Source organism: Schistocerca serialis, chromosome 12 (assembly GCF_023864345.2).
Source record: "Schistocerca serialis cubense isolate TAMUIC-IGC-003099 chromosome 12, iqSchSeri2.2, whole genome shotgun sequence".
Lineage (NCBI taxonomy): Eukaryota > Metazoa > Arthropoda > Insecta > Orthoptera > Acrididae > Schistocerca > Schistocerca serialis.
This window is the reverse complement of record NC_064649.1, coordinates 24,246,249-24,516,390: the sequence shown is the minus strand read 5'-3', so window position 1 is coordinate 24,516,390 and position 270,142 is coordinate 24,246,249. Positions and strand designations below refer to the sequence as shown.

At 40.4% G+C, this 270,142-nt stretch overlaps 2 protein-coding genes and 3 long non-coding RNA genes across 7 annotated transcripts; 3 read left to right on the top strand and 2 right to left on the bottom strand.

The window, feature by feature from the left end:
* Positions 1 to 36,316: 36,316 nt before the first annotated feature.
* LOC126428042 (uncharacterized) lies at positions 36,317 to 156,502 on the top strand. The gene is made up of 2 exons (XR_007576757.1): positions 36,317 to 40,171; positions 153,074 to 156,502. It is a non-coding gene; the product is annotated as an uncharacterized LOC126428042 (long non-coding RNA).
* LOC126428044 (uncharacterized) lies at positions 62,409 to 145,926 on the top strand. 3 transcript variants are annotated; one of them, XR_007576760.1, is made up of 3 exons: positions 62,409 to 62,609; positions 79,355 to 79,542; positions 122,400 to 123,369. It is a non-coding gene; the product is annotated as an uncharacterized LOC126428044 (long non-coding RNA). The 3 variants fall into 3 exon arrangements; XR_007576761.1 differs by lacking the exons at positions 62,409 to 62,609; positions 122,400 to 123,369 and adding exons at positions 62,869 to 62,994; positions 145,154 to 145,926 and having other exon boundaries at positions 79,355 to 79,488; XR_007576759.1 differs by lacking the exon at positions 62,409 to 62,609 and adding an exon at positions 62,869 to 62,994.
* A 24,914-nt stretch (positions 156,503 to 181,416) lies between the features above and the next one.
* Positions 181,417 to 194,513, top strand: LOC126428043 (uncharacterized). Its single transcript, XR_007576758.1, has 3 exons — positions 181,417 to 181,514; positions 189,081 to 189,268; positions 194,224 to 194,513. It is a non-coding gene; the product is annotated as an uncharacterized LOC126428043 (long non-coding RNA).
* Positions 194,514 to 199,693: 5,180 nt separating this feature from the next.
* On the bottom strand, positions 199,694 to 206,773 carry LOC126428365 (uncharacterized). Its single transcript, XM_050090295.1, has 4 exons — positions 206,605 to 206,773; positions 206,218 to 206,372; positions 202,599 to 202,739; positions 199,694 to 199,826 (listed from the first exon to the last, which is right to left on the bottom strand). Exons 1-4 carry the CDS (start codon positions 206,771 to 206,773, stop codon positions 199,815 to 199,817), a joined length of 477 nt encoding a protein of 158 aa, XP_049946252.1. The 3' UTR covers positions 199,694 to 199,814.
* Positions 206,774 to 242,517: 35,744 nt separating this feature from the next.
* On the bottom strand, positions 242,518 to 251,885 carry LOC126428364 (E3 SUMO-protein ligase ZBED1-like). Its single transcript, XM_050090294.1, has 3 exons — positions 251,689 to 251,885; positions 243,403 to 243,731; positions 242,518 to 243,050 (listed from the first exon to the last, which is right to left on the bottom strand). Exons 1-3 carry the CDS (start codon positions 251,883 to 251,885, stop codon positions 242,518 to 242,520), a joined length of 1,059 nt encoding a protein of 352 aa, XP_049946251.1.
* Positions 251,886 to 270,142: the final 18,257 nt, after the last annotated feature.

The following is a 270,142-nucleotide window of genomic DNA, read 5'->3' as shown; positions in this document are numbered from 1 at the left end:
TCGGTATGTTTCGAGGTGTCGGTATGTTTCGAGGTGTCGGTATGTTTCGAGGTGTCGGTATGTTTCGAGGTGTCGGTATGTTTCGAGGTGTCGGTATGTTTCGAGGTGTCGGTATGTTTCGAGGTGTCGGTATGTTTCGAGGTGTCGGTATGTTTCGAGGTGTCGGTATGTTTCGAGGTGTCGGTATGTTTCGAGGTGTCGATACCTCCGGTTGATTTAAAAAAATACACCAAGTTAAATAAAAATATTTTAATATATACATATTACAACTACATCTTTGCACTATTTTTCTACATAGTCTCCATAGCGATTGAGGCACTTATCATATCTCTTCACAAGCTTTGAAATTCTTTCTGCATAAAAATCACCCGCTTGTACCTGGAGCCAGCCTGTGACCGCATCTTTGAGCTCTTCGTCGTCATCAAACCGCTGTGACCCGAGCCATTTCTTCAAATGCATGAAGAAGTGATAATCACTTGGCGCCAGGTCTGGGCTGTAAGGTGGATGGTTGATAACGTCCCACTTGAAGGACTCAAGAAGGGCCGTTGTTCTGCGAGCAGAGTGAGGACGGGCGTTATCGTGCAAAAAAACGATACCGGTAGTCAGCATACCACGGCGTTTGTTCTGTATAGCCCGTCGTAACTTTTTTATTCTTTGAGTTTTGTGGTGGTCGGTAAGAATTTTGGGCACCCATCGTGCACAGAACTTACGGTAACCCAATCTTGCTGTCACTATCTCGTACAAGAGAGTCTTAGAAATCTGTGGAAAACCAGTAGACAACTCCGACATTGAGAAACGTCGATTTTCACGAACTTTTGCATCAACTGTCTGAACGAGTTCGTCAGTCACCAATGATGGTCTACCACTCCTCTCTTCATCATGAACGTTTTCTCGTCCACTTTTAAATAAACGTACCCATTCACGGACAACTCCTTCACTCATAACTCTTGGTCCGTACACGGCACAAAGCTCACGATGAATAGCTGCTGCAGAATATCCTTGGGCTGTAAAAAAACCTTATGACAGCACGCACTTCACATTTGGTGGGGTTTTCTATTGCAGCACACATTTCAAACTGCCACAAAAACTAAACTAGCGCAGGTACGACGTTCACTCGACCACGGCTTGATGCCGACTGACCTGTTGAGTACGTGAACGCACAGATGGCGTCGCTACTCCCCCCACAACCCGCACTGTGACCAATCGGAGGTTACTTTCTGAACCGCCCTCGTAATTAGATATAATCGATGCTAATGTAATGCATTGATACCAGATGGTGGGTTCAATACAATATTGATGCGAAAATAAAACAAATTCACAAAAGTGCAGTTTTCGTACATTTTCACCTCCAGATCTACCACAGATAAAGCATACTAACAAACTTAGTCATAGTCCCTGTAATTTTTGCCCGCTTATTTCAGACCGAGTTGAACAAAGTACAAATTCGTGACTGCTATAGATGCTTCTAATCTGTTCAATAATGTTGTCAGTAATTTTGGTGTGACAAGATTAGTGAGGTCTATGATCATGGCAACTCCTGTCAGTTCGCTAGGACACACATGTGACAGGTAGCACCTGATTTGAAACTTACCGAAAGGAATTGATAACACTTCTTTTGCAGCAAACCTGGAACTGCTTTCGGAGGCAATTTCCGTTTTATAAAGTCACTACTTTTACAACTATGATGCCAAGGAATTCCTGCATAAACACTCTCATTGCCATAACTGCGGCTGCAGTAAGTAGACCTCGGGTAGATTCTGCATGAAATGACCTTGTACTCACAAAATATTTCTAACTCAGTAAGATATCTTCAGAACATTTTTTACAGATGACAAGAAAATGTCAGGTGAATTTAGCAGGATAAATCAGTCCCACAGCTGCAAATCATTGTTATGCCAACAGGGTTGCCAAAGATGCCTACAACGTTGCAGTCTGGATCACGCTGACAGCAAGAACAACTTGTTTTCGTTGCCTGAATATTCCATGATAGCCGGCCGGTGTGGCAGAGCGGTTCTAGGCGCTACAATCTGGAACCGCGCGACCACTACGGTAGCAGGTTCGAATCCTGCCTCGGGCATGGATGTGTGTGATGTCCTTAGGTTAGTTAGGTTTAAGTAGTTCTATTTCTAGGGGACTGATGACCTCAGCAGTTAAGTCCCATAGTGCTCAGAGCCATTTGATCCAGACATCCAGTCTATCGCGAGAGATTCGTTCAAATGGCTCTGAGCACTATGCGACTTAACTTCTGAGGTCATCAGTCCCCTAGATCTTAGAACTAATTAAACCTAAGGACATCACACACATCCATGCCCGAGGCAGGATTCGAACCTGCGACCGTAGCGGTCGCTCGGCTCCAGACTGTAGCGCCTAGAACCGCACGGCCACTCCGGTCGTCCGCGAGAGATTCTGCTCTCCAAATTTTAGATATATGGTGTGGCCATGTGCCTACAATTTAGTAATAACCCTCTGATTGCTACTCTCATTTATGTTATTTGGATGACATGGGTTCGGATAACATGGGTTATCTATACGTCTACTGAAAGCAAGCGACATTATACAGGGTGTTACAAAAAGGTACGGCCAAACTTTCAGGAAACATTCCTCACATACAAATAAAGAAAAGATGTTATGTGGACATGTGTCCGGGAACGCTTAATTTCCATGTTACAGCTCATTTTAGTTTCGTCAGTATGTACTGTACTTCGTCGATTCACCGCCATGATTTCATACGGGATACTCTACCTGTGCTGCTAGAACATGTGCCTTTACAAGTACGACACACATGGTTCATGCACGATGGAGCTCCTGCACATTTTAGTCCAAGTGTTCGTACGCTTCTCAACAACAGATTCGGTGACCGATGGATTGGTAGAGGCGGACCAATTCCATGGCCTCCACGCTCTCCTGACCTCAACCCTCTTGACTTTCATTTATGGGGGCATTTGAAAGCTCTTGTCTTCGCAACTCCGGTACCAAATGTAGAGACTCTTTGTGCTCATATTGTGGACGGCTGTGACACAATACGCCATTCTCCAGGGCTGCATCAGCGCATCAGGGATTCCATGCGACGGAGGGTGGATGCATGTATCCTCGCTAACGGAGGACATTTTAAACAATTTCCTGTAACAAAGTGTTTGAAGTCACGCTGGTACGTTCTGTTGCTGTGAGTTTCCATTCCATGATTAATGTGATTTGAAGAGACGTAATTAAATGAGCTCTAACATGGAAAGCAAGCCTTTCCGGACACATGTCCACATAACATATTTTCTTTCTTTGTGTGTGAGGAATGTTTCCTGAAAGTTTGGCCGTACCTTTTTGTAACACCCTGTATAATAGCAGGAAGCCTGCCATATACGTTCAGAAAAGGTTTCCTGAACGTCAGACATATATGATATTAGCATCCTTACCCCGTCAAAAAGGATTTCTTGTTGTTGCATTTTACATATATTTTACTACTGAAGGCATCAGGTTTCTTGCTTCCCACGTAGCAAACAATGGGTACCACTGTCACTGTCCCTCATCATAACCTAATTCATTCAGCATCATCTGGTTAAACTTCGACTACAGTTCGTTATCCTTAAACATATGCCTATACTTCAAAAACTACAAGTATCAGCTCTACGTAATGTTCACTGCGGGGTTACTCAAGAAGCTTTTCGAATAGAAGCGAAAATCGTTTAGCGGATGAGAATTTTTTTTCGTGGTACACCTCAGAACGAAAGATACCAAATAACAGTAAGAGCAGCAGGCTCATCATATCGAGCGTGGGCACGGTCAACGCAGCGCCCTGAATTTAGCCATCTGCCTCCGAATTTACTTCCTGATTGCCCAAAGGCGCTGTCACTACAAAAAGATCAGCATATTTACACGGGAATTACTATGCACATGTAATTGCTAGAATATCTTGCTACATCAGGTATCTGTTATCAGACGCTCGATCTGAGCTGTTGACTTTTATTGAACCAACCTGCTGTGTTTAGGAAACTGATCAGAGCAAATGGATTAGTTTATTATTTTGGTATAAAGTATGAAAACCCGCTTTTCCCACTTATCTTATCATCAATAGTCTACGATTGGGTTGAGAGCAAGGTAAATAGTACGCAGTGTGTATAAAATGGGAATGAACATTGAAACGAAATTATTAGAATCATGGGAAGGCAATGATTTATCGATATGCATGGGCATGAGAGTTTTCTGATGTAAAGGTCTGTCTCTGATATTGGAGAGAAGTGGGCTAGGGTTGTCTGTATTCTTACGTTAAGCTCATTGAATAGAAAAGCGCGGGCAGATTTCATTGTGTGCTGGGGAGAAGACAACCGGGACTTTCAAATGCTTGAAATTCTGGAGCCTTGATTGGCCAGGGTGCACACCACCCTTGCCGTAGGCAGGGAGAGAGCGGTAGCGTGGCAAGAGAAAGCCACTTGCCTGGGGACGATTGAAGCAGCCGGATGGACTGAGTAAGTGGCGGAGCAAAATGCTATCCGCAAAGGGAAAGGAAATGAGCTATTTAAGGCTTCAGTGTTCCACCTTTCGTGGAAACTTTCTCTTTCGGGGTAGATTTAATTTAATATAATATTTTGGAGGGAACCAGATTGTTTATAGGAAGGTAAAAGATAGGAGAATGTGAGAATACTATGTCGCGACAGCGAAGAGTAACTTGAAAGTTAACGGAATTTGATATCTCGTTTGAGTAATTCGGTGAACATTAAAGTTTTAGAATTTAGTTGTAAAGCAGGTGCAGGTACGACACAAATAGGATACATGTGACGAACTATTATAGCCTAAAGACCTGGCACTCACTTTAACTAATCGAGCTGCTAACAGAAATTCATGGTAGAAAGCAATGTTCTTAATTTGGATCTGAAAGAATTAGTTTTCAAGGAAGCCATTTGTAGCTTGCGCGTATTTCAATTTGTAATTTGACGAGTTTCTGAAATTCATGGATCAAGACAAGGTAGTTAATTGAATATGAAAGAATAAGAAGTCACCTTTTGTGAAAAAGTCAGTACAAATTTACGTCTGAAGCTGATTTTTAGAACGGAATTTGAAAGGTACGTGGGATTCAATGAGATCGCTTTCCTGAATTAAATAAGGGGGAAACAGCATAATAGTAATTCGTGTTTCCATGCTATGCACGCTATACACGAACTGTAAGAATTTTGAGAAGTTCTGTGTGTGTTTTTATCTATCTTTTGGAGGGGAGATTTTGGATGGTATATTATTTAATGGTGCAGAGATATAATTAGGAATTCAGTCTAGGTAACTAGTGGAGGTTTTTTTTTCAGTTGCAATAATTTTTGGGGAACGTAAATTTCGGAATCGCCACCGCGTGAACTTTCCAGCCACGCGAGACTTGGTTAACATCGAGGCACGCCAATAAATGAGGTGTTTTTGGGATCACAGTGATTGAAGAAGTTACAGAATTTTTCTAGTACTGGTCCGCGTGGAGATAAGATCGCTTTGCCCAATGGTAATAAGAGTGATAGTGTGTTGCTGTGACGTTATGAATCATTGTGGGCTATCCTTCATTCTTTCCCGTGGGTGAGAAAAATGTTATCTTCGTAAGAGACCATAGAAAGTACAAATATCTTTGTGCTGTTACAAGATCAGATTTAGTAAATTTTATCCCGTATGTAACTAGTAATACCGTTATTAAGTTTTGAGAGATGAAAGTGAGACAGAATGAAAAGAAATAGCTTACAGAACGGAGGAGGAGTTACTATGCAGGCCCAGTTAAGATTCCGGTATTTTCTTTAAACATAGTCGGGTGGTTCACAGTGTACCAAATTTGGGGTTAATACTACAAAATCTAACATTTATCCGTTGCGCATGCGTTTGTCTATTTATTTCTTTGAGTAAAGAATTTAATTAGTAGTTATGTGTAAGAATCACACAGTGACACATATAATGAGAACACACATGGACCATTTAGCTTTAGCAGGTTTCCGGAATACATTAGGACCTCGCAGCTGGTTTGGCCTTTATTTTTCTTTCAGTACACTACCCTCCCTCCCTCGGTTTCTATAATTGTTCGAAGGCGTCGGGGAAGTGATAAGGCTAAATTCGTCGAGAGATTATGATCGTTTATCTCCCACCATGTATTCTCTATATTTTCCCCACAGAGTTTCTGAATTCCTTGACCCAGGTGGTAACGACCTCGTAGCCTCTGCCCACATATTTTCAGTGGGCTTGAGGTCTACTGATTTTGGCAGGAAAGGAAGAAGTTCCATTCTCTGCTGACCTTGAAACCAGTTCTGGACGGATCTGTTATTATGAATCGGGCTATGGTGTTGTAAAGAAATTATCATCCATTAACTTAGAGATTAAATACTTCGGCCTAATACCATGAATACTTAATTTCCATACTGTGAAAAAAAATCGACAACTACAATGGCTGTGTAGTCTAAGTTACAGGTTTATAAATTACTCGGAGGATTCCACATTCCAAAATACTTTGCTGATAGCTGTTGACAAAAACCAACATTGAGAAGGGGGAGGGTGCTGGGACGGAGATCAGAATATACTTTAAGGCGCCAGTTATAACACGCAGTTAGACCTTCTTTTAGAATATACCGTCCTCCTGTGCTTCGGTAATGATGAAGTGGGGTGTAAGTTGTTCAATGCAGTGCAGCAGTCTGTTGAACTCAGTTGCATGGTTGTAAAGCTAATCTGCTTCGCATATTCAAAACGATTGATATATATATATATATATATATATATATATATATATATATATAAAAGAAAATGTTTTATTGCGAGATATTCTCTACGGACTTTACACGTGCTCGTTCGCTCAATGTGTTGCATTTACCGAAGGCGACCGTGGCCCCTGACGACGCCTGTTCACACCTCGTGTCAACACGGCCCCGCGCTCGGAGTAAACGCCTACAGTTGAGATAAACAGCTGATTTCAGGAATGTTCAGGAAATAACAGTTCCTTGCCTATTAGTGAGAACTAAATACCGCTACGAGTAAGAGGTATCTTTATGTAATTATCTTATGCTTAACCTTAAAAGAAAAATCAGCCAAGGCAGTCAACGGTGAAAAGTACAGCATGCCTCCAAGAAACGTACGAATGTCGTACAATTTTAGTAAAAGGAAATATATATCGGTTTACTCGGGCAGGCCTGTTCGGGAACAAAATGTTGTTGTTGTGGTCTTCAGTCCTGAGACTGGTTTGATGCAACTCTCCATGCTACTCTATCCTGTGCAAGCTTCATCATCTCCCAGTACCTACTGCAACCTACATCCTTCTGAATCTGCTTAGTGTATTCATCTGTTGGTCTCCCTCTACGATTTTTACCCTCCACGCTGCCATCCATTGCTAAACTTGAGATCCCTTGATGCCTCAAAACATGTCCTACCAACCGAGCCCTTCTTCTAGTCAAGTTGTGCCACAAACTTCTCTTCTCCCCAATCCTATTCAATACCATTCAAGAATCCTATTCAATACCATTCTTGTCAATTGTTCCCTTATGCTCTCCCTGAAATCCTGTACAACCTCTGGTTCTTTCAGTTTATCCAGGTCCCATCTCCTTAAATTCCCACCTTTTTGCAGTTTCTTCAGTTTCAATCTGCAGTTCATAACCAATAGATTGTGATCAGAATCCACATCAGTCCCTGGAAATGTCTTAAAATTTAAAACCTGGTTCCTAAATCTCTGTCTTACCATTATATAATCTATCTGATACCTTTTAGTATCTCCAGGATTCTTCCAGGTATACAACCTTCTTTCATGATTCTTGAACCAAGTGTTAGCTATGATTAAGTTATGCTCTGTGCAAAATTCTACCAGACGGCTTCCTCTTTCATTTCTTCCCCCCAATCCATATTCACCTACTATGTTTCCTTCTCTCCCTTTTCCTACTGACGAATTCCAGTCACCCATGACTATTAAATTTTCGTCTCCCTTCACTATCTGAATAATTTATTTTATCTCATCATACATTTCATCAATTTCTTCATCATCTGCAGAGCTAGTTGGCATATAAACTTGTACTACTGTAGTAGGCATGGGCTTTGTGTCTATCTTGGCCACAATAATGCGTTCACTATGCTGTTTGTAGTAGCTTACCCGCACTCCTATTTTTTTATTCATTGTTAAACCTACTCCTGCATTACCCCTATTTGATTTTGTATTTATAACCCTGTAATCACCTGACCAAAAGTCTTGTTCCTCCTGCCACCGAACTTCACTAATTCCCACTATATCTAACTTCAACCTATCCATTTCCCTTTTTAAATTTTCTAATCTACCTGCCCGATTAAGGGATCTGACATTCCACGCTCCGATCCGTAGAACGCCAGTTTTTTCTCCTGATAACGACGTCCTCTTGAGTAGTCCCCGCCCGGAGATCCGAATGGGGGACTATTTTATCTCCGGAATATTTTACCCAAGAGGACGCCATCATCATGTAATCATACAAATCAACAAAATAAGAACAACCAAATCAATTACAAGTTTGTATGTGCTGCTAGTTAAAAGAGAAGAAATGAACCGATAAAGAAATAATTCGTTCATTGATATAGGAATGGTTCGAAATGGAAGCTATAATTTTACTAATATAAAAAACTGGAGTGGTTTGAGATGATTTGTTCCAATTTTTGAAGACATTAGAGCCCAATAACAAATACAAATGGAATAAGATAGTAATATACAGTTTGGAAATGAGTAAGCGTGGACGTCCTTTGTCTACATATCTGCTTCGAATATAGGGTATTAAAAACGAGTAATCCATATTTCGAGAGCTGATAGGATGGACAGAAACAATACAAATATATCCACTAAACAAGAGCAATGAGTCTGAAATCAATATCTTAAGAGCAATGAGCACTTCTGCACCTTCACTACTGTGAAACACATCTGTTGTTATACTTAAAACACTTCTCTTATACTGAAGAGGTGCGTGTAGCTTCTACGATATGCAGTTTGTCTTGTTTTAGTTCATACTACAGGCCCTAAAAGTATGGAATACCACTTTCCTTAACACCGTGTATATACAGGGTGAAAGTATTTAAACCGACAAACTCTGGGAGGTTCTAGGGGACATCAAAACAAATATTTTTCCCTAAAGTCATTTTTTCCTATGGGGATTATTGAAACCGGTGGAGGCCGTATTACGCTCTTCAGTTGTAGGCAACTGCTGTCCACCGGTGTAGTAGCCCATTGTCTCTGTTTACTTATGGACCGATACACCTGGAGTGAGTACACTGATATGGTTGGTGCGTACTACGCAGCGCACCACAACGGACGAGCTGCACAGCGGGTTTGCCAACATTAGCCTAATCGCCATATCCCCGCATCATACGACCTTGGCTGCGTGAGACCGGGTCATTTAGCAGATTACCTGGACAAGGACGCCGTCGCACGGTGAGAACGCTGCAATTTGAGGAAGCTGTCTTGCAGTATGAGGAGCGGCATCCTTCAATCAGCACGCGTGCAATTGCACGTAACGTGGGGACGAATCAGACGAATGTATGAACAGTCCTTCGAGAGCAATTGTTGCGTCCATTTCACTTACAGCGTGTCCACAATCTGGAACCAGTTGATTATCCATCCAGAGCACAGTTTTCGCAGTGGTACCTGGAACAGTGTGAAATGCATCCTACATTTCCATCCTCTGTGTTGTTTACTGATGAAGCAACCTTCGGGCGTGATGGAGTCATCAACATGCACAATTCACATGTTTGGAGTGAGGATAACCCACATGCCACAGTTACTAGCGCCCATCAAGTGCCGTTCTTCGTTAATGTGTGGGTCGGTGTTGTTGGGGACTGTTTAATTGGGCCGTATCTGCTACCTAGGCCATTAAACGGCAGGCGCTATTACAATTTTCTCGCCAGAGCATTGCCAGAATTGCTGGAAGACGTCCCGCTCCCTACAAGACAACGCATGTGGTTCCAACGTGACGGGGCGCCGGCACATTTAAATCGTCCTGTGCGTCGATTCCTGGACCGACGGTTCCCAGAAACGTCGGTTGGGAGAGTTTGTCCTGTACCATGGACTGCTCGATTCTAAGATATGTCCCCTCTGGACTTGTTTGTGTGGGGAGAGATGCGCAACCTCTTTTACGCAACTCCTGTTGTATCAGAAGAGGATCTGGTTGCCCAGATTGTAGCAGCAGCAGGAACAATACAGGATGCTCCTGGAGTTTCTGCCCATGTCAGACAGAACATAAGACTGAGTAACCTTTTGTTTACGTGCCGATGGAGGCATTTTTTGAAAAGCTACTGTAATTGAAATTGGGTTGTGGTAATGTTGTCTCTTGGTATTAAAAAATGGAAAAGTGTTTGTTGGTTTAATTAATTTGCCGCCAGAGAAATCTTGCTCTATCTGTTTAAATACTACTGATAGGGAAAAATGACATTAGGGAAAAATATTTGTTTTGATGTCGCCTACAACCTCACAGAGTTTAATTAAACATAATTAATGGCTGGAGGAAATACATGCGTAGAAACCCATCAAAACAGTATTTAGAGGGCATTACATAAGTTTTTTTACTTCAGCAATTTGGTTTTGTTTTATTTTTAATTACCACATAATATCAAAATAATAATATTTTTGACCATCTATTGAGATGACTTTTTCTGTGTGAAAAAAATTCTTTCTTCTATTTATGTTCTCATTTCTACACAATGTAGATGTTCCTTTTGTCAAGGTATTGTAGAACCTAAATCACTTCACATTTTCAGGTATTAAGTCTCTTTTTGCGGAAGAACTTTTGTAGGAGAAACATCCAGGTCCCCGTGCCATGAAAACAAACCTAAGAATGAAGTAAGAACTGAGGAGGTGCAGAACCGTGAAATGCTACTGTAATGGAGAGTGTGTGGCAAAATAGGTAAAATTACGACATTAGCAGACAGGAGCACGCCTCCTACATCAAAACGTGCTTCTTCATAAATGCAGTTCAGTTGAGGCTCTGTACAACTACTACCATTTGAAATGCATTGTGGAATGTGTCGATCTTGTGTTCAGTCGAGTGTGATTTGACCCCAACTTCTCTGAGGACTGCTATAATAAAGAAATCTTAGTACATTGAAGCATAAGTGTTCATTCTACCTCAGCCTATCACTGGAATGGGATTGGCAACAATATCTTGTAAGTATGGATGCAAGTTTATAGGTTGGGACCTTTTGAAATAAGGCAGTGATGTAAAGTGTCACTAGAGTTACTTACTAAAATTTCTGTCTCGATTGCCTTTCTTGATGTTTCCTGAGGTGGCCCTACTAATCAGTTCCACCCAACTATACTGCAGTGGTCTTCATTGGACTTAGTCTTCTGGTGCGTGGGTGGCTGCGTGATACAAGAAAGTGTTAATCGTCTTCCTCTCTCGCAGAAACGCCATCTCTCAACATACAATCTCGTATACGAAGCGGGTTGACAGATCTTTTTAAACAGATGTTGCTCGGAGAAGAAAGAGTTTCTATACTAGCCAGTTAGATGATTATTTGTTGCAGTGACCATTGTAGTCGTGACCTCTTCTCTTTTTCTTCTTACCTTCTAAACACATTCAGAGCAACACGTCAAGGAAAAAGTGGCACCGTGCAGCAGATGGTGATGCTTACTCACCATCTCACCCTGCAGATGTTCTCTCATCTGTACATATCGTAATATCTCCCTCAATGGGATCCCAAGCTCAGTGAGTGTCCGTCATTGTCGCGGAAGTCTGGGAGTGGGATGTGCCATCCTAAAGGCTGATTTCACACTTCACCTCCCACATTTCTCTCTGTTTGCACTTTTGTTTAGGTGATTTGGGTTCCTTGTAAACCACTACTACTGATTTTACTTCAGGCATTTCCAATAATTTTTCATACAGAGTGCTGTTGTTTCTGAACTTCTGACCATTTTGCTCCAATTTTCTTTTGTGATTTTTCTACAGAGATTTTTATCTCCTTTCAAAATGTATCTCTGTTCACAATTTAATGCTTTTCAGTCCTGATCTTCAGATCACTTCAGATTTCTTGGAGTCAGTGGCACTGGGTAGCTTTTCTCCGGTTGATACGTTCAAAAATACTCAAATATATTGTTTTCATTCATCCAAACCAGACGGCCGTAAAATGTCATTTTGTGCTCTCTTAGCGTGACATTTGCACTTTTAGTTTTCTTTTACATATCTAAATTACCTGTGTTCCTGCATTCACTGTTGTTGTTGGCCCAAAAATTATTCTTAAGATTTTCCTCTCTTTCTATTCCATGTTTTCTGTATATCCTGTCACACAAGGAACACCTTCAGTGCGAGGTCACAAGTTCATTGTTTAGTAAGGCTCATTTGAACGTGTTGTGTTAACAGTTATGGCAGTAAAAATATTGACTGCGAATGACTCGCCGTGTGCATCAGGAAGATGACAGAAAGTGAGTATGCGGGAAGCACAGAGATCAATCTTCTATGGGATGTATGTATTATACTTCACAAAATGGACATTGACATTCAGGAAATGTCCAAAATGAACCATTAACTTGCAACATGAACACTGAATGAAAATTAGCCCACCGCAGTGATCACTAAGGTTCGCACCACCGAGATTGAAGGCAAACTCTGTGAGAGTTACAAATTGTGCAGGACATTAAGCTTGGTGCCCACTCTGAAAGAATGCTTATAGAATTGTACTGATGTAATGGGATGATGAGAACTGATAGCATGTGACAGTCTGTCATGGAGCTCTTCATGAAACTGGCTGTCCTTAAAGGCATAGCTGCAGATAGTCAGATAATGTTTTATTGGCATGGAAAAAACAAACATAGATAAAGTGAACTTGTCCAGTGGTTCCAGGTGGTATGAATTGCAAAACTGCACAGTTTTCAGTAGGGATAGTTTTCTCTAAAGGAGCAAGATTTTTATACGCAGAAGAAAGAAGCAAAAGAAAGTTATTTTGACCGGCTATTGGCGGAAATAGGTGTTCGTACCATAGTTGAAGTTCTCCTTTGCCCATTTTTCCACTCTTGCTTGCTGTGCCATAAATATTCCCTACTGCCCCTTGCAAGATCACGTACTCAAGAAAGAATCTTAGGGGACAGAGCACCTCCAATTTCTCGCAGCACAATAAATAGCTTTCGTCATTCAGTAAGGAATTTGTTTTTAACTCTGACCAATCAAGATCTCAAGAGGAAATGCATATGAAAGGAACTGTGGAAATTAGAGGTACCAAGAGAGCTGTCTTTAGATCAATTAACATCAATGCCTTAACACAATTGTATCCAATTATGCTGACTATTAATCTGGATGGTACATTGGCTGGAAAGCTATTTATTGTGCTGCGAGAAATTGGAGGTGCTCTGTCCCCTAAGATTCTTAGATTCTTTCTTGAGTACGTGATCTTGCAAGGGGCAGTAGGGAATATTTATGGCACAGCAAGCAAGAGTGGAAAAATGGGCAAAGGAGAACTTCAACTATGGTACGAACACCTATTTCCGCCAATAGCCGGTCAAAATAACTTGCTTTTGCTTCTTTCTTCTGCGTATAAAAATCTTGCTCCTTTAGAGAAAACTATCCCTACTGAAAACTGTGCGGTTTTGCAATTCGTACCACCTGGAGCCACTGGACAAGTTCACTTTATCTATGTTTGACGAGATAAGTTTGTTTATCTTGTCTTCAAATTTTTAGGCTGATTCAGCAGTTTGCTGTGCATCGTCAAGTTGATGCCTTGTTTGGAATTTCTTTTTCTTAAGTTTCCCAATTGTGTAGCACTATTTGAAGTTGGACGGCCATCCTTTGCTTCAGTCAAAGTCACTGTAATCTATGTCGTGCACAATTTGATGTGCATGATGTAATAGGTCATGATCATGCACATGCTGTAAACTGCCTTGAAATGTGCAAACATCAGTTTTTGTAACAAGTACACCTTGCCCTTCCTGAATCTCGTTTTTCTTTTGCAGTACGTAGTCATATTACTGCGGACTTACTCAAAATCTGTTCATAATTGTATTTTTCTACTATGTTGCAGATCTTCCCTGTATGTAATTATTTAAGTACCTGCACGTTGGACAAAAATTGCCCATTACTACGTTTTACTGGAGAAAGGGATTTGTGGCTCCCTGACAGACATGGATGAAGGACTACATGGCCTGATGCCCATTTCATTATGACTTTCACTTGGTACGCATGTATCATCATTGCACTCATCATGTACATTGTCTGCACAGTTGAATGTATACAATACCACACTTTCCATTGAATCATCATGCAGAAACACTAGTATTTCATCTCCCAGTTCTTTCTCACTCTGCGAAAGTGCAAGGGTTCCTTTCTGATAAAATTTCAACATTGGCAACTGTTGTTCTAGATACAAAGCAATTTTTGGTTTCTTTATCATGCTGTTGCTTTGCATTGTGTCAACACCTCTAGCACTGTTGTTAGTTACTTGTTGGCTAAACGTTTCAACTGTGCTCATCATTGGATACCTCTAGTCCTGCTCTTTGTTGCCATTAGCAGCCACTATTGTTGCATGTTAGACAATTGTGGAGCATTGAATGCTGTAAACATCATTGACCATTTGCGACTTCGTACTCGAGGGTTAATCATGGTGTTTGGCAGTGTGTAAACATTCTGGTTACTTTGCTTGGGAGGAGAGATTTCCATCTTCCCTAAAAATTTGTTAGCCTCCCCATATGGCTGTTTTGTATTACCTCACCAAGGTATTTGAATTTATTGACACTTTCTGTGTAATTTATGTCTATAAAACTTCGTGTGCACTATATAGTATAATTTGTTTCAGGTGTCAACTATTTCTGCCATCAGGTTTCTTCTAGCAGCTGTGAGGTTGTTCCCTTTCTGGGATACATGAACCTCATTCACAGCACACATCATATGCAACGATGAAGAATTGCTCAACTGTGCTACACCTCAGGTACGGTACACGGGTAACAAGTGGCTGCTGGACACCCGCCAGATCCGCTGTAGTTGAGTAGGTCCTTCAGTTCATAACTTTTATAAGCGGCTTCCTGTTTCATACCAGTGTATGAAACCAATAAAATAAATAGGTAGAGGGTGCAAAATACCTTAAATTTATCAAAAGGGACAACTGCTTATTACCATAAAATTCTTAATTTAGTGATAATTGATATTGGATGTTAAGAGGGATGACACAACTGCATAATTTTTTAAAATATTTTTTGTAAAATTCTCAGGTGTAGCCAGCACCACATTACAGTTAGTTTCAGTCAATGATCAACTTCAGATGTGATAATTCTTTGTGGTAATCAGTGAAACAAGACTCAGTCCTTGGTACAGCAAGACTTTTATCCACATCCCTCAACACTCTGAATTTCTCGGAGATTTCCCCCCCCCCCCCCCCCCCCCCTCCTCACCACAACAATGGGCTGGATATACAGATTCTAGATTCGAGAAAAAGGTATACTACTGTACCAGCTGCCGTAACTCACTCCAAATAAAGGAGGATGCATCTTCTTTACTGTCAACCCTGAACTTAAATATTTTCTTTTGGGATTATTTCTAGAATGTGATGATTGGAATGGAAAACTTCTTACATGATCCTCCACTTGAGCTGAGAGAGACTGTGGCTTATTACTAGATCTTGAATTTTCAGAGAGACCTCCCTGATCCACAAGCAGGGAAGCACTGTGAATCTTGTGCTGCAGTAGTCTATCCTTCCATTTTTTATGCCATGAAGACCAGAGAATACTTGTTTACAAACTACTGCTTCCCTCCCCCTGCTGGTCTTGGGGTTAGAATAGGCCTGAGGCATTCCTGCCTGTCATAAGAGGCGACTAAAAGGAGTGTCATGCTTTTCGCCCCTATGAGTTCAGTTCCCATTCTATGGTTTGACCTGCTACAGAAGTGCGGGTCATATGGGGAAGGATGTCTTAAGTGGTGAACGAGTGCCCTGTGATTAAATCTCCTGATTTTCTTATCATGGCTTTGCATCCCCACCTGCGATTCAACTATTTGGGCAAGGACACTTTCCAGGGTATGTCATCTTCTTCCATTTTCTCCTGTCCTCTTCCGCCCCCATTACAATTGTGGCGTCCTGGCACGGGTCCCGGATACCAATATAGAGTTGGTCGAGCCTACGTGGCGCAATCGGGACGTTGACGACAATTATGGGTTTGTGGTTCCCTTTAACTAGCCTTTATTACGGAGGTGAGAGGGAGTAGAATCTCCTGGACTGTCTAAGGGCGTGTAGGGGGTGTAGATACATTAGACAATACTTTCAATTGGTAGCCGGTACAAGGGGGGAATTGGCAGCACTGAACTGTCAATCAGTAAGGCGAGATTTCTCCTTTAACACAGTTTATTGAACTAATATCCCAAAGGACATGTGAGGTGTCAGACCTTCCCCTTACTCTGTACACTTCTATAGATTCAGCCAGAATCTCCACTTCTCACTCTGTCGGAAACGACTACTCAAGAGAACTACCACCTTTGAATTCACTCTTTGTTTAAATAATGGACCCTTGTCCTATCTCACAGGAGACAAGCACCAGCCAGTGGCTTGTTCCTTCTATTGCTGAAACTAACTGTAGGGGCTACTTGAAACAGAGACAAACTGCCCCTGTTCAAAACTATTCCAATGCAAAACTTCTACTTAACTGACAGTTGTAGTTGCTTCCAGCAGAGCATCACCGTCTTCTCGTAGTTGCAGTTCCTATAGACTCATCAGTAGTGACTGCTACCTTCTCAATGCTGCCAGGCCTCGTCTGCTTTTGCCCTCTTCAACTTCTGCGACGACTCTGCTTCTTGCTGCTCGTAAATGCCCTTAAATACCCATTTTGATGGTCTGCCCTGGTCGGACGCAGCCCTCTAACTCGCTTTCTCTAACTTATTTTTTGGTCTCAATATAATGGAAGGAAACATTCCACGTGGGAAAAATTATATATAAAAACAAAGATGAGGTGACTTACCGAACAAAAGCGCTGGCAGGTCGATAGACACACAAACAAACACAAACACACACACAAAATTCAAGCTTTCGCAACAAACTGTTGCCTCATCAGGAAAGAGGGAAGGAGAGGGGAAGACGAAAGGAAGTGGGTTTTAAGGGAGAGGGTAAGGAGTCATTCCAATCCCGGGAGCGGAAAGACTTACCTTAGGAGGAAAAAAGGACAGGTATACACTCGCACACACGCACATATCCATCCACACATACAGACACAAGCAGACATATTTAAAGACCATGTCTGCTTGTGTCTGTATGTGTGGATGGATATGTGCGTGTGTGCGAGTGTATACCTGTCCTTTTTTCCCCCTAAGGTAAGTCTTTCCGCTCCCGGGATTGGAATGACTCCTTACCCTCTCCCTTAAAACCCACTTCCTTTCGTCTTCCCCTCTCCTTCCCTCTTTCCTGATGAGGCAACAGTTTGTTGCGAAAGCTTGAATTTTGTGTGTGTGTTTGTGTTTGTTTGTGTGTCTATCGACCTGCCAGCGCTTTTGTTCGGTAAGTCACCTCATCTTTGTTTTTATATATTATTTTTTGGTCTCCCAGACATCTCGTCGCTGTGGACCTATATTGGTTTCGATGTGTCCGGCAGAGTCCCAGGGCGGAAAGTCTCTTCTCGCCCTCCAAGGTCCAGGAGACGCGCTATTCGTATCCTCGATGTGTTTACTAGCTCAGGTTATTTGTACTGTGTGACACGTTCCCTTCCGTGTCTGCGGAACTCCGGGTTTCACTGCGCGGAGTCCGCGTAAGAAATACTGGCTGAACCTTTACATTATGCATTGCTAAGAATAGCTATGTCATTTTGTTAATTAAATCCTCTGGGGACCTGACGCCTCCCCCAAAAGTACATTAATGCGCACTACTCAAAGTGCCATTAATACATGAAGTTATTACTTTTTTTGAAAGAGAAACAACTTTACATCACAGTATTACAAAAATTGTCCTTATATTACCCTGAAAGAAAATGACTACTAGCTATGTTCTATCATCTATTCTTTATAAATACTCTGTCGTCCGCATCTCATGGATGCCTTTCGTAAGTTACTATTTCTTCGTCTCTGTCTCCTGATCTTACAGGTAGTCTAGATGTTTCAGTTGCATTAACTACAGTTGTTCTTACACAAATCGAGCGACAACAACTCCCTCCTCCCTTCTCATCAAACAACTTCTTGTATAAATATTTACAACAATTACACTTCAAACAACACTGAAATACAATCACTATGATAATTAAACTTATACTGATATACATAGTAATTGAATATGTTTGGACTCTTTCTTTTTTTTTTCCCCTCTCTAATTCAATTTGTTCCTTGTGTATGAATTTACTAATTTCATCAATTTTTTATCTGCTACTCTTAAATCGTCTAGATTGGAAGTGACATGCTTCAAAGGTAACTCAAATCTTATTTCTGACTCGTTAATTTTCGTTTTCACTTCCTCAAAACAATCTAAATTAATATCTACGTTAGGTATAATATCTTTCCTAGTATAATTGCTTTGAATCACTTTGTCTGATTGGGTATATATGTGTGTGTGTCCCATATCCTTTACAATCCTTTTTGAATTTTATTATTCCTCTCCCAAGAAGCTTTATGTCCTGTGATGGATGTGAACTGCATAAAATCGTCATGTCTTCCTCATTAGGTACTATATACAACCATTCATTAGTACTTAACAGAGTCCATAAACTTCGTTCCGAGGAAATCAGTTTCTTAACGCAATTAGTTGGGATCTGTGAATCTTGTAGTAACTTCACTTCACAGTCCTCTTGGTCATACATTGGTATTAGGCCAAACGTCTGTTTACATATTTTCCTATTCTTATCTATTTCCTTACATTCTAAATGCTCATAGGATACCTTAGCATACAACTTTTTAGAGCTATCTAACAGTAAACATTCTTTTTCTGGATGTATGTAAGTAAACTGTCCTGTGCCAGCCGTTACTTTCACTGGTAGTGATAACATCTTGTATAGATTAAATTCCTTATTTTCAATAATACTTCCTTGGTTACAAATACATAAAGATCCATAACTTTTAAAAGTATATACCCATATTTTTCTACTAGAGGGATGGGAAATCTTGCATCTCTTAAGTCGTCTTGAATTAATCTTAAATTCTGAACAATCTGCACTGGATTCACAATATGAGGTGCAAGGATACCCTTCTGTGCATGAACTATGGCACTTACTAATTGTTCGTATGCGCACCTATCTCATTAAACAAGCCTTGCAACTGTAGGAGCTGCTCATTGATCGTCATGAATGCTGCCATCCGTCTCAAACCGTGATCAGTTGTTTTCAATGAATAGGTGATAAATTGTTCCAGCTTGGCCATTCCGTTCTGGAGCGATTGCTCATTCGAACTGATTGATTCTACTGTCCTATTTAGACCAGTCAGCATGGCTCTGACTACAGCCACTTGCTCTTTTGACATCTTCAATAACTGCTCGAATCTTGCTTCCATCCGATCGATATGCGTTTTATAATACGCAGCATCCGCCTTGTCCAAAGTGCCGAACAATATTTTACTGATTTCTCCTACAAAGTTAAAAATACCTCATTTCTGCCGCCTTCCGGGCCTAGTTAGTTGATGTATAAGTGATTTCGTTTCTCGTAACCTTTCTACACTCTGTTAGACTCCATTACATAATATGTTACACTCAGTTCTGCTAATGTTTAAACGCGCTAGCTTTTACCTACATTGTTGCACTGCCATTGTTCCCATCCTTGCAGCAGCATAGAATTTCTCATCCAATATTTTAAGGTTAACATATGTTACCAGTTTCCACGTTGTACTAGTAATTTCTAATTCTCCTTTATGGTGGTAGTACAGACCTGGAGACGTCTTTATTGGGTGAATTTCCACAACATTGCCCGCTTCTCCAAGCGCTTGAAAACAGTATGACCACCCCTCGCAGATGACACACCAAATCCAAAACATCACTGGTCTGGGCACCATGCTGGGTCTGTAAGTGAAATTTTATAGCCTAATAATATGGCTTCAGCCTGTTAGCATGTACTTTTAATTGTTGCTTTTTATGCGTTTTCAATACTACATTAGGCAAATCTACTTCCACTACTTCGTAGGGACCTCTAAATTGGAAATCTAGTTTCTTCGATCTCCCGCGTCTTACGGTCTTGTCATGTACCAGCACTCTGTCACCTATCTTAAAGTTTCGGGAATTCTCTGTCTTGTCATAGTAAGCCTTGTTAGTTAATTTTGCCTTTTTTATTTTCTCTCGTGCTATCCTATGTGCTTCCTGCATTCTTGTTTTGAACTGATCTACATAATCGTCATAATTGTACCCTATTGTGGCTGTCTCTTTCTGTAAGATTCCTGGTACATTCACAATTCTCCCAAACAGTAACTCGAATGGGGTATACCCGGTGCTGATATGAGGGGTAGTATTACTTATTCCAATTGCTGTGGTCCTCGTTTATAAAGTGCCTTAAAAATTCCACTAGCGTTTGATGCGTCCTTTCTAACACTCCATTCGTCTGGGGATGAAAAGCAGTGGTCTGGATCTTTTTCTCAATATTTTACATAATCTCTTAAACACTTGACTCAGAAAGTTTGATCCTTGGTCTGTTAACAATACTGATGGAATTCCATATCGTAATATAATTTCTTCACCGAATTTCTCAGCAATTTTATCTGCGTCTTGCCTCTCCACTGGAATAGCTACCGTGAACTTACTCAAATCATCCTGAAATGTTAAAATATATCTATTACCTCCTGTTGTTACGTCTAAAGGACCAACCGTGTCCATATAACACTTCTTAAACACAGTTTCTGCCATGTTTGTAACAACTAATGGCATCTTTATCTTACTCTGCGTAAACTTGTTTCGCTGACATTTATCACATGTTCTAATGTATTGCTCGACATCACCTTTCATTCCTTTCCATGAACCGTATTTCTTTAAACGTTCTAGAGTTTGGTGAATACCTTGGTGTCCACCTAGTGGATTATCATGTACATTCTTCAAAATAAGGCTTTCTGTTCCTCACTTAGCTCTGCCGCCTCTTCCTCTAACTCGTTAGTCTCAGTTATCATTCTTATTAGCTCTTGGCTTTCCTTCGCCTGTGACTCTTCGTCACTTTGTCTCGGTCTGCTTAATGCATCTGCATTGGCGTTCAGTCGTCCTGGTTTATATATAACTTTGTATGAATACTCTTCTAGTTTTAGCCTCCATTTTAATAAATGCGATGATGGGTCTTTCACACTGAAAATCCAAGTTAGTGGCTTATGGTCTGTGACAATTGTATATTTTCTCCCATATACATATGGTCCGAATTGTTTTGTTACCCATACTAACGCTAAACACTCTAGCTCAGTTGCTGAGTAATTCCTCTCTGCTTTATTTAATGATCTTGAAGCATATTCTATTGGCAAATCGCTTCCAATCTTCCCCTGAGATAAAACTGCTCCAATCGCGTCGCCACTAGCATCTGTGGTAATAACGACCAGTTCTCAAAATCAGGATATTGTAATAATGGGGGATTAATTAACTTCTCTTTTAACTGTTCAGACGCATCTTGCTGCTGTCCTACTCTTTTTTGGTTTTCGGTACTGGGAAGTTCTTCACTTTCTCTACGTTCCTCATCCGGCTGTACCCCTCTGTCTGTGATTTTATGTCCAAGAAATACTACTACTTTAAGCAAAAATTCACACTTACCTGGCTGCAACTTTAGCCTGTGTTCCCTTAGTCGATCGAAAATTTCCCTCAATTTTTCATTGTGTTCCACCAATGAGCTTCCATAACAAATTATATCGTCTAAATATACCAAGCACTTGGTTCCTTGTAACCCCGTGAGTGCAACATTCATTAATCTCTGAAATGTACTGGGTGCCCGTTTTAATCCCATTGGCTTTCTCTTGTACTCGTAGTTCTGATAATTAGCACTGAAAGCTGTTTTCTCTCTGTCCTGAGGGTCCATTAGTATCTGAAGGTAGCCGCTTACCAAGTCTAACGTGGAAAAATACTTGACCTTTCCTAACTGGTCCAGTATTTCCAATATATTCAGTATTGGGAACGCTTCCCCTACTAAAATCTCATTCAGCTTTCTGTAATCCGTCACCAACCTGTACTTCATTTGCCCACTAGCATCAATCTTCTTTGGAACTGACAATACTGGTGCGTTCCATGGACTCTGACTTTCCACAATAATATCATCAGCCAACATTTTCTCTGTGTGTTCCCTCAATATGTTTCTGTGCTTCTGGAATCAGATATGGTCGTACATCGATAACTTTGCCTTTATGCTCAGGCAGTGTAGGAAGGGTATGCTTTACTGTTTCTGTAAAGGATAACCTGTCCCCCTTTAAATGAAACACATCGCAATATGCTCTTCACAATTTGTGCAACTAATACTTTTCTTCTTCGTTTAAATACTCCGTTCATAAAGCTTCTCGGACCTGTAAGCTGCGATTCCTATAACTTTTTGCCTGTTCCGGCGCGTCTTGCACTCTTCGTACTACGGCTTCATTGCATATCTTTTCTGCCACTAATTGTATGGAACTTAAATCACATTCTTCCTCTCTTGTAATTCGGTACACTAATGATACACTTCCCTTGTACGTTTCGTACTATCACTTCTGGAACATAAATACCATGTGTTATCTCTTGTTTCGGTACGATAATCTCTTCGCCTTCTGAAATAGCTTTGTGTCCCTTGATGCAAATTCTCATAACTTTCTCCTCCCTTGGTCCGATTGTTCCACTTCTGTCGTGACTTTCGCATTCCTGGCTGTGCGTCATCCCGCCTGATGGCTGTCTCGGCCCATTACTCTCACCGACGACGCGCTGGTCCTTTAAATTCTCGTGGCACGGCCTATAACATCGTTTCTTTCCACACTTTCCATTTGTCAGGTCCTTACCCTTCTGATGCGCATTTCTCTCTCTAATACTCTGTACTTCTCTTGGTTCCCTTGTTGCTTCGGGCACTGCTAATAATGGCGTTGCCCCTCCATTTATTTCTAACTTCCTGTTTCTGTAATCAATGACGGCTCTTTGCTTTTGTAGAAAATCTCTGCCTACCAAACCATTATAAGGGACATCTGTTCCGTTTCTTAACACGTGAAATGTGTGTTTCCCCAACACAGTTTAGACTATTCTCAAAGTTAATATCACAGTACCAAGCGTACTTACTGTACCATTTAGTACCCCTTCTAACCTCCGCACTTGTGCTCTGTTAACTGGTAACCCTTGGATCACAGCTTCTTCCTTAATTAGACTAATATGTGCTCCTGTATCCATTAAAAACTTCAATCCTCTACCAATTTCTTCGCAATGAGTCATTACATTATTTTCTGCCTCGAAGTCTATCACCCTAACCTTGGGCCATTTGATGGTGGTAACACGTGACTGCGCCGTATCCCACCTTCTTAATTTGCTGAAACCACTTTTTTTTCACGAGGCTACTCCTACTTTTTCCACACATTGGTATGCGGTATGCCTGTATTTATTGCATATAAAACACTTGGAGGTTCGGCAGTCCGTCGCCTTATGCCCACGTCTCTGACATTTCTTACAAATTATAATTTTACTACACTTAGCATCTGTATGCCCTGACTCATCACAATTATAACAAAAATTCTGGAACCTCCTAGCTTCCTCAGCCCTAGTGGGTGTCTTTACCCATCATACTTTACTAATCATCTTTGGTTTCCTACATTCTCTAGCAATGTAACCCTTTTTCCCCCACAATTATAGCATTTTTCTCGCCGGTTATTTCTAATTTCCGTCTCTCTACGAGCCCCTTTATGAAATCTTCCCTTTTCTTTCATCAATAGCAGTGCACTTCCCTCCTGCTGTGCTATTTCTACTGCATCCCCAAGACTTATTTCTTCCCCTACGCTGTGCACAATTGTCTGTATTCTATCATTTACTAGTCCCAGAATAAAGCATGCACGACCTAGCGCGAAAACCAATCCTAATGCGCCTTTCAGCTGTGCCTTCTCTGTTACTCGTGTTACGGCAACTCTGAACGATTTGGATAGCTCGTCTATCCTATTACCCCAAGATGCTACAGATACTCCCGGATATTGCCTTGCTTGGAACATGCAACATACGTAGAAATCTATGGTTCTCTTATCCGAATAATTCTCTTGCAATATGCTTCGAACCTCCGGCCAATTATTTGTTTGATCCCTCACTAATAGCTGCGACCTGGCCTCCCCTGTTATTTTGGACTTTACATATTGGAACATTAACTTCTCGTCCTCACTTTTAACAACATCGAAGGAAGCATTCATATTCTCAATGAACTCTTGTAATTCCCTTCGGTTACCCTCGAAAACCTTAGGAACTAAAACTAACGCATCTTTCGCGCTTATGCCACTCTTATCAGTACTGGAGGAAGTCATTCTTTATAATTACAAAGGACCTTATTACTACTTCGACGCGCTGTCTTGCCTGTGTCTGGTGCTTGCTGCTGGGCCACTCGTCCTGTCCGCTGGGCTCTGCTAGGCCTCCCTATTGCTGGCTCTGCTGCTTGATCTCTCTCCGGGCTGCTGGGTTCCTCTGGTCTGCCAGGTCTTGGGCACTGTTACTTGTACGGGCCTCTTCTTCTTGCGGTGATACTCGGTGGTACAACTGTCTGCTGCTTCTTATCTTTCCCACACCCTGGTATTATGGATCTACACATACACGGCACCACCTGGCACCAAAAAAAATTTTTTTTTGGTCGCGTCCCGGCACAGGTCCCTGATACCAATATAGAGTTGGTCGAGCCTGCGTGGTGCAATCGGGACGCTGACGACAATTATGGGTTTGTGGTTCCCTTTAACTAGCCTTTATTACGGAGATGGGAGGGAGTAGAATCTCCTGGACTGTATAAGGGCGTGTAGGAGGTGTAGATACATTAGACAATACTTTCAATAGGTAGCGGGTACAAGGGGGAATTGGCAGCACTGAACTGTCAATCAGTAAGGCGAGATTTCTCCTTTAACACAATTTATTGAACTAATATCCCAAAGGACATGTGAGGTGTCAGACCTTCCCCTTACTCTGTACACTTCTATAGATTCAGCCAGAATCTCCACTTCTCACTCTGTCGGAAACGACTACTCAAGAGAACTACCACCATTGAATTCACTCTTTGTTTAAATAATGGACCCTTGTCCTATCTCACAGGAGACAAGCACCAGCCAGTGGCTTGTTCCTTCTATTGCTGAAACTAACTGTAGGGGCTACTTGAAACAGAGACAAACTGTCCCTGTTCAAAACTATTCCAATGCAAAACTTCTACTTAACTGACAGTTGTAGTTGCTTCCAGCAGAGCATCACCATCTTCTCGTAGTTGCAGTTCCTATAGACTCAGCAGTAGTGACTGCTACCTTCTCAATGCTGCCAGGCCTCGTCTGCTTTTGCCCTCTTCAACTTCTGCGACGACTCTGCTTCTTGCTGCTCGTAAATGCCCTTAAATACCCATTTTGATGGTCTGCCCTGGTCGGACGCAGCCCTCTAATTCGCTTTCTCTAACTTATTTTTTGGTCTCCCAGACATATCGTCGCTGTGGACCTATATTGGTTTCGATGTGTCCGGCAGAGTCCCAGGGCGGAAAGTCTCTTCTCGCCCTCCAAGGTCCAGGAGACGCGCTATTCGTATCCTCGATGTGTTTACTAGCTCAGGCTATTTGTACTGTGTGACACGTTCCCTTCCGTGTCTGCGGAACTCCGGGTTTCACTGCATGGAGTCCGCGTAAGAAATACTGGGTGAACCTTTACATTCAGATGCGGCGGGGGCTGTTGCTGTAGGTCTCAACAAGATGGCGGTCGAGGCTGATGCAGGTCCGGACGTGTCTGCAGAGCTAGGCATGTTGGCGCTTGACCCTATTGAACAAAGGCCAATAAGTGAAAAGTTTGAAAAATAATAATGCTAACCAGAGAGAGAATAATGTGATGGGTGATACTTACTTTTCCATTTAATCCTGTTCTGCATGACACTGCTGGAGTTAGACTGCTGCTGCTGCTGGTGCTTCATGGTGGTTCTTCTTCTTCTCCTGCTGACTGACTGAACAAGACTGAGGCCCCGGAGCCGCTGAGCTTCACGTATATCTCCTACAATGACATAATTGGATACTTCAATCCTATTAGCCGAAGTCGAACACATGACTCGATTAAGGGCTCCTATTGGTCCCTGCCATTTATCCCCAACCCAGAACATCATCAGCTGATGTCACACAGAGCCCCCTGGTGGCGGCGATATGAACTAGACCCACACAGGCGTGTGGTTGCCACCGCCGCACCTGAAAATGAGAGCTCAGGGGCACTGCGTCATGTACCTGCAGCGTGCGTGTGATCGCCACATCCGGATGCGGCCCAGCACGTGCCGTTCGGAACTCATTGTTTTAAAGCAACATACAAGGTGCGTTCCATAAGTAATGTGACCAAATTCATAAAAAATTGTTTATTGAATATATTCATACAAATAATGAAAAATTTTCAAAATAGCACCCTCTTGCGTCGATACACTTCTGGAGGCAGTGTTTCCATGCCTGGAAGGCATCCTGGAATGCCTTTTCTGGAATGTCCTTTAGGGCTGATGTAACATGCGCCTGGATGCTTCCAATCATGTCCCAATGTTTTCCTTTCATGACTCCTTTTAACTGAGGAAATAAAAAAAAGTTAGCGGGAGCCAGGGCAGGACTGTAGGGAGGCTGGGTCTTGGTCTGGCCAGAAAGTCATTGACAGTAAAAGTGCTGTGACTCAGCGCGTTGTCATGGTGAACTTTCCACGTGTCCTTGATGTCGTTTCGGCAGCGCGTGACCCTCCTTTTCAGTCTTTTTAGCACTTCCAACTAGAAAGCAGAGTTCACTGTAGTCCCGGTAGGTACGAATTCGTGGTGGACAATGACTCTGAAATCAAAGAAGACAATGAGTATGGTTTTGCTCCTGGACTTGCTCATGCGAGCCTTCTTCTGACAGGGCAACGATGGGGTGTACCACTCTGAACTCTGCCTTTTTGTCTCAGGATTGTACTCAAAAATCCACGACTCATCACCAGTGATAACTGAGCTTAGAAAATGAGGATCATTTTCACACATTTCCAACATTTCTCGGCACCGAAGCACTCGCATGTGCTTGTGTTCGACGGACAAAACATTTGGGACCAGTTTGGCACACACCTTTCTCATGTTCAAATCTTCGGTCACAATGAAGGAATTGGTTGTTTTTGACATGTTTAGAGTTTGTGCTACCAATTGAAGGCTCAGCCGTCTGCCAGAGTTCAAACAATCGCACACGCGTGTCACATTTTCGTCGACTCGTGTCGTTGATGGCCGTCCACTGCGAGGTTCGTCGGTGATCTCCTCTCGGCCCTCCATGAACAATTTGTGCCATCGGAAAACTTGTGATTTGGACGAGCAATCACTCCCAAAGGCATGCTGAAGTAATAGAAATGTTTCGGTGGCGGACTTACCAAGTTTAACGCAAAATTTTATGCGTACCGTTGCTCTACAGAATGATCCATTGTGCTGTGTTACATAAACTCAAAATGGGGTTGACGGAAACGCAAGTCCTGACTCTCTGGCAGCTCACAGCCGAATGAGACAAAGAACGTTTTGAAGGTAACACTCCCCTCCACTTAGCCCAGCCGGTTACAACATGCTGTGATGTACCATTGCGTCAGAAAAAAATTGGTCGCATTACTATGGAACACACTCTACCTTACAGGCATGTGCTGTGCAATGTGGATGTAACCACCCCTTGTACGTAAATAGATTTATAATGTTTTAATAAAAAGAAAGATGATTGAGAGATTAAATAACATTAGAGGGTTTTAGAATAAAATAAGTGAATTTATTATTAAATTCAGGTTTTTTAAGATTTCTTGCAAAGTTTACAGATACATTATTCATATTTTACATTATACGAGTTTACAGATAAGTGATTGAGAGTTACATTTTTCCATGAAAAATATCCACTTCCTGCTGTTTGCAGATATGTTTTTCGGATTTTAGAATTACATGAGTTTACATATAAATTATTCAGAGGCGCATTTTTTTGATGAAAAATATAAACATTCTGCAACTAATGCAGAGGTACTACAAGCTAATTACACTATCTTACACGGTAAATATTATCACTAGTGAAGTTCCACTCAAAGAAAATACTTTTAAGTAAAGGCGAACATATTTCTTTGAAGTGGGTGGCTCTAAACATTTTCTACTACCACAAACAAGTGAAGATAAATGTATAAACAATTTATTTGGGTGGAACTCACATACTTAAAACTAGTTCTGACTGGATGGCTAGCGATAGGTGAAACTCACAAACTAAAATCTAGTTTATAACGACTCTCACACAGGCAGATACGAAGTGTGAAAACTTGATTCCCCCCCCCCCCCCCCCCCCCCATATACAGGTACAAATGAAGGGCGAAAACTAGGTTTTCGTTCATATATTAACTAGCAATGTCCATGAAAAATATTTACATATATAGTTTTTTCCTAAATGAATTTTCTTTTAAATTTTTTTATATTCCTTAGCAAAATAAGGAATATACAGTATATTTACATAGACATACACGTAACACAGACTCGCACACTCATATACCCGGAAGCATGCAGACTGACACACAACACACTCATTCAGTATTTCAATGCATAACCCCCATTCACCCCATTGACACGCTCATTCTCTCTGTATCAATCAACTAGAGTCCCCCACCCCTACTTTCGCTTCAAGTAAATAGTGTGAGTATGGGAGGGTTTCCACCCCATCCTCACAAATGACTCTTTTTATCATCACGAGGAGACAATCCAACTTTAGACTACAGCACAGTATATACGTCATGACCTCGTGATCGAATGCTAGTTTGCTGAATCGTGTGGATGAGTGCCTTGAACACTGCGACCAGACACACACTGCAAATAGTCTTCAACCGTAAGAGCCCGAGTTTCCGCGCGTCTAACACCCTTTGCCCACCTTTTTGAGTGCCCCGTCTATTGTGCAATTTGCATACATTTTGGACCTCAATCCCACAAAATCTACAGCCGGTAAACCATTCGACCACGAAACCGATAACCTTCTTGTTCTGAGGAACACCACCATAAGGATTATCGACCCCATAGGAAGACGTGTCGAATTCTTTACCATTGCACCTAATTGCTTCATATGGATTGCAGTTCTTCATCCAGTAGATACAGCTGTCTGTATCCATATAAAGTAACTTTGGTTCTACGAAATGAGGTTTCGTGAACTCGTAGTGGAATCGGTACGTGTAGAATTTGAAGATATCGAGTATGCGCGTCCCCAAATAGATAGGCATCATAAACTCTATTGAAGTCTTCGACATCTCCAAAGCAACAAAGTTTTCATTGAAGATGGTGACACGCTTAAAATTTGGCCTGGCTATACATTTTCTCATGCCATAACACTATTCCCATTCGGTTCTAGTCAAAATATCACGTTCATTTCGTACATTCTGCATAGTTCTCCTGAATATGGAATTATTCATTAATTTATAAAAGTATTTTTCAAAATCATTACTCGCAACCGCCCTCTTTTCGGTACGTAGTTAAATATACTCCTTCAACTAGGAGGATTGCTTGAAGGAGGTTGCCCGGGTGATTCTGACAAGCTTCAGCCCTAATCCGAGTCACTGCCAGAGGTTATGATAATGAATAATGTACCTCTGCTCATCTCCCAACAGTTTAGGGATGGTGCTTCCTCACGGAATTTGTTGCCCTGGACATAACGGCAAGTTGCTTGTCTCTCCATGCAAATTATTAGGATATGTGATGTCTGCCTCAAGCATATACCCTACATCAGAATTGGACACAAGACCCTTCATTTGTCCACCTAACCCTTTCAATTCGTTTTTGGGCACCCATCGAAACCCACTGACCAGCAGTGGCTGCATCATGGCGTGCCTGTATAAGTTGTTCACATCTAAGTACAAAATGTAACTAGAATCGATGGATACGTTGAACTCGACACCCGTCCACGGGTTATTTGCCTTGGTGTGCCTGTGAACACATTGACAGTCCCCCACTGATCACTCGTTCAAAACATAGAAGCATTGCAGCATCAGTCAAAAGTTCAATGCTATGCCCCGTTTTTTTTTTAGCGTCCCAGGACAAACCAAGTGCCATGTAATAAAAGGCCGAGTCCAGAGTGTACACGGTCATACATACACTCCGGAACTTTTCGAAGACATCTGCAAGCAAACGCACGTCCATATCCATGTATAACCTTGCATAATCTCACAAATTGGGGATGTTGAATTCCCACCAGACATTCATGGCATGCTCATAATCTGCTGTGGTTATGGCATCACCTGTGAGGGTACTGGTAAATGCAGACATGTTGGGAAGCCTGGTTTCATTGAGTTTTGCCATACTATCAATATACTCATATGGGAAAACTCCTTTCCTAGTCGCAAGTTGGAACTTTTCCTCATTGGGAAATGCTGATAGAGTATTTTTTGAGGCCCACAGTCTTGGTGTGTGTGTGTGTGTCTATTTTTATCTTGTTGAGTTTGGCCCATTTTTCTGTGTAGTCAACTTGTTTTTGTAGTCAATTTATTGTTGTTGATAGTCGTCTGTGCATTGCCAGAAGTGCTGTATCATCTGCGAATTGTGCGATTTTCGAGGTTTCTGTTGTTGGAATGTCGTTTACATACACGGTAAAAAGGGTTGGCGAAAGTACCGAACCTTGTGGTATTCCTTCTTGTAGTACTTTGTGTGCTGATCTTTTGCCATCTATCTGTACAAAGCATCTCCGATCGTGTAAAAAACTGTCAATCATTCTGATATAGCAGTCAGGTATGTCAGTCTGGTCTCGTAGTTTCGTGACAAGGTTGTCCTTCCATACTTTATCGTATGCTTTCTCGACGTCTAGAAAAACTGCAGCTGTATATTTGGAGAGATTCATGGTTTGAGTAATATATTCTGTAATACGGAGTACCTGGAGTTCTGCTGACAGTGTCTCTTGGAAGGCGAACTGTTCTTGTCAGATGATGTTGCCATCAAGTAACGGTTGTCGAATTCTTGGGAGCAGGATGCATTGCAGGAGCTTTGACATGGATGGAAGTAGGCTAATTGGTCTATAGTTATGTGGTTGTTTCAGATCCTTTCCGGGTTTAGGAATAGGTACAATTTTGGAAATTTTCCATGCTTGTGGGAAATAATGGTTAATTAAGCAGGTGTTGATGATTCTGGTCAGTAGGACTAAGGGCTTCCTAGGTAGGTTCTGGAGTTGAGTATTGTAGATCAGGTCCGGTCCAGGAGTGGAGTTTGTGCCAAGTTGGTTGATGATTGTTTTTATTTTCACAGGAGTGGTTAGTTCTGGCAGGTCGCGAGGTGGCGTCTGACCTATATTCTGGGCTGTAGCTGTCACGTGTTGTTGATATTGGAATATGTCTTGCTGTTGGTTTTCTTGAGGTTCTATTGTATTTTGTTGTTCGTAGGTAGCTGCAAACAGTTCCGCCTGGCTGAAAGCGTCGAAGATGAGGTTGTTGTTGTGCAGTAAGGCCGGTTTATGTGTTTTTGTGCGTCGGAGGTTTCTAATGAGTTTCCAGTCATCTTTGTTTCGAAGTTGCAGGGTAGTCATTCGGTCTTCCCAGACTTCAGCTCCCAATTCTTGTACACGGTGATGTATTTGTTTTTTAAGTCGGTTTAATTGTCTTCTGTCTTCTGGGTTTCGTGTTTGGAGCCATCGGCGTCTAGCTGCGTTTTTGAGGTACTTGAGATCTTGTATAAGCAGTGGTAGAGTGTGAACGTTTGTTTCAGGAAATATGATTGTTGTAGATGCTTTCTTGTAGGCCGTTTGAATTTTGTCTGTTAGAGTGCCGATGGCTTATTCTATTTTTTTGGGTAGTTGTTAGGTCTAGTGTGGGGCGAATGTTATTGTTTAGCCATCTCTGGTATTGCTCCCAGTTGATTGTATACTCGTATGGGAAAACTCCTTTCCTAGTTGCAAGTTGGAACTTTTCCTCATTGGGAAATGCTGATCAGGTGATACGCGTATCATTCAGAGGTAAAGTTTCAACCAGTTTCTGGAGTGAAGTCTGCATAAAGCGTAGTGTGTCAAGGAAGCGGAGCGTAATTTTTGACATCATTCATTTTGAGAAAGAAATGTACTTCTCAACACTTTCATTGAGGACACTGACCTGACCTTTCTTCATACCGAAATTAGCCAAGTGCTCAATGAGAAAATGAGCATCATACCCACTCAAATTATGAATAAAAGATGAGTATGTGTCTAGGTAACTTATACTTCAAATTACATGCGTTGTGAGCTGCGCTGTGGAACTTATCCATAAGATGACAGTGGTCTCTGTGAGGAGTTTCCACTTTTCTATCTAAGGCTAGCCCACAAATATGACAATTAACCGCCTTTTCATACATTTCATCATCTTCCTTTGATTTGGTCATGGGAATGTTTGTGCTGTAGAGCCTATAAACTTCCCATGAGTTTTTCGAGCTCAGTGAGAAGCCAAACTACGGGATCATTCCCTACGTAAGACTGATAGCAGTTAAGTTTAGAATCATATGCACATACAACTTGGAACGCTGCCACATAAGTTAGGTGTTTTTTGTGTGAGGCTAAGGGGTTCCCATCACGGCAAGTAATAGGGGCCAGCAGACATTCAAAGTCAGCATACACTACAAAAGGAGCTGGTGGTGGTGAGCATTTTGAAATTTAATGAAGTTATTTTCCTCATTGGACATAATCACATGTACTGCATCCTTGGAAGAACAATCAAACAGATGTATCGATAGTAACTGTTCAGATGAAAAATCATTCAAACACCTTAAACAAATATGCTTTTTATGCTGCTTTTTACTTAACTGTGAGTAAAGGAGTCGGGACATGTCTTTGATCCGGACGTAGTTTACAAGCACCTCTTGCTCACTTGCAAATTTTGAGAAATGGAGCGGACTGACTGCTGTATGCTTGTCTTGCTCATCAGACTTGCTTTTCTTCTCCAGGCCATAAACGCGAACTGATATTCTGAGCCTCAAACTTATGTATGTCTTGAATCTTTACAGGGAACACTATACCATCAAAGTTATAATATGTCTTAATGTCATTGACTCTGTAACTGCTCAGATGATGCGGATTTTCCAGGACTGACCATGCAAAACAAGCATTATCATACTGATTTTGAACATCAATGCATGCCTGCTTGTTCTCAATATCTTTAGGGACTTTAATATAACTGTACCCTCCATTTATTGGATCATAGACATGTTACGGATGTTGAGGTGTGGTATACAGCTGAGCACTTTAGCGGACCAGCGTACTTCCATCTCGGTAAATCGGGCCACAATAGCGCTCGAGGTGGATTCTCAATACCACTCAGCAATGGACGTGCCCCGAGAAATAACACCATTATCACCCGATATATAGTGCAGAGTCGTTGTCTCTGCGTCACCTTGTCGTTTAGGTGGGTAACTCAATTCGCAACATAATACTACACTGCATTTAATGGCATTAAATCTCGGATCTTCTAGGACTTCGAGGCGCTCAGTCTCCAAGACAGGGAGGCACTCCTCTAAAAACCTGACTGGGTCGCGATACCTCCCGACCGGATTCTCAATTCTAGTGAACGAGATGCGCCTCTCAGAAGCCCTAGCAACTGCTGAGTATTCTAGAGGGTTCATTATGCCATTATTCTGATCCAAATCATTATCGATAGGACGGGGGAGAACACTACCGCTAGCCACAGGATAAGTACTATCACTACTATTACTATTGGTAGTACCATAACTAGGGGTCCAGCCGGTCGACGATGGGGCTGACTATGGCGCGTCATCTGTAGGGAGGGGTATGAGTGTCGGGACACGAACCTTGCACTAGCGGCGGGGGTGAGCTGGTTGCGGAGGAGGAGGTGGTGACTGCCAGCTGGAGCAACCAGGCTGCGGCGACGGCCCACGGGTTGCATTGCTCCCACTAGTGGCCAGTCCCCAGTGAGAGCAGCCTGCGGTGCCACCATGTTGAGGTGAAGGAAAATGAATTCAAACACACACACACACACACACACACACACACACACACACACACACACACGCACACGTCAAAAAAATCATCGCAGCCGTCGAATAAGAGCGAGAGATATGACTTTTCTCCTCGATCCTCGCTGGAACAAACAAGATATGCGGGAACCTCTCTGGGTGCAGCCATCTTGAATAATGGTACTTGCGTCATGATCTGACGTCACAGTGGCGCTCTCTTGTGGCAACGATACGAACTAAGCCAGTTGGAGTCCAGACTCAGTGGCAGTAATGAAGTTAAGTATAAACTATAAACAAAAGGTCTGGGTTTTTCTCTTTGAAATCTGATCAGCCTAGAATGCGAGCACTTACCTTCAGCCATCATCGGGCTATCACTGTCTGCACCAACTAAATCTAAGATTCTTTTATCTATTTCATTGTCTATAAATATTTCTTTCTGCATGTATTCCCGCTCAATTTTTTTTTAACGTGTTCGCACAACGGAATCCAGTCTTCTTTACTCATGGAGACGCACATTTTTCACAGATGTTGCATTGCAGAGAACGTTCCTAGAAGCTACCCAATGTTTTACAATAGACCAAATATTTTCTGTTGGATTTAATTCTGGATGGTAAGGAGGAAGGCGTAAAGCAATGTGACCAGCAGTTTTCAAGGATTTTATCGACAGAATATTCGGCAGTTGTTGCCTTGGTTTTTCGAACAAGGTCCTAGAGAACAGGCTTAACCATGTCATCCGAGAATGGGGTACATTCCTTTGTTAGCCTCTTTCTGATATCATCTTTAGTTGAGTGAGATGTTGGAGCAAGAATGTCCCCATAACAATATGCCATAGGAAATGTGTGATTGAAACAGGCCAAAATATACCTCATCGGTGACTACGTCTGTCAGTCTCCAGATAAGATAAGACACTCTCGCTATTCTCTTGCAGATATGGCTAATATGTTTCTCCCAGTTTAATTTTGAATCATTGTGGAATCATGTCAATTTTACTGATTTGATTTCAACAGCTGTAGTTAAACCCAGAAAAAGTTCTTCTGTTTTATCAGGATTACATAGGAGTTCATTAAAAGAAAACCATTTCATTACTAGCTCTAGTTTTTCCTATGTTGCCTGATGCAGTTCTGTTGTGGCATGGTGTGTATTGAGCAGTGTTGTCATCTGCATAACACACAATTGAACTGCCTAATACATGGTAAGGTAAGTCATTAATTGCAATGATGAACAGAGAAGGACCTAGGACCAAGCCCTGAGCCACTCCAGTCCTTCACTGAGGAGCATCTATATTTGATACAAGCTGCCTCCTGTTACTTAAGTATGATTACATCTAAAGATGGTTTGTGTATGGCATAAAATTCCAGTTTTGCAAGTAGGATGTTAAACTATATGCAGTCGGAGGCTTCGCTAAGATCACAAAGTACAACTGATACTAGATCCTTATTTTCGAATGGTTAACAACTTCAGTGACAGCAGTAGTGTTATTTTTACCATGTTGATATGCAAACGGTCTGTTGGAGAGGAGATCATGCTTTTCAAAATAGTTATTTAGTTGTATATCTAAAAACAAAGATGATGTGACTTACCAAACGAAAGCGCTGGCACGTCGATAGACACACAAACAAACACAAACATACACACAAAATTCAAGCTTTCACAACAAACTGTTGCCTCATCAGGAAAGAGGGAAGGAGAGGGAAAGACGAAAGGATGTGGGTTTTAAGGGAGAGGGTAAGGAGTCATTCCAATCCCGGGAGCGGAAAGACTTACCTTAGGGGGAAAAAATGGACGAGTATACACTCGCGCATGCGCACCGCGCACGCACATATACAGACACAAGCAGACATATTTAAAGACAGAGTTTGGGCAGAGATGTCAGTCGAGGCGGAAGTGCAGAGGCAAAGGTGATGTTGAATGACAGGTGAGGTATGAGTGGCGGCAACTTGAAATTAGCGGAGATTGAGGCCTGGTGGGTAACGGGAAGAGAGGATATATTGAAGAGCAAGTTCCCATCTCCGGAGTTCGGATAGGTTGGTGTTGGTGGGAAGTATCCAGATAACCCGGACGGTGTAACACTGTGCCAAGATGTGCTGGCCGTGCACCAAGGCATGTTTAGCCACAGGGTGATCCTCATTACCAACAAACACTGTCTGCCTGTGTCCATTCATGCAAATGGACAGTTTGTTGCTGGTCATTCCCACATAGAATGCATCACAGTGTAGGCAGGTCAGTTGGTAAATCCCGTGGGTGCTTTCACATGTGGCTCTGCCTTTCATCGTGTACACCTTCCGGGTTACAGGACTGGAGTAGGTGGTGGTGGGAGGGTGCATGGGACAGGTTTTACACCGGGGGGTCTGTTACAAGGGTAGGAGCCAGAGGGTAGGGAAGGTGGTTTGGGGATTTCATAGGGATGAACTGAGAGGTTACGAAGGTTAGGTGGACGGCGGAAAGACACTCTTGGTGGAGTGGGGAGGACTTCATGAAGGATGGATCTCATTTCAGGGCAGGATTTGAGGAAGTCGTATCCCTGCTGGAGAGCCACATTCAGAGTCTGGTCCAGTCCCGGAAAGTATCCGGTCACAAGTGGGGCACTTTTGTGGTTCTTCTGTGGGAGGTTCTGGGTTTGAGGGGATGAGGAAGTGGCTCTGGTTATTTACTTCTGTACCAGGTCGGGAGGGTAGTTGCGGGATGCGAAAGCTGTTGTCAGGTTGTTGGTGTAATGGTTCAGAGATTCCGGACTGGAGCAGATTCGTTTGCCACGAAGACCTATGCTGTAGGGAAGGGACCATTTGATGTGGAATGGGTGGCAGCTGTCATAATGGAGGTACTGTCGCTTGTTGGTGGGTTTGATGTGGACGGATGTGTGAAGCTGGCCATTGGACAGATGGAGGTCAACGTCAAGGAAAGTGGCTTGGGATTTGGAGTAGGCTATCCGTGATCTGAAGGCTGACCGATCCATCGTCATTCTTCCGGCGGGCAAGGGTTCCACGACCATGGTACTTGATCGTCGGGAGTATGTGGCTGAGGGACTGCGTCAGCTTTCAGACAACACCACATACAAATTTTGCCAAGGTAATCCCATTCCTGATGTCCAGGCGGAGCTTCAAGGAATCCTCAGAACATTAGGCCCCCTACAAAACCTTTCACCTGACTACGTCAACCTCCTGGAGCACTTCCTTTCACGCCGATCACCTGCCACCCTACCTAAAACCTCTTTCCTCATTACCTTAGCCAGCTTCATCCTAACTCACAACTTCTTCACTTTCGAAGGTCAGACATACCAATGTGCTTTCACACGTGGCTCTGCCTTTGATCGTGTACACCTTCCGGGTTACAGGACTGGACTAGGTGGTGGTGGGAGGGTGCCCGGGACAGGTCTTACACCGGGAGCGGTTACAAGGATAGGAGCCAGAGGGTAGGGAAGGTGGTTTGGGGATTTCATAGGGATGAACTAACAGGTTACGAAGGTTAGGTGGACGGCGGAAAGACACTCTTGGTGGAGTGGGGTAATTCAAAGTTATTTAGTTGGCTGTACATTAGACATTCAAAAACTTCAGAGATAATTGGGACAATAGAAACTGGTGGATAGTTTTGGGGCAGATGCTTATCTCCCTTTTGAAAGACTGGTATCGCTTTAGCAGTTTTGAGTTCATTTGGGAAACCTCCAGATTCTAAACATACCTTAAAAATGAAAGAAGGAGGTTGACAGATAGTGTGTTATTTTTTCATTACATAGTTGGAGAACCAATAACAGTCCTTACTTGTGGAGTTGGTGAACCTTGCCACAAGTTTTACTACATCCTCTGGGGTGACAACATTCCAGTGGAAAGTATACGTCCTATGGGGCATAGCACCAAGATGATCTAGTGTAAAAGTGCCATTTTCCAATGTTGTTAAAAAGGCTATTGTCAGCTTAGTATATAATTTTATTGTTAATTTATCCATGTTGGAGCTTGTTTAACTCCACAGCTATGAAGGATTGTCAGTGAAGACTGCAATCAGCCACAACTACTTCTGAAAAGCATTGAGTGCCATTACTGGTTTGTAGCTGTCATGCCAATCTTAAAATGGTTCTTTCTTTCTTTCTTTCCTTTTTTTTCTTCCCACAGTAACATATTCATCAGCAGCATTCCGTCCATCTGTGCACTTCATAAGAGTACTACAGCATTTAGTGTTGCTTAATATGTTGTGTGGATAGCAAAAACATGTTAATATGCCATCATTTGATAAAATACAAAATTAAATAGTAAGATATTCATTTTTTACTGGATTTTGTTTCATCTTGTTTTGGTCCTTACACCTTTTCAGGACAAAGCATAAAGTGGTGAAAAGTGTAAACATTGCACATACTGTAAACAAACCATTATCTCTCTCTCTATCTCTCTCTCTCTCTCTCTCTCTCTCTCTCTCTCACACACACACACACACACACACACACACACCACTTGTCAGTTGCAGCCGGAGACATGTACTTCATGTGTGATGTTTTGGTTTACAGTGAAAAGGCTATCCACTAATCAAAGATATCACTCATTTCCCAACAAGAAAAGATTTCATCTACTATAATTAAGCAAAGGATAAGTGCAAGACATGCAAACCTAAATAACAGAGGAAAAATGCTTTGTCCATAAGAGTGAACATCTGACATATCAATAACTGAAGCATGCCATAGGAAAAATTAAAATGTGTAATAATTAGTGTGCTGTCAAAAGTCAATCACAAGTGTTTTGATTTTGGCCTCTGTCCATTTTCTTCAATGGTATTGTTAGGATGTTAAGTAGTGCAGTTGTTTTATATTGGAACAAGGGTATTCTTGTTCGCAGTTCGGACTTGCGGGCCCAATTGTGTTTAATTTGTGTGAAAAGCCCAAGGAACATCTGCTGGAATTGTTTATTAGCTAGCTCCAGACACTAATTTAGAATGTATAGATATGACATAATGGTGTGAATGGAGATACACCTTCTTGCATATGTTAGTTATATTTTATATTTGGAAATTACCTTTAATGCTTGAAATGGTGTGTTCTTTTGATCCATGTTAGTGCAGTTGCAGTTTTATTTGAATTTGGTGCTCTATAAGCATCAATGAATGTACAGAATCTTGTACTACAGGTATATTAAACTTTCTGCTTGCCCGACAAAAAAAGAAGAAAAAGAAATTTACAGCAGTCGTCTCAATCAGTATTGTATATTCCTGGTGACCCAGCTTGATGATTTTGGTTTTCTGTACTGTGTTCAGTTGCATAGTCCTGTGTGTACATATATTAAAGTTGACATTGTTCTCTTGGCAGTAATGTGCAGAAAATATTAGATTTTTCCTCTGTATGTCATTTATAAAATATCGGATGTGTCTTAATAGAAAGACGAAAATTTTTTTAAGAGATTAACTTATCCATGCATACAGCAATAACATCTTATACAGTTCTATATTATGTTGTCTTAATTTTGACACATTGTGTACAGCGTTCTTGAAACATATCTCAAACAAGTTCACAATTAAGGTAAAATAAGTTACGCAATTTGTATTGTGTAAGTACTCACTGGATGAGTGAATGTTTGTAATGTAGTCACTCACTTTCAGCTGTATTCACTACCTTGGCAACACTTTTGCCATTCTGATATATTTTTTGTGTCATCATGTTAACCCTTCTGAAAAAGAAGTCATAATCTCACCACAGTGTCGAGATCAGGAAAATGAAATCAACCACAGGTCCTGGGCAAAGGATTTCACAGCAGAATGAAAGGTGTTTCTAATTAAATGGTCAGTTTTACGCCATTGTCTGCTCCATGCTACATGAATAAAATAGACCTTGACTTTGTACAACCGATTATCTTTTTTAAATTGAATTTTAAGTGCCTTTTTAATGTTAGGGAAATTTATTGTAAATTTTATTATCTTGTAGAAAGTGCTGTTTTGCATTCTCTCTCTCTCTCTCTCTCTCTCTCTCTCTCTGTGTGTGTGTGTGTGTGTGTGTGTGTGTGTGTGTAAGTTTTGTCTGGTTAATACATGTGATGGTTATGAATACTGTTTCAGATAACTGCTGTTATGTTCTGAGGTAAGCCAATAAAATTGAGATTCAATGTAATATTATGTAACTGCCGAAACTATGTGGTTTTGAGGTAATTGTTTGGGAGAGGGAGCTGCTATAGATTAGTATGATATTTACACTGCTGAGCAATAAATGAACTTGTGATCATCAAAATCTCCACTGTACAATAGGCTGAAGACCTACAGCAGTTTCGTTAAAGAAATTGTACATTGCTCAAATGTCAAGTGAAATGATTCACTGAAGTTTCTTTCATGTACTTAACAAGTATTGAAAATTAATTATTTACTGTAAACTTAAAATAACCTGTGATGATTTATGCTCTATATGTAAAAGATATCATTATCTACTCTGCTTGTAACGGGTAATTCTTTAACCAGGTCTTGTGGTTGCGTATGTAGTTTATTCTTGTTATATGATAACCTGTTAGTACATTTTGTATGTCAATGTGTCATTTGCCAGGAAATTAAGTTCGAGGGAACAGAATTCCCAGTATACAGCTATAACTTGTGATAATATTTAAAATAGTTTTTGCACAAATATCTGAAAAATATCCAAAATTCAATATTAAGTGAATAACAGTCCACTTCCTTTTCTTACTGTATAGTGACTTCTACAATTGGATATTTATCTGAAAGGCACTTTTAAAAAATAAACATGCCTTAATCATTCTTGGTGTTGTAAATATTATCTTTGTTAGGTTCAGTTTTGTTTTGTTACTTTATGTGCACGTGCATAATATGGAATGAATCAAATCATAAAAATACAATTTTGGTGTAAAATATCATCTCTGTACACAAGTTAATAGTACTATTAGTACGAATGATGTACAATTTTAATCAGTGTTACAGTGAAATGCTGTTATTTGCCAGTGTAAATATGTAATTGTTTGTCAGAGTATATGTGTAATTTTTCATGATAATGTAACTTCAGTTGTGTTCATTTTACTCTAGACAGCAGTTTGGCATTTTTGGAAACGCCATCACCTCTTATGTTGATTTGATCATACACTTTATTGTAACCTCATCCATAAATATTGCTCTCCTTATTAAGCTGTGTTGAGGTCAGGGGTTCAGTTCCTACTTCTGTAGTTGAAGCTGTGGAAGCTTGTATTTGTTTTCAGTTTGATGCAATCTGTTAATTATCAGTTCATTTACTCTTTCTTGTATGGGGTCATAAATATGATCACTGTTGAAAAGGTGTGTGTGTGTGTGTGTGTGTGTGTGTGTGTGTGTGTGTGTGTGTGTGTGTGTGTGTGTGTGCGCGCGCGCTCGCTCGCTTTAGTGATGCAAATAATAATTACAGTTGTCAATGTGTATATTGAAATCTAGTACAATCCTTATAGACATTATTACTGCAAGTATTACTTGTTAACCTCTTACCATAAATCATAACTTTTATGAAACCATCTTATTTATTAGTAAAAGCAGTTAAAACCTCATATGTCTCGCTTGTATAAACATCATTATAGTACATCAGTGGATTCTTACTGTATGCCCCCTTTAAAATTCATTGACTGAATATAGACATTCTTCAATTAGAAAAAATTAACTTTGATTTGAACACTTAATTGTTTTTGGTTCTCTTAAAGTTGTGCTATATATGCATAGTGAAAGTTAAGTTGCAGATATTTTGTGTGTTCATGCAATTTCTATGTTGTTGTTGTTGATGATGATGCGATGATGATGCGATGATGATGATGAGGCTGTGCAGTTAATATCATTGCAATTCCCCCTTCTTACCAGAAGTATTCATGAGAAATGAAATGAGGAATGGACAGTGAAGCTGAGTACAATTGCATTTATTTGTCTTATCAACAAACGTAATCACAACAACAAATTTGAGCAATGATCTTCCCCACCAAAATTCCATCTCAAGTGCCTGCAGCACGGAATCTGCCTGAGTACTGGTGCTAATGAAAATAATGTGTGTGACAAGTGTCTGTGAGTGTAAGTAGCAATAATACTGGACTATGTTAAAGAATTTCAGCAGGAACTACTGTCACCAGAATTGAAGTGAGCCGATGGAAGGTATGTCACCAAGCCTTGTACTTTGGGGAGACAATGCGACGCTCACGGCCTGGAATATTCCATAGAGGAGCGGTGCTGCCACACTTTCGTGAGGAGGTCACGGCCAAAAGATGTGGTGGGGCTGGGGTCGTCATTACAAGACCTTCTCCTGCAGTGTTGGACTAGCCTCGCAGCTGACTAGATGGGAACCAGGTGGATGAATGTGGTAGTCCTCAGCATCACTTCACAACTTCCAGAGCTATCGAGGACCTGCACTGATGATATCCTGTGATCATCAGAAAAGTCATTTCTTTCATTTCTACCTTGTTTCTGGATGTAACAGTGGAACTAGTGCAGTGACAGGGCTGGTGTGACGATGGGACTGGTTCAGTGACACAAACGGTCTTCGATGGATGAGCATTGCTGAGGTGCAAGAATTTCTTCTGTTAGGTGTGCAGCCATCAGGATGACACTCTGCCCCTAGCTGTAGTGGACACAGCATATTTCCTATGCTCCTGGATCGATAAGTATTACCTCGGTGTCTGTTACATCCTACCCTCCGTGCCTTCCCTTGCAGCGCAGTGGGTATAAGACACACAAAGAAGATGCTTCTGCTTTTGTACCAAGGAGGACTGGAGGTAGGCAAATCTATCCTGACCCCACCCACAAAGTGCAGTTCTTTAGTTCTAAATTTGATGTAAAATTTTTAGGGAAAATCATCATCCTGCAAAGACTTGCAACTTCAGGACTTCTGAACCAGTGGATATGTGCATCAGAGCCTTTCTCACGGGGCACAAGACATGGATAGCCTACATATGTTTGTGGCACTGTAAACTGCGACTCGAAAGGTACCACTGTTTTATTCACTACTGCTTCTAAAGTAGTGGTGGTGTAGGCGCTGTGCATTAATGGATGTGAGAACATCCATCAGGGCTTTCAGAATGAGTAACTGCACAGCAAGCAAGTGTCATCAACCATTCTTTCACCCAGTTATGGGATATGTAAATAAATTACATGCATTGATCAGTATTAACGACAACAACAATAACAATAGTCTAGTCATTTGACAGTAAATTGATAATTATTTCTTTATTCCATCTGACAAGTTGATTGTTCAATGTAGCAGTGCCTTCCTTATCATCTGAGGAAAGTGTGAATAAACATTTGAATGTTTTTAAATTAATTTTTTATATATACACACATTGGTGCAACAGTATTTCTATTTTCCAGCTATTAAGTAAACTTAAAACTACATCACTGACATGTCCATTTAATAGACATGTGTATTCATTTAGATGTTACGTACATCACTGTACCCTTTGTTTAATGTCTTGTCTGTATACTAGTCACTCTAACAGTTTTTATCTCAAATTTGCGTATGGTATTGCCTAACATTTACTTGTAAATAAGTTGTCAATGCTCAACTTCTGAAGGATTCAGTTTGTTGGCGTTTGCTATGTTTTTTAAATGTTAGTATACCCTGAGCATTGATAATGTTTTATTTTCAGTACACTTGCTAAAATTATTTCAAGTTATCCATTATCATGGCTTGCAATGTTCTGTTCATCTTCATAATACGTATGTATTTATTTACACTTCTGTACTCATGTCACTTACTATTTTGTTACTGATCTCTCATAAAAACAAATCATTGATTAATACACTTATTAATCTATTTTCACGTATTTTTTATATATAGCTGTCAAAAACGGGCATCCTTGTGGATGCTTCCAGTGTTATCCAGTGGTGATGTAAGTAGTGATACCATCATTTAGAATTAAATAAAATACTGTTTGACATACAAAACTGTTTTAATCCATATCCCTCTGAACATCTGTTTATTTCACTTTGTCTCATCTCAGACAGTGTTTATTAATTTTATGTGGCATCAGGAAGTAACCTCAAAATGTAAAACACTTGCAGCATTTTTCTCCATAAAATTCAGGATGATGATGATGATGATGATGATGATGATGATGATGATGATGATTGGGGTATGTACCATCATCAGATTTAATACACTGAAGTAATTGTATTTTTATGATTAGACGCAAAATTAAAATAATTTTCCAGTAAGCAAGATTTCTTTTATGACAATAATCCGAAACAGAAATTTCTATATATTCCCATGTCAGGACACTTAGACAACTCAGTCATTCAGCAGGTCTTCCATAGTCATTGGCAGGAGCTAACTGTCATAAGCAATACTATGGCAATATTCTATGTATAACTGCTAAATACAAAGAACATTGCTATGGGGTGCAACAGGTAGTGTCTGCCAATGGCAGAAGTTTTTGAGAACTTTGTTTCTTTACAAAACCCAAAAGGGCAGGTAAGTGTGGAAAACATTATGTAAGTATTTTCTTATTTTGTTTCAATTGATTATCATGGAGCAACAGTTGTGTATACAGTGCCGCGCGGGACTAGCCAGTCTAAGGCGCTGCAGTCAGGGCTGGTCCTGGCAGAGGTTAGAGTCCTCCCTCGGGCCTGTGTGTGTGTGTGTGTGTGTGTCTGTGTGTGTGTGTGTGTGTGTGTGTGGGCGCGCGCGCCTGTGTGTGTGTGTGTGTGTGTGTGTGTGTGTGTGTGTGTGTGTGTGTGGGCGCGCGCGCCTGTGTGTGTGTGTGTGTGTGTGTGTGTGTGTGTGTGTGTGTGTGTGTGGGCGCGCGCGCCTGTGTGTGTGTGTGTGTGTGTGTGTGTGTGTGTGTGTGGGCGCGCGCGCCTGTGTGTGTGTGTGTGGGCGCGCGCGCCTGTGTGTGTGTGTGTGTGTGGGCGCGCGCGCCTGTGTGTGTGTGTGTGGGCGCGCGCGCCTGTGTGTGTGTGTGTGTGTGTGTGTGTGTGTGTGTGTGTGTGTGTGTGGGCGCGCGCGCGCCTGTGTGTGTGTGTGTGTGTGTGTGTGTGTGTGTGGGCGCGCGCGCGCCTGTGTGTGTGTGTGTGTGTGTGTGTGTGTGTGTGTGTGTGGGCGCGCGCGCGCCTGTGTGTGTGTGTGTGTGTGGGCGCGCGCGCCTGTGTGTGTGTGTGTGTGTGTGTGTGTGTGTGTGTGTGTGTGGGCGCGCGCGCCTGTGTGTGTGTGTGTGTGTGTGTGTGGGCGCGCGCGCGCCTGTGTGTGTGTGTGTGTGTGTGTGGGCGCGCGCGCCTGTGTGTGTGCGCGCGCGCGCCTGTGTGTGTGGGCGCGCGCGCCTGTGTCGCGCGCGCGCCTGTGTGTGTGTGTGTGTGGGCGCGCGCGCCTGTGTGTGTGGGCGCGCGCGCCTGTGTGTGTGGGCGCGCGCGCCTGTGTGTGTGGGCGCGCGCGCCTGTGTGTGTGGGCGCGCGCGCCTGTGTGTGTGTGTGTGTGTGTGTGTGTGGGTGTGGGCGCGCGCGCCTGTGTGTGTGTGTGTGTGTGTGTGTGTGTGTGTGTGTGTGTGTGTGCGCGCGCGTCTGTGTGTGTGTGTGTGTGTGTGTGTGTGTGTGTGTGTGTGTGTGTGTGGGCGCGCGCGCGCCTGCGTGTGTGTGTGTGTGTGTGTGTGTGTGTGTGTGTGTGTGTGTGTGTGTGTGGGCGCGCGCGCGCGCCTGTGTGTGTGTGTGTGTGTGTGTGTGTGTGTGTGTGTGTGTGTGTGTGTGTGTGTGTGTGTGCGCGCGTGCGCGTGCGCCCTTAGGATAATTTAGATTAAGTAGTGCGTAAGCTTAGGGACTGATGACCTTAGCAGTTAAGTCCCATAAGATTTCACACACATTTGAACATTTTTTTTGTATCTACAGTGACACGATACAGAAACTGTATGGTAAGTAAATGGATGCTTGTGTTGAGGCTATATTAGTTACCACATTGTTGTATGGTGTGATTTTGTGCCTGGTAAGTGCAGCATCTTATTTCTGAAGCTTTGAGCTGCAGGTGTAATTGTGTTGCTATTGGAAACGGAACACAAGGTGCCTCCAATCTACTTTGTGTTTCTCGCTGGACATAGAGGGTCCTGATAAAGAAAAACAGGAAGGTATATTGGAATTTAATGTCCCATTCTTAATGCTGCATTCACAGTCCTTCCTCTGAAAGTAAATGTTTCCCAATGAATCACATCGTGAGTAAATGGATTATATTGCCTCATTCATGCCAATACAGGTATGGTAGTGAGATACTGACACCCATTTAACATTCACTGATCTGCAATTAGAGAGATGTATTGAATTTTTCACTTCGCTTTGTTGGATCAAAGTACTTGGTATACAAACAGGATGTTGATAGAGACAACAAACCAAAGATTGAGTCATCAGTTCAATGTAAACAAAAAACCTAATTCTTCATGGGAACTGTCTAAAGTGTGTGGTTTAGGCAAAGTGCTATGCACAGTTCCATCGCACAACAAACTGCAGCGATGCTCATGGCAGTCTGTATTAACCTTCCACCTCTCTTATGTTGTGAGTAAATCTTCAAAAATTTGATGCTGCAATTGAGAGTTTTTTTGTATGCAGCTGGGGATCTGACAAACATGCCAGAAGTTTGACTTTCCTTTCTGAGGCTCCTTCAGTACAGGTGCTATCAAATTGTCAGAAAAACTGGAAGAGATGATTTCTTTGGAGTGCACAAACATTTGCTCTGGAATTTTTGGGCATCCTTTTGGTTATATTTAATCTTCAGAAAGCTGTTACACAGCTTACTGTAGACACTGAAAAGACAGGGGTGCCTTCCAGCATATTTGAATGTTTGTATCCATCCTTCAGGAGGCACACTGGGACATTCTTATAAAGTTGAGAGTTCTTGTACAGGGTGATTAGCAAATAATAAAATGTATAATTTTATTGACTCCTGCCTGCATCCATCTGACATCATCCTCACTTGTTAACTGTCAGATAACAGTCATATTCTCTTAAACATACGTGATGACTGTCTAATATTTCATCCATCTCATTCCATGTGCATAAAGTACTGTTTTTTTTAAATGCCAATCATAACACACAGATGACGTGACCACAAGGTCATTTTGGAGTGTAGATTGAAATAAGAATTTTAACAAAGGTAAGTCACCAGTTCGTCTTCGTTACTTTTCTTTGGCATTGATCTCGTCTCTGTAAATTTCATAATTTTTCTTCCTTAAACAGCATCCTGACATCTGTGAGTAAGGCAAATGCAGCACATTTAAGGCATCCGTCCTTCTTCGGTCTAAAATATCATAAATTGTTCTGATAGAATACTACCCTGTATTTTGAAAGCTTTGTTGTATAATTATGCTTTACTGTAATATTCAAGCTTGAGTCAAGGTATGTTATGTATTAGCTTGTATATAATACAGTGGTTCAATGGAAGGATAAATAAAGTTGTGTTGATGCCATACACGGTTATCACCACTTGAAAGACAATCTTTTAATGTGACTTGTTTTTGCCACATCTGTATAAATGCTCTTGAAAGAGTACTTCTCGTGAAGTTTCAAATTGCCAAGAGAAAATTGTGGCTTGTACTTGGGGAGGTCAAAGTGAATGCCTTTTACTATTTTGTGCAGGGTTGGCTCAGGTGAGTGACAGCATAGGGGAGTTACGTAGGAATTCTATGAACAAGGATCAGATAGTGATAGTGAGCGCAGTAGGGAATAGTCATGATGGGGATGGGGAATATGATGTAGACGGTGACCTACTAAAGATAGCTACTCAAACTGGTGGCAATAATGTGCATTTTGTGCAACTATTTCAGTGTCTTGATCGGCCTCACCTTAGTGCAGCTCTGAGGCGTGTTAACATGGGGCTGGAGAAGGCACTGATGGCAGAGGGCATGGGTCACATTTCAGTGGTGCGAGTTGAGTAGATCAGGTTTCACTAGGCATGGCATGCACCTCAATAGGTATGGGGAGGAGAGGCTGGCAAGGCTTATAGGTGACTGTTTAGTGGGTGGTTGTGGGATCACTCGTGGAAAAATTCTTGTAGTAGTTGGTGTTCGAGCTGCACCCTTTTTAGACTGAAGTCAGCCGATAGGTATACCTGCTTAAAGGAAGTCCCTCTAACTAAGGAATCACCTTCAAAGGAGTTCAGGTATCACAGTAGTGAAGGATTTAGCATATTTCATCAAAATATGAGGTATTGGAGATAAAGTTGGTGAACTGCTTGTATATGTTGACTCTGAAATTGTTGGTATATCAGAGCACCACTTAAATAATTTCACAATTCAGAGGCTTCTTTTACTAGGATACAGATTATCTGGCTGTTTTTCAAGGAGTTCCTTGCAGAGTGGAGGAGTGGCCTTATACTTAAAAAGCAGTATTCTATTGAGTACATAGGCGTATGATGGCACTGCACTAAACAGATATTTGAATGTTGTGCAAGGGAAGTTGAATTGGGTGAAACTGAAGTTCTATTTTTTGTTGTCTATAGGTTCCTTTGACTTCATAGCATTTCTGCTCAAGGTAGAGACTGATTCACTTTATAAGAAGTATCAGAAATTAGTGACTTCAACATAAATTTTGTACACGATGGTGCAAGAAATAGGATGGTAGATCTTCCAAATTCATATGTTCTTGTTCAGATATTGTGTTTTCTTCCAACTAGGGTTCAGGGGAACAGAAGCACAGCTATAGACAATATTTTTACTCATTCTCCATTACTAGATGGGCATTCTGTTACTAAGAGGGTGAATGGCCTTTCAGACCATGATGCACAAATTTTAACACTAAAAGGCCTTTGTACTCAAACAAATGTCACATATAATTGCAAACTATGTAGGGAAGTTAATCCAGGGGCAATAGTGTTTTTAAATCTCTTCGAAGGATAAGAGTGCCAGGATGTTTATAGTGCCAATAACATAAATGACAAATACACTCCTGGAAATTGAAATAAGAACACCGTGAATTCATTGTCCCAGGAAGGGGAAACTTTATTGACACATTCCTGGGGTCAGATACATCACATGATCACACTGACAGAACCACAGGCACATAGACACAGGCAACAGAGCATGCACAATGTAGGCACTAGTACAGTGTATATCCACCTTTCGCAGCAATGCAGGCTGCTATTCTCCCATGGAGACGATCGTAGAGATGCTGGATGTAGTCCTGTGGAACGGCTTGCCATGCCATTTCCACCTGGCGCCTCAGTTGGACCAGTGTTCGTGCTGGACGTGCAGACCGCGTGAGACGCTTCATCCAGTCCCAAACATGCTCAATGGGGGACAGATCCGGAGATCTTGCTGGCCAGGGTAGTTGACTTACACCTTCTAGAGCACGTTGGGTGGCACGGGATACATGCGGACGTGCATTGTCCTGTTGGAACAGCAAGTTCCCTTGCCGGTCTAGGAATGGTAGAACGATGGGTTCGATAACGGTTTGGATGTACCGTGCACTATTCAGTGTCCCCTCGACGATCACCAGTGGTGTACGGCCAGTGTAGGAGATCGCTCCCCACACCATGATGCCGGGTGTTGGCCCTGTGTGCCTCGGTCGTATGCAGTCCTGATTGTGGCGCTCACCTGCACGGCGCCAAACACGCATACGACCATCATTGGCACCAAGGAAGAAGCGACTCTCATCGCTGAAGACGACACGTCTCCATTCGTCCCTCCATTCACGCCTGTCGCGACACCACTGGAGGCGGGCTGCACGATGTTGGGGCGTGAGCGGAAGACGGCCTAACGGTGTGCGGGACCGTAGCCCAGCTTCATGGAGACGGTTGCGAATGGTCCTCACCGATACCCCAGGAGCAACAGTGTCCCTAATTTGCTGGGAAGTGGCGGTGCGGTCCCCTACGGCACTGCGTAGGATCGTACGGTCTTGGCGTGCATCCGTGCATCGCTGCGGTCCGGTCCCAGGTCGACGGGCACGTGCACCTTCCGCCGACCACTGGCGACAACATCGATGTACTGTGGAGACCTCACGCCCCACGTGTTGAAATTCGGCGGTACGTCCACCCGGCCTCCCGCATGCCCACTATACGCCCTCGCTCAAAGTCTGTCAACTGCACCTATGGTTCACGTCCACGCTGTCGCGGCATGCTACCAGTGTTAAAGACTGCGATGGAGCTCCGTATGCCACGGCAAACTGGCTGACACTGACGGCGGCGGTGCACAAATGCTGCGCAGCTAGCGCCATTCGACGACCAACACCGCGGTTCCTGGTGTGTCCGCTGTGCCGTGCGTGTGATCATTGCTTGTACAGCCCTCTCGCAGTGTCCGGAGCAAGTATGGTGGGTCTGACACACTGGTGTCAATGTGTTCTTTTTTCAATTTCCAGGAGTGTATAATGCTGTCCTTAACACATTTGTTGTGCTCTTTGAGAGTTGCTTTCCATTAGAACGTTCTAAATGGGTATTAGAAGTAAAAGGCAGCCTGGGTGGCTGGCACGTGGGTCAAGGATATCATGTAGAACAAAGTGGGTATTACATCAAAATGTTAGAAGTAGTCTCAATCAATCTACAGTAGCCAATTAAAAACACTATAGTGAGGTGCTTCAAAATGTTACTGGGAAGGCAAAGTGTGTGTGGTAAGCAAATAGAATAACTAATTCACCATATGGTCAGTTGTGAAGGAAGTGTCTGGTCAGCAGCACAAGGTAAACGATATAAAGTCAGTTCGTAGTAAAAACATTTGTTACTGATAAATCAGATCTATGTGTAGTATTTAACAATAATTTTCTGAGCATTGCTGGTGGATTAAAAAAAAGTTGATTTCTACAGGGAATCGTATACCTCTCCTGGCAAATGCCTTTCTGAGACTGATGTCTGAAATACTCCTCTGTGATACAGACAACTGGGAGACTGAGTCAGTAAATAAATCATTGAAGACAATGGACTCTCATGGATATGAGTGCCTAGCAGAATGTTAGCCCTGTATTTAGCCACATTTGTAAATTTTCCTTTAGGAATGCTCAGTTTCCTGAGCGATTAAAGTACTCAGTAGTAAAGCCACTTCATAAAAAGGGAGAAAGGGATAATTTAGATAATTTTAGACATATTTCTATGCCATCAGTGTTTGCTAAAGTTATTGAAAAGGCTTTGTGTGTAAGGATAATTGATCATTTTACATCACACAACTTGCTATCATATGTACAGGACAGCTTTAGAAGTCATTCAACAACTGAATATGCTATATTCTCTTTGCTCTGTGAGGTACTGCATGGGTTAAACAAAAGGTTTCAAATGCTAGGTATATTTTTGATTGTGGCATTTGATTGTGTTGATCACAAAATATTGTTCCAGAAGTTGGGCCATTGCAGAATGCGGGGAGTAGTCATAATTGGTTCACTTCTTACTTTAGCATGAGACAGCAAAAGGTGTTGAGAATGGCTGTGATGTGGGGTACCGTCAAATGAGGGGTGCCCCAGGGAACAGTGTTAGGGCCACTCCTGTTCATTATTTATACAAATGAGGTGCCTTCTAGTTTTATGTGTAACACAAATATATTTGTTTGCTGATGACACTAGCTTGGTATCAAAGGACGTTGTATTCAACATTGGCTCGGTTTCAAATAGTGCAGCTCATGACATGAGTTCATGGCATGTAGAAAATGAACTAACGCCAAATCACTGTAAGACTCAGTTTTTACAGTTTCTTACACACAAATCAACAAAACTCGGCGTTTTACTTTCACAGAATGGGCATATGATTAGTGAAACTGATCAGTTCAAATTTCTAGGTGTTCAGATAGATAATAAACAGTCTTTGAAAGCCCACGTCCAGGATGTTGTTCAAAGACTTACTGCTGCCATTTTTACTATTCAGATGGTATCCGATGTAAGTGATTGGTCGACTCGAAAGTTAGTATACTTTGCTAATTTTCATTCACTTATGTCGTATGGTATTATATTTTGGGGTAACTCACCCCCATTCTAAAAGGATATTTTTGGCTTAGAAACGGGCGGTTCGGACAAAAAGTGTCGAAGTTCTCGAACCTCTTGTCGACCCCTGTTCACTAGTCTGGGTATTTTGACATTGGCCTCTCAATATATTATGTTACTTACTGTCATTTCTTATTAAAAATATCAGCTTATTCCCAAGAATAAGTAGCTTTGCATCCATTTTCAGTAAACTACCACAAGAATTAAAGAATCTTAACAGTAATGCACCCGATTTCAAATCAAAACTGAAGTTTCCTCGAAGGTCACTTATATTCTGTCGAGGAGTTGGTTCAAATGGCTCTGAGCACTATGGGACTTAACATCTGAGGTCATCAGACCCCTAGAACTTAGAACTACTTAAACCTAAGGACATCACACACATCCATGCCCGAGGCAGGATTCGAACCTGCGACCGTAGTGGTCGTGCAGTTCCAGACTGAAGCGCCTAGAAACGCTCGGCCACGTAGGCCGGCCTGTCGAGGATTTCCATGAAAAATTAAGCCGATGTTATGTTATGTTGTATTGTTGATTGCGTTTACTTAAACTTACGGCTAGATTTATTTTTGGATTAATGTATAAACAAAAAAAGGGAGGGACAGTATGTCAACACGAGGTCAAGGTGCGCAATGAGACAGCAGTTCAGTGTATATTGAAATTCAACTATGATACATGATTTTTTTGTACAAGCAAAAGTAAATTATTTACCTTCGGATAAATTAACACTGAATAATACTTATCAGTTGGCAATAGTACTAATATACAACATAATCATTGTTACACATGTTCAATAGTAAGAAAGTGTCTTCGATCACTCAAAAAATTCTTATAACCGGAAAATGACCGTTCTACAAGGGAGGTAACTGAGCAGTATTTGAAGTTGGATGCTATGTTTGCAAAAGTTCACCTGTGTCATTAATGAAACTTATCAATTTGGGACAAGGGTTCAAAGAGTTGGTTATTGTCGAAAAACGTTTTCAAACTTTTCTGTAAATTGTCTCGGTAATATGTCCGGCATTGTGAATTTCGCTAGACTAATTTCATTCGCTAATCCCAACGAGTTACCACTGGTTCTGGAGGTAAAGCCAAGTTTGGTAGTTTTTCTTGATGCGAGGATATGCGTTAGGAAACGCTTGCTTTGTAGACGAAATCAATTTATTTACATTCCTAAACGTGGATTGTACTACTTCAACAAGGCAATGTACTCCGTGAGCAAAGTATGGCTTATGAACCAAATTGGGATAAAATACTTGGAGGGCATACTGCTTTGATAATATAGGTAGCAGCATCTGAGAAAATCACAAACACCCTTTAATCTGCAGGTGATTCTGGAAATATTTTTCTAGTACCATTATTAAAAAAACTGGCAATCGTAGGCCACTAAATACGGAGGAGGCGGATCTTGTTTTAAAGCACCGACAACTTAATTTGCAATGTAATGGCCACAGGTGTCGCTAGTTTAGTCAGCTGAAATCCAAATAATGTTGCGCTTGAGTTGAGTGCCTATTTCTTTCAGTACACGTAGGCAAATGGCCGGGTGTAATTTTTAGGCACTGTTGATTCATCTGATGTATATTGATTCAACCAATATTGGCGAAGAAAACCTTTGAGGGAGGTTCTGTAAGTTTGTGAAGAGGAGTATTACTTGAATGCTACACATAGATCTATATTAGAGCAATATTTTTTTGTTGCCTTTGGAGGCTGAAGATTTGTCTTAACATGTTGATGTGTTTGAAACTTTTTTCGCACGAATCGTTTCTCTCGCAAATTCTACAATATAAAACATTCCCTCATATGTACAGGGTGACAATTGTTGAACTATATGAAGAGAAATGTAAATTTTTACAAACCACAGCGTGCACACACTTTCCAACAGGTAAACATCAGTACACATATTCGGATTTAGATTCAGACATTCGCTATGCATGTCATGATTGGCGATGATATCGCGCAGACGAACAGCGAAATTCTGCATGACCTGCCAAGTTTCGGAACATAGATGCTGTTGTTCACCTCCTGGATGGCTGTTTTGAGCTCAGCAATGGTTTATGTACATCTTGCGTTTAATATAACCCCACCTGGAGAAGTCGCATGCGTCCAGATACGGAGAATATTGCGGCCAACTGAGGCCTATGTCAGTGGCCTCTGGGTACCGCAGAGTCAGAACGCGGTAACCAAAGTGGTTTTGCAGGACATCACTCTCTCTTTCCTGCTTCGATGGAGTCGAGCTCCATCTTGCATGAACCACATTTTGTCGAAGTCAGGGTCACTTAGGATAACGGGGATGAAATCATCTTCCAAAACCTTCACGTACCGTTCAAAAGTCACCGTGCCATCAGGAAACATCGCACCAATTATTCCCGGGTCTGGACATTGCACACCACACAATCACCCGTTGAGGATGAAGAATTTCTCGCTGGCGAAATGCGCCAATTTCGCTTAATGATGAACCCACCCAAATGAAAGTGAGCTTCGTCGCAAACCAAACCATGCAGCGCATACTAATTCCCATCATGCACCGCAGCTAACCGTGCAGTTTGAACGACCCTAACGCGAACCATTCAGAAGTTATAACGATGTTGATTTCGTTCAATAAATGTCACCCTTTAAATGTTCCATAATTGTCAGCTATCCAAGACACATTTCTTTTTTCGGATGGCATGGTGCATAACATGTTACACACTGTAGGTGAACACTTCAAACTTTGTACAACTAAAAAGAAAACTGGACTGAAACAATGAACGTGCGACTAACAACTTGCGTAAATTTAATTTAATTGTTGACGACGTGTGCGCTATAGAAGGGGTGGGGATTAAGTAGGGGCCCGAGTGGTAGGCGCGTTGATTCTGCCTGCCAGTTCCTGTTCACCAATCGGTTCGCTAGCCAGTTGCCCCCCCCCCCCCCCCCCCACACACACCACGGTTAGCGATGGTACTCGTTTGTACTTCGTGATTGTCAAGCATGAGGTATGTGTGGGGGCTGTTGCAAATTATTAAGTCCGGACGATACAGTTTCATTTAAAACGGTATAGTTCTTTAGGATTCAGATTTGGCACTTAACTGAAAAGAAAAAAACTAACTTCAAGGACATCCTATATACACAAAACATACTACATGGAACGTTAAAAACAATTTTCCTTTTTTACAACACTTCCTCCAAAAGGTTAAATATAACAGTCACATGAAAAAAGAGTAACTGTTTGACTTCCTTCATACCAATCTCTGCACGCAGCAAATTAAATCGAACTCGCTCAAGTGGCTTTGTCAGCAGAGCAACTAACTGGTTTTTTCCATCTATATGTTCTACCAAAATTTCACCATTCAGAAATCTTTCACGAACATAGAAGTGTCGGACCTCTATGTGCTTTGACAGACGATGATATTCAGGGTTTTTTGCCAGTTTCAGTGCACTGGCATTGTCAATATAAAGTGTTGGAGGTTGTTCAGGCATTTCAACCAAGTCACTTAGTAAACGACGTAACCAAATTAATTCTTTGGCTCCTTCACTTGCTGAAATGATTTCTGCTTCAGTTGTAGATGTAGCCACTACCTTCTGCAACTGACTTGTCCATTACATTGCCCTTCCGCCCCACATGGTACTTTGCCACAATACCAGTTGATGAACGTCTTGTCTGTTTGTCTCCAGCAAAATCAGCATCACTGTAAATTCTCAGATTTTCTTCAATATCATAGATAATGCCATAATTTACTGTACCTTTCAGATACCGAAATGTGCGTTTAACTCGGTTTCAGCCTGAAGCAGTTGGTTTTCTCATAGCTCGAGAAGCTTTATTGACTGCAAAACTTATGTCTGTACGAGTGCTATTGGGAGATACACAAGACAGGCAATTGCCCCGCTGTTGGGAACGGAGGACGAAATTGCTTCTGTTTCATTCTGATCATTTTCTTCATATCCAATGGGAGTTCAATTCATGTTAGATTCTGCCATTCGAAATCTTTCCAGTATTTCTTTCCTGTACTTTTCTTGACTTATCATAGTTGCTCCATTTTCATTTTGTTTTATTTTTGTGCCAAGAAAACGGTCCCCAATGTTATATCAAATTCACATTGTAAAGTGTTCAGAAATGCTGTTATTTCTTCTTCGTCACTGCCAAGAATTAGGCTGTCATCAACGTAAATAGCTACATAAAGTCTTTTTTTCATTGCATTTGAGATAAAACAAAGAAGGATCTGCAGCACTGTTCCGAAAACCTGCTTTCTCCATAACGCCCATAAACCGTTTGTTCCAGCAGCGTGGTACTAGTTTTAGTCCATAGAGACTCCGTTTCAGGAGACACACTCGATGCGTACTATCTTCAAAGCCTTCTGGTTGTTCCATGTATACTTCATCTTGAAGTATTCCGTTCAAAAATATTCCTGCTTGCTGAATATATCCTTTAGCAATTAATCGGGCTTTGAAGCGAGCGTTTCCATCAGCTGAAACTTTTCGACGTAGAACCCAACGATTTTGTAATACTTTGGCATTCATAGGACGTTCAACTAACACCTAAGTATTGTTTCTTTTTAGTGATTCTAGTTCTTCATTGATAGCTTGCATCCAATTTTCTTTCTCATTCGACTGTAATATATCAGAAAAACAGTTTGGATCTTTTTGTTCGCCAGCAGTAAGTTTTGGAAACATCAAGAGCTCACCACTTTCTATCCAGGCTGGTTTTCTTCGTAGTCTTCTGTTCTCTAGTTCATCTACGTTAGAAGATTCTAATGCTTTGGCTTTCAGGAATTCTGCTGATTTTTTTTTTGTTATTGCCATCTGATTCCTGACTTCCTCCAGATTCAAGTCCGTTAAGGTTTTCTTCACTTTGACTTCCTCCAGAAGCAGACTGCCGAGGAATATCTAAGGTAATGTGATCACTGTAGGAGCTACACACTATCTGTAGTTTAAAATTTATGTCATGACTCAAGACAACTTTCCTTTTGGAAGGAACCCAGACCCTAAATCCATCTTCGTCACTGACATAACCAACGAGTTGTACAAAAACAGTTTGAACGGAATTGTTTGCTTATATGAACATAGCAACCTGTGCCAAAAATTCTGAGACGATCAAGTTTTCCCATTGATCGATTGTACCACAGCTCATATGGAAATTTGTCTGGAACCGAAGACCTTAAAGAACGATGTAAAATACAGACTACTGTATTGCATGCTTCTGCCCACAGTCCTCTTGGTAGCTTACTTGTGTTTAGCATCGAACGTGCAGCCTCAACAATTGTTATATTTTCACGTTCGGCCACACCGTTTTGTTCAGGAGTGTACGGTGGAGAAATCAGTAATTCTATTCCTTTATCCATGAGTAATTTCTCAATCATGTTGTTGTTAAATTCCTTGCCTCCATCACATCGAAATTGTTTAACATCATGTCCTCTGGTTTGCGCTTCATTTAAAAACTGCTTAAGCATATCGTACACTTCATGTTTGTGCTTAAGAAAAAAAAATAGACGACATTTACTGAAATCGTCTTTAAAACATATATAATATCGAGCTGCTCCAAACGACTCTGTACTCATTGGCCCATTGGCATCTGCGTGAATTAATTCGCCAGTAATTGTGGAGCGGTTTGTTCGTTGTTTGAATGGTATTATGTGCATCTTTCCTAATGCACAACCGTCACAAAATTCATCATTACAACCCTCTACACTGATAAGTTTCTTCAAAATGTTCTTGATGTGTTGCTTATTTTGTTGACCGAATCTTTCATGGTACATTTGCAGTGTTTCAGATGTCGCTATATTTACTTGATCTCTGTTTTCTGGTCTGACAACACGCATATTGAACACGTACAGACCATTTTCCACATAGCCTGTCATGACGATGTCGCCGCTGATTTTTTTTAATCATAACGCTTCTATAATCGAATGTTATACTGTAGCCGTTACCTGCAGCTGCTCTGGCAGAGAATAAATGAGTGCAAGCATCGGGCACATACAAAACATTGTCCAACCTGGCCCTATACCACTCATTGTTTCGTCTTATTTCGATGTAAACTGTGCCTTTACCAAGTGCATGCATGTTAGTACCTTGTCTTCCTAATGAAACCACTTCAGGAACATCAAATTCGCTGTACAAGACGAAGTATTGTTTATTCGGGTGATATGCTTCGTAGTGCCACTATCACAATACCATTTATTTACGTCAATATAATTTACAGTAGACGCACCCATGGCACACGAAGTAAACACAGCGTTTTCACTCACCTTCTCTCCTTGCCGCTCGTTAATGCAGTCACGAGGGTTCTGTGGATACTCCGCTGCCCAGTGTCCTAGTTGTTTACATTTGTTACACGGAAATTTTTGTTTTGCTCGCTCTTTTGACATCTTTTTTCGTGAGTTATACGCAAGCAGTGCAGTTACATCCGTTGTACTTTGTTCACGCAGTCCAATAGCACAAAGTTTTTCAATAAGTGTAAGTTCAAATTCTGGTTTTCAGCTGGTATTGTGTCCCAGAGATCTTTGAAATTAACGTATTCCTCTCCCAGTGTAGATCAAATTCGACCATTTAATATTCTTTCAGACAACGTATTCTCTTCATGTTTCGTTAATTCATCATTTAAATCTACAAATAACTTTTGTAGCTTAGCAACATGTGATATCTTCTGCTTCGTCACGTTTGACACGAAAGAATGTTTCAATTAACATGTTCAAGCTTTGCGTGCTACTACGTTCAAATCTCGCATGTAGTTTGCCCCATATTTCTTTAGCGTTTCTGCACGTCAATGCAAGTTCAGCTACTGGTTTGCTTAGTGCACTTGCTAACAAACTTGCCGCTTTCGCGTCATTCTTTTGCCATGCTACATACGCTGCCTTCTGTTCACTTGTTGATTGCTGAGGCAGCACTGCGGGTTCGCGCGTACCGATAATAACGTCTTCCGGTTCATATGAACGGATTACCATGTTGTTGTTGTGGTCTTCAGTCCTGAGACTGGTTTGATGCAGCTCTCCACGCTACTCTATCCTGTGCAAGTTCCTTCATCTCCCAGTACCTACTGCAACCTACATCATTCTGAATCTGCTTAGTGTATTCATCTCTTGGTCTCCCCCTACGATTTTTGCCCTCCACGCTGCCCTCCAATACTAAATTGGTGATCCCTTGATGCCTCAGAACATGTCCTACCAACCGATCCCTTCTTCTGGTCAAGTTGTGCCACAAACTCCTCTTCTCCCCAATCCTATTCAGTACCTCCTCATTAGTTAGGTGATCTACCCATCTAATCTTCAGCATTCTTCTGTAGCACCACATTTCGAAAGCTTCTATTCTCTTCTTGTCCAAACTATTTACCGCCCATTTTTCACTTCCATACATGGCTACACTCCATACAAATACTTTCAGAAATGACTTCCTGACACTTAAATCTATACTCGATGTTAACAAATTTCTCTTCTTCAGAAACGATTTCCTTGCCATTGCCAGTCTACATTTTATATCCTCTCTACTTCGACAATCATCAGTTATTTTGCTCCCCAAATAGCAAAACTCCTTTACTACTTTAAGTGTCTCATTTTCTAATTTAATATCCTCAACATCACCCGACTTAATTCGACTACATTCCATTATCCTCGTTTTGCTTTTGTTGATGTTCATCTTATATCCTCCCTTCAAGACACCATCCATTCCGTTCAACTGCTCTTCCAAGTCCTTTGCTGTCTCTGACAGAATTACAATGTCATCGGCGAACCTCAAAGTTTTTATTTCTTCTCCATGGATTTTAATACCTACTCCGAATTTTTCTTTTGTTTCCTTTACTGCTTGCTCAATATACAGATTGAATAACATCGGGGAGAGGCTACAACCCTGTCTCACTCCCTTCCCAACAACTGCTTCCCTTTCATGTCCCTCGACTCTTATAACTGCCATCTGGTTTCAGTACAAATTGTAAATAGCCTTTCGCTCCCTGTATTTTACCCCTGCCACCTTTAGAATTTGAAAGAGAGTATTCCAGTCAACATTGTCAAAAGCTTTCTCTAAGTCTACAAATGCTAGAAACGTAGGTTTGCCTTTCCTTAATCTTTCTTCTAAGATAAGTCGTAAGGTCAGTATTGCCTCACGTGTTCCAGTATAGAGATATGCTATTTCCATTTTGCCCAATCTTCAGGGCCTTCGAGTTTTATCGATAATCACTTTATAGTCTCCATATTCTTTCCGTACTCTAGATTCATCAACAGATAGCTGCTACCAGCACACACTGAATTGAATCAAACTTGGAAAAAAAAGAACTGTATTTTGTTCAGTTTCACGTAGCCTCGGCCCATAACCTGTTGCAAATTATTAAGTCTGAACAATACAGTTTCATTTAGAACGGTATATTTCTGTAGGATACAGATTTGGCACATAACTGAAGAAAAAAAAAAAAAACGAACTTCAAGGAGATCCTATATACACAAAACATACTTCATGAAAATACCAAGGAATACTACACTGAACGTTAAGAACATTTTTCCTTTTTTACAACAGGTGCCTTTAGGGGGCGAATGATTCACGCATCAACATTTTGCGAGTGGCGATTCTTTCGTGTTTCAGCAACGTGGTGTTAAATATTCTTTCTTGGGTTCTCTTCAGTTATGCTGAGGGCACTTATGCAGTTTAGCAGGTACGAAAAAAATTTATCAATTTTTTTCAAAATTTGATCGATTATAGTCAAATTTGATACGCTGATTACGAATACGATATTTATTTTCGCCCCAGTCAATTATTTACATCAAAAAAATTGTTTTAAATTTTTTTATTTTTCAATATTTTGTCGATATAGTGAATTCTGATGCGCTGATTTCGAATATAACATCCATTTTCATTTTCCCTTGACCGTCGGCGATATCTTCTGCCCGATAAGCGCGGCGCTGCCGATGACGCAACATTGCGTAATACACTAACTAATCAGTATTTTCAAATCATAGGCGGCCGCTGCCGCGGCCGCATTCCAAAAAAAAAAAACTCCCAACCTAACCTCAAGTGGGCTACGCTACAGATCACTTTATTTATGAAAATAAAAAGTACAATCACCAACAAACTTTACATATTCACCCACAAAGCTCTCCAAGCTTGGAATGAAAAATTTTTTCCGTACCTGCTAAACTGCATAAGTGCCATGCTGAGTTACTGAGATATCTGTTCCATTAGATGAACTGTGAAACATCTTTATGCTATTATATAAAAGTTTCTCATATAATTAGTTGTCTCTTTACAAGTTGTGTAATTTAAGCTGGGTTTACACTAGCAAGTCGCTTGCAGAAGTTATTGCTGCAAGTTTTTGCTAGTCGCTTGCAGCTGTGTTTACACAGCAGCGCAAGAATTAAGCAAGATTCTTGCGCAAGTTCTTTGGCAAGAAACTTGGTCAACAACTTGCTGATACTGTTTACATATGCTTTCAGTACCACTACGAGTGTAAGCTGAAGTGTAAAATGACAAGAAGGCGGGTGAGATATGCTGCAGCTCTTGTAATTGTAATGCAAAATGTGAGAAAGAAAAAGAGAAGTATTTTGGTTAGAGAGTAGATAATGAGAAGATCGCAAAATGGTGCCTGTAATAACCTTTTGCAAGAACTTAGTATCGAGAGCGTGGATACTTTTGCAGAACGTCCGCAAATGATCCTGAGTATTTGTTGATGTTAATAGCGCCCGTTATATCAAAACGAGACACAAACTTCGGTTCTGCTATTTTAGCAAAGGAACGTTTGCTAGTCACTCTATGATTTATAGCTACCGGTGAGCTACGAATAAAATAGGCATTTCATTTATTTATGTGAAACATACAACCAAAAAAAGTTTGAATTTTGAAATCTTTTCTTTGTAGGAGACTGATACAAGTCCCTAATGTACTTGTTTCTTATTCCCGTCTGCACGAATTCTCTGTCATACCCGATGTATGTAGTGCCTTTTTTAACGTCTTGAAAAGGGAAAATTATTTGAAGGTATGTGAAAATACAACAATGAAATTAAATTTTTATTGAAGTAAACTGCATTTTACAGAATGATATGCTTATAAAAATGTTTTTTTTTTCTAATGCTCATCAGATGGAAAGTGAAAAGCTAAGTAAATAGAACATGTAATAATTACACATCGTCTTTTTCTAGACTCTTAAAACAACAAGCGAGTGGATGCAGGTGGCAAAGGGGTTGTGTCTTCAAGTTATGCTACTTTCTGTGTACTTCTTCTATAGATGTGTCGAATATCGACGAGATTTCATTTAAAGCGCTCAACTTCTTCACTCTATCCTTAAAGTCTCGGTTATGCACGTTCCGTATTTCGGGGTAGCTCTCCACGGCTTCAATAAAATGTTCTGTATCCTGCTTCATCCATTCCCGTTTCTCCTCCATTTCTGAAATTTGTTTGCATATAACACGTAAGATGGTTGCATAAAATTAAGTCACCACATTAAGTAAAATGTTAAATATGAATGTTATGCAGACGACATACTTATACTATAACTTGCACTTCCTACTTGCAGGAAATAGAAATAAATCCTAAAAGCTGCAAGTTACTTGCAGATACTTCTTGCGTGGTGTTCACACTGGAAGCGGAAAACGTACAGAAAGTCACTTCCGCAATAAATTGCTACAGTCGCAAGTCGACTTGACGATATGTTTACACTCGCAAATCGCGCCGCAAGTTCCTCCGCGCAAGTAAATTGCTGCAATAACTTGCTAGTGTAAACCGAGCATTAGTTTGGTCCTTCGACCATAGCCAAAATCTATGGTTGAACGTTTGGTCACAGTTTGGCGCCGTCGCTTTTCTTCTGTTTACGACGTTCACGTGTTTCACGTTACGGGTTTGAAGTTTTGAATGCATTTCTAGCAGCGCCGCTGCTGCAGCGGTCACATGGCGGTAACATGAGTATTGTGGTGGTGTGCCCGTCCATTTTGAACTACTTGGGATTCTAGGCTTTCAGGCACGCTGTCTCGTGGGTAAGTTTGATAACCACACGTCACGCTGTTTGCTTATCCTGATATCACGCACATTTAATTTCCAGGTTAGTCAGTTTTTCTTTCAGCTTCACTTGAAGGATGCCTTTGTTACCTCAGATTCCGAGGGAGATCGGCCATCCCGTAAATGAAATCTTTATTAGCCTGTATCCTTGACCAATAATTTATTGCGTTAACATGCACATGGAAAGGTAATACAAATTTGTCTGTAACATTATATTCACGTTACGGGTTTGAAGTTTTGAATGCATTTCTAGCAGCGCCGCTGCTGCAGCGGTCACATGGCGGTAACATGAGTATTGTGGTGGTGTGCCCGTCCATTTTGAACTACTTGGGATTCTAGGCTTTCAGGCACGCTGTCTCGTGGGTAAGTTTGATAACCACACGTCACGCTGTTTGCTTATCCTGATATCACGCACATTTAATTTCCAGGTTAGTCAGTTTTTCTTTCAGCTTCACTTGAAGGATGCCTTTGTTACCTCAGATTCCGAGGGAGATCGGCCATCCCGTAAATGAAATCTTTATTAGCCTGTATCCTTGACCAATAATTTATTGCGTTAACATGCACATGGAAAGGTAATACAAATTTGTCTGTAACATTATATTCACTATATTTGCTGAAATTATGTCACTTAGCAGGTATTAGTGGATTTTGATTTGCCAAGCAAATTTTATGCTGGCAATTTCTGAATCTTAAGTTTTTCATGTGTTAAAGCTGGAATAGAATGGAATCGTAATATTCGAAGACAAGTGAATGTTCGAAGCCGATGTGAAGCAATAGATATAGAAAATGATGAATCTAAAGGCACTGCTTTGTGTAAATGAGGTTGCCTTAGACGTAAATCTTGTACAGCTCTAACTTGAGTCTTGTATGCGTAATAAGTTAAATTTTGAAAGAAAAGTTATGTTATTGTTAATGTACCCATTCTTGAAAAGAAATATCTGAAGTAGTTTGTTAGGTGTGTATAAGCTTCACCTCCACAAACTGATACTAGTGATTACATTAAACACTTGTTATTTATACTTGTAGTGAGTAGTTCCTTGAGGATGTGGGGGATGACATAATTTTGAAATGTGTAGGACAATCCTTACTTTGTCACTGCTGATTTGCCATCCTACTTTCCTCTTCATTTCTGCTGTTTTGACTTTTTATTTCAGCATTTATTTTTATTTATCTTTATTCGTTCAAGGTTTGTCACAATTGTATATGATTTGTCAAGGTAGTAAATTGCAAATCACTGTAGGCCAAAATATACAACACAGTGTGCCTAACACGTGTTATGGGGATAGGACAGATAGTCTATGCAGGTAATAAAGACAATAGATTGTGACCTTAAGGAAGGAAGACTTGTGTGTTCAAATATGACTTTCATTGAGGAATGTGTAGTTCTTGTGCAGTGTGAAAAACTCGCAGCCGTGTTCATTAGTTGGTTGCTATGTGTGTGTTTCCAAATATGTTACAATAAATGAAGAGGAATCATCTCTGTCAAAACCGAAATTGTACATATTCAGTTGCACATAGGCACAAGCCAAAAGGTTAATAATGTAATGTAGCTAGCAATAGATGTAAACAGACCAACAACATTAAGGAGGTGGACTTCATCTACCCCCTTCTTAAGCGTAGCCAAGAAATGTAAATTATGTTATCCCCCCACCCCATTCAAACTTTCCTTTCTGCATATTGGTAGATGTTGAGTTCTGTAAAGACTCATCATCTTTGCTTCTTAACACAATCATTGTGTTCACCTTCTAGTATAGTGTGGTTCATGCATCATACTAAACTATGATGATAGTACTGAAAGAACATCTACATTCACATCTTTTTAAATGTTCAAGCTCAGAAACGTTTGTGTTACAGGTAGTATTAGATTTTGAAGTTAAAAATGTCAAAATGTTGACTTCTATTTTTATTCACTGTCTTAGGGCATTGTAATAAATTGTGGTAATCGGTGTTCGGTGAAAAGAAGCTTATACTGCATATAAAGTGTGGTGTCCACTGTGAAACATCCTGTTGACAGCTATTTAAAGAGTTAGGCATACTAATCACAGCCTTGTAGTATTGTTATTCATTAGTGAAATTTATCAACAGCCAATCACAATTTTGAAAAGAAGAGTAACATTCACAAATATAACACTAGAAGAAGGAAGTATTTACTCTGTCCAGCACTTGACCATAGTGTAGCACAATGGAGTGAGGTATTCAGCCATAAAAACCTTTACCCAACTACTCGGTGAAGCAAAGAATTTAATGGTTAGTAAAATTAACTTACTACACAAATTTAAATCATATCAGCTTGATGCCTAGCAATTGGATGCAGTTATTACTCTCTGAACATGCAGATTATTAGACTTGGCAGCCCTGCAGCCAAGCGACTAGCGCGAGGTTTGGTGTTCTCGTAAAGATAAGTTATTTTAGATTATAAAACACATAGATTAGTACTGATTACGTGGTAAATAAGTGTATTAGTGTGCCGTTTAAGTGTACCAATAAAGGTTTCATTTCTCATTACGTAATATAGCAGAAAACGCGAAAAGACCGTACAGTCGTATTTTCTGTTTACGTTCTGCTGCAGCAAATCTATAGAATTTCGTTTAGTTGTTCCTTGCTCTCTCCAGCAATTTAACTTAGCGTACCTCTTCATTATTTAACTAGCATTTCCGGAAAGTAGCGTAAAGTTTAACTTGTTGTTTCAGAAACTTTGCACTTTTGTTTTTGTTTACACACAGTTGCGTATAGGCCAAATTTGTGTAACCATATTTTCGTGTTTATCTGTAATTTAACTGACTTATTCTTAATAAATTATTACGTTTATCATGAGTGAAAAGTGCTTGACTTGCCGTAGAATTGTTAGGTCGGGGCTTTGGTGTGATGGGTGCTGTAGTTTTTTCCATGTGGGTGACTGTAGTGGCGTGGGAATAGGGGAAGTAAATGAGACTCATCAGTGGTTTTGTAGGATTTGTAGTAGAGATAGGAAGATACTGGAACAGGAGGGGAAAATTGCTGCCCTTCAGGCTGAGTTAGACAAGGCCAGGGGAGATCTTGACAGGTTAAGGAGGGAGAAGGGTAAAGAGAGGTGGGAAGTGGCAACAGGCAACAGGAGGAACAGGCCTAGAACTTTGTCTGACAGCTTTATGGTGAATGTGGAAAATAGATTTGACCTGTTGCTTCAGTTAGAAGCTGGTGAGCCTCAAGCAGTTACAGGTGTAGACATGGCACAACAAACTTTCAGCAGCAAATTGAAAAGTAAGAATGTAGGGAAATCAGTAAAGAGAAAGAAAGTGTTGTTGTTAGGTAGTTCCCATGGAAGAGGTGTTGGCCAACTCTTGCAGGATGAACTAGGATCAGAATACCAGGTCACCAATTTTTTTAAACCTAGTGCTGGTCTGGAGCAGGTGACAGAGGATTTAGGATCACTTTGCAAAGATTTCACTAAGGAAGACACCGTGGTTATAGTGGGTGGGGCAGGTAACAGTATTGACAGAGATCCTGGGTACAGCATAGAGTGTGACCTGGCGAAGATTGCATCAGCATCGAGGCATACCAGTGTTGAGTTTGTATCTGTTCTTGGGCGCCATGACCGACCTCATTTGAACTCTTCTGTCAAGAGAGTTAATTTGGAGCTGGAACGGCTGCTCATGTCGGGTGCGGGGTCACACATTGGTGTGGTTCATGTTGATTCTGTCAGTAGGTGGGATTATACTAGGCATGGCCTTCACCTCAACAGGAAGGGGAAGGGTAAATTGGCTGGGGAAATAGCAGGAAAGTTAAAGGGGGGAGGCACTGTCATGAGTGGTAAAATACCAGTGGTTATAGGATTCAGAAAAGACCCTTTTTTAGGGTAGGGAGGACAGAAAGAAAACAAATTTTAAGAGAGGTTAGAACTGAGACAAACCTTCAGTTTGAGAAAGAAATCAAAAAACATAATTCCAGCTTATTACATCAACATAAACAGCCATTGGTTAAGAATTTTCAACTGTCAGCAGATATTTTAACTCCATCCAATTTTAAGTCAGTCAATGTGAAATGTCAGCTATCTTTATTGCATCAAAATATTCGAGGACTGAGAAATAAAATTAATGAATTAACTATCTGCATAGATGAATTAGAGTCTTCAAACCCAGCTGACATAATCTGCCTCTCTGAACATCATGTGACCACTGGTATAGAACTTTTAAGTGTTACAGGGTTTAGGTTAGCATCTCACTATTGTAGATCAGAAATGGAGAAAGGAGGAGTTGCCACATTCATCAGGAACTGTCATAAATTTAAGAACATAGACATTCATAAATTTTGCCTAGAACAGCATATGGAAGCATGTGCAACAGAATTAGATTTTCACAAAAAATCTTTCATAATATTAAGTGTATATCGAGCACCTGCAGGTAACTTTAATCTGTTTGTAAACCACCTTGAAGCTGTACTGGCCCATTTAACAACCAAAAACAAAGAAATAGTGGTTGCTGGTGATTTCAATGTAGATTTCCTTAAAGACTCTCCCAATAAGAACCTATTTGAGTTAGTAACACTATCATTCAACTTAATTCCCACAGTAAAGTTCCCCACTAGGATAACCACTTGCTCACAAACAGCCATTGATAATATCTTTATAGAAAAGTCAAATGAACAAAATTATATTACAAAACCAATAGTCAATGGCCTCTCAGACCATGACATGCAGTTCCTTCTGTTAAATGTTAATACTGAACAGGATATAAAATCTGTTAAATCTGAGCTCAAGAGGGTAATCAGTAAGCCAAAAATTGATTATTTTAGGACACTCCTCAGAGACATTCACTGGACTGATGTTTACAGTGCTCATGGCATGAATGAAAAATATAACATTTTTGCTAATAAAGTGCTTACCTTATTTGAACACTGCTTTCCCCCAAAACTTACCAAGGTTAGAGCAAAGTCTACAAAGAAGCCATGGATTACTCGAGGAATAGGGGTATCTTGTAAAACAAAAAGAAAACTGTATCTGTCAATCCGAAACATTTCCAATGTTGATGCTATAGCACATTATAAGAAATACTGCAAAATATTAAAGACTGTAATACGGATGTCAAAGCAAATATATTACAAGGAAAAGATAGTCATATCAGATAACAAAATAAAGACAATATGGGATATAGTGAAGGAGGAGACCGGTAGAACCAGACATGAAGAGGAACAAATAGCATTAAGAGTAAATGATGCATTGGTGACAGATGTGTATAGTGTTGCAGAACTTTTTAACAAACATTTTATAACTGTTACTGAAAAGATGGGGTTGTCAGGTTCGGTAGATGCTGCTATGGATTACCTTAGACCAGACATTTCAAGTAACTTCCATAATATGAATTTGACCCTCACTACCCCAACAGAAATAATGTCCATCATAAAATCTTTAAAATCAAAAACATCTAGTGGGTATGATGAAATATCAACAAAGTTAATTAAAGAATGTGATTCTGAGCTAAGTAACATATTAAGCTATCTGTGTAACCAGTCGTTTATCAGTGGAATATTTCCCGAATGGCTGAAATATGCTGAAGTTAAGCCACTGTTTAAGAAGGGAGATAAAGAAATAGCATCAAATTTCCGTCCAATTTCACTGTTGCCAGCATTCTCAAAAATTTTCGAAAAAGTAATGTACAGTCGTCTTTATAACCATCTTATCTCAAATAACATACTGTCAAAGTCACAGTTTGGATTTCTAAAAGGTTCTGATATTGAGAAGGCTATCTACACTTACAGTGAAAATGTACTTAATTCATTAGACAAAAAATTGCAGGCAACTGGTATATTTTGTGATCTGTCAAAGGCATTTGACTGTGTAAATCACAATATCCTTTTAAGTAAACTAGAATATTATAGTGTAACAGGAAATGCTGCAAAATGGTTCAAATCTTATATCTCTGGCAGGAAACAAAGGGTGTTATTAGGAAAGAGACATGTATCAAGCTATCAGGCATCATCCAACTGGGAACTAATTACATGTGGGTCCCACAAGGTTCCATTTTGGGGCCCTTACTTTTTCTTGTATATATCAATGACCTTTCATCAGTAACATTACCAGATGCCAAGTTTGTTTTGTTTGCTGATGATACAAACATTGCAATAAATAGCAAATCAAGTGTAGTCTTAGAAAGATCAGCCAATAAAATATTTGTAGACATTAATCACTGGTTCCTAGCCAATTCTTTGTCACTAAACTTTGAAAAAACACACTACATGCAGTTCAGAACTTGTAAGGGGTGTCCCAAGAGTATATGTCTAACATATGATGACAAGAAGATAGAAGAAGTGGACGGTGTTAAATTCTTGGGATTACAGCTTGATAATAAATTCAACTGGGAGGAGCACACCACAGAACTGCTGAAGCGTCTTAACAAATCTCTGTTTGCAATGCGAATTTTGTCAGACATAGGGGATATAAAAATGAAAAAGCTGGCATACTATGCTTACTTTCATTCCATAATGTCATATGGGATTATTTTCTGGGGTAATTCATCAAGCCAAGCTAAAGTTTTCCGGGCACAAAAACGTGCAGTAAGAATTATATGTGGTGTGAACTCAAGAACATCCTGCAGAAGCCTGTTTAGGGAACTAGGGATACTAACTACAGCTTCCCAATATATTTATTCCTTAATGAAATTTGTCATTAAAAATATATCACTTTTTCAAACCAACAGCTCAATTCATGGAATCAATACTAGAAATAAGAATAATCTTCACAAGGATTTAAAGTCACTTAGTCTTGTACAAAAAGGTGTGCATTATTCAGGAACACACATTTTCAATAACTTGCCAGCAGCCATAAAAAGCTTAACAACCAATGAAATTCAGTTTAAGAGAAGCCTAAAGGATTTATTGGTGGCCAACTCCTTCTACTCCATTGATGAATTTCTGAGGAAAACCAACTGATTTGTATATAAGTACAACATAACTTCTGCACAATTTCAGTGCAGTAATGTGTTCACTGAAAATTTGTGTGTGTGTGTGTGTGTGTGTGTGTGTGTGTGTGTGTGTGTGTGTAAGTAAGTATAATCTAACTTCTGCACCATTTCAGTGCAGTAATGTGTTCATTGTAAATAAGTATTACAGTAGTTGTATTACATGTTTCTTACCTTATAAATAAATATAAAACTTTTTTATTTTAAATTCAGTGCAATAGTATTTGTAAAATGACTCTTAGTGTTCATTAAAAAATGACGATCATTCCACTTGGGACCTGTGGAATGGTACATTAGCTTATTTGTTTTAGTTTAAATATTTGTCATGTATTGTTGTTTTTCTGACATGTTCCACATCCTGGAGGACCTCCTCACTACGGATCAATTGGAATGAAAGTAAATCTAATCTAATCTAAACTTGTCTGCCATTTCTTCCATTCTATACAGAGTAATTTCTTAGTAGCTCATCAACTAAAATTAAATTTTGCCGGAATCGTTCATCTTCTTTTCTCCAGGTAGCATAAAATGGATTTTCTCTTCTTGAATAACTGTACAAATTTCATTAGTGTAACCTACATAGAGTAAAGAAGAATAAGATACTAGTCATCTGCTTTGACTGGTGACAGTCGAAATTACTCATTCGCACTACTTCATGACTACAGTGATACTCATCATCAGCCAGTGACACGTATTTTAACTAAGGGTCAGTCCAAAAGAAGTGGTCCAATCAAAATTAAGTTGGTTGCTTGATTATTTTTAAATATTTTAATTCTTTTATATGTCATTGCCCTGTAATTGAGAAGTTAAAAATTTGCCTTTCACGTTTATTGAATTTTTGTTTGTAAGTGTGCGACGATGTTTCAGTTTAGAGACGTTAGCAAAAAATATCTCTGCACTGGGTTAAGTTAAAACATTGCATTGACACGATTGTTTCTAGACCAGTGTTCTCTACAACATTGTCTATCACACAAAATACCCAAAATTCAAAAATAACCAGTCAAAATGACCTCGAAAGTTTGGTATCCAAATTTTCAAAAATCCACTTTTTAGGCCCAAAAAATAACAAACGTGGAGTGATTTATGAGAGTATTTTTTCGTATAGCCTAGTTAGATATCATACACTAATAGTCTCCTATAGAACAAGAACACTTACAAATGTTTCCTTAATTTTTTATGAATTTTTGAGATTTGAAAATTTTCATTTTTTTAAGTTGGGGGCTAGTTATCTCAGTTGGGACTGAATATAAAAATGGTTTTTGCACAGTTTGTACTCCTATATGATAGCAATGTACTGTACAAATTTCAACGTTGGTATCTGGCTGTGCACAAAGATATGAATTTTTGAAAATGAGGCGATAATTCACATTACAATTAATCTTATGGCTGTTGCCTATTCATGTGTAACATTGGCTGGATATAATCAATTATTATTGAAGTGTGGTACTGAAATATATACAAAAAGTGGAAACATCACTGAAATTAACATTTATATTATTTTGACATACTTAAAATACATATTTTCTATTAACATCCTTAGAGATGAGACTGTTTCTAAACCTGGTGGTGAAGTACAGAACACTTATTTCGTCAGACAGCTTCTGTGATACAGAATAAGACCTCCCAGTTGCTGTGGTAAGTTCAAGCATTGAAAGTTTCCTTAAAACATTTTTCATTGGTATCAAATCTTTGTCACTGTTAGATTTCTTGAATGATGTTCTTGGGCCAGCAGGGTGGTAAAAATGCACAAAAACGTCTATATGAAACTTCCTGGCAGATTAAAACTGTGTGCCCGACCGAGACTCGAACTCGGGACCTTTGCCTTTCGTGGGCAAGTGCTCTACCAACTGAGCTACCGAAGCACGACTCACACCCGGTACCCACAGCTTTACTTCTGCCAGTACCTCGTCTCCTACCTTCCAAACTTTACAGAAGCTCTCCTGCGAACCTTGCAGAACTAGCACTCCTGAAAGAAAGGATATTGCGGAGACATGGCTTAGCCACAACCTGGGGATGTTTCCAGAATGAGATTTTCACTCTGCAGCGGAGTGTGCGCTGATATGAAACTTCGCAGGAGAGCTTCTGTAAAGTTTGGAAGGTAGGAGACGAGGTACTGGCAGAAGTAAAGCTGTGGATACCGGGCGTGAGTCGTGCTTCAGTAACTCAGTTGGTAGAGCACTTGCCCGCGAAAGGCAAAGGTCCCGAGTTTGAGTCTCGGACGGGCACACAGTTTTAATCTGCCAGGAAGTTTCATATCAGCGCACACTCTGCTGCAGAGTGAAAATCTCATTCCACAAAAACATCGTTTCCCAAACTTATTCTTCCAACCTCCGCAAGCCACCACTGTCCATTAAACAAACATGCCACTATGTCAATCAATGTTAAAGACAGATGTAATTTTACTGACACAGTGATCCTCATAAATTTTGATTTCTGATGTTACATAGCATCAAACTAAGTTGTCTGCAGTGCCAAGGAATTTGTGGAAATGCCTTGTTCCGTTTATTGCTATACAGTTTTCAAATCTGGTTTGAGGTGTTTTCATGTGCAGAACCACTTCTTTCTTAATCGGAAAGTAGGTAATACCTTTAATATTATCCTTGCAAGACATACATGTCCTGTACTGTGAGAATTTGGTCTGTGGTTGATCTTCGTAGGCTATCTTTACTTACTTAATGTTTTGTTGTACCTCGTACTCCACCTCATGCATTTTTACCATGGCAAGATGCAAAAAAGTGCCATTCAGCCTCCAACCCAAAGTCTGCTTTGTGGTTGCTTGGTTGAAAAACTTTTGTTTTGTTATTACACAGACTACTACTTCCATCTGAAAAGTGTATCAGCTTCTCTACCTTGGGAACATTTTCTTTTGTGTAATTTATTACATAATGTTTGAAACACATGTACAGCCAAAATGTTGTGCTCCAAGTATTTGCTTAGAATGTAGATTGAAGAACTGCAAACTTCATCTTTCTCATTTTTAAAGTAGAGGATAAATGGATGCAATTTTGCCTGGTCATTGCACCCTGAATCACAAATGTAAAATTTTCTGCAAAATCAGCTAGCACTCTGCATTCAGTTTCATGAAGTTGTGCTTTTTCGTCCTTCAAAAACTTACTTTGGACTTTAGAAGCATAGTGGCGAGATTTTGTAAGTTACCAATTAAAGATTCCAAGTACTCTTCCTGCAATTTAACCACTGGTATCATTTCTGCCCTGCCTGTTGTGACCCACTGTTTGAAGGTAATACTGTCTGGCAGTTACTCATCATATTTGTGAAAACAATTCAATAACGGTTTCCTCACCAAGGCATTTACTACACAAACTCATCATGCAGTCATAACTGTGTCACAGACCATTAAATCTAGTAACTCTTTGTAGTTAATATCATCAGTTTGACATTTTGATGATATAAACAAACACATAGGAGTGTGTTCCTGAGGATCCAGCCAAAATACACCACTTAGGGTGGAGGTCACAAAATTTTGACCTTCCAATTTTGCATTTAGGATGAGAATTTTTGAGAGCTGCATAAAGTGCATTTAAATTTGACAGCACTGGTTGTTTCTGCTTTGTTACTTTAACTCCAGTTACAACAACTCTTTTGCAGTCTTTGAAACCTGGGCACATTCTACTGTTTTTTATCATCTTCAAAACACTGCTGGATATTTTTGTTTCTTCACTTATACCTACTCCTTTCTTCTTTCCTGAAACTGGAAGAATGCCTTGCTCTTTCACTAATTTTCGTGCCAGTTTAACCAAACGATGAGAAACGTTGTATTCGTGAAATATTTTTGCTCTTGACCATGAGTCAGGGAGCAAACTTTAAATTTAAACTTTTTTATTTTGGATGTCACTGAAGATTTAATTTTTAATTTCTCTATTAAACCCAAATATTCAGTGTTAGATAATGCTGCTGGTAGGTCTTCTTCCTCTTTAGAAATAATGTTGGTATCTGAATTATTAAATCATGATTCCAAGTCTTTTCTAATTTTGTCTGAAATATGTTGTACCTATTTTTCAATAGCCGCTTTTCTTTTTTTTGCTACCAAATTTCATTACTTTCGAAGGAGGAGATACGTCTAACTTATAACAAGCGAAATCCAATATGCTAACAGCTTCCACATTAGGAATATGTATGTCATTAACAAGGTTACATGATTTTGTTTCTGGATTCACAACAAATAATTTTGAGTAACAATTTGGGCACAGGGAATTCCCAGGAATCACATCACATTACGTTTCAGTTGGGAAGCTGTTTCACTCTCACATAACAAAGGCAAATGTTCAGGTTTTATTTCCCTCAAACCCTTAGTAATAGGCTTTTTATGAACTTTAAGTGGATCACGATACTCATAGTCTGATGTTACAGAACAACTTGCTCGAAATTTTAACAAAGTTTGTGTAACGTCATAAAAGTCACTGACATTTTTTAAGTTTTTGAAACTGAACTGTAAACTGTTTTGTGACACACTTCACTTGCTATCTGTCCATAGCACTTTTCATCCATGTTATTGCATTCCACTTAATCTCTCAAAAAAGCAAAAGCTGCTATTGTGTAATATTGCATTATTGAAAATAAATAAACTGAATGAATATTGGGTGATAGTGTTTACTAAATATGTCACAGGTAAATTTTATTGCAATGAAACAGCCAAAAGATCAGTTGTAGAGTAATGTGAATTATATCCTCATTTTCAAAAATTCATATCTTTGCTCAGTCATATCAATGTTGAAATTTTTATAGTACCTTGCTCTCATATATGTGTACAAACTGTGCAAAAATCGTATTTTTATATATTCAGTCCCACCTGAGATAACTAACCCAAAACTTTACAAAAAATTAATTCACATTTAAAAAATTAAGGAAACATTTGAGTGTTCTTGCTCTATATGAGGCTAGTAGTCTGTGATATCTAACTATACAAAAAAATACTCCCATAAATCACTCCTTGTTTTTTATTTTTGGGCCTAAAAAAGTGGATTTTTGAAAATTTGGATACCAAACTTTGGAGGTCATATTGACTGGTTATTTTTGAATTTAGGGTATCTTGTGTAATAGACAATGTTGTAGAGAACACTGTTCTGAAAACAATCATGTCAATTGCAATGTAACTTAACCCAGTGCAGTGATATTAAAATTTTTGCTAATGTCTCCGGACTGAAAAATGTTGCTCTGCTGCAAATAAAATGGCCTCCATCCAGTAAAGGTGCGAGATTAATTCTTTTAAATAACTGTTTTGAACTTCTCAAATATAGGGCAAACAGATATAAAAAATTAAAATATTTAAAAATGGTCAAGCAACCATCACTGAACCACTTAATATGGATTGACCCTTAAGAGCATTGGGACACCTACGGGAATATGTGGGTTTCAGACCAGGTGTCCTTGTTATTAATGCTTCAAGCAATTGGAAGCTTCAAAATTCCAGACCTGTGGTGAAAATTTTGATTTTCGTCCTCCCTCCGTCTTACTTTCCCCTCAACATTGCAAGAGGTGATTTCCTCAGAGTGGGTGGTTCTTTCTGCCTAGTAACTGACTTGGAGGAAGGAAGTAGCACTTCAGTATCTGTCTAATAGGTTTTTTTGTGTATATATCAGTAGTATTTGGAATTAAGCTTCCTTGAGGTGAGTAGTGGCAAGTCATTCTGTCACTTTATAGTTAAATGCGAGGGGCATTCAGTGGGTAATGTAACATTATTCTCTTTTTTTTCTTTGCCAGTTTCAGTTGAATAAATGTGGAATTAGTTGTGGGCCAGCATGGAATATTCCTACCTCAGCCCCTATAGTTTCATGAAGTTCCAATACACATAGCCTCCAAAATAACGTATGTAACAGAGATGCATTCCAAGCAGAGAGCTGTCATTGAATTTGTTTTTCGCTGGAAAACCAGTGTCACTGGTATTCATAAGAAATTGCAGGATGACTGTTGAGATCTGGCATTGAACAATACCACGGTGACTCGGTGGTCGAAGTGTCTGTCATCATTGCAGTAAGGACATGTTAGCCAGCCAGCCACACGCACCTGTTACTGCTGCAGTGTTGGAATGTCCAGACACTCATTTGAGGTGATCAGTGTATCACCATGACATTGCAAGGCGTGACAAAAGTATGTGCACCCAACAGGTGGTCACAAAAGTTCATTGGACTATTCATCCTCATCCACCCTATAGCCCTGTAGTTGCAACTGAACAACGTAGCCCAGAGGTTAGCACACTGGACTTGCCGGAGGACGACTGTTCAAACCTGCATCCGGACGTTGAGACTTAGGTTTACCGTGATTTTCCTAATTCGTTCCGGGCAAATGCTGGGATGGTTCCTTTGAAAAGGCACGGGTAATTTTGTTCCCCATCCTTGACACAATCAGAGCTTGCTCAGTCTCAGTGACTCCTATGCCAATGGGACATCAAACCAGATCTTCCTTCTTTGGATGTTGCACCTTCAGAGTTTCACTGTTTGGCCTAGTTTAGGATGCACTCTGTGGGAAGCAGATGATGTATGGTGAGGAGGTTATTAATGCAACAGGCTATCTTAGTAAGGTGGCATAAGACTGTCGAATTGAACAGATTGTTAAAAAATAGGGTTTTGTAGCCAAAATATTTTTGGGGGATAATATGATGCCTTGGAATCCTGATTAAAACCAACCTGCTTTCAGAAAAAAATGTTAGTTATTGAATGCCCCTTGTGTTTTACGTGTCATGTGAAGTGTTTTGTTAAATAAGTGGTACCATTTTTGTAATATTAAGGTCAGTTCTTGTGGGATGGCAGTGGAATGGATAGAGGTGGCTTTCTCAACCTCAGGTGATGGTGTTATCCACACTAGGCATGTTAACTTTGCTCAGTCTTGTACCAAATCATGAAAATGAGATACCACTTGTGGTACAAGAAATTGGGCTGTAGTATTGGAATTAGGGCACTAGCAGTGATAAGGCTTATTATTGGCCATGTAGCATTCATGATGGATGTTCTTGAAGTATTGTATGGTAAATATCCTGCAACACTGAGAAATGAAAGAATAGGAGAACTGTCCTCCAAACATATCAAATCATCATTTATTTGCTAGAGTAAGTATATACTTACCAGTACAAATGCACTGAACTGTCATTAGAATGCGTTGCATTGATGCTTTTTTTACCTTATGTTGTGTGTTTTGTTTTTATGCTTCAAACATAAAAAATAACTTATTTTTCTCCTTTGATAAAGATGACATTTCTGCACCTACTAATAAAGAGAAATTTTTAACAGAAATTGTTTCATCTGTTTCTGTTCTCATTTGCTTATTTTGTAGAATTTTTTTCTTTCCAGTTATTGTAAAACTTCTGTCGTGTCGGATATTTAGCATCTTTTGTGGAAGAATACTCTTGGGAAAACGGGGTACTCATGTCACAAAAACAAAGCTTACAAAATATACACTAATAACACACAAAAATGTGGAATCCGTTACTATCACCTGTGAGCATGGCAAAAATACATCAACTTCTGATGTTGACAGATATCACTCTTCCCACTTAAATGTTAACATCAGAACTTTCCTCCTGATAAACTCTGACATTCTGTTCAGTTGTCAGTGTGTGGAAAGGTTAATATTTGAAATGTATTGTGAAATCTTTTCTCATTTAGTTTTGACAAATGTGAAAGGGTTTTACTCTCTCAGCATGCACATCTGCTAAGGATTGCTATGGTGGTGAAATCTGTGTTACATCATAAGTGTGTGTTCTACCTGAACCTGTAACTAGAATGAGATTGTTGGTGGTACTTGCCAGAGTATAGATGGAGCTTCCATGGCGAGCCCTTTTGCGTTTCAGTGTCTCTGCACTTTCCTATTTTGTGTTAACTGTGGCCCATGAAAGTAACTACCTCCAGTTTCCTGATGTGTGACCACATCACCTTGGTTTTCTATCACTCTTTTCAAATGTATCATCGGTCAAGAATTCTTGATCACTCGTCATCTCTTTCAGATAATACCAAATTTCTTGGTGTGACTTACATCAGAGGAATTTTTGTGGTTGATATGTTCAAAAATTCTCTTAAATATCCTGTTTTCATTCTAAATTCTCTCATTGTGAGATTTCGTTGTTTCCTTGTACAGATCTTCGTTCCTCCTATTCAACTATTCATCAGTGTTTTGTTGGGCTCAGTATGTTTTTAGAACTTTCTTCTCTTTCCATGTTTTCTATTTCTCCAGTCTTAATCAGTTTCAAGCATTAGGCTGTGTGTAGACATAATATTATGGCTGTAGGCCTCTGGTCCTTATTGTGAGCCAAATAGATTCCTTTCAGAGTATGCTGATGGAAGATCTGGACCTGAAGATCGGCAAGGTGTTGGGATAATGCAAATGCATAAGACAGGAAATATAAGTAATTACATGAGATACAGTACAGTTCTGTACCTTGGCTAAAGGGCGAAAGGGTCTCGTATAGGGTGTACACACAATGGGAAATCCAGAAAAACTGTGGTAATTTCTTCACCTGCAAAAAACCTGGATTTTTCAAAATTCAAAGGATTTGTAATTGTTTCAGTTTTTTAAATTTGGCTGGAAAGAACTGATTCTTGTACAAAGAATTTTGTTTTTGCCCACTTTTACAGGATAGTACTGCAGCAGTAAAATATAAATGCAAGAATAATATCAAAATAAAACTTTTGTTGTTATAAATGGCACATTCTCTTGCAGCTTACCACAAAGCATAAGTGTGTCTGCTGACAGCAAAACATTTTAAAGTCTTCAGGACAGAGACCATGCAATATGATACTAAATAAGGAGACTGCTTTCGGTGAGGATGTTTTTACAACTCGTTATATTTGTAACAAGTCGAGGGGAAAATGCAAATGGTTGTGTGAAAAGCGTTACTTTTGAAGTAAATTTTCCTTTATGCAATGTGATTTAGGCTATGTTACATGTGAGAAAGTGCAATGCTTTTCTTAAATCATTGTGTGTTTCACTCTGTCATAACATCTGGAAGACCAAGCACTTAGAAAAATTACAGGACCAGAAGACCAACCATTTATGCCATTACTTAAAATTTTACCAGCACATTTGTGTTTGATATGTCTTAAGGGTAACCCGTGCTAAAGAAGACCACACTTCAGTGTTAATCACATTTATTCTAGTCCTTTCATTGATTTACAAATTGTGAAATAACAATGGCAAAAATTATAATTATTCTTAAAAAAAGTAAGAGGTGAGTTGAGGAATGCACAAGTTACTGGCATTTTTCAGCCAGGTGACTCACAAAATATTTGGTGCACAGCAGTGAAAATTACAATCATGCTTCACAGAAATATTTAGCAGCTGCAATTTAAACAATGGTCTAAGGATCCTGCCTAACCACAGCCTTGTTAATAAAAAGTAAATATATATACATTTATTTTTGACAGCTAATAATCTATGTGAAAGCTTAACTTTTCTTGCAGTTATAGTATGTGTGTATTAATTTAAGCCTAAAGTGCCAAAAAGTTCTAAGTGTATAAAACCGTTACAATCAAAAGAACTGAGTTTCACAGCTGAGGTAAGGTGTTGTAGTGTCACTTTACTAGGGGAAAATGTAGTTTGACCCGGTATGTAGTGTATTTTTAACAGAGAAATTTTGGATTTTTTTCTTGTCAGCATATATATCCTGTTAAGAGTACATTTCTTTAGTTGGCTGATAGGCCATTCCCATCTTTTTTGACCTGAGTTTATTAGCCACTTGGTCATGGTTGTGCTTCTGTGTTACCTCATGAAGATATTCAAATTTATCAACACTCTTAAATTTTATGTAATTTGCCTTCCTGAAACTTCTTATGCGCTACGTGTTGCAGGTGGGCAACTATTTCTCTGAGCAAGTGATGTCTAGCGGGTTCAGGATTGTATCCTTGCTGTGATATGCGAACCTCCTTCCCAGCCTGAGCATCACCCGTGGGATGAGGTATTTCTCTGCTGCGACACATGTCAGGTACTGTACACAGAGCAAGAGTGGCTGCCAGACACCTGCCTATCCACTGCAATTGTGAGTAAACCCTTCAGTTCATAAACCATGTAATCAGTATGTCATCTGTTACCAGCAAATGGAAAGCAACAAAATTTACTGTAAAAAAACTTTATTTTGTTGAAAGGGACAGCAGAGCACAACTTTAAAGGAGTGGTAATTGTTTAAGTGATAACTATCAGCTGGTAAATGTAGCATCTATCTTTGGGAATGATTATATGTAGAAAATTATCTAATTGTTCGCATTTTACATCGTAAAGTTGATAACTGTTTCATTTAAACAATGTACTTGAGGAATGAAAGGTACCTGGTATTTCACAACAGAAGTAATAAAATATGTGTTTTAGTCACTGATACTAAAGACATGTTGGTAGGACACGTTCAGAGGCATCAAGTGGAGGGGAGGTGTTGATGGTGAAAATCACAGAGGGGGATGAACAAATGAATACAGTAAGCAGTCAGAAGGATGTTGGTTGTAATAGTTACTCAGATGAAGAGGCTTGCACAGGATAGAGTAGTATGGAGAGGTGCAGCAAAGCAGTCTCTGGACTGAATACCAGAACAACTCAAAACAAAGTAAACATTTCTGCAGTACTTTCTTTATGGTTTTATTATTATTATTATTATTATTTATTTGTCCCGTAGATCAAATCAGTACAATGGCTTGTACAACTGATATGGGGTAAGTCAATACAAATATACAGTTTACAGGAGTCTAAACAGTAAACAAGAACACAGAAGAATGATTATTTTACATTACCTAAAAATTATGTTACTTAAAGTTACAGCTTTACAGAGAATTGTTACATGTGACAACATTGACTTAATAACATTCAGCTTTGATACATTATCATGCAGTAAGACAATTTTGACTCCAAATATTCCTGGCTGGTTTAAAGCAGGCTTTTATTAATAGATTTCACCGTCTGTTTGAATTTATTTATTTCTTGGATTTCTTGTATAAAAGGGGAAGATGGTTATATAATTTTATTCCCATGCGCTTGACACCATCACTGTACAGTTTTGTTGAGTGGGGAAGTATTCTTGGCGAGGTTTTTGATCTTGTCATAATCGTGGTAATCCATATTTTTGCTAATTTTTTTTTTTTGTTGTGAAGAAGAATAATTATTCTAGTATGTATTGGCATGGGAGGGACAAAATATTTAGTTTCTTAAATAATGGTTTACAAGTGTCTCTTTGTTTTTTGAACATAATTGTTCTAACTATCTTCTTTTGCAGTTTGAATATCTTAATTGATTCAGAATTTTGGCCCCAGAAGATGATTCCGTAGTTAAGTACAGAGTAAGTACAGAGTGAAAGAGTACATGGTACATTGTGGTTAGGGTACTTGTGTTAGTGACGTTCCTTATTGATCTAATCATGAAGCATACTTTACTAAGTTTAGTGCTGGTAATGTAAATGTGCCTTTTCCATGTGAGCGTATCAGTAATAGTGACCCCCAAAAATTTTATTTCATTTTCAAGTTTAACATTATTTTTTTCCAGTGATATAGTTGGTAGTAAATGATTTCTGTTTTGGGCAGTGTCGATCTTCCAGATAGCTTTTAAACCAGCCTTAGGCATTTCCTCTTATTCCATAGGAATGCATCTTTTGCAAAAGTATACTATGATTAACCAGGTCGAAGGCCTTTGTTAGATCTAGGAAGATACCTATGGCTGGGAGTTTTTTGTCCACAAGCTCCAGTGCATGATCTAGAAATTCTTGTATTGCATCAGTTGTAGTTTTCTTACTTTGGAAGCCGAACTGAGCCGGTGACAGGATATTTTCTTTGTCTAGAAAGGACATGATTCTGGTGGCCATTATGTAGTCAAATACTTTACTGAAAGTTGAAAGCAGTGCAATGGGTCGGTAATTACTGGGATCCCCTTTGCTTCCTTTTTTGTGGACAGGTATAATTTTTGCAATTTTGAGCATACCAGGAAATGCACCATTCAGGAATGAGAAGTTTATTATGTGGGCTAGGGGTTTACTGATAAAGTTACTGCAATTATGAAGGAGGAAGCATGGAATTTGATCTTGTCCAGCAGATGATTTTATTTTTTATTATTTTTTTATTTTTTGCTATGAAGTGTCTTTTCAGTTTCAGATGTAGGCCTTAAAAATAGTCTCAGAGCATAAGTTTGGTTCTAGCTGTAGGGGACAACTATTTTTAAGATGGTTAGCCAGGTTTTCTACTGTTTCTGTAAAGTAGTTATTGAATTCCTCTGCTGTTTCTTTCCCACTGGAGACTAATTTTCCATTTATTTTTAAGGTAATATCACTTTGTAGTTTTCCTCTATTGGTATTCATATTAATAAGTTGCCACATGCTTTTGCTCGTATTTGATGACAATTTGAGGTAGTTATCATTCTGTAGCTTTTTGGCTGTGTTTACTATGTTCCTTAATATCTTTTTATATAGAGTAAAGTATGACTTAAATGCTTCACTACTGCCTAGTTTGGATTTGCTAATGTAAAAAAGTTCTCTTTTTCTTTGTGATGATCTAATGGTTCCTGGGGTGATCCAGCTGGAGAGTTTTCTATCTTTGTTGATACATTTTGTTTGTAAGGGAAAGTGGCAATTAAAATAATAACAGAAAATATCCAAGAATGCTTCATATTTGCTGTCTACTGTTTGAGCCTCATATACATTTTGCCAGTTTTCATTTTGTATATCAAAGAGGAAAGTATGCATGTGGGTTTTATTGAAGTTTCTCCTCTGTACAATGATTTTATTGTGTTCGTGACTGTTATTTTGCAACCAGACCTGCATAATTAATGCATTGTGGTCTGAAAATCCTAGTTTGACGGAGGATACAGTACAATTTATATTGCTTGCTACTTGATCCAGACAAGTGGTACTGTGATTTGTTATCCTGGGTGGCGTGTTGACCATTAGGTCCAAGTTGTAGCTGTTCTTAAAATTTTTAATGCTTAGATGGCTAGAGTTTTCTGAGAGAAAAATCTATATTATAGTCACCACATATTAGAACACTATATGATTTTCTTTTACTTAAATTTTCTATTACTGGTGCTAGATTTTTGTAGAAAGTCCCTGTTACCAGAGGGTGACCTGTAAAGTGCTATTATATAAACATTTAGACCTGTAAGCTCTACACCTGACAGTTCTATATCTTTTTCAATACTATACGAATTGCAAATATCAAGAGGTGTAGCAGTAATGTTGTCTTTTACAAATATGCAACTACCTCCACCTTTGTAAGATGTTCTTGAGAAGTGGTATCACAACACTTTCTATTTCAAAAGACCTCATGATATGTTCATTAATACATAATATCTGTGTATCTGACAGTTCACTTGCACTTGATAACAAAATTTTTAATTCATTAAGTTTGGTTTTGAGCCCTTGTACATTATGGATGTATACTTTTAGATCAAGAGAAGCGGCCATCACCAGAGATAAGTTCAAAAAGTACTTCGTTTCTGATTATGGTTCAGCAAGTTGTCCTTGGCAATGGCACTCCATTCGAAACGGTAGAGTTGCTCAATGGCACGTCCAGTATTATTTACTTAATACGCGCATTCGTTATAACCGACCGTTTTAAGTTCAATTGGGTGTTATTTTTAATTACATTTCCTATAATCCAATTTATATAATAGATATGTTATATTCATATCTGGTTTTACTTGTTATGGATTGATACTTTTCCTATCAATATAAAATATAACACCTGTTGAACTATTATAAATTGCAAAAAAGAAAAACTAATAAATATATAAAAGTAACTGTTTTCATTAACCTGTACTGCAGAGTTTTTCTCCTATTTCGTCCCAAGCCTCTTTACTTGAATGCTGGTTACGATATTCCCGGTTTGTAGGGTCATACGGCATCGGATTTGACCGAACGTCTCCATCTTCAAATAATAACTGCAAACTGTAGAGGAGAAACCACTTCACACTTCTGACGCCTTCGCACGGCTGACAAAAATCTAGAACTTTATACCCGTGCCGGCAAAACATTGCACTTGACAGTACGCTTTTTGTCTGGTTAGGTTGGCTATACTGTAATAGCAATGTTGCAACAGCAGCCTCTATACACACAACAGACGATACAGTTTTCCGTCCCGTCTCGTAAATGCAAGCGATTGTATAAATGACTCCACGTGAGGAATTCAAAGTGCGGTGCACTTCAACCCGGACAGGGAAGGTGTGGAGCAGTGAAGTACGCAGCAATTTTTGTGCCTGGAGGGCACTGACTGTTTCTAACAACAAGGTGCCATTCCGTAATCTGGAACAAGACTTTACAGGACCTGCAATTTTGTCGACACCTTTCTGAATAATGAAAGGGTTGACCGTGGAGAAGTCGTGACCTTCGTCAGACCGAGAAACAACAAGGAACTGTGGCAACGATGGAAGAACTGTCTGTGGCTGAGACTCAGTGAACTTACGTTTGTGAGCAGACATAGTGGAAGATGAGGAAACCATTGTGGAAGAATCCCCCGTGATTACCAGCGTCTCCGATGGCGCGCTCCTCCCTTGTGGGGGCCCTCTCTGAGGGCACTCCCGCCTTAGATGATTGTTCACACCTCAGGTCACACCTCCCGACAAATGGACGGAGGGACCAATCGGCACTTTTGGAAGGTATCAGCTCGGGTAATCACCCCTCCCTGGGACGTGCCCTTAGCGCTAGGATTTCACCCGGAACAAGTCCCGCCCATTCACCCCCCTCCATGCCTATCCGTAGTGTAAGGCCCTCACCTAAACAGCCGCCAGTTCCGCGAACTGGAAGCTACAGCGAAGTTGCTATCGTCTCAGTCCAACACACGTTAGACTGCGCTGAAATTCAGTAATGATAAGAAATTTAAGTTTTTCTGGATAGTAATATAATATGAATGTGTATTAATAAAGAAATAAAAATATTTATAGAGAATTGAAAGCATCGCCAGCAAGAGAAAACAAAAAAATAACGTGAAGTTATTTAAGGGCAATAATGACAAATTTTCATTAACTCACTTATTATAATACGTTCATTTGAGGGATACAGCAGAGCAAACATACGATGCGAAAACAATGGTCTTGAATCTGTTATGTCGGTAGTAAAACCACTGAAGCAGTCGAATAACTTACACAGATATAAGTTAAAGTCGTTTTGTTTATGTAGGCCCTCATAGTAGCTCACGAACATTAAAGAATATAAGAATACCGTAAGGTAGATATACTTAATGAAAGCAGTAAGATATTTGCCTAAATGACATATTTCGTTAGTATTTGTATGGGTAATGGGTGAATTTTAACTTGTAAATTCTTTCAATGCCATCCCTGCGCATTATAAACGAGGTTATAGAGAATTGTGGCTGTTTCTGTGTGATTAGTGTCCTATATGCAGTTCAAAACGTTTCAGGAAAATAATCTGTCGTTATTCTCTGCCCTGTCTGTTTTTAACCAACAGATTTTTTAATTTCGTAAATGTCATTCAAACCTTTTTTACATATAATAATAATAATGATGATGATATGTTTGTCATGGAGTAGCTATGGAGGAAATACATGCTGCAGTGTTTCACATATGTAAAACGTCCTTCATGCGGTGCAAAGTAATTTTGATGCCCTTTGGAAGTATAGTGAACATTGGTGCTTGTTTCACATATATTGTCTGAGTTCTGAAACAGAAGTGTCAAGTATACTGTGGTTCCACTTTCTCCAAGCAATTTATTCTTTTAGGGTAGGTTTTTCCAGTTTTAGTTTTGGGTGCTTTTTTTCGCATAGAAGCATGTTTGTTCATAGGCTGTTCATGTGAATACTGAGTTCTCGTATTTAAAGAATTCATTGCTAACTTGTTTTCTCTTATGTTTGCTGTGGAAGTAGCTGGCACAGCTGAGACCATTTGTGGACGTTTTTTGTAAAATGCCTTCTATCTATCTGGCAAAATTTAACACCTAAGAAGATATCAATTTAACATTCACTCCAAAAAGTCTGAACATTATGTCTGTTTGCATAATCTATTGTAAATCTATTGTAATTTCACAATTGTGCCTTGAAATCAGTTTTTAATGTGCTGGAAAAACTTTTGAACTGTACATATATACTTCGCCACAATATGAATTAAGAAGCACTTCTGTTTTTTAATTGTTTGTTGTTATATGTTAACGAGTACCTGCATCATTGTATATTCTACAACTTAAATTAATTTCACTGGCAAAGTGCTGATAATAGGGTGTGAGGGAGAGATAGGTTGTATACTACAAACTTTTTAAAACATCTGTGGACAGTTCCATCCTTACAGACATAACATTCGTACAATTGAAAGTGAAGGAATAACATGAAAATAAAATCCATATGCTACTTAGTTTTGTATGGAGATACCTCAATATGAACAACATACAACCAAGATCTTATCAAGCACTCCACACACATCTTCTCCTAAAAAAAATAAAAGTTAGTGTTAATATAGAATGAGGGAATTTAATAATACTACTGGCTCTGTGTTGGGCTCGTGGAACTCGGTATATGAAATGTTGCAGATGTAACATGTTTAGTATAACTTATTGTGAAAGACTGGATTATATACTTGAAATGTTAAAATAATTGTGCCGTTTAATGTTTATGACCAAATGAAGAGCATTAAAAGAACAGATTTAATATGAAAGATATAATTTCGCTACTGAAAAATTTAATCTTTCCCTATATTCTGTGATAGGTTCTTGTCAACTTGTATCATCCTCTTTTGGCCATACAAATTATTTCCCCTTTCTGTCAAGCGATTTAACTACAATTTTTCACGTTGTTCCCTGGCATGTTGTCCAACAAATTAGTGCTAATGCCCTCGTTCAGAATCTGGTTTAATAATAACCCACTGCACATTAAACAATGACAATGTTTCACTAATGTAACAGGCAATGAAAGAATTTAGGAATGTTTCATCTTGACCACACTGGTTGCTGTTAGGTATGAACTGGAAGTCTGTGCCATTTCCAAACAACATTAAGTCACAATGCAGGCATTGTATATTGGAACAGGGAAGTAACATTGGGCATACATAAATATAGAGATGTCTCACAAGGCATTTCAGTATTGTGCATAACACAGAATTAATCTCATACCTGGTGTGGTGTGAGGAAGCTCTTGCTGCCATGGCATACCAAAACCTTGCTGATCACACTCAGTGTCAGGCTCTGTAAGTATACAATTAAACATTAAATCACAATGCAGGCATTGTATATTGGAACAGGGAAGTAACATTGGGCATACATAAATATAGAGATGTCTCACAAGGCATTTCAGTATTGTGCATAACACAGAATTAATCTCGTACCTCGTGTGGTGTGAGGAAGCTCTTGCTGCCATGGCATACCAAAACCTTCATAGTATGAAGGCTTTCACGACCGGATGACATATCTTCTGGTAAACCTTGCGGGATGTAAGGTCGTGGTCCATGAAACTCTTCAGCTCCTAACGTTGCGTCCAGTGCTTCGCTGGACATCTTCAGAGGGGTGTTTCTCCTCCGGTGAGTCTTGCCGACTGACGGGTCACAATGCAGGCGACTTCGTCGCTCTCAGACGTCCGACCCGTCAGTCGGCAAGACTCACCGGAGGAGAAACACCCCTCTGAAGATGTCCAGCGAAGCACTGGACGAAACGTTAGGAGCTGAAGAGTTTCATGGACCACGACCTTACATCCCGCAAGGTTTACCAGAAGATATACCAAAACCTTGCTGATGACACTCAGTGTCAGGCTCTGTAAGTAAACAATTGAACATTAAATCACAATGCAGGCATTGTATATTGGAACAGGGAAGTAACATTGGGCATACATGAATATAGAGATGTCTCACAAGGCATTTCAGTATTGTGTGTAACACAGAATTAATCTAATACCTGGTGTGCTATTTTGGACCTGTTGCTGCATTGGTTGACTCAAAGTTTGTTGCACATACGAACTGACAGGTACAGGATTTTAAATCATGTTCCATCCATAGAACAGAAAAATTGCACTGGAGATGAGTGAAATAGGAGATATATCACATGCAGTGTGGTCCACTTCATGGAATTACCATCACATACCAGGTGATGCTTGTTGCATGTCTCACTGCTGTGTGTGCCACTGTATTTTCACTCAGTAATTCTAATGGTATACTTAATCTGCCATACAGAGAAAGCACGTTATTCTCCAAGCGTTTACTCAATGCGGCATATTAAATTTTCATCAGTGTTATAGCAGCCTATTACTTGTGAGTCATCTGTGTAGAGGATGGTATCACACGGAACAAAGCATGACATATCATTGTGTACTCTAAGTTCAAACTTATTTGCAGGTTCCAGCAATACTGATAGAATGACTGAGTGGAAATACAGCAGCACACCACAGCAAATAAAAAATAATTTAACTGTGCTAACCCAGGAATTGTTCACTTCACCACAAAAAAGGCTGTGGAATGTTTATGTGAAATAAACTATTTGATCAAAAAAAATTGTCAAAAAGATATGTGTACCAGTAATTAAAACGATATTGTGGAGTTAACAATGCAGGATACTAAGTACCAAAACAAAATCATGAACACCATAAATAATATCACTGATTAAATTTTAAAAAAATATATCTTGTGCATATTTTATTTCAGTCATCACCTAATGTGTTATTTTTTGGGGTTGTCAGAAAACTAATTTCCTCAATGCTTTTAGACTACAAAAAATACTATCTGAGCCATAGTGGGAGCTGAAACATAACCCACAGGTTTTTCAGGGAGAGTGATTCAGTCAGACTAAAACACATGAAAAAACTCCATCACATGAACATGAAATTTATAAATAAAATCTGAAAGAGGAAGTATGACAAAATAGTAATAATAATACTGAAGCACACATGGTAAGATATCTGAAAGATATTGATACTATATCATACTGTAGAAAATGTACCGAATGATAATAATGTCAAGTAGCAGCCCTATCTGTCTAAAGAAGTAACACCATATGCACTACCACAATAGATTATTGCCTTTGGTGATACCCATGTATTGTCTACCTGAAGAAGTAACTACATATGTATTACAACCTAGATTATGGTTATCAGTTTGTATAAAGAGGTGGAATTGATAGGGCACTTATGTCACCATCTTAATTTGTATGAGGCATGTTATGTAATGATAAAATTTTGAAGTGATTTTTCATGTCAGAATGTTCATACTACATCCCAATGTAGAACTAATCACAACAGATTTGGGCACATGAACATTTAAAATATTTTAATATTAAATGCAAATAGTTGCAAATTAATGGTACAGACCTTCATCCAGAAGTGTTCTCAGGATGTTGTTGGTTTCTTCTGCATTAGGAACTGCCATGGATATGCGTTTTGAGGAACTCGTCTTCTTTGTTGAAAACAGCCTCCTCTGGGGCACAAGTTTCCTCTTGAGACTTCTTTGTGGGCTAATGAAAGAGATAACACTACTGGTGGGAACAGCACCTACATTAACCTTCAATGAAGTCACCATTTTGTTAGCCAGCTGAACTTCAGTAGCTGACATACCAGAAACAATTTCTGAAAAACCTAGAAATAATTTTTCTCTTCTCTTCTGCCAATGCTCCTGGGGTGCAGGAATTAGCATTTCCACTTACTTGCTTCAGAATCACTTCTTTCTCATTAATGCAAGACATATCTCCAACATTTGTAGCTACTGCATCTTGTAATTCAGAAATTTCAAGAGGATTTTGTTCTGTACTGTCTAGTTCGCAAACATTATGTATATGCTTGCACATATTTAACTTAATGCTATAATCAATACACGTGCAGGAATACCTATGAATGCACACTTTACAGTCAGTGCACACTAATTTACAGTTACAGAAGATATTATTTTCTTCTACAAGGTAAACTAAATGTGATTTTGTGGCTGGTACTTCCCAACCTCTGCCTACCTTCCTAATTGAGTCCTTATTCATCAGAATGCTAAATTTGTGTTTACGGCGAATGTTTTTCATTTTACTTGTTAGCTTCCCTTTCACATTGACAATGAGCCTGTCAAACAGCTTTGCTGTTACAAGCGTCATCAAAGCGGATATACCTTTGTCTAAAGGTTTTACCTGCTTTGCATTAGCATGTATATATTTCAATGTCTTATGCATGCTCTCCAGGTGCATGTTTGTGTTGAGTCCGGATCGCATCCTATGACAATATGCCCAACACTTCACTTTTTTTTTTTTCATAATACGTCTTGAAATAGTGACCAAATTCTGAGTCTCTGAATCGCTGTTGAGTTTCTGCAATGCTTTTACCAACGATTCTTGAAACACAGCAACTTCTCTTACCCGCATTAACGATTTAACAAGTTTGAACACCTCGTTTCTCTTGTCCAAACTTCTAATTTTGCTCTTAATATTGGCCCTCCAGGGTCTATCGACGTGCCAGGTACAGAAAATTCTCATTTCAGGATGTCCCATTGTTTTGTTCCAAGTGATACTATACGATTCTGCCAGGTCTGTCATGAATACTTTTGGGGAAATCTGTCCAACCTGAGACTTAACACAATTGAAAAATATACTCAAAACATCTGAGTCATTCCTGTTAGATATGAGGAAAGCACATGGAAATCCTTGCCTCATATCATCCAGTACAAGTAATGTTGTAACTTCAAAATCATAGCCATTTAGGCCATGAGTTCCACACCGACACAAATACAGTCACTTCCATATTTAGTTAATATTTCGCCTTGTGCGTTGTTTATTATAATTAATACAAAGTCTTCACTTTGCATTTCAGGGTACAGATCATTAATTGTTTCTTGAGGCTTATAGAACAGTACACATGGATTGTCACTTTGCTGCACTTCTTGCACCCAAGCTTCAACGCTGATCGCATCATTTTAATGTCTGTCTGGCTTTGAAGACAGGTTATACGCAGCTGCAATATTATGCAAATCCTGCATCGTTGTAAGATGCACTCTCTCCAAATTAGAACTCTGCACTGTTTCTTGAATTTTTTGGAGGACAGTAGGAAATGGAATTCCTGCAGCAATGTTTTCAGCTATCTTCATCTGTTCTTTTTCCGTCAGGTTGAGATGACTTAGGTCCAGATCGTGACCAACGTGAGTGGACACAAAAGTAACGTGGCATTTTCCTTCTTTGTATTGGACTTTAATCTCTGCAGGGCACTTGCCATTAATTTTGTTGCTTCCTGTCAATTTCAGATGTCGTCTCCCATCACCTTTGGAGGTAAACTGACACGAGCGATGGCAAACGTAATAACATGTGGGGCCATCATTGTAAAATTTAGTGCCACAGCTTTTAATGAATTTGGAATGTATAGCACATTCCATTTCTTCTTTCCATTTTAAAAATTCTTCTTCACTGGAGAATTCCAGGGCTTCTGGTTTCACACATGATCCGTGTGCAGACTGGAAATGATCCATCCAGCACTTTTTGAATCGGTTTCAAATGCATACATCGTACACTTAAACGATTGCTGTTGCGGTTGGCCATGAATATTTTGTTGGTGGCGTTTTAAACTATTACTAGCCGTCTTTATTCCGGAGAATAAACATACAATATATATAAGTACACTAGTACAGTAAAGATGGTGTGTTACACCGCCAATGTCCACCACCGAGGTGGGGACTTACAGGGCGGACACAAACTTATGCATATCATAGAAAAGAACACAAATAAACAAAGATAAAATAAAGAAAGAACAAAGGAACAAAGACGGATTATTCCTCCTGTGGATAGGCCCCAGGAGTCAAGGCAAAGAGAATATCCAGCAACCTAGCTCACGCCGACTCGTTCCATCAACCTAGGAGCCGTCATACGCTCGTAGATTCTGTAACTCTTGCAGCAGCTCTGCAGTACACGGGTGCTCAGTACCGCCAGTTTTCGGGGTCGGAAGCCTATGGCGGCGAGGTCCCTCGCCGACACGGGAGACCATACACCCCTCCAGTCACCTCCTCAACGTCACGGTGCAGGTTGGAGATGGCACGCCGGATGGAGATGGCACGCCGGATGGACGGCGTGTCATAGTAGGCCGCCTTCTGGGAGTGACACCAGTCGAGCCGGAGATGGTCTCCGACTATCTAGGCGTCGATCACGTGGGCGATGCCGTCTTTGACCGCCACCACGTCAGGCTTGCGAATGCCCTCAGGTGTTCGGAGGTGGGGCTCTACGGAGATGTTGAAGCCCCTCTGCGCGAGTCCACGGGCGACATATCGCACGATCGCGTCATGGCGCTTGACCCGAGACCCGTGCGTCCTGAAGCAAGCCTGAAGTACGTGGTTGGCGGTCTCCACGGCCTGGCAGCCCGCGCGGCATCTGGTGTCCGCCTCCCGCCCGCGACTGCGCCGTGCCTTCGTGGGGAAGGCGTTAATGCGGGCGCGGAGGGCGTCGATGTATTCACGCCCAGATAGCAGGCGACTGGTGTTGGCGACCCACTGATGTTGGCCCTTGATGGCGGCAGAAGATGAGTGCCGCGCCGTCAATGGTGATGTGTAGGCGCGCCGCCCACATTTCCCCAACCTGCGTTGACGATTTGAGGAGGTGGCCCTCCCACGTTAAGTGGCGCTCCAGCACCTCGATCTCACGCTGCACCTCATCCAGGCCTGCACCGTCGCAGGCTGGCCCTATCTTCTTCAGCGCCAGGAGACGGGATCGACGGAGCGTTGGACCCATCCAACGGCAAGATGGGATGCCGAGGCCCCCCTGGGCAACAGGAGCGTGGAAGTATCCCAGGGGGGTGTCCGCCGGAAGGCGGAACCATCTCCTGACGGCGGCTCTGACTGTGATGTCCGCCGACTTCAAGGCACCCACCCGGGTGAGGCTGAGGGCCAGCCCATGGTACAGGCCAGGGAGAAGTACGTTGGTGAGGGCGTGGAGGCGCTGTTGCGGCTTCAGCGGAGCTCGGGAGATGACGTCAAGCTGCTCCACCAGGTGGCGTCGTGGATTGAAGACACAGTGACCCGCTGTGGAGAATTGCAGCCCCAGGTACCGGAAGGTTTCACCCACACGCAGGGTAGGCATGGTGGTGTTGCCTGCCTTGAAGGTGACATCGCCGTCCACCTTCACCGTCTTCTCGCGCCCTGACGCGACTAAGGCGAGGGTGAAACACTTCCGGGCGTTGATCTGCAGCCCCAGATGTGCGAGGGCTGCGGTAGCTGCATCGATGAGGGACTGCAAGCCCCTCGGGGTCGATGCAAACAGCAAGACGTCATCTGCAAAGGCCGCAGCGTTGACTCTGCGTCCAAGTATCCGAGCTCCGATGTGGGAGGGCAGTTGGCCTAAAACGTAGTCCACCGCAAAGCTGAACAGGAGGGGGGAGAGGGGATCGCCCTGGCGAACGCCCCGTGATGGCTGCACAGACAGGCCCACGCCGGCGCTGTCCACTATCACTGTCGAGCTGCCCTCGTAGCACCGCTCGACATATTCGATAAAGCAATCCGGCAGGCCATGCGCCCTCAGCACGGGGCGAAGGGCAACATGATCCACCGAGTCGAATGCTTTAGATACGTCGATCGATGCCACAAAGACAGAGCGGCAGGAGCGAACTGCGTCGGTGAGAGCAGTGTCTAAGATGAAAGTGTTTTCCAACATCCCATCCCGGGGGATGAATGCCCGCTGATGTTCGTCCACAGCACATGCACGCATCAGGCGCGACGCGAGAACCTTGTGAAAGGTCCGCGCCAGCACCGAGCAAACTGTAATGGGGTGAAAGTCAGCGGGGGATGTTGGTGCAGCCGTTTTCGGGAGAAGGGACGTCCGCGTGCGAAGCAGGCGTTCCGGAAGGGCGCGGGCCAGAAGGAAGCGATTCATCACTTTCACCAGGACTTCGTGCGGCAGGCGCCGCAGCTCCGCTGGAGTAAGGCCGTCCGGCCCGGCTGCTGGTCCTCTGGGCGGCAAGGCGGCGGCGACTTCCTCATGTGTGACCGGCCCCCATAGGCACTCAAGAGCGACAGGCTCAGAGTGCGGGAGGAGGCGGTCATAAATGAAGCTTCTTGGTGAAGAGGTCCGCCCAGAAGTCCAGCAGACCAGGGATGGCAGGTGGCGGCTGGAGCAGGGTGCCATCCAAGAGGCCGCGCACGCAACGTGCACGCGATCTTCGGAAGCAATTCTGCGTTCTCGCGTATTCCCAGCGGCGCCGCTTGCGCTTCTGCGTCGGCGGCGCGGCAGGCGGCCGCTTAGATGGTTGGCGCGGCCGCTGTGTCCTGGTGTTCGATCTCTCCCCTCTGGACCCGACCGACGCAAGGGCATCCGGGAGCATGCCCAGGATGACATCGGGCGGCGTGCCCCGCCCCAGACCAATGACTCGATCTAGAGCAGAGAAATGCTGGGCGGAAGCAGGTAGCCCCGCCAGATGCTCCCAGATGGCGCCGTCAGTCGGCCCCTCCGGCGGCGGCCCGGTGGTGTCGGCCGCGAAGTCCTCAGCTGCGTCGGCGGACGGCACAGCGGCATCGCCCGCATCAGGCAGCGAGCTCGCCGCTCCCCGGCGGGATGCCGGCTCTTCCCCCCGACCGATCTCAAGCGCCTCCATGAATTGGCAGACAAGCTGCTTGTGGGCAGCTTTCCGCCTTTGGCACTTGATTGCCTCGAGCGTTCGGTCGGGGAACATCCTGATCAGCTCTTGGTTGACAAAGAAGAACCGTGCGTCCCTCTCGAGGAACAGTTCGGCCTCCGCCTTGGCGAGCGACAGGACTTCTTCCTCCACCCACCTCGCGCGATGCCTCTCCGTGACGATCTCCGCGTTGGCGGCCGCAAGATGTTGGCGGCGGCGATGGACCCCGAGACCGTTCTTGGTCGTGAAGCTACGGTGACACTCACTACAGGCGTAGACAGCTGCAACAGTTACAAAATCTTCGGCACGGCCGGTTGGCCGGCTAGGTGCTGGGGAAGCTGGGGTGGCACCTTCAGCGTAAGGGCCACCACTTGTGTTATCTTTAGTGCTGCCCCCAACTTAAAAGGGATAATGCGAGGGGGGGCTTGTAACCCCCCCCCCCCCCCCCCCCCCCCCCCCCCCCCAAGCCCCTGGTGCCTTCTTCCACTCTGCGAAAATCAGTGGGCCCACGTGAAGGGGAGAAGACCGCAGGAGAGGAGAGGCTAAGAGGGCTGGGCCCATGTATTGCGCATCACTCTCCCTGTAACTATAACCCAAGGAGGGCACCTCGCAACAGCAGCACGACTACATCAAGACCGCGCTTCGAAAAGGCGAGTCCGGATGCAGCCACACCGCCGCCACTTGGCCACCTTCCTTTACAAGTAAAATCCTTGTCGCATATGTAGCATTGGTATGTACACGAAGGTTCCTTATCTGTAACAGGAGGCATCATTTCGCTCAGCTTCTGTGGATGGACTGTGGACATATGCCTCTTAAGAGTCTTGCGGTAACTATACTCGTTGCCGCAAACTTCACACTTAAAAGAACTCATTATTAAACACTATTACAACACATGAAACGCTTTTCACACGTGAATAGTTCACACACAGATGGTAGACAATAAAACACACCCAAAACACTTTTAACACTATTAAAACACTTTTAACACTTTTCACACGCAATACACGATACAACACTTTTAACCAGCAAAACACTTCACACGCGAAATGTGTTAAAATCGGCTAAAAGAACAATGCTCTACCGCAACGTGCAGCCGAATGCGGAAACCACATGGGTCAACTGAAACGATGCCCAGTCCACGAACAAAGACTGGGAAAACCGGGGGTGAACCGGTGGTGAATGGGTGGAAATTGCTCCGGTGGGGGTGAGTGGGCGGGACTTGTTCCGGGTGAAATCCTAGCGCTGGCCGTTACCTGAGGGTACGTACGTGTCCTACCTGTCTCGGCCTTCAGACACACACAGGGAAGAAGAAAGAGAAAGGGAAAAACAGAAAGGGAAAGGAAAGAAGAGAGGTCTCAAACGCCGCAGCGGAGAAAAGGGTAAAGAGAAGAGGTAAGGAAAAGAGGACAAAGGAAGGATGAAGACATACAAGCAGAGAAGGCGAAGAATACGTAACATTTACGAGCGTCCGTCTCCGGACGTAGGCACAAACCGTACGCCCAGAGGGGAAGAAAGGGAAGGAAAGAGCCAGTGGTGAGGGGAGGGGGGGACGAAGATGGGGGATAGGGAAGGATGCCGAAAAGGAAGGTATGCAGCCCGGAAAGGAAGGAGGGCCACATTAGCTCGGGGTCCCGTGCTCGCTACGCACGTATCCACAAAAGAGTTGTGGACCCCCTGGGGGCAATTACAGTGTATATAAAAATCGTTTTTAGTTGTACTACAATGACAGGAAGTAAACAACCGTATAATAATGCATGTATTACTATGCACACCGTTTCTATAACGGAGCAAAGAAATATAAAAAACAAGCATCTGACGACTGATACTTTAAAATCAATAATGTACGTAGTTTACAAAATAAATAACTGAGATTGCAATAAATAACCAATATTAGTAATTTTTCGCTCACCAATTTACAGCGATAATGGCGCAATTCCATCCAGCTCGCCATTGTCACTGTTGTCTGATTCATCGCCAAAACCATCTTCATCGTCGTCATCAGCAAGACAAATCATTAATTGTTCATGGCCACTGATAATGCCTTCTATTGTCTGTGCTGCGCGTATAAGCTTCTCGACATGCTCTAATTTCTTTCTCCATGAGGCTGCATCCACAGTCACAAGAGATTCACCGCAACTGCTTTTCCACCTCTGTTATTGTAAAGGACTTGTTGTTCCTTACATACATTTTTACATCACTCCATATTAACTCAATAGGGTTGAAATGGTAGTGATGTGGTGGCAGCCTTATTACAGTATGACCCTGCTCCTTGGCAATTTTGTCTACTACATATGTAGGTGTCGTACGTTTATTTTCTTTAACAAGAGAATATAATAAAACCTTTGTCATACTTCCGCTGCAATATTTCGATCCTGTAACCACTGCACCATAACGTCTTTCTGATCATTTGTGGTTGGGGCTTTGTTCTGTATCACCGAATGATATGGAGCATTGTTCATTACAATTGTTGTAGGGACAGGAAATTGTTTTAAAAGGTTCCTGAACCACTCAACAAATCGTGTGTGATCCATATCTTCATGGTAATCACCAGTCTTTTTTGATCTAAAAATTAAAAGTGCATCAGGGACAAATCCACTGGAGGAGCCTGCATGGACCACAATTAATCTAGCTCCTCTTTCCGTCGGCTGATGGCCGCTACTGCTGGATGTGTTCTCTGTCAAGTATTTACTGACAGCTTCACCGGCATTAACCCACGTTTCGTCTAGCCAAACTATGGAATGAATGTCTCTGCCCACAATTTTGTGCAAGAAAATGCTACGAGCGGTAACAATATGTGCCCTCTCTAACAGTGCTTTGCGTCCGTCTAGTGTTATGTAACGGAAACCCATATTTTTTAGCACAATTTTTAGTGATGTTTTACCACCCCTGAAGAGTTCACTTTCTTTTAAAGAGACTAATAACTTAGCTACAGTCGGATACTCTTTTCTTCTGTAGTAAGCATTAACATGCCTACGAATTGCATCAGTCTGGAAAGAATCTAAATCTGTGATAGGACTAGGCTGCTTTTTCTTCTTTCCTAGGGTTGTTAAAAATGTATTATTTGATCCAGACAGCTTGGAATCATTACGGGTAACTTCAGTATCTTCCAAGTTTTGTAGTAATACTCACTTACTTACTACGGTTCTTGCACTAATTCCAAGAGTTTTCGGCGTACGTTCCACCACTTTATCGGCAGGAATTGATGGCTGTCCATGAATGCTTACGTAGTTTTTCTCCTGCTCGTAAAACTCGAGAGTTCTGCGTAGTAACTCCAGTGCCTGGCTGTTTAGCTGCACCCCTAGACGCAAAGGATTCTCACTAGGTGAACGAAGTCTTTTCGGTGGCATTTTCCGAGTATGTAAACTCACAACGTAACAAAAGTCACAACGATATAGCACACAGTACGGCACTTATGCAGTTTAGCAGGTACGGAAAAAATTTTTCATTTTTTTCTCAAAATTTGATCGATTATAGTCAAATTTGATACGCTGATTACGAATACGATATTTATTTTCGCCCCAGTCAATTATTTACATCAAAAAAATTGTTTTAAATTTTTTTAAAATTTTTTTATTTTTTTTATTTTTCAATATTTTGTCGATTACAGTATACGTTCATTTTAACGGAACGGTAGGTACGTATTTGTACTAATTAACCACAATCAATACTCTTGCTCATCAAACGCCAGTGCAAAATTAACGAACTTTTAACTAAATTTAGCAAAATAAAAATAAAACGTAATCACTGTGCTGCTTCGGGATACACTAAACGAACGTGCTCAACCAAGTTATGAAAACGCTGACGCCACAAAAATTCTGCCACATAGTTATCTAGCATAGTACGATGGGTACCGAACCTGCGTTTGTTTTCTTCCTTGGCTTTCTGCCAAACAGATTCTACGTGATTGGTTGTAGCGTGAGTAAGGGGGTCAACGAAATTAATCGAATGGTTTACAGTCAAATGCTGATATCCCAGATTACCCACTGTCTTGTATGCTGCCCACAAATCCGAGACAACAGTAGTACCAGGGAGCACAAACTGTTGCAAAATAGGCAACAAAGTGCCAGCATCGCGTCTGTCTACAGTCACCATGAAACTTTCCTTTGTTTCCACATCGAAACCACCAAAAACCCATTGTTCTCTAACGCGATGACCACGTTCGTACTTTCGACGAACAAAACAACTTTCGTCGATCTCCACAATATGACCTCTGCCTCCCAGAACGATCGGATTGAGCAAAAAATATTCGTGACAAATGTCCCTACAAAATTGTTTCCAATCAACAATCGTATGGGCACTTCCGGTTTCCAACTCCCTCTGTAAAAAGTTCTGCTTATGTACATCATAAGCCCACAGATACATCAGTTGCAAGATCTTGGAAACTTCAATATGGCTTCCCGAAAAGAATGAAAATTTTCAAATTGATGCTTGTTTCCTGCAAACTCGACCTGCTGAACAACGCCAGATGACATCATCCATAGAATTATTGTTTTCTAATCGCATTTCGTTGTATCCCACGCAGTTACCATCAAAAATCATCACACTTTTCAACAACCCGTGTTGTTGAGCCCAGTTAATCGCCTTCCCATTAGTGGCCGATATTTCGAATAAATTTTTGAGGCGAAATTCCGTAAGATTTGGAAATCTATTTGCCATATTCAGATGAACCTTTCAGAATATTGTCGACTAGCAAATCGTGTTCAAAGCAACGAATTCGACACGACAGACTACCAGAGTATTTGTTTCAGTTTAAACCTTTTTTCAGTTTAAACCTTTTTTCAGTTTAAACCTTTTTTCAGTTTAAACCTTTTTTCAGTTTAAACCTTTTTTTAGTTTAAACCTTTTTTTAGTTTAAACCTTTGCCTAGCGTATCCCGAAGCTGTAAACTAATCCGTTTTGTTTTTATTTCTACTTATTTTCGTTTAAAATTATGAGCAGCATATTCTCATCATCAACTCATTAAATGAAAATGGATGTTATATTCGAAATCAGCGCATCAGAATTCACTATATCGACAAAATATTGAAAAATAAAAAAATTTTTAAAAAATTTATCAATTTTTTTCAAAATTTGATCGATTATAGTCAAATTTGATACGCTGATTACGAATACGATACTTATTTTCGCCCCAGTCAATTATTTACATCAAAAAAATTGTTTTAAATTTTTTTATTTTCAATATTTTGTCGATATAGTGAATTCTGATGCACTGATTTCGAATATAACATCCATTTTCATTTTGCCTTGACCGTCGGCGATATCTTCTGCCCGATAAGCGCGGCGCTGCCGATGACGCAACATTGCATAATACACTAACTAATCAGTATTTTCAAATCATAGGCGGCCGCTGCCGCGGCCGCATTCCAAAAAAAAAGAAACTCCCAACCTAACCTCAAGTGGGCTACGCTACAGATCAATTTATGCAGTTTAGCAGGTACGGAAAAAATTTTTCATTCCAAATGTATCTGGCTTGGAGAGCTTTGTGGGTGAATATGTAAAGCTTGTTGGTGATTGTACTTTGTATTTTCATAAATAAAGTGATCTGTAGCGTAGCCCACTTGAGGTTAGGTTGGGAGTTTTTTTTTTTGGAATGCGGCCGCGGCAGCGGCCGCCTATGATTTAAAAATACTGATTAGTTAGTGTATTACGCAATGTTGCGTCATCGGCAGTGCCGCGCTTATCGGGCAGAAGATATCGCCGACGGTCAAGGCAAAATGAAAATGGATGTTATATTCGAAATCAGCGCATCAGAATCCACTATATCGACAAAATATTGAAAAATAAAAAAATTTTGTAAATAATTGACTGGGGCGAAAATAAATATCGTATTCGTAATCAGCGTATCAAATTTGACTATAATCGATCAAATTTTGAAAAAAATTGATAAATTTTTTTCCGTACCTGCTAAACTGCATAAGTGCCCACAGTACAACGAAAACACGCGGTAAACAACATACAATTCATGTTGTACACACATTCGCTAAACAAAGCCGGCAACGCGGAAACTTTGACGTCACAGCGCGTGAGTAACAGCAGTGCTCACTGCGCTGTGATTGGCTGGCGCCCACGCTGTACGCCTAGCGCCTATCGTTCTTCACTTGTTACTCTGTTACGCTGCCAACTTCATACGCAAACGTCGAGTGCAATGTTTCAGCAGGAATGCATTCTTCCCACGCATTCCCACGTCACATCAGCTCAATATAAACATAGGCGCAGAAAACCCTGTGTTGGGTTTTTATATCACGCGCGTTATGACGTGAGCCCACGTGTTTCCACGTCACGTCAGAGTAGTCTGTATTCGCCCTAAGGCTTACTTCACCTCTACCCGGCAGCCGACAAGCCGGCATTCTTGCCGGGCCGACACAAGAGCCGCCGCGGCTCTTCACACTCACCCGACAGTAGCACGGCATGACATGCCGTGCCGCGCCGTGCTTCCGCCAGCAGTTGCTTTTAGACGACAAATGGAGCCCGACCAGTTATTAGCGTGGCTTGTCTTGTACAGACGTTTGAAGGGGACGAGGTTGCATTTGGTTCATGCACTCAGTGTGAGAAGAGACGAAGTGGGTGCATTCTTTGTTCTTTCTGAGAAATTAAGGGGAGATGAAGATAAGATTTTTAATTATTTTCGGATAAGTTTACGAGCTTTCGACGGTCTACATGATGGAATGAAGAGTTCCATTCAGCGCCGCAACACGTCCTTCCGAGAATGTATCCAGCCTATAAAAATGTTGGCAATTACAATCAGGTTAGTGGGATGAACAATAGCTAAATTTTTAAAAAGTTTATTATTCTGAAGGATGTACAATTTTGTAATCATATCAAAAAATTGAATCAGAGCTTAAAAATTGAACGACCCAGCACATGAATTTTCAGAGGCTTGTGATGGCGTAGAGGATCTGGAACATGTCCCTGAAAATTGCTCCACTGCTTGTTTCGGTTGTGGGACGTTGTCTGCTCACTTCTGCATTTGTAATTGGTTGTACCCCATAAAGGGGTAAACATGTGTATTCACGTGATGTACTAGGATGAGTGGCAGTATTATTTTTATCCCACGACTTTTTACGCTGTTTAATTTCAGAAACAATCTGCATAACTCTTAATTGAAACTCTACTACCTCATCGTCGTCAAATGTTTCCAGCATTGGAACTATCCCGCAGAGAAAAGGCTTATGGCGATTGGATTTCCTGTTCAGTGCATTGATCAGCTATACCTCTACAGGGTCAAGCTTCCTCCTCTTGTTACTGCGTGATTTCGGTATGTCAGAATTAATTAACTTACTCTGTGAAGGTCTCATTACAATCAGTTTGTGGATCCTGAGTATCGTAAGTGAAGGAAAAAGTGTCATCAGAAACTGGTCTCTCCGTGGTCGCATTTTCAGTCAGCTAGAAACTGTCGGCAGTCGGATGTGCTTCTGTTGTTTTCTTCAAAAAATTGAAGCTGTTGGCTGTATATGTACGTTCTGGGTGATTGCCTGTCACTCCCAGATTTCAGAGATGACTTACACACCCTCTCGCTTCTTTGGAAAGAATCGTGAATATTCGCCCACTTCCTCATAACCAATTTGCCTGAAACAAAAATGCTAGCTGAAGAGGTACATCACACTACTATCCTTACAAAAAGAAGTTTAAAGGTTTTCAACCTGTCTGATATAAAAGCGTCATGAAAGCCGGAAAAATTTAAGTGTCTAGTGGTCTAGAAATTAACGTTTTTAGAAACCAGTGTTGCCCACAATATAAAAGTATTGAAAAGCAGGAGGCGAATGAAATTTTGCATTGTAAAACCGTATGGTGGTCAGTTATTAAACACGAAGTTTAAGGTTTATCGTGCAATTTCTTCTCGGCATACGAGAAGCCTGACCTCACACTTCTTTCAAATGACTAGTTTTTCGTCAGTCTTCTTTTCAAATCGCCTTTATGAAAATTGGTCATGCAATTTTTTTGTTATTTCACGTGAGAAGGCCAAAACGCTGTAAAATTTGTCGTAGATTTGTTTCTTTCACAAATATATAGCTAGAGATATATCTCAACGTTGTCAAAAACTAGGGGCCTGTTGAAAGGTGCACGATAGGGTCAAATATTTCCAGAAGTATTTAATTGGTTAACGTTAAACATTGCCATTGATCATTGGGGATATGTGTCAGTGTTCATACAAAATTTAATCAAAATCCGTGATGTTCATGCAGGAATACTTTCCGATTTTAGATCACTGTGCATGGATTGGGCCTAATGTAGGATAGTTCATTTTATTGCTTATTGGTTACGTTACAGCACATGATACATTCAATTTACTTTTCCAGAAAGCTACACAGACATTCTACAATACTGAAACTTTCTTTTCAGCTATCTGGCCAGTGGCTGTACGTTCACAAATCTTCACTATAGTTACAGAGTTGGCATTTCCACTATCAGTAAAATAGTCAGATGTGTGTGTGTCAAGCTATCTGGTGTCTAAGTTGTGAATATATGCCTCTACCCACCAAAGAAGACTTCGAAAACATTGCTGCAAAATTTGAGCAAAGAGCAAATTTTCCTCAGTCCATGGCGGCTGTAGATGGAAAGCATGTTCGTATCGTCCATCCATCTAAGTAAATGTATTACAATTACAGAGGATATTCATCAATAGTGCTGATGGCTGTGGCAGACTCAGACTATAATTTTATCTACCCACATATCGGCAGTTATGGCAAAGAGGGTGATTCTACAGATAAGAATGTTCTTTGTTGAAATCACTGGTGGAAAATAAGCTTGTAATTCCTGAAGACAGATGCCTTCGTAGTACAGTAACTCCAAAGGTACCTTATTTTTTTGTTGATTAAGCGTTTTGACTGCATCAACAACTTCTACGCCCGTTCTCTGGACACCAATTAACAGTTGCTAAAAGAGTCTTCAATTATCGCCTGTCAAGAGCCCAGAGGTACGTAGTGTTCATTTGGGATACTGACTAATAAATGGAGGACTTTCCACAGTGCTATAAATTTAAAACCAGATTTTGCTCTTGGCATTAAGGCATGTGTTTTGCACAATTTTGTTCTTAAAAACGAAGGCTACAACTTAGAGGATACTCTGTCCATAACTGGACTAGAAAGTATAACAAGAAGTGAACATGCACGTGGGGAATTTCTGCCAATAATGCACGAAAAATTATGACTTACTACTTTATGACACCTGAAGGATCTTTGACATGGCAGTTATCAGAAATGTTATCTGAAATGTATTTAAAATTCTGTTAATGAAGTACATCAGACTCATCTGTAGGCAGTTTTTTTATCTCCCACACTGCAAGTCTATGTACTGCTATATAAGAGTGAGTGATGGTGGGGTGTATACCAACAGCCTGATCAGCAGTGCACTTCGGGAAAACTGGTTGAAAGTACCACAGTAAAAATCGCTTCCTGGCACAAACATTGAAGTGCCATATGTGATTCTTGCTGATAATGCCTTTCACCTGGAGCCATATATCATGAAACCCTATAGAGACTGCCAGAACCAGAAGTCCAAACAGGTTTTTAACTAAAACTGTCAAGAGGGAGACGAGTAGTGGAAAACACTTTCGGAATTCTGGCCAACCGCTTCAGAGTTCTTCTCAGTACAATTCGACTGCCTGTTGAGAAAGTGGAATTAATTGTTCAGACTATATGCATACTGCACAACTACTTGATTGAAGAGGCAGACACCCCATATCTGACAGCTGCTGATACAGAAAACAGACTTGTGCACCATAAACAATGGTTTCTGGCGAGGAGAGAGATCTCTCTCTAGCATACCCCAGCAGAGTGGAAATAGCACGTCGCTGTGTGCCAGGGAAGTGCGCGAAAAATTTTGTGAATTCTTTGGTACAACAGGTAATGTTTCATGGCAGTGGGAAGCTGTTAAGAAGTAAAACTTTTAACAGTAATAATGTACAACAGGCAATCTTTTATTTAAAAATAACTCATCAATGAAGTGCAATGTCTTAACTTTAAAATCATTTACAGATTTCTTTACGTATGCCATCCATGATAAATTTCATGACATTCAATTTCACGTCAGCCTTAATTGCTGGTTTTTTCAATTTCTTCAGTTCAGCGGCAACATACTACCCAAATTTGTCATCTTCATTGCTGCCACTGATTGAAACTTTAATCTCTTTTAAGACTGACACCGTTGACGTGGCTAATTCATCCTCAGTGTCCCTCCTACGCCTCTTTCTTGCTGAAGCATAAGGCTGCTCACTTAGTGGTGATGGTGTTGATACAGGTGTACTTCCCTCTGACCATTCCACAGTAAATATGTCTTGGGAGTACTGGAAATAGAAAACATACAGTATTATGCTACATACATATTACAACATCTAACATGAAAGTTATGTAAACTACAGTGGCCTGTTTAAAGTTCTCTGTGTAAAATAGAATTAATGTAAGTAACTTGTATGAAAGTACTATTTTGTTCGAGCAAATATAAACAATATAATCAAAATGTTACATTCTTTTGGTCAAGAGAGCTTCATGGCTAATGAACTGTCATTGACATACATGGAATACCGTTTATGCATTTACATTGCTGTTGTCATCTTCACTGTATCCCTCATTTACTATGGTCTCTTCAGTAACTGTGGTCACCTCACTATTCTGAAATAGTTGATGTGTTATTCACTTGTTGCAATTACTGTTTACAACTTTTATTTAAATGTAGGTAAATACTTACACAAGGGTGATTGATAGTGGTCGTGCTACATGGATTTGATGAGAGTGACTGTGGTATCTGAAATATTAAAGGCCCATATTAGTCTATAGCAAATTGTGAACCGCTCATAACACTAAAAAAATACGAATACACGTGGTAGTATTAAAGCGTGATTTGTTTTCCAAAATACCGTTCACTAATACAGGGCGTTTCAAAAAGAAAGAGCAGATTTCAAACATTTATTTCTCAAAAACTACAAATGATAGAAACACAATTCCAACGGTCCTTCACTCAATATGAGTACCAAATGTTACACAACAAATATCAAAACTGTACCTCAATATGAGCACCATTTGTTACACGACAAATATCAAACCGGTATCTCATTTCTTGCCACACACGACGCAACTGGTCTTTAGTTACCGAATTCACGGCCGCAACAATTCGATGTCGTACCTCTTGAAGAGTAGCGGGCATAGGTGGGACATAAACACAGTCCTTTATGTACCCCCACAAATAAAAATCGCAGGGAGTAAGGTCTGGTGACCTGGGAGGCCACAGACGATGACATTGATCTTGTGCTCCTGCTCTTCCAATCCACCGTCCTGGAATGGTGTTATTTAGGTACCGTCGTACAGGTTCAGAGAAGTGTGGTGGGGCGCCATCTTGCATGAAGATGAAGTGATTTGAATCTTCCTGAAGTTGAGGAAATAGCCAGTTTTCTAACATGTCCAGGTAAATGGTTCCTGTGATAGTTTTCTCCATGAAAAAGAAAGGTCCATAAACTTTGTTTACCGAAATTGCACAAAAGACGTTAACCTTTGGTGAGTCTCTTTCATGTTGAATAATCCCTCGGAGTTTCACTCGCCCAAATTCGTACGTTATGCCGATTAACTTTACCAGAAATGTGAAACGTTGATTCATCTGAAAAAATTAATCGTTCGGCAAAATTGTCCTCTTCCATGTCCTGTAGAATTGCAGTTGAAAATTCGAACCTTTTGTTGTGGTCGTCAGGACGCAATGTTTGCAATAACTGCAGTTTGTACGGCTTCATGTGCAGACGCTTACTCAGAACGCGCCATACCGTTGTTTTAGACATGTTTAGTTCGTGACTTGCCCGTGTCGTGGATTTTCTAGGGCTCCTTTCGTAAGCTGCACGGACCCGCTCGACATTTTCATCCGATGTGCGTGGACGACCCGTGCTTTTTCGCTTGCAGATGCAACCATCTTCTACGAATCTGTGATGCCACTCATAAATTTGCTTATGACGAGGCGGCTGTTTGTTGAATTGACGGCGGAATGCACGTTGCACACCAACAATGGACTCTAACTTTGCAAATTGCAGCACACAAAATGATCGTTCCTGTGGTGTCGTCGCCATTTTCCTACAAACAAACGCCAGCGCCACTGCGGATTTGCATGGAACTTCTGCGCGGACCATTGAAAAACTTTGAACCTTTCTCTGACAAGAAACGTTTGAATTGTGTTTCTATCATTTGTAGTTTTTGAGAAATAAATGTTTGAAATCTGCTCTTTCTTTTTGAAACGCCCTGTATAAGCATATATACTATTTGAGTTGGAAACTACAAAATGTTCGTACTTACCATACGGCTCGGGACATTTGTCACTGTTTTCCTCGGTGTCACATAGTCCTTTAAAAACTTTAAAGCATTGAACCACCACACAGCAGGCTCGTAAACTTCGCTTGCCCCTGCACCACTATGCTCACTGGCTCTAATTTTTTTGTTAGCTCTCCACAAAAGTGCGACCGCAGTTGACATGAAGCGAGTTTTGCAGTCCTCATCTATTGCGTTGGGCAAAACTGCGCGAACTTTAGTGGCTATCACTGCCAGTTTCTCTTTCCTGGCATGCTGAATTAAAGCAAGAGATGCAATAAAATCAAACATGAACTTTCGTAAGCTAAGGCATTGACATACGAATCGAGAATCGTCGTGTAACATAATATGCATATTACTACTACTACGTGATCAGGCCCAGTGGACCGCGCGCATCTACAAGTTTCTTCCTCCACTGTACTCTGTCCATTGCTGCTATCCACCATCCGTTCACATCTGTTGAGACTTGGTTTAAATCTTCATGGAGTCCATCCCTCCAACGCTTCTTGGGTTTCCCTGGCGGTCTCTCTCCTGTAGGTGTGAAATCCAGGAGCTTCCGAGGCCATCTGTGATCCTCCATCCGGGCCACATGGCCGGCCCACTGCATTCGTTCGGCTTTGACAGTTCCTGCTATTTTGGGCTGTTCACGCAGAAATAAACGATGCCGGCGTACCTTATTATGATATAGCGGGTCCTGCGGGTTGTACATACTTTTTCTTCACTGTACGCCTGAATGAGGATGCTTAAAGCCTGTTTGTTCCATTCCATATCTAGAATATGAAGCAATAAATAGAACAATAAGCTATCACAAACAGCTAGAATAAAAGTATACTGGTAAAAATATTGACTATTTTTTACTGCATTTATGAAAACCTACTTTCTGAAAAAAAAGCGGAAAATCTGCAACACGAAAAAGTGTAATTTGCCTCTAGAGACCCAACCATAAACAAATAACAAACAGAAAGCACTGCGGTACCCGCGTCTGCGCATGCGCAAGTTTCGCAGCCTAGTGCGCGAATTGACGGCAATTCAGAACTGCTCTTTATTCCGGCGCAGATAATGTCTGCTACTTTCCGTAGTTTCGCCCGTTCTACCGCTAGATGGTAGTCGCGCTAGACCATAAAGCCGTCTTTATTCACAGGAATACAGTGAATAATACCGGTTATAAACACTCTTAAGCTATTGCGCCTTGCTCCCCGAGAGGAGCTCACAGGGGCGCCGGTTACCGATGTTTGTGTAACCGCTATTACCTTAATATTATTACACAGTATAAACAATAAAATTACAAGAATTAGAATAAATGGCGGAATTGCTCCCGATATTGAAGCCCCGGGAGTCGGGGCAAACTAACCTAAGCATTACCGACTAACTAGCCTACGCCCTCCCTGTACTTCGGCCTTGTCGACGTCATGTTTTCAAACAGGCCGAAGATCCACGATGTTCCACCGAGCACCCGCGTGCTAATGGTGCTTAACTCCCGCCTGCGGAAGCCAAGTTGTAGGAGCTGGCGGGCTGGTGTAGGTGCCAAAGTCCCCCTCCAATTCAGGGTCACTGTTTCAAACTGTATGCTGCTGGCTGCGGGTCGGAGAGCGCCGACGGCACGCCGCACCGACGGGACATCGTATTTCGCCGCCTTCTGCCGGTGACACCAGTCGGTGTCGAGGTGGTCGCCGACAATTTGCGCATCGATGACATGCGCCACGCCGTCCTTTGACGCTACGACGTCGGGCTTGCGGACTCCCTCTGGCGTCCGGAGGTGTGGCTCGACAGACACGTCGAACCCTCGTTGAGCCAGCCCGCGCGCGACGTATTTCACAACTGCGTCGTGACGCCGCACCCGGGCTCGGCTGGTGAGCCCGCAGCCCTGGACGACGTGGTTCGCGGTCTCGACGGCGTTGCACCTTGCGCGACACATCTTCTCCCTGTCCCGGCCGCGACTCCTGCGCGCTTTGGATGGTAATGCGTTGATGCGCGTGCGGATGCACGCCACGTAGTCACGGCCAGACAGGAAGCGACTGGTGTCCTCGGCCCAGCTGTGTTGGCCCGATGTTCTGGCTGACGACGAAAGGGCTGCCCCGTCACCAACTTTTGCAGCCGATTGCAGCAGATGGCCCTCCCACGTGAGGTGTCGTTCCAGCGCCGCCACTTCGTGTCGTGCCTCCCCCAGGTCTGCGTCGGTGGTGGAGGTCTCGAGCTGTAGAAGGGTGAGGAGCCTGCCCCGCCTCAGGGTTGGCCCCATCCAGCGGGCTGTTGGAATTCCGAGGCCCCCATGGGCTATTGGAGCGTGAAAGTAGCCCAAGGGGGTACCTGCTGGGAGGCGGAACCATCTCCTCACCGCAGCCCGAACGCAGTTGTCCATGGCCTTGAGCGCACCGATGCGGGTGCGACTCAGGGCTAGGCCATGGTACAGGCCCGGGAGAAGAACCTCACGAAGTGCAAAAAGCCGCTGCTGCGGCTTCAGCGGCGCCCGCGTGATGATCGACAGCTGCTCTTCAATGTGGTGCCTCGGATGGAAGAGACACCGCCCCGAGGAGGAGAACTGCAGTCCAAGGTAGCGGAAGGTCTCACCCACTCCCAACGCCGGCATGGTGGTGTCGCCGGCAGTGAAGGTGACGCTAGCATCCACCTTCATTTTCTTCTCGCGGCCGGACGCCACGAGTGCGAGGGTGAGACACTTCCGCGGGTTGACCCGCAGCCCCAGTTGGTCGAGGGCTGCCACCGCTGCGTTGATGAGGGACTGCAGGCCCCCCCTCGTGGAGGCGAAGAGCAGGATGTCGTCCGCGAAGGCCGCCGCGTTGATCTGGCGGCCCAACACCTTGACACCAATGTGTGAGGGCAGCTGTTCTAAAACACAGTCGACAGCGAAATTAAAAAGGAGAGGGGACAAAGGATCTCCTTGCCGAACACCTCTCGCTGGCCGCACGGCCGGGGACTCGTCGCCGCCCCCCGCAATTACCGTCGTGCTGTCCGCATAGCAGCCCTCGACGTAGTCGATGAATTCGTCCGGCAGACCATGGGCTTTAAGCACAGGGCGGAGGGCCGCATGGTCCAACGAATCGAACGCCTTAGACACATCGAGAGATGCCATGAACACAGAACGACAGCGGCGGACGGCGCCGACGAGCACCCGGTCGAAGAGGAAAGTATTCTCCAGCATCCCATCCCTTGGGATGAAAGCCCGCTGACGTTCGTCCACAGCACACATCCGCATAAGGCGAGTCGCCAGAACCTTATGGAAGGTTCTGGCTAACACCGAGCAGACGGTGATGGGCCGAAAGCCAGCGGGGAATGCTGGGGCGGCTGTCTTAGGGAGCAGGGAGGTCCTGGCTCGGAGGAGGGAAGGGGGAAGCTTGCGGGTAAGCAGGAAAAGGTTTAAGAGTTTGGTGGTGACCTCCGCCGGAAGGCGGCGCAGCTGCACCGGCGAGAGGCCGTCAGGGCCGGCAACGGAGCCTCTGGGCGGCAAGGCAGCCGCAACCCCTTCTGCAGTGATCGGCCTCCACAGGCGCTCAAAGTCAACAGACTCCGAGCGCGGGAGAAGCCGGTCGGGAATGGAGCCTGCGGTGGAGGGTGGCTCCGTCGTGAAGAGGCTGCGCCAGAAGTCCACCAGCCCAGGGATGTTCGACGGCGGCTGGAGCAGGGTGCCATCCAGGAGGCCACGCACGCAGCGTGCGCGGTTCTTCCTGAAGGCGTCCTGGCATCATCTGGCATACTCCCATCGGCGGCGCTTCCGCTTGGAGAGCGGAGGGCCACCATCAGGCCGCTGCTTGGATGGCGGGCGCGGCGTCTTCTTCCTTACTCCTGCTTCCTCTGAGCCGACAGCACGGAGGGCCTCGGGCAGCCCAACCACAACCACTGCCGATGGCGTACCCGGCCCCAAACACGCAAGGTCGTCCAGGGCCGAGAAACGCGCGGCTGACCGCGGCAGGCCGGCGAGGTGCATAGGTGGCGGGCGCTCAAGCTCCGGCGGAGAGGGTGGCCCCTCCGGCAGCGACTCCGAGGCGGGTGGATGGCGCAGACCATGCTGCGCCTGTTGTTCCCGCATCAGCTCCTCCACATACTCCCGCACCATCGCCCTGTGTGCCGCCGTCCTCCTCCTGCACTTAATGGCATCCAGGGTACGGTGCGGAAACAATGGTAGAAGCTCCTGATTTGCAAAAAGGAATTTGGAGTCACTGGCACAGAGAAGCCTAGCCTCCGCCAGGGCGAGCTCCCGCATCTCCTCTTCCGCCCACTGAGCTCGCTTCCTATCAGTTGTAATCTCCACATTCGCCGCTTCCCGATGGGCGCGGCGGCGGTGTTGCCCGAGCCCGATCTTACTGCGGAAATCACGGCTGCAGATGCTGCAGTGGAACCATAGCTCCACGGCCTCTTCTACTTCAGAGACGGTTGGTAGGCTAGCAGTCGGGACTGTTGGGACGGGACCTTCAGCGGTAGGCCCGGTACCCGTGTTTTCTTGTCTCGTTGTCCCAACTTTAAGGGTTATGCGATGGAGGGCTGGTAACCCCCCAAAGCCCCAAGTGCGGACTTCCACTCTGCTTACCAGTCCTATCAAGGACTGGCGTATCGGCGGGCCCACGGGAAGGGGGGAAGCCGCAGGCAAGGAGAGGCAGAAGAGGGCTTGGCCCATGTATTGCGCTTCACTTGCCCAGTAACTACGACCTTAAGAGAGTCATAGTTACTCCCGGTAGCGGCGGATAGTCGTGTAATACCAGCTTAAGCTCAACGCCCGACTGCCGCTCAGCGAGTGCTCTGGGAAGTAGACTACTGCTCCTCACTGTCGAGGAGAGCATATGTGGTGGAGGGTGTTGTCCTTCAAGACATTTCCTCCTCTTTGTCAGTGTGTTCAGTCTTCGCTTTGTGGTATGTCTTGCTTACGTGGTGCAGTGAGTTTGTTATTGCTGTGCGGCCATGTTGGCTGTCTTAGTTTGCAAGGATGCTTTTTGCTCTTTTGTGTCTGTCACGTGTGGTGTCATATTGTCCTAGGTTTTTTAATAAGTTGGTTGTCTGATCTGGCTGTGTTCGCATAAAAACTTTCGGCCAGATCTTTGAAACGCTCGTGGAGCGTCAGTATGCTGGCTGCGTCGTGTAAGTCAGCAGTTGGGAAGTGGAAGGGTAGGTGTAGTACCCTTTTTAGCGCTCGATTCTGAACTGACTGGAGTTTACGGATGTGCCAGTGTGCCGCATAGCCCCAGACAGGAGAAGCATACTCCATAAGAGATCGAATTAGGGAGCAGTAAGTTCTTACTCCTACGAGGGCTGTTTTTTTTTCAACCTCCGATTGGCTGTAAATAAAAGAGATATGTACAGAAAATAATAATTTTATTACCAAAGTACATTAAAGTCTTATTTTTCTACATAATCGCCAAAAAGATTGAGGCACTTGTCATACCGTGACACAATTTTTCCGATGCCTTCCTCGAAGAATGTTGCCGCCAGTGAGGACAGGTATAGTCTGTCTGTAAACTGAAGAGCGAGCAAGCGAGTCCCCACTCTGCCTACCCTGCTACGTCACAGGGCGCTTCTACAGGCTGTTTCACAACGTAGTACCGGCCCTGCGGCGGTGCGCGCTTCGTATCTGTGGCGACGCCGCGTACAGATACGTCCCGGCTGTGTTTATTTTTAGACAAATGCATTAAGAGTATAAGGAAAACAAAAGACGATAGCTTCTTCGAAACAAAACATTATAGAGTAAATAATATTAACATAAGAACGGAAGTCAGTATTCTACTACAAACATAGAACCGAATGCCTCTTCATGTGAATGTATGTTCCTCTATTCGTAAGACGAACCAGATATAGTGCAATCAACCTGTAGAATTTAAGGCTTGTTCTTACTAAAATGTAGAAGTTTTCTTTAAAGGGTCTGCATTGGAACTTAACAATTCTTGCAACACGAAGAGTGTTTAAAAAGTAAGCAGAAATTTATAATTCCGTGTTTTGTATTAGTTCGGTTTGCACTGCTTTTTTTGCCACTCTCTTCGTAAACATGTCTGAAAAGTATCTGTGCAATGTTTTGCATATTGGGTATTTACCCAGTTCTCAGTTGTCAAATGGTTCAAATGGCTCTGAGCACTATGGGACTCAACATCTTAGGTCATAAGTCCCCTAGAACTTAGAACCACTTAAACCTAACTAACCTAAGGACATCACACACACCCATGCCTGAGGCAGGATTCGAACCTGCGACCGTAGCAGTCCCGCGGTTCCGAACTGCAGCGCCAGAACCGCTAGAGCACCGCGGCCGGCTCTCAGTTGTCAAAAAAGTTATATGTGTTTTGGTAGCATCAACTATTATTTGTTTTGTATAAAAATAGATTAGAGAATCTGTACTAAATTTTGTTATAAGAATGGAATAAAGTGTATCAAATTTTTAGGAATGTTAAATATTGCTTTTGGTGAGTCTCTTATGAGTAAACCCAGAACACACAAGTGGTATAAACATTTCAAAGCAGGCCTTAAAGGACAGCAGTTTTACAAGAATGGGTGAGATTAAAAATGCAGTCAAAAGGCCTATGAACTATCCCGAGGAAATAATTCCTAAAGTGTTTTGGGAATTGGAAAAAGCACTGGCATAAGTGTATAGCATGTACTGGGGAATATTTTGAATAGGATAACATTGTTGTAGATTAACAAGTAAAGTTCTTACCAAAAAATAAAAATTAATATGTGAACGCACCTTGTATGTCAAGCTTTTTACATAGAAGTCCAGAATCGGTATACGTGTCTCGAAAGAAATTTCAGTAGTGTTTAGATTAGCTATTGCACACATGTTTTAAGCAATATTCCTTAGAATCATGTGAATAGTAACCGAGATAGAGTTTTAGTGACAGAGTATATTCAAATGCTGCTGTTCTCTAGGCATTAAATGTATTACGTGATTGAATCACGTTCTGCTAGCGAAACGTTAATTGATTTTACCATGAAGCTCTCAAGTTATTCCTGGTTTTGTACAACAAGTGATAATGGTATTTATTGCTTTGGACAACATTTGACTGTATTTATCTTGGAAAATCTTTTACTACCATGTACTACATTTCTACCAAAAGAAATTTCATAGTGTATGAGCAGAGTCAGGCTTGAAAGAACACACAACATATTTTTCAAAAAAATATTCATTGCCTGTTTACATACATTGTATTTTAGAGGTCATCATCAACATTGTCACTATCATTACTGTCGTCGTCGTCCTCGTCGTCATCACTTTCTAAATTAATAACTATAGCGTCTATTATGTCTTCCATAACCCCATCCTTAACCCAATATTCTCTTTCAAGTTTCTCCACATGGAGGCAGTATGCACTCCAGTCATCTTGACTTATTGTTTCAAAACCTGTAACAATTGGGACAAGTTTTTGTATACGCTCTCTTTCGGTTACGGCAAAATTTAGTTCGGAATAAAACATGGAAGCTCAGAAAATGTCTACATACCTTCTTTCACCAACTGCAGCAACTTCGTCATGCAAATATCTCCAAGAATATTTCTTCCTCTGACGAAATTCTTGAGCTTTGCCCACGCCATTTCAATTGGATTTAAGTCACAGTTGTATGGTGGAAGTCGCAGCACAGTGTGTCCATGGGCTTCAAGTATTTTATTAATTTCAAATACTTTGTCTTCCGGCTTATGTTGTTTAATTAAATCAAATAATTTTGTTTTTCTCATTGTCAACTCAGCTTCCACCTTATTTTTTAATAACCATTCAATCATTTCGCTTTTATTCGAGGACCTAGTTGGAGCTTTGTTGTGTTCCTTGTTGTGATATGAAGCGTTGTCCATAACAATAACACAGTTCGGTGGCAGATTCGGAATCACTTTATTCGATATCCAATTAGAAAAATTTTCGTAGTTCATTTGCCCATGGTAGTCTCCTGTTGCACAACCCGCTTTATAAACCAACTGTGCGTTGGGTAAGAACCCATCTTTTGATCCAATATTCACCACTATAATCCTATTGCTTCCGCTAACATTGTCCATAATGCCCTCGACGCCAGGGCCCTGCCAACATTTTCTGTAAGTAATGTTATTGTCCACCCAAGTTTCATCAATATAAAAGAATTTTCTGCCTAGCTCCCTTAATTTCCTCACTTGGATCAGATACTTACATCGCCAGTCAATTATATCCGTTCTTTCTACGAGAATCTTTCGTTTACTTACAGATCTTTTCCAGGTAAATCCCATTTCACGCAATGTCTTGTGTAAAACATCTTTCTGCCAAGGAAAATGTATTTTTTGTTTCACGGCATTAAGCAATTTCCGTAATGTCGGCACTATTTTTTGGTTTATGTAAAAGTCCTCCATCGTTTGTCGAATGACTGATTTTGTGAAACTGTCTATTACGATGGGTTTCCTCCCTAAATTATCAGTTTTCCTTCGCGGCGATTCCAGTAAACCATGCGGCTTGTTTTCACGTTCCTTCCTTATGCGTCCTATAGTGGCGAGGCTGACGTTTGCATAAACTGCAGCCCTTTGATTGGGGCTGTTAATGTTAACCAACAGTTCTTTTTGTGTTGCCTCCTTAACACACGCTGTAATAACGTTAGAGACGATCGAACAATCGTTACTCCGCAAATACCTCCTCTTCTTCGTATTCCGCACATTTTCTTGCAATGCAGGGCGATTATCCATCACTTCGGGATACTGAAGTATATCAGTGAGTACACAAAGTCAACTGACTGACGCTGGCAACAAAGATTCCACAAACAGAAACGACGTATATCAGTATATCACTGCACGCTGAACTACACCGCTAGACGGGTAACAGGGCAACTGATTTTGGGTGGCCCTGTAGGCCAGTGGCAGCGTTCTTCCGGGAAAGGCCACTTCCCCCACCAAAGGCGCTGCTCGCTCTTCAGTTTACAGACAGACTATAAGTCTTGACGGCATCCTGAAGTTCTTTGTTAGTAGCGAAGTGCTGCCCACCTAACCATGACTTCAGTTCTCGGAACAGGTGATAATCACTTGGTGCTAGGTCCGGGCTGTACGGTGGATGTTCAAAAACTTCCCATTTAAACTTTTTGAGGAGGTCTTTTGTCATGTTGGCACTGTGTGGTCGGGCGTTGTCATGGATCAAAACAACGCCAGACGAAAGCATTCCTCCAGACGAAAGCATTCCTCCGCGTTTGTTTTGAATGGCTGTGCAGAGACGATGTAAAGTTTCACAATGAACTTCCTTGGTTATCGTCGTAGCTTGCTCCATAAGTCCACCAGCAGCACTCCTTTATGGTCCCAAAACACAGTGGCCATTAATAAATGAAAAGCACCACTTTGCTTTTGTTCTACAATATTACTTTTATTGTTTACTGGTTTTCGGCTTACAAGGCCATCTTCAGACATTGTTTTTCTTTTCGTCAGTGAATGTTTAAACTTTTTTGGCTTGCTTGGGGAAGCTGTGTGTATCCACTGCTTTGATTGTTCCTATGTTTGAGGATTGTCATAGAGGACCCACGTTTCATCGCCAGTAACAATCGACTTCAAAAAAACGTTTCCCTGATTGGCATAACGTGTGAGAAGCGATAATGCTGATGCCATCCTTTGCGTTTTGTGGTCGGTACTCAGCATTTTTGGGATCCAACGAGCACACAATTTCCGATAGCCTAGGTCTTGAGTCACAATTGTGTACAAAGCAGACCCTGAAATGTCTGGAAATTCATCAGACAGTCCACTAATTGTAAACCTTCGTTTGCATCTCACTGCCTGATCAACACGCTAAACGCGTCCTACAGTGGCGACAGAGTTGCGACCTTTTCCACCTTCATCAGGGACGTCTGTTCCTCCTCCTTTAAATTTTCGACACCATTCCCGAACACTACCATCACTCATAACGTTGTTACTATACACTTTGCTCATTCTGCGATGGATTTCAACAGCACTACATCCTTCTGCTTGCAGAAAACGGATTAGACTTCGTAACTCACATTTGGCGGGAGCATCGAGCGTAGCAGCGATGTTTACAGGGACGTAGCTCGGCTACGACAGACACACTGTAGCTGAAGACGGCAGAGGTTGTGGGGGAGGTCCGGCCCCTCCCTACCTCTTACTTGCTTAGATGGGCGATCGGAGGTTGAAAAAAAGCAGCCCTCGTATATCGGCTGATAGGGTGCTGTGGGTATTGAGGATAGGATACAGCATTTGCATCCTACGACTGGCTTTACGGTGCAAGTCTTCGATGTGTGCCCTCCAGGTGTGCCTGGTGTTCAAGGTAACACCAAGATATTTGGCTGTTCGTCGCCACAGGTGTTCTTGGCCGTTCCGCTTGAGTAGGAGCGGCTGTCGGGCGGGAGCCCGTTTACCTAATCTGCGGGTAATCGTGATGGCTTGAGTTTTCCCTTCGTTAAGAGCGATGCGCCATTTTCTAGCCCAGCGGCCGGTCTCGTCCAGCGCCAATTGCAGTCAGTGGTCCACGGCGTGGGCCTGCGTGGTCGGGGCGGCTTGCGCTGATTGGTCTGCGCGACCGCGCTGTGCCGCTGCCGGATGGGGTGCCCGTTTCTGCATAGGTACTGAAGGCGGGGCTTCCCGGCTGTGCGATGGACCCGAGGGCGGGTCTTAGGCAAGGCGCGCACAGGCGATTTTTCAGTCGGCGCGACTTATCAATCGCTGTCGCGGAACTACATTGTGGTGCGCACAAAGCGGCAGGAAAATCGCAACTACTCTCAGTACCAGCATGTATTTAATCGAAACAGCTTGTTTGGTGGCACTTTTACTACGAAGAAGAGTGAGAAAACAGCGCAAATGTCGTTACTGGCTGCATCCGATTGTAAGTCAAAAGACCAGTGAAAGGGCAGTTTTACAAATTACACGAAGAGTTACAAAATCACCCAAATAAATTCTTTCAATACTATCGAATGAGTAAGAATAGTTTTGATACACTGCGTCAGACAGTAGGACCGAATATAACAAAAGAAGATAAGACATGGAGGAAGTGTATACCACCTGAGGAGCACTTATCAGTGACTTTAAGTTGAGCACACATTATTTCATTCAACAGTTTTTATCTACCTTTTACATTATTGATTAGATGCATGAAGAGAATCATTTCATTCAACAATTGTTGCCATTTTACATTACTGATCAGATACATCAAGAAAATCACTACTGCAAGTCGAAACTGGCGAACTTGTTTAATGAGGAAACTGCAAAACCATGTTGCGCATAGATGTTTCTGTGGTCTTGTTGCGGCTGTCAGCAGAGGGGCACACACACAAATTTTGTGGAGGTTCCGTTTCATTTAGGACATTTGAAGAATGCGTTTGAACGAATGAAGATGCTGGAGAATAAGTTGCTTGAGTGGTGTTACAAGTCGCTTGAGGTGTGTTATAACACATGTTCGGATGCTGTGGAAAAATCTGGCATTCCTTATCACATTCAGTATTTCTATTCTCGCGTAATGTTTCTGTTCTTCGTTTAACTTCGCCAGCATGGGGACAAGAATTAATACAAAAGTCTTATCCTCGTTAACTTCTTCTTTTTGTCTGTCTTTTAATATATTTAATACAGATTCCTCGAACGACGTAACCTTCTTGGCTTCTCTTTTCGTAGGCTGTCGTACTTTTGTGCTCTGAGCAGTATCGTTGTTTTGTGACGACAAACTGAGGGGGGGGGGGGGACAACCTACTTCCTTGTTTCCTGTGCTACTGGGCATAATTTCGATGTTGCTGGTGGTCGGTCTGTCTTCCATTTGAGGGAGCAAAAATAACATTGCATCGAAGTATAGATATTTCCTCCGTTTCCTTGCAGCCTCGCCAGATGAAGATTTTTTTTCTGTGATGCCAGTAGTTCTCTCGCGAAGCAGTCCTTCAGATTTTTCCACTTCCTTTGAATTTCTTTACCTGTCATAAATGAAATTATCACTGTATATGATTTATTGTAAGTATTTACCTTAATACTTGTATGAATAAATATTAATGCCTTACAGAATATTATTTCGTCCAGATACCTTGAAACTGGAAATATCTTTCGCTCATTACACTACGAATATGTACTGGGAGCCACTACAATCAGAGAAATTGTGAAGGATACATGTGGCCAGTTGTGGCACTGTCTACAGCCTATTCATATGGCAGAAAAAAACTGAAGATGATTGGAAGATTATTGCCAAACAGTTGTTAGACAGAACTGACTTTCCAAATTACATTGGTGCTGTGGACGGGAAACATGAGACTGAAGAAGCCTGCTGACAGTGGCTCAGAGTTGTATAATTACAAGAATTATTTTTCGACAGTACTTTCGGGCTTGGTGGATGCTGACTATTGTTTCACTGTGATAGACGTGGACTCGTACGGAGCCAATGGGGATTCTAATGTGTTCAAGAAATCGACTTCTATCAAAAACTGAAATCTAATCAGTTAAACATTCCAAATCCTCAAAAATTACCACTCGACGAGGAAGGAGTGCCTCAACCTTTCAATTTTTAGGATATTAAGCATTTGCACTGTCCAGACATATTCTGCGGCCGTACTTGAAGAAAAACCTGACAATGAAACAGCGTGTTTTTAATTATAGACATTGTTGTGCTTGTAGACTGGTGGAATGTACTTTGGAGATTTTGACTAACAAATGGAGAATATTTCATCGACCTGTGGATGTTGGTTTTTCAGACATAATCATAAAAGCATGTTGTATTCTGCATAATTTCGCAAGACGAAATGACGGTGTACAAACTGAGGACGAGTCGTACGAATGCCTTCTGCAAGGCTGTGACCCTGTAGGAATAAGAGCTGATGGGTGTGGTATGCAGATCAGGGATTATTTTGCAAACTACTTTGTGACTCCACAAGGATCAGTATCTTGGCAATATGAAAAAAGTTAAATTGTTGTAAATGTGATGTATACATGAATGAATGAAATAAGTGAACCATGAAATACGAGTACCTTTGTTAGTCTGGTCCAGGCATTTCAGTCCAGTTCCGAATTAGGCTGCAGCATACTTCTCCCCATAGTTTCTCTATCAAATTGCGATCACTGTATTCTTTTAATTTCCTGTTGTAGAGAGCTGATCGCTTTTCTACATCTGCAATTAGTCTTTCTGAATCGACAACACAACTTAAAGTGTCATCCGTAGCGCAACTCCCGTTATCAGACTAGCTGCTGGCGCACTGAACTTGTGTGTATGCAACACAGAGCGAGAGCGACTGACTGAGAAATCGCGTCGCTAGTGCGCGCGGGCCCATGCCAGTGCCTGTGAATCATTCCACACCTGCGACAATCGCGTTGCGCGTGAAATAGGACCGGTTGCGTTTTTTAAATCGCCGCTACTTTTTTGTCGCACGTGCGCGCGCTCCTATTCGAGCCACTGTGTTTCATTCTTGCGACAAATAAATCGCGCGACGGAAAATTGCTAGTGCGCGCCTAGCCTTAAGGCTAGGCGCAAATTGAGACGAATATAGCACGTGTGACGTGACACGATTTTGCCGCGCGGCGCGCGCGTTCGACACGTGTCGCGTGGTCCTATGCATATTGAGACGCGTATGTGACGAGTGTGCCCTAGTCGGTGTGACACGCGCGTGCCAGACTCCGAATACCGGCCTACTGCTTGTCAGACTGACGGTGTGTGTTTCGCGAGTAAGAGAGATGTTATTGTTAGACTTCAGTTCCGAATCAGATTCGGATACTAACGCTGAAGAGGAAGTGTTGCTTTATTCATTAATAAATAAAAAATTCAAATCCACAAATAAATATATTTTGTATGAAAGAAAAACATGTGGACAATTTCAAACTACGACCAAGATGAGTGACACTGATTTCACGAATTACTTCAGAATGACCAGAAAGCAGTTTTCTGAAGTACATGGAATAGTAAAGCACGCTATTGATTCAAATGGGTGTAATGCACAGGAGCCGATTGCTACTGAACAAAAACTGGCAGTATTTTTGAGGTAACTGATGAACGCTGACATTAATTTTTTATCTAAGGAATTATAAAATGTTGCACCCTTGTGTCTAGGCATTTTATTTTCAGCTCCCTTACACAGAATCGATGGGTGTTATATAAGTTTGACTCCTACGTGTGTGTGTGTGTGTGTGTGTGTGTGTGTGTGAGAGAGAGAGAGAGAGAGAGAGAGAGAGAGAGAGAGAGAGAGCGGGGTGGAGGGAGGGCATCGTAGCGCCGAAACCAACGGATTGATTTTAATGGTGTTTTTTGTTTGAAATTTGGTTTAATCGGGAGTTATCTTAGCTATGCTTACGCTCAGCCGTCTTTTAACCGGCCACATAAACTAAAAATGTTTGCTATCAGTAGGCTCTCTAGTTATACTATGCCTAAAGCATATTATCTACATCAAGGTACATAGTACCAGAACTCAAACAGTCTAAATAAAAGTCGTCGAGAGCATACGTTTATCTTTCACGGTTGAAATGCAATGGCCATTTTTGTATTAGGAAGGTGCCTCGCACAATATTATATAACACAAAAATGTCGAGTGTGACTGTTGTAAAAGGTAAACATATGCTTTTGTATACTATTTAGTAGTCTTTTTGAGGTCTACAAATAAGTACTGAATCAAGTTCTGTTGCTCATATGGTTTAGTCGGCGTACTGCAAAAGAGCGCATTGATGGGAGAATTTTTTTCGGACTTGCACTTTCCTCGCAACTGCTTACTCACTGTGATATCTAAATCAACAAACTATGTACTAGAACTTAGCCACAGAATATATCTACGGATCAGAATAAGAAAAATGTAAACCTAATAAGTGGTTCTTAAATATTGAAGCATTAAAAATCCTTTTGTTGTTCTTTGCAATTCTGCCAAAGCAGATTCGTCGAGGGCACCAGGAAATAACTTAATTTTGTCAACGAATTGCAACACCCTGTACACTTTTCACGCAACTTAGTGCAATACAAGCTAGGTCTTAAGCGAATTTCACCTTGACAAAATAACCGTTCTGCTAGCTGGAGTGGGTTTTTAAGTGTTTTACCAAATTTCTCTTGTTAGTGTTTTATTGCAATAATACATGTTCATAAACAAAGAATGTTAATTTATAATTAATGAAAATGTGGATCGGTGCAGCGAAAACTACTCAGAAAACGAAAAATACACAAAATGCTGATACAAAAAAGAATTAGTCTTCAGCAAACATAATTGTGATGGTCCCTTCAGATTTCTTGAAAACAGCGAACAAAATCAGTGATATTAGACAAACCGGATTCAGTTGTGTCGACCTTCAAATCTTCCATCTGCTGCTGTTCTGAATAGTGAGACGCTGTCTGTTGGTCTGAATCAGTCGATATATATGGCGATGAAGAGTGAGAAAAAGGTGCTGTACTGTATGGCGCTGAATTATTTGAAGAAGATGACGTCGAAGGTGTCTGGCTCCTTACGTTCATTATTTCTTCTTCTGCAAGTGACACAGCCTGGAAAAGTTGACCTCTGATTCTGTGTTGGTAACTTTGAGGCATGGTTTTAGTCAGCTGATACATAGAGATAAAAAAATTGTAAAGAGGGTCATCTTTGATATAGTGTGACTCCAACGCTCTTCTTTCTTCTGCTCTTTGTCTTGCTCTGTCCTCACACTGTTGCATTGATTGTTTTAGCAGAATTACAACGTCTTCCTGTTTTCTTTTTCTTGATTGATTTCTTTGAATAACTGGAGTTGAAGTAGCGGTGTGATGTGCTATGCACTCCGTTCCTGTGCTCCTACTAGATACTTCGTTGCTGTCGTAGTTATTAATATCTTGACTTTGCTCATTCGCCTCATTGTCGAGTGAGTTGTTATCTTCTAATTCCTCAGTTTCCAGTGTATCACTTCTTGCTGATGTTTTAGTTGTAGCTTGTGAGCTGTGATCACTGTCATCACCTAGATTACTATCACGTGGACCAGCTGTCATAAAAGGTTCAAGAAATGACACCTGGTTTTGATATCTCCACGGCTTGATATTCTCAGCAGCAGCTCCGCTTTTCATATATTTCACCTGTCGTCGTCGTCGTCGTCGTCGTGCATCTCGCTTCAGCCACGAATTTTTTCTCTCTTCCCCTGCAATAATTAACAACTAATAAGGCATTAATGTTGTCCCATATGGATAAACTAAAGATAAGCAATATTAACTTATAGTGTTTGGATAAAGACATACTTGCAATCTACTTTTATCGTTCCACATTAACAATATACTTTCGTTTTGTTTCAGATATTTAGCCTCCGGTGACAGCTACAAAAGTATTGCGTATAACTCTCTCTTGGGAGATCGAACTGTATCTAATATTGTAAAAGAAGTAGCTACCGCTGTATGGAAAGAAATGCAACCAAAGTATTTAGCGGAACCTACAACACAGACATGGAAATCAGTCGCTTCACGGTTTGAACATAGATGGCAATTCCCACACTGCGTTGGTGCAGTCGATGGAAAACATGTTCTTATTAAAAAAAACCTGGCAAAAGCGGATCATTGTACTTTAATTATAAACATACATGCTCCATCGTTTTGATGGCGACGGTTGACGCAGATAACAAATTTATCACCGTTGATGTTGGCGCAGTGGGACGATTCAGCGATGGACATGTACTCGTATTTGCTAGCAGTGTGTTGGCCAAGAAAATGAGAAAAAACACGTTATTACTTACCATTCCTGAACTAATACCTACAATTTCTGATCCAATGCCGTATGTGTTTGTGGGAGATGAAGCTTTCCCATTGTCGGAAAACATTATGAGACCATATCCTAAGAGACAGTTTACCGACAATTACGAACATCAGGTCTTCAATGCCAGACTTTCTCGAGCACTACAAACTGTGGGATGTGCTTTCGGTATACTATCATCACGTTTCCGTGCGTTCAGGAAACCATTTGAAACCAAAGTCGACACAGTGAAAGATGTTGTGAAAGCAGCCTGCGTTCTGCACAACTATTTACGATCTTCAGTAGTAGTTGCAGATGATGTAAATGACATCGAATCGTTGCCAGCAACTCAGTTACTTCGTGTGCGAGGGAACAGGAGGAGGACTTCATCAACTGCCTTCAAAGTGAGGAAAAATTTCACTCAATATTTCAACACTTGCGGAGCAGTTCCATGGCAACATCAGTCAGTTCTGCTTGGTAATTATTGACAATATAGCAACTTCCAATTATTGTACCATTATTGTGCTCCACAGGTTATGTGCTCAAGCGAAGTACACAGTGATATGTATTAACTAAAAAATTGTGAAATAAATATTGCAGTACTTACCGTCTTTCAAATTCAAATCCTTTGCTATATCACTCCAAATCCGGTTCTTGAGTTTGACCTTCATGTAGTCTGCGTGTTTTGCGTTATACAGCTCTGTGTGTTCCCTCACTGCCTCTATTAATTTTTCTTCTGCCATGGTGAGAAGTAAACTATTCATCCACTGCACAACGCCCGCTGCACAGCAGAATAGCCTGTGTACTGTCAGTAGCCGTGAATAATAAACGCGACAAGAATGCAGAAGCTAGCCAGGTGTGCCTTGTGGAAGAGTTCACGTCGTTCGAAAAACATTGCCATGATTGTTGCCTGTCGTTGACTGAAATACTTTTCAATAAATTAAATACATCAAATCGCCGCACATTTTCAAAGATACTCATACTTTCGGAATAATACCGACTACTAATTCATTTGTGTATCCTGTTACATAATTAGCTTATTAATGCTGATACTGTGTATGCTACCACTGAGATGTTTTTCTCGTCATGACGAGCCAAGTAAAACATTGTCATTCGTGAAGGTTTCTCGACTGTTTCTAGCTTGCAGTGAAAATGTGATGTTCACATGCAAGTAGTACAGTGTGTCGTTATTACATTATTACATCCATATCGAAGTAATGACTGTGGGCCTTCTATACTTCAGATCTTGGACACCTGTGGAGATTATCCCTTTCCGAATTTTTGTAACAGATCGTACGGATATGTCAGCATACTACGAAGCGAGAGGATATCGTTGATTTACTTTCCTGCCTTGCTTCTATATCACATGATTTTATAATATTCCTTGCTTCCTTATTCACTAACCTATGTCCGTTGTTGTGATCTGAAAACGTCCTGGAGGCGTATGATACAATTCTAGCGGCCAGTGGCTCACCAGTTACTAAACTATGCATTTTTCTTGAGAGAAGAAAATCAAAACAGAACAAAACTATACAGATATACATAACAGGAAAATATAATGCACTAACGACGAAAGCTGGAGCGTTTAAATGGCGAAAAACGAAACACTACCCAATGGCATTAAAATTCAGTACAGAGTATAAGGCAATATTTATCGTATGGGCAGTGTTTTCAATGCTCATATGCGCCGTGCCGAAGTGAGCATATGGTCGGACTACTTTCTCGCTCCTCGCCTCAAATTTCCCACGGTGCTAGCGAGGCACGTGCGACGTGCGGCGCGGGAAACTGTGCCTCAACCACAACGCCGAAGCGACCTGGCGCAGGCGCGTGTCGCGTCCCAGTCGCGTCGCGTCGCAATTTGCGCGGTCTCATTTGAAACTGTGATGTTACAAAAACGCGCGCTGCGCTGCGTCGCGCCACACGCGCTATACTCGTCTCAATTTGCGCCTAACCTAAAGGCTGCGTTCACACTGCAGGCCGGGCCGGGATGACGCGTACTGGCTCGGCTCGTGCCTAGCCAGCTCATGCCGACGTGTAGTGCATTCACTTTGCGCGCCGCGCCGAGCCGGGACGGCGAAATGGGGGAAAATCCACTTCTCCGATTTTCATGTTTTAAAAATTCTTCGCGGTGAATAAGCCTTCGCCACATCGTTTTATGGACTTATTTTTTCCTCAAAAACGTTACTTATGTCGTGAAAAAAGAAAGTCTACTTTTCGTTTCGCGTGATTTCGTAGTTTCGTAACGCTTCCCAACCGATTTTGAAGAAAGTATGCGACTAAAAAATCTGATTTTTGTACACGAGGTAGTGTAACATCTTAGCTTCGTATTGAATCATTTATCTTTCTATATTTATTAACAGTCATTGTGAAATGATGCTATTTGTCAACGTTGTTCACTTGATTTACAAATCTTGTAGTGAAAAACTTATGTAGCGGGTAGCTTACTGTTAGATCCGTTTCAGACCATACATTGTTGGGAATGAAATGTAGCTAAAAGTACCAAAGGGTTTTTGAAATGATACTGATATGTCTCTGGTCACAAGTAATGCGAGCTATTCAGTGGCGTCAGTGCCGCGTCCGCAAGCCACGGACTTCGCGCGGTTACAGCTTGGTTTAGTGTAGTCATATAACGCAGGACCGAAAGAAACTAATTACTAGTGATCAGCGCAGACCTAGTGTCGGTCCCTCGTATTATTTTAATGGTCTCATTGTCTAGATAAATCCAAATGTATAAGAGTTTTCCCCTCGGCTACTGGACAATCATCTGCTATGCTTTTATACTTGGCCACACGTTGCATCACAAAAGACAAACAATTATTTGTCATCAACATCCTACAATTGGTATAATGTACATTTCGTATTTCGAACTAAAATATAAGAGTATATTAATCTAAGATGAGATCTTGCTCCTGATGCATTGTAATAAAAGCTTGCAACATTCTACATGATTTCTTTCTAGTTGCATATAATAAACAGCAGATGTTAAAAAATATACGTTTTCAGATGTTTCTATGCCTAAGTTTGACTAAGGCGCAAAAAGTTCATTTTTTTTGTATTATCGCTTTTGCAGTTCACGTAAGTGTAGTACCGCAAGCTGTAAATAATTACATTCTTTAGATCGACCCTATCTCCAGTTAGAAAGATCTGTGGATAGCTCTTACAAGTAGTCTATTTTAGGAAATGAATGCAATGAAACCAAGGCTGAGTGGGACAGCGTTTCAATCAACGCTTTGCTGGATCATTTGACGACGAAATGATTAAGTTATCGTTTTCTGTAAGGTGCTGCCATTTCGATTTTTCTACTGTAACTGAAAGAAAATGCGAGGATTCAGCATAGCCTCAAGTACAGCAGGACAGGTAAATGAATTATTGTCGATTGATGTTGGATTCTCGTCTAGTTCAAAGCAGTGTAAAGGATGAGATGTGCGTGTCACTGCTTGCTTCTGTGTATTTTTTCCCCTTGGTGGTCTTGTCCCCAGCGGCAAAGGGATCTTAATTCATTAGCAGCTGAAGGTAGAAGATAACACAGGTGCAGCCAGACGTTTTTCACCACTATCCAATTAGAACCGTCTTATGTAACAATGATGTCATAGTTATCTTAGTTACGCTTTCACATTATGGTGACTCGTCGAATTTTGAGCACATTGTAATAGGGTGGACATTGATTCTCCGTAAGAATATCGACTAGCATTAAGTAAAGGTTTTTAATTTCAATAAAAAAGAATGTTCCTGAAACTTTTATTTATATTGCAGATTGAGTAATAACATGTATCACTATCAAAGAACATTTCATGCAACAATTACAAAACGGAATACAGTTTCACATTAATATAATACAAAAAGCAAAGTTGTCTGTAATGAAGAAGTAAGTTGAATTAGTGCAGTCATTGTTTTGAAGAACCTGGCACTGCACTCACCGCCTCCAATTCATTATAAACAAGCTCTTGTATTTTAAATTTCACAAACATTTGCCGCTGAACTGGAAGGGAGTTTATTGCACTCCTGAGACTCATCAGGAAGTGGTATGTATCATCGTTTTGGGTCATGTCTTGATGTGCCTTCATCACAACTGATTTGTCCTTTTCGAGCTTTAAAAATTCTTCTTCAATATTTGGCCCACCTTTTTTCCCCTTTGTGCTACTGTGATACGTTTCATCAACTGCCACTAATGATGATATATCAGACTGATTTCGTTCATCTTGTGGGCTAGAGTGGTCGTTAGACGAAAATTCTGGAGATATTTGAGATTGACTTGCTGGTTCCGTTTCTGATGACAACGAACTCTGCATTGCTCTTGGAATTCAAATATTCCTTAGGAAATGCATGTGTTGGAACCAAGCCCAAGTGGAATTGCGTTTCTGTGGGCTTTTTCCTGGGTCACCTGATCTAACGTTACCAAGTTTTTTTAAGTTCTTCTCTGTAATTGTCTCTCAGATGTTTCCATTTAGATTTCGCCGTTTTAACTGAAAGAACAATAAAATGGTGTAAGAAAACTGGTTCCATAGTTCCCTGCTACTACAGAAGTATGAAAATAGACTAACTACGTAAATGTGTATTATATTCTCTAATAAGACTGTTAAAGAGCTTTCCACGTTCCCACGTTTGAGTAGCAAGTTTATCAAGTTGCTACAAAAATGTGGTTGTTGGAAAGGAGAAGGAAGAGGAATTACGGAGTGCACCCTTTGAATGCTGAACGTTCTCACTACGGATACTTTCACACGTATTACCAACAGCTCAAAAACTATCCAGATCACTTTTTCAGACATTTACGAATGCCGCAGGAAACTTTCCAGTACATTCTAAATCTCATCGAACCAAGAATAGCTAAACAGATGAAGATTCGGCCCAACATCGTTAATGCAATTTCTGTGGAGGAGCGCCTGGTACTCACTCTGAAGTAATATTTGTCAGATTTTATTTATGTCTACTTCATGTACTACATCTGCTTAGGGTTGTCCTAATAGTGAAATTTGTAATTTAGATGTAACTATAACATTAAAAAATATTACACCTAATTACTAATGACAGATCCTATACAATATTTTTCTGTTGCATGATTTTGAATTACAGGGGTACGAAAGCCGTACACGATAGCTACAAATAAAAACAATAATAAATACATTTCTGATAGTTTTATTTTAACCAATTCTAACTACATTTCAAAAGTGCTGTATGATGTGACAAGGTTTATTTAGTCCCCTTTTTAAGCTCGGTTGTAATGCGGGTCCATGGTATTCACAAAACTTACTTCCACTTCACCTGGGCGATCGTAGTCTGTACCACCAGTTAGTTACCTTCTCACCTGGGCTTGATGTTTGCACACCATTAACTGTGCAATGTTGGTTACTAAGTGCTGTTCCCCGTGCAAATCCTATGGATCCATTCTCAGTGCTAATATTTGAAGTAGATGGAAGAATATGTATATACCGTTGCGAAGCTTCATCGTATCCTCTGTAACTTCGATCTGAAGATCCGTGTACTCTTTCCATAACTAGTTCCTGCACATCTATTCTGAACGACATTTCATCGAAAGGAGTCATGCGTCTCACGTGAGGAAGAAGAGACATGAAGAAAGTTACATCTTCATCGTTTTTTCTGATAACAGCGAATCTTTTTTCTTTGCGCATATGCAACTTCTCTTTTTCAATTTCTATCAACTGAATTGCAATTGGGTCGACAGGTCGTGGTCTCTTCCTATAGGCCCTAAGTTGAGCAGGTGTAGAGTTTGGTGGTGTCTCAGCGCGATAAGAAGAAACTGGTGAAATTGGTGATGCTAAAGAGGTTGTTGGTTGGCTATGAGGTTCATCAAAATGAGAACTATACTCGCTGTTGTGTTCACTTGTATCGCTGGTTTCCACGGGATCCAAATTCCCACTAGTCGCTCTAGGTTCAAAATTATCTCGTAAGAACATCATAGCATCGAAATACGGCCACTGTACTGGAGCCGTGTGAGCAGCACCGCTTGAGGCATGTCTAGGAAGCGTGTTCAGCCTTTCTTTGAACCGCTGTCCAAGACTTTTCCATTTTTTCTTAACATCGCAGACTGCTGAAATAAGAGGAAATTTTTTTAATTTCAGGTTCTTGGCAATAGGGAACTCGTATGCAAGCCTAGCAGCAGAGTTTAGAGTAGGAATAACTACTGTTTGTCAAATTGTAAGACAGGTTTTATCAGTGTTGTGGCAAACACTAAAACCATTGCATATGAAGCCACCAACGGAAGAATAATTCAGAGAAATAGCTGAAATGTTTTACAAGAAGTTGGGGTTTCCAAGTTGTCTAGGTTCTATTGATGGGAAGCATATACGAATTGTAAGCCCTAAATGGTCTGGTTCTATGTTTTTCGATTATAGAAAATACTTTTCAATAGTTCTGCTGGCTGTGTGTGATGCAGACTAAATTTACTTTTATTGAAGTTGGAGCATTTGGAAAACAAAGTGACGGAGGCACTTCCAGGATGTCTGTCTTGTACGATAAAACGGTGAAAGGCATGCTTCACATTCCTGAAGACGACTTTCTACCAGGTACTGCTTTTAAAGCCCCCTTCGTCTCCATAGGAGATGAAGCGTAGCCCCTTATGAGGCACCTGATGAAACCTTTTGCCAGGAGAAATCTTGATTGCTCCAACTAAAAGTTCAACAAAGTTCTTTCACGAATTAGAAAAACTGTTGATTGTGCCTTTGGAATTGCGGCTGCAAAGTGGCGATTACTAAACAAACCAATTGGAACGAAAGTAGAGACTGCAGAAGTGATTGTGAAAGCTTTTTGCGTTTTACATAATGTGATTGTGGACAAAGAGAATGTACTGAGCAATGTGGAGTACAGAGACGTACTTCCTGGAGTTCAGCCATCAAGGAGAAACAATGCAGCTCCTGCTGAAGCTATCGAGATAAAGAATCTGTTTAAGCGTTTCTTTAATGAATAAAATATTGTGTAATGCAACCGACAATATGCTGCTTATGTTTTACATAATAAGTAATGTTTGTGTTCATTTAATGAAGGAAGTATTGTGTAATTAAATTAAACTGAAATGCAACTTATGCCCGGCCCGGTCCACACGCAATGATCTGTCTGCGCAGACATCGGCGCAGATGTCTGTACATGCAAAGATCGCTGCAAATGTGCTGTATTCAAGCGACACAAACCCCAATCTACTACTCGCCCGCCATTCGTCGGTGTAGAAAAGAAATCAGTGGGAAGCGAATACGCTCCCCCTAAACGTCAAAAATTTTACAGTTATTTTGAAATACAGAAATGGAGGAAGTTCTGTTGTCGTCTATGTTCGCAACTTGTGTTGCAAAAAAAAACATTCAGACCAACCGCAGGAAACAGAGAAAGCGGTCAAAATGGTGTAGACAGTGGCTGCTAAAGTGAAAGCAGTTTTCTCGCGTAAATTTACTGCGAGAGTTGCAGGGCGAACCTGTTTTGTTTTACATTACCTCGTGTTCCATTTCCTCGCACATTGACACTCCAATTTCATCTTCAATTGTACTCCTGCTTGGTCTTGGCGTTTCTTGATCACTAAGAAAGTCAAGCAGATCAAAATACCATAACGTTGGCTGGTATACTTGATCTGCTCCTACACCAGGCCTTCAAGATTTCTGAACTTTGGATAACTGTTTTAGGTAAACAATTCGCTGACAGACTTAAGTTTCTTGACTTGCCTTCATGAACTCATCCTTCAGGACAGCGTAAATAGCTTCACATGTGTTGGGTATTATTTAAATCAACACTTGTTTCGATATTGCAGTTGAAAATTCCAAATCCTTGCAGCTCCTTCCTGTTGCTAGGAATCTTAATGTTACCGCCAGCCGTTCATGAGAAGTTGCCCTTCTCATACAAGTATTTTTCTCATAATATGAGGGGTTACAAGCTTTAAGGGATTAATTATAAGTTTCGACATCCATCCGCAAAGAATTTCGCCAGTTCGCAACGAATTTTTTTTTTAAATTACCGTTCCTCTGTTTGCCGAGGCGTCAACTGCCCGCAGTTTTTCAATTAGAGCATTGTATGCCGCTGTCTTTTTTGTCTCTGTCACTATATTCTTTACTTTTAATCTTCTACAAACGTGGGTGGTTTCTATATATTTCAATGAATTCACTTACAAACTCTCGAGAACACTGACGAGTATCAGCCATTTTAATGCCCTGTGCGCACAAAAACAAACACTAGACTGAGCAAACAGCTGTTTCGCGCCAGATTTGCGGCGATCTCCTGTCCACACGCTCCAACTTGTATGCGCAGATGTGGTTTGAACCCACAGATTTGAGAGTTTTCGCTCAAACCTCCATCTCCAACTTCGAGGTTTGCACACACCTCAGGTTGGTGCAAATCTTCTGTCCACATGCAACGATCTGTCTGCGCAGATGTGATGTGCGCAGACAGATCGTTGCGTGTGGACGGGCCTTTACATGTTCCACATTTTATTGCAACTTCTTTCCACAGTTTATCCAGTATGAAACTGTTGTGATGATCTGCATGCTTCTGGCCCCAGATGGCGTGCCGTTCTAAAATGGCTGAAATAAATCATTTGCTTCAAATCTTCACCCACTGTTTGTGGCCTGTACAGAAACTGCATCCAACAAACAAACACTCTGCTAGAGTGACCCTGAAGCAGACAATCACAGTAAAAGTTTCAGGCCGGGCGACGAAGGTCGTAGCGCGAAACACAAACCAGCTTGATATCATCGCCTGGCGAGGATCGTAGCGAGCGGCGCGAGCTGCGATGGTGCACGCTAAATGGGGCGGTAGGATTCTGTGGGTTTGATTCATCATCGCCGTGCCATGCTGAGGTGGCAGCATAAACGCGCCGTTAGGCGGAGGGGCACGTGCCCTTAGCCCTAAGATTTCACCCGGAACAAGTCCCGCTCATTCACTCACACCCCCCCCCCCCCCCCCCCCCCCCCCTTCCATGCCTAACCATACTGTAAGGCCCTATACTGAACAGCTGCCATTACCGCAAACTGGAAGCTACATCTATGCTGTTATCGTCACAGTCTAACACATGTTGGACTATGATGAAATTTAGTAATACAGTAGAGCGTCGATTATCCGAAGTAATTGGTGGACGGCCGGCCGGAGTGGACGAGCGGTTCTAGGCGCTTCAGTCTGGAACCGCGAGACCGGTACGGTCGCAGGTTCGAATCCTGCCTTGGGCCTGGATGTGTGTGATGTCCTTAGGTTACTTAGGTTTAAGTAGTTCTAAGTTCTAGGGGACTGATGACCACAGTAGTTAAGTCCCATAGTGCTCAGAGCCCTTTTAATTGGGGGACATGAGTGTTTGGAAAACTGGTTTGTTCGGATAATCGAACTGTACATGTTTATTTGCCGAAAAGAAGTACTGTACAGTAAATTTATTCATTAAAATAGGCATCTCTTTTAGTATTACAAAGTAACATACAAAGGCAACTTCAGTAGGAAGATATAGTATGTGGCACAGTTTATTAAACAAAAATATATACATATTACATACGCATTTTGCATGAGCAATACACACAGTATACAAAATTAACGTTTAAAAAATCCTTTTATTTTGGCGGCATCACTTCGCTCAACTTCCGTGGGTGGACTGTGAAAATATGCCTCTTCAGTCTTGCGGTAACAGTACTCGTTTCCGAAAAACTTGCTTTTTAAAAGCACTCATTTTAAAATACCATTATATTAATTTTTTTTACGTATTTAAAATTATGAGAATATTGCTAAATATTTGGAGCAGTCTGACTGAATCTGCATCACAATTATTAACCTTGAAAATACGAGTTAAAAAGTTTATCAAAAATTAATTACTGGACATATGTCAAGTGGGCCAATATGCCCCTGCCGCGGGGTAAGTTGGCCCAGATGCTGGGGCACGTTGACCCATGTAATATTTTGATACGTTAAACTAGTATAACTTTAGGATAACAAAATAAAACGAATAGTTATCAAGAAACATACTTTAATGTATATCAAATCAAGTTGAATATTGAGTTAAATGCTTAACATTTTATTATGACAACGGGAAAGCTTAAAATTATTAGGAATTATAGTGTCATAATACCAACCAATCAACTTTAATCACTGTCCACATCCAAAGGATCAGCACATTTATAACACTCATAAAACAGTCCACAGATTTAATTTTTTAGGCATGTCTGATGAGCCCAACACTTGCAGTTTGTGCACTGAATCCATTGTGCTCCAGATTGACTGTTTGAAAAAGGCTTGAGACACCTTAGGCACAGTGAATCTTCATTTTCGTCATCTTCATCATCTTCTTCATGCATTGGCTTCTTCTTGCGTTTTAGGCCTACTGCAGTTAATTTAGTTAATTTCATTCTACTATTGCTCCCACTTTCTTTTTGAAAAAGTGCTTTTTTAGCCTGTGATTTTTTTCCAATGCTTTCGCCTTCTTTTCTTTTGCACCTTTTTGTTCTAGGCCTTTTTTTACTGGAGTGTCTGTCACTATGGCAAAATTTTTTTTCCATTTTCCCTGCTCCCATACTTTTTCTGGGCTCTGCTTTGTCAAAAGGTCTGACCTTTTCTGGAGTTGGAAACGGTCTTGCGTTTATCTCAGCTCGAGTTGGACTGTTTTCAGTGTTTGGGTCTGGTGTATCTGAAGTGTAGGAAGGCATAATATGACTGTCAGTAAAAATATTTTTGTTAAAGGGATTGATCTCAGTTACCTTGAATCCACTGGTTATGTTATTGGGAGTTGCAGCATTTTGAAGTGCTATTCACACTATAGACAGGATGTCGTAAATAGTCATAGGCCATGCATCACATGCTGAGTTCACGAACTTTTTAAAAGGGCCATAAACACTTCTGTTTAAAGGCTGCAGCTTGTGGCTACAGTGCGCCAGAAAAGATAGAAAGGTGATTCCATTATCTTTACAATAATCAAGAACTTCAGAGTCGAGATGTGAACTCTGATTATCAATCAAAACCAAGCAAGGGCGTTCTTTTGAGCAGCGAGCGTGTAGAACAAAATGTTTCATATATTTTGAAAAGTTTGTCTCTGTCATCCATCCCGAAGGATCAGCTGCTCCATCACACCCAATCGGGCTGTTAAGGACAAAATGAGGCTTGAAGTTGACCCTCGGGAAGATGAAGAATTGGGGGCACAATATAACCCAATGCACTAACTGCAAAAGCGATCGTAACAAGTGACCCTCTGTCAGCTGATGTCACTCGCCCTATTTGGCGAAAACCCTTTCGAGATAGACACAATAACAATGGCAGGGATAGAGAAAAACATTAGAAATTGAAATATAGCTTTGCAAATAAAAATAATTTTAGTTAACATTTCATACCTGAAATCCTTTATCATAGCCAAATTTATCCCAAGGCTTCTTTCTTGTCATTAAGTATTTGTAGGACTCCTCCAGGCTGAGGGTTTTCGTCCATTGGCATGGGTTGAGGTTCAGTTTCAGTTTCCTGAAGTTCAGTTGACTGTGTAGGCTGACATGAGGTATGTTTGTACTTAACACAGTACCTCCCCAAAGTTTTTCTTGGAATCCCAAATACCTCGTTAGTAGCCCTCACAGATCTTCCCTTTTCTTTTACTTCTAAAACTTAAGAAATCATTCCTGTTTCACTTTTATAATTTCGCACCATTTTTATGTTCCTATAGATATAACAAATTGTTTAAACTTAAACCAAGGCCGTAACTCTGATGTTCTAAAAACAAAGAAATGAACCAGATTCTGACTACTCAGTTCGCTAATATAACAAAATTTGCAGGTTCGTGTTTTAAAAAGAAAACTCTTTTTATCTCGTGAATATGACAATCTTTTGACCTCCGAAACGTATCAAAATATGTTTAACTTCGAAAATTATGTTAATAATGTCATAAACTCGACGAATTATAATTATTATCATTAAAAATAAGAAATCTTTCATCGAGTTTAAAAAAATATATAGTACAGGGCAGGTTGGCCCGGGTGGCCATCTTGCCCCGTCGTCTCTGGGCCAACCTGCCCCATCGCCATGTTTACAATAAATTCTATTCGTCAAAAAACCCACTGAAGCAATTTAGATTGTATGCCATATAGAAATAATACTTAAACTACGACGTTTAATTATACTACTCACCTCTTGCGCCTAAAGTAAGCAAACTTTACATAACACTCATTTAACCGACGAGTAGAATTTTACTCACACACGCACAAAAACAGTTAATCAACACAACTTGTCTAAAACTGCTCCGCCGGCCATATTGCTCCTGTAGAGGGAGCGGGACAGTGCTACCAACCTGATGATTGATTCCCAGCACGATCTAGTGTCTATTGTATGAAGTAACTCGAGTGGGCCATCTTGCCCCCTCTCACCCCTACTGCAATATAGGAAACGCGCTAAAAGACAACGTTAAACCGCAGCGTGCAGCCGAACGCGACAAACCACATGTGTCAAATGAAACGATGCCCAAGCGACAAACAAACACCGGGAAAACCGGTGGTGAATGGGCGGGACTTGTTTAGGGTGAAATCCTGGCGTTAACGACTCCTCCAAGACTCCTGTAACGTGCGCTGAACTGTCCGGCATGTTTTCGCCAAACTATAAAATATTCAAACTTGTTTACATACGAGCCACGATGCGAGTGGAGATTTCTAATTCAATTGCAAAAATTGTATTCGCATGTTTAGATTTTCTAGTGATCGTGAATGAAGAAAAAGATGGGCCATAGACTACGGGTGAAACATTTGGGATCCACCCGGCGCTCAATTGTGTATTGTAAATATATGTTTATAAAATTAGTTGTAAACATGAAACCAGTTGTATGCAGCCGGATTTCTTCCCAGTCGAAAGCTGCACTGAAGCAGTTCGTATGAAAAATTACCGATTCCTCTGATACAGGGTGTACATGAAGTCCAGGAACACTTTCAATTATTTATTGCACAATAACTAAAGACAGTACAGATGTCATACATATTGCATTTTGAAGAGAAACTCTAAAAGTGTTCTTTACAAATATTCGATATGCGAACCACGAGTGACCCGGCAGACGTCAATACAGTAATCGAATTCTTGCCCTACCTGGCCCAGCATGGCATTGTAGACTGACAGTCGCTTCCAGTATCCTCTCCTGGAGCTCTGCTACATCACGTGGTAGAGGCGGTATACACACCAAACCTTTAATGTGTCCCCACAGAAAAAAGCCACACGGAGTGAGATCTGGTATTGGGGAGGCCATTTCATGAAACAGCTGTCCCCTTCTGTAGCACGACCGATCCATCGATGCAGTAGCTCTGTATTCTGGTGCCCACGACTAGCTCAGTCTATTGCAAATTATTAAACTACGCTGTGGTGGTATTCATGAAAAAAATCTGTCAGGGTTTATCTTCAAAATGACATGTATGATGTCTGTACAATGTTTGGTTCTTGTGCAATAAATAATTGGAAGTGTTCCCGAACTTCATGTACACTCTGTATTTTTGCAACTGAAAAAGTGGAGAGGAGTATTCTTGAAGTATCTATTTGTCTTATCAACAACATACACACACAAACTGAATAATATTTAACCCAACTTATATAGCCACGGTAGGACGAGTAATAAATGAGATATCTTTATAGCGGATTGGTCAAGGAAAACTGCACCAGTAAAATAACCTTCTAAAGAAAGTTTTTACCGCAGATCAACAGGCAACAAACATGTCATGAAATACATAAAATGAATGTTGGTTAAAAATATTGGTTAAATGATACAGGAAACTATTAATAAAAGTTCGTTCACTGTAAGACAAAACTATACTTTACCCCACCTCTGCACAATAAAAATTACTGATTCCAGTAAATCAGAACACTGTAAACCTCTGTTTGTTAAATTGCAATGTGTAACAGTAGTAAACCTATTTATTTATAATGTTCTGTTGTACATTAGAAACGATGTTTCAAAATTTGTATTGAGAAGTGATATTCATAGCTATAATACTAGAAACAGAACGTGTAGATATGCCACGTCATAGGCTATGCAAATCACAGAACTGCTACCTAGGACTAAGGACATTTAACAGACTAAGCAAAGATTTTAAAGAATTACCTGTTAATGTTCTTAAAGCCAAATTGTATAAGCTACTAGTAATTGATCCTTTTTACACTGTTGTTCAATTGTTTAAGAGGAAAGTGCTGCTTGGTAACATTTGGTTTCTGCTTTTGTCCCTTTCATGCAAACTAAAGTACACTGGGAAATGGATGCTCTTGACTTTGTCTATTGCTTTAACAAGCTGAATGACAATAAAATTTTATTATTATTACTCCATTTTTCTGAGCTAAATATAACACATTTATTTATTTACTGTGTCTTACATCCCTACTAAATGTAAATGCATTGTGTTTTGATTTGTCAGTTATTTCTGTCAACAGCTTGCAATGGTCTGAAATTAATATTTAATACATTAACTTTTTGAATAGACTGATGACATGATCTACCAGTACATGCAGTTACTTGAGAAAATGTCTTGCCTCACGACTTGGAGATCAGTACTGTCCTAGTATTAAGCTCTTCTTCCTTTCTCTGTATAGCTGCTGCTTCTAGACAATTTGCGTATGTTTCTGTCTGTCCGCAAAGTGGTATCCTTTACCTTTCTGTTTAAATATATAGCAACTCTGCCTCCCTTATGTCCCTGTCCACTGAAACATGCAAATCTCTTGTATCCAAAAATGTGACTGGAATATTTACATTGTTTTGTGTATTATAAAAGCTATGTCTTGGTTTGTCTCAATTTTTGACATCAATGCCACCTGGTGCAAGTTAAAAACAATACAATCCTCAAGTCTGCTGTCTTCAGTCTGACATGAAGTTCCCAGATAATATCTTCTGTTCCAAATGTTGTCTACCAGCAATTGCGTATGAGACTGTGTGTTTTTCTTGTATTGCTAACTCGTATGAACCTGCCTAAGCATATTGTAGGTACTTGTACCCAGTATGTATTTTCATTCCTGGTGTTACTTTTGCCTCATTATTATGTATTAGCTTTCATAATTTGTCTTCAGTGTAAATTTGCCGCAATTATCTGATGACAACTCAAAACCCATAAAGTTCTTAGCAATTAAGGCATTTCCATGGAATTACTACATGGAAAGTCTAAATGGTCAAATACCTTACAAGTGGAAGACTTCATCTGTCAAATGGAAGAACATTGTATATCTTGATTACATTTTCTTCCAGTCCACTTTCACACTATCTCTGGTGTCTCAGAATCAATTATTACTTATTGCTCTCAATATCCTTGCAGCATAGTGTCCATTTTGAAGTAAAATTCTTACATTTGAAGCATATCATGTTGAGAAATACGTGTAGCTAAAAAAATGAACACAGGAAGAAAGTGACCAGCATAGCAAATGCAAATTCCACTTTCACTCTGAAAAACGCTCTAAAACTGCAAAAACAGGAATGAGGTGTTCTCATCAGTGAAGTGTGAACAAAAAACAGGTGAAACATCTTTACTGTAAGTGCAGTTACTGCAGCTCAGACACATTTATTGTCAGTTAAACATCATCTTCTGTACCAATAAAAATTGGTAAAATGACTCAAATAGTTTACAGTTTTCCTCTTTGCTATCTACAGGTTGGTAAATTCTGCCAACCAAGCATTGCACAGTATCAATCTACATAAAAACTCCTATTCTGAAAGATGAATCTCTAAAGGTACTGAAGACATGTGCTTTAAATCTAAAAATATAATTGCTAGATTTAAAGCACATGAGACTGCAAACTCTAAAAATAATTCTATAGCAGCTTGGAATGATACTGAAAAGGAAATGATTAATTGTAGTAAAGAAAATAGTGTTCCACTTGTGTTTACAGTTCTCAGTATTCTGTAAATCATACTAACCACACAACCCTGCTCAGGAATTGCACCTTGGATGATGTAGAAACCTTGTTTCCTTAGACTTAACACTGTGTGAAATTCTTTACTACCACTCATTTCCTTGGTCAATAATTACTGTAGGATTGCACGTACAAAATTTTTCAGGAAGTTGCTACATTCAGAGCCTTTAAATATTTTATTCTGTTGAACTCTTAGTAATGAACCAAATTGAAATGTGATTCAGAAGTGAAAAATATTTTTAATTGTTATGCAAACAATTTTATTTTGCAGTGTATTGTTACAACAGACTTCAGTGCATCATGTGATAAGGGGGCTTCAAATTCATGCCACACACACTGCTCTGCAGACTTCAATTTTCTCCACTAGTTACACAGCAATTCATTTTAATGTAATCAAGTAGTATTTCAAATAAAGGTTTTAATTGCACGTGCAAATAAAAGGATAAAGGTATCAATTGAAAGACAACACTGCAAAAAAGTTTTTATTTTCTTTATTAATATCGCTTGGGTTTTCACATGACCAACACGGGTACCAAGCACAATGTGTTACTCTTTGTTTTACATGGCGAGTTTCCCCAGTAGGCCTACAAACCATGGAATGTACAGAAGCGCATACACATCTAAAACTTAGTACCAGCAGTAAATATGGTCAGAATCTACGTGAACATCTAATATTTCACTTTCAGGCTGCCTCAGTGCCGAAACAATATTTGCTTTTTCAGCAAGAGTTGGGTTTTTCAAACTGCTCTTTGGCTGTTTGTTACATTTACCAGGTCTTCGTTGCACTTTTACCTTCTTGTTGCTGGGGCATCGTGGAGCTTCCCTGCAGTCTGATTGAAAAAGTGACAGTGAATGAGCTGCATCCTTCTGTAGTGACTTCAGGATTTCTGTGGACAATTTACCTGAACTGACACGGTTAATCAAAATTTGGTATGTGGACACCAGTTCTTGGGCCAGAGATGCGTTCTCATGATCCTTAGTATTTCTTTGCAGTGAACACAAAATGGCAGAAGCCTATTCTGCCACCGTTGATTCACTTGGTGTAAATGTGGCACTTGAATGTAGGCTAATGCATACGTCATTGACACTGCATGAATGTGCATGCATATGTTCAAATGAATTAATGTTCACACAAGAACAACTGAAAGCATGTATACATTTGGAGCACTTCAACTTGCACTCCAATTTACATTCAATGTTATTTAAAATCACAGTATGTGTTACACCACAATGTGTTTGGGATTTCATATGAAACTTTGTGCCATCAGTATTGACTGTAATGTCATTCTCCTTAACACTACATGAAGCTTTATGATGAGCCTCAATAACGTTGATTCTATATGAATGGCCACCCTTATACAGTTTAACCATTCGAGCACACAGTTTGTCACACACTAATTTCATCAACACAACGAGTAGTCTGTCAAGTCTATTGTTTTGTTTTTCCCTTTAGATAACAATATTTTAAAACTCTATGCATTGCTTCAAGGTGCATATTTGTATTTATACCCAGATTGCGATGGTGGCAGTATGCCCACTGCTGAGGCCGGAATAAGTAATTTGATAAGAAATATACACCAAAGTCTCTTGTACCTTCATCTGCTTGAAGCTGCCCGACAAATGATTCCAGCAGCTCATTAAAATTGTCTATGTCCGCTTCTTCAAGCAATGTACAAAGAGCTTTGTACACAAGTGCTTTCATTTCTTCATTGCCATGGACTTTCTTCTAATTATTCCGCCAGCTGTGGTCTATGTGCCAAGCACACAGTAGATTATTTTCTGCAGGTCCCATGACTCGTGACCATGCACTACAGAAAGTATTAGTGTTGTCGGATATGAATACAGACGTTTTTATGCTGCCAGCTCTCTCTTCCACAGCACTAAAGATATGAGTTATTGTGGAAATAGTCTCCTGATTTGAAAACAGAATGCTACAGGCATACCTGAACCAAAATTGTATACCACTAACAATGTGGTCACCAACAGCTTGTAAACATTTGTAAAATGTGTGTAGTCTACACATGCAATATTTTCTCCAAATCTCTGTAATAACTGCTTCTGGTAGTCTGTCATTAACACTATCACCGAGTCAGTGCTATTAAAATCTTCCCTGGCCTCGTCTTATTTCTTATAGAGGAGAACACAGTCTTTCATTTTCTCCAACCACATACTAACACTGATATCATCAATGTTAGATTGCTGATCATCACCAATGGCGAAGTCTCTCTTAATGTTATGAAGGTCATGTCAAGTCAGGAGATGCAGCCAAATGACACTACAGATTCCACTTTCTTCTTCGTGAAGCTCTTTGGCAGCAACACAATGGTTCCCCATCTTGCAAGTGCCCTGGGACTTACACAGCCTTTTGCCACCTGACTTCAAAGAAAATGTGCCACTTCTGTGGCATACAAAGTTGGTTTTTGCAGTGCCATCATTTAAATGCTTAGTGCCATAAAGAGAGACAAAACTACTTTTTGTTTTTCTTTCCTCCTCAGACTTCCGCTTCATAAAGTCTAAAAAAAAGCATCGGTGAAAGACAATTACATTCAGATTCAACAAGTGCAAAGTACAACTGCACTGTCAGATACCCTCAGGAGTTACTGGTGTGATTTTAATCATTTAAATTTGCAACAATTTAACATATACTTAATGTAGCAGACAGTAAGTTTACAGTTTATGCGAAATGGTCTTTTCAGGCTTTCAAATAAGCACATGTTCTATTGACCAACAAAAACAATATCTAATGGCCACAGGTCAGGCAAGTATGTAATAATAATGGACGATATTAATTTAAGTAGGCAATGTACACTTAACTTACTGTCCTTCGTTTGAAATTCACTAATTTCTTTTACCATGTGCTCCTGCTCCAAATGTAGTCGCAACTTAGCCAAAAAATTGCATTTAAAGCTGCAGCCACTTTTTGAGCACTTTATCGTACCTTCTTCACCTGGCTGAATTTTATGCACATTCCTCAAATAAGCATTCAAATGCTTCCTTGCTGAATATTCTCTATCACATACATAACACGCAACAGAACCAGCCATTCCAACGAAATAACTCGCTCTCACAAGGTGCAAGGATGTTCGCTCAAATCAACTGTGAATACGAGAATGTGTGTAGCAAAGATGTTGCATTCGCTCAGATCTCACCTATGCTTCTGATTGGCTACTTATAAGGTCAATCAGTATCGCGACCAGCGGGTCGCGAGACGCAAGTGTGCTAATGTGGCTGACCCTCGAACTGCCGCCTGCGGCGGAGCGGCCCTCGCTACCCCACCCAATTAATCAATCAATCAAATTTTATTGTCGTTCGGCTCATAAAGCAACAGACAACGTCAACATAACTTACATTTTTAACATTAATTACTAAACACAATTTATTTTGGATTACATAATGCCATCCGCTAGATACAGTGTTGAAAGACAGTATTTTCAGTTTCAAAAAATTCAGCTAATGTGTAGAAAGGATTATTTACTAGTATTCTGTACAACTTAGCTTTGAAGATATTGACAGGTAACTCTTTTAAATCTATACTTAACTTATTGTACAACTTAAGTCCAAGAACTAAATATGAATTCTGTGACTTGGATAGTCTTTGATATGGTACATCTAAACATGATTTGTTCCTGGTGTTATGGATATGTACATCCCTTCTTAATGATATATTTGAGATATTGTTCCTAGCATACAATAGAACATTATAGATGTACAAGTTTATTACCGTCAGGCATTGCAATTTAACAAACAAGGGTTTACAGTGTTCTAACTTATCTGAATCGGTTATTATTCGTACCAATTTTTTTTGTAAAAGTAGAATGCCCTTTACGTGACTGCTATTGCCCCAAAATAAGATTCCATATGATATGATACTTTGAAAGAAAGCAAAATATGCTGATCATATATAACCACAACATGGTTTCATGCGTAGTTGACAGAAGCTTCAACATAAGCTTATGAACATTTGCACTACATTCCATTTATCATAACTGAGCTTGTCCATGACGTTCAAGAGGTGCTGGTTGTAGACATGCAAAGCAGCTGCGCCCAGCATGTAGAAGCTGTCTGGGATCATGTTTCTTAATTTGGGCTGTACTTTACTTATACATTATATGTATACAGGGGGTTACAAAAAGGTACGGCGAAACTTTCAGGAAACATTCCTCACACACAAAGAAAGAAAATATGTTATGTGGACATTTGTCCGGATACGCTTACTTCCCATGTTAGAGCTCATTTTATTACTTCTCTTCAAATCACATTAATCATGGAATGGAAACACACAGCAACAGAATGTACCAGCGTGACTTCAAACACTTTGTTACAGGAAATGTTCAAAATGTCCTCCGTTAGCGAGGATACATGCATCCACCCTCTGTCGCATGGAATCCCTGATGTGCTGATGCAGCCCTGGAGAATGGTGTATTGTATCACAGCTGTCCACAATACGAGCACAAAGAGTCTCTACATTTGGTACCGGGGTTGCGTAGACAAGAGCTTTCAAATGCCCCCATCAATGAAAGTCAAGAGGGTTGAGGTCAGGAGAGCGTGGAGGCCATGGAATTGGTCCGCCTCTACCAATCCATCGGTCACCGAATCTGTTGTTGAGAAGCGTACAAACACTTCGACTGAAATGTGCAGGAGCTCCATCGTGCATGAACCACATGTTGTGTCGTACTTGTAAAGACACATGTTTTAGCAGCACAGGTAGAGTATCCCGTATGAAATCATGAGAACGTGCTCCATTGAGCGTAGGTGGAAGAACATACTGACGAAACTAAAATAAGCTCTAACATGGAAATTAAGCGTTTCTGGACACATGTCCACATAACATCTTTTCTTTATTTGTGTGTGAGGAATGTTTCCCGAAAGTTTGGCCGTACCTTTTTGTAACACCCTGTATACACATGGAAATGAATTTTTTTCGTATTTCAGTATGAACATAGTTCATTTATTGTCTTCATTTATAATAGAAAATTGCTAAAATGAGTACCTGGGTAATACTGGGTTTGTCAGCTGGTAGTTAATAAACAGTCTGCTTTATTTCAAAAGAAAACATTGAAAAATATTGTCTTGTTTAAAAAAAAAATTGCTTAAACATGAGACAACATGACAATACATTTCTCAGGTTATGTTTAAAATGATAGACAGTTGTTGGTCCAACATTTTCCCTTTTTGTGATGGTTATATATCTCACACAGAGCAAATCTCGAATTTCTGTGCACTTTGTTTTAATTGTTGGAACCTGATTCCTTTCTGAAATTATACGTAGTTGCAATGAGCTTCGCAGCTTGGGGCCAGGGGCTTGGATCCTCTGTAGGGGCTTCTCCACAGAGCAGCAGCAAACCAAGTGTCGAGGGGGCTTCGTCCGTATCTTCAGTAATCGTGCTGCAAATAGGTCTCCCGAAGCTCAGTTCACTAATTCAAAATCCCCAGACTAATTTGTGTTTCACTTCTGAGATCAGAGTGCGTAGTCGATATTTAAGACCATACTGTTATGTTTCGTCTGTGAATGTGCATCTGTAGGAGACGACTTGGATGCAAAAGGCAACTTCCGAGGATGTCTCCCACAGTTGGAAATAGGAAATATTGAAATGTTCTTTATATACTGACCACAGTGCCTCAGTCCGGAAGTTTTAACTGAAGTAAACACTGGCTCTGAAAGCCTATGTTGTGTAGAACAACACTAATGTCTGCTAAAGAGTGTTTGGAGGGTAGAGAAGTTAGTGCTCTTGATGTGAGCACCTTCACATTATTTTCTATCCTTCAATTAACACGTGCTCTCATTCTCAAGAAACATGGAATCTTAGTAATGGAAAAACTTTTCATTATTGTTTCTATGTTTAGAGGAACCTGTACTGACCTATACCACTGCTAAGTGCTTTTTCTTCAGCCAGTCCTTTTTGAGAATATGTAATTTCACATAATATACTTAGCAGCTATTTTCTGCTTTGCTTTATTTCCATATGTTTATAGACAGGATGAAAACAGTAGTGAGTTGGGAAACATTGAGTTTGGTGAAGAAAAAATCTTTAATCAATGTGAAAACAAGTCAACAAAATGAGTAGAATAAATTGATTGCCGAAATCATCATTTCTTGCTTGGTGTACATCTAGTTCTTCTCCGTGTATATCTGTTCCAGGAGATATATATTCTTGCCATTGGAATGAGTGTACAGGTTTCTCTCTGTATCATTAATAATGTGTTAGCGTGTCTTCCACAGTGATTTGACTAAAAGGCATTTGTTTGCCCCTGCAAGTGGATGTCACTTGACAGTGTGGTAAGGCAGGCCAACTTGGCCAAGGTATTTATGTTCTTTACTGTTGCCAGTTCTCTTTTCTTGCTTGTTTTAGTGTCATAAAATAATGAGTAAACATTAAAATCAAACTTTACGCACACATGGTGTATGTAATGTATTTTTATGTATAACATTTAGGAAATGTGCAAACTCAAATGATGAAAAATGGGTGATATATAAGTAACTAATTCACTATTCACCAAATTAAACTATTTACATTTTCAGGTGGAATGTCTGGAGCAGACCTACGCCATGTACAAGGCGAGAACCCTCAGAAACAGGAGATATGGCATAATTGTGAACTGGACAAGATCTGCATCGACCCAAATACAGGGTGATTAATTCAGTTGGCTATATTCTGAGATAAGTTACTCCAATAACCACATTGTCAAAAGGTTCATAAATCTTTAACAGTGATGCGACACAAAACACATTTACTTTGGGATTGTCCCACTCGTATTCCAGTGTTCCATGGGAATTTTGTAGCCCCCAAATCCGAAGGTTGTGCCTGTTGATTTTCCTATTGAGGTGAAATTTAGCTTCATTACGAATTATTACACGGGGTAGAAACAATTCGTCTGTTTCCATGTTTCAGATCACCACCATCAGCCAGTTCTATCACTTAATAATGTGGCCTCTTTGAGTCAGCATGTAAAAAAGCATTCCAGTAAAATCTTCCATTTCTTCCGATACTGAGCATCTACCATCTTTTGTTTGAGCAGCATGACCAGACCACTGCCATTTCAGTGTGTTCTCTTTCCATTATGTCGGTGAACTTCATTGTTCGTCTTATTTCAACTGCTCTCTTCCTGTCTTTTTTTGTGTAACCTGACGTTGATCTTTCCATTCCTCTTTGGGCCACTGTAAGCGTCCTAACAATGAATTCATTTAATGTCCATTTTACGGAGCCATAAGTTATTACTGGAAATACGCACTGGTCAAAACTAATTTCTCAGCTCAACTGACATCTTAGATTTCAAAATTGAAGAGTGGCTCCCATAAGCTTGCTAGCCCAATTTATTCATCGTAATATTACTGGTTTTAAATCTTCTTTCATGTTTATCAGTTGACCCAGATAGAGATATTCTGTGACTCTTTGGAGTTGTGTACTTCCAACTGATATACTTCCCTCAGGTGCCCATTCATTGATCATTATCTTGGTTTTATCAAAGTTCATTTTTAGTCCAATGTCAGAACACACTAATGCAAGTTCGTTAACTAATACTTGAAGTTCTTCTATGCCATTTGCAAATAGGACAATATCACCCGCAAACTTAAAGTTGTTCAGTATTTTTCTGAGAACTTGAATTCTCTTTTCCACCCAATTAAATTTAGGCATGGCTTTTTCTAAGACTGCTGAAAATAGTTTGGGAGTTACAGAATCACCTTGATTTACACCCTTTTCAATGAGAAATTCATCAGTATCTTCGGCAGTGCTCTCAAAGGTTGTGGAGGTTTTGTAAATGTTCAAAGGTTGTGGAGGTTTTGTAAAAGTTCAAAGGTTGTGGAGGTTTTGATATAGCCCTGTTCTACTGCTTGTTCCTCTATAATCGCAAACCTAGCTGGGTGACTCATCGAATCAAAGACCTTTCCAAAGTCTATAAATGCAAGGCAAAGGGGTAGATGGTACTCATTTGTTCTAATTATTTTCCATAGTGTAAAGATATGGTCAACTGTGCTAAATCCTGATCGGAAACCAGCATTCTTAGTGGGTTGAGCTTGGTCGAGTGTAGTGCTCAATCTGGTAGTAAAGATCCTAGTGAAAACTTGTACACTATGGAGAGTAAGCTGATATGGCGATAGTTCTTTATATCCTTGGTACTACCTTTCTCGTGTATTGGAATTATTCCAGCCGCTTGGTAATGTTCCACGGTGCAGATAACCTGAACATATTTTAGCTAAATGTTTTATGGCTCCCTCATCCATCAGCTTTAGAACATCAACTCGCAGGTCATCACTACCCGGAGCAGTCTTTTTTCATATTGTCTGTTGCATATTTGACTTCTAGTAGTAGTATTTCTGGAATTTGGGAAACAAAAGCATTCAATTCGTCTAGGATCAAGATATCATAATTGATTTTGCTATATTGGTTAGTATAGAAATTTCCAATATATTAAAGTATTTTTTCCTTGGCTGTAATTTGGCCTTGATCTGTGTCCAATGCCTTCCAATCATAAGCATTTGCTTGACTTTCTTTAAACTAGATTTATTCTCAAGACTGGCTTTTAGTGTGTCTTCTTCATACTCACTGATGTCATCTTTCATGTTCTTTCTCAGAGCTTTACACAGCTCTGCATATTCTATCTTATCTTTGTCTTTATCAACATTCATTCAATCATTCATTCTTCTCTTGTCCATCAAACCTGTTGGTCAGTTTCTTGGGTTCGTTTTGAGATTTGCACATGCCACCCACTTCTTCAGCTGTCGTAATTAGTACCTTTTATACTTCTGCTTAACATTCTGTTAATTTCCTCTGAATGATTTCTTGAAAATTCCTTTTTTCGTTCTTTTTAGATTTTTAGCATTTAAGATTACTTTTCATTTACTTAGTGTTAATCTTTCATATTTTGTATTAAGTACAAATCTTGCTATTACTAATCAGTGATCACAGCTTGTCTTGAACATTGAAGTTATGCCGAAATGCACGCTGTGCCGCAGTTTTACAGATGCTTTTAATTGGATAAAGAAGGCAAAAAAAAATTGTATATAGCCTCCACACTTAAAATTCGTGCAGTCTATGCTACAAACTCTGCAGTGGTAGAAGTAGAACTTGAAACTGCACAGCACCATCTTTGAAATGTACTTACAAAATTCAAGTACAGTATATAGTTTAGGAAATATAGCGATTTTAAATGGTGTCCATCTTTTTGAATTGCCCTGTATTGTAGGGCTTACAGAAACTAAACAGATGCTATGGGCAGATCACGTTCCTTGAATGAACGAAACTGAACAGCATTTGAAATCTGTAGATTTGACTCCCTACAGAAGTCGCCTAATAGACAGACCAGAGAAAAGAAGAGAAATGACTGTTTCATGTATATATCTCGCTCTTGGTTTGGTAGTATTCAGCACGCTAATGTCATCTTTAAAAAAAAATTACACTGTATTATCTGGTAACTGCAGTGAAATGTTTTGTGTAGCATATTCAAGACAAATACTTTTTTGTAATTCTTCAGCTTTTCCCGGCATACTTCAGGTCACAGTAGTTCACTGGATGGGTCGGTTCATCAGCAACGTGTTAATTTGCCACGGTACAGTGCACAATGGACACCAGTGTTCGGCAATTCACTATATTGACATGTCTTTTCTTAAATGTTACAACCATCCATACAGCTGAACTGAACTGCAGTAGTGTCTCTTGATGTATTGTTCGTAACTTATTTAAATTGTCAACACTAATAGTAGGAGCTGTACTACATTTACTTTGTTTTGAAGTAGCCATCCACTGTGTATTTCTCATTTCTTTATCATCCCTTTCAAGTCACATAATGACTTCAGGAATACACTCTTTAAATACTTTGTTTAAATGCTTGTACTTTTGAGTTGCAACACTTTGAAACTGTGAGTTGTCAAAGCATGGCCTACAATTTTCAGGACTTCTCTCCTAAATCGTGGTGCAGTTGAAGGTATATGGAGTGGGAACTGCATCTGAAAAACATGAAGATTATAAATGTTACTTCCTCTGAGTAATAGCAATGTTATTTACAGTATATAGGTGCAGATGTTTCTGCCAATGAAAGCTTTGTATAACATTGAGAATTAAGAACCTCTCTCAGGCTTGAATGCAATCTAAGAAACATAATAGCAAATACTGCAGCACTTCAAGATGCAAATTTGTATACATAACCAGTCAAGTGTTTCTAAGCAAAAATAACACAAAAGATGACACACAGATAAGAAAAACATTTTATAATGTTCAAAAATTACCATACACCATTATTATTTGTAGTAAGTAGATAATTCTGGGCCATGTGATATATTGCCTTACAAATCTTAAATTACTGGGCACACAGTTTGGCTCTCCATAACAGTAAGGCCCACATACTCCAATGCTTTGTTCAGATTGCCATGTTTTATAGACAAACATACTTCAAAATTTCTGTGATAACTGAACATTTTTTTATTAATATGTAACGTCAATCAAATGTTTGTCAGTATATAATTTTATTGTTAATTTATCCACATTGGATGTTTCTTAACTCCACAGCTGTGAAGGATTGTTAGTGAAGACTCCAACCAGCCACAACTACTTTTGAAAAGCACTGAGTGCCATTGCTGGTTTGTACCTATCATGCCGATCTTTGGATGGCTTTTTTTCACAGTAATCACACACACGCGCGCGCACACACACACAATATGTCACTCATCAGTTGCAGCCACAGACATGTACTTCACCTGTGCTGTTTTGGTTTACAGTGAAAAAAGGATTCGTAGTACAAGACATGCAAACCTAAATAACAGAAAAAAATGCTTTACCCATAAGGGTAAGATACCAATAACTGTAGCATGTCATAGGAGAAATTAAAATGTTTAATTATTAGGGTGCTGTCAAGAATCAATCACAAGTGTTTTGATTTCGGCCTCTGTCCATTTTCTTCAATGGTATTCTGAGGATGTTAAGTAGTGCAGTTGTTTTCTATTGGAATATGGGTACCCTTGTTGACAGTGAAAAGAGACTGTCGCTGGGGTATATTACTTCAAACAGATTCTGACAGAAGTTGCCTTTATTAAAGGTTATCTGTTTGTGGGGAAATTATCTATTCTTAGTTATAGGTATGTTTAGGGATATTTTACTTTCGTTAATGATAAGGAAGAACTTTGCAATCAGTTTACACTGCTTTTCTGTCATAGGTTCTCAGAAACCTTCATCTGTATTACAGCCCTCTATGGGTGTGGATATTAAACATGCTGGTACATGGCCAGTAGAAACCGACAAGACTGCTGACAATTATGGCAGTGTCTAACGATATTTAGGCCCTGATCGGTAATAATGTGCAACGGATTCTTTTGGAGGGATCAATGGAGGAGTTTTCCATCATAGAATGCAGCATACTTATTGGCAGTCTGTGCCATTAATATTTATAATTGTTAAAGGGGTATAGGGTTTGTTCAAGCATAGCATACTGAAGATATTCTGAATAAATTTGCTTTATTTCTTTCATAGATGTTTCTCCTAATTTAATATAATGTTAGGTGGAGATGAAGCCTCTTATTTTACACAACTGCATGCAATACGCACGCTGTTTCTGGGAAAGGTGGAATTCTTAACAGACGGAATTGCATGTCTTCAGCCACTAGTAATGTTCCCACTACTTTAATACTAAAACACATAGGACAGGATAGACAAGAGCTCAAACTTGCAACTAGTGAACAGATTCAATACTAGCATGCAATGGGGTGAGGACAGAGATCGGCTAAGCATTAGACGACAAAGCTTTCTTTTCTATACTCCTATTCTGTACTGTATAGCAACTTCAGTTAGAATTTAGCCAGTATCAAAGGATACTACATGTGCATATGGTGGCTATGACCACGTGGGTTCAAAGTGGCTTTCCACATGCTTACAAGATTTTAATCACACGGTTGAAACTGTGTAAATGCCTGTACCGTGAGGCAGTAGCAGTTTATTTAAATAATCTATTGCTTCTACCTGAGTTTTTCTGTAGGTGAATGTAGCTGCCTTGTTACTAGTTCGTCACACGTGGCCCCTATTTGTAATACACAGAAAACACACGTTAAAAATCAATAAACCCTTCCAAAATTCCTAACACACACACAAATAAATTGAAAGTCACACGGTTTGTTACCTAACTATCGTATAGATGGACAGTTTCACTATCCAAGCCTAATGTTGCCTACCACGTGGCATGAACACAAAGACATACATATATATCACTCTCAATACACAAAAATCATACCACAGAAAATAATCAAAATAACCATGAGCAGAATCATTGGTTTCCCTATTCAACGTTGGGCTGAAAAAAAGTGGGTTAGTCACAAATATCTAGTATTCCAATACCTTTTTCTATTACCAATCGAGACGGACATGCTGAAGGCACGTCCACTCGCTTACCCTTTCTTCGCAGAACAGCCCCTTACCATGCCGGAGCTCCTGAGAGCCTCTGGTTTTCAGTGGAGGGGGTAGCCTGACCAACCTCTCCCCGCTAAACCCTATGTTCTCACATTCTCTTTGACGAAGTTTTGCCTGTGGTCGATCTCTGCCACTCAAGCCCAAGGAAACACTACAGTCTACCAAGAGTTGTCTGCTTCCAAACTAATGGCTGCCATTGCTTCAGGAAAGATGGGAATAGGTTGTAAAGGATATTTCATGTGCGTGAATGATTAAATAAATATTCTACAACATAATAAATCAACGTTCCATCCTACGTCATAGGAGTTTCGTGGTGCCCGCAGTGGGGCCACGTTATGAGAGAGAGAGAAAAAAAAACATAAAGTGGCCGCACCCATGAATATCTATCGATGTTGTCCTTCTAGGAAAGTACGATTGCAAAACATTGTATTTAATTATGGAACGGTACATACAGTACTGTTTCAACAGTTCTGACCTGCGGGTCCCATTTGTGTGAAAAGCCCAAGGAACATCGGCTGGAATTGTTCATTAGCTAGCTCCAAATGATCATTTAGAATGTATGTACATGAAGGGATGGTGTGAATGGAGATACACCTTCTTGCGTATGTTACATTTTATATTTGTAAATTACCTTTAATGCTTGAAATGGTGTGTTGTTTTGATCCGTGTTAGTGGCAATTCGAATTTTATTTGAATTGTGTACTCTATAAGCATCAATGAATTTATAGTATCTTTTACTACAGGTATGTTAAACTTTCTGCCTGCCTAGCAAAATAAAAAAGAAGAAAAAGAAATTTACAGCAGTTGTCTCAATCAGTATTGTATATCCCTGATTTTTTCAAGACTCAGCTTGACGGTTCTGGTTTTGTGTACTGTGTTAAGTTGCATACTCCTGTGTGTACACATATTAAAGTTGACATTGTTGTCTTGGCAGTAATGTGCAGAAAATATTAGATTTTCCTCCGTATGTCATTTATAAAATATCAGATGTGTCTTAATTGAAAGACAAAATTTTTTTTAAGAAATTAAGTTATCCAATTGTACAATAACATCTTATACAGTTTTATATGATGATGTGTGAATTTTGTGTACAGTATTTTTGAAACATCTCAAAGAAGTTTACAATTAAGATAAAATAAGTTACACAATTTGTATTGCATAAGTAATCACTGGATGAGTGAATGTTTGTAATATAGTCACTCACTTTCAGCTGTATTCAGTACCTTCACAATACTTAGCTATTCTGATAAATTTTTTGTGTTGTCAACCCTTCTGAAAAAGAAGTCATCACCTCACCAGTGTTGAGATGAGGAAAATGGAATCAACCACAGGTCCTGGGCAAAGGATTTCACAGCAGAATGAAAGTTGTTTCTAATTAAATGGTCAGTTTTTCACCATTGTCTGCTCCATGCTACATGAATAAAATAAACCTTGACTTTGTACAACCAATTATCTTTTTTAAATAGAATTTTAAGTGCCTTTTTAATGTTAGGGAAATTTATTGTAGAATTTTATTCTTTTGTAGAAAGTGCTCTCTCTCTCTCTCTCTCTCTCTCTCTCGCTCTCTCTCTCTCTCTCTCTCTCTCTCGCTCTCTCTCGCTCTCTCTCGCTCTCTCTCTCTCTCTCTCTCTCTCTCTCTCTCGCTCTCTCTCTCTCTCTCTCTCTCGCTCTCGCTCTCTCTCTCTCTCTCTCTCTCTCTGTCTGTCTGTCTGTCTCTGTGTGTGTGTGTGTGTGTGTGTGTGTGTGTGTGTGTGTGTGTCTGGTTGATACATTCGATGGTTATGAATACTGTTTGAGATAACTGCTGTATATTCTGAGTAAGTCAGTGAAATTGAGAGTTGATGTAATGCCGAAACTATGTGGTTTTGAGGTAATTATTTGGGAGAGGGAGCTGCTAGAGATTGGTATGTTATTTACACTGCTGAGCAATAAATGAACTTGTGATCATCAAAATTAGGCTGATGACCTACAGCTGTTTCATTAAAGAAATTGTACATTGCTCAAATGTCAAGTGAAATGATTCACTGAAGTTTCTTACATGTACTTAACAGGTATTGAAAATTAATTATTTACCTTTAACTTAATATAACCTGTGGTGATTTATGCTCTGTACGTAATAGATATCATTATCTACTCTGCTTGTAACTGGTAATTCTTTAATCAGGTCTTGTGGTTGCGTATGTAGTTTATTCTTGTTATATGCAGTACATTTTGTATGTCAATGTGTCATTTGCCAGGAAATTAAGTTTGAGGGAACAGAATTCCCAGTATACAGCTATAACTTGTGATAATATTTAAAATAGTTTTTGCACAAATATCTGAAAAATATCCAAAATTCAATATTAAGTGAATAACAGTCCACTTCCTTTTCTTACTGTATAGTGACTTCTACAATTGGATATTTCTCTTAAAGGCACTTTTAAAAAATAAACATGCCTTAATCATTCTTGGTGTTGTAAATATTATCTTTGTTAGGTTCAGTTTTGTTTTGTTACTTTATGTGCACGTGCATAACATGGAATGAATCAAATCATAAAAATACAATTTTGGTGTAAAATATCATCTCTGTACACAAGTTAATAGTACTATTAGTACGAATGATGTACAATTTTAATCAGTGTTACAGTGCAATGCTGTTATTTGCCAGTGTAAATATGTAATTGTTTGTCAGAGTATATGTGTAATTTTTCATGATAATGTAACTTCAGTTGTGTTCATTTTACTCTAGACGGCAGTTTGGCATTTTTGGAAACGCCATCACCTCTTATGTTGATTTGATCATACACTTTATTGCAACCTCATCCATAAATATTGCTCTCCTTATTAAGCTGTGTTGAGGTCGGGGGTTCAGTTCCTACTTCTGTAGTTGAAGCTGTGGAAGCTTGTATTTGTTTTCAGTTTGATGCAATCTGTTAATTATCAGTTCATTTACTCTTTCTTGTATGGGGTCATAAATATGATCACTGTAGAAAAGGTGTGTGTGTGTGTGTGTGTGTGTGTGTGTGTGTGTGTGTGTGTGTGGGCGCGCGCGCGCTTTAGTGATGCAAGTAGTAATTACAATTATCATTTACTGCAAGTATTACTAGATTACCTCATACCATAAATCATAAATTTTATGAAACCATCTTATTTGTAAAAGCAGTTAAAACCTCATATGTTTAGCTTGTATAAAGTTCATTATAGTACTTCAGTGGATTCTTACTATTTTTCAGTTAGAAGAAATTAACATTGAGCACTTCATGGTTATTAGTTCTTATGGTTGTGCTATATATGCATAGTGAAATATGCATAAGTTGCAAATATTGTGTGTGTTCATGAAATTTCTTTGTTGTTGTTGTTGTTGTTGTTGTCATTGATTATGATGATGATGATGATGATGATGATGATGATGATGATGAGGCTGTGATGTTAATATCATTGCAATTCCCCCTTCTTACCAGAAGATGTATTTATGAGAACTGAAGCGAGAGGAATGGACAGTGAAGCTGAGTACCATTGCATTTATTTGTCTTACCAACAAATTTGAGCAACGATCTGCCCCCACCAAGATTCCACCTCATGTGCCTGCAGCATGCAATCCACCTTAGCACAGATGCTAATGAAAGTCCTGCTTACGATGAGAGTCTGTGGGTATATGTAGCAGTAATACTGAACTGTGTTAAAGAATTTCAGCAGCAATTGTTATTATCACAACTGAAGTGAGCCGATGGAATTTATGCCACCAAGCCGTGTACTTTGGGGAGACAATGCGACACTCAGGGCCTGGAATATTCCATAGAGGAGCGGTGTTGCCACACTTTCGTGAGGAGGTCATGACCAAAAGATGTGGTGGGGCTGATGTCATTACAAGACCTTCTCCTGCAGTGCTGGACTAGACTCACGGCTGACCAGATGGGAACCAGGTGGATGAATGTGGTAGCCTGCAGCATCACTTCACAACTTCCAGAGCCATCAAGGACCTGCACTGATGATATCCTGTGATCATCAGCAAAGTCATTTTTTTCATTTCTACTGTGTTGCTGGACGTAACAGTGGAACTAATGCAGTGACGGAGCTAGTGCGACGATTGGACTGGTTCAGTAACGAAAACAGTCTTTGATGGATGAGCGTTGCTGAGGTGCAAGAATTTCTTCTGTTAGGTGTGCAGCCACCAGGATGACACTCTGTTCCTAGCTGTATGGGACATTGCTGATATCCTAGGCTCCTGGATCGACAAGTACTACCTCGGTGTCTGTTACACCCAACCTCCGTGCCTCGCCCTGCAACGTAGTTGGTATACGATGCAGAAAGATTATTTTCAGCTTTTGTACTAAGAGAGGACTGGTGGTAGGTAGATCTATCCTGACCCCATCCACAAAGTACAGTTCTTTAATTTTGAATTTGACATCAAATTTTTAGGGAAAAACAACATTCTACAAAGAGTTACAACTTGAGGAATTCTCAACCAGTGGATATGAATCTAAATGTGCATTGGAGCATTTCTCACGGGGCACAAGACATGGATAGCCACATCTGTTTGTGGCGCTGTAAACTGTGACTCGAAAGGTTACCAGTGTTTTCTTCAGTAGTGCTTCTAAAGCAGTGGTGGTGTAGGCTATGCATTAATGGATGTGAGAACATCCATCAGGGCTTTCAGAATGTGTAACTGCACAGCAAGGTAGTGTCATCAACCATTCTTTCACCCAGTTACAGAACATGTAAATAAATTACATGCATTGATCGGTATCAATGACAACAACAATAACAATAGTCTAGTCATTAGACAGTAAATTGATAATTATTTCTTTATTCCATCTGACAAGTTGGTTGTTTAATGTAGCAGTGCCTTCCTTATCTGAGGAAAGTGTGAATAAACATACGAATGATCTTCAATTAATTTTTGATATATGCACATGTTGGTGCAACAGTATTTCTATTTTTCAGCTATTAAGTAAACTTAAATAAGTCACTGAATTGTCCATTTAATAGACTTGTGTATTTATTTAGATGTTAAGTACATCACTGTACTATTTCTTTGATATCTTGTTGGAATACTAGTCACTCTAACAGCTTTTATCTCAAATTTGCATATGGTATTGCCTAACATTTGCTTGTAAATAAGTTGTCAAAGCTCTACTTCTAAAGAATTCGGTTTGCTATGTTTTTTAAATGTTAGTATACCCTGGGCATTGATAATGTTGTACTTTCAGTACACTGGCTAAAATTATTTCAAGTTATCCATTATTGTTATGTTCTGTTTGTCTTTATAATATGTTTGTATTTATTTACACTTGTGTGCCGATGTTAGTTACTATTTTGTTACTGCTCTCTCATAAAAACAAATCATTGATTAGTATACTTATTAATCTATTTTTACGTATTTATTATTTATTGCTGTCAGAAACGGGCATCCTTGTGGATGCTTCCAGTGTTTTCCAGTGGTGGTGTAAGTAGCAATACCATCATTTAGAATTAAATAAAATACTGTTTGACATGCACAACTGTTTTAATCCATCTCCCTCTGAAGATCTGTTTCTTTCAACTTGTTTCATCTGAGGCAGTGTTTATTAATTTGTTGTAGCATCAGGGAGCAACCTCAAAGTATAAAACACTTGAAGTATTTTCTCCATAAAACTAAGGTGGTGATGACTGGGGTATGTACCATCATCAGATTCAATACACTGAAGTAGTTGTATTTGTATGATTAGACTCAACATTAAAATAAATTTCCAGTAAGCAAAATTTCTTGTATGACAACAATCCGAAACAGAAATTTCTATATATTCCCATGTCAAGACACTTAGATAACTCAGCCATTCAGCAGGTCTTCCATAGTCATTGGCAGGAGCTAACTGTCATAAGTAATACTGTGGCAGTATTTTATGCATAACTGCTAAAGAGAAAGAACATTGCTGTGGCGTCAAACAGGCAGCTCCTGACAATGACAGAAGTTTTGAAAATCTGGTTTCTTCTCGAAACCCGAGAGGGCAGGTAAACGTGGAAAACATTATCTAAGAATTTCCTTATCATTTTGTTGCGATTGGTTATTACGGAGCTATCTGTCAGGCAGGGGGAAGGAAAGTATTATTTGTGGGGACTTCAATGTAGATTCTCTGAAAGAGGGTAATGGGAAAAATGACCTTGAAGTATTACTCGGTTCTTTCAATTTGACACCCGTTATTGATTTTCCTACTCGGGTGGTAAAGGATAGTAGCTCACTGATAGATAACTTCTTTATAGACCAAGATAAGTTTAACCAGATGAATGCTCAGCCTGTTGAGAATGGTCTTTCTGATCATGGTGCACAGCTAGTTACAATATATGACATAGCTCCATTCAGCAATACTAAACAGTCCTCCAAAGTAGTACGTTCAGTCAACGAATTAACAATTGCAAATTTCAGGGAAAGCCTACAGCAGTTAGACTGGGATGATGTGTACCGTGAACCTGATGCCAATTTAAAATATAATTTATTTCATGACATTTTTGTAAATGCATTTGAAAACTGCTTCCCCAAGAAAATAGTTAAATATACTCGTAAGAAACCTTGTAACAAACCATGGCTTACTAAGGGTATAAAAATATCTTGTAACCGGAAAAGGGAAATGTATCTGACAGCAAGAGTGAGTAGTGACCCAGAAACTATCAAAAATTATAAAAAAATACTGTGTTATATTAAGAAAAGTTGTTAAAAAAATCCAGGAGTATGTGTATCATGTCTGAAATCAGCAACTCTGATAATAAAATTAAAACAATTTGGAATATTATTAAAAGAGAAACAGGTCAACCAAGAGCAGAGGAATGAAAACTTTACGAACAAAAAGTCAGAAGTTGAAAATATTTTTAATAATCATTTTCTAAATGTTGTGGATATAGTAGGATCCAGGTGTTCATTAGAAGATGCTAGGCTGTTAATGGAAGAGGCCATACCTATGCAATTTGATACAATTGAAATCTCACCCACTTCTCCCTCTGAAATTAGGAAAATAATAAACTTGCTTAAAAGCAAAAACTCACATGGAATTGATGGCATTTCCAGCAAAATACTAAAAGCTTGTTCTCAACAGATAAGTAAGATTCTCAGCCACCTGTGTAATAGCTCTCTGGAACAGGGCATTTTCCCTGATAGACTGAAATATGCTATTGTTATACCTTTGCATAAAAAGGTGGAGAGATCTGATGTCAACAATTACCGTCCAATCTCCCTTCTAACAGCTTTATCCAAAATTTTTGAGAAAGTAATGTATTCAAGAGTAGCTTCACATGTCTGTAAAAATGAAGTACTAACAAAATGTCACTTTGGTTTCCAGAAAGGTTTTTCAACAGAAAATGCCATATATGCTTTCACCAGTCAAATTTTGAATGATCTGAATAACCGAACACCACCCATGGGGATTTTTTGTGATCTCTCAAAGGCTTTTGATTGTGTAAATCATGAAATTCTGCTAGACAAACTCAAGTATTGTGGCATGAGTGGGACAGTGCACAAATGGTTTAATTCGTACCTAACTGGAAGAGTGCAGAAAGTTGAAATAAGTAGTTCTCGTAACATGCAAAGATCAGCACATTCCTCAAACTGGGTAACTATCAAGAATGGTGTTCCACAAGGGTCAGTCTTGGGTCCTTATTATATATTAATGACTTGCCATTCTATATTCATGAAGAGGCAAAGTTAGTTCTCTTTGCTGATGATACAAGTATAGTAATCACACCTGACAAACAAGAATTAACTGATGAAATTTTCAATACTGTCTTTCAGAAAATTACTAAGTGGTTCCTTGTAAACGGACTCTCGCTGAATTTTGATAAGACACAGTACATACAGTTCCGTACAGGGAATGGTATGACGCCATTAATAAATATAGACCTTAATCAGAAGCATATAGCTAAGGTAGAATATTCCAATTTTTTAGGTGTGTCCATTGATGAGAGATTAAATTGGAAGAAACACGTTGAAGATCTGCTGAAAAGTTTGAGTTCAGCTACTTATGCAATAAGGGTCATTGCAAATTTTGGTGATAAACATCTTAGTAAATTAGCTTACTACGCGTATTTTCACTCATTGCTTTCATATGGCATCATATTTTGGGGGAATTCATCACTGAGGAATAAAGTATTTATTGCACAAAAGCGTGTAATCAGAATAATAGCTGGAGTCCACCCAAGATCATCCTGCAGACATTTATTTAAGGATCTAGGGATATTCACAGTAGCTTCTCAGTATATATACTCTCTTATGAAATTTGTTATTAACAACCAAACCCAATTCAAAAGTAATGGCAGTGTGCATAACTACAATACTAGGAGAAAGGATGATCTTCACTATGCAAGATTAAATCTAACTTTGGCACAGAAAGGGGTGAATTATACTGGCACTAAAGTCTTTGGTCACTTACCAAATAGTATCAAAAGTCTGACAGATAACCAACAAGTATTTAAGAAGAAATTAAAAGAATTTCTGAATGACAACTCCTTCTACTCCATAGAGGAATTTTTAGATATAAATTAAGAAAAAAAAAGAAAAACACAAAAAAATAAAGTTGTTATATTAACTTAAGTATGTTGTTAAATTAACCTAACTATGTCATGTATTAGAAAATTCGACTCGTTCCACATCATTACGAAATATCGCATTCATGATCCATGGAACTAGTATTAATCTAATCTAATCTACAGTGACATGATACAGAAGCTGAGGTGTGGCAAGTAAATGGATGCTAGTGTTGAGGCTATGCTAGTGACTGCATTGATGATGTGATTTTTTTTGTCAGGTAAGTGCAGCATCTTATTTCTGAAGACTTGAGCTGTATGTGTAACAGTGTTGCTATTGGAAACGCAACACAAGGTGCCTCCGATCTACTTCATGAGTTCCTCACTTGACATACAGGGGGTCCTGATACTGGATACCAGGAAGGTATATTGGAATTTAATGTCCCATTCTTAATGCTGCTTTTCCAGTACTCGTTTGAAAGTAAATGTTTCACAATGAATCAAATCGTGAGTACATGGATTATATTGCCTCATTTATGTCAATACAGGAATGCTAGAGTGAGATAGTTATACCCATTTAACATCCACTGAACTTCAATTAGAAAGATTTATTGAATTTTTCACATCAGTGCTACCGGTAAATGCCAGTTTCAGTTTTATCGGATCTTCTTAATTCATATGATGTTATGCAGATCGTGTTTTTTCCCAAGTAGGGTACAGGGGAACAGTAGCACAGCTATAGACAATGTTAAAATTTGTAAGTAAAAATGCATGTTCAGTAAATTAATAACTTGTATTTCACTGAGTTTCATTTTGGTATATACACTGCGGCATACAGCACGCACGGCTAATAATCATATGGTTCTGCAGAGAGACTTTTTGAACACCATGTATCTCCCAATTTGCTATCAAATGTACAGTACGGCTTTAGAAGTATTTTTAACATCTGAAAATGCTATATTCTCTTTTCTCTGCGAGGTACTGGATGGGTTAAAAAAGGTTTCGAACGCTCGACATATTTTTTAATTTAACTAAGGCATTTCATCACAGATTGTTGCTCCAGACGTTGGGCCATTACAGGATATGGGGAGTTGCTCACAATTGGTTCACCTCTTACTTTACCAACAGACAGCAAAAGGTCATTATTCACAATGTTGAGAATGGCTGTGATGTGGGGCCTGAATCGGGTTCGGTGAAATGGGTGGTGCCCCTGGGATCGGTGTTGGACCTCTCCTGTTCCTTATTTATATAAATAATATGCCCTCTAGTTTTACGGGTAACTAAAATATTTCGTAAACATTTTACTTTTATCTGTTACTGTTTTTGTAATTTCATTACTAACACATTCCATGACGTTAGAGATTTGCTACTCAATTTGGTCCTACAGAACTTCACGTGTAAACATAGGTCAAGGTGCATAGTGTGACAGCAGTTCAGTGTGTATTGAAATCAAACTACGGTACATAATTTTTTGTACAAGCAAAAGTAAATTATTTATCTTCAGATGACATTGAAACATGCTTATCGGTTGGCAAAAGTAGTAATAATAATAATAATAATAATATACAACTCAAATGACTAGAGGCCAGATTAATATTCATGAAAAGCACTTGAAATATGCATGCAAAGTGTAGAGACATCAGAGATTAATTAACCCATTAAGTGCCAGTGTCCTATTTTGAGGACAGAGCACACATGTATTTATAAATACACAAATTATTAATTTGCAACTATTACTGTTCTCTGTCATTTGTTGATGCTTTTTATAACAAATGTATGCTTACAGGAAATTAAAAGCAATAACTCCAAACATTAATTGATTATTGAATACTAAGGCACACTTTTCGTTATTGCAGGTATTTACTTAGACAATTTAGTAATATTTGAAATATGTGGCAAAGATCTTTTTGTGATTATTTATAGCCAACAAAGTGTCTTTTAAACTACTTGCATTGTTAGCTCAATTGGAGTTATATTCATTGTTTTCCATTGTTATAAAATTTGGTGTACTCTAAAAAGGACACTGGGACTTGGTGTTATCATTTCAGTTATTTGTATTGCTGCACGTTCGAATATGAAACTCTGCTACTGCTGATGTATTTTCTTTTTAGAACGTAATTTTACCAGATTTTGTTGCTGAGGTGAGTAACGACACCTCTTATATATATATATATATATTACAGTACATGAAGTTACTTTGAAATTTGCAGCGTATTATGTAAGTATATTTATGAATATGTTGCCCATTAGTAAACAATACAGTTCCAGATGGACAGAGGTACTTACATATTCCATTTTCTGTAGTTTGTGCTAATGTATTATTCTTTCATTTCAATTTATTTTATTACATTCTATTTCATTTCATTTTATGTAGATTATAATGATCAATAGTATTCCTAAACATGCTCGACTGCATTGAAAATCCCGAGAATCATTGTGTGTACTTTGACCATTTCTTCACCAGTATCTAGCATCTTCTGATTCATTTGAGAAATCTGGGTTTTCGAGCAACTGGGACTGTCCGCGGGAATCGAGTTGGTGACTGTCCACTACTGAGCAGCAACGAACTGAAAAATACAGTTCGAGGAAACTATGACTACCAGTTCGACAGGAATGGTGAAGTCTTATTTGTTCGATGGCACGACAACAGATGCGTTACAATTTGTACAAATTTTGATAGAGTTGAACCTTTGGGAGCAGCTACGCGGTACAGTAGACAAGCAAGTAAGAAGACACAGGCGCAACAACCTGCCGTTTTGAGGTCTTATAATGCGTACATGGGAGGTGTTGACCACCATGACTGGTTAGTTGGAAAATATGCGGCGGTAATTAGAGGGGAAAAAATGGTACTGGGTCCTGTTTACATGTATACTGGAAATGGCCCTCATAAATGCTTGGTCTTCTACAGACTAGTACATGGGAAAAATGCACTGGATTTACTGGATTTCAGACGTGCTGTTACAGTTACATACCTGAAATTGGACACTGAAAGACCGAATATTAGACGTCCAATGGAATACCCATCAAGTCAGTTGAGAGTGATACCAGACATAAGGTTTGATGGAATTGGTCATATGATTGACAAAAGAAGCACGCAAAGAAGACGTGTAAGAGCTAAATGCAACGGGAAACCAAAAACATATTGTGTTAAATGCTGTGTAACACTGTGTGTGAAGTGTTTTGTATCATTTCACAAGAAATAAGTAGTTAAGACTTGTATACAGTTTAGTATGCTATACGATACTGTTAGATCCCAGTGTCCTATTTTGAGGATGGCCATTATATCAGCATGTATAAATATTCTTTTGTTCTTATTGTGGTTCATACACTATGTACATTATAATTAAGGAATAAAAATTAATTTGGGAATTAATGGGTTAATAAAAAAACTGTCGTTTCTGAAAACTCGCCAGGTATTCTAACTTTAAATAATCAGGTTCATAACCATGAGACAAGGAGTGCCGATGATTTTCAGAACAACCCACAAAGGAGTACTCTACCAAAAAAGTGTAAACATCCAGCCCAAAATTCTTGTTAGTGCATTGCCTGCTACAATAAATGAAATTAAAGAATTTCTAAAATTCAAGGTATATCTTAAACAATTTTTACTGACAGTTTTTATAACATTGAAGAATATCTGAACATGGAAAAGCAATATTTATATATACTCATAATATTTGTATTTATTATCCAAGTGTTTAAAACAAATTAAATATAAGAAATCATATTGTGAAGCGTTTTGTCTTGCAAATTCTACAACATAGAACACTCCCCTCATGTGTACAGGGTGACAATTGTTATATGAACAGAAATGTAAATTTTTGCAAACCACAGCCTGCACACACTTTTCAACAGGTGAACATCAGTACACATACTCGGATCTAGATTATGACATTCGATATGCCTGCCATCATTGGCGATGATATGGCGCAGACAAACAGCGAAATTCTGCATGACCTGCCAAGTTTCGGAACGTCGATGCTGTTGTTGACCTCCTGGATGGCTGTTTTGAGCTCAGCAATGGTTTATGTACAACTTGCCTTTAATATAGCCCCACCTGGAGGCGCCGCATGCGTCCACATCCGGAGAATATTGCGGCCAATCGAGGCCCATGTCAGTGGCCTCTGGGTACCGCAGAGCCAGAACGCTGCTGTCCCCAAAGTGCTCTTCCAGGACATCACTCTCTCTTTCCTGCTTCGGTGGAGTCGAGCTCCGTCTTGCATGAACCACATCTGGTCGAAATCAGGGTCACTTACGGTAATGGGGATGAAATCGTCTTCCAAAACCTTCACGTACCGTTCAGAAGTCACCGTACCATCAGGAAACAACGCACCAATTATTCCGTGTCTGGACATTTCACAACACACAGTCACCCGTTGAGAGTAAAGAGACTTCTCGATGGCGAAGTGCGCCAATTTTGCTTGATGATGAACCCACCCAAATGAAATCGAGATTCATCGCAAACCAAACCATACAGTGCGTATTAATTCCCATCATGCACAGCGGCCAACAGTGCGGTATGAACGTCCTAACGCGAACCATTCGATTATAACGATTTTATTTGATTTCGTTCAATAACTGTCACCCTGCAGATGTTCCAGGATGGTCAGCTATCCAAGAAACATTTGTTTTTTCGGATGGCATGGTGCATAACATGTTGCACAGTATAAGTGAACACTTGAAACTTTGTTCAAATAAAAAGAAAACTGGACTGAAACAATAAAGGTGCGACTAACAACTTGCGTAAACTTAATTTAATCGTTGACGACGTGTGCGGTATGGTAGGGGCACGAGTGGTAGGCGCGTAGGTTCTGCATGCCAGTTCCTGTTCAATCGCTTTGGTAGCCAGTAGGCTCTCGGTTAGCGGTGGCACTCATTTGTACTTCACGGTCAATCTGTGAGACATAAAAACGAGATCGAGCTAGAACCCGCCCGTCTAGATTTTTAAAATATGGTTAACCCTCAGCGAAAATATGCATCATCACTCTATTTTACGTAAAATGTGCATTAACCAGTGAAAATGAGGCAAATTTACAAATACAAATGTGTATAATCTGGTCTCTATTCAGGATATTTCCGTAGCAAATAGGTTCCAGGTGCTGTTACATGCCTAGAATTAAATCTGTCTTATGTACACATTTTTTCAGCAGTTTCCTCACCCTAATTCCCCTTAAAATTGTCTTGGGGACAACAGTCTTGGCAAGGTTGGACACCAATGCCTTCGACAAAATTAAGTGCTGAGTGTTGCACTGATTTGAACATCAAATTGCTGGTTTGATTCGCATTCAGTTGTTTTACAAAAATATATTACCAGGAAATGTAATCAAAGCAAGGAAAGTGAACACTAAGATTGCTGTGTGGAGTAAATAACAATCGTGCAGAGGCCTCTAGAAACAACTTGGAATTCTCTCTGTCGCAGTGATTAACACAACTTCACTACACGGGAGAAAATAATTTTCATGTAGGCTATGCCTCCCTGCTAATCTAGTGTGAAGGTCATCAAATCCCCATTTAGCATAAAGTGAGGAACTTAGAATATCTATAAATTCGAGACAACATTAAAAATGTACCTTATTATCCCCTCCTCTTATAATTTACCGTAATTGTAAAATTACAAGGATTAGCTAATCAGATAAACTATATTCAGTCACTGAAGGTTTTTATCAGTTGTCACGGTAAGTAACAATGCTCACTGTTGAAAGTGCAGGAGTCTTATGAGACAAGTGAAGCATTATTCTATGATAAATATATCTGTGGACGTGGCGATACCAAGCTAGCAATAGCAGATAAACTGCGGCTATGTGATAAAAGTGAGAAACCAGCATCTTTTCATGTATTGATTTTAATGCACTGAAATTAGCTAGAATAAGCATAAATACTTTTATGTAAATAAAATGTGAAACACCTGTTGTGACTGGAACTGTGGAAAGCTATGAACTATGAAAAGAGCTGCATCTAATTTAGAGGATGTACTAAAGAACTTCATTGGCAACTGTAAAAATATTTGAACTTTTCATGCACTACACTCCAAAGAAATGATAGAAAATAATGGTAAAGAAAGAAAAAAACATTAGTGAACGAATTCATTTTCTGGCTGTAGCTGTATCAGAAACTGATGCAGTGAAATAGCTGAGTATCAGATTGTACTACGCCTTCCTAAAAGGGACAGAAAGCAGAGGACTGATAATGTGCACTATGTTATCAAAAGGATCCAGACACCTGGCAGAAAATGAGTTAAAAGTTCGTGGCACCCTTCTTCGATAATTCTGGAATTCAATATGGTGTTGGCCCACCCATAGCGTTGATGACAGCTTATACTCTCGCAGGCACACGTTCAATCAGGTGCTGGAAGGTTTCTTGGGGAATGGCAGCCCATTATTCACAGAGTGCTGCATTGACTTGAGGTATCGGTGTCGGTCGGTGAGGCCTGGCACGAGGTCGGCGTTCCAAAACATCCCAAACGTGTTCTATAGGATTCAGGTCAGGACTCTGTGCAGGTCAGTCCATTACAGGGATGTTATTGTGTAACCACACCGCCACAGGCCGTATATTACGAACAGGTTTTTGATCGTGTTGAAAGATGCAATCGCTGTTCCCGAATTGCTCTTCAACAGTGGGAGGCAACAAAGCCCTTAAAACATCAATATAGACCTGTGCTGTAATAGTGCCACGCTAACCAACAAGGGGTGCCAACCCCCTCCATGAAAAACACGACCACACCAAAATACCACTGCCTCCGAATTTTACTGTTGGCACTACACATGTTGGCAGATGACATTCATCGGGCATTCGCCATACCCACGCCCTGCCATCGGATCGCCACATTGTGTACCGTGATTGGTCACTCCGCGCAACATTTTCCCACTGTTCAATCGTCCGATGGTTATGCTCCTTACACCAAGTGAGGCATCTTTCATTTACCAGCTTGATGTGTGGCTTACGAGCAGCCGCTAGACCATGAAATCCAAGTTTTCTCACCTCCTGCCTAACTGTCACAATTCTTGCAGTGGATCCTGATGCTGTTTTGAATTCCTGTGTGATGTTCTGGATAGATGTCTGCTTATTACACATTACAACCCTCTTCAACTGTCGGCAGTCTCCGTCAGTCAACAGATGACGTGTCCCCTCGCGTTTCCACTTCACTATCACATCGGAAACAGTGGACCTAGGGATGTTTAGGAGTGTGGAATTCTCGCGTACAGACGTATGACACACGTGACACCCAATCACCCGACCACGTTTGAAGTCCGCGAGTTCTGCGGAGTGCCCCATACTGCTCTCTCAGGATGACTATTGAGGTCGCTGATACGGAGTACCTGGCAGCAGGTGGCGGCGCAATGCACCTAATATGAAAAACGTATGTTTTTGGGGCTGTCCAGATACTTTAGATCACATAGTATACAATAAAAATTCCAATGCTGTTGAGTTCTTTCTGCAGTCACTGCATAAAGAACCAGTAGACATTACAGATGGCATTCAATAAATGATGCAACACTCTTTTTCTCCAAGTAGAATGCTTTTGTTCATGTACACTGCATTGTTCCCTATTTTTCAACGTCTCCATTCAATTCTATGCTTTTATGCTACTTTAATGCAGGAGCCAGTATATCGTCATACCACTCTACTGTTTTGCTCGTTATGTAATTGCAGGTGCCGGGGCCACAAAGAAAAGGAAAGAAACCAACGATATCAGCTGCTTTCGAACTTTGTGCGGAGTCAGTGGCAAATAGTGAAAATGTGTGCCGGACTGGGATTCGAACGAAGGATCCACCACTTGCTAGACGTGTTAACCACTGCACCATCCAGGCACAGTGTTTATCACAAATGCGCTGACTGCCTCGCCATGCTCCCTGGCCAACTCACACTCTCACCTAATGCCACCCATCTGCAGTCCTTGTCCATGTCCTCTACGCTCGCTCATTTTATATTCCTGGTGGATGCCGAATGAAATGCACACGCCCACTGAAGGTTGTGGATTCATTGCCCTGAGGGGAATCAGTTATCAATGTATATTGTTCGTTCTTTTAGACATTTCTGAAAGAACAGACACCAAGCATTCATAAAACACACTAGTGGCCTGCGCTTCAGCCAATTTTTTGCTGCATCTGTAACTTCTCCGTCATAGTTGTGCTGCTGTCCATGGAGTCCATCCTTCGGTGGGTCAAAGAGAGAGAAGTCGGAAGGTGTGAGATCTGGGCTGTAGAGCAGATGAAGAAGAACAGTCCACTGACTTCTGTGAACTCTCAGATGCGCTGACTTAATGCTGCATTGCGGTATCGTGTAGAAGGAGAAGTGTGTTCCCATTTTTGTGGCCACTAACACACTGTAATTGTTTCGTCGTTTTCCTGAGTGTCTGACGATAGACTTTGGAGCTGATTAATTGACCCTGAGGGAGGGCACCGAAAAGAGTAACCCTTCCACAGTCCCATAGAACTGTAGCCACGATTTTACGACCTGGAGGATTTGTTTCGAATTACTACTTCAAAGGAGATCTTGTGCAGTGCTCCTCCATCGGTTTCTGTTCTGCTTCAGGCTCAGAGTGGTAATCCCATGTCCAGTTGTAGTTGACAATTTTTGCCTAGAAATCGTCATTATAAACCTCATAACAAGCAAGCAATTTGGACCGATGTTCCATCTATCTTTTTATGCTCTTCATGTAGACTTTGAGGAACCCACTGTGTACAAATGTTTGAAAATGATATTTGATGGACAACTGTGTCAGCACTACCAACACAGCTGTCAAGCTGAGCACTGAGTTAATCAATTGTCATTTGTTTATCACTTCGAATGAGTGTGGCGATATATCACAACACTGTACGCATCACAGCTGTGTGCAGCTGAACTGAGTGTGGTAGATGAGAGACATTTGCTTCTCCTTGTCCTGCTGACAACAGACAATCCGTATAGCAACTTACCACACTTTTGTCCAATGCCTTGTATCCGTAGACATTTTGTAAAAATGTGAATATTTGTGATGGCCTGGTTTTCCCCAAAAGAAATTCAGTATGTGCTTTCTGCTTGTAACGATTCTCAGCTACAGTCTGCATCCACATGCATACTCCGCAAGCCATCATACGGTGCATGACAGAGGGTACCTTGCACCACTGCTCGTCATACCTTTACTACTCCACTCAAAAATGGAGCAAGGGGTAAATGACTGACTATGTGCTTCAGTACTAGTACTAAGTTCTCCTGTTTGCGCTGTCATTACATTTGGTGTGAGTTGGTGGCCATAGGATTGTTCTGTAGTCCGTCGCAAATGCCAGTTCTCTAAACTCTCTCAATAGTATTTACCAGAATTTGTCTCCTTTCATCTAGGGATTCTCATTTGAGTTAAGACCTACCAGGAACAAATCTAGTAGCACACCTCTGAATTGCTTTGAGGTCTTCTTTTATTCTGACCGGGTTCGGATTCCAAAGACTCGTGCAGTGTTAGAGAATGGGTTGCACAAGTAATCCGTATGCGGTTTCCTTTATAAATGAGCTAGGATGTCCCAGAATTCTCGTAATAGAGAATAAATAAATCTGCCCTTAGCCTTCTGTAAACCAATTTCACGCTCATTCTGTGTTGTATCGGTTTCCAACGCCTGGATATTCAGTCGACTTCACTATTTCGAGCAGCACAGCACTAATACTGTATTCGAACGTTATGCGATTGTTTCTCCAACTCCTCTGCATTAACTTGCGTTTTTGAACGTTGGAAGAAGCTGTCATAAGCTTACAGAATTAATTAAGTGTAGCAGTCATCCTGAAAGTTGCTCTGAACACCACAGTGCTTTACTAGGGGTTGCATTGGGGAATATATCCCCCAGATTTCGCCCAGCTTTTGAATTGACTCATTGAGCCGGTTTCGGAAGACTTATATTTTAGTGTGGACTCCAGGTAACAGGGAAAATTGACAGTTTTCTCCTTAACAGTTCTTTCAAATGGCTCTGAGCACTATGGGACTCAGCTGCTGAGGTCATTAGTCCCCTAGAACTTAGAACTAGTTAAACCTAACTAACCTAAGGACATCACATACATCCATGCCCAAGGCAGGATTCGAACCTGCGACCGTAGCGGTCTCGCGGTTCCAGACTGCAGCGCCAGAACCGCGCGGCCACTTCGGCCGGCAACAGTTCTTTGCCAGGGGTGAAAGAAACGATAAGAAAAAGAAGAAATCCCAGAGCTGACTAGGACTGTAATCCCAGACCTCATGAACTGCAGTCTCATAATTATTCTGCGAGTCACCGATCTACACAGAGATCGTATACGGTGACTTTTCTATGTGTGTGGAAACGTTATCCTGCAGAAAATACACGCAATTTGCAGACCCAAATTCCTGTACGAGTTTTTGTTTGAGGAGCAATAAAATGCATTATTAAGGTGTCCGCTAACGGGACAGAGATATTTGTCAACGAAAGAAAGATCAAACTAGGTCGTAGAAACTACGACATAGGAAATCGTTCTTCAGATGGTACTCAAAGGAGCAGCAATACTGACGTCGTGGGATTGATCATCCTGACCGACGCATCGGTTCAAACCCTCCGAGTGGACGTACAGATTGATCTGCCTCTGAAAATTCCTTAGGGAGGAGGAAAACAATATATGTCGAAGTCAGGTCTACCTGGTACAACGCTGTAAGGTGTCAAGCAAATCCAACACCTTCCATGAAAACCCTGACATGATAAGCAAATCCAGTAGTATGTCACATAGCTCCGAATAAATCGTGACATTAAATTAACCAAAGTAATACGAGTAACGAGTGAGCAAATGGAATACCACAGACTAACACAAGAATGCCTAAATGCACGTCATACCTTCCCACCGCGAGACAGACGCAGTTCCGAGGGGAGAAACGAGAACAGAAGCCGAGAGCAGAACCGTGTTAAGCTAGAAGGCCCTACGATAAGGGACGGACACCCACGTCGCCAGCTAACCGCTAGGACCACCCCCCAGCCCATGTTAAAAGCTAGAGCCCTCCAGAAGAACAGTATAGATCTTACGATAACACTAAAAGGACCACACCAGCTGCAAGTTTTAGCGTGAGAATTTATCGCGTCTCTGTTATGTTGCAAACTTTTAAAACATTGCCCCACCACGAAAAGTATAACGTTTCTCATTGGATAGACAGAATTTTTGTAGGCGGAGCTTAAGGTTAACGTTAAGACCCTGATTGGTCAGACGAAAACACAGCCAGATAGTTTTTTTAAACCAACTTCGGTAAATTGTAGTAAGGAGAAGTTAGGAGGGAGTTGCTTCCGAGATGGCGAGGTGAGCGGAGCTGTGCTGACCGCCGCCCCACCTGACGAACACCGACAAGGTAATGAACGCACGCGATGCCGCATAACAGTGCATAAAGCATCACTCAGAACTGCAGAAGTCTCATCTGTTACACCTCCTTTTTACGTAATACTAGTGTCGATCGTCAATAGTGTTCACATTTGCCACTTGAAGTAAAAATCTGAAACGCGATGATTTTTCTGTTATATAGTTATTGAGAAGCCACATCAGCCACTGTAATTTACGACAAGTTAGATAAGTAATTAAAGATAATTGAGGGTGACTGTAGACCATTTTGATAGTTTTCTCTCTTGTGAAACTTAATTCAGACCTAGATTATAGATGTGATATGGCATAGGTCATCCTTCGATCCATTGTAGAACTTGGAAACCCACTCAGGGAATATTCGTTCACATTTCTGTTGAACGCAGTTGGTTTTTATCATCCTGTATTAAAACATTTCCTTTTATCAATAGTGCAATTTATAAACAATGTTTTGTGCGTAGAATAAAATTTCCAGTGGTAAACTTAACTGCTTTTTCGGCGTTATTATACCAGCTAACTAAAAATAGGAAAGCCTTGAACCCCTTACACTTAATTTAGTTGGTATTAAGATTCTTTTACAGGGAGTGCAGTAGAACTGACGCTGAAATCATTAAGTATTTGGTTATATCATCGCTAGTCTCACTGAACTCTTCTGAATTCTACATGTCATGTGTGGTCTGGCGTCTCCTTACCAGCAACAGGTCCCAGGTTGAAACTATTCTATTCTCTAAAAAACACGCTCAGAGCGTCGTTGCGCGAAAGTGGTAGGGAGACATGATATAGAACAGACAGACACCACGCAGAATGTTAGAACGCAGTTGCAGTTATATATGTGCTGTCTGTTCTTTCGGACTTGTTCGAAAGAAGAAACGCATTTCGGTCCCGCAGCCATAATGAACAAAGACTTAAATGAATTGGTGTCATCCAGCCACAGCGGTCATGGCAGCTGCACGGAGTATCCTAGCGCGCCTCCCACCAAGCCCAAATTCTCAGCTTATTCACGCACTACCGATGTAGCGCCCCTCGCCCATTATCCTCATCACTCGCGGTATTGCGCTGATTCCAGCCTGGTGAGCAGCTGCACTGAAGTGATTGACTGTTCATCTCATCTTAAATTCATATGTGATGTCTATTCTTTCGGACATTTCTTTTACCGTCTCTCTTTGACCGCATGGTATTTCATACTGGTTCTGAGTGATCAGTGCTGCATTTCTGGTACGTATACAATACTGAACCAAATGAGTGACAGGTAATTTGAACACTCTCTGAAAAGATACGCAAACTCTAACAAAACAGTCGCTAAAATCTTCTCCCCTTCAGCTGTCAAATGTTCTGTCTACCGCCAAATTTTGTTCCTTAGTTCTTTATTAATTTCGTCTTCTTGATGTAATTTTTCAGTACGATTACAAAAATCTGTTTTTGTAATTGGGACATTTGTAACTCCATTTGGTATCTGTATGACATCACTACAGCAACATTTGTTCCTAGTGGCAATACAACATCATCTTTGCTCACGTCTTTCATTTTTATTGGGTTTCTAGCCACGTACTCTCCCACCTTTGCAGCCACACCTACATCTCGGGCGCCAAGACAAGGAATTTTGCCCAGGAACTCACATTTATCCGACCATTCGGTCAATAACAGGGTTCCGTCTCTGCATCAGGGTGACTGGACTTCGACTTATATTGTTTTCCTGCTCCCTGAGGAATTTTCTGAGAGGGTTTGAACTGATGCATCGGTCAGCGTAATCAATCCCACGACGTCAGTGTTGCTGCTACTTTGTGTACGAACTGACGAACTATTTCTTAGGTCGTAGTTTCTACGACCTAGTCTGATCTTTCTTTCGTTGACAAATATCTCTGTCCCATTAGTGGACACCGTAATAGGCATTTTATTGTTTCAAACTACTTGCACTCTCGCGTGTATTTTTCTTGGCTAAACATAATTGCTTGTCAACATCTCCGTGGTGACGTAACTTCCTGCCATTTAACCCACAAGCCTTTATCTGTGGCGGTGTTAACTTAACCCTTTTGTCAATGTGACACCACAGTAGTGGGGTCAGTAATTCTGTGTCAATAAGAAGCTTGATTTGTCGTCCACGATATACAGCACCTATTGCGAAGTTATTGTCGATCATATTTTCAGGGGAGCGAACAGGAATCACTGTCTCGGGCAGGGGGCAAACGATATGGTGGCACATATATCCCCATACTCGTTTAATGATCTAAGTTGTCTGTTGCTCGCGTTACATTCTCTTTTATTGCCACTAACTCTCAATATGTGACACTGTATCCCACAATTGTAGCAAATTCGTTTCTCCTTACAGTCTTTACATTTAGCCGGCCGAAGTGGCCGTGCGGTTAAAGGCGCTGCAGTCTGGAACCGCAAGACCGCTACGGTCGCAGGTTCGAATCCTGCCTCGGGCATGGATGTTTGTGATGTCCTTAGGTTAGTTAGGTTTAACTAGTTCTAAGTTCTAGGGGACTAATGACCTCAGAAGTTGAGTCCCATAGTGCTCAGAGCCATTTGAACCATCTTTACGTTTGTGGCCAGGCTTCTTACATCAGTAACATTCCACATTTGTGATAAACACACCAAACACTGTTTTTCGCCTATCATTCGGCCGTCTTAACCCTTCTACGAAGCCAACAGTTGCTTCTACTTATTCCAGAAAGGTCTTACATCGCGTCAGTACTGTTTTGCTTACGTCCTCGTCATAAAACTCGTGGATGAATGTGTCTGAAGCTCTCTTACAGCTTCAAATAGCTACTGCGACTTTCATTCTCGTCTTCTACCACACAGAGCATCAAACCTGTAGTCAAACAGCGAAGTAGATTCGTTCCATAGCATTCGCACTCAATGAAGTTACTCTATGCAGAAAGTGATAATATTTTTGCGTATAAATCTCTGAACGACCGTCGCTTTGAATCCGTTCTAGGCTCTTGATTTCATACAAATGGGCTCCGCGCTAATGAAATTTGGTGCGGCTCCCAGAATTCTTAATTTAGCAACTGCTAATCTGTCTGAATCAGTCTACGAACCCAACAAGGTAACCCTTTCGAGTTTCCGAAAGAATATTTGTATGTCTTCCTCAGGTTTCCCGCAAAACACTGGTACTGATGGGAATGACGAGAAATTTTTTGTAAGGCCAACACTGCAACTCATGTGGAAGGCTGCGCTCACTTCATTCTGTTTTTAAACGATGAATCTCGTTTCACAAATCGTTTAGAGGTCGACGATATAACTCTGATTAGATTCTGATTTATGTACGCCAGTAAAATCACGCTAGTATAGAAAAACTTTTATAAATCCATCACTGCCTTTCACTCTGTAGCCATATTTGACTAACGTGAATTCCAGCGTTGAGTGACGCCGTACTGCTGCTGCTAGTTTGCTGTGGAGATACGGCAGGAATTCGAAAGTTCTCAGATGTTCAGACTCCGCCGCGCCTCCTCAGCGCTGTAGGATTTCCAAAATTGATCGCACTTTTGACACTACATCTGTGAGGTGGTTACCGGTTTTGTGTCCTCGACTGAGGGCCTCCCTTGATATTTGTCAGGAAGTCGAGCGACTGTAAGCGGTGCGAGAGAACCACGCCGATGCCGTGCAAAGACGCATCGACAGCCAAAACCACGGGCCGTGAGGGATCAAAAGGAACCAAACATCGATCACTGATCAACGCAGATTAGAGCTGGCGGAAAGCAGCGTTATAATCCGGAGACCACACAAAAGGCACATTTTTACGCCGGAGGCGATGCAAAGGCGCTGCTGTCTGAGCGGCGTTAGGAATGAAGCGAATATAATAAGTAATTTTTTCCAACACAGATTGGAGTTCCTTCAAGTTCGTAGGCGCCGGCAAGTCTCTGATCGCACGGAGATGCGACGCGGTGGCCACTATAGTTGAATTCTTTTATCTCGGCGCATGCCCGCCCAGACGCGAGAGATTGCTGCGTTGCCAGTTGCACGCACCAAGAAAAGCAGCGCCATAGTATAGCATAGTTCGCAAACTTACGTTTAGGAGGGAGCGCGCAGTTCATGAAGTAAAGCCACCACGGCCGCATTAACCCTTTCGCTGCTAAAGAGACTTGCTCCCCGCTTTCCGTACTGTGCGCGATTTTGTCATCACTGCACTGCTGGCCTGTGCAGACACATGTTGTTCCGACTGCTTTGACAAACTTATTCGATTTCACATAAACTATTTGGCCCAAAAATTTGATTTTTACACATCTTCTTGACTGATACCTTCCCCCCATAAATGACTTAATTTTGTTTCGATGTTCAACGCAGTTATCGTGCAGCATCAAATGTAGTAAGCCATTGCACGAAATTTTGAAGAGTTTGCAGAGGTAAAAGTCCACAGCGTATACTTTCCGTATGGTCGATTTTAGTTGCCACTAGAAATTTCAAATAATTACATTCAAACGAATAAAATTCATGAAGACACTTCGATATTGTTTTTAAATAAAGAAAATATTGAACACCACACAAGGTTTGAACTCAGAACCTTTTGCTTAGCAGCCAAGCACCTTCACCATTACGCTAATGCAGCTTGTCATTCAACGTAATTCCTGGAGGATTTTAAAGCATCACGCAAAATACCGACAAACAGGAACCACGTGACCGCTATGGTCACAGGTTCGAATCCTGCCTCGGGCATGGATGTGTGTGATGTCCTTAGGTTAGTTTGGTTTAAGTATTTCTAAGTTCTAGGAGACTGATGACCTCAGAAGTTAAGACCCAATGTGCTCAGAGCCATTTGAACCATTTTGAACAATAGAAAATAAACAATTACCGCAGTTCTTTATTGCGAAAAAGCGGTTAGTGAGAATGAATTTCCTTGCTATTGACTGAATTAGGAGGGTTATTGCTTGTTTGGTTTAATTAATTAATAGAATATGAAGCAATTGGTATAAAGAATGCTTTTTCCAAAGTTTCTTTTATAGAAAGTCTGCTATCAAGACATTGCTTCTGTTCAATTACTTCATTTATGACCAAACGTTTCTAAAACTGAACACACTCGTCCGTGCTCTGCACTGTAGTCGAACTCTGGCAACGTCGTTCTCTGTTCATTGGCTGACTGTGTTTTTTGACTACCGTACCGCAGACGGGGGCAAACCAGAAAAGTGAGCAAGCAAGTGACCGCAGGGCTAAAGCACTAAGTGGACAAACACGGAAGCAAAGAACCAGAATTGCAGCTTTAGGGAACTCGGAAATAAGGGACCAGACTCGTCGCCATTTTATTTATTGTCTCTCACTGTTTAGAGGCACAAAACGCGTGGGTGTTTTCAGCTCGTTACTAAATGCAAATAAGGAGGAGGCCGAGTTGATAGGAGCTGAAGGAGTCCAGGTTGCAATAACATGCGGTACAGCACACTGTTAGGATTATAATTCAAGAAACACATAGTACAATGAAATTACTTATCTTCAGCAGAGTGTAGGATTGCAGCTGCGGCTATGAACTGACAGTCTCGTAACATGGAATACCACGGACTAATACAACATATTCGCTGGGACTAAGCCTGATGGGCCCTCCTCAGAGAATCAATGGAAACATTACAGAACTGGCTGAGGGCCGATTATGAAAGTGCGTCTGCCTAGGTTGAAATCTAGGTAAGAAGTGAAAGAGGAACATCCCAGTTCCGTCGAGCTGCACAGCCCACTAGAGTCCGCTGTACTTGACAAATGACGGGCTGCCAACCTTGTGTTGGCGCGGCGTTGTAGTAGTATCTGTGGCAATGATATTACAAAGAAGGGCGATGAGATTAAGACTATCCCGCCTCATTATAGAACGAAGATACGTTTCCACCCTCTGCTGACAAGAAAACGATCGCTCAGCGGTGCAGGACGTTACCGGAATCGTCAGCACTACACGTATGAATTTGACTAGTTCAGGCAGTAGGTCAAACAGGTGGTCTTCCTGTTTTAGATATTTCACTGTGTCATCCAATGAACTAATATTCGCAGAATCACTACTTTGGATAATCTCATGAAACATGCTTTGGTGGAGAAGCAAGCACTCTTTGTCTATATCTGATTTGTCGAAAGATAAAATATCGAATGAATGTTTGTTATCACCAAGAAGAAATTGTGCAGTTTGATTTACAAACATGAATGACTGAGTTTTGAACCGTGATTCCAAGAAGCTGGTGGATGTATCCATTGTTTCATAATACAATCTTCTGTATTTGTCACATACTTTAGTGAATGTTTCTACAGATGAATTCATGGAGTCATCGTATTTCTCAGTGACATTTCTTCTACGGCATAATTTTGGGGAATCAACATCCACATCTTGACATTTTGAAGTTACTTCACCCCAGAATGATTCAAAATTGTTTCTCATAAATTTAATGGAAGTTACAATAGTGGAAATCATGTTATTGGCCTACTCTAAGTGTAGGGATTTCCTCTGTAGTGCTATGTTTACAATATCAGTGAGACCAAACAGTTTTACCAAAAGTGATAACATGAAAAAAAATCATATGTCTGCAAATTAATCAAAAAGCCGTTTGCTTTGGCCCCAGAGTCTGAATTGTCATTTCTTGAAACATTTAGAAAAAATTCCTGAAGTTCTGTATAGTTGGACAAAACTGAAGACATTGCCAAGTATCTTACGGCCCACATTGTAGGACGGAGTGGTTTCAAATTTGTAGAGGCATCTGCCTTCAGGTGAGCAAAAAGATCTAATCTTTTAGGTGAATCTCTCACAAAGTGTATTAAGTCCTTCATAACATTCAATGCATTTCGACATTCTGGAGCTGCTTTCATAGTGTCTTGTAGCGTTAGATTTAAACAGTGTGCAAGGCAGTGCACAAACATAGCTCTCTTCTTCATTTCCATAAACTTTGCCTGGACAGAATTATATAATCTGGCCATGTTAGCTGAACCGTCAAAGCATTGGCCCCTACAATTAGATGCAGGCAAATCAAATTGTCTTAAAATGTCGATAATAATAACAGACAGAGCATTAGCTGTGGTACTTTGTATTTAGTATAGCCCTAAAAATTATTATTCCATCTCTAGCGAAGCATCAACAAATCTTATACAGATACTAAATTGCTCTTTGGTGGCTATGTCTGTTGTTTCGTCTGCTATTATTGCAAAATACTCTGCAATCTTGATGTCCTCCAATAATTTTCTAAGGTGTGTATGACTTAAAATGCCAAAATTTCGTTTTGCACATCATGGGATGTCCATTTGTAAGTTCTGCGCTGTAGCCATATTAGAAGTAGCTGGTTATCTTCACATCGAAAGCGTAATAAATTGTCAAAGTTACTTGCTTCATCAATATGCCCACGCATTGCAAGCCCCTGCACTGTTAAATAACGGAGGGAAGATATGATTTTTAGTAAACAAGCTCGGTTTTCTTTCATTTGTGTCAGTTTTTTGTTGTAAATCTGGCTAATTACATTGACATTCGATTTTAAGGATTTGGATTTCAGTACAGCTTCTCTGTGGCAGCCCGATGCTTCATGCGCTTTCAACTTTTCTACCCCTTTCTTCCAGTTCGAAAAACCGGTTTCCATGACAGGTTTTTCCATTTTGCGAGAAAACTGAAAACGTTTTTCTTCAAACATTTGTCTGCAAATTTTGCAAAAAATAACATATTTTACCTTATTGTAATCGATCCATGCAAAATGCTGTTTCCAAGAGGGCTGATAACAGCGTTGTTTTTTTCCGTCACTATTTGTGTCACAGCGCCACTAACACTAGGTCTAGCTTCACCATCAATAACACTTGCCACATTGTCAAATTTCTTCCTAATTATAAACTTGTCCATTTTAAACTGGACAGCAAGGGACAAAAGATTAACAACTGAACCCAGTCACAGTAAGACTAACTGACCACTGGCGATGCCCAGCTCCGGAATATTTACGCTCGCTGCCAACATCATCTGCGGCCTGCGTAACAGTACTGTGCGCCTAACAAGAAGCAGCCATGTAACAATAGTGTTGATTATTGTCAGGGCCGGCTCTAGGGAGGGGCAAACCGTGCCATCGCCCAGGGCGGCAGATTTTTGGGGTCGGCATATCCATCTTGCGTAAATGAAGGAATGTGAGACTAAATTAGAAATACAAAATATTCATAAAATCAAGAGTCTTATTGAAAATTATCTATGGTACAGAAACACTGTGCTCCCATTCACGAAAGAAACGTTTCCTCCAACAAAAATGTCTTAAAATGTATTGCACTGTAAACGTATCACTGACCGCTGCTTTGATCCTAAACAGCATATTCACAACAAAGAGACGAATGAGTGTCATATGTGAAAATAAGGCGTCATGTATGAAATATGTTGTGAGAAAAGTTGACTATTCCAAAAAAGGGGGGGGGGGGCGGGACGCTTGACATGTTCGCGTGGAGCGGCAAAATACCTGGAGCCGGTGCTGATTTGTGTGGTGTTGTACCTAGTGATTGTCAATAGAATTTACAAAAATGAATGAAGGGTCTTTAACGTTACCTAGTCCTTCTAGCGATCGCCATCAAATTCGGTGTGACTATTGCTAATTTGTTTCTTTTACGAGCTGCCAGCAGGCTGCTGTGGGAGGAAGTGGAGCTCTTCGTAGCAGCCAAAGCGCTGCGAGCTCATGGTGAGCTTTCGTTCCCCGCATACCTCCGTACAGTAAAAGTGTGCGAATAGTAAAGATGCATGGGACGAACCCTGTCACGACAGTTCGTCATATGCAGAGGTTGGAGGACTAGCAGAAATGAATACGCAGTAGCTCGTAAAATCGGTATTTTTTCCTACATAATCATTACATACTATTATGCAAAAATGTATGTGCAAGTTTTAACAAATTTCCCAGTAAAGGATGAGGATGGGGGAGAGAGGCGTGAGAAATGAATGTTTGATTGTTGGGGGGGGGGGGTGAGGCCCCTACTTTTAATTATTGAGGGGGGGAGGCACAAAGTACATTGCCCCACCTAAGTCGGCGCCACTGTCCAAGCCACAAGTGTGCTTCAAAAACTCCATGAGAGAAGGTACACTGAAGGCCCTGATGTGCATACTGAGCCAGCTGTTGCAAGTATCACTGAGCTTAGCTTATTGTATACAGTGTTTATCTGCTCCAGTGTAGCTCAGTGTTTTTTGTCACACTTGAAACTTAAATGAAGCTGCTTCTTCCAGTTCTTTTTCACATGAAAAACTTTCATGTATTCTTGTTTTTGCTTATTGTTGAAAACCATGCACCTAGTGTTTTTCAGATTAAGTAGTAACTCTTTTTCCACGAATCATTGGCTGAGTTATTGACTAATGTGGAAGTGTTTTTCTCAAATGCTTCAAAATCGTTGGAAATATTTAGCACAGTGATAACATTAAACATACAAAATCTCATTTTCATTTTCATATTTTTGTTCATTATTTGCAAATAAATTGATGAGGATCCTTGAGGTACTCCATAATTAATGCTTGTAACTTCTGATCCGTGTAGCTTGTTGACCTCTGTATATTGCTGAGATATCATGTTATCCAGTCTGCAACTTATCCACAATTACCAGTATTCTCTAGTTTCCTTACTAGGACTGCATGAGTAATTGTGTCGAACACCCTGGATAAGTAAAGAAAAACTCGAGACACTGTCGTTACGTTGTGCAAGGCGTGTACTATAAATTATGTTAATGTTTCTTTTGCTGCTTCCATTGATTTTCCTTCCTGGAATCTGTGCAGGAGTTACCATATTATGCTTGTCCAGTTAAGCATTTAACCTGTTGAGCATAATCACTTCTAATGTTCTGGACCAGCCTGATTCTGAGAAAACTGTAATTGTCAGGATCATCATCGTTTCTCTCACTGTATATAGGTAGCATTTTAATTACTTTAAGTTGATCAGAAAATACTGCTTGGAATGAGCAGTTGTAATTATTTCTGCTATCACCTGCTTCAATAGATAGCTTGACACTTCATCATGTCCAGCAGATATTCTTACCTTGAACCTTTTTATAACGTTAGTGGCATTCTCAGTAGTTACTGGTCTCAGGAACATGAAGTGGCTTCGTTTATCAGTCACGTAGTCTGCTGACTCCCTAATAGTTATTACTGTACATGCACTCTTTAGCTTCCTACTATGTATATATAGTTATTGCTCGGGATGTTGGCAACTCCTGTTTTATCTGTAATGATTTTTACTCACTCTCATTTGTTTCAGTGTGTAACTTTTGTTGCTCCTCTGAGTTAATTATATGCTAGCTGTATCCATTTTATTTGTCACTCACTGTACTTGTAGTGCCTTCGAAATCATATTTTCTTGTGTTCACGGTATTATGAGGAGGAGCGATACTTTCGAGTTTCAGCAACGTGGTGTTAAATATTCTTTGCTCTGCAGGCAGCGATAGTTGGAATGCGTGCATTTTCTCTTCTTCGGTTCTCTCCAGTTATGCTGAGTTACTGAGATATATGTTCCATTAGATGAACTGTGAAACATCTTTATGCTAATATGATATCAAAAGTTTCTCATATAATTAGTTGTCTCTTTACAAGTAATTTAGTTTGGTCCTTCGACCATAGCCAAAATCTATGGTCGAACGTTTGGTCACAGTTTGGCGCCGTCGATTTTCTTCTGTTTACGATGTTCACGTGTTTCACCTCACTGTTTGAAGTTTTGAACGCACTTCTAGCACCGGTCACGTGGTGGGAACATGAGTACTGTGGTGGTGTGCCCGTTGCCCCGTTCATTTTGAACTACTTGGTTTTGGGCTTTCAGGCACGCTTTCTCGTGGGTAAGTTTAGTAACTATACATCATGCTGTTAGGCTTATCCTGATATCACGCTCATTTTATTTTCAGGTTAGTCATTTTTTACCTTCAGCTGCACTTCAAGGATGCCTTTGTGTTATGCCATTATGATAGTGTGCTGTAACCAAATAGCTACAGTTTAATGCTTTATGCCGCTTAAATTAAAAATTCCTCGATGTAAGAAGTTACCAGAAGAAACTTGTAGCCGCAATCTTTTTACACACATTCTATCCGGGAGATACCTCAGATTCCGAGGGAGATCGGCCATCCCGTAAATGCAATCATTATTAGCATGTATTCTTGACCAGTCATTTATTGCGTTAAAATGCACATGGAAAGGTAATACGAATTTGTCTGTAACATTATATTCGTGGGACTGAAATGTGTTCGCATGAGACTTGGTTGAATAAATTAAAATGGTCTACTAAAAATTTGCGAGTAAGACTTCACTTACGGCGTGGGCGCTATTTTCGAGAGCTGTAGATGTTTGTTTACCTTGGGGAAACCGTTTATATATAAATCAGTTGTTTCAACTATATTCGCTGAAATTGCTTTGTAGCGTATATTAGTGAATTTTGATTCCCCCAGCAAATATGCCGGCAATTTCTTAATCATAGTTTTTTTTATGTATCAAAGCTAGAATAGAATGGAATCGTAATATTCGAAGACAAATGAGTGTTCGAGGCCGATATGAAGATGTGAAGCAATAGATATAGAAAATGATCAATCTAAAGCCACTGCTTTGTGTAAATGAGCTTGCCTTAGAAGTAAATCTTGTACAGCTCGAACTTGAATCTTGTATGCATAAGAAGTTAAATTTTTTAAAAGAAAATTTGTTCTTTCTTGTAAAGAAGTATCGCAAGTAGTTTGTTAGGTTTGTATAAGCTTCACCTCCACAAACTGATGATACTAGTGATTACATTAAACACTTGTTGTTTAGACTCTTAGTGAGTAGTTCCTTGAGGATGTGGGGGATGACATAATTTTGAAATGTGTAACAGAGCTCTTACTTTTTCACTGCTAATTTGTCATCCTACTTTCCTCTTCATTTCTGCTGTTTTTACTTTTTCTTTCTGCATTTATTTTTCTTTATTCGTTGAAGGTTTGTCACAATTGTGTGATTTGTCAAGGTAGCAAATTACAAATCACTGTAGGCCGAAATATACAACACAGTGTGCATAACATCCTTTATGGGGATAGGACAGGTAGCCCATGCGGCTAGTAAAGGCGATAGATTGTGAGCTTAAGGAAGGAAGACTTCTGTGTTCAAATATGACTGTTTCATTGAGGAATGTGTAGTTCTTGTGCAGTGTAAAAACTAGGAGCTGCATCCATTAATTGGTTGCTGCTATAAAGATATTGGATTGTAATAAATTTTGTTGCTATGGTTATCTGAATAGATAGTTTTGAGTGGATCAATTTTTTTTTTTTTTTTTTTTTTTTTTCCCCCACCTTCAGCGACAGTGTGTGTTCAGAGTATGTTGCAATAAATGAAGAGGAATCACCTCTGTGAAAACCAAAATTGTACATATTTAGTTGCACATAGACACCAAGCCAAATGGTTAATTACATAATGTAGCTAGCAATAGATGTAAACAGACAAACAACATTAAGGAGGTGGACTTCATCTACCCCCTTCTTAAGCATAGCCAAGAAATGTAAATTGTTATCTTCCCACCCCATTCAAACTTCCCTTTCTGCGTACTGGTAGATGATAGTGCTGAAAGCGCATCTACATTCACATCTTTTTAAATGTTTAAGCTCAGAAACGTTTGTGTTACTGTAGTATTAGATTTTGAAGTTACAAATGTGAAAAAGTTGACTTCTCCTATTTTTATTCACTGTCTTAGGGCATTGTAATAATTTGGGATAATTGGTGTTTTGTGAACAGAAGTGTGTACTGTATATAATGTGTGGTGTCCGCTGTAAAATTCCTGTTGACAGCTATTTAAAGAGTTAGGCATGCTAATTACAGCCTCATAGTTCTTTTATGCATTAATGAAATTTATCAGTAGCTGATCAGTTTTGGAAAGAGGAGTAACATTGACAAATATAACACTAGAAGAAGGAAGTATTTACTCTGTCCAGCATTTGACGTTAGTGTAACACAATGGAGTGCGGTATTGGGCCATAAAACCTTTAACCAGCTACTCAGTTAAGTAAAGAATTTAATGGTTAATTGTATTAACTTACTATACAAATTTAAATCATATCAGCTCGATGCCTAGCAAAAGGATGCAGTTATGATTCACTGAACATGGAGGTTATTAGACTTGTCTGCCATTTCTTCCATTCTATACAGAGCAATTTCTTAGTAGCTCATCAACTAAAATTAAATTTTGCCGGAATCGTCCGCCTTCTGTTCTCCAGGTAACATAAAATGCATTATTCCTCTCCTTGAATGACTGTACAAATTTCATTAGTGTAACCTACATAGAGTAATGAAGAATAAGATACTAGTCATCAGCTTTGACTGGTGACAGTCAAAATTGCACTCATTCGCACTACTTCATGGCAACAGTGATACTCATCAGTCAATGACATATTTTAACTAAGGGTCAATCCAAATGAAGTGGTCCAATAAAAATTAAGTTTGTTGCTTGATTATTTTTAAATGTTTTAATTTTTTATATGATTACCCTGTAACTGAGAGGTTTACAAAAAATTTACCTTTCACGTTTACTGAATTTTTATTTGTAAGCGTGCGACGGATGTTTCAGTTTAGAGATGTTAGCAGAAATATCTCTGCACTGGGTTAAGTTAAAACATTGCAGTTGACATGATTGTTTCTTAGAGCAGTGTTCTCTACAACATTGTGTATTATACAAAATACCTTAACTTCAAATATAAGCAGTCAAAATGACCTCCACAGTTTGGTATCCAAATTATCAAAATTCAACTTTTTAGGCCCACAAATAACAAACAAGGAGTGATTTCTGAGTTCCTATTTTTTGCCTCTAGTTAGATATCTTGAACTACTAGCCTCATAGAGCAAGAATACTTAAAAATGTTTAATTTTTTATGAATGTTTGAAATTTGAAAATTATCATTTTTTAAGTTTAGGGCTAGTTACCTGAGCTGGGACTGAATATAAAAATGATTTTTTCACAGTTTGTATGTCTGTATGATAGCAATGTACTGCAAAAATTTTATTACTGATATCTGACTGTGAACAAAGATATGAAGTTTTGAAAATCAGGAGATAATTCACATTGCTCTACAACTTATCTTATGGCTGTTGCCTGTTCATGTGTGATATTGGTGGGATATAATAAATTGTTATTGAAGTAAGGTATTGAATTATATACAAAAAAAGTGGAAATCACTGAAATTAACTTTTATATTATTTTGACATACTTAAAATCAATATTTTCAATTAACATCCGTAGAGATGCAACTGTTCGTAAACCTGGTGGTTAATGTAAAAAACACTATTTCTTCAGACAACTTTTTTGATATAGAATAAGACCTCCCAGTAGCTGTTGTAAGTTCTAGCACTGAAAGTTTCCTTAAAACATTTTTCATTGCTATCCAATCTTTGTCACTGGTTTCTAGAATGATGTTCTTGGGCCAGCAGGGTGGTATAAAGCACAAAACATCGTTTTCCAAACTTATTTTTTCAACCTCTGCAAACAACCATTGTCCGCTATGTCATTCAACGTTAAAGACAGAGATGTAATTTTACTGACACAATCGTCTTCATAAATTTTGGTTTCTGAGGTTACATAGCATCAAACTAAGTTTTCTGCAACACCAAGGAATTTTGCAAAAGACGTACATGTCCTGTACTGTGAGAGATTCGGTCTGTGGTTGATCTTTGTAGGGAATTTTCAGGAATCACATTACATTTCACTTGGGAAGCTGTTTCACTCTCACATCACAAAGACGTGTGTTCTTAAGTTTTTTGAAACTGAACTGTAAACTGTTTTGTGACTCAAGTCACTTGCTAACTATTAAACACACACTTTTCATCGATGTTATTGCATTCACATTTCTCAAAATTTCAAATTACACATAGGACAAAGCACCTAACATATTCTACACTCAGTGAAGTATGTACATCCACTCTTAACAGATTTCAGAACAGACTGATCACAACAATGCCACACTCTGCAATAACGGACTTCTACAATGCTACACACAGCAATTTTATTACTGTAGAACAAAAGTGAAATCTCCTATTGTTTAATGTTGCATTATTAAACATAAATAAACTAAATGAATATTGGGTGATAGTGTTTACTAAATATGTCACAGGTAAATTTTATTGCAGTGAAACAATAAACCATTTAAATAGGCAACAGCCATAAGATCAGTTGTAGAGTATTGTGAATTATCTCCTCATTTTCAAAAAAATCATATCTTTGTTCAGTCGTATCAGTGTTGAAATTTTTATGGTACTTTGCTGTCATATAGGTGTACAAACTGTGCAAAAATCATATTTTTATATTAAGTCCCACCTGAGAACTAACCACAAACTTCACAAAAAATGGAAGTTTTCATATTTCAAAAATTTATAAAAAAATAAGGAAACATTTGTAAGTTTTCTTGCTCTATAGGAGGCTAGTAGTGTATATATCCAACTATAGGAAAAAAATATTCTCATAAATCACTCCTTGTTTGTTAATTTTGGGCCTGAGATGCAAATTTTTGAAAATTTGGATACCAAACTTTGGAGGTCTTTTCGACTAGATATTTTTGAATTTAGGGTAGCTTGTGTAATAGACAGTGTTGTAGAAGACGCTTTTCTAAAAACGATCATGTCATATGCAATGTTGTAACTTAACCCAGAGCAGAGATATTCAAATTTTTGCTAATGTCTCCAGACTGAAAAATGTTGCGTGCCTGCAAATAAAAATGGCCTCCATCCAGTAAAGGTGCAAGATAAATTATTTTAAAAAACTGTTTTGAACTTCTCAAATATAGGGCAATCAGAAATAAAAAATGAAAATATTTAAAAATTGTCAAGCAACCATCACTGAACCACTTCATATAGCTTGACCCCTAAGAGCATTGGGACACCTACGGGAATATGTGGGTTTCAGGCCAGGTGTCCTTGTTATTAATGCTTCAAGCAATTGGAAGCTTCAAAATTCCAGGCCTGTGGTGAAAAATTTTGATTTTCATCCTCCCCCCATCCTACTTTTCCCTCAACATTGCAAGAGATGATTTCCTCAGAGTGGGTGGTTCTTTCTGCCTAGTATCTCACTTTGAGGAAGGAAATAGCAGTTGAGTAGCTAATAGGTTTTTTGTTTATGTATCAGTAGTATTTCAAATTATGCTTCCTTAAGGTGCCTAGTGGCAAGTCATTCTGTCACTTTATAATTAAATATGAGGGGCATTCAGTGGGTAATGTAACATTACTCTTTTTTCTTGGCCAGTTTCAGTTGAATAAATGTGGAATTAGTTGTGGGACAGCATGGAATATTCTTACCTCAGCCCCTATAGTTTCATGAAGTTCCAATATGTAGTGGCACTATACATAGCCTTCAAAATAACATCTGCAACAGATGCATTCCAAGCAGAGAGCTGCCATTGAATTTGTTTCGCTGGAAAACCAGTGTCTCTAGTATTCGTAAGAAATTGCAGAATGTCTCTTGAGATCTGGCAGTGAACAATACCACGGTGACTCGGTGGTCGAAGTGTCTGTCATCATTGCAGTGAGGCTGTGCTGGCCAGCCACACGCACCTGTGACTGCTGCAGTTTTCGAATATTGAGACACTCATTTGAGGTGATCAGTGCATCACCATGACATTGCAAGGCCAGTGCATCACCATGACATTGCAAGGCATGACAAAAGTATGTGCACCCAGCAGGTGGTCAAAGAAGTTCATTGGACTATTCATCCTATAGCCCTATAGTTGCAACTGAACAATGTAGCTCAGAGGTTAGCACACTGGACTTGCATTCCGGAGGACGACTGTTCAAACTTGCTACCGGACATTGACATTTAGGTTTTCCGTGATTTTTCCGAAATCGTTCCAGGCAAATGCTGTGATGGTTCCTTTGAGGAGGCATGGGTAATTTTGTTCCCCATCCTTGACACAATCAGAGCTTGTGCTGTACCTTGGCTAGAGAGGGAAAAGGTCTCATATAGGGTGTACATGCAATGGGAAATCCAGAAAAACTGTGGTAATTTCTTCACCTGCAAAAAACTTGGATTTTTCAATATTCCATGGATTTATAATTGTTTGTTATTTAAATTTGGCTGGAAAGAACTGATTCTTACACAGAATTTTATTTTTGCACACTTTTACAGAATAGTACTGCAGCAGTAAAATATAAATGCAAGAATAATATCAAAATAAACATTTTGTTGTAAATGGCACATTCTCTTTGCAACTTAACACAAAGCATAAGTCTGCTGACAGCAAAACATTTGTCTTCAGGGCAGAGACCATGCAATAGGATACTTCATAAGGAGACTGCCTTCGGTGAGGATGTTTTCACAGCTGTTTATATTTGTAACAAGTCGAGGGAAAAATGCGAATGGTTGTGTGACAAGCGTTACTTTCGAAGCAAATTTTCCTTTATGCAATGTGATTTAGGCTATGTTACAAGTGAGAAAGTGCAATGCTTTTCTTAAATCATTGTGCATTTCACTCTGTCAAAACTTAACATCTGGAAGACCAGGCGCTTAGAAAAGTTTCAGGACCAGACAACCAACCATTTATGCCATTACTTAAAACTCGACCAGCACATTTGTTTGGTATGTCTTAAGGGTAACGCATGCTAAAGACCACCACGCTTCAGTGTTAATCACATTCATTCTAGTCCTTTCATTGATTACAAATTGTAAAATAACGATGGCAAAAAGTATAATTATTCTTAAAAAAAAAGTAAGAGGTGAGTTGAGGAATTCACATGTAAATTTTTTTTTTTTGTGGAAAAGTCAAACTGCATGATGGAACTTGTGTTCAGCCAGGTGACTCACAAAATATTTGGTGCACAGCAGTGAAAATTACAATCATGCTTCTCAGAAATATTGAGCAGCCGCAATTTAAACAATGTTCTAAGAATCCTGCCTAACCACAGCCTTGTTAATAAAAAGTAAATATATATACATTTATTTTTGACAGCTAATATTCTATGTGAAAGCTTAACTTTTCTTGCAGTTATAGTATGTGTGTATTAACTTAAGCCTAAAGTGCCAAGAAGTTCTATACAAGTGTATAAAACCGTTACAATCAAAAGAACTGAGTTTTACAGCTCTGAGGTCAAGTTTACTGTCACTTTACAAGGGGGAAAATGTAGTAAGACCCGGTATGTAGTGTATCTTCACCTGGGGAAAAATATTTTTTCACTCAGGAAAAAGTGTATTTTTAACAGAGAAATCTGGGATTTTTTCTTGTCAGCCCATGTATCCTCTTAAAGAGTACATTTCTTTAGTTGGCTGAAAGGCCATTTACATCTTTTTTTTATCTGAGTTTATTAGCCACTTGGTCATGGTTGTGCTTCTGTCTTACCTATAAAGATATTCAAATTTATCAACACTCTTAAATTTAACGTAATTTGCCTTCCTGAAACTTGTTATGCAGTATGTGTTGCAGGTGGGCAACTATTTCTCTGAGCAAGTGATGTCTAGCGGGTTCAGGATTGTATCCTTGCTGTGATATGCGAACCTCCTTCCCAGCCTGAGCATCACCTGTGGGATGAGGTATTTCTCTGCTGCGACACATGTCAGGTACTGTACACAGAGCACAAGTGGCTGCCAGACACCTGCCTATCCACTGCAATTGTGAGTAAACCCTTCAGTTCATAACCCATGTAATCAGTATGTCATCTGTTACTAGCAAATGGAAATCAACAAAATTTACTGTAAAAAAACTTTTTGTTGAAAGGGACAACAGAGCACAACTTTAAAGGAGTGGTAATTGTTTAAGTGATAACTATCAACCGGTAAATGTAGCATCTATCTTTGGGAATGATTATATGTATAAAATTACATTATTACTCACATTTTGCACTGTAAAGTTGGTAACTGTTTCATTTAAACAATGTACCTGGTATTTCACAACAGAAGTAATAAAATATGTTTTAAGTCACTGATACTCAAGACTTGTAGGTAGGACATTTTCTGAGGCTTCAGGTGGAGGGAGGTGTTGATGGTGAAAATCGTAGAGGGAATGAAGAAATGAGTACAGTAAGCAGATTCAGAAGGATGTTGGCTGTAGTAGTTACTTAGATGAAGAGGCTTGCGCAGGATAGAGTAGTATGGAGAGCTGCAGCAAAGCAGTCTTTGGACTGAATACCAGAACAACTCAAAGTAAACATTTCTGCAGTACTTTCTTTATGGTCACACCTATCAGATATAAATGTCTAGTCTGTCCCTTTATAAACAGCTTATTCTCTTTCCAAATTGAACATTGCCAGATACTGTAAAATACAAGTAATAGATAATAAAGCTACCTGGCCCTGTCACTGATAGTTCATCTGGGTACAGTTAACTACATAATTGTATTTATTAAATAATTTTGCATTTTCATATTTTGAGCCAGATTTCATGCCTAAATTCGTATTTATCGGCAGTTTTATTTTTTCTGGTCCCTAGAAACAGTAAATAGTAATAAGGCTGAGTTGAAAGTCCATAAGACTAGGAGCTTCTAACACCTATTCTGTTATGCCAAAAAGTGGGAATAAGAGGAGCGATGCAGATTCAGCACTATGTAAACTGCTGGAGAGCTTAAATTTTTAGCTCCATCAATACATGATGGGCTGGGACACTTCATTGTCTGAGGATTAGGATAAGCTAAAAAAATATAGCAGTAAGAGAAGAGATTTTTCCATTACAATATGTATAATTTTATTTTTCACACTACTGGTTTTGGACATTGTCCTTCCTCAAGCATGCCTGAAAACATAGTATGGCACAGCAAAAAAATCATATAATTAGTTGTAATTAGTCAGACAGTGTTACACAAAGGTAATATTTACCTCTAGTAACAGGTGGTTACATTGTCACTACTTTAAAAATCTTGGGAGGGATGGGAAAGATAGTGGGCAGGACATTTCTCATTTCAGGGCATGACGAGAAGTAGAAGAAACCCTGGTGGAGAATGTAATTCACTTGCTCAAGTCCTGGGTAGTACTGAGTTAAGAGGGGAATGCTCCTCTGTGGCTGGACAGTGGGACTTTCGGAAGTGGTGAGAGACTGGAAAGATAAGACACGGGAGATTTTTGTTCAGGGTTGGAAGGATAATTACAGCCTGTGTAGGCTTTGGTGGGGGTCTACAATTAAAAATTGAATTTTGTGCTCTTTTGAAATAGGCTTTCTGTTAATTTCCACGTAGATTGGTCTCTTGGGTCGAGCTATGTGACTTCGTTTGCCCACTCCTGATACCTGTTGGCTTTAACTTAGGCTTTTATCTGTCTTTGCAGCCTGTTAACCAATTTTTGTTGCTGGTAATCATCTGTAATCCGTGCTTTCTAGTGATAGTGGCTGATTTGGCCATTTGGGGCACAAGTGTGAGATTTATAAGTGCTTGTCCCCAGAGTTTGAGCACTTTCCCCCCTCAGTGTGGCATTGTTGGGCCAAGTGGCGTCTGACACATTTGCTGCATTTTAGTTGGTTGATCCAATTGTCTGTGGGGTGGTCAAATTCGTGATGGCGAGTGCATTGGGTGGGCTGCACTGCTCTCGGTCTTGATGGTTCCACTGTATGTATGTAGTAATTAAATGTGAAGTGGTGTAGGAGCAGGTAGTTATGGGTGTACAGATTGTGTGAACAAGCGGTTCTTACCCGATGGCTTGTTGTCGCTATGACCATTGACTCTGGTCACTTTGATAACTAAATATCTGTGGAGTTTTACTTCTTCAGATACCTCGGCACGTGTGACATCATCTTCGATGTTTTTGATGACGATAGTTATGATTGCAGACAGGGTTCCATATGCGACCTTGGCAGTTTGAGTCTTCGTGGTAGCAGTAGCCCTATTTGGCTCCCTGGAAAGCTATTTATGAGGAGTCTCGCCAAGGTATTCATTAAGGTGAGCACGGCTGCTTTTTTATAATTGCGTTGCCCTTTTGTTTGGTGATGACATGGGAAGCGTAACATACACATCATTGTGGTCCAGAACCACTCGGAAGTGACCTCAAAATGACGTATACGCAAACGCGCTGCACACTTCTTCGACGGCTAGAGATCCGTGGTCGAATCAAGATGGTGTGGCTTTTGGCATCTTTCTTCTCCATTCTTTGGAAGTTGATAGCTCTGCTAATGGGAGACCACCAACTTCAGGAGTGGCTAATTGCAAATCTTGCACACAGTTGCTGAGTGATCAAAGTACTTTTGGTTATTCTTTCACTGTTGCTGCAGTTGTATGTGAGATTATAATGTGGTTACACAGCTCCCTAGCTACAAACTGCTGCAAAGGAATATTCGGGGTTTGAACGAGATAATCTCTATTTGCTGCCTCGACAGCCTCCTCAGCTGCTTCAACTGCCTCCTCAACTGCTTCGTCACTACTACTGCCTTCATATGAAATTACTGAAGAGCCACTTCTAAAGCCCACCCCATACATTTCATCAAGGCAGATTAATGGACTAGTCTTAAAACTTTCTGGCATTTTATCAAAACCCCACTCTGGGTAAAAAATTAAGATTGCACAGAAATGCTTGCATGGGTATTTATATCTCCGAAAATCTTCACATGTGTAATCTGGTACATCAGTTTTTGGACTTTGCACTCTCCACACAAAATGAACCATCCAATCTCCTACTCACTGATCTTGCAGTTAACTCAACTTTTGCTGATGCATGTCGCTGCATGACATGTTTCACAAACTTGTTTGTTTTTTTATGCAAAAACTGTGGAACATCTTTGTTATAAGCTTTGATGGCAGAATTCTGCAGACAGTACTTTCTAATTAGGCTTGGAAGAAACTGGTTTATTATAACCTTAGTAACCCCAGTTAAAGTCCTGTCTGAATTGTGTTTAAGGAAAAAATGTTTTACAACCTTGTTCATGGCTTCAACTCCATTTGTAGTGTCAATAGTTGCAAATCTGCCCTTGTCCTCATACATTTTCACCCATCTTTCACATACTGTTAGCCATTGCTGTTGAAAGTATGACCATGCACGCTCATTTCTCCGAGAAACCTCATGCGTTCGCAACTCTTCTACGCGATCTCTAAATTCTCTCTCTGTTGGTGATTCTGAAATTTCTTGCCACATATCCAGAAATGTCTTCATGTCATTTGGTACACGTAGATTATCCTTTTTTTTTTTTTTTTTTTTTTTTCAACCATCTTCCTCATGCCTGTTTTCGATGGAAAAGACACAAGTAAACTTTTGTCTGAGGGAATGCTTGCTCAATTGCATTTATCTCTGACTCCGAGAAATCAGTAACCCAATAGAGGGGATTCCAATCCTTGTTCCAGTCCTTGAAAATGTCTAGTGCTTCATGAATGGATCTTGCATTTTCAATCTGAATGAAAAAAAAACAAAAAAAAAAACAGACAACCAAATAGCCCACATTACTCTTCACAGCTATAAAAAATAAAGGAATATCATATGTTGTTGTTGTTTTGTATGTTGCATCTATCAAACAACTACCCCCATACTTCTTCAAAAGATCTCTCTGCCAACTGCTCTGATAGCAAAATAGTAATGGTTTCACTTCTCCATTGGCTCCCGTACAATGTCTATAATAAATCATGTGATTGCTCGAGTCTTTGTGCCACTCATCAACCTGATTCTGCAGTCTAGTCTCGTCAAACAATACTTTATTTGTACCATAAAGGGTCCGATAAATGTGACTGTAAATAGTTTTCTCTGTGGGGTAAAAGGTAGTATTCATTTGACCTAGTATGTGTGTCCCAGTGAAATTGATTTCAACAAATCTGTCTAGAGCCAACTTAATGACTTTGAGAGATGCCATGCCACTGAGTAGTAAGTTTTTGATTTCCTTTACAAGTGAAGGATGTATGTACCCCCTTGCTTCAACACTTTCAGTAGCATGTGTGTGTGCACTTGCTGGGGAAGCAGTCAAATAATAACGTAGATAGCTCTTAGGCGGGCATGGCAATGCCAAATCTTTCTGTAGACTTGCAAGAACCTGTAAGACAAAAATGTAACAATTATTTAATTAAGAGCATTAAAAACAATAGATTTTAAAGTATACCGTCAACTGATCATGTAAAATTTTCTCCAAGCAGAACCAAAACTGGATACTTACTTTTGCCTTGGTATCCATGTATTCAGTTGCTGAGTGCATACTGTAATCAGGATACACCCTTATACACTTCATATTTAAAGTTGCTGGGCAGTTGGATTTTCTAGTATCCATGATTCTCAATCTCTTACGAGGAGTCACATGGTCTTCCTAAAGCGGGTAAAGAACTACTATAAAATTTATTAAATAAACTCTCCCTGTAACGAACTTGTTTTATGGAAAGTAAGTATATCTTAACACAGCATGATATTACCAAGTGCTCAGGTACACTAGACTCTTTACTTTTATAGTATTTTGGCCCCAAAACACAGTGCCTCGACCACACACACTCCACTGCAAATGCACAACCAAAAAAGGGGATAGGGACATGTCCCTGCATTTGCTTGAAGAAATGCTTTGTTTTACCTGGAACAGTTAATATATTTCTCACAGACAAAAAACATTGTTATTGTTAAATAATTCACATATGTTATTGTTAATTAACTAATACATTGTGAGAAAACATTTCATTCATTTGACAGGTATTGTCGAAGTTCTGAACTGATGGAAGCAGATTGTCTATCTACTTTACATAGTACTGGAGCAAACTTTTACAGGATGTCACACCTATTGTATCTAGCAAAGAAATGGAACTGTCTGCCATGTGCAATGAGGATACCATACTGATTTCGGGCAACTGAAGTGCTTTGTGGTTCCAATAAATGTGGAATTAATATTCTTTGTAAACAAAGGAGATGTGAAGAACACTTGCGTAGAAAAATGTAATTACTATAAATGTGGAATTACAAAAAATAAACTTAACTAGGAAGACAATAAAGCTAAACATGCCTGTCAATAGGTTCAATGAGCTGACTACTGTTTTACATATCAACACCACAATTATCGAAAACCATAGAAACCATTTCAACATGAACACAGCAGTATAGATTCGTTAAAATTATTTGTTAGTTGGCATCTGTCACTTGTTGCTAAAGTGTTGGCACACCGGCTGCTGCTGTATTATAGGCAACAAACAGAGCAGGTCACTCAGCAAGTGCTGTTCAATTTAATTTTCATGTTAAAAAAAAGTAGGTTTAGCTCAGTAGAGGCAGAGCACAGGTTGGGATTATGAAAGGATGGGAGACGTAACTCTGTGCAGTGTGAAGTGGCCATTATGAAATGACATGAATGACATGCCCTGCTGACAACTGGTTTTGGGGTGACCAATGGCATAACTGTTGCAGATGTGACATTTTATAGCCCTGAACTAATTTGATAAACTAACCACAAGAAGATGTGAAGTATATCCTAGAAATGGCCGTCAGAATTCTACAGAAGAACTGTTAATTGTACTCTGTTCACAACAATTAATACATTTAATGCCATGTGACCACAGGCAGTCGCAGTAGTCTCACACCTAATGCTGTTCCGTGACCTGGCTTGGCTTGATGGTGAGACCAATATCCGAACACTAACGCAGACATTGATCTTAAGAATGCAAGTGATCAAAGCCGAACGTTACAATTTAATGTCCAAAAACAAGAAGTGCAGCTGCAGACCGTATTTTAATTTGCGAATTGTAACACTTAAAACAGGGATTTAAAAGAAAGTGTGATTCGTTAAAACCAAATTTCAGGAACACTGTTTTTATGGTGTTATCGCCAGGACCAACAAAAGTATTCCTTAAAATCGGGTTTGTTAATACGGGGTTTTACTGTAGCTTCCAAAATTGGTATGTCTTCACCTACCTTCATCTTTCACATAATACAGTACAATTTGTCTTGCCTCTTTAGTTATACAGACTTGCCCTTTAATGTTTAGAAATATTGTTGTCTCTTGCATTGTCATCTACAGCTTAACAATTCAATCACGAATATCAAGTGTAACATATTTTTACCTCTGCAGTGTCATTCGAAAATATATACAGAACTTCTGTATGTTCTTTTCCCCTCAATCCTGTCTGAGGGTGACACTCCTTTTCACCTCTACTACGGAGTGGGCATATCCAGAATCTGTGCCGGGATTTGTCACTGTGGTACGCTTCCAGTGCTTTGCACAGAATGTGGATGCACCACACTGTTTAATTTTTCTTGTATTTTGCGTGGTAATGCAAGTTCAGTCACAGCTGTTGTAAATGACACACGCGAGGCACGGGCTACAGTATTGTTGTGCACACCATACTGCATATTGTGGTACTCTCACATCAAACCATTCCTGACATTTCCTTTTTGTCCCTCTTTCAAACAATTTGCGTTTAGTTAATCATTTTGGAAGGGGTTTATTTCAATAAATGATGAGGGATCCTAGGCGGGTCCGCCAAATGTCAGGGGTTTTAACAAGAATGCTTTTATTTGTTCACTTTCCCTAATGGATCGGGTTGTTGGCTCTGGCTGAAGGCCTGTTATGAGACCCAACCTGTTAATTAAAACAGATGCTCTACTAATTTTGATTAATATTTAATAACTAAATAGTGATCAGGGAACTGATCACTACTAAACAAACAAGGATAGTATTGAACACATTTATTGAACAGTAATCTTCCTAACATCAAACTGAACAATGACATACATTTATAAGTGATAAAATCAAGCTAGTAATGGCAATTGCCCTTAAATTCCAAAACTAACTCTTAAGGTCGGATAATGCATCTGTACGTGTTATTTTCTACTCTCTCCCCTTGTCAGACGGAATAAAATAGGTCTCACAAACCTACTTTAGTTACCAAATTCCCAATAAGGGCGTGGCTGGAAAACTGGGCTCTGGTAATCACAGGCGTGCGTAATATCAGATTAAATGCCGAAGCTGATCATCACGTTACCAAATGCAGTGTCGTGGACAGGTCAGCAAGCTGCCGATGGCGTTTGCGTTGTCCAGGAGCCTCAGTTGTAACAAAAATGAATTCATTTTCGCGAACAGGCTCCCTGTTCGTAAACTCCCATTCAAAAGCTAATTCTGCTTTCACACTTGCTCAGACAGGACTCACCAGCCCAAAGGCAGAATCCAGTAACGTCTTTAATAAAGTTTGCCACAAGGAAATTGCTCTGCTCCTGTCTGCTTTCTGTGAGACAGTATTCCCAACCGTAATTGGTGGAACCAGCCTGTCTCTAACAGTAAAAGACAGTTCCCCTAACTGAATACTAGTTTCAGTTGCAGCTGGCAGACTTATGCAAAGGCCTGCACAGCACGCTGAAAAGAATTTACTCTCCTACAGCAGAGCTGAAAGCATGACGTCTGCTCGCTACAGGAGCTAAGACACTTCTCCCTGATAACAGATCCAAACAGCTGCAAAAATCAGCACCCCCACACTATTTTTCGAGCTGGCCAATCCCGTGACTCTAGACCAGCACAGTTCGCTCCCACTATTATTTCCTGGCTTCTTCCAGCCAATCAAAACATTCCGCACCTTACTGCGCCTAGAATGTTCTGGAACAAACTGAAGCTCCGTTCAAAATTGAACCCGCCATTCGTGTGTCTCTGTTCGCCCTTGTGTGGGAAAAGGTCATTGCTCTAGCTTAACCGCGTTTCTTAGAAAGCCCCAGAAAACGTTAAGACTCAAGGGAAGGCTCCCTTAGGTGCCAGTTCGCCTCGACATAGTGGCGTCGGCGTAACGCCCAGCGCCAACGAGGCGCCGTTACTTGAAGGCCTGCCTCTGTTGTCCACACAATTGGTGCCTACCTGCTCCGGCTGCGCGTCTCCCCCAGTGGGATGCTTTCGCATGTTGACTCGTAATGGTCGGTTGTAAACTTCCGCACCCCTCTGCCCTGCCTTTGAGCAGTGCCACTTGTCCGCTCCAGCCAAACTCTGTGAAAATATCACCTGAACCCGACTTCATGCAACATTCGAATTTCTTAAAGTTAATCCGTTTCTTATGCCATCTGATACTCCCTATATTAATTTCAATAGACTGATTGCCTGATATATAACATAACAGGTGTCTAACTTGTCTTTGCAACAATTATTATACAGGGTGATTCAAAAAGAAAACCACAACTTTAAAAATGTGTATTTAATGAAAGGAACGTAATATAACCTTCTGTTATACATCATTGCAAAGAGTATTTAAAAGGTTTTTTTTTTTCACTCAAAAACAAGTTCAGAGATGTTCAATATGGGCCCCTCTAGACACTCGAGCAATATCAACCCGATACTCCAACTCGTTCCACACTCTCTGTAGCATATCAGGCGTAACAGTTTGGATAGCTGCTGTTATTTCTCGTTTCAAATCATCAATGGTGGCTGGGAGAGGTGGCCGAAACACCATATCCTTAACATACCCCCATAAGAAAAAATTGCAGGGGGTAAGATCAGGGCTTCTTGGAGGCCAGTGATGAAGTGCTCTGTCACGGGCTGCCTGGCGGCCGATCCATCGCCTCGGGTAGTTGATGTTCAGGTAGTTACGGACAGATAAGTGCCAATGTGGTGGCGCTCCATCCTGCTGAAATATGAATTGTTGTGCTTCTTGTTCGAGCTGAGGGAACAGCCAATTCCTGGGCTGCGAACAAATGCTTGCTGGATGCGTGCTACATTTTCATCACTCGTTCTCGGCCGTCCAGAACTTTTCCCTTTGCACAAACACCCATTCTCTGTAAACTGTTTATACCAACGTTTAATACACCACCTATCAGGAGGTTTAACACCATACTTCGTTCGAAATGCACGCTGAACAACTGTTGTCGATTCACTTCTGCCGTACTCAATAACACAAAAAGCTTTCTGTTGAGCGGTCGCCATCTTAGTATCAACTGACGCTGACACCTAGTCAACAGTGCCTCAAGCGAACAAATGTACAACTAAATGAAACTTTATAGCTCCATTAATTCGCCGACAGATAGTGCTTAGCTCTGCCTTTTGTCGTTGCAGAGTTTTAAATTCCTAAAGTTGTGGTATTCTTTTTGAATCACCCTGTATTACAGTAAGGTGCAAAATACTGCTACCTTACAATTTGCATTGCTGTATTTGCAGCAGATTTCATCTTTTCCAGACTGCGTGGACACATTAAAAAGCACTGCAACTGCATATTCCAAGTCGCTGCTACGAGCCATGTTGGCAAACGAACCTGTCTGGAAGATGAAGTTTAAGTGCCTTTCAGTGGGGCCCCCCAGGGTTGGATCTAAGAGTTTTATGAAGGGGGGCGAGCTTAAATTTGCCACCCCTTCTTCACCCCCACTCATAAAAATTAAAAATTTTTGAGAGTAATTTGGGTAATTTATTTTGAAATAGATGTCAGTATCTGGCAACATTAACTTATTTTATTAAATGAATTAAGGTCAAAGAAAACAAAAACATAAACAATTTTAAAATTTACAATAATATACCATAAATCTCGTACAATAATCAATTTAAAACTTTGCTGGCTTGAAGGATGTGGTTATGAAAACATGCAAAAGAACAAGAAAGACATAATTGTTAAACTGTGGAGGGCAGTTAATTTAGGAAAAACGAGAATTCATAGTGTTTTTGAAGGGAAGGAGTCTGTATTACATTACGTTGAAAAACAATGGGATCCAGGGCATTATAGATGGGTAAAAGCTTTTAAGTACACAGACATGTTTGCCAGTATAAGCACAACAAATGGTGCTGAAGAAATGAACAGGTTGGTGAAATATTCACACCTTCAGCAAAGTACAAATTCAACATTAACAAGTTCTATTACAGTTTCAGTCCATAGTTACCTCCCAGGTCTTATCAAAAAGTATTTTAAATTAAATTCTGTTGATTTTAGTGCAGTATCAGTAATGATGGTAACTACGGGATTGTTTCATGTAAAATGTGCAGGAACTGAAGTCTTATTGTATGGTAAACTTTGAAAAACCTGATCTTGTCCAGATTATTGAAAGTTCAACTATCTATGCAAGAACTTCTGTGCCATTTTCCATTTCTCAGAATGGGGATTTCACAAATTGGCACATAAAGCAGTTACAGTACAAAATCTAGCACTCCAACACATGGCTTCCAGGATACCAGCAGAAATCACAAAAGAAGCAGCACATTCCTGAAAGAACAAGAGGGGTATATGATCTGGTCTGCTTCTCAATAAGTTAAAAAAAGTTTCATTTCTGTTGATAATGATAACATTTATGTTTCCAGTTGCTTTAGCACTTTCTCTATTGATTAAAGCCCTGTGGATTCTTCATTAACTCCATACCTGTAACACAATAGAGATTTCAATTAGATTAGTTAAAAACAGTTACTTAAGCAGCATACAAACAATACAACAGCAAAAATGGAAGCACTGAGGTAGAGATGTGTGTGAATACTTTTAAACGTCAGCTACAGCTAACATGTTAAGATATAGGCAATCTTTAAAGCCACAATTTTACTCACTCTAGCTGCCAGATAACAATAGGCTGGAAGTATTTGCAAATAACATCAACAGTAACTACTTATACACAAAATTGAAGTAAATATTTTTAAAGCTGCATTTACTTTGTTACACCTAGTCAATATGCAGCGTCAGTATCTATGTGCAATTTGCTTGCAATTCTTTTGCAAGTGTGTGTGTAATTGAATTTACTCACGTTATCACATAGCTCCATATTGGTGTGTTCTGAAGTAGCAGCATCACAGAACATTCAGACACTTTGCACTCCAGTTAGTGGTTCTTTGTACCTATTGAACAGCTCTGCACAGATTACAGTAAGTGGAATGCACTTCGAATACTTACACCTACTGCTAGCAATGAAAGTTGTAAAAAATGAACATCACCAGTAAAATCTGAATACTAGGAAAAAAAAATGTACCCTCTACAGTTTAATCTTTTAACATAAGGCTCATGCCAAATCCACATTATACATAATGCCAAAAGATTTATTATGTATAAAGCAAAGCCAACAGCCTTGGCCGAGTGGATACACCGGTTCCCCTCATATCACTGAAGTTAAGCACCACTGGGTGTGGACAGCACTTGGATGGGCGACCATTCGGTGCCTCACATTCTGTTGGCTTTTCAGAGTGCACAAGCATATTTCTGTCACTTTGAAGTTGATGCTACTGCTAATGGAAGGCCATTGTCTGTAGGGTTTGATGACTCTGTCATGTTGCAAGGTTGTGAGGTATTCAATCATTTTATTAGCTGTTTCATTACTGCAATTGTATGTCAGATTTATTAAATTCATACACACTTCTCTTGCCCGTTGATGCACTGCTGAATTACCATCTAATGTTTCAGGAATGTGCTGTTCATTTGTTCCATGACTTCGGCTGGTATCCTGCAAGTCATTTGTTTCAGTGCTGGTTTCTGTACTGCAACTGCTTTGCGAGCCAAACCCATGTGTTTCATCCAAGCAAATCAATGGACTAGTCCTATAACCGAAATTCAATTTGTGAAATGGAAAATGGCACAGAAGTGCAAGGATACTTGAACTTTTGAAAATCTGGACAAGAGCAATCAGGTTTTTCGAAGTTGACCGTGTAATGAGAGCCTTTGTTTCCTGCACATTTTACATGAAACAATCCCGTAGTTACCATTGTTACCGATTCTGCACTAAAGTCAACTTCCACTGACTCATATTGCTTCATTACATGCCCTGTGAAGTCGGGCGTCTTCCTATGCAGGAATACAGGGATCATCCTATTGTATGACTTAATGGCAGAATTTAATTTACAATACTTTTCAATGAGGCTAGAGAGGTAACTATGGACTAAAACTGTAATAACACCTGTTAATGTTTTATCTATACTTTGATGAAAGTGTGAATATTTCACCAACCTATTCATTGCTTCAGCACCATTTGTTGTGTTTATATTGGCAAACATGCCTTTGTGCTCAAAAGCTTTCACCCATCTACGATGCGCCGGAACCCATTGTTTCTCAAAATATTTTAATGCGGACTCCTTCCCTTCAAAAACATGATTTTTCATTCTTTCTAAATTATCTTTGTACTGTTGCGAGGACGACGATGCTGCAACTCTTCTCCACTGATTAACTATTGTCTCTGTCTTCTTGTTCTTTCACATGTTTACGTAACCACCTGTTCCAAGCTTGTTCCCTGTGAAATGAACATAGATACACTTTAGAGCAGGAAAATATTGCCTGAATAGCATTTCTCAGATTCTGATAAATCAGTTACCCAGTATGCAGGACTCATGTCCACGTTCCACTCCTTGAAAATATTTAATGCTTCACAAATGGATTGTGTGTCTTCTACCTGAACATAAAAAAAACCTACAACTAAATAGCAAACATTTGCTTTCACTGTTATGAAAAACAGTGGAATGTCATACTTGGTGGTTTTGTATGTTGCATCAAGCAAGCATACTGTTCCATACTTTCTTAATAATTCCACTTGCCACGCAGTCTGGTAGCAAAATAGTTGCTGTACCTCTCCATCTACCTCTGTACAAGGTCTAAAATAGATATTGCCACCTGACAACTCTTTCTTCCACTCACTAACTTTCATCTGCAGAGCATCCTGATCAATTGTTGTCTTTTTCATTTTCAATATAGCATTATACATATGATTATAAATCGTTTTATGTGGGGGATAAAACATTACATTGCCACGATCTGGCATGGTGGTTGAACTGAAAATTGTCAAGATGTAATTTGATTACCGGTACCGATCTTGTTCCTTCTTTAACATTTCCTATTTCATTTGCTAGCATAGGGTGTATTTCTGCAGTAACTTTGACACTTTCTGTACTCTGTGTGTGTGTGTGTGTGTGTGTGTGTGTGTGTGTGTGTGTGTGTGTGTGTGTGTGTGTGTGTGTGTGTGTGTGTCTACTGGTGAAGCAACCACATGAAATCTAATAAGAAAGCTTGTGGACTGATTTGGGGACACCAAAGCCTCTCTCAGGCTTTCCAAAACCTGTAACACAATAGACTTAATTATAGCAGATAAATACTAATGGTCTCAAACTGAATGTAGACAACCACTGATTAAAAAATATATTCAAGTATGTTAAAGTTTAAACTCACCTTTTTCTTAATATTAGGATGAGCCCCCTCTGACTCAATTGAATATCCAGGGTATACCCGGATACATTTAACAGAGAATGTAGCTGGGCAACCACTTTTTTTTGTGTCTAACAGTCTCTTCCTGGGGTTCATATGGTCAGCCTTGAAGTAAAAACAAAAATGAATTAAAAACATTTTATTGATTCTGGTCAATGTGGTTTAAATGTTTTTTCCTCCTTACTGTGCTTTCAAAACTAAATGTTCCAGTGTAAACAAACGAAAAAACCATCTACACAGTTAGAAATGACTGGTCTAGGACTTGGCTACAAACTGTGTGAATAAAACTACACAGAAAGAATTTTAAGTTAATTGGCAAATATGTAATTGACTCCAGCATAACAACTAAGGATGAATCTACACTTGCCTCCGTGATGAAACCAATAAAAACAGCAACTCAAAGGTACAAAAAAGCCTACTCAAACAGACTGCTGCTAATCACGGAAGGTATTAAAACAGGTTTAGCATAGAATATTCATGCAGGATACGTGGTCAGATAGTTAGCTTGCAATGCATTGCTTCCACAATACAGTTACCATGAACCCAAATCCAACTCCAAAACCAGATATTACAAATTTTACTATACTTTTATTGCATCTAAAATGAAGTCCACAGTGCCAAACAGCAACACTGACATTGTTATGTCAGTTGTCAAAACCTTTGCTTATCCTATCTAAAATGAACTCCACAGTACAACAAACCAAAACTCAATCACATAACTAATATCAAAAAGTTAACAGAATCAATTATGCTAAAGCAATACCTGCAGTACCTACCACCCGCAATCCAACATTACCAAACACTAACAAGAAAACCCAAGAAATTCTTAAAATCCTGCATAATCACCAATTTTAATATATGCGAGGGTGGATCAAAAAGTAAGTTGCACTTCCACATTATGGCCATTTATTAAACCACACATACAAATGCTACACGGCTATGACACACTCAACTACACCATCAAATGACTAATAAAATATGTAAACAACTCTGAAACAAACATCCAACAAGTGTGCACCATCAAATACTGTAACATGCCAGCTACAAACATAATCCAGCTCATAAGCTCTGCACCACCATGACATTGACAGTTACACCATTAATCAATGCACTTGGGTCTAATCCCAACTTTTGGTTGACCTCACTTAGTTAACCACACAGGCCAGCATCTGCTGTGGACTAAGAGAACATCTCAAAGTGAAGCTCTACCCACATCAACCACAAAAGTACATTAGCTTGGACCTCAAATTATCAGATTCATAAGAGTATTTCAGTAACATATTCAACATAATGCAAAATTAGGCAAAGACAGACTAAATAAACACACAACTACTTTTCCACTGTGGAGGAAATCCACAGGCTTAAAGAAGCCAGGGCCATATTTACTAAAGGGGTGTCTAGACAGAACATATGATTCCTTATATTTAGCCAGCAGGCCTAAAACTTAACTTGAGACTAGATTTAACCAGCTACAACTTAACAGGAAAAAACAATGCCATAATGTGAGTCGGCATAGTGTCAAATAAAGAAAACGGTAATAAATTTTTGTAACAGATGTTAGCTAAAACAAGACCTATATATTACAGTAATTTTGAAGAATCCATGCACTGGGCTACATATTGATACTCTTGCCAAGGTCACACTTTATCATCAGTGTTTTCAATTTTTAAAAGATCACATCCTAACTTCTCCCATGAAAAATTTTTGTTCCCTCTCCTTAAAAATTAAAAAAACAATCTGCGACATTGGCTGAATTATTGATATGTAGCCCCACACATGAATTCTTCAAAATTACCTATATTAATGAAGTAATTACACAGCTGAGTAGCCTACTATTTCAATTTATATGCAAATTACAAAAGTATTTGTTGTTAATTACCAGTGTTTAATATTGTTAATTCACCTGTTTTGAAATACTGTACATTTAATTAAGCACAGTATATTGACAGTGATAAGACCAAGTCAAAAAATCACTGTATTGTGGTGACATCGTAAGAATATTTGTTTGTTTTGTAGTACACTTTTGATTTCATACATTATATAAAAAAAAGATTATTTTATAACAGACAATATTTAATAATAGGACTACCCACAAAAATCAGCTTCCAGCATAATTGCAATCTTAATTCTTGCAACCTAATAATGCAAGATAATAAATGCTTCTGGTATGCATACTTTTCTTAGTTTGTACTACAAGGGTTGTTTTTTAAGTAAGGGCCGTTTTTATTTTTTTAAAAAAGATACAAATACTTTTGTAAAAAACTTTTATTTTCTGATTCTACACACTTTTACCTATTTTTCTACATAGTTGCCTTGTTTATTTAAGCACTTGTCATACTGTTCAACTAAGTTTTTAATTCCCTCTTCAAAGAATTCGGCCGCCTGCTCAGACAGCCAAGAGTTCACGGCCGCTTTCACTTCATCCTCTTCATTGAAGCGCTGCCCGCCAAGATGGTGTTTCAGGTACCGGAAAAGGTGAAAATCGCTAGGAGCAAGGTCGGGGCTGTATGGTGCATGGCCTAAAATTCCCAACCAAGAGAATCAATCAAATCCCGAGTTTTTTGAGAGGCGCGAGGCCTAGTGTTATCGTGCAGGAGCAAAACTCCTTTTGTCAGCATGCCGCGCCTTTTGTTTTGAATTGCTCTGCGGAGCTTCTTTAGAGTTGCACAGTAGGCATCTGAGTTGATAGTCATTCTTCGTGGCATAAAGTCCACTATCAAAACACCGCGCCGGTCCCAGAACACAGATGCCATAATCTTGCGCTTTGACAGCGTCCGTTTGGCTTTGACCTTGACAGGTGAGGTTGTGTGTCGCCATTCCATAGATTGTCGCTTGCTTTCGGGAGTGATATGGGATACCCATGTTTCATCTCCAGTGACAATTTGAATCAACATGTCATCCCCTTCTTCCTCGTAACGAATCAAAAAGTCCAATGAAGTGGCAAATCTCTTCCCTTTCTGGTCCTCTGTGAGGAGTCTGGGTACCCACCGAGAACACAGTTTCTTAAAGTTTAGGTTTTCAGACACAATTTTGTGCAAAATCGATCTTGAAACTTGTGGAAATTCCAAAGAAAGAGTGGAAATTGTGGATATTCTGTCCTCACAAATCTTTGTTTCGACTGCAGCCACCAAATTATCAGTGATCACAGAGGGCCGGCCTGAGCGTTCTTCGTCATGGACGTTTTGACGGCCATTTTTAAACTCTCTAACCCATTGACGCACTTCACCTTCACTCATTGCATTCAAGCCATAAACTTCTGTTAACTGACGATGAATTTTGCAGCTGATAGGCTTCTCGCAGTCAAAAAACGTATCACTGGCCGTATCTCACACACGGTGGGCGATTCAATAATCGTAAACATTATAGTAGCACAGCGATGCGTACACGTCAGCTACAGAGCTGCAACTTGCATCAGTGTGAACGGGAAGGATGCCGACAAGTGGCGCGGTGGCTTGTTGCGGTGTCCGTGCGAACTACGGGACTATACGCGCGAACGGCCTTACTTAAAAAACAACCCTCGTATAAGCTATCGGTTAACGGGGTCTACTACTAGGCTGATGAAACATAGCATGATGTTACAAACCAGGTGATCTGGAACAGGAACCCCTTTCTTTTCTTTGTAGTACTTCGGGCCAAGAATACATTCCCTGTGACTTCCATCTTCCACTGAGAAAGGATATCTGAAAAATCGGATATCCACGCTCCCACTCTTAAGTCTGAAGTAAAATTTTGGACAACCTGCGAAATCGGAAATAAATAAGTGGTTTGAAAATTCGACAAAACTATGAATATTTATTTCATTATGGGTAACTAATTAGATTATCTTCTTAAACAAGAAAACATTAAGTACTCAATTTGCATGTTTTCATGACCACATGGTACGATATGAGAACAAACTATTTTAACCATATTTCTAAATTGTAACACAGTTCATCAAAACTAAAATAAAATGAGACGCTTATTCACTTACTCCTTGACGCATCTGAAGATTTTGGCTGTTGAGTGCTTATTCTCACCGAGTACGAATAACCGACGCACTTCAGCTGGGTCAGAAGTACATTAATTTCTGCTTGAGATTCACAATAACCACGCAATTGCCCGTCGTCATCGATGCTGAACTCTTTCAACTTTTCTCTCATGAGTCTCTCGAATGCTGAACACGTAATTAGAGATGAGCAAACGAAAAACAACGCACAGGACACAAACACAGTACAATACACGATTGGAACGCAAAACACATTTAAATGAATAGCGCAGAGCACAGCGCTACTGTCACAACCTCTCGAAAGTTCACAAAAGTCGAAGAGTCGATATACGGTTTCTATCGTTTTCGCTTTAGCATGTATGCGTCATAATGTCACATCGTATCCAAGTCCGGTGAACATAGCATCCTCCATTTTCCCGCCAAAAGCCGCCATCTTGGATCACGTCATGTGCTGTTGCAAAGTCTACATGCCGCCATCTTGAATGACGTCATCGCTGCCATCTTGAGTAAATTTGGCAACAATGCAGTGGCCTCACACTCTTAGTCCCACTACTACTGGTTCTTTATACAATTTTAGTTTATATTGTTACTATTGAACCTGTGACCATCTACTCGCATTAACTTAGGGAATTATACTCGACTTTGCATCCTGGCTGCTAATATATCAGGCCCATAAGAAATGGTGTCTATATTGTGACCCTTATTTGATTAACTTAGTAAACAAATTAATTGTTTTAGAAATGTCCCCAACATAAACTGGTGAGAGTTTCTCTAAGATAACACGTTATGTGGTGGTTGATCTCAAAGCTGTCACTCTAGCAGCTGGTAGCCTGTCTAAATTCAAATTGCAGATTATTTCTGTCTTTCATTAAATTTAGAAGATCGAACTGAAAAGGCTTGCCAGGTTTAATTGAACTGAATAAGATACATCCTATCCATTTCATTTATCATGTGTCTGGGGAAATATTTCTTAATACATTTATTTTCTACTCTGGTGAAAATATTTTAGAACACGACACATTAGAATTTCTCTTCAGTTACAAAAATTGTTTGAATGAGCATTAAACCTCTCATGGGTAGAACAATTACAAAAGGAAAACCCTACACGAATAATTTCATCATGGTCTCATAACACACACAATACATAAGTGGGGCCACACCGTCTTTAGCGAGATAATACTCATTCATTCCTTAACTCACGTATCATCATGCATGAATTACACAATACCACAGTTTAGGGGTTTGACCACAATCATTGTACCACATCTGCAAGACACTGTACAGCTCAAATTACTATACTGTCGCTATCAGCAGGCAAAATGACTCTTAATTAAATGTTGGAGCTATCAAAGCACATACACAATTACGTTATATGAGAGTGTTAACTCAATGTCTTTTGGTGGCCATGAGCATTCTTTGCCATATTAATTTTGTTACTTTAATTTAACACAATTTGTTAGCTCACAGCTGGTGTAATGCTGCATGAAAAACACTACTAGAAATTTAATGTAAGCCACTGTTGAAGGTAGAAAACCTCAACCAAAGAAAAGGTTCTGCGAAAAATGTTACAAAATTTTTTTGTAGATTTTACAATAATTTACACGCCACTGTCTGTTTTGATTGAAAGCAGTTAACTTCAGTTTTAGCATTGCAAGAGGGTATCTATTCTATGTATGCCACTGGCCATGTGGTCGAACAACAACTACAGTAAAAATGCTAAAAACACACACCCTTTTCAATCCAAATTCATATGAAGGCATGCAAAATCGCATTTAAAATGTATGAGTAAGAAATCGTGAAAGCAGAAACGCAATTATTGGGCAGATGCATGGTACTGGTTATGCGCTGGATTCACTTTCCAACACTTACTTTCAGTAAGAAAGAATTAGAATTTATTCTGGTTTAATCAACGAATGCTGTTAGATGAGCTGATTGATTTGCTTTGAATGCTGAAAATTTCACTGTAGCAACGACTATTAGGCTGTAAAGCAAGTGCTACGCTGAGGGCGCAAACACATTGTCGATCATATGAGATTAAAGAAACTACCTCAAATTCATATTATATTTAAGGGGCTCCGCAACGCCCTATACTTGCAATGTTAAAATAACGCTTATAAATTACATCTTTCCTCACAAAGTATTTGAGGTAGGAAGTTGAACTTTTTACAGATTATTTATTGGAATATGGGCTACAACTTAACACAGGGATTTTACAAATTTTTTGTTCAGTTACTAAAGATGATTTTTTTCAATTGTAATGAAAATTCACATTTTTTGCAATTTTTTATTTATATATTAAAAAATATACAGTTTTTTGGAAAAAGGCTGTGTTAAATTATGCAGAAGGTACTGTGTAACATTTACTGAAAGTTTGAAACAAATATGTTTGGAAGATCCTTAGAAAACATGTAATTAGTATGAGAAAATAAAAGTTTTGGGAATCGAGCGACAAAGATTGGATTAACTTTTTAGTGCATTCCAGGTCCATAGGATGGATTATCTTCATTCTCTGCAAACTCCTCCTCCAGCTTCGTCTTGTTCCTCCTCCTGTTTACTCTTGCTTGTATTTCTAGACCCTTTACAGCCCTGTCTGCAGCCCGAAGGCGTTCCTTGTCTAAAGCAAGCATCGCTCGTACCATGTTAGAACCTATCTTCATTCCCATATTTCTAAATACCTTGCCCCTTACAATGTTGCCATCATTGAAAGTCGCAACAGCATCATACACACCAAAGTGAAGTGTTTCTATTCCAACAAATACAATCTTGGGGATTCTCGACCATATAACACTATTTACACTCTCATTGGGGTTTTGAGTTTTTCCGTAAATACATTTTTTCAACAGTTCAGGTGCTGCTAAGTCTCTAAAAATAGGTTTTATCGCCTCCATTATTGCATGAGGCAGACTATGCTTACGAGTGTACACTTCACCAGTTAGCAATCCTTTGTTATATTTACACCAACTGTCTTCTTCTTTGGGACACAAGCTATGTGGGGGATTTTCATCGGTTGAAGAAGTATGAAAAAAAGAGCCCAAACAGCCTTCTTCATTTTGTCGACACTTTGTGTATTTTGCCTAATAGCCATTCCATAATAGTTCTGTATTTTGTCAATTACACTGTCAGTTAACCTTCCCTTCCCATCCAACCCTTTACCATCACTGAGTTTTTGTTTTTTGTACGAAGCTTTCAGTCGCCGAAGTCTTGTTCCCATTCGCTTCTGTACGTGTCCAATACACTCAAATTTCTGCACTACAACATCATCACCATAGGGCTTAAGTCCTTGAACATGTTTGAAACTTCTAGAATCACCATCACCAAGGTAATTAACATATCGCACTTTATCACACGCCTCAGAACGCTGGAATATACTGGCAACACCAGCCACTTCCATTCCTCCACTACTGCCACTATAGTTAGCTTTGCAATTATTTTCATGTGTACCTATATATTTTTGTGGACATCTACAATACTTTGATATTACTGCTACATCTAAAACTTTCCCTGTATACATACTGGTGGCAGATACTACACCATGAAGAGATGTGTGTCCCCGTTTATGCCAGGTACCATCGAACGCTGCAGTCAAATCTCTGTTACCATTATTTTCCATTACTGCCTCTTCCACAGCGTTCTTCATCGATTCTATACAGACATCTTCTACTGTAGACCCTATTAATTTATTATAGGTCGTAAACTTGGTTGGGGGATTTGGAAGATTCGTGGTGCCACAGAAAATTGCACCTGCAGTAGCACCCTTACCAACTGAACGCAAGGAATAAACAAATCTAATGTTGTGTTCGTAGATTTTGCTACCATTTTCTTCAGTTGCAGTTACTGCAACACTGTACCAAAAGGTGGTCATGTATGAACACTTATCACATTTCAGTTGTATTTCACTAGCAAGTCCTACGTGCTTTATTATGGAGAGTTCCAGACCAACTTCACTACAATGAATACATCTTACACAGTTTGAAAAAATTCCTTTGAGAACCGACATATCAAATATTTCATTCACATCCGATTCGCCCATAAAACATTCATAGTTTTCACTCATTGAACCAAGCTGCTTCTGTGAAGTATTTTCTTTCCCACTTTGACTGCTGTGGGCAGGTGTACTTCAGAGGTTAGGTTCACTCACTTGGTTATCGTCTTTGTTTACAGTAATAACACATACCTTTGGCTTTCCAACATTTCCCCTTTTCTTAAAAGCCTTCAGAGGATTTCTAATAACTTTACTTTTGCTCATTACTATATTTCAGCAAAACAGACTCTCAAGAAACAGAATTAATAACGAATATTTTCGAGATAACGACAGAGTAAATAAACATGAGACAATCGACAATCACACCAGCGATATACAGGGTGGTCCCGAATTCATGGTACAAACTTTAATGGTAGGTGCAGGACATTGTAACAAGGATATATTGTATAGGAATGTATAGTCCCAGGTGACGTGGTGAGGCGTAAACAGGGGAAATAACGGCCGAAAGGAAAACGAAAGATTTTATTGAAATCGTTGTTGACAAGTGTCATGTTTACAGTAAGTGTTCAAAATTGCGTCCACCATGAGCGATACATGCTTGACAGCGTCGGTGCAGCGATTGGCGTACACGTTCAAAGATGCCTGGTATTTCACGCACACCTGCAGCAGCTACAGATATGCGAGCAACGAGATCCTCATCTGAGTCAACTGGAGTCTCATAAACAAGACTCTTAAGATGTCCCCATAAAAAGTAATCGAGGCAAGAGAAATCAGGAGATCGGGGTGGCCAAGGGACTGGTCCACCACGCCCAATCCATCTAGCACCAAACGTGGCATTCAGGTAATTCCGTACAGCAGTGCTGAAGTGTGCTGGCGCTCCATCGTGCTGAAACCACATGCGGTTACGAATGGCGAGCGGAACATCTTGCAGCAGTTCTGGTAACACTTCTTGCAGACAAATAAGATAGCTTTCGCCACAGAGTCGCGTGGGTAGTAAGTATGGCCCAATCAAAAAGTCGTTCACAATACCAGCCCACACATTAATACCGAAACGTTGTTGATACGCATGTGGACGCGTTGCATGTGGATTATCTGTTGCCCACACATGGGAATTGTGCGCATTAAAGACACCCTCGCGTGAAAATGTCGCTTCATCTGTAAATAGCACATGACCTACGAAATCCGGCTGCAACGCACATTGCTGCAACAACCACTGGCAGAAGTTCACGCGAAGAGGATAATCTGCCGGATTCAATGCTTGTACTTTTTGAAAATGGAAGGGGTGTAAGCGATTTTCATTTAACACTCTGCATACAGTCTGATGACTCACATGTACGTCACGCGCAACAGTTCTTGTGCTTGACTCGGGTCTATCAGCCACTATGTTCAAGATGCGTTCTTCCAGTCTTGGAGTGCGTACAGCTCTTAATCGACCAGCGTCATGTCTGTTGACGTCGAACGTACCTGTTTCACAAAGTTGACGATGTAACCGTTGAAAAATTCTATGATCCGGCATTCGTCGATTAGGATACTCCGCGCGATACATTCGTAACGCAGCTCTGGCGTTACCATTTGCACGGCCGTACATGTAATGCATGTCTGCTTTTTCTGCATACGTAAAGTCACCCATCGTCTACGGCAGCACAATTGTGAATGGCGCTTGTCCCTACTGCGATACATCATGTTCATCTACTGCCCTCTACCGGCAGTGACACCAACCGATCACTCCATTTCTCTTTCCCCTGTTTACGCCTCACCGCGTCACCTGCGACTATACATTCCTATACAATAAATCCTTGTTACAATGTCCTGTACCTACCATTAAAGTTTGTACCATGAATTCGGGACCACCCTGTATATTGAACCATCACAGGTTAGCCACAACACATGTATTCTGGATCCCTGGGATCGTCGTTTGGCGTGAGATTCTGGGCGAATATATCTTTTAGTGCATCTGCTTTTCCGTTCGGCTTGCAGATATCGTTGTTGGCTACTAGTAGCGGGAGTATTCTCTGGTGATGGTGAAGGTGATTGTTGGTGGTGCTCCAGGCTGATCGATCATCTATTCTGAGCGCAGATATCCTGTCAGACCAGGTTTGAATTCTGTGGGCTTCTACCGTCGCTTTGATATCGTGCTGCAACTGGTTTGTCTCTCGGTTGTCGGGTTTCTTGTCCTCCTCTTTTTTCGTAGTGCCGCTGCGATAGCGGCATCTACAGCCTTCTCCGTTATGTAGCGGATTGTTTCTTCAGCTCCTGTGTCCGAGTCGAGGGATGTTACGAGGTCTTGTCACCTGCTGTGTGTAGTTCTGCCGTCAGGTGCCGTGAAGGTCTTTGTTTTCTGGTGGAGGGATGCCTTGTAGGGCAATACCAAAAATGACTGGTTTGTGGTCTGATGACAGCTCGTTGCATGTCGTGGCATTGATGGCTAGTGGCAGCCCTCTGACCTTTGCAATATCCAGTATATCTGGATTATAGTTTTTCGGGTAGAAGGTTGGACTGTTGAATGATTACCGCTTGTCTTCTTTCTGTGACGTTATGCAGTCGTCTCCCACTGACATTCACCCGCGAATTCCAGGTGTGGTTTGTCGCGTTGTGGTCTTCCTCTCGGAAGATGTTTCTCAGGATGGATAGTGGGGGCTTCGATGTCGACTGCGTAGAGTGCTCCATTCCGGCCAGGCTGTCTGTAGACGGCAAGTTTATTCTTCCCCTTGTAGCGACAGCTACTCCGTTTGCTTCCAACGTCCTGAGGTGTGGGAGTTTGATGGGATGCTACAGAGCAATCTCTTTATGTAGATGGCCATTCTTCCTCTGTAGGTGGACGATCTTTCCGGTGGCATTCGTACTTCGGAACTCCTATTCTAATATTATAGGAATGTTCCACATAGGAGGCATATGTCTATGGCTTCGTCATACGTGTAATTTGGCAAAATTCTCCTGCTTTGTGTGGCAACCTGTTGGTGTTCCACGTAGCGACTTTCAGATATTGTATGAGTCTGTTTGCGATGTTGGTTTCCTAAGGTGTTTCTGTGTTAGCCATGTAGGTTCTCGGCTTCTCTGCCACTGTTTTTTTAAAACTCACACCAGTCTCATGCGCGCAAAAACTCTGTGGGGATCTATAACAAAAATAATATGTAACAAGCACAATCTCACGCATGCCCAATCTAGACTTCTCGAACCAGGTACTGCGCCATATGGAACGCCATATGTCATCTTTACGACAGTGCCACATGTAACCGTCCCTGGTCCGAGAGGCCGGAACTTTAACCAATTTCATTGGTTCGCGGCACACACCGCACTTCACGACTTCGGCAATTAAGCCAAATAGCTGAAGAAATTTAATCAGCTCTATAGCTGTCTCCCCCATCATAGCCCTCAACCGAGCACTATTAATCCGGTCTTTCATATCGATTGCTGAACAAAAAACCACAACCGAATACACTTAATAAGACTCACCCGACGTACAGCAATCATCATTACATTAACCATCACACAAAACCGTTAACTCACTGATACAAATTCCGCTTCAAAATGACGCACACAGCACTCACCACTGAGCAACAGCAAACTGAGCCCAACACACCAAACAAACGAAAACCATGAACATTCCACCAGAGGGCACAACAAACAACAACACGACATCTACAAACATGCCACACTCAGAAAGCAAACTCCGTGCCGTAATGACGTCACACACCACAACACCCTTACGTCACGGGTCAAAGCCGACGCGTGAGATCGGATCTTTCTGTTGACCCAATTATAATTATGCAAATACATTAAATATTAGTCAGACATAACCTTACAACATTGTTTTGACTAAGACTCCTAGCACTGTCCATAAACTGCTGACCTCTGCCGCCTACTAGTACAACTACGTGCAGCTCTATAACTCAAGTCCATGTCAGCTGGTGACATCTGTCGATGACTCATGCCTAGAACGATATCGTCCTAACAAGTGACACGAGCGATGCGAATGCACCACGCCTCGATCTGTGCTCTGAACTGTGGTTTTCTTTATCATTTTTAGTCTCTGATTCATGCATTGAGAGATAAATATAAAAAGACGGGGAGGAAATATTTTCTCAAAGATGTCTAGTTCTGAAGCACTCCCATCCAATTTTGCTAATAAAACTGGAATTACCATGTTTGGCATAGTCTTTTGAGGTCTGAACATTGCATCTACCTTTGACCACAACACTACATTGTTAGTTGAACATCCGACGTATGAAACCTCATTTTTGTCTTCGTCACTATCAGAATCACTCGTGTTAGAAGCACTGCTGTCGTGTTAGAAGCACTGCTGTCGTGTTAGAAGCACTGCTGTCGTGTTAGAAGCACTGCTGTCGTGTTAGAAGCACTGCTGTCGTGTTAGAAGCACTGCTGTCGTGTTAGAAGCACTGCTGTCGTGTTAGAAGCACTGCTGTCGTGTTAGAAGCACTGCTGTCGTGTTAGAAGCACTGCTGTCGTGTTAGAAGCACTGCTGTCGTGTGATTTAGAACTGCAAGACAAGTCAGGGTCGTCAACACAGTCATTGTCTTCACCAAGCCACTGCAAGATAAGTTTATCCATATTCGAAGCCATCCTTGATTCAGTCCTGTGTCATTGTTTCTGAAATAATAAAGAATATAAAAATTATTATAGTTTGTTTCCTTTATATTGTGAACTGGTGGGGCAATGATGTCCCAAGAAAAAGTACTGAGACATACACATTTCTGGCACCGTTTCTTTTGCTTCTGGCGAGTCTGGGACAGGCGATTCCTATCCGACAAGAGGAACCTGCGTTCCTGATAGTTCTTCCAGTGGAGGTGGCGGATCACAGCTGTTGATTGCACTGGTAGAGGGGATTGTCTAAGGAATGGAATCTCAACCAGTAATTGTTCAAAGTCCTACGTGGAATATTGAAGTACATGGATGCTTTTGACACTGCACTCGCCTCTAATTGCTAATACAGCAGCATTTGTTACTTCAGGAGTGGAAGAGCCTCTATCGGTTTTCTTTTTATAATTGCGGACCTTTTTACGTCTGAAAAAAAAAATACAATTAACCATTTGAAAAGGGGCTATTTGGCAGAATTTCTTACACAACATACTTAAAGTAATAATACCAGATGTTCTAGGCCGGGGCACGTTTTCCAATGAGACACGTTGAAAGTTTTCCGTCTGGTTATGTATCGTTACCTTTGTATCTCTTTTCCTTCTATCTATGCTAGAGTGTGCCGGACGTGTGTGGGGCCAAGGCGCCTCATTTACACGTGCTTGCGCGCTTGGTTCAATGCTCGGAAGGATTGAATTTAAGGGGGCCGGCCCGACGTCCAGTTCTTATGTTAAAAGTGCGCAACGGATAACGCGGGGGAAGGCTCAAGCAACCAAGTGGGCAAGTAAGTAAATGCCATGCTCTAATATGATCTATAAGGACTCCACTTTGTTGATAAATTTGCTCTGTACACAGGACTGGAGTTTGTAATGACTACGAAATCCATGACATCAAGTTTATAAGACATTTTTTATCTATATTCCCAGAAACTTTACGAACTTAATAATTGTACCAAATAAAGCCAAGTCAAATAACTTCTAGTTTTGTCTCGCACTGAAGGTGCTTGAACTAACAGGCATCTCGTTGCTACTTAAGCACTGGGAACGACGATGGAACTAAATTGCTGCCCTTGTGGTTAGTCTGCTGGGACAGTGATCGAAATTTGCACCCAAGATTACTACTTGGACTGAGTAACAAATATTTTTGGTGGGAAAATGGGGACAAAGCAGACACAAATGTCTCCCATATACACAAAAGAAAGGAAATTCTTAAACAAAACGTCCTGTGAAATATGGCACACACAAATAATCAACAGCACACGCAAGCATACTCACCTTAACCAATTTCCAAGAACGAACTGTCAGCTCGCTGGCAGTGCAATTCAACACCATGTGGGTTACCCATACAAACAGCTAATTTCTTTGTACCCACCCCTCTGTTCGTTCTTGCTTTCCATTCTATACATTCACTCACACGCTGAACCTATTCTTTATCAAAGTGGTTAGGATGTGCTGCTTGCAAATGAGGGTTAAAAGGATCCGTGAACAAAATTTGAGATGGCCTATAATTACATCACATGCTTAGAATCCTAAGTAACTCACACGAAACAAACATGTCTCCTACCAGGTTTCACACAGAATTGTCATCTAAATTATTCGTCAGCCATTACGACCACGTGTTAACTAGGTGGGGTGAGGCCCCAGGTTACTTTAACATTGCAAAACACTGCTTCTAAAAGTGAAACTACATGACTTTTTATTTAGGGCTATTGATGCTCTCATGTGCTAAAGGCACAAAGTGACCGCAGCACTATAAATGGATAACGCAAGCCCCCATGCTCACCTCTGGAAAAGAAACCCTACCTGAAAACTTTAATTGTACAGGCAAAATTTCTCAAAAAATGAACGAATGGCCGTAACGACCCGCTAACTAATTCCGTTCTGAAAAAGAGCGGATTAATAACAGTGTAACACACAATACCTCAGCCCAGTGAAATTGGTGGCAAAGACTCTCAGTTCAGATGCTACCCCAAGAGTGACTATCATTGTGGCTCTCAACGGCCGTTTCCCTTACATGGAGGGGAGGGGGACCTGTTTACAGCCCTAAACTACCCCCTGGCAAACAGGTGCATCATCACTGTCTTTACTCCAGGCTTAGGTTGGCACTAAGCCGACCTACAAGGTGACCACATCTCTGCCTTGGCACTACCAGCAGACCCAAGGCAACGTAGAGGGATTGAGGAAAGGAAGTGCATTTATGTAATTATTAATTAAATAAACTGGTAGTCCACTTCTTCACCTGAATTAAACTAAAAAAATGTTGAAAGTATATTCAATATATTGCAACAAAAAACTAATTAAAGTGATGGAACAAACTCTTCCCACAATGTGCAGGAATATATTCCCCATATGCTACGTCAAGTGATGGAGGACTTAGGGTCTTTAGCTAAGGATTTTTCAAAGGATGAGCATGTGGTGGTGGTTGGTGGGGGTGGGAAACAGTTTGGACAAGACTGGGGCATAAATCATAGGTGGTGACCTGGGCAAGACAGTTTCCCTGACTCGTGACAGAAATGCACACTTTGATGAGCTGTTCCAGTGTCATGATCAGCTTCACCTATATGGAGCTTTGAGGCACAGTAATGTAGGTTTACAGAAGGCACTGATGGCAGTCAACTTCACTCATGTTGCTGTCATGCCAGTTGGTACTATCAGTAGATGGTGTCACTTGATGTGGCCTACACCTAAGCAGGATTAGGAAGAGAAGATTGGTACAGTAGATTCATCAAAGTTCGTGGGGTGTAACTAGGGCCTAGCATGGTGAAATAGCCTACTTGCTGTCATACATAGAAGTAGATCTTCTTTATGATAAATGCAGATAAGATTCCCCCAACTCCAGAGTAACTTCTGAACTCAAAATTCTGAGAATATCAGGTCCTCTGCTCTTGAAGCAGCCTGAAGGGCTCAAAACTACTATTCTGCCGACTCCACAACTACCACCTTAGAAACTGTATAAGCCTAATGTCAGTAAATTAGAAAATTTGAATTAGGGTATCTTCACATATTAGACAGGCAGTCATCAGATGAAACACTATTACTTCTACAAATAGGGTTACTTCTTTAAAACAAACTGTTACATACCTGATTTGCTGCTCACTCAGCTTCAAGGGATGTTTATTTTTTGACCCGAGTTGCTAATATTGCAAATTGAGACTGTTCCCATTCTGCTGTTGAGGGGGTGTAATCTGGACTGTAAGTAAATTTTAAATCATAATAAAGCCACAGTACACTGCTACTTGATAGCAACATTCTAACTATAACCTAATCTGTCATTGTTACTGAATATTAGGTCATTGGAGCAATACCACAGACATTAGATTGATGGGTCCCATTATGATTGTTACCTGTGCCGTGCAGCACATTTGATACAGTGTAACCATGCTGCACAGAAACAATGTGGTTCATGTCCAATCCTGTAAATAAATTTTACATTACAGTGCAGACATAGTAAAATAGAATATAAAGGTATAAGTATACGAGGTGCATTAAAGTTCTAAGGCCTCCGATATTTTTTCTAATTAACTACTCACCCAAAATCGATGAAACTGGCGTTACTTCTCGACGTAATCGCCCTGCGGACATACACATTTTTCACAACGCTGACGCCATGATTCCATAGCAGCGGCGAAGGCTTCTTTAGGAGTCTGTTTTGACCACTGGAAAATCGCTGAGGCAATAGCAGCATGGCTGGTGAATGTGCGGCCATGGAGAGTGTCTTTCATTGTTGGAAAAAGCCAAAAGTCATTATGAGCCAGGTCAGGTGAGTAGGGAGCATGAGGAATCACTTCAAAGTTGTTATCACGAAGAAACTGTTGCGTAACGTTAGCTCGATGTGCAGGTGCGTTGACTTGGTGAAACAGCACACGCGCAGCCCTTCCCGGACGTTTTTGTCGCAGTGCAGGAAGGAATTTGTTCTTCAAAACATTTTCGTAGGATGCACCGGTTACCGTAGTGCCCTGCGGAACGCAATGGATAAGGATTACGCCCTCGCTGTCCCAGAACATGGACACCATTTTTCCAGCACTGGCGGTTACCCGAAATTTGTTTGGTGGCGGTGAATCTGTGTGCTTCCATTGAGCTGACTGTTGCTTTGTTTCTGGATTGAAAAATGGCATCCACGTCTCATCCATTGTCACAACCGACGAAAAGAAAGTCGCATTCATGCTGTCGTTGTGCGTCAACATTGCTTGGCAACATGCCACACGGGCAGCCGTGTGGTCGTCCGTCAGCATTCGTGGCACCCACCTGGATGACACTTTCCGCATTTTCAGGTTGTCATGCAGGATTGTGTGCATAGAACCCACAGAAATGCCAACTCTGGAGGCGATCTGTTCAACAGTCATTTGGCGATCCCCCAAAACAATTCTCTCCACTTTCTAGATCATGTCGTCAGACCGGCTTGTGCGAGCCCGAGGTTGTTCCGGTTTGGTGTCACACGATGTTCTGCCTTCATTAAACTGTCGCACCCACGAATGCACTTTCGACACATCCGTAACTCCATCACCACATGTCTCCTGCAACTGTTGATGAATTTCAATTGGTTTCACACCACGCAAATTCAGAAAACGAATGATTGCACGCTGTTCAAGTAAGGAAAACGTCGCCATTTTAAGTATTTAAAACAGTTCTCATTGTCGCCGCTGGCGGTAAAATTCCATCTGCCGTACAGTGCTGCCATCTCTAGGACGTATTGACAATGAACGTGGCCTCATTTTAAAACAATGGACATGTTTCTCTCTCTTTCCAGTCCAGAGAAAAAAAAAATCGGAGGCCTTAGAACTTGAATGCACCTCGTAAATATATATAAACTCGGAATTTCATTAAACTAGAATAACGTTACTGCCATTAGATTTACTTTACTCACACCTGATGCAACATGATGAACACCTGACTGCCATGACATAGTGTGTTGTTGTTCCACAATGTGGAGCTGATTGTGGGTATCAAGCCCTGCAAATAATTTTTGTGTTATTATTCACACAAAATCGATACGTGCTGAAAAGTGGCATATACTGTACTGCAAGTAACTGTTAAATCAGAACCCAAACGCATTACATTGCTACTGAATGGCAACATTCTAAATTTTACTTAATGACATGTTTATTTGGCGTGAGGACATTATAGTAATATCACACATATTTGGAATGATGGATCTCGTAAAGTTTTACCTGTTTTGCTGTGCTGTACATCTGGCATGCAAGACTATGCTCAGCAGGAACGTCATGATTGTCGAGCTCTGCAAATAAGTTTCATATTATAATTCATGCAAAATTGACAGGTACTGAACATAAATTCATATATTAACCATGAATTACATTTTACTCTGCCAAGGTTAAGCAAACAAACGTATCTACGCAATAAGTTGAAAATTGATACATACCATTATTCAAAAGTGATTTTACTATTTCACAGCTTTCTTCAGGATCTGGTCAGCCAGAGAAATATTACGTGCTGTTTTCTTCTTGGTAGAAAACAGCCGCTCCCGTGGCATAAACTTTCTTTGCTGGCCCTTATCTGTTTATCTGAAGTAACCGTTTCGGGCTCGAACCAGCTCCTACATTTGCCTTAAAGGATGCAAGTTTTTTGGCTAATTGCAGTTCAGTCTGTCTTCCACTGGCAATAGTGGAAAACTCTGAAATATGCTTTTGTCTCCCTTCTAACAATGATTTTGGTGTTTTTGAAACAGTTTTTGTGCTTACTTCGGCTAACGTAGCTTCTCACTGGTGGTTTCAACATCAGTACCCAGTACCTCTGGACTTTCCAGGGGATTTTCACCCACACTGTCATCTCAGCAAATAGTGTGAATGTGCTTACACATACTGAATCTAATACTGTAATCCGTACATGTACAATGATACCTATGTATGCACACATAGCAATCACTACATTTTAATTTGCTCCCACAGTTGACTCTGTTATCTTTAACAATGTACACCTCTGAAGATGTGGATGGCACTTCCCAACCACCATCTACCTCAGTGATGAGGTCCTTGTCCATTAACAAACTAGTTTTGTGCTTATTACGAATGTCCTGAACTTTGCTTGTAACCTTTCCTTTTAAATTTGCTATTAGCCAGTAAAACATATTGGCTGTAACTAGGGTCATTGGTGCAGATATGTCTTCGTCCAGTAGTTTTATCTGCCTTGGAGTACCATGTATCTTCTTTAATGTACTGTGCATACTCTCCACATGCATCTTAGTATTCAGACCGGCATACATTCTATGACAGTAGGCCCAACACTCAACATTTCCCTCATAGTGTATCTTGAAGTATGAAGCAAATAATGTCAGGGTCACTACTCAGCTTGTGCAGTGCTTTTTGCAGTGATTCCTGACACGTACTCTGATTTCTCAAGATTGACACTGATTTAATGAGCCGATACACCTCATTTCTTTTATCCAGATCTGCAGTTTTCCGCTTGACATTAGTACAGGGTGCGGTAGATAAGTAATGAGACTCAGTCTAGAAAAACAAATTTATTGATCCAATTTGTACAAAACGTTAATATTCTTCAAAGTACTCGCCTTGGGCGTCGACACAACGTTGCCAGCACGTTTTCCAAGCTTCATAGGCCCCACTATAGTCCGTTTGAGTTATCCCAGTTAGTGCTTCGTGACAGCACCTTGGATGTTCGGAATATCGTCGAAACGATGACCCTTCAGGCATCTTTTGACCTTCGGAAATAGGAAGAAATCAGGAGGACTCAAGTCAGGGCTGTATGGTGGCTGTGGCAAAACTTCAACTCCAATTCGGGTCAAGTAGGAGGTCACGAGGAATGCTGTGTGCGCCGGAGCGTTGTCGTGGTGGAGACGCCAGCGTTGAGCAAGGTCCTGTCGCTTCCGTTTGACGGCTCTGTGCAATCGCTGAAGGACTTCTTTGTAGAATTCGGCATTGACAGTCTTCCCCTGAGGGACAAACTCTTTGTGAATTAACCCCCGCTTGTCGAAAAACACAATCAGCATTGTCTTGATGCGGGACTTTGACATTCTTGCTTTCTTCGGCCGCGGGGATGCCGGTGTGTGCCACTCCGAGCTCTGGGCTTTCGTCTCCGGGTCGTACTGGAATGTCCACGATTCGTCGCCTGTTACTACGTTGTCTAATAAGTGTGGATTATTTTCCAAATCATTCAACATCTCACGTCAAACATCCACTCGTTGTTGCTTTTGTTCGGTGGTGTGAACTCGGGGAACCAATTTTGCGCAAACTTTCCTCATCATCAAATCTTGCGTAACAATTTGGTGAACCGTAAATTTATTCACGGAGACCTCATCGGCGATCGTTTTGAGACTTAAACGACGGTCGGAGTCCAGGAGTTCTTTCACTTTGGCCACCGTTTCATCCACACGACTCGTTGAAGGGCGTCCAGATTGTTCCATGTCTTCAACGGATTCCCTCCCGTTTTTAAATTCATTAAACCACCGGAACACTTGAGCTCTTGATAGGGAGTCTTCTTTGTAGGCCTCCGTAATCATAGCAAAAGTTTCCGAAGCCATTTTGTGCAAGTGAAAGCAAAATTTGATTACATACCGCTGTTCTATCGAGCGATCCATCTTCAGCGTTTTCACGAGTGTCACGGGCACACAAACAACGTAATACGCGAAGCTTGACCCTCACTGCACCAGAGCTCCGACGCGACTGCGAACCGGTTCTATTGTTAGCTCAGATCCCCCACCACGTGACGTACAGGTGGAGACCGCCCTGCGAGCGACTGGGGCGCCGCGCAGTGGCCAGTCTCATTACTTATCTACCACACCCTGTATGCCACACACTGTACACATGCCAAGTACAATAGTGTTTCATCTTAGGAGCACCCATTGCCATGTTACATGCAATACTATGTAACTCTGCCATTCAGTCATGAATACAGTGGGGCAAACCGCTCCAACCTGTGATTTTACATACTGTAAAAATACTTAAAACATCGGTGTCCTTCCTGTTCGAAATTAGAAAAGCACATGGAAATCCTTGCCTGAGATCATCCAGTTCTAAGAGTGGTCACTCCGAAATAATACCCATTAAGCCCATGGGTTCCATCCATACAGATTCAGTCCTCTCCATATTTTGATAACATTTTGCGTTGTGCTCTGTTCATTATCACTAATACGAAATCTTAACTCTTCAGTTCTTGATGTTCACTAGTTGATTCTTGTGGTTTATAGAATAACACACACGGATTCTCACTCTCGGTCATTTTTTATCCAAGCTTCAACACTGATTGCACCATTTTGATGTCCAACTGACTTGGAGGAGAGGCTATAGCTTTCTGCAAAGTTGTAATATCGCTACCTTGGAAGAAAACCGTCGCAACTCAAAAAAATGTCGATTTTTCTCTAATGTCGTCACCAAAACTAGGAAGTGGAATACTTCTATGTGGAAGAGTAAGTCTTGCATGGTAGTCAAATGGATTCCCTGCAATCTAGAACTTTGTCGTATGGACGTCCCATTGCAGTATCTGTTGCTAAAGTTTCCTACTCTTTTTGACTCGCAGGCAGGTGCCTTAAAAATTGTTTGTGACCACCGTGGGTCGGTACAAAACGTACTTAGTATGTGCCACCTTTGTGTACAGTTACTTTCATACCTGCAGTGCACATTCCATTCATTTTGTTGCTGCCTGTCAATTTACGATGTCTTGTGCCTTTACCTTTGGAGATACTTACCTGACCGATGGAAACCATAATGAGTAGGGCTAGTAGACGCATGCATTTTAATAAACTTTGTGTGTCGTGTGTTCAGTGTCGTCTTTAGAAAGTAAAAACTAATCTTCATTTGAAAATTGCAGGTCTTCAGAATTAACTTTAATTTCATGAGGAGTTTGTAAATAATCTATCCAACCCCGTTTTGAACTGCTTTCAAATGGGCACGATGTACACTTGAAGAACCTGCCCCGGCCCCCCCCCCCCCCCCCCCTTCCTTCCTGCAAATCATAAATATTTCGTTGGTGGCTATACAAATTATTTTTAAGAGGAAAAAATTTTGTCATACACATAGCACTGATAAGAAGCTACAGGCGCTTGAGTGGCAACAGGCAGCTCCTGTTGATGGTTTTTGCAAACGTGCTGACTGAGATTCTTTCTGTAGTTATACTCTTGCCCACACACTTCGCATTTAAAGGCACTCATTTTTGCAACGCAAACGCTACGCTGTAGGCACAATCAGTGGAAATAAGACGCACAAAACGAAGGTACCACGCACACACAAAGGAACCACTGCGAATAAAGCAAGCACGAAAATACCACGTGCACACTGCACTCACAAATCAACTACTGCGAATAAAGAAAACACCATGCGGGCTCCAAAACACAAATCCAGGTACTGTTACCGGTGCTTCATTGTGAGCCAGCTATGGGGGTAGGGTGAGGTCCCGTTCGTGAGCGAACTATAGGGGGTGGAGTCAGGACTACAGAGCATAGGATATAGAGTGGCCTTCCCCACGGCAGAGTCCCGGCCGGCATGTGCTTGCCTGCCTCGCCCCTCTGGGCACCTGCCTGACTGGCTGGGCACAGCCCGTGCTCCTGTTTCCTTCCTAATTTTTTGCTTACTACCTTATCTCACCTGATTTTCTGATCTATAGTTGCTCGTTATTAACGTATTCATGGAGATGAACAAATAAACTAAATAAGAGGCAGCGAGATAAAAAAAGTTAAACAAATCAAATTGCATGGCATTACTTTCAGTGAAAAACTTACTTTTTAACACACACTTTAATTGCTTGGTAATTGTGAATCTACAGTGCACGTCGGCGCTTGTGCTTTCCAAACTTCATCTGCAGGAAGTGGCACCTTCAGTCTCCAGCACAGTCACACTAGAACTGCCCTACTGCCCCTTTGTCCACCACCCATCCACAGAGGGCAGTTGGCGCCCGCGATAAAGGGGCGCGCACATGAACTGGCCAACCATAGGACCGGAATTTCACAGGGAGGCGACCTCGCGACATTAAAATTGAGCAGAAATAGCATTTATGAGGTTGGTAAGGCAAATTGGGGAACTGAGAACAGGAGAAACTTCGGCCACTACTGAACATTCAAAAGACATCACGTGCAATCCTGGCGATCGGAAAAAGGATAGGAAATGGGGAGCCATAATGGCTGCTAGGTGAGGTTTATGACCTGCCTTGCTAATTCACGTTCATCTTGGTCCTCTGAAGTAGAGCTTCTGGGATTGTCACAGCCTCCTCACTGCTGGTATCCTCTGAACTTTGTAATACAGGGCTGGCAGGTTCAGACCAACTGCTGCTTGAGCCAAACCCAAAGGTCTCACCGAGACAAATTAAAGGGCTGTTCTTGTAACTGTCATTCAACTTATGAAAGTCCCAGCCAGGGTAATAAACGAAAATCGCGCAGAAATGTTTGCATGGATATTTCCACCTATGGAAGTCTTCACATGAGCAATTAGGCTTTGCAAAATTCACCACGTAGTAACAATCCTTGGCCTCAGCACTTTCTACACAAAATAATCCCTCACCCATTTCTCTCACTGAGCTTTTGGTAAGTTTAGTTTGCACTGAAGAATCTTTTCATTATGTGATTCACAAATTCGTTTGACTTGTTATGCAAGAAGTGAGGAATCTCTCTCTGCTGTAAGATTTGACAGCTGAATTCTTCAGAGAATATTTTTTAAACTTGCTAGGGAGGAAATCATTTATTAAAACTTTAGCACCACCTGTCAATGTTTTATCCACTGAATGTCTAAGAAAAAATGTTTCACTCTTTTATTTAGTGATTCAACACCATTAATAGTAGTTATATTGGCGAAGAAATTCTCCTTGTCCTCATGGGCCTTCACCCACCTTTCAGATACTGAAAGCCATTGCTTATTAAAATAAAAGTGCACCAGAATTTCTAGTTAATAATTCATTAGATTGAGGGTTTTGTTTTGCAGTTATTGTTCTTTTTGCTAAGCTACCGTTGCCAGGCTTGCTTTTGATGAAGTAAAGATAAACCCTTGATATTGGAAATGTTCCTTCAATTGCCCGTATCTCAGGCTCAGAGAAATCTGTAACCCATGAAACTGGATTCCAATCTGGGTTCTTTGCCTTGACAATTTCTAGAGCCTCTTTAATTGATACAGTGTTTTCTACTTGATGGAAGAATATCCCAACTACTAAATAGCATACATTAGTTTTCACTACCAAGAAAAATAATGGAATGTCATACTTCGTTGTCTTGTAGTTTGCATCATGCAGCACTTGTGCTGGTAACAAAAAAGTAACTGCTTCACTTTTCCATTGTAATCTGTAAATGGTCTGAATAAAATCTCTCATCCTTTTCCCACCCATCAATTTGATTCCTTAATGCATCTTGGTCAATAAGTTTTCTTTAAATCAAACAGAGCCTGATACATACGGCCATAAATTTTACTATCAGTTGGGTAAAGCATTATGTTCATCCGATCTGGTCTGTTTTCCCCAGTGAAATTGTTTTCCACAAATCTTTCCAATTCTAACTTAATAATCCGAACTGAGTTCGTCCCCTTTGTAACTATATCCCTGATCTCTTTTGAAAGCAAAGGGTGTGTGTGTCCAATTGTTTTCACACATTAAATGCCATGATTATGTTGGCTTGCTTGGGAGGCAGCCACATAATACCGCAGATAACTTCTTGGTGCCTGTGTCGACTCAGTCTCGTTTCTCAGTAACCATTAATACAATACAAATTTATCAATGAATTACAAATATTTATATACAAGAGCTAGCCAAATGACATACGTGTAACGTATCAGGATAATATATCTACACACATTATTCAGTTGGATACTCACTTTTTTTTAACTGTCTGTTGCCGAGTTTATCGCATAATTGGGGAATACCCTGACAAACTTAATGTCCAATGTTGCTGGACAGCCTTTCTTTTGTGTGTCCATGACAACTTTTCTCCTCTTTTTTGGGTTGACATGGTCCACCTTTATGTATAAAATGAACAATATTTAGTAAGTCCCGGTAACTATTCCTTTTTGATTGAAAATATATATATATAATTGCTACTTAGATCTTCATTTTACTTACCACATGATCTGCAACAGGAGTCTCCTTTTTATGGTATAATGGGCAAAGAGTACACTCTTTTTACTAGGCTTTCAACACAGAAAACTGGGCCAAAAAACTGTGTCAGTATGTTGCCTTTTGTGTTGCTGTAATAGAAGCCTGTCTCGTCTGGTAAAAAAGAATTTTAATTAAATCTACAATCATGTCACTGCGCATATATGGGGTAGGCCACTGATGTACATGGAAACTTATGTAGCAGGCCTAAGTAAAATATGAATGATAGCATCATGAAAAAGCAACAGAATTTAGTGCAAAAACCAATTACCTTGTCATGAACTAGTACAATCAAGATCCATTTATTCATACACGAATGGATATAGTTTACTACTGGATACGAGTAGTTGTCTTTGACCACTGAAGCAAACAGCATGGAAGTGATGTCAGTACTTAGTTGCAGTATTTTCACTCACTAATGGGTAGATAGTTTTGTAAATTAAGCTGTTTCAACTGTACAGGAACAATGACCCAAATGATCAGTAGATGATACAATACAGAGTCGCCTGTAGTCAGTGAGGTTTAGAATACACTGTAAAAAATCTTGCCAGAGTAAAGGCAGGAAGATTGGCGTTTCGTGCGTTGATGCTGTTACAAATACTCAATTAAAAAAAGTATCTGTATCTACACTTCAGTGACATTTTAATCTCTACATGTCTTAAATGTTTCCAAAATCAATCTTTTCATTCCTTCTTCCCACATGCCTTTTGTTCACTGCATTCCATTAATGGGTGCGTGTTTGTTTTTGTTTTTTCTCACTTCTGATGTATATCGAGAAAACTGTTTCCCTCACACTACAGTAACAAATTCTATTTGTACATTCTATAAACTTTGACAATGTTTGTCCTTTTTGAAATTTCATCTGTACACAAAAACTAATTAGGAACATTTTCACTTACGTTTAGCAGCACCTGAAGGGGTCTGGCGATAATATGCACTTCTTCTAAGTATGCGTAGCCATGGACGTGCAGGTTGCTCAGAAGTTGTGCAACATCCTCTTCTGTCTCGCAAAATCCATGGATGTCACCTCCTCTGTCAATACATACATCTTTCAGCGATGAACGCATTAACCTCTCGAATACATCTATTTCCCGGTCTTCAACATGGTCAGTAGACATAGTCGATTAAGTGCCCGAAACGAAAGCTTGCGACATACTGCAGCAGCAGAACCCTACAGCACTGAGCAGTAAACACGCGACTCTCCCGCCACTTTTACGTCGGCTTGATTTTTCTCCCGCCACTTCCACGTCAGCTTGATTTGTAGTCGCCGATCGATATATCGATATACTTTGCGAATGCTGGGCTGCGTCATCTTGATGTCACTTCCTTAGTTCGTTCGGGTGAAACGAAGCTCTCCCGGCTGTGAATGGTCTGCTTTAGCCTGTGCTGCTTGCTGCTCAGCCATCTTGCGTGGAGGGTGGTTATGTGGGTGTAGCGCAGAGTTTCTTCACCCTCTGTGACGACCTCGCCTGTGACGGCTGCTCTTTGTTCCTGCTTCTGGTCCGGCGCCGTTCTGTCTGGCATTTCCCGCCAAAGCAGTGGCTTTGTTTTGCGTCTGTGCTCTGCAGAGACGGGCTTCGAAGTGTTGTGGGCAGCCATGGTATTTAGTAACAGGTGGGCCATCACACAACTTACACTTTGCTGGGAAGTTTTTATATGGTTCGCCTTTCTTATCACATGCGTTTGTGGCATGCGGCTGGGCATATCGTATACAAAACTCTTTCATTCCACAGTGACGTTCAACGTGAGTAGTGGGACAAGGTTCGTGAGACGCCACTCTGCATTGAACTTTTAGCTAACAAGTAAACGAATGTACCACATAAGACATACACTCCGTATAATGACCAAGACTAGTAGATAAAAATGATCTATATTGTACAACTTTACACACACTCATTCTAAGATTGTATTAATTTTATGTATTCAAATAATTGTATACTAAATTGTTAGTTACAAGGTGATGAAGTCTATGAATGTAGGTGCGAGCTACACGCTTTAATGGAGGGGGGTGAATAATAAGCGTCGGGACGAATGATGTGTGCTATTTGCCCCGTATATAGAGGGTAACGCATTTGACTGCATGTAAATTAATGCTCAATTAACGTATACTAGAATCAGATCACGCTCTGAAGTCTATGAATGGATGACTAGGCACGTAATATTAAATTAATTTAATCATTAATAAAGGGTGGCCCAAAAAGGATGGTCACATTTTAAATAACTACAGGGTGGCGCAGATGGATCGGGTGGTTTTAAAATACTTGTAAAACTGTCAATTGTAAAGGTATTGGATTGAAATAAAGTGCAAAACGTGTAGTTACAATGGAAGTTTATTAACAAAAAAATAGTAATGTTAGTTTTTAAAAACTACATCCATCAAATGCCCTCCTTCTCGAGCGACGCATTCTTGGAGTCGGTCCTTAACGTTCCGCATTGCCCGCTCAAGCACATCACCAGGAATTGATGTGATTTCGGTGTGAATTGCTGCCTTCAACTCCTGAATGGTCCGGGGTTTGTTCATGTAGACCCTTGCTTTTAAATAGCCCCATAAGAAAAAGTCACATACCGTGAGGTCCGGCGAGCGAGGGGGCCAATGGACATCTCCATTACGGGAAATCAAACGGCCAGGGAACAGAGCGCGTACAGCTTGCATTGATATCCTAGCGGTATGTGCAGTTGCCCCGTCTTGTTGGAACCACATATTGCCCATGTCGTAATTGTTCTCTTCAAGTTGTGGGAGAAGAAAATCTTCAATCATGTTCACATAACGCTGCGAATTAACAGTAACCGCCTGCTCCCTTTCATTTTCAAAAAAGTAAGGACCAATTATCCCTACCTTAGAAACCCCACACCAAACCGTCACTTTGTCACTATGGAGAGGCCGTTGGTGTAGATCTCTTGGGTTAGTGTCGGCCCAGTAACGGCAATTTTGCTTGTTTACGTATCCGTTAATGTGAAAGTGAGCCTCGTCAGACATCATGATAATCAGGTTTACATCTTCCAATAACTCCAACATCTGTTGGCAAAACTGAAGCCTTTGAAGATGGTCTGTTGGGAGAATCTTCTGTACCAACAGGATTTTATAGGGGTGGAATTTCAGTTCTTCGTTAAGAATCCTTTGAAGGCTCCGACGTGACATTCCAAGAGCTTGAGCACGACGTCTCGTTGATCGACGTGGGCTCGCAGTGACATCGCGTCTCACACGCTCCACGTTCTCAGGCGTTGTTATTGTTGGCGGTCTAGGCGTCCATTTTGGAGCACATGAACCAGTAGTGCGGAAATTATGCACCCAACTCAATATCGTATCTCGCTTAGGAACACTACCGCGAGGTGGGATGTTGAAACGCCGGCGAAAGGCACGCGTCACAGCAACAATTGACTCGTTATTGCGTATGAACTCTTCCACTGCGAAAACACGATGCTCAACGGACCACGTAGCCATCGCGACTGACTGCCAGCCTGCAACTGAAACTTCCCGTCCCCCCCCCACCACAGGACGAAGTCGCCGAACACCTGGCTCCCCCCCTCCAGACGTACAGTCCACTTCAAAACCACCCGATCCATCTGTGCCACCCTGTATAACTCCATCAGTTTTACAAATTAATTTTATTCAATTACGTAACTAAATGCTCCCAGGCACCCAATTACAAGAACTAACCACAAAAAAATCATGTACGGAAAATGACTTCCGGAAGATGGTGTCCTTCCTCGGTGATGCATTCCACAAGTCTTTCCTCGAAATTTTCCATCACTTTCACTACTGTTTCTTCTTGAACTGCCATAATTTCCGCACTGATTGCCTCCTTCAGATCAATTAAGTTTCGGGGCTTCTTTACGTAGACTTTTGACTTTAGGTATCCCCAAAGAAAAAAATCACAGGCTGAGAGGTCAGGTGATCTCGCGGGCCAGTGGACATCTCCAAAACGCGAGATGATGTGGTGGGGGAACATCCGCCTTAAAACACACATGGAGTCATTGGCTGTGTGGGCCGTGGCCCCGTCCTGTTGAAACCAAATTCGATCTCGATTTACATGGAACTCTCGCAGTTTCGGCACCAAAAAGCTACGTAGCATGTTAACGTAACGTTTAGAGTTCACTGTGACTGTAGCGTTGTTCTCCTCAAAAAAATAAGGACCAACAATCCCCAATCTTGAAATTCCACACCAGACTGTTACCTTAGCAATATGAAGAGGCTTTTGGTGCAATTCTCTGGGATTATCTGCTGCCCAATACCTGCAGTTTTGTTTATTGACATAGCCGTCTAAATGGAAATGGGCTTCATCTGACATAAGAAGCACAACATCATTATTAGAGTACAAAATGTCAAGCATTGATTCACAAAATCGTCTTCGCTGCTCAAAATCACGATCATACAGCTTTTGCGTGATCATAATTTTGTATGGGTGAAACTGTAACTCACGGCTTAAAATACGCTGCAACAAACTACGGCTGAGGCCTAAAGTTTGAGCACGACGCCTAGTGGAACGACGCGGGCTTTGCAGCACTGACACTCTAACATCATCAATGTTCTGTGGAGTAACTGCCGTACGTGTACGCCCTGTAGATTTACCACTTTTGACAGACCCTGTTGTCCGGAATGCAGTCACCCAACGTGATATGGATCTGCGATCTGGAATGGGTCCATCACGCGCTACACCAAAACGTTGTCGAAACAATCGTTGCACAGTAATAAACGATTCATCATTTCTGAAAAACTGTTCCACAGCAAAAACACGATGCTCGACCGTCCACTGCGCCATCTCGTGGCAAACTGGGTGTAATGGCCGACTTGCAGACGGCCGGCAGTGGTCCCCCCTCCTCACCTTTCAATGGTACTACGCAGTTCAAATCCGACCATCCTTTTTGGGCCACCCAGTATATAATCATATTATGAAAGATAAGTGAACAATGATCGTACGGCACAGACTAACTTATCACTGATGGCCCCGCATACATTAACTTATCTACTTCAATTAAGATTAAAATAATCTCATCTTCTTCAATTACAATAAAATATAAATTCATATTTAAAAGGAATGTGTACTCACCATGATTTTCATAGATATCATATTGATCTACCTCGTCATCGGAAATCTACATCTCTCCTGCAGATAAATAAAAATAATTAAATTACTAAAATTTATTTATATATTGTTAATTGAAGATTAATATATTAACTGCATATGAGGTATAGTACTTATTGGCATTAAATTTGATCGTATCCGCAGTCGAGATTGTATCTCCAGCAGCCTCCATGTCTTCCTCCTCCTCCACCATTATACTAATATTTAGCGGGAGTAGGACTGCCCCTGTGACTGGAATAAAATTTCACAATCAAAGAAATTAATTTATATAATTACCAAATAATTTATAAATTAATCTTATGAGAATTATTGTGAAATGGATACTCACAGGTAATCTCGATGTCCATGGTCCGAGCACTAGATAACTGACCGAGTCGTGAGGGACGTTGACAAGCCCTGAGGCGAACTGTGGGTAGGGGTCTCGAGTCCTTCCTATTGGAGGATCTGTCTTTGAGTAACCCGCACTACAGTCATTAAGGGTGGAAATCCTAAATTTTCACCCTGGGTTGTCTATAAGTAGAACAAGTTCTGTGAAAGCGTGTGTTGGAGGAATGGGCGAGTGGATGACACTACTCATCTAAGACTGTATCATTATGACGTCTACGTAAATGTTGGATAATCTAAATTGAGGTAATTTTTGTATCATATGTACAGTTTTGGAGGCATTATCCTGTTGGAAGTTGAATTTCGCCTCAATTTCTTCTGGAGGGTTGGGTTAGTGGACATAGCCATCTTGGCCTTTTTCCCCGCCAAAATTCAAATTTGTCGCCATTTTTATGGGGGGGGGGGGGGGGGGGGGGGGTTGGTTAGTGGAGGTAGCGCAATTGGCCTATTTTCCCACTAAAAGCTGCCATCTTGGATGGTGCCATCACTGCCATCTTGAATAAATTTGGCAACAAGGCAGAGTGGCGTTGCACGAACCTTGTCCCACTACTAAAGTGTCCTGGCTGGGGGCACCTGAAGCACTGCGCAAGTCCTACATTACGGCGTCTAGGTTTTCGATGGTGATTTCACAAGCACTTAGCATTTTCATTTTGTATAGCTCGAGGTTTTTCTCTGTATTGTTCACCGTGACTAGCGCTAGAGGGCCGCGCCGGTCCGTTAGGGCAACTTTAGGGTGAAATTCATCGGTTTTTATTTTTTTAAACTTCTGTCAGCATTTTCCTATAGACTGTCATATAAGCTTACATACAGCACATTATTGAGGCCCTACCACTCAAAAGTGCAAGTCACACAACGAGACAAAAATATACATCAGCGGTCCATCTCACCTGTAGGTGTATGGGTGAGATGGACCAGTGTAGTGGGAGAGATGGACCACATAAATAATTGCTACACGTGAAGAAAAGAGTGAATGGAAATCGTATATTTTTATTGGAATATGTAGAAACGAATACAGTAAGACATTTCAGACAAAAACATTTTATCAGTTTTTTGTAAATAGTAAGCAAACACTGGAGTTTCATTGATTTGTAGATTTTTGTGCAAACTTTAGGGCATTTTTCTCCTACCACAGCTAATACACTTAATAGCAAATGATGAACAACATTCATGTGACCATCGTGAACAGGAAATTCACTGAATCCAATCATCTTTTTTGTGGGTTTTGTAATAATTTCACCACACCCAAAGCATTCATCTTCACCCCATTCGTCAAAGCTATTTTGAGTATCTTCTACAAAGTCTTCAGTGTTGCAGCTTTCTGCATCTGATGAACATGGTTGACTGTTTGCAGCATTTTTCTTTTGTTGTTTCTTGGGTCTCCTTTTCTCTTCCCTAGTGCACTTCTTTGTTGGTAGTTTTTGTTCCCTTTTTTCTGTTGCCTTTCTTTCCTCATCCCACTTCCCCTTTACTCTTTCAATATTTGGAGACAGTTGTGTTCCTCTTGAAATTCAGTGTTCTGTCAATAGAAGGAACAGGCGATATTTCTTCCAAAACTTTGTCTGTGTTGGCTTAGACATCTGAGTGGTTAGTTTTGATGGGGTAATTGTGGAAGTCACGGATTTCGTAGGAGTGGTGCTTGAAGTGGTCGGTGGAGGAACTCTGCTCTTTTGACGTGCTTCGGGTCGCTAGGTTTCTTGATGAGCTGTGAACTGGTTGGTTGGCTTGCTTGAGTGCTAGATTCAGCTCCTATATTGGTTCGCACTGACTCAACTTCCAACAAAACACATAGTCAGGGATTGCAGACATACTCAGTGGAATTATTCCGCATGCCGTGCAGCCACTTGCACCATTTTCTACGGTGGCTGATTTAGTCCATGCTGAATTTAGTAGTTTTCCAAACTGAAGACAGTTTATTTTCCTCCCTGGATTATTTATCAAGAAATTGTTGCAATTTTTGTAAAAGTAGTTTTTCAGCGATTTGAAAAATGTTCGATACATTGATTACAACCAGTGGGATGTATGTGGAAGTAGACTCATTAAAATAATCCCTTGTTCCTCTGCAAAGTCTATAGTTAACAAACAGCTTGTGCGAGATGTGTGTCCATCAAGTATTTTTTTTCCTGCTGGTTTCCTGGAAGTGATTTGTTTTTTAGCCAATCCAGGAAAATAGAACTGTTTACATATACAGATTTTTTCAGACGTTTTTACAATTGCACCTGGTGGCATTCCATCCATATATTCCTGCTTTACGTTTTTCCTCTTCATTATGGAAAAGGGTGGAAGAAATGTTCCTTCGCCATTGACACAACACAGAAGAGAGATTCTCTCTCCTTTCTCACCAGATGTGACTGACGCAACGTTTCGTGAACCTTTAATTGCTAAAACACTGCCAGGTTTGTTGTTAAGCTGCAGCCCAGTTTCATCCATATTGTAGATGTGCCTGGTTTGCTAAACCATTCGTTTTCGCACATGACAGTTGCAAGAAGCTTGAAATAGTCCTTCAGTGTCTTCATTCGTCCTTTTGGCTCGAGCAGCTGACACACCTTCTGGTCTTCTTACAACTATATTGAAATTATGTCCAAGAAAGGAATGAAGCCACTCATAACCAGCCTTTTTTAATTCTTTATTGAAAGTATGTTGTATATTTAGCCTTTTGGCTGATTCAAATGCCATACTCCTTACCGAGTATCTACATGGTGCAAAATTTCGCTCTTGAAGTTTCTTAATGTGAGCGATGACTTTTCGTTCATTCTCAATACCCAGTAAAGGCTGAGGTCCCATACTACCCTTAGAATAATTTTTTGACTGCAGTCTTCTTTTCAGTGTAGTTTTAGGTATACCAAAAGCTTTAGCTGCAGCATTGACACCCATGATGATATGCCGCACAGCATGTATGGCCCTCATCAATCCATCTTCGGTCCGTTTGCCTAGCTCACAAGATCCAGTCCTTTTGTAATTAGTTGGCAATTTTCTGAAAGAGAAAAATACCAACTATGCAAAAACATGTTATTTGATCAGTTTTTAAAATATTAATGTAATTTCCATGGTCACTTAAGATATATTTGTGGTCCATCTGTCCATAATTAAAAATGCATGGTGCATCACTCACAAATAGAACTGGTCAATCTATCCCGATTGTCTGGGAGAGATGGACTGCCCCGATTTCAGTCTGTAGTTTTAGAGCTCGGTGGCCTTTTTAGGTTAGGTACATGCCAACACATTTGTCAAGCTTTTAGTAATAAAACTGCAGGAATTCTGAAACTGCAGGAATTCTGTGCAAAATGTGCCATAATACTAAAAGAATGTAACTGCATGATAGAACTTCTCAACTTACCAAAACAGAAAATGTCATTTTTCTCCTGAACTAAGACTATAATGACAATAATATTTTCGCACGACGTTCATTCAAAAAAGAGCTTACTCACAAGTGAACGGTGCTGCTCTCTAGCGGCGCATTCACGAAATACGTCACTGGTCCATCTAACCCAGTGGTCCAACTCACCCCTATGTGAACACTATGGGCTGGGTTTTGTCAGAGTTCATAGTTATTTTCCATCTAAGTGCCCAATTGTGTATTTCCTGCACTTGTTCCATCAGTTTCCTGACAATGTACTTCAAATTAGAGCTGCTTTGGAAGATTGCCGTATCGTCAGCGAGAGGGCTATACTGTGTGGGGCCCATGATGGAGCCTTTGGGTACCCCTGCAGCAATTGGTCTGAGGTTGCTGTTAGAATTGCTTATTGCTACGAAGACTTGTTCATTGCTGAGGAAGGAGCGGATTATGAGGATGATGTGGAGGGGACAATCATGGTCTAAGAGTTTGGCGATGAGACCTGTGTGCCATACCTTGTCGAACGCCTTCTGTATGTCCAAGAATATGGCACCAGGTCTGTGGCGGATTTGGCGGGCATTGCAGATGTGCTCTACCAGCCGCATTGTTTGGTGAATTGTGCTATGGTTTTCTAGATAACCAAATTGTTCGGGAATGATAACATTGCGTTCTGAGAGGAAGCGTTTTAGGTGAGAAAGTATTATGCGCTCCAGTATCTTCCCCAGGCAGCTGAGGAGGGAGGGAGGGTGATAATTTTTGGAGAAATGTAGGTCTTTGCCAGGCTTTGGTAAGGTGATAACCCTGGCAATTTTCCAAGGCTTTGGGAAGTAGAAAATGTGTAGACAGGTGTCGTAGATTTTCATTAGGGATTCTATGGAGATTGGAGGAAGGTTTTTGAGATGAGATGTGAGGGGGGGATAGTTTGTCAGGACCAGGGGATTTCTTGTTGTGGAGGAGTTGGATATAGCTGCATATATCGTCAGAGTATATTTCAGGGAAGTGGGTTACTGCAGGGGCCCACAGATACCGGGTTGCACTTCAAATGACTGCCTTCTCATGTTTGTCGGTTTCAGGGTCATCTGTTTCAGGCGTGGTGAACTGCAGCTCCGGTGAGTTGGCCATTGCTTCGGATTTGCTCTGATTATCATAAACCAGGCTGTTTGGTCTGTGTTGAGGCTTGATTGGTGAGGGGGGGGGGGGGATTTTTCCTAGTTTTTGTGAGGCACCAGAGCGTGTCTGGTTTTTCCTCAGCCCCATCGAGAGTTTCCTCCCACCTCCATTTGTTGTGGTCCTGTAGTTCCATTCTAATCTGCCGACGTAGATGTTCCACTCTTAGTCGGTCTGCAGGATCGCGGAAATCTTGCCATCGCTTCCGGAAGTATTGCTTGTCGGAAGAAGGTTCTGTAATTGTTGCAGAATGGAGGATTTGGTGGTATGATGGGTGATAATAGTGGTGGCTCGTCTATGACTTTCGGGAGGGATATTATTGCCTGGTTGACGTCAGCTTTGGAGTTAATGTTCGGGATGTTGGGGGTGTTGTTGGTGTTGTTGGTTAGGAAGGCATTGTAATTGTCCCAGTTGGTGTGGGAAGACTTGATGGTGTGCCAAGTCTCCTGGTCGTGGCCGTTGCCACCTAGAACGAGAACGATGGGGTTGTGGTCAGAATCTAAGTCGTTAATAACTGAAAGGGATATATTCCACGGGATGTTTTTGAGTAGGAAGATGTCAAGGATGTTGGGGACAGAGGTGATGGTTGACATGGAAATGGGTTGGTGTGTCGGGTGCCGCAACAATTACGTTCCTCTTGGTTTGCAGGTTTCGGTGTATGATTCGACCTTTCCTGTTGGTTGTCCTGTAGTTCCATGAAGGGTGCTTGGAATTTAAGTCGCCCCCAACCATTACAGTGTGTCCCAGGTCAAGCAGTATTTGCAGGTCAGCTGGTACTATTTTTGGAACTGCTGGTGGGTTGTAGGCAGCTATTAGGATTGTGGGTTTATTGTATATTTGGAGCTCTATTGTGGTGGTCTCGGCTCTAATCAGATTTTGGGGGTTCAACCTTCTGTGGGCAATTCTGTTTTTCACCAGAATGGCCGTTCCACTGCCAGGTCGGTTGTCCCTGTTGTTTCTGTATGTTACGTAATTTCTAACTTACGTTCTGGGCTGGTTGGAGAAAAGTCTCTGTAATGAGAGCGATGTTCACACAGTGTGTATCCAGGAACTCTTGTAGTATCGGACGTTGGGTTAGAATGCCATTGGCGTTCCAGTTCATGATATTAAGAGGCTTGTTGCGTTTAGTCTGGCCCATTAAAGAAATTTATGGCGTCAGTTGCCTGTCTGAGTTCGGCGACCGTCTGTTGGATTGTCGTCACAACTTTTTTTATATTGAGCTGCGAGACCAGTCCCAGGAGCATTTTGATGTTCTTGCAAAGTCCTGTGGGTTGATCTGATGCTGGAGTTTGTTGTTGGGACTGCTTTTGTTAGACCATAAAATCTTGTTTCCGTATCACAGATATGGCCACATAGGGTAGACTGGACGAAACGATCCCTTGGGGCATAATGGTCACGCTCTCCGCCTTCACAGTTACTGCTGCCATCCAGCGGACAGTTCGTGTATTAAGAGCTCACATGAGTCTAAGATTACACCAGTGATATAGTTCCGCCGTGCCAATTCTTCCTCTTGGCATTGAGTGAAAACGATTTTATAATTTCCTAAGACTTTCTTACCTTGCACAGCAGATGTATTTTTTCCTGTTACTCTTCTTTTTAGTGCCATTCTAGGGACATTAAACAGTTGGTGAAACCAAACAGCCCAGACAGCGTGTTTCATATTTTCAAAACAGATGAGCTATTAGCTCTGATTGCATTGCCGTAATAACTGGTTAATGTTGCTTTATAATCTGCCTTCAACTTTCTTAAGGGGATACGGAATCACCTATCCCCGCAATGTTAATATATGCCTACTATAAGGAACATTTTCTCACAAACTACTGGAGACAGAGAGGTAAAAATTTTACTGTATATGCATTCATATGTTACAACAATACTGAAACAACAGTTTATTGTCAAAGTATTTTCTTACAGAGATATTGTACATTTATTTTTAAGTAAATTTTTTCCATCGCTTTTTACTAGACTATCACCCCTAAGTCTTTTGTAAATCAAGTAATTAAAAAATCGTTGTTTCAGTATGTAATAGGGACCTATGTCACTACGTCATAAAAATTTCAGACTTCTAGGTTGACCAGTACCTGAGATAATGTTCCTAGATGAAGTAAAAAGTAAACTTACGGGAAACGGTGAAAGAAGATTAAAACATTCCTGATCCGTAGCTAATACCCCCTTCACAGTCTTCATAATCATCTTCAAGTCTTCTTTTGGCACCCCTCTGCACCTGTCTTGCTTTTTTCACTAATGTCTTGATTATATTATCAGCATGCCTTAGTCTGTGCTGATCTAAAAAGAACATAGCACGTACCGTACGGGAACCAACACACATACCCAACTTTTGAAGGACCTGGCATTTAGTTATATTTCCAAGATTGAAGGTTGCCACAGCATCATACACACCAAAATGTAGTGTATTAATTCCGACAAACACTGTTTTTGGGAGACGATGCCATATCACACTATTCAAGCACTCGTTGGGGTTCTGTGTTTTTCCGTGAAGACATTTCATCAGAAGACTTCTGTCAGCCAGATCTCTGAAAATGGGCTTTATTTCTGCCATGATGGCTGATGGTAGACTGTGGTGGTGAATGTATTTCTCTCCTGTTGTTAGTCCCCTATTGTATTTACACCAGCTGTTTTCACCTTTGGGGCACAAACCATGTTGTGGATGCTCATCCGTGGATGCGGTGTGGAAATATAAAGCCCATATAGCTCTCCTCATTTCTTCAAGATTGCCTGTATTTTGCCTGATTGCAAGGCCATAGCAGTTCTGAATGTGGTCTATTATGGAATCAGTCAATCTTCCTCTGCCATCCAAGGTTTTCCCATCATCTAGTTTTTTCCCTTTCATAACTGATTTTAACCTTCTCAGCCTGGCACCCATTCTCTTCTGCACATGTCCTATACATTCAAGTTTGCTTATATTTACACTGTTCCCATATGGTTTGCTTTCCAAAACTTCTTTGAATGCTTTAGAGTCACCATCTCCCAGATATTTGACATAGCGAACATTATACCACTGTGAAGAGCGATGAAAAATTTTCTTCACCCCAGCAACCTCCATGCCATCACTACTACCATAATAATTAGCAATACAGTCATCACTGTGTTCATTTTTCAGCCTGCCTGTGCACCTACAGTATTTAGACATTATTGCAACATCAATAACCTTGCCAGTATCAACACTAGTTGCTGTTACAACACCATTGTTGGAGGTGTGGCCCCTTTTCTGCCACGTGCCATCAAACGCCACTGTGAGGTCACGACTGCCGTCATTTTCTTCCACTGCTTCTTCCACAGCAACCTGCATTGACTTCTGTGCTACATCTTCAACTGCAGATCCTAGTACATAATTGTAAGCTTCAAACTTTGAAGGTGCACTTGGAAGATTTAGAACACCACATAGCATATCACCAGCTGCTTTGCCCTTACCAATTGCTCGCAATCCATAAACTAACCTAATATTTACACTATAAAGTTCAGTTTTCTTGTATCCATTATTTACAGTTACTGAAACCGAACTTGGAAACTTACAGCTGTATTTACAAACACTGCATATTAAATTAAACTGGGCAGCCAGGCCAACATGGGATTCTACTTTCAGAGAAACGTTTCCATGACATTTTTTGCAGCACAAACTGTTTTCAAGAGCTTCACACAATATACTCGTATCAATGAGTTCAAAAACTTCATTCCCTCTATCAAGTAAATTATATTTCTCTTCCAAATCTCTTAGTTTTTTATGAGAAGCACTGTTTTCATTTGGTGTAAGTTCGTTCGGCAAATCAGTAATAAGTGGATTCACATTTTCCAACAGTGATGATGATGAACTGCTTTGCTTTGCTAATGAATCATTATTTCTTTTCTTTTGCCAGTTCACACGCTTTTTAAATACTTTTGCTTTAGCTCTAGGCATTTTCACTGCGAAAAATGAAGCACTAAATACGAAATAACTCAACAACAACTACTTTCTTATATCACACTGTTTACAAAACAGTCCCGCCACAAAGTCAAAGAGTAACTTGAGGAAATCAGAGAGAAACATTTTCGGGCAACTAGTGTATAAATAGTCGCTGGAAACCGGGATATTTGAATTCATGTCACTTTAAAGGTACTGCCAAAAAGTTCATGGTCAGCCACGAGAGACATGTATAACTAAAGCGCAATACCCGATCTCACAAATATATAAAAATAAAATAGTTATAATTGTAGTAGAGCTATGTATGATACGTCATTTTAAAGAGGAAACATGGCAGAATATAATACGCCAATAAAAAAAAATTCGATTTTTTAACCCAAAATCCGATTCCGTATCCCCTTAATCTTGTACCTGCGCTCTTTTGTATGTGACCAACACATTCATACTTCACCACGGGGATATCTGGACCATATGGCTGCATTTCAGAAATTGATTTAGAAGTTTTTGCTTCACCATCTCTAATGATTTTGCAATATTTTACAGTATGCTTTTTTTCAGATCGCATGAAAATTGATTTCATCCCTTCTGCTTCCATACTCCCAGATGTTCCTGTATGATTAATGCTGCATTTATCTTCATGCTTCTCCATCCATTCAGCATATTCTACAGTGTTCTTTTTATTTTTGCAAAACTGAAAAGATTTACAACTCGAAGACAGTACCTCTGTGTCACGAACTTCACCACATTTTACCCCGATGACTGTTGACACTCCATGTTGTGATGTGTGTCCTTTTGTTAGCCTTGAACCATCACGACTAACAGCAATTTTATTACAGTTCTCCAAAGCTTTTTCATCATCAGCGATATGTGACATTGACTCTTCTGCTACAGACACAAGACAGCGCAGAAGTCTGTCAACAATCAGGTTGTATGTTTGTTTTATTGGAGGAGGAAAGCCCATAATTCCACAAAACAAGGTGATTCCTGACAAACCTTGTCCTAAGCACCTCATAGTGTAAACAATTTGTCTGTTGATTGCATACACTCTTTCCTTCTGTCCAATCGTGGCACTGTTTCGGAATGCACCAGTGTTTCCACATTTACCACACACTATTGAAACCTTGCAGCCTAAACCTAAAAAAGTGGCATTTAGTTTCACTTGTTCACCACACACTAAATCTAGGCATCTCTCTATTTCTTTAAACATTAGATCAATATTAAAAACTGAATTTCCAATCTTCTCTAGAGATTTCGGAGGCCTATAGCTACTTTTCACTTTACTCTTAGAAGCACTCGCTGTGTTGCTGCAATTACCGTGGTTACTGTGCCGATTTCCATGAAAATACACATGTTTTGTTTAAGATACATAGTGTTTTCCCATTTGGCACTGAAAAAGAGTAAAGTCAGAAATCGCTCTGTACAGAAGGGGCCACTATGTTGAATTTCTCCTTCACCACTTTAGAAATATTTGGGAAAATATATTTTTCACGCCACCATGCAAGTGGTTCCTCACTTCTGCTAACTACTGGGCTGTCCAGGTACCATTGCACTTCCACAATAGCAGCTGACTGAGGAGTGCCCTGGGGCTGTGTTGATTTTACAATTGCGTCATAGGCCCCCCATAATGACGAGGGATCAGTGGGGGTTGAAGTCGACACAGTTTCATGACTCTGGCCTGTGTTTGTCAGTCTCCTGTCACCCATCTTTTGTGCTACTGGTTCAATAAGCTGCTTCTTTGCATTTTCTGCTGCTACCCGGCTTTCAAATACAAGAGTTTTAAAGCGTATATCTAGTAGAGTAGCTACTCCTATAGACTTGCTCATCTCTACATTGTGGAAACGGTCCTTCAGGCCTTTTGTTAATTCTTCGACATTCCTTGTCACACTGTTAAATGGCCTCTGCACACTGATAATAATCCCATTGTCAGAACAATAACCTGTAAGTAAATAAGTTATACAGAACTGCAACCAGTCACTTTTTTGAATAGTTGTTTTATTCCATGAACCGGTTTTCGAACCTTTCCAGGCTCATCTTCAGATGGTTTCAGGAAGTTACATCATTACTGCCAGCATAATGCTGGGTGCTGGCTTGCGACAATATAGGCAGCTTTATTCGATTAGTGTCCATCTGTCTGCCTCCATTTTGATATCCAGTAGTTATATCAGTACACACATTCACACAAACTATATTAATTTACACCCTGACAGCGAGACTTTTCCAGCATCCAGTATGCGCTTTACAACTGTTGTAAACAGTACAATATCACAGAAATGATTATGCCATAATACCATAGCTAACATTTAAGCAAGAAAAATCTGCTGAACTTACTAGGCTGCCAGTAGGATATGACTCAGCACTAAGCTGTGTTGAAACCTGCGCAAATGGCTTCAACACAAAGCCGAGTTCTGAGCAGATGTTCCATTCCTCGTCTGTCAGTTGTTCAAAATCAACAGTGCTTAGTGCAAGTGAAGTCTTCACTGCATCTTTAATTTCAACTATTCGCTCTAACATACACAGAGTAGAGTTCCACCTTGTTGGCACCTCCTGCACCAGTTTTTTAACATGACCTGCCCCATTATTTTGTTGGTATGCCAGCAGTCTTTCTGTTGCCTGGCAGCTTCTCTTGAAGAATGCTATAATAGTTTTCACTTTCTGCTGAACTGACACAAAACGTTTTAGTGCATTCTGAACAATAAGATTTAGTGTATGTGCATAGCACCCAAAGTGTTTCCACTGTAAAATGGATACTGCATTTTTAATATTTGGTGCATTATCCGTCACAACCAGCAAAACTTTGTCTGTCAGCCTGAAGTTATCTGTCGTGCCTATTAGAGATGCCGACAGATTCGAAGCAGTATGTGGACAGGAGAATTGGGAACATCCTAACTTCACAGACTGCAAGGTGAAATCTTCAGACACAAAATGCCCTGTCACCGTCATGTAACCTTCATTCGCTGCTGATGTCCAGCAATCCGTGGTCAAACTGTCTAACAGTTTTTCTTCCACTTTCTCCTTTGCTGCTGTGTATGCTGCTGGCAGCATTACATCTGAAACATGCTTCCTGCTTGGTAACTCAACTCATAACGAGGATTAAGGGCCCGCACAAAACCACGACTGACAATGGTTGAAAGTCCTTAGTGAACAGTTGAAGAAGTTGCCCATCTATCTTTTTCTGATTCACACCGATCCTTTTGGAGACATATGATGTTATTGTACTTTGAACACCTTGCTCCATCGAGGTGTCTGGTGCAGCTCTCTCCTCTTCCACCCTATTGGTGCCAAGGATCACCTCCACCTCTACAGGAGGGGTTTGACCTAAAGAAAAATGGGTTTCATATCAGCATAAGCACAATAGAAATGATGCCATATTACTTTTGGTGATATATATTACAATGTATGCGTACATTATTCTACATGGTATTCACAGCTTGAATATTTACTTCATACTAATTAGATTTAAAACAGCCGACCCGTTGCAAAGGATAAAGTAATCTTTACCTAGGTTTCGATAAGTTTAAACCTATCTTCTTCAGAAGTCGGCACTATTATATTAACATGGAGTAATACGTCATTGCCATTTTTACAAACGTCTCCGTAGCTCCATTAGTCAAAATCAAATATAGCCCTAAAAGTAGGGTTTGTCAGATAAATAAAATTAAGTACTTGGAAGCTGGAGAGCGCATAAGCAACTTCATACTAGTTGACAATTGACCCTTTTTTAGTAATGACAATAGCTTCAAGTTTCTTCTTTAATCCTAGCAATACCAACACATTTTCAATAATGTGTACTACCAGATCGGGGAAGGGAGGGTACTGTATTTCCACCCTAAAAAAATCTGTTAATTGTTGTTGACATATTAAGGGGATACGGAATCGTCTATCCCTGCAATCTTAAAATATGCCTACTATATAGGGAACATTTTCCCACAAACTACTCGTGACAGACAAAATTTTTATTGTATGTGCATTGATATGCTATAACAATATTGAAACAACAGTTTATTGTCAAAGTGTTTTCTTACAGAGATATTTTACATCTATTTTTAAGTAAATTTTTCCATCACTTTTTACTAGATTATCACCCCTAAGTCTTTTGTAAATCAAATAATTTTAAAATCGTTGTTTCAGTGTGTAAAAGAAACCCATGTGACTAAGTCATAAAAATTTCAGACTTCTGGGTTCACCAGTACCTGAGATAATGTTTCTAGAAAAAGTAAAAAGCAAACTTACGGGAAATGGAGAATGAAGAGTAAAACATTCCTGATCCATAGTTAATAGCCCCTTCACAGTATTCATAATCATCTTCAAGTCTTCTTTTGGCACACCTCTGCACCTGTCTTGCATTTTTCACTAATGTCTTGATTATATTATCAGCATGCCTTAGTCTGTGCTGATCTAAAAAGAACATAGCACGTACTGTGTGGGAACCAACACGCAAACCCAACTTTTGAAGGACCTGGCATTTAGTTGTATTCCCAAGATTGAAGGTTGCCACAGCATTATACACACCAAAATGTAGTGTATTAATTCCAACAAATACTGTTTTTGGGAGACGATACCATATCACACTATTCAAGAACTCGTTAGGGTTCTACATTTTTCCATGAAGACATTTCATCAGAAAACTTCTGTCAGCCAGATCTCTGAAAATGGGCTTTATTTCTCCATGATGGCTAATGGTAGACTGTGGTTGTGAATGTATTTCTCTCCAGTTGTTAGTCCCCTATTGTATTTACACCAGCTCTTTTCACCTTTGGCTCACAAACCATGTTCTGGATGCTCATCTGTGGATGCAGTGTGGAAATACAAAACTCATATAGCTTTCCTCGTTTCTTCAAGATTGCTTGTATTTTGCCTGATTGCAAGGCCATAGCAATTCTGAATGTGGCCTATTACGGAATCAGTCAATCTTCCTTTGCCATGCAAGGTTTCCCCATCATCTAGTTTTTTCCCTTTCATAACTGATTTTAACCTTCTCAGCCAGGCACCCATTCTCTTCTGCACATGTCCTATACATTCAATTTTACTTATATTTATACTGTTCCCATATGGTTTGCTTTCCAAAACTTCTTTGAATACTTTAGAGTCACCATCTCCCAGATACTTGACATAGCGAACATTATACCACTCTGACGAGCGATGAAAAAATTTTTTCAGCCCAGCAACCTCCATGCCACCACTACTACCATAATAATTAGCAATACAGTCATCACTATATTCATTTCTCAGCCTGTATATGTATCTACAGTATTTAGACATAACTGCAAAATCAATAACCTTACCACTGTCAACACTAGTTGCTGTTACAACACCATTATTGGAGGTGTGACCCCTTTCTTGCCACGTGCCATCCAAAGCTATTGTGAAGTCACGACTGCCATCATTTTCTTTCACTGCTTCTTCCACAGCTACCTGCACTGACTTCTGTGCTACATCTTCAACTGCAGATCCTAGTACATAGTTGTAAGCATCAAACTTTGAAGGTACGCTTGGAAGATTTAGAACACCACATAGGATATCAACAGCTGCTTTGCCGTCACTAATTGCTCGCAGTCCATAAACTAACCTATTATTTACACTATAAAGTTCAGTTTTCTTGTGTCCATTATTTACAGTTACTGAAACAGAACTTGGAAACTTACAGCTGTACTTACAAATACTGCATATTAAATTAAACTGAGAAGCAAGTCGAACATGGGATTCTACTTTCAGACAAACTTTTCCTTGGCATTTTTTGCAGCTCACACAGTTTTCAAGAGCTTCGCACAATATACTCGTATCAATGAGTTCAAAAACTTCTTTCCCTTTATCAAGTAAATTATATTTCTTCTCCAAATCTCTTCGTTTTTTATGAGAAGCATTGTTTTCATTTGGAGTAAGTTCGTCCGGAAAATCAGTAATAAGTGGACTCACATTTTCCAACAGTGACAATGAAGAACTGCTTTGCTTTTCTAATGAATCATCATGTCTTTTCTTTGCCCAGTTCACGCGCTTTTTAAACATTTTTCCTCTGGCTATAGTCATTTTCACTGCGAAAAATGGAGCACTAAATACGAAATAACTCGACACCAACAACTATCATACAGCACACTGTTTACAAACAATCCCGTCATAAAGTCAAAGAGTAGCTTGAGGAAACCAGAGGGAAACATTTTCGGACAAATGGTGTGCAAAGAGTCGCTGGAAAGCGGGATATTTGAATTCATGTCAATTAAATGTACTGCCAAAAAGTTTATAGTCACCCATGAGAGAAGTGTATAACTAAAGCGCAATACCCGATCTCACAAATCCATAAAAATAAAATAGTTATAATTCAAGTAGAGCTTTGTATGATAAGTTATTTCAAAGGGGAAACCTGGCGGAATATAATACGTCAATAAAACTAAAATCGAGTTTTTAACCCAAAATCCGATTCCGTATCCCCTTAACATGTTTTAAACAAATACTGATATATAAGTAGGGTCCTGAACTTTAAAATATTCAATATGACTGTCACTGTGGAAGGTCACATGTACTATTATGGTGTCAAATTTTTGGGGTAAGTTTAACCACAAAATTTAAAAATTTATGGAATTCAGCCGAAGACTTAATTAAAAACCATTATCCTTTGCAAAATTTTAAAATATAAAATAGTATCTAATTAACACACACACACACACACACACACACACACACACACACACACACACCTGCTGCCACCGCCAATCCCCTTGGTATTGTGAGGGTTAAAAACAAATGATACGCAGGAACGAGCACTGATACAAACTGCTATCCGATTAGTTACTAATAATTGCGAGACAGTTACAGAAGCTTCCAGATGCACATATTATACAGACTTTTTGTAGTTAGTGCGCCCAAATATCAAATAGCCTCATATCCGACATGTATCACACAGTGACATTTTATTAGCGCCACCGTTATTACACCTGCAACAATAACTGCAAATTAAATAGTTAAGTATTTCTGGGCACCATATCTAACGCAATGGATAATAAAACATAATTTAATGTGTAATTTAGAATGTAAAAAGAGAGAACAGAGAAGAGGAATGAAAATGTCAAGGCAAACAGGTGCGGTGTATCAACAGCTTAAGTAGTCCCGACAAATGAAAATTTGCGTGTGCATTGTTACAAAGCACTATACTGTATAGCATGCTCTTATTTTAAAAAAAAATTATAAAATAAAAATAAATGATTATACATGCAATTACGGTTATTTCAGTGCAATAAATATATTTTTTCGTTACTTACCCAAATCTAGCTCCAAAGGTCTATGTGAAGAGAAATTCACAATTACATGAGATTTCTGAAGATGTTATTTTAAATTCGATGTCGTCGATTTGTACGATAATTTCTAACCGCACAAAGCACATTTCACAAACCCTTGATCAAGAGTTGCGAAGTAAGACCACATTTCGCTTGTCCTCAACCTCTTCATGCTGGCAACGAGTGGCAGTAGTAGCAACAACACAAAGAAAAACAATGTATGCGTACATTATTACAGATCAAAAGTAAATACCCTCTAACGCAACCAAGGGCTGGAAAGAGGGTGGCACCTGTTCCGGAACACCAAGAATTGCAGAGAAGTGAGGGAATAGAATCCCGTAATTTGCCATTCCCTCTCCCCGATGGCCCAGCGTCATTTCTGTAGCAGTACAAAAATATTTGTTCGCTCCAGTAACTATCCTCTCTGGAAACATCTCCGGGATCTGCCACCTTTAACTGGAGTCACAGTTGCTATCAGCCACCGCTCGGACATTAACTTTATTTAATTGTTTGTGCTAAAAATAACGAAGGGGCACGAAATAGCACACAGTTCACATCAGCAGATGGCGTGCAGTCTGTTATCTCCATGGCCTGTACAATGCCTTCCACATGGTCTATCCCTCTCCTTCGTTTGTAGCCAAATCCCCGATCAGTTGACGCGAAAGCGTAGTATGATCTTTGGTCAACAGATGGCGCGAGGCACTGTTGACACTAGACAGTTATTGAAAAAACTGCCAGTATCAGAGGAACGGTTATCGCAGTAACCGTTACGTCGCAGTAACCGTTTATTTCTATCAGTTATGCTATTTTTTGCCTTCTCTGCTATATAGGGAGAGAGTGGCCAATCGGCTCGTGGCTGCCATGTTTTTACCAGATTACGCGCGGGACGTGCAATTAGGTACCGACGCAAGCAGAAAGCTGGCCATTTCATGACTAAAATAAGGCATGTGTTTGACGCATGAGACCAAAGCAGATCTAGCTTAATACTCTGTACGTGATTAAAGGAAATGCCAATCTCATGTGTTTATGGGCCTAGTAAATTTGTGAGCAAATAGAAGTGTCGTGAAGCAGTACGTGTGTGTGCCGAATTTGAACAGTTGTGTTTTATGAGGCTATATAAATGCTGACAGCTGTTCAAAAAGAAAAAGAAGTTTCATTTAATGTATCTCAAAGTACATGACGCCATTTCAGATTTTCCGTGCCGGTATTCATAGCTGAAATTGGTAAACTCTTCTCTTTCCGTCCCCACATAATGCATTTTAAGTGTGTATCGATCTTGTATCATTTTCTTATGCTGGCGAAACACGTCATTCTGTACACTCCTTTAGGAACTCTATGCCACAGAACATCGGTACTCAGAACACACAACTATCAGTACTCAGGTAGGCTAGTCAGGCCTGCAAGGTGAGTGGTCTGCCAAGCGAGTGGATTTATTCATATTTCTCGAGTAACATCAATGACTGATTATGAGCTCTAGTACCCACAATTAAGCTACAAATTATTCTCCTGTTTGAATATTACGCAACAGAAACGGATAACACACCTCTGAGAATTAGGAATTTACGCAACTGATTGCTCACTACACTCTGGCAATACCATGATTTATTTCTTACTCAACGGCTTTGATAAACACGTGGCCATCGCACTGAATATGAATGGCGCTCACAGGTATCTGGATATCATGACTACACACTATTTGAAGAACAAGGCCCACTGTCTTTTTCTTTTTACTATCTTTTTTTTACTATCTTTTTTATTCCGATAAATTCTATTAAGATTCAAAGATAACCTAAACACACCATTACATTTTATACAACAATTACACGTGAGAAACTCTGCCCAGTGGGTGTGGTTTGCATTGGTGATTCTCTGTCTTGTGGTCTCGTAATTATCTAATGCTACAGTGCACTTTCTGGATAGGATGGTGGATCTTTTGCTATATCTCACACACACTCACACCCAGCATCACGAAAATTTACTCCAGACCGAGCGGTGCAAAAAGGAACATGCATAACCCTCTGCCTCTGAACCTATCTTGCTACTCTCCCATGCGAACCACACATACATAAATTATGTGAAATACATCACACTGGCAACAAAGAATAGTCACAACGTTAGAATAACTTCACTTCCAGCTTTCCCACTTCAATTGGTATTCACACCACTTTTACACGACATTGCCCCACTTCGTAACTTTTCTTTCCTACGGCGAACTGTGCAATGCAAGCCAAGTGGCGTCGTTGTATAGACGGCTGACTCACCTTGCTTTTCTCTGAGTATTAGAGTTTGAATCTAGCGTCACACGGAAACATAACACGCAAAGTAATATTAGGATCATATTCATCACACACGCGAGTCCTCAACCGATACCTTGGACGAGTACTTCTCTTTATCCTTTGTCTCATGCACAGATTGAGACTTACAGTACTCACCACGTGGAAGTGCTTGTCTCTAATTTAAAGTCCTGCACACGCCATTTCTTAAATATTTCCAACTTATAGTACACAGCTAGTAATTCAGCTTAACTTAAGCACTCGGAAGTATTTCAACTTATTGCTACACGTGGTTTCATTGTGACCGTTGTTCACGTCCGAAGATTACTACGATCCCCTTAATATTACCTGCCTGACATTTAATTCTCCACACAAAAGTTCCTGAAATAGAGAAATTATTATTCCAAACAACTCTTAAGTATTTCACATGCATACCATTCTCTCCACTCTTTTGTCTTTACGGAGCACACCTAAGACAGGTCTAAGGTTATGTACACATGATAGCGTTGCATCGCACGCTGCAAGACACGTCAGAGAAAGTGGTGTGTACACACGTACGGCGTTGACGCCGCGTTGAACTCCAGTTTAGCCATGGAAGTTGAAGAGGCACCATGTCTTTGGATTATGCACCGCAGGCTTAAAGAACGGAGACGAAGGCAAAGACAGTACTGGGTACATCCAATTTTACGTGACAAATTAACTCCCGGATCTTTTGTAACTCTGTACCCAAATCTAAAAAAACATGCGCCAAAGTTTTTTAATTACTTAAGAATGTCGATTGCGTCCTTTGACGAGTTATTGAACATAGTTCATGATGACCTGGCACCTAGTGGGAACTACGTTAGGGATAGTATTTCACCAGAAGAGAAACTCGTAATCACACTGAGGTAAGTTTATTTATAAACTGATATTACATGTACGGTATAAATTATTGTATATAAAATAACAAATTGACAAGACATCAATTTAAAACTTTTATTCTTTTTCAAAGTAAAGAAAATCCTTCAGTTTTAGTACAAATCCAATATTTCAGAACTTTGTAGAGAAGTGCAACTCTGCTGGTGCGGCGGCCTCTTGTGGTCGTCGTGGGGTCTGAGTTGCATGTGTTGGAAAAGCTCCAGAGTGTACCTGGCCATACAGTATGTTGATGTTCAGACCCTGCTTGTGAGGTGACCGGTACTTGTGGAGACTGAGAAGCTTGGGCTGGAAAAGCACCTGGCTATACTTGGCCATGTTGCATACTGGAGAATGGTTGGTAGTGCACAAGTCCACGTGCCTCATTAATCGCAGTTGCATTGTAGAAATCTAGGGCTCTTTGTATTGTTTCAAGTAACTGAATTTTCATTCTAATTTTACCGTGTTCAGGCACTTTAGTCAGTTCCTTGTACAGAGACAGACATGAGTTTGTCCTCATCTTCATTATTTTTTTTCCATTTCTTTGTTCTCTTAGCAAAATACTTTTGTTTAAAACGTCCGAAAAATGTTTATAAACTGGATTTAACTTAATTTTTTCCTTACTTACTGGGTTTTTCGGTACTTTGTTCAGGCCTGTTCAAATCGTCAGTAGCTGCTTCCTCCTCCAAGATGACTGTGTCCTGACCATGGTCATAAAGATTAGTGGTACTCTCCTTATTACTTACTGTATTTTCTAAAAATCGGAGCCGTGAGAAATATATATAAGGAGTAGAGCTGCTTGCTCCAGATCCTGATATCCTGGTCTTCCATCTCTTTTGCAAAGTTGCCCCGACATGTTTCAGCACTTTAGTGCTATCTTCAATGGTTTATTTCATTTTCTTACTTAACATGAAGCTGTTGGGTATTTGTATTGCTGGCTAGTCTGCTACATAATCTACAGCTTGTCATGGCTTTGCTGTTGTAGTGTTTTCTCATATGTTTTTCGCGAGGTGAATTCGCTGATTTCTGTGACTTACGGTCTTTAACAACGCACTTTCTACGAATTTTCAAACATAGGCAGAGTTTTCGCCGCCCTTACGTGTTGACAATGTGCGGTGCTGTTACCAAAGTCATTCGCGTCTGTCGTCTGCTGCCATAGCCCATCAACGCCAAATTTCACCGCGCTGTCCCAACTGCTACATGCTGTGTTGCGTGTCTGTTAGCACTGACACACACACACACAAACGCCGCTTCTCGCGCTCGTTTATTGAAGACTGTCGGCCATCGCATTGTCTGTGGTGAGAGATTATGCCTGAAATTTGGTGTTCTCGGCACACCATTGACAGTGTAGATCTGGGGATATTGAATTCTCTAACAATTTCCGAAATGGAATGCCCAAGGCATCAAGCTCGAACTACAAAGTTAAGAGTATGTCAATTCCTTTGTGCGGCTGTAGCCATGTCAGAAACATTCACATGTATCACCCGAGTACAAATGACAGTTCCACCAATGCACTGCCCTTTTATACGTTGTGTATGCGATTCTGCCACCCTCGTTATTTATTCTTATGGCTGTCACATACCTTAAGTCACTCAGTGTGCGAGAGACCATACAGTACCCATGCCACTTACAGTTTGCAGTTACGGTAATGCTTTCCTCCTTAATACTCACACCCACTTTAAGGATCTGAATTATTCTGGCAATTAGGTTATTGGCCCTCCCGGACAGCAAGTTCCTCAATTGATGGATAGGGTCCTGAACACATGTCAACGCTAATATTGACTTTAGCAGAAAATAGTGTTTTAGGGTTTTACGGAGCGCTTCAAAATACATGTTTGTGTTGAGGCCAAACCCTGCTCGGTAGCAGTAAATACAAGTTCTAGCCTTTTTGCGTACTCTTTCCTAAAATAGTTGCTCAATGCCTGTGTCTCGTGGTCTTCTGCTCACCATCGTAGGAAAATTTGTAGCATCAGACTGACTTCATTCTGGTTTTCTTGGGGAGAATACAAAATCGTCAAATATCTCGACTGTTTGAGTTTTCGTCTCAAATTCCGAGCAGGTTCTTGAAGTGAAAGTGCCTTGACAACCCACCAATAATTATTTCTGTCTTGAACAACCTTCACGACAGTTTCAATACCTTTCTTATGCCTCTTCCCCCACCAGATGCCCTACTTACTCCTAATTATATTGGAATGTCTTACAACCATCTCAAATGAAGAACTGTTGTTATAAAAGACCCAAAAACAGAAGTAACAGACATTTTGAAATAAAATTTATTTAATAAAATTTGGTTTTTCCGTATTTTTAATATTTTAAGATACCTTCTTAAACTATTTTTCTGTGTAATCGCCATTCAAATTGAGGCACTTATCATACCATTGTAAAAGTTTTTCGATACTGTGTCCGTAGAAATCTGGTTTGTGCCAGACTACAGTTCGGTGTCAGTATCAAAGCGTTGTGTAGCGAGCCAAGTCTTCATTGCTGGGAAGAGATGACATTCGCTTGGTGCCAAATGTGTGCTGCATGGTGGGTGACCAAACACTTTCCACCCAAAATTCGGCACGAGCTCTCAGGTGCGATTGGTGGTGTTTTTTGTCTGTGTTTGACATGCTTTATTTAGTTTGCAGTTTTTTTGCCAACAAAAACCTGACCACAGAACACATCTCAGAAGTAACGTGATTTTCAATTGCAGCATACATTTTAACACAATACAGAAATCAAATTGATATGGACCATAGGCTACCATTACTACTGGATGTGTACTTAGTGTAGGACATTACGGTATCAATATGATGGCTATGCTATAGCTCTGCCCACCACCATACTGGACAAAAATGTGTTACTTTCTGATATCCCTCATAATTTGACATTTGCTAAACTGATGGATAGAATTATATGTTCATCATCATTTAAGACTGATTATGCCTTTCAGCGTTCAGTCTGGAGCATAGCCCCCCTTATAAAATTCCTCCATGATCCCCTATTCAGTGCTAACATTGGTACCTCTTCTGATGTTAAACCTATTACTTCAAAATCATTCTTAACCGAATCCAGGTACCTTCTCCTTGGTCTGCCCCGACTCCTCCTACCCTCTACTGCTGAACCCTCAAGTCCCTTGGGTAACCTTGCTTCTCCCATGCGTGTAACATGACCCCACCATCTAAGCCTGTTCGCCCTGACTGCTACATCTATAGAGTTCATTCCCAGTTTTTCTTTGATTTCCTCATTGTGGACACCCTCCTGCCATTGTTCCCATCTACTAGTACCTGCAATCATCCTAGCTACTTTCATACCCGTAACCTCAGCCTTGTTGATAAGGTAACCTGAATCCACCCAGCTTTCACTCCCATACAACAAAGTTGTTCAAAAGATTGAACGGTGCACAGATAACTTAGTCTTGAGTAGAGCGTAGCTGAGTGCTCACTGCATTAGCTTTGCTACACCTCGCTTCCAGTTCTTCATATGTTAACCTACTCAAAAGTAAAATTACTTGTATTTGTATTAATAAAGACAGTGCTGTACCACTGAGCCGATCAAAGGGACAACTTTCGTTGTTTGGTCATATGTACAACATACTGTTGGCATCTCTTTAAGATTACTTAACTTCGGAACAGAAGCTTCAAAAGTTTTTGTCGTACATCTAGAATACTTCAGAATCCGTTTGCTTTTATTTCAGCAGCAAACAGTTGAAAAATATTGTTATGCAAAAAGCCAAAAAATAATTTAGATTAGAAATAAGAAAATGTGACAAATTTTTTAGGTTATGCTTAAAATGACACAATTATTTGTTCAACATTTTGTCCGTTTATAATGTTTGTATTTATTGCAGGGACCCAATATTCAACTGATATGCTGTATGTTTTAATTGTTGAAACAATTTCCTTTCAGAAGCCACTCGCGGCCTGTTTCAAAGCAGGTAAAGTAAGTGATTTAAGAGTGACAGCTCCTTAAAAATTGATTTGTGTGGCTTGGCTGCCAGACAAGTTTCTTTTTTAGAGTTACGATGAAGGGTGTAACATTAGACCAAGGGCATGGAACCCAAGTTTCAAGGTGGCAGACCTTCTCCATATCCATAATAACAATAAATCATGCTACAAACAGGCCGCCTGAAGCTCAGCTTGAATTTATGGCAAAGAATACTTGTTCGGTTAAAACTGAGGGACCGTGGCCAATGTACAGAAATCCTCTGATGTTTTGTCTCTGATGGTCCATCTGCAGGAAACTTCTTTTGAGATAAAATGGAAACTTCCAAGGATGTCTCCCACAGTTGGAGATGTAACGTCTGAAATAATTTTACTTATCGACTATGCTGTCCTCCCACAAGCCAGTCCAGAAGTTTTGACTGAAGTGAACAGTGGCTGTGAAAGCATGTGTCGTGTAAATGAATGCTTCACTCCTGAAGTGTGCCTTGTGAGACGAGGAGTAGGTGGTGGGTTAATGTTGTGGTGCTAGTAGCTTTGCAGTATTTTCTATCCTTAACTTAACGTTTGTTTTCATTCTCGATAAACTGAATATTAGTCATCGAAAAAGTTTTTTGTTGTTGCGCCTATATTTAGAGAAAACAGCACTGTTCTGTCCTACATGTTTTCTTGGGATTGAACAAGAATGGCATGAATTTCCAACCGTTGTCACTGTTTAGCTTAAATTATTATTGGACCTGTCTGAGAAAATGTGTGTCAAGTAATGTACTTCACAAGACCTTTCTGCTGTGCTCTAATTCCTCATGTTCATGTACAGGATTGAAGCATTTGGGAGTTGCGGAACATTATGGGTTTGGGAAAGAAAAAGATCTTTAGTCGATGTGAAAACACAGACAGTGCTATTGTGGTAAACTGCAGTATTCAAATTCTGTAACTTTGCGAAAGGTCTAAAAAAAATCAGTAGAATCAGCTGTGACTAGTAAACCATCTTTTTGCAGTTGGTATACTTAGCTAACACTTGGTTCAAGAATCGTAACAGAAGGTTGTATACATGGAAGAACCCTGGAGATACTAAAGGTATCAGATAGATTATGTAATGGTAAGACAAAGATTTAGGAACCAGGTTTTAAATTGTAAGACATTTCCAGGGGCAGATGTGGACTCTGACCACAATCTATTGGTTATGACCTGTAGATTAAAACTGAAGAAACTGCAAAAATGTGGGAATTTAAGGAGATGGACCTGGATAAACTGAAAGAAACAGAGGTTGTACAGAGTGTCAGGGACAGCATAGGGATGAAATAGTGAAGGCAGCAGAGGACCAAATAGGTTAAAAGACGAGGGCTAGTAGAAACCCTTGGGTAACAGAAGAAATATTGAATTTAATTGATGAAAGGAGAAAATATAAAAATACAGTAAATGAAGCAGGCAAAGGGTTAACAGTGGGATAAGCTCCAGCAACTGCAACCAAATGGGAAAAATATTTTCTTCCAGTCCAGGATGTTGTGGCAGCTCTTCTGCAACTTCATATTCCTAATGCTCCTTATTTTTTTTCCCCTGCAACTTCACATTCCTAATACTTCTATATATTTTTTCCCGTTTCTCCAAAGTCCATTCTTGGCAACTATAATTTAAAATGATCCAAGTCACTGTCTTTGTGAATATCTTTCTTTGTATACTTGTGTGTCTGTAAATAATTTACTCTTATTTCTGAAGGCTTGGTCATTGCAATTCTTCTCTTAGTATCCACTAGCTTTTGCCCTCTACTACGTCGGCATGGATCTTGAACATGCTTGAATTTTGAGTAGTCCTGAAGCTTATTATCCGTGGGAAAAACGGATATAAAAAAACTGAAGGTGAAGTTGTCAAAAGGACGCAATGGTAAAGAATTGATATGTTTGTAAGCACAGGTACAGATAATTGAAGTATGAAATACTAAAAAGTCTGGATAGGGGAACAAGCTAGAGGCGTATTTAAGGAAATTACAAAAATTAAAGAATCTGTAGTTACAAATAAATCAGTTGCACCCTTTTGACAGTGTCACCTTCAGTTTTTTGTATGTTTTTCTTGCTGATACTAAGCTTCAGGATTTATTTTTGAAAATTCATGTGGATGAAGTCGTCCTGATGTTTTTTTTCTTCCAGCATAATGAAATGATGCTTAGATGAAACTGAGTCGATCCATGTAAAGCATTTGCAGTCTCTTGCAGGCCTGCATACAATACAAAAATGTAGTAATAAATACTTTTTTAATCAGTTCAGCGTGCAACTCAGTATACATAACCTTTCAGTAGCTTCCCACAGAGTTATTTTCAAGTTTTTCTGTAAATAAATAACATAAAACATGATAAATACATGTCAAAACATCTTACATTATGCAAAATTACTGTACACCATTGTTATTTGCATTATGTAGATAATCACAAGATATGTGATGCATTCCCTTATGAATCTTGAGTTACTGGGCACACAGTTTAGTTTCCATACTATTTGGGCCCACATAGTTAAATGTACAGTTCAGTTTATCATGTTTTATAGACAAACTCACTTCAAAATTTCTCTGAGGGTTGAAGTGTTTTTATAAATATGTCGGGCCATTGGCTGTTGTCAGCTTAGCATATAATTTTAGTGTTCTTTTATCCATGTTGGATCTTGCTGGACTCAACAGCTGTGAACAAAAGATGTTTAAGAATGCAACCAGCCACAAATACTTCTAAAAGGCTTTATTTAAATGCCATTACCAGTCTCAAGCTATCATGCCCATCTACAGATTTTTATTTTATTTACTTATTTTTTTAAATATTAGCAACAATGTGCTAATATACATGTATTTGATAAAATATAAAATGAAATACATACCCTAGGTTTTTTTGTGGATATTGTTTAGGCTTTCTTTGATCCTTAAGCATTTTCAGGATGACACACGAAGTATTGAAAAGCATAGACAATGCACTTATTCGAAGCAAACCACTGTTGTGTGCACACACTTCACAGTATTTCTCATCAGTTGCAGCCTTTGACGAGTACTTCACATGCAGTGATTTTGTTTACAGTGAAAAGTCTATCGACTGAGCAAAGATATCACTCGTTTCACAACAAGGAAAGATCTCATCTACTGTACATTAAGTAAAGAATGTGTGGGTGATGCAAATCTAAATAACAGAAAAATTCTTTGTCTGCAAAAGTGCACTTCTTACCAATGAGGAACTCTAATTGTAGCATGTCATAAGAGAAATTAACAAGAACATTTATTAGGCTACTCTAGAGAGGCAACGGCATGTGTTTTGATTTTGGTCCCTGACCATTTTTTTTAATGGATGTTAAGTTGTACAGCTATTGGAATAAGGATACCCTTGTTCGGAGTCCTAACCCAGACCAATCATGTTTAATTTTCTGTGGAAAGCCCAAGGAACATGTTCAGGATTGTTTGTTAGACAGATTGAGATGAATTGAAGGTGTGAATGTATATTTCTAGTTATTTTGAGAGACCTATTTTTTCCTCCATAAGCTAGTTGCATATTTTGTTTATAGATTGTTTAGTGTTTGAAATGGTGTATCTATACTGAGCCATGTGAGTGGCAGTTGCAGATTTACTTAATTTTTTTTTAGTGGAAAAGCATCCATGTATTTATGGTATCTTCAAGTTGCTGCCAGTCTGGCCAAGATGAAATCTGATGCAATTGTCACAATGAGTACTGCGTATTCATTTTTTTCGAGCCGTAGCCCAGTGGTTTTGGTTTTATGTACTATGTAATGTTGCAGAGTTTAGTGTGTACCTATGAGCTTAAAGTTGAAATTGTCATTTTGGCAGCAATGTGCAGAAAATATTAGTAAGTTATTTTATTCAACCATAGATTATTTACGAAACATTAGTATGTCATGTTCATTGAAAAGGAAACAGTTTTTTAATTGACTAATCCATGCATACAGTAATAACATCTTGTTTAGTTGTAGATGATGATTATTTGCTGTTAATTTTGTTGTGTTGTGTACAGTTTTTTATACATATTGCCACACAAATTTACAATTAATGTAAAAAAAATTAGTTTTATGTTGCATAACTACGCACTGGGTGAGTGAGTGTTTGTAGTTTGGGCACTGCCTTTCAGCTGTTTTAAGTACCTTGACAATACTTTCAGCATCCCATTAAATTTTTTGTGTTGTCTCTTTAGCCCATTTGAAAAAAGCAGTCATCAGCTCACCACAATGTTAAGGTGACGAAAATGGATCAAGTATGGAAATTACCCATCAGACACTGGGTGTGGGATTTCACATTATTTCTAATTAAATTATATTTTTTTCAGTGCCTGCTCGATGTTAGATAAATAATCTTTGACTTTTTAGTATGAATTATGAGAGGTATGCTTCATTTTTTAATATCGGGGTTTTAATGCATTCAAAAAATTTATGGTGCAGTTTTATTCCTTTGTAGAAAATACTGTTTGTTTTGTTTATCTTGGAACATCGAGTTGGACAAAACTGACATTTACCCAGATCATGTGAATACTGCTGTTTGTGAGATAACTGCTTATGTTCTGTATAAGCAAAAAAAAATCCATCTGATGTTATGCAATTGCCCAAACTATGAGTTTGACAGGATTATTTGGTACAGAGATGCTACTGATTAGTATGTTGTCCAAACAATAATGTACAAATAAATGACTTACGGGGGATGGTGTGAAGTCTGCACTTTGTGCAGATTTAGTTAAACTGCTCAGCGATAACTGAACTTGCGATCACAAATTGCACTGTATATAAAGCTGATGACCTGTAACTGTTTCATGACTTCCTTCAAACTTCATAATTTAAAGAAGTTGTATACTGATCTTATAATGCCAAGTGAAATGCTTAACTGAAATTTTTCATGTACTTACCAAATGTTGAAAATTGATCTTTCACCTTAAACTTAAAATGACCTTTGATGATTTATGTTCTGTATGTAGTAAACATCATTATTGAAATCTAAAATTGCACTGTAAAAGTTATAACTGTTAAATAGTAATTTGTCGTGTGAGATATTGATTATTCCTTAATCTGGAATGTTTCTAGTTACATAAGTAGTTTATTCATGTTATATAGTAACCTGTTTATACATTATGTATATAAATGTTTGTTGTTCGCCAGAAAACTTTAGTTGGGGTCAACGGAATTCTCAGCACACAGTTATAAGTTCTGATAGTGATTAAAATAGTTTGTGTACAATTAGCTTAAAAATATTCGAAATTAAATGTAAACTTAGTAACAATCAGATTAATACTTAGAGACATTCTTCCCTTTCTTACTGTACACTGATTTTTGCAGGTATTTTTATGTGTAAAGGTGCCTTAATGGTACTTAATGCTGTAAATGTTAGCTCTGTTAGCTTCAGTTTTGCTTGGTTACTTTATATTTGTATGCATCATATGGGGCAAGTCAGAACAATACTATTTTTGTGTAAAACAAATGAGCTCTGTATTCGCATGTTAACAATACTATCAGAACTAAATAAACTTAGATTTTATTCACATTGTTACAGTAAAAGGCATCAGTTGCAAACAAATTTTATTATGCTGTACGGGTTTCAACAAATTAATTTTTTGTACTCAGCAGCTTAGTTTAGGACAGTCAGTGTCGCCTTCATATAACCTTCATATAAGGATAATGCCATGGTATGTTCAGAAATTTACTTATTGTGTGTGATTATTTCAAACATTGTTTGAAATTTACAGTAACTGAATCACATCTATGTATCTGTTCAGTATTTGCCAATGTAAATATGTAACCTTCCTTTGTTGTGTAAGCTCTAATATGTCTTGTTCATTTTACCGTCAACATCCCTTGGGCACTATCATCATATGTTCTGTCAGTTTGATGGTAAACTTTGTTCTGACTCCTCTTGTAAATATGGATCTCCTTATTAAGCTATTTCTAGTTTGTGTTGTTCAGTTCCTAATGATATAGCTGAAGTTTGGCAGTAGGCATTTGTTTCCAGTTTGATAGAATCTGTTAGTGATTCATTTATATACATTTTGTTTTGATAGTCATAAAAACTTTTTTACTATCAGATGTATATATCTTAGTGTTAAAAGTAGTAATATTTACTGAAATTTAGTGGAGTCTTACACACATTAGTATTGCAAGTATTGTTAATTTACCTAAAACCATAAATGCCATCATATTTGTTAGAGCACTTGAAACATTGTTAGCTTGTGTATAATTTGCTATAGTGTATTAGTAGGTTCCTATTGTTTCCTCCTTTAAAATTTGTTGAGTGAATACACACACATCTAAGTTGAAAAAAGATTAAAAAGCTTTGCTTTGATCACTCTGTGGTTTATGTGCTCTCATATTGTTACTCTATATATTCGTAGTGAGTCACATTTGAAATACTGTCTGTTTTTGCAATTTCTGTGTGGAAATTGAAATTTTCATAGTGTTGTTGTCTCATATTGTGATGTGTTGTGTTTCCAATTAAACCAAGTTTGGGAACAATATTTTGTTGTTGTTAATAATGATGTACGGATAATGTTCTTGCAAACATATAGATGTATTTATGAACAAAGGAGTCAAAGGAATGGACTAGCAAGCAGAGCACTAGCATGTTCATCTATCAGCAATAGTCACAACAGTCAATTTGAGCAATTATCTGTGCCACAAAGAACTCGTCTCCAGCGCCTGCAATCTGCTGTACTACAATTGCTAATGAAACTAGTATGTATACCAAGAGTATGAGTGTCAGTCTACGTGACGGTAACACTGGAGTGTATTACAGAATTTTCAGCGGGAACCATTAATATCGGAACTGCAGTGAACCATTGGAAGATGCCACTGAGCCTCGCCTTTTTAGGATACAACGTGACAGTCAAGGACTGTAATACACCGGACAGGAGCTCTACTGACACATTTCCGCAACGACATCACCAAAAGATGTGGTGGTGCTAGTGGGAAGTACTTCACCGTGTCATTATTACGAGATCTGTCTGCAGTGCTGGAGACAACTGAACTACCGTCAGATGACCGACCAGTGGTTTGCTGTGGGAACCAAATGGAGAAATGTTGTAGCCCTCAGCATCCCTTCACAGCTTCCAGAGCCATCGTGGACCTGAGCTGATGACATCCTGTGATAGTCAGAAAAGTCATTTCTTTAATTTCTATGATGTTTCTGGATGTAACAGCGTAAATAGTGCTGTGATGGGACTGGTGCCCTTGCAGGTGCAGTGGGTAATATGACACTAGTGAACACACTTCAGTATTCTTGCAAAGAGAAAAATTGGGGCTACACAGACCTATCCTCCCCTCCATCTAGAAAGTACAGTTCTCAAATTTTGGATTTGACATCAGGTTTATAGGGGAAAACATTCCGCAAAAAGCTAAAACTTGATGACTTCGGAACCAGTGGATATGAATCGGGATGTGCATCAAAGCCTTCTTGTGAGGCACGAGACATGGGTAACCGACGTATGTTTGTGGCACTGTGAACTGCGACTTGACAGCTTACCACTACCTTATCCGAGACTGCCTCTAAACTAGTGGCGACACAGGCTGTGCATAAGTGGAGTGGACTTTGGTGTGAGAACATCCATCAGAGTTTCAGAATATATAATTCCACAGTATGGAATGTGTCAGAAAGTGCTCTGTGGCCTAGTTACATAACAACATTATATGAAAACACACAGCATAGTGAACTGTGATGTTAATGATAACGATGATAACATCATCAATTACAGTAGTCTATTAATTTGACAAGAAATTTGTAATTATGTATTCTATTAGATGAGCTGATTGTTAACCAGGGCAGCGATGGCGGCATTACCATCTGAAGCAAGACTGAATATAGCAGAAATTTGTATTAAGCAATCAATTTTTGATGTGCACATACGTTGCTGCAACAATTAAGTAAAATTAAATGATAGGATTGAATTATTCATTTGATAGAATTCTGTATTCATTTGGATGTTAAGTGCACCAGTGTATCATTTCTTTAATATCTCCTTTGAATCCTTGTCAGTTTAGCACTTCTTATCTCGAATTTACGCTTAGCATTGCCTAACACTTATTTGTAATTTAGTTGTCAAAGCTAAAATTGTAAAAAAAATCACAGGTTGTTTCTGTTTAATATGTAGTTTAAGTTTAATATGTTGTTTCACTGTTAGTATGTTGTGGGCATTAATAATGTAATTTCTGGACAGTTAGTAATATTTTTTAAAGTTGTCTCCTGTCGTTGCTTGTAGTTGTTTTGTAAGTCTTTATAATATGTAGGTATTGATTTACACTTTTATGCACCACTTACCTTCATTTTGTTACTGATCTCTTACAAAAGCAAGTTATTGATTTATATACTTCATCAATTTTATATCTTTATTGCCTGTTGCTGGAAGTGGATGTTAACAATGTTGTTCAATTATAGTGTAAGCAGCTATGCCTTCATTCAGAAAGAAATAAAACACGTTTGACATGCATAGGAGTTTTAATTCATGTCCCTAAGGATATCTGTCACTTTAAACTTGTTTCATTTCTGGCAGTGTTTATTAATTTGATGTGGCAGTCAGGAAGCAACCTCAAGATGTAAAACAAACTCTTGCAGTATTTTTGTCCATAAAATTCAGAGGGAAGATACTGGTGGTAAGTGCTGTTCTCAAATACACAACACTGAAATGGTTGTATTTGCATGGTTATACACTACATTAAAACAGAATTTTCCAGTAATCAAAATTTCTTTTGTGACAGCATTATGGAATACGTTTCTCCTATTGCTACGTGAGGGTGCACAGGGGGCAAGTAAACCTGAAAAACATATCTAAAAATTTCCTTAGCTTATCATTGTGTAGAAACAGTTGTTGCTCCTAAGTAATACCAGACCCAATGCAGAATCCTTGTCGTCGTAAATAAATTGACACTCATTTTAGGGTGTGCTAATTATCACACTCTTGTAGGAAGCGACTCTTATCACTATAGTGCACCATTTTCGAAACTTTAAGCTGTATGTAAAATCTTGTGGTTTTTGAAAACAGTCACTTGCAGTCTATTTCATGCCTTCTGCTGTATGACTGTGAAGGCCTAATGATGTAAACAGAAAGGTTTACCAGGGTTTAACCTTCCATTCTCAATGCTGCTTTCACAGTGCTCTCCCAGAAAGTGGATGATCACAAGTGCATGGCATACTGTCTCATATGTTCCAAAACATGAATGTTAGGGTATGAGATTGATAACCATTTACCATTCATTGTTCTGCAGTTAGAAAGATTTATTGGATTTTTCACATTGGTGCAACGGGTAAATCAAACATACTGCTGCCCGTTGCAATTTATAGCTTCAAAATACTTTGAGAAACAGAAGTACAGAGAGATGACAAATCAAAGATTGTCATTAAACTGTAAATAAAAAATGTAATTCTGTGTGAGAGCTCCCACAATAGTCTGGTTTAGGCAGCACGCTATCCACAGCTCCATTCAACAACCTGTAGCAGTATTCAAAGCTCCATAGGAAACCCAGTGTTCCATAGTGACCCTCTAGTCTCTCATGTGTTGCGAACAGATCTTTAAAATTTGCCGCTGCACTTTTGTACTTTCTTGATGCAGAGGACCTGCTATGCAGTTCCACTACTTCTGGCCATGTAATTCTGTTTGTTTGCAGAGGATCGAGGGCTGTAAGAGAGCATACATCCACTCAGACTCACTACGAAATAATGTAACCACTCTTAACAAACTCCTCTAATGTGACGAGTGTTCATCGAAGACAATGGTATTGTCAGGAATGCCACAGGGAAGTGTTTTCTGTACACGTACTGATTTGGCAGACAGGGTGGGGAGCAATCTGCGGTTGTTTGCTGATGATGCTGTGGTGTACAGAAAGATGTTGAAGTTGAGTGATGGCAAGATAATAAAAGATGCTTTAGACAACATTTAGTTAGTTTGATGAACGGCAGCTTGCGCTAAATGTAGAAAAATGTAAGTTATTTTAAATATCGGGGCATAATGTTGCAAGGTGATATCAAATGGAACGCACATGTCAGGATTGCAATAGGGAAGGTGAATTGTAGACATTAGGTTCATGGCAGAATTTTGGGAACGTGTGGTTCATCTGTAACGGAGGCTGCATGCAGGACGCTAATGAGACCTATTCTGCTACTGGATTTGTTAACGATAAGTTCAAATGACATGAAAGTGCTACAGAGATGCTTTGGGAACTCGTATGGGAATCCTTGGAGGGAAGGCAATATTCTTTTTGAGGAACACTGCATAGAGAAATTTAGAGAACTGGCATTTAAAGCCAATTGCAGAATGATTCTAGTGCCATCAGTATACATTTTGCATACGACGTATAAAGGTAAGATATAAGAAACTTGGGCCTACACAAAGGTATATAGATATTCATTTTTCCCCTCGCTCTTTTTGCGAGTGGAACAGTAAAGTAGTAGTGGTACAGGGTACTAAGAGACATGCACAGTGCAGTTGTTTGTGGAATATGTATGTAGATGCAGCCAGGCTCATAACAGGAGCTCTCGTTCAGTCTTGTTGTGACAGAAAAGTTTCTGGATCATTGTCACCAGTGACCATTTTCTCCTCGAGTTCAGAGACACTGCCAAGCCACGACTTCAAACCATAAGTGGACCACCACAGCAAGGTGAGCAGCACAAACACCGCCGTGCCTTGCCGATGTTAGAGAGTTAACTCCCCTTTTCAGAAATCTGTACATACACGATAGAGGGCCCACACTTACTGATTACTTAAAATACCTTTTTAACAATCACAAATGTCATTCATCGGTGTGATGGATAATACGTGCATTTCAAGTTCTTGTCAGATTGATCACACTTGTAACATTCCCAGTTAAGGGTAATAGCATATAATTACTTCGTAAGCACATAGTTTTTAACAATATTTAGGTGGAAAGAGAGTAACTGTTTTTTACCGTAAAGAGTCACATGCTGATGCTGGGCTCTGTACTGCACTCCATTACTTCAAATCTGATTTGTGACAAGTCAACATGTACAGAGACATCTAAAATTTGTCATTTTCCAGGTAAGTCTCTTTACTTTCGACTATTTTGGAGAATGTCATTGTGACTGAACGTCACATTGCAGCTTAATATCATTGTAGCAACCACGTTTACAACTCAATTTTTGGACAGACTTTGTGTACATATGTTATTTTTGTGAAGTTAGTGTCCCTTCTTTTATACCTCCATACAACAATAGTATGTCATTCCCTCTATGTATCCACCTGCCCCAGATAAGACCATCCCTCCTATGGGTCCGTCTATGCCCCGTCACTTCCATACATAAAATGGGGTCCACTGACCTTAAAAATTCGAACTATATCCCTTTGTTTCAAAAGTGTCTACATAGCCTATTTAAGTTTTACTAAATACACAGGTTTCCTACTACTTACCATTCTATCACTCGTAATGTGGTTTTCACTAAGCCATACCTCCCATCTGTTACATGCACATTTAATAATGTCTTCTCTCAGACACACTTAAGATGAACTACAGACTGTTCATTAAGACCTTATTTGCTGCTACTGGGCAACAATATTTTGATGTGTTTGTTCTTATCAACAGAGTTCTGAAACGCTCATTTTGAAATCATGTAGTACTGGGAATACAGAAGTTTCCTTTAATTTGTTACTTTTCCTCTCAACTGCTTTGGCTTATACTAGTTATATATGTGATACGGTAGCTTTTCACTTTCCACTGAGAACCCTACTATCTTTTTGTTAATACCTATTCAAAAAAGCATTAAATTATAAAGTACAAAACATTCATTTAGTGTATGTCAAACACTTTACATTCAATTATGTACCATATGTATGACTATTTGCTTTTTCACACACTTTGACACATGTAAGGTTTACACACAAGTTAATGGAATTTTCGTTTCGCAGTGGAGATAGTGAGTGGAGCTGTGGACGCTAGAAAGTGGACTGCCAAATGGAATAATATGAACATTTTCCACTCGCGTTCAGTAGAGGAGTGACAGCAGCAGAGGCAGCCAGAAACATTTGCAGCATGTATGGGGATAATGCTATTCGACAGAGCACAGCAAGAAAATGGTTTTCTCGTTTAAAGGAGGACCACTTTGACATTTTTGACCCTCCAAGTTCAGGAAGACCTTCGCATTTTTATGAAGATCGTGGAAACATTAATCCACAATGATACACGTCATTGTATACGAGAACTGGGACATGTGATGATCATGATCATTCCACCATTGTGCAACATGTCCGAAGTCAAAATCGCAAAAAGCAGTGGGTGGCCATATGTATGTATGTGATAGTGAAGTGTAGTGTCCGTGTGCTGCACACCCGATGTCCCGCAAGTCCAGCTGGCTCAGCAGATTCCTGGTATGCCGACGCCGCTGCTATCGTTATCAAGGCTGCCTGCCGATGGAAGTCGGTCGCCGCCCTCCGCCCCGTTCGGCCTGCTCTGTCCGACTGGGGCTAAGGTGGATGTAATGGTCACCCGTGGCCCTCGGGCCGCCAATGCTCCCAGGACAGGATCGGACTCGAACCCGATCCCTCCTGGATGCTGTGCTGAAACATGCCGCTATGGTGCTTGCTGGATGACAACACCTGCTGCCGTCTCTGGCGTTGTCGCAGCACTGCTGCAGGGTACACCTCGCCGGGACCCCAGTACACCGGGTGGGAAGCGAATGTGGCCTGTAGACTAGAGTGGAACTGAGCCTCTCCTGGACCTACTGCAGATTGCTGACACTACCCTCTTTCAGGCAGATCGTGCTATCTTCAAGTTCCAGGTTGCCGTTTTGCCCTGGTGTGTCCCCGGATGCGGAATATAGCCCGAGCAACTACATAGAAACAAAGTACAAGTTTATGCACAATGCTTATAACATTGCTGCCAGACTGGCCGCTATAAGCATAGACCAACACTGATATGTCCCGATGCTTGACTGACCTGGCATATCCTGTCAAGCTAAAATTGCCCGTCTGTTTATATTGGTCCCTCTCTTGCTTCCGACGTAGTGCCAGAAAGAGATACAGAAACTATGGCAGGGATAAATTCCCACAGGCAGCCATTTACAAATCGCCACTCCTTGCTCTAGCCTAGTGCACCGCCTCATACATTCAATAATTTAGAGCAACGCTGCAGTTTCCTGCCTTGTTCTTGCTCTACTCAAAACAAATCGTGCGTGCAATACAGCTGTCTCAGCTCCGCGCCTGCAAGTGCCATGTTTACCTTACCTTACCTTACCTTGCCTGGCCTGCTGGCTGTCGTCCGTTACCACACTCTGCCAGCAGCCCCAGATTTCATCGCATAACTGCGTCCTCATTGCATTTTGATGAAATTTCCTTTTCCAGTGACTAGACTGACACTAGCGCAGTACTATCCTGGTGATGAAAATTTTTCTCTTTATGCTAAGCTAAGGAAAAGAAAAGAAACGAAACGATTGGCTGAGGCCAAACAAAGGATCAAGATCCCATACAAAAAACTCCATGCATCCACAAAAGATAATGTTAAGCATCTGGTGGGACGACGATGGTGTGGTGTATTATGAATTGCTTCCGCAAGATGTAACCGTCATAGCTAACGTTTTCTGTCAACAGAAAAGATGTCGTGCAGACACAGTCTAAGAACAACGACCAGGAAGTCCACGTGAAGCAATGCTGATCCACGAAAATGCCTGCCTGCATTCCGTACAGTATTATTTTGTCACTCCAGCAGAAGTTGAGTTGGGAAGTCGTGCCACACCCACCTTATTCACCTGATCTTGTGCCCTCAGGTTTGAACCTTTTCCACACTCTATCGAATAACCTTAATGGAACTTACTTTCCGGATTAAAAACGCACTCTGAACATGGCTCAGTGAAAAACTTACAGAAAAACTCTACAAACTTTCGCACCAGCAACTTACCTGTGTTATTTACCTACCGCAGTGGTTATCGACCCCCCCATGAACCATGGACCTTGCCGTTGGTGGGGAGGCTTGCGTGCCTCAGTGATACAAATGGCCATACCATAGGTGCAACCACAACGGAGGGGTATCGGTTGAGAGGCCAGACAAACGTGTGGTTCCTGAAGAGGGGCAGCAGCCTTTTCAGTAGTTGCAGGGGCAACAGTCTGGATGATTGACTGATCTGGCCTTGCAACACTAACCAAAATGGCCTTGCTGTGCTGGTACTGCGAACGGCTGAAAGCAAGGGGAAACTACAACCGTAATTTTTCCCGAGGACATGCAGCTTTACTGTATGATTAAACGATGATGGCGTCCTCTTGGGTAAAATAGTCCCCCATTCGGATCTCCGGGCGGGGACTACTCAAGAGGACGTCGTTATCAGGAGAAAGAAAACTGGCATTCTAAGGATCGGAGCGTGGAATGTCAGATCCCTTAATCGGGCAGGTAGGTTAGAAAATTTAAAAAGGGAAATGGATAGGTTAAAGTTAGATTTAGTGAGAATTAGTGAAGTTCGGTGGCAGGAGGAGCAAGACTTTTGGTCAGGTGATTACAGGGTTATAAATACAAAATCAAATAGGGGTAATGCAGGAGTAGGTTTAATAACGAATAAAAAAAATAGGAGTGCGGGTTAGCTACTACAAACAGCATAGTGAATGCATTATTGTGGCCAAGATAGACACGAAGCCCACACCTACTACAGTAGTACAAGTTTATATGCCAACTAGCTCTGCAGATGATGAAGAAATTGATGAAATGTATGACGAGATAAAAGAAATTATTCAGGTAG

Bases quoted from the DNA above. Each gene is read 5' to 3' on its own strand.
- LOC126428365 (XM_050090295.1), bottom strand. From the start codon at position 206,773: ATGAGAGAAAAGTTGAAAGAGTTCAGCATCGATGACGACGGGCAATTG. The intron at 206,373-206,604 runs GTAAGTGAATAA...CCGATTTCGCAG, and splicing joins ATCTTCAGATGCGTCAAGGA to GTTGTCCAAAATTTTACTTC. The intron at 202,740-206,217 runs GTTTGTAACATC...TTTTACTTCAAG, and splicing joins TTCCTGTTCCAGATCACCTG to GCTGACCATATGAACCCCAG.
- LOC126428364 (XM_050090294.1), bottom strand. From the start codon at position 251,885: ATGGCCAAGTATAGCCAGGTGCTTTTCCAGCCCAAGCTTCTCAGTCTC. The intron at 243,732-251,688 runs GTTCTGAAATAT...CTTCAAGAGAAG, and splicing joins GAGTTGCACTTCTCTACAAA to CTGCCAGGCAACAGAAAGAC. The intron at 243,051-243,402 runs GTATTATGGCAT...ATTTACTTACAG, and splicing joins TTGCTTAAATGTTAGCTATG to GTTATTGTTCTGACAATGGG.